Genomic DNA, 271,810 nt, shown 5'->3' on the forward strand with positions numbered 1-271,810 from the left:
GCGACATCTATTATTATAAAATTTCTCTGTTTGGTACTATTTGTAGACTATAAAAATCGCTTAAAATGGGAACGCGAGAACAACAGAGAAACGAAAGATAAAAGTGGAAACAGAGAAATGTTATATTAATAGAAGTGGTTTTAGGCGTCATATTATTGTCAAGTGACGATTGTCCATAGACAATCTTAAATAATTTTAGCATCAGTCGTATTTGATGCTTGGTGGTCGACGTATGTCCGATACAAACTTCTCTGTTTGTTTATATTATGTACTCGCAAGATGGGCAAGCATCGGTTAAAATTGTATAATGCATTAAAAAAACACACACAATAAACAACATGGGATACATTTTTATAAGTAAATTGATCCGATTGTATTCTGTGCGTTGTAGCGTATTTATAGAGACGTACCGCGTAATATTGACAAAAAATATTTATTCGTAAGGGCCCTTCTATTATTATTACATTTCTCTGGTGGCGTTCGAGTAACTACTATGTAGCGGGGTAAGCAATGCTTACGGGCCCACGGAGATAGGGGCCATAAATCGACAAAATAACTGTTCAAAGTAAGACACGTTTTGCGGGAATGCAGGTAGTGAAAAACTATTTTGGTTTTCTTGAACCTAGGAAAATTATTAATATGCCGGAAACAGATATTCCAGACCATTGTTTGAATCTCAAAAAAATATCCAGAAGTTTTCTCAGATCATTGCGAATCTCTGTTACACCGAATCCGTGAAATTGTCTATTACACGCATTCGGCAAGAGAATTGCCGAATGCGTGAAAAATGCAAGCACGTTGCCCAGTTCGTGCGTGTATTCGGCAAGAATTTGTCTGCTCAAAGCCTGGAGTCGGCAAATAGACAGCAGCGCTCCGATGCTGTTTTTCAGAACTGGACAGCGTGGACAAATGTCAAAGTGACAGCTGAATGAGGATGTTTAATTTAGTTTAATTTACATATTATTATGTATAATATGACTACATACATATGTTTCTAATAAAAATGGCATTAATTTATGTTACTAATACATAAATTAATGCCATTTTTATACATTTTGATCAATATTTTAACAGTGAAACATATGTATGTAGTCATATTATACATAATAATATGTAAATTAAACATCCTTATTCAGCTGTCACTTTGACACTTGGTTATAATATAACACGCTGTCCAGTTCACGCATTCGGCAAAGAATTTACGGAATCCGTGAACTGGGCAACGTGCTTGCATTTTTCACGCATTCGGCAATTCTCTTGCCGAATGCTTGTAATAGACAATTTCATGGATTCGGTGTAACATATATACCGAATTCATGTTATTTTTTACTCTTCCGATAGCTGTGGCTAGTGTAGAAAGAATATTAAATAAATTAAAAATAATTAAAGATTACAACAGAAATTCGATTGGTCAAACCAGACTCTTTGAATGAACTATCTTTGCTTACAATTGAGCACAAAGACGCAGTTAAAATCGACCTCAAATGACTAATTCGTGATTTTGTAAATTTTGTAAGGCTCGAAAGAAGATATTTGTATTTATTCGTAAGGGCCCTTCTATTATTGTAACATTTGTCTGGGTGGAAACGTGAAAAGTAGCGATGCGATGCAAGGGGCGGCGCGAAACAGCGTACAGTGCAAGTTGCGATAGTGCGGAGGGTGAAGGTGAAAAGCTGTGCGAAGTGTAGAGGGTGTTGTTTAGGGGGTGAGTCGGATGCGGATCGCGACCACCGGTGGCGCCACCGTCTACGCGAGCGTGTGCGTCTCTACGTATTGTATGTAACTATGTATGGGTCGCGTCGTAGAGCCGACTCTGGCCGACTACGACCGACTCTGCTCGACCGGCTATTCGGCTGTACGGCTGTTCTGCTGTTCGGCTGTTCGGCTGTTCGGCTCGACAGTCTGGCGCGACGCGCCTTGCAGTGAGCGTCTCGCGTTTCGCGTCTCGCTTCGTTTCTCCTCGTCTCGCGTTCTCCATCCGCCAATCACCGATCGCCGACCGTCAATCGTCAATCGCCAATCGCGTTTCTCGTGTTCGAACTTGTCTATTCGATCCTACTCGACAATCAACAATCAACAACCGACTTGATCCGAGGTTCGCGACGCGCAACGCGCAGCGACAGCGACAGCGACAGCGAAAACGACAACGACAACGACAACGACGACTTCGATGTGTCCGCAGGTGAGTCCAGCGTTCATTCGCATGTTCCCGTTCCCGTTCCCGTTCCCATTGATCGATGCCATGTCCGAATGTTCGAATCGGCACAGCACGGTAGTAGCAGTAGCGAATAGAAACAGGGACGTGATGGCTCCCCGTTTCTCGTTGCGGGGGTGTTCTTTGTGAGGGCGGCGGCGCGCCTTCGCCCTCCCCCTCCCCTTCCCCTCCCTGCCCTCCCCTCGTCCCGTGCACCCTCCCTCCCCCTCCCCCTCCCCCCCGCAGCTTCGCATCTGTCAAACCAAAACAAGTGAATATTGACGTGCGATGCGGTCGAAAAAAGTGCGCATCGTACGGCCATGCACCGCACTCTCTTTCCCCCCATCCCCCCCTCCCCTCACCGCCCGCCGTGCATTTGTTATTATTTTCGAGTGATCGATATTTTTGCATAAGCCCGTGCTCGTACTCGTACTCGTGCTCGTGCTCTCGCTCCTCAATTATTCAAAATGTCTAATGCGGCCTGGCCTGGCTTTTCGCCGACTCTGCATGTGTGTTTGTTCAAAAGTCACCCTTTCGAAAATATGACGATTCGGTGTCGGGATGTTGGACGGTAAACAAATATAGACGGGTCGATTATTACATTTATCGAAACCTTGAAAATATATTATATATGTATGTATCGAAGCCTTGGTTTAACAATGAGATGAAAGATGTATTGGCCCAAAAGAGCGCTAGTTACGTACGGTAGATTTAAGATTCAAAAGAAAGAGAAATGATGTAGTGAATATTAGGGATCCCAATCGAATATTCAAGCATTCGAATTATTCGTGTGATTTTTCAGCCATTCGTTATTCGAATATTATTCGTGTATATATTTTTTTATAAACTAAATACACAAAATCAACGTGAAAAGAGTGATGACGAAGAAGCCGAGGATTGTGAAGAAAATGAAATATATAATGGGGATAATTGTGATAAAAATGAAGATAATGAAGAAGATGAAATGTCTACATTAGATACGGAAATGTTTGAAGAAAATCACTTTTCGATCGATAATAATCTCTACGAAATTTTAGAAAACATCGAAAAAATAATACGAATATTTAAGAAGTCACCGGCGAAATATACATTTTTACAAGAAATCATAATGAAAAAAGAAAATAAAAAATTGAATTTATTATTGGCTGTAAGAACGAGGTGGAATTCAATGGCAAGTATGATAAGACGATTCATTCAAATTTATGCTTGGAACATATGTAATTATCTTTTTTTTTTTTTAATTTTCGAATATATTCGAATAGCTCTTGATTTACTATTCGATATTCGAATAGTTAAAGTCGACGAATGTTTGGGATCCCTAGTGAATATATTGCGCAAAACAAAGAGAGATTGGTATGAGAAAAATATTGACGGTATTACAAATAATCCAACAAAAATGTGGAGGATAATTAAAAAGATAATTTCGATTAGAGCAGATCAGGGATTAAATAAAATAGAAATCGATGGAGTAGTATGTATATATAAGAACCAGAATAATATTATAGTGAAAACGTTTGCATTTTTTCGTCAATTTTTACTTTATCTATGTACGTAGTAACAATAGATGAAGTTTTGTGATCATGCGAAAATTCGAACTCAGAATCGATTACTGATCACGTTTTCATGATCTAGAAAAAAATGTGTATTTGTATTTTGGGTATTTTTTGAACAACGTTAGTCCTATAGATGTGTGTATTTTTTTTTAAATAATATTAAACGTCAAAAGATTATTCCAAACGGCAATAATGTCTCTATAATCTCTAAATGAAGACAAAAGTAATAATTGAAAAATAAATCTTTTTGTTGCCCGAGCTTACTTATCGCTCCCAACGTAAATATTTTTTGCTTTAATAACATTTTCTTTTCTTAATTAATTTTTTTTTCACATTTTTATGATATTACTATTTTTAAGGTTGAATATTATTTTTATTAAAAATAATGGAACGCAATTTACATATATAATCTTCATTCAAAAAATATATCAAAAATTTTAAAAATCTGTAAAATTGAAAATCTTCACTCATTAGAGGATACAATAATTCAAATATCAAATGAATGTTTATTCAAATTTATTAATACCGAGTTGGCGATAATTTTTGTTCATTACCTACATAGGCCCTAGACAACGGTGCGCTAGTATTGACTTGAGTAATTTTACGCACTTGATAAGTTTTTACAAAAACGTGATTCATTTCATTGGTATTTTCAGGCCAAAATTAGAGAGGAGAAAAGTTTCGTCAAAATTATTTATTATTTTGTGAAAAAATTATAAGCTCGTTTAAAATAGTTTAGGATATAGTCCTCAGGATTGTTAATGAATGAAACATGTATAAGTGCGTCAAAATAATTGTATCTATGAAAGTAAATACATGTGTATGTTCGTTTAACAAAAAAGTTTTCTCGATCACTAAGGTGTGAATTCGGTTAGACTTTTTTAGAAAAAGTTTAGACGTCGTAAAATATTTGCGGTGTCTAGATTAATTGGAAACCGTTCAATTGAAAGACCAACTTTCTGATTCATTAGCCTCATTAAAAGTTTTCACTATAAGTATGTATGTACATATATAATTATTTGTCTAAGTTAGTCACAGCATCCTCATTATTTATTAATTTCCTTTACAATACAATTGTGCAACACGTTTAATGTTTAAAATACGTCTATTGTATTTGTATGCAGAGTCATTGTGTGCCTTTCGTTTATAACTTCGATATTACATACATATAGCGCACGGTTGATTCTGCAAATTCACTACCTATATACGTATGTACATACATACATATGTATAGTATGTAGTGTACCTACACCCACCCATAACTCTATCTTGTATGTACGTTTTATTACAGTGAACTTTATTACTTTTAGTTTTAATACGGCAGTAAATTCAACGTATATCATTGGCGAATATAAGAAAACTGGGCGAAATGTGCCTTTCTACAATACAATACCACTCCAATGTTACTTGCTCGTGTTTTTTTTTAATTTTGATGACATTATTTTAAGTTTCAATAGTCCACTTAAAAATTCGAATAATTTTTTTGACTTTCAATGGTTCGCTCTGACTATTTACTCAATAGAGATGATTGATTTAAAAAAAATCGTTCACTACTGTGTACAAGTTGAGTGGAAAATTTATTATTTGCTTTTTCCGCACGCATTTATAATTTATTCCAAAAAGATCTAACGGGTAAAGATCTTCCTGGCCAGAAACATTCTACGGCTGAAAACTCGAGATTTGCGAGAAAATGGGTAAGGTTGCCAATTTTTTGGAACCGTTTCAATGAAAATCAGACAAATTGGCAAACTCTGGTAGGAAATGATCGACCTGGAGTTACAAATCCAAGTTCTGGCCAGCAGAAACCAGTGGGATTTGAACCCGTGACCACTTTGTTCAAAGCATTATATGCTAACCACTGTTCTATTCTGCTGGTTTTTATATGTAATACCCAACTGCTACGACAGACAATTTGACGACCGATGTGTCAAACTCCTTTGTTTCAAATTCACAAAAACATAAAAAAAATAATAAAAAATTTTTTTTTTTTAGTTGAACATGCACGTGAGATACAAATCAGTGGAATACAGTAATTTTTAAAATTTTCAATATAACTTAACTGCGATATGACGAGCTTACGGCAATTGCTCATTATAAATATACATATGTATATGTATGTATAATACTTACTTCTAAGGCTGCTAACCTACATATGATCCTTGCAGGTACGATCACATAAAACAATATTTCTTCGTTTATAGCGAACACTTAATATTGTATGATAAATGGCACGTATTTTATTATAGTAAACAAATCAATACGCGTTCACTTGTCATACAATACACGTGTTGATAATTGTCAATGTCGCATATACATATCATAATAACAATGTGGGATATTGAATGTAGATTTTTTTTTTCGGAAGTGCCGTAATATGTAGTTATTGGCGTGGCAGTGGCACGTTTCGAGCGGTAAACAACACAGATAAAGAGGCGACTTATCAATGGTTGGAAGAAGTCGAATGAAGAAATAATAAAAATTGTGACCTAGGCTAGACGCTGATAATTATTACGTGTGACCCGACCCGAGCCGACCCGTTTAAATTCATTCACGAGATGTGTAAAATGTAAATAAAGTCGTTCGAGCAGGTGACCCTTGGACGACGACCGCAATAGGATTACGCGTACGAAACTAAAAGGATAACCAGTTTAACCGGTGGAACCTGGAAAACGCACTTTGCATTTGCCCTTCGCGTCCTACGTACCTTATTTTCGATTTAATTCAGCTATCTAGAATCTCTCCACTCCACTATATATGTATGTACCTACACAGTTGTGTGCTATTCTCGATATCCAAAATACAATTCTCCACTGCTAAAATTGATTATTTAGCTATCAACAGGGCTGGCTCAGACTAGGCACGTGCCTAGGGGGCCATGGGCTGCGAGGCGCTCCCAATTTTTATTTTTTTGATCATGAAATTGAAAAAATAAAAAATATATAATTTGGCTTTCTTTGAACTTGAAAAATTAAGTTGAATAGTAACAATACTGATTATAAAATATTATTATTTGCGAAGAACGCAGGAAGTTGATGTGTCAAATATCAACGACTTGCGAATAAAACTTTTAGAACAACAAACTGTCGTTGGTGCAAATGGTAATTTGGAATTGTTTTTTATATAAAATTAGTTGTTTTATCCGGCTTCGCTCAGTATTTGTAATATAAACAGCGTAAATATGGCGAATCTAATAGTAAATATTCATTTGTTGTTTTTTATTAAATTTATTTCAATCAAAAAAAAATTGACTCGTCATAGAAATTTTGACTTGTTTATGATTCCCAACGAAAGATAAATATATGTATATTTACGTACAAAGTCTCTTTTGAAATTATATATAAAATACCGCTGAAACATACATATGTATGTATATACATAAGGGGTGGATTTGCTTCACTAAATTAAATATCTGAACCAATCATATTCGAAATAAGAAATGTCACTATAAAATTCTTCAATTCATTGTTGAATATAAATTAATGTCTTCATCGCCGAATTTATTCATAATTATCAGTATTTATTTTATTTTATTCATTTTTATATATAAAACGTGCCTATTTTTAATATATTTTTTAAATTTATCAAATTTCAAAAACTCTCATGAAATTTATTGTTTAAAAATTTAGAGGGGGGGGGGGGGCACTGAAACTAATATGCCTAGGGGCGCCATATACCCTTGGGCGGGCCTGGCTATTAACAGACAAACAAAAATATTTGGGTGCTCCTGCATTGTACCCCATCTCGAGAAAATCCCCCTCTGCGATACTCCTCATTCCTCACCCTTAAGTCTAAAGCGTTTCGTTTCATACCCCACGTTAAAAAAGTTAAACTTTTCTCAGTCCAATGGTCATTGGCCATTAATTTTGAATTGTTTCCCAAGTGTTGAGGTTCGCACTCGAATAAGAATAAGGAGCGAGCGCGTATTGTTCGAAAGGGTTTTTTTCTCGCGAGAATGATCCAGTTTCAGAACGTTTTTATCCGATGCTCATCTCATCGGTCGTCATGGCTCGTTCTACTCTTTTCCATTGTTGGACGGCCATTTGTCTTGTTTTCAGAAAGTGGGTGCTGCTGCCCACCCACGATATAATTTCAGATGTTCCAACAACGGCGGAAAACTATAAATTTACCACCAATACACTGGCGTCCGGACTCCATACCCCCAAAATGCTATCAAAAGTGAAATCCTCCACTTGATCTATTGCCTGCGATTGTTTTTTCCCCACTAGTTTTTCTAAAAACGTATCTTTGAGTCTAATTGCGCTTTTATTATTATTATTATTATACCCACATCCATTAGCGTACTATGCTAAATAAAAATGCATTATATTGAAAGTCTAGACGTACCCTTTTTGCGTAATTAAAACTATGTAGATAGTCGATTGAAATTTAATTACTTGTAGGTAATAGCTTCTGAGCACTTTTTAATATCATACATACATACATATTATGTGCATTCAGTTCGTGTACGTTTTCATCTTGAAATTCGCATTAAAAGAGCTAATGTTTTAATATTATGAGAAATCGGGGCTAAAAAGTTTTTAAAAGTAATGAGATTGTACGGGAGGGGGCATTCAAAAAGTTGCGGAAAGAGAATCGAGTCCTTAATTTTTCTAATTATGCTCAATATAAGTAAAACACATTTTATGTTTGACATTAAATAAGTCATTTGATAGAAATATCTGCTCTTCTTCGATTATATTGTCTCCTCTCGCTGGGTCAACTCTGTGACGAAAACTTTGTGCGCAAAAAGATGCCCACACGTTTGTGACGGTAATATTTTGTCTTAAGGACACTTTTGTGAAAAGGAGACATAACAAATACAATACTACATATATTATCCATAACAAATACACCACAAACTACAAATGCATACTTGGGAATGCGTTGCGATTTTATTTGGTTATTTTTACCGTAACTTTTGGAACGCCTTCTGCTGGTCCAAAATATGTCTAAGGTCCGAGCTGTCATTTGTACCGTTATTCGATTATCACTTTTCACTATTCCTAGTATTCTTTGTTAGTGGTTTCCACTGAGATTTATTTACAACATTGTCTCTCTGTAAACATCTGTCATAGCCCTAATAAAATCAATTGTTTGACAACCGAATTCGTTCAAATTCGAACCATTCATCAAATTGAGCCGAATTCGTGTTCGCAGTTTTAAAGGTAAGACAAATAACGTCGCGTTTAAGCATCCTTTCAAAAAGTTGACGATCGCCTTGATTAATTATAAATAGAGACAAGTCAATGATAATGTACATGGGTATAATTTTCAATTAGATGTAGATATGTATATCGAGGGGAAATTTTGATCTATCAAAAGCCGTGCAGATTGGTAGTGCGCAGAATTGGGTTAGCGGTTTCGAGCTCGTGTGCTCCGACCCGGTCTCCTGACGGAAAGTGTTTCTGATTGCTGAAGATGAACATCGGAGTATTTCATCAGATTAGGCGAGCTGGGGTTGCCCTCCGATACTTCCAATCTCTGGTCAGGGATTTAACACCCCCGTTCCCTCGCCGTTCGGCAAACCCGACAACCGCACGTGTGAAATATTTCCATCGGTTAACACAGTTAATGCCGCACAATAGTTTGTATAGTAATTCCGACCAGATTTGGGGATCTATTAAAACATATGTACATATATTACAGTCAAAACCGAGCGTGTGGAAGATCGCGCACGGTAGAAGTGTAAATGAAGAAAAAATTAGGTTGTATTTGAAGTATTTTTTTCCTGAATTAGTTTTTTTATCGTTGAAACTCAATGGGCTGTTTTATCTCGAGACTCAAGAACCTCTATTCCTTTGCAATACTCGCCATCCCTCTCCCCTATCTGCAGACACGAGTAAGCGACACGAATACCCAATGCACATCAAAACGTTACAGTCTAAGTGGAACAAACCAAAGGTTAAAGCATCTCGTTGACATTACCACTTTCGTAAATAAGCTGAAAAAAAAGATTACCCAAAACTTATTTTTTAAAAACATTTCCTTCGGAAGTATCATTTTTTAGTTAACCTTTTATTTGCTTTAAATATTACTAATATTTTGATAGTGATTTTTATTGATTATTTAAATTGAAATAGTTATTCCTTGTACTCCCATTCAGGTAACTGGAGTACAAACAATAATTTATTATTGTTTGTACTATTTATAACAATAACTATTTATTGTTGCCTGCGATCAATAAGCTTTTTGAAAAAATATTACTGAAACTTATCTGCAAAATCAGATAATCATGCTTATCTGCAAAATCAGATGATCATACTTATCTGGACTCAAATTCAGAGTCCATGAGGAAGCATATTCTTTACAGTCACAGCAGGACTACCGCAGGGAAGCGTTATAGGACCTGTACTCTGCACCTGATACTCACTGCCGATATCCCAACAAGTAAAGAGTCGCAAGAGGCGGTTGAACGCTTGCAGCGTGCACTATACAAAATCAACAAATGGTCCAAGAATTGGAAGATACAACTGAACGAGCTGAAATCAATTCAAATAAAATTTACATTGCGACGAATCGATATCAACTTTCAGTCTTTCGTCAACCGGGTTTAAATTCCACAAGTTAATTCGGCCAAATATTTAGAACTGCATCTCGACTCAAGGCTTACACGGATGCATCATATAAAAAAAGTGTATTCGAATCAAACAGAGAGTCATGTACATGACTGGAAGAACAGCGATATCATTGGTGATGATTTATTGGGAGTTGATAAGATGGTACTAAAAAAGAAAAAAATTAGGTAAATTTGGTCTAGTTGAAAATTCAAATCAGAATTTGATTTATTCTTCTTCTAGTGCCTGATCCGTTACCGAACATTGACAATCATGTTTCCAATGATGACTTTGTTGGCTGCCACCCGGGAAAGTGCAATAGTACTTTGGTTGAACCACTGCCTCAGATTTTTCAGCCAGGACGTCCTTCTTTCGGGCCTCTCCTTCCACAGATATTTTCTTGGATAATAAGATGCAGGAGTTGATATGTCTCGGGGTGTTACATCTAATTTTAATTGCAACTATAAGGAAATTGGAAAATAACTAAAGAAATTCGATTTTTAAATAAGAAGAGGTCTATAGATTTAAAAAAAAAATAGATACATAACGTTGACCGCTGTTTGTGCATTTATTATGATGATGTTATCAAGGCTAGATCCCGGGATCACGATTGAGTTTTCGTAGCCAAGTTTTCTGTATATGGGTATGGATAATCTTGTATGTACATCGACATGAATAAATGAAATCAATCGTAATTCTTCCCAGAACGAATTTGTACGGTATTAGTGGGTGGGTGGGTGTATGTCAAGGGGTTGGTTTTTGGTGAAAAGCGATAGTAATCGCGCGAGTGAGCGCACATGCACCCTGTATTAGCTAATGGAGCCCCCGAGGCATACACATACATGCGTACATAAGTATGTATACACTCACATGCCGTTTTTACGGGCATGTAAATTTACATCACCATAAAAAATAGATAAAGCCTCTTTACCTGTGGGGTAGATAACGCTCAAATTGAAGGTTTCGTGTCTCCGGACAACACCCACCTCCTCCCCCCTAGTCGCCCTTATGTTGTTTTAATATTTCCAAATTGCCGGCGACATACACTCGTATATTATATATACGACAGTTGTGGGGGGAGAGGAAGAAACCACCTGTAATTTAGCTCTTTTTATGCCAAATTATTTTTTTAAAACTATTTATATTCAAACATTCGGAAGCACGCAATGTATTATATTATAATACAGAGAGACGTACGATGTATCATATTGTCATAATTTTTCATGCAATCGTTTTCATTTCTTTTTGATTTATGTGTCATTTTTTTACTTAGTATCCCTTCGTTATACTATGCATACATATGTGTATGTTCAAAATGGAATTACCATATCGTATAGATCCACGACACGTTTGACACACAAGGTATATATCGAGAAAATATCTGGAAATACCAAAAATGGTTTCCTTGTTTCATATTTGATGTGGAATTTTCAGATGTCGTGGACGTCTTTTGAAGGTGTCCGGTCTGTTCGTTTATGTATTTTTCATTGTTATACAACGATAAAATATTCATAGCGAAACTGTTCACGGTTCAATACCGACGCTATGGCTCTAAATCAGCCACTCTCAACCTTTCTCAAACATTCTTGAATATAAAAAAAAACCTCTAATTCACATATCATCATCACCTACAGCCACTCACCATCCACTGCTGGATGAAAGCCTCTCCAACACGCTTCCAACTCGTCTCTGTTTTGCGCAACTCTCATCCATGTCATCTAGTGGCCGGACCCACAGCGCGCCGTTTATTGTTCAATTGTTGTAGATGCTTTGTTAAAGGGTCTCCCAACCTTTTTTTTTGTACTCTAGCTTTGTAAATAGAGCCAAACCGCCCCGATTCCTGGAAAAAGCACATCCTCTATCCGCAGTCTAGTCATCGCACACACTTTCCTAAGTTCATCTACCCATCTTCCCTGCGGTCTTCCTTTTACCCCTTTGCATTCTCTCGGGTACCATTCTAGTACTCGTTTGTCCACCTTTCGTCCATTCTTCTTACTACGTGGCCATTTCAATCTATTTACTCTATCCACTACTCTTGTCATACTTCTCACCCACGTGTTCCCCTTCATGTCTTTCCTCGTTATGTCGAGCGTTCAGCGTTCCATACTTCTTTGAGTGCATTGGACTTTGTGTAGCATCTTGGCGTTTAATGTGCAAGTTTCATATCCATACGTCATCACCGGTACAACGCTTTGATCGAAGAATTTTTTCTTCAGGCAGTGGCATTTTTGATTTAAAAACAATATTCATTCGTCCAAATGCACTTCATCATAATTTCATACGTCTCTTTATTTCTTCTTCTTTACTATTTGGATGAAAAAACTGTGTAAACTGGGCTCACGCAAGGCTAAAGAGCTTTTGTGCATTCATACATCGCTTTACTAGTTTACATGTAATGATATGCGCCGTAGAGATTCGCTTAGTGTGGTAAGTGAGCATTTTGAATCTGAAAAAACTAATAAAAGCCCCGTAAAAATACTCCCGAGTGGAGGCATATATGTCCAGAGGAAAAAGTTTGACAATCCCTGCTCTGAACCTCTTGATGTCAGAACCCATTTTTCCCGATGTTAAAAATTCTCGGGTCTTTGTTCTGTGTGCCCTCCTAATAATAATGTTCGATTTTCGAATCAGTGGAATAAAATTCCATGGGCGGCGAAACGCATGACCGATGCCGCTCATTTTTGTGTAGCATTCGTTCGTTTTTTCGATCGAAAACAATTACCGAAATAATCACGTCACGGTTCGGTGATGTTTGAAATCCTCGAGACGCAACGTGTTAGCCATCTGTGCATAAACTGTATCCTTTATATCAGCGTTTGCCAAGCTACATGCATGCCGTGGAAAGTGGAAAGCATGACACATTTAGGAATTGAGAAACATCTGTGATATCAATCATAATCTGAGGAAAAGCCGGAATTCCTCTGAGAGCAGGTTCCAGAAGTAGCAGAAGATAAGTTCTCATGAAACATTGCTACTCTTACTACATATGATATGTGCATGCTTTCACTTCAATGAATGTTCAAGAATGAACTCTTTTATGCATTAAACATGGCTACATATTTTATAAAAAAATTATATAAATTGAGCACATATGTACGTATGTAATTGAGTTTGTTTGATATTAGAAGAAGGGATGTGAAGATAAACACATGGTTGATAAACATCACTAAAATGTTGAATATGAAAAACCTGTGTAAAAAGATGCAAGGTAGAATTGAGCAGAAAATGATTGTCGATGGCCTCTCTTTTATGATGAAAACTTACTTTTTTTTTCAAAATTATACATATGTAGGTAGCATGTTATTTATTATAAGTGAAAATTTTAGTCAATTTAAATGAACACACTCACCCATAATTGTTATATATGAGTGAAAAAATTTGGAAATGCTGAAAAAAATGCGTTGTTGGATATGTATGTATATTTTTTGTTTTATTAAACAAAAAATGCGTGAAAGCTTGCCGTGAATCATGGCTGTCAACGTGGCTGCTGCACATGGGCGCATATCCTGATTGTGACATTTTTTAAATGCCGATGTTTCAATTAAGTCTTTCCGGCTTATGAATCAGTATGTCTGTTCGTTAATTTGTATCCCAAAACGGAAACGGTGGCGCTTTACTTTTTCAAATTCAGATTTTGAAAGTGTTCTGTCAAACGTAGCGCCTAAATTTTACGCTGGTGTGTCCAAATCATTTTTGATGCTTGTTTATAATTGGCATATCCCCCGCATTGTCGGCCCGTGGTTTGCTTGTGATGTCATTTCTTGACAAGTTTTGCATATTTTACATACAATCGAGCTTTGAATTGTAAAGGTGTCATCATCATTATCATCACCGTCAATTATTTTCTTGTCATTCTTCTCTAATTAAACATCCGAATACTAATAGCTCCAGGTTAACTCTTTGAGTGCTGACGTCTTTTCTGTTGAAAGCCCGCCACACTGAAAATATCGCCAACATTTCCATCTAGAATTATTTAGAAATCCAATAGAAAGCCGGTATAAAAATTGTAGCAAATCCAAACAAACCCTAGATAACTACAGCCGAGGATTTAGAGCTTTGTAAAGGAGTGTTTAGGCTCTTTAATATGTCTTGCAACAATACAAAATAAACAAAAGAAGGCTATTAATTAATGTATTTTTCCAAAGTTAGTTCCATTTTCTTCATTTCGTTCGAGTTCGAGTCACACTTACTAATTTTCATTGAAACGATTCCTGTAAAATTGGCTTTCCCTCCCCATTTCTCGCAAAATCTTGAGTTATTATGTTATATCTAGAGGTAGGACCGGAAGCGTGCCGTTTATTGTTCAATTGGTGTAAATCCTTTGTAAAAAAGGTTCGGCAAACCTTTAATAATGCATTTACAACATTTGAACAATATACAGCCCCCTCAGGGTCCGAGCTTTAGACTTATATCTCATGGTTCATAGGTGTCTCAGTGGATGATTCGATGATTGTATATGTACATAGGTATAAAAATTCGTATTGTTGTATACGTATTGGATACGATGTTTTATTATATACATTGCTTTGTTTGACCACAAATGTCATGTATAATTTCGAATTATGTATTGATTATGTATATAATTGTTGTTTCTTGATCTGCATAGTACACTCGTCGCATTGAATCTGTAAATTCCAGTGTAAACCAGTATTTATAAACGTTGTCAAATTAATGGCACAGATCATTCAAAATGTTAAAAAGGCTTAGACCATCAAATGTCCCAGACAGATTGTAAATATTGCGAAAAATAAATAAAATATCTTCTCTATCTTGAGCAACGGTCGTTTTCTTTTTATTATGGTATTACTTTGGATCATCTCAGAAAATATATGTGTAATGACGAGTGTACATATGTAGATTGATTGATTGAATAAAATAAAACAAAATATGTATGTATGTACGTATTTACGTATAATAAAATACATAGTGAAACTTGACAAACGATTCCAGGAGACGTTTTTCAGGAGCGCGCCGAAATTTTAGCAAACAAAAGCTTGCGACACACATAAATTATCATCCAAGTGTACACAGAGATAGATATCGTGTTAATAACGCGCAATAATAATACCCTTTTGTGTAAATTATATTTGTGTTGTGTCCCTGGAGCTACCCTCGTCGGGGATTTTTCGTTTCGGCGATGATCAAACGGAGCAAGTTTGGGCAAAGTACAAGTGCCGTGCCGGTGGGTACATTTTCTAGGTATAAACATACATACCTAGTACATATAAATATGTACTATATAATATCTACCCGTTTTGTGGTGACGTGATCGTTTTGTGCGGTGCGGTCATCTTGGTCCGCAGGTAAACAGTGGACGGTCACCAGACCGAACTTCCGCCACACCCCAAACAATGGTACATCATAATTCGTTCGAGGGCCGCTTATTCTACTACACTTTTGTTTCCAACTTCTCTCTCTCTCCACTCTTATTGTAATAACGTTCGCGCACTGGAAATTACATAAATGCCTATCCCACTTTGTATTTGTTATTATTGTCGGACGTTCGGGACTTCGGGTGCTAGTACACACACACACTGGTAGAAAAGTTTGCACGACACTTTGCATTGTGGACATCATCCACCAAAGTCCACTTTTTTCATAGATTCCAAAGTTCAAGCAAATGCCAAGTACAAACAGCTAAAGACAAACAGAAGGATGCTGAAAATCTCATGGTTGGCGCGGAAACCCAATGCCGTAATAGAGGCCTTGGTGGGAAAACATGTAGAAGTGCTCAATAATGTGAAAAGGTAAAAAATATGTGGAGAAATATTGTAAAAAAAATACGATCTCCTGGGCCTAATAAAACAGGGATATATCGTAGGTCAACACAGTCGGGGTTGGCGGAAGACTTCATGGTTAACCTTTCGAATGCTGACCAACGCCGGTCGGCGTTTTGCCAACAAGTGCATGAGCGTGAAATACGCCGATGGGCGTTGTATTTTGAGTATGTAAAAAAAATAAACAAGAATAGTACCCGTTAAGCCTTTCCAGGTAGCATTGAATATGGGTCGTGTAATCCGTGTCAATGTTTATACAGAATTTATAACCATAGCATTACATTTTTAAAAAATCAAGTGCTGGGTATTTTAGATTGTAAGCATTACATTTTAACAACAAAGAAGATTGAACTAGTTTTGAACAAATACATTAATTAATAGACTTCTTTCGTTTATTTTATATTGTCGCAAGAAATATTCGAGAGTATAAACACCCCATTACAAAACTCGAAATCCTCGCGGGAAGCTATCTAGGGTAGTGATCTAGGGTTTGTTTGGATTAGCTACAATTTTTATACCTGCTTTCTATTGGATTTCTAAATAATTCTAGTTGGAAATGTTAGGGAAATTTTCAACGTGGCGGGCTTTCAACAGAAAATACGTCAGCACTCAAAGGGTTAAAGAATCTTCGACCCTGGTATTGCTTCAGCACCCGAGCATTGTTTCGAACGGCCGTCGATAAATTAATAATGGGAATTCTAGTTGCCAACATTCTTGGAAGACATGGCACACAAGTTAATAAAATGTCAAAGAGGACTTTTTTTTCAGTACATAATCGATTCTGAGCGTGCAGGGTTTCTAACATTTTTGCTTTGGACTGACTCGGCCCGGTCACATTCATATTTATCTGGTTCGCCCTGAATTGGAATTTCGGCTGTGCCAATTTTGTGGAGTACCATTTCAACAATTATTGTTAGATGAACCCAGCAAATTTTGACAATAAATAAGCGAACTGTGCTAAATGGGATTGCATATGATGTAAATATTATTAATATGTTAGGTTAGCGCTGAGTAACCTGTGCTTCGAGGTGTTGGCTTGACTTGGCCGATATTGATACTGCAGGTCAATTTAGATAATAAATTGAAATCCATTAAATGCGTGCCATTTTCACTTTCAATCCAATGTAATGTAAAGGTAACAAACGGCTTAGTTAATGACTTAAGACTTTGATTCTGTACGATGTAACTTTAAACATGTTAAATGCAGTCCGTTGAATGAATGAAGGATGAATTCAATCAATGTGACTGGTAAGTTTTCCATTTTATTGGAATTTGCGAGTCTCACAAGTGATTCATTCGGGCGTATTTGTAATTGTTTTCCGCTCGCGAAATCCAATGTCTAGGAAACAACTGGATGCATGTACTAGATGTATGTACATATATACGAACAGAGACGAATGAAAATAAACGAATCTGTGTGCGTACATACATATGTACATAAGTATGTGTAGTGCACAGTCTCATTTTGTTGCTTCTCAAAATAACTTGAGAATTTCTTTTGTTAGATACTGGGTACTACAGCGATTTACCAATTGTGCTATTCCTAATTCGCACGACGGGGAACGTCGACTGCTATTTATTGTAGGAGCGTCTTGCCAATATCTAATTTCAATTTCGTTTACGCTATAGTTAAACGATGAAGATTGAATTATGGAATCCGTCATATCAAAGGAAGTTTTTTAATTGCAAGAAAAAATAGTGCATAAATAATGTGACAATAAGGAAAAAAAAGGTGCCAAAAGAAAAATACACGGGTGAAAAACATAGCATGGTGCACAAGAAAAGGTCGAGTAGATGTTAGACTAGGGAGCTAATTAAAAATGGTATGACATGCTGATATATACATATGTTCATATGCAGACAATAATGGAAAGCTTTCGTCCAGAAAATTCCGCTGAAATGATATCACATTTCATCGTTTAGCACTTGTTGCTCCATTATATTTTCTTATGCCACCTCTTCACGCTGGAACAATGTCACGGTGCTGTCATCCATTGCGTGTTAATAGGGATCGTTACGTTCACTTCAAAAGCCAACGACAAATATATGTATCTATTTTCTTGGAATTGAGATTGAATGGCCAGAACTGAATGCCCAAGTTGCGATACAAATCGAAGAACTTATTCTTTCGACAGTTCGGTCGGCTTCAGTTTCGCTGAAAATCGTCTGCATATGTGCAGTTTCCGTCTGCCAAATTACCAGAAACGCTTTCGAGCAAACAAACTATAATTGTGGGGTGAGTGTATGCGCGCAAACCGCGAGTTCCATAACATCAATCATACGAAACGCTTATTATGGCGTTTCATTTTAGATTACAAACAAAATAGAAATTATAATAGGCGAGGGTTGCGCGACACATTGTGTCCTTCCACGCACGCCTGTGACAATCCACAAAGGGGTGTTTCGAATTAAAAATTCAGTTCGACCCGCCATTCAAAGGACACAAGGGCACTCAAGAGGTACCACCATCGATTTTGCTCGCATTCGTTACCAGAGGCGTCATCTGGATGTACTTTTGATTTCATTGTTGTTATTTTTAGTTTTCATCCCCCATGGGAAAATTAGATAATGCATTATCCCCATTGAAGTATCAAATAAAATATGCTTCCTCGTTGAAAACAACGATTATAAAAGAAAATACCATCTATGTACGAGAGGGTAGGTATAATTTTTATTTTAGATAAATAAATTTAATAACAACAAAATAATGGTAAAAAAAACATCATACGCAAAAGGCAGTTTCAGAAGGAAAAAAAATAACGATGATGAATTAAAGTATTCGATATATATCTATGAGGTATATTCTTTATCTTTCAAATTTTAAAATTAACAAAATATTGGTAATCAACACCACAAGAAAAAATAATCATTGATATTGGTACTTGGTTACAGATATCTTGGATGCTATCTGGGTGAAACGTGTGAAAGTAACCAGGAAATTCGCGTTATAGTGGAGCAAGCAAGAGACATGATCTCAGCATAGCACTCCGACTTCTACGATACTATGTTTTCAGCATCCTTCTGTATGGGAGGGAAGCATGGACAGAGGCCATGAATAAACTATGACTAAAATAAAAGTATATATGAGAGATAATGAGAACCTATAAAGCAAATTTTATAATATATAGTGTGAAAAAGAAAAGTTATAGGCGTTTAAACAATTAAAATCTGATAAAGCGAGAGGGTGGTGGATTGGAAAATAAATACGGCAACTTACTATTAGACGTCAAGATGGTCAAAATTGCATTTTTTAAACTTATCTATTACGATTATTTTTCACCATCGTACTGGCGCATTTGATTTAAATATACATATATTGTTGACCAAACCACGCAAAATGGCAAAGTTTAAAAATGATAGGAAGAATGTAGGTTATCAAATCCAAATGTTGCGAGACAAACGAGCGAAGGCAAACATAGAAGAGGCTTGTAAAAACACAGAAGAGGCTTGTAATAAAAAGCTACTGGCCATTGAGATGTGGACATACAGAAAGATGCTGAGAATCTCATGGATGGCACTTTGAACCCATGTTGAGGTGCTGGCTCTGATGGGAAAACATGTGGAAGTACTCAAAAATGCGAAAAGGCGCAAATTGGAGTACCTAGGACATGTGATGCGGAACCCGAAATACGATCTCCTGCGACTAATCCAGGGAAAACATATTGGTTAAAGAATCTTCGGCAGTGGTACGGCCTTAGTATCCGAGCAGCCATAGACAGAGTAAAAAAGGGAAGTCTAGTTGCCGATGTTCTGGGAGAACAAGGCACATGAAGAAGAATAAGATATTGCTACCAATAAAGGTTTAGATTCGACGAAGAAATCAAGGTTTCAAAATATAAAAAAAATATATAATAATATAAGGTCTAATTCTACTCGAAAGTTAGAAAATGGAGTGAAAAAAATTTGCTAGTGATCATAATAAATGTAGAAGAAAAGGATTTTGATGTTGGACAAAAAAAATAACACAGGTCTCGTAGATTTTGGTTTAAGGTAAGGTTAAGGCCGGAATAAGAACAGCACAATCTCATATTCCAGTATATGGTACAAGATAGACATACCTATGTATTAGGTATTGAATATCAAGTTAGTTTTGTACAATGAGTGATAAAAGTGACCCAGAACGGAATGTCGATAACTTGGTAGTTGCTCGTGAATTTTGGGGCTATGAAAGTAAAGTGTGACGGTCGTCACGGGAAATTGAGACGAAGCGTGATGATGATGATAATTTGGTATACGAGTCTCGGGCGGTGTGGTGTGTATGACATGGGATTGCATGTCTGCACTAATCACGGGGAGGCTAAAGAGAACATAACGCTAATGGACGACGACGAAACGGAAACGTGCGTTCTTTTTATGCGCAAACGACGACCTGGCATGCCATCAAATTTAAAAGTTTCATTCAATTCATCAAAACTCGATGATGTGACACACACACACACACGATGCCTCCAACTCGTAATGACTCCGAACATTACAAATAATAATAATGATTGTGCCAAACTTTGCTGCTAACTAGCTATACATATGTACATGTAAATATGTGCTATTTATAATATTTGCATGTACCTATATTAGAATTGACGACACGGGAAGTAAGACCCCCGAAGTTAGCGATGCGTGGGGGTTTAAAACTTTTTGACGCAACTGTCAACACGTGTTGGTGTGAGAAACGACAATACAACTTTTCAAATATGTATTATACATACATACATACATACATCAAATATTATTTATTTATTTATTTTTACATATATACCAGGAAGGCCTTACAGGTAACCCCAATGAGCCTTCCTGTCCAATTACAAACATTGAAGCTTTTTTTTTTATTATACAAGTCGCTGAATTACGAGACTCTGAAAAACTCGCAAATTAACTAGAAATCTATGAATTGTACATTAATCAATCTCAAATAGTGGTGACATAGTAGGTAGGAAGGATATTTACCCAATTTTACCGGAAACCGTTTCAACAATGAAATCAGAGAAAATTGGAAACTGTGATAGGAAACGATCGACCTGGAGTCACTAATATCCAGGTCTGACCAGCAGCACTACAGATATACTCATTAAAAATCTTTTCAATCGAGGGCAGCTCATGGGATCGAACCCGGCGCCTCTCGACGCTAAGCAAAAGCTTAATGACCGAGCTATGCTGCTGATTTATACCCAATATGCTATTACATGTTGTTGTTTGAATTCACAAATGTGCTCTCAGTAGTGTAGTGTCTCTTAAAAGAACAAGATGGTCAAAATTGTAGCATTTTTATGATTATTTTTCACCATCGAACTATCAGAAACCATTTAAATTTCCATCGTTGACCAAACCGCACAACATATCAAAGTTTCCAACAAGACGTTGGAAAAGATACTGATTCGATTGCGAAGTGAAGCTAATAAAGAGCCTTGTAAAAAAATATCACTAGTGTTGAGCATGCTATAAGTTGCATGAAACTTGAACCGGAGTGAAGTATCTGCTTTGCAGTTTGACATAACCGTGGTGTTGCCAGTACTGACTGTGAAAGACGAGAACGATCGATATGATGATTCAAAACCATTAAAACCATAGGAATATCGCACCGTTGCCACATTCCCTCCTCTTTTATTTAATTGTTATTTTACAGTATCATAAGTCCATAACATAAGATTGATACCAAAAAAGTTTCTAAAAATAATTTACGACAATGAAATAAAGTAAAAACCAAGAAAGTATTGATATTGCTAGATAATATGTATTTGATAATAAAAATATCGACCAATTTTAAAGTAGGAAAAGGAACAACAAAATGGATCAATATTTATTTATTTAAGTTTAAATTTGGATCATTGTGGCACTCCCTAATGCGCCAAAATGGTCGAAAAACTTTGTCACACGACCAAATCGTTTCTGAAGTAAGAAGAGGTTTGTATAAAATACAGAGAGATGAGAAAAATAAAAATTGATACCTACATGTGTATATACAAAAAATACATTTATAAATAATCATAAAAACAATAGCATTATAATAATAGCAGACAAGGTAAAAATGTCAAATAATAAAATACAAAGTATAAAATGTCTTGCATATACAGCTAGCACCAATAGATATATAAGAACAGACGCAAATACAAATCATCTTTGAGATGATTAAAGATCAAAATTCCACTCATATATCACATCAATTATGAAAATAATGATGAGCGCATGCCACCAGACAAATATATTAAAATAGGCTGCGAGAACCTACGCTTTCTTAAATGGAAAATATCACATTCAGGCTCAGTAGCAACGATTTCATTGATAAGTCGGATAGCTCTTGTACATATGTAATAGGAGCCATTCAATAAATAACTGTGAGCAGGAGGCACAACCATCAAATAATGATGTCTACCACGCACATAATTATTAAGGACATAAAGTCCCAACTGCTCCAGCAACGACGGGCATGACGTATTACCACATAGAAGCTGGAGCACAAAACCAATTATATGAGGGGTAATATTGTTTAGAGAAAAGCAAGATCTATCTATATAAAAAATAAATAAATTGTCGGTAGAACAGGGATTAATGTGAAATAATAAGGGATCCCAGTCACGGGAGTTGTTAGCTCCTTACGTTCATAGCTTTTGTTTTCGAATATTGATGAGTTGAAAACCATTACTGATAAGAAAAACCTTTAAACGTGTTAATTGTCTTTTGCCAGAAAGCAAGGTAGATGGTACACATTTTTCAAGACTCTGGAAATGTATGCTCGAAATCGAGCATGTAGAGAAAAATTGTAGCTTGTTGTCGTCGTCTGAAGCTCAGATTTTGGTAGAGGAATTCGTTTCAGAGACCTGTTAGAATGACAGATTTGTTGTGAGTACATAAGTGAGTAAGCTTTATATTGACATGGTCGTACGTTCTACAAAATAAGCGAGTTATATAGTGATATTTCACAAGGTGGTTTCGGGAAGGAATCGAGCATAAATTGGCGAGGCGGTCAGCCGGAATATAACCCCCCGGTTAGGTGAAATTGGGTCACAATGGTGAAAAGGGCGGATGCGCCCCAACAACCCCTCCTCGACACCTCTTTGATTCAGCGCCGTGTTATTATCTCAACATTCTGCTCATCGATCAAAGACACCCCTCGAAGCGCTTGAGAGCGCCTTTTCCGAACCGGCCTTTTTCCTCAACACAATTTTTCCACAATTTTTTTTATTTCACGTTATTATTAAGTTGTGTGTGTGTGTTTGTGTGAGGCAGACATTGCCGAACCTCGCGCTTCCCCTGGAGAAAAAGATAGAGGGAGAAAAAAAAAACTAATGCATATAGAGATGGCTAATCAAAATGTATGAGACTTTGACACAGAAATGTTTCAACAGGCTGTAGGACACTCGAGCTGGCGTAAGGCTTTTGAAGCTGGCTCGAGGAGCACTGTATGAAAAGAAAGCCCTTATCGCTTGACGAGGGGATGCGGAAAATTGTGGCGCAGGCTTTCCCCTTCGTTCGCGGAACCCAGTGGGACAGGTCGCGATTTTTCTCTCCTTTGTAAATTACCACTGCACCAAAATCATTATTTAATTCTGCATGTGTGTACCTTACCGTACCAGTCTATCTCATATTTCCAAACTTTTCGTGTTTTTATTTTTCTTTTTATATCCTTTCATGCCATCATTTAAAACTTATATGAACTGTTTCACTTCCGGTACAATTTATCTGATTTGATACATATAAATTTAGCGAAATCTCTGGTGCGAAGTTTGTCGTGGCAAGAGAAGCTACGACAGATTCTACGAGGCAAATTTACAAATTGTTCTCTGAGTATATTTTGTCGCGCGTGTGGACGAAGTACTGCAGTCCTGCACCCGATCCAGATTTTATATGAACCTACCCGTGCGATACCCGCAAAAACATTTTACACAGCCGCCACTGGTTGCAAGTGTGGTGAACAGTAAATTCAATAGGCGCAGCTCCTATATAGCCTATATCGTGACACATTTAAATACTTTCAACACAGTGTTCCAAGGGGAAAATTTGTATGTCCATGATATGGTGAAAAGTTTGAATGGATTTAAATTAAAACTACGACTGTTTCTTCACCATTTATTTATTAAACGGGTAGAACACTTTTCAACCATGAAATTGCTGAAGATACCAGAAAATAAATTTGTAGAATATGGTGAAATTATCAACGATTTAAGTGGTGAGTTTCCATAAAGATTTGGCGACTTCCGAAAAAATTGCGATAGGCTTGGCAATTATACGAGATCAATTGCAATATATATATATATATATATATATATATATATATATATATATATATATATATATATATATATATATATATATATATATATATATATATATATATATTGATACGGTAACGGTTACGATACGGTTATCGCCCTTAATACGGAAAAATTCGACAAACTTTTTGAGATTTTACTCAAAAAATGCTGGTGGTTTTTTGATCAACCTACATACATATGTAAACAAGTATTTTCAATCATGAATATCAATAAAAATGCTTTACAATCAAGCATCACAGATGAAAATTTACAAGCATTTTTAAGAATTTCAACTTCAAAATTTTCTCCTGAAATTAAAAAACTGTTAAAGATGTAAAACAGTTTCATTCGTCAAATAAAATTATTTTTTTGTATGAAATTTAAAAAAAAATTATGTTTTAATTCCTTTAACGATAATAAATAATGTATATCTAAAATAATATTTTACTTGCGGCCCGCCGCTCATTTTTAATTTCTAATGTGGCCCTTCATCCAAAAAGTTTGCCCACGCCTGATCTAGGCCATTGTGGTGCATTAGGTTCTTCCTGTAATGCCACAATGGTCCAAAAATTTTAAATAAATGAATAAATTTTCACGAGCCGCCACTGTGACCATCGGAACCACTAGGGCCATTGTTCTTACAACGAAATAGTACAATTGATATCGCCTACTGTATCTAATGCAAACGTTGCGATGCTATTATTCCGTTTAGATTAATCTCGAGATTACGTTTTTAAGTCTATATTATGTTGAGGGAGCGTTTGTTTTGATATAAAAATAAAATGTATGTGTGAGTTAATATGAAAAATAAGAAATGTCAGTGTCCCCTCATGTTTCGGGATTTCTTTGCGCCCTCCTTTATCTAAAAAATATCGCCCAGAAAATGGAGTATTAGTCATATAAAATATTATTCTGGCGCTTTCCAAACATCCTCCACTTATATAGAATATATGTATTTTATGTATAGAAGTTTCATTAAAGTCTTGGGTTTATTTAGTGGTTTTGATGAGTTAGTGCCCCTCTGAAAAAAAAAAAAATAATAATTTCCCCGTGCGCACACAATAGCGCCAACGTATGACGCTTTTTAAATATATAAAATGAAATTTGTATCTTGAAATTGTTTTTTTTGTCGTATTTGTTCAGAACCTGATTTAATATTTTGGTGTTTGCGTTTAATTTCAGGTGTTGGTGTTGTTCGCGAATGACGATCCCGGCAAAAACATGGACGGCCACATTCGCAAATAACAATCTTGCAACCGACTAGTTCAATAGTGCGACACACGAATGAAATATTATACTATATTATATTATAATCAATTCTATTCAAACATAAATGTAATTCATAATTAGTTTATTTTTTTTAAATAATCAATTATAATTATATACATATACCTACATATGTATATGTATTACTATTACTATATACACATAGTCGTACATCTTTAATGAATTTTAAAAATTATAATAATAATTCGCGAAAGAGAGAGTGTGCACTTTTTGTCACATGATCAGTTTATATGACATGTGTTTGTAAATTTAATAGTTTGTCGAGTTTATTCTTCTAAATCAATGTCAAGTGCGCGCCGTTTGGTCAAAATGGCGCCACTGTGTGAATTTGACGTTTTCGCAATTTTCCCATCGAGAAGAAGACGAACTTCGCAGGGATTTTTCCAGCTGCTGATTGCTCTCATCGTCATCTTGCCATCAATATACGGTAAGCATTTTTTTATTATTATTTATAAACAATCCAGACCATTGCTGTAATTCGGTTAACCCTATTTCAAATGCAAACCATACAAATTGTATGCGAATGAAAAACAAATGTTTTATGTCATGCTTTATACCAATTGTGACTTTAAACTATGATACTTATTATTAAAATATTTTTTTGATAAAAAAATATATCCAAGCTTCTTCAGATGAATCCGTTATGTACTGCTTTTCAAACCTTTACATACATTTTATTTTATTTTGATATATTATTCTAATAAATACATTAAAAATGGACACATCATTCAAAGAGACTCGTGTTAAATCTCATGAAACTGACCAGTTCATCAACATGACAATCAAACATATAATATCCACTCTTATTTATAAACAAGAAAATAAATATAAAAACAAGTAATATAAATATTAAAAACGGGTCCTAAACAGGTATAAGAAAATCCGATAGAACACATTAATGATAAAATGAGAATCGTTTATCAATTTTGAAAGTGTACTTTTGAATTTATTCACGCTTTATTGAAACTTGAATATTAACAATCGACATATTAAATATAATTATATGTCCTAAATTAATAATAATATCGAAGGATCAGAACAAAGATAAAAGTAAACTTCCAAATAAATAAACGATATAGTGTTATATTAGATTTTTCTTATAGATTAGACCTGTTTTAAATATTTATATTATTTATTTTTGTTTTTATTTTCATGCTTATATATGCGTTTGTATGTATTTCCTTCAAGATATATCATCCCGTTTTAAATTTCATGACATTCGGTCGACTTAAAAACAGCATCTAACGACTGATTTTATGGTAACAAAAGTTATCGAAATAATCATATCATTTAATGAATTGTTAGGCGTCAGCAGTTACCATATGATGTTAAAGCATAATCTCGTTTGTTTGAGATCACATATTTAATGGGTATATTTTATATAAAGTCGCGAAATCTGTCGTTAGACGTCCCCCAATTTTTATCAAGTGCACGAATGCGTGCACTAGACCACTAATAGTAAAATTATATTGAAATACGCGATATGATTTATTAATTTTATAAATTACTATGCACGGTGGTTCTCACGTGAAATGTTATCGTGGTCGCATAATTGACATCAGCGGTGTTATAAAAATATCCCGTGGCCACAAAAGCAAAATTTCTAATGGCCGCACTTGAGAACCGCTGCTCTAGACGTAGTGGGAATTTAAATGGGGGAAGGGGGGGGGGATAAAGAATTTAACTCTTTAATTACGTCACAATCAGTCGATGATTTGAGTTTGATTTAATTGGGCCTGGGTTTTATTTAAATCTAATTGAATTTTTAATACTACTCATGTCATGTCTACGATCTCTGTTATAAACCGCTTACATACGCAATGCCTATCGGTCCTGAAATTTACCTTCTGACTTCATTACCAATTGAAATCGGGTATTTATCTTCCTACTGCCAGGTTATCTGAAGTGTGATATAATTTAATCTGGCGATTGTGTGTGTGTTTTTGAAAATGTTTCAAGAGTAAATAAGGTTTTACATAAGCGGGGAGACATTCGATATTTTGAATTATTATGAGTTGAAAAGCTATCGCGCTTACTAAAGTAAATTTTGATTAGATGTTAAAACTCGATATAGCATTTAGGGCGCGAATTTGCATTCTCGTTGTTTGTTCGAAATTACTTTAGATGCCGTAAGCGTCTTAAGACGCGCACACACCCGAAACATTGTTTTCTTTTAATTAAAAACGAATTTAAACTTTTTAACAAATCTTTTGATATACATACATACATATCTAAACGACGTTATCTTCTGACCTAAATGTCATTTGTAAATTTAAATCATTACATATATATATATATATATATATATATATATATATATATATATATATATATATATATATATATAGATATATATATATATATATATATATATATATATCTATATATATATATATATATATATATATATATATATATATATATATATATATATATATATATATATATATATATATATATATATATATATATATATAATATTATTTATTTTTTACAACGCAAGTCTTACTTATGTATATAATACGTTCAGGAGTACATACAATATAAAGACAACGCTTTGTACAATATTTAATTAATACGTGAACTTTTCGAAGCGGCGTTTCTCGATAATTATCCAGTTACACGCAATATAACTTTGCTTCACTTGTACGAGTATTTTGCGACTTTTGTCGAAATACATGCATACAAATACGTATGTATATCCGGTAATGAAACATATTATGTATATCAGCGGTCGTCAACTGTCGGATTAATTTTATCGACGATCGGAAAATGCGACCTTGGAAGAAGTCCAAGCTGAAAATACCGCACCTGGAAAATTCTCTAATACAATATATGTATGTAAATAAAAAAAGCGAAACTAAATCCGTTGCAGCGAATAAAAGTTTCATTTGCTTTTTATGTATGTACATATGTATATGCATTGAAAATCCAAATGTGTCATATTACCTATATATGTAAGTACATCTTGAGAATCGCACGCTTATCTGTGATGGCAACTTTTCGATGTTTGTATAAATTGATTTATCTTTTAAATAAAACCATAAAATTTTATTTACCTGTATAGTGCAACCCCTTTCTTCCAATTTTTCAAATTATCTTTCGTATGTTTATTCGTATATACTACAATATGGATGTAAAACAGGAAAAATTTGAATGACCGTTTAGCGATGAAGTGTTTCCAAAAATAGTCTTTTATCGGTTCTGAAGGTGCACCTTCTTTATATAGGTATATTAAACTTTTTCTATCAAAATTTGTGAATTTATAGTAAAAAATAGTGAATAAAACATAACGAGAGTGTGGAAAGTCTCGTTCGATAGTATGGAGTGTTTACTTTTATATAGTAAACTAGCTATATTACCCGGCTTCGCTCGGTATTTGTAATAAAAACCGCTTAAACATGGCTTATCTAATAGAAAACATTTTATTAAATTTATTTGAATAGTTTTATTTTATATAAATTTATTTGAATACTCATTTGTTTTTTTTTATTAAATTGACTGTCACGAACAAACAAACATATATAGTGTCTCTTATAAAAAATTATATGTACACCCCCGGCGTCTGCGCCCCCTAGGGGGCGGAGTCCTAGGGCTTCGCCCTCGGCGCCTACGCCTCCGGGAACTTCGAATCCTTTGAATAGGCGAATTATTTGTTCGATGCCGTCACGGATTTCTACGAACGAAGGATACATACATACATACAAAGTATTTCCAAATTATATATTAGATGCAGAAAAATAAAAATCGTATTCAATATGTTTTTCTAATAAATTTGCTATTCTCCTCATCACTCTCCATTGACATGACCCAGCGAAATATGAATACGGAAAGTGCATTGAAATGTCAGAGGCCAAGCGGAAGTTTCTGGTAGCGTCTCAGTTAAAGTGTTACAACCTGAAAGGAAAATTAATCGATTTAACGTATACTGCTTAGTGCTAATGTACATACATATGTATGTTTCAAGTTATTCCCTTCAATTTATTGAGAATTTTTATGAATGAATTAGGGTACATGTAAGTAAATGAAATTCGCTCCGATCCAGGTCTGGGTAATCCCTCTCCATTTGGTTCGGGTAATGTTAGCTACTATTCTTCCATAGTATTCAAATGCATTGTTCTTTATTAAAGCGGTAGATTTGTGTAAGAAAGAAAGGAAAAGGTAGAGAGAGAGAGTGCCGGTCGGTGTTTTCCTGCCATTTTTCTTCGGGGGCCGGCGCGATGATTTACTCCTGAGGTTTTCCCTCGTAAACCATTTTGCGCCGAATATAATTTATGTAGTTAAATTCTTTTTAAGTTATCTCCCGAGCCGGCTCTGATCCCGGTATACATTATTCAATTTTCTCTTTGCCAACCGTTCATCACCGGGACCGTGTGTACTCCAAGCCCTATTTCGTGCCTTAACGATTTTTTTCCGGATCACTCATACATTTAAATATACATACATATATATGATGTGTGTATGCATCGGAACAGTACTACCCGCGACTTGGGAAACCTGCAAAATAATCTAGATTTACCCACTGTTTTTACTGTAAACCTGAACGTGGCTATCATAATAGTCGAGTGTTGTGTCTCTATGTACGTATGTACTTCTAGCAGAGCGGTTTAATCTTTCAAAACTTGCTTGTTTATATCACCGCTTCTCAAACTGTGTATCGAATCGAGCGACAAATGTCAAACATTTCGTCCTTTTTGAAAATTATATACATATACATACGTATATCGTTTCTTTCAAATCATTATTTACGAAATTACAGCTTTCAATTTAATACCATAAAATTTGATATACTGTCTCATAGTGACCTTACTAAGATCGTAGATGGGCTTTGGAACGATTGGAACAAGCAATGCCGGACGTTTTTTCGCCACGGAATTCTTCAGCTTTCAATAGGCACCAAATTCAACCATCAGATTTGGTGTACTATATGATAATTAGAGATCAGTGGCTTAACGTGAATTCCAGGCGCACCCTGTAAAATATTTCAAGCCCCCCCCCATATATTCATATTATTTTCTTACAGTAAAAAAACTTTCCAAAATAATAATTCATGTATTTTTTAAGTAGAAGAATCCTTTTTTCTGGACTTCACATTAGCAAACATTTTTTACTAAAATATTTTGTTAAAATTCATGTTATTTGTTCTCTCGTGTTCAATACTCATCATAAATCTTGTGACATAGTTGACGTAATTTTAAGTTTCAATTGCAACTAAGTTCATCAAAGTGCTTTTAGACAAGAGATTGATGATTCTTTGTCAATTTTGGCTTTAACCCTCATTTAGTTAAAATTGTTACGAATTCTTCAAATTTATTTATAAAATTACTGATGAGCACTGATAACATGGGCGTTTTTTAATTGAAGGAGTTTTGAAACAAGGTTGAGAGGCCGAAGAATTTTTATCAAGAAGTAAGAGAATACATTCGAAACTTTCCATTTTCTTTTTAAGACCCTTTGATTCTGATTGTTCATCCTTTTTTACTTTTAAAAATTATTTCTGTTAGACACTTAGAACATCTGTGCATATGTATCTCGAAGTGCATTGATGTAATTTAATCTGGATAACCAACAAGTCGGGCACAATCTCTTTAAAGAAACTGATGGTGAATTTTCCTTAAAAACTTCCACCTGTTATTACTAACATCGAAAAATTTATAAATTTGTAAGTTTTATTGGTCATGTAATTTAGTTTTATTGTTTTAACACTGAAAGAATATGTGTATACAAGAATAAGAAAATTATCAGCTTTATGTAAATAAAATAAAATAAGATGCAAATAGGTTGAAAAATAAGAGAGATTTTTAAAAAATTAGTCAAAGAAATTACAAAACAATTTTAAAAATTAGTGAAAAAGGCGCGCCACTTTGCGGCGCCCCCCCTCCTCCCCGCGCTGTGGGCGCGGTCGCTACGCTACTGTTAAGGATCGGATTTGATTGACAAAAAGGATACCTTTTTTTTACTCTCAAATTTATCATATTTTATTTTATTTTATTTTATTGTCACAAATCAATACACACTCGCCATTACAGATTTGCTCCAATGCGACGGGTGTACGTTAATGAAATACATAAACAATCAGAAATCAGAAATACAGTAATACATACATATACAATCAGAATATATAGAATATAACAATTAATCAGAAATAATAATCATAGTGACATCTATGGATTTCAGATTACTGTGTATAATTAATACAAATTATACACAGGCAGATTTTTGTGACAACAGGATTAGATTTAATACCAATTTTCAGGAACCGTTTCAGCAATGATCAGATAAAATTGGCAAACTCTGATAGAGAAACGATCGATTTGGAGTCACAAAACCCCCAAATCTAACCAGCAGTGGCGAGGACACGAACCTATGACCTCAGCGATGCTAAATATATACGCTATCACTAAGCCAAACTGCTGGCTAAATATTTAGATATTCAAATATGCTTATGAAACCACCTGTAAAGTATCTGTTTCGCATACAACCGCAACCAATAAAGTATCTGTTCCAGTCTATGTACGTAATTTATAAAAGTATTGCTCACAAAGCGCAAAATATTCGATTTAAAGCTGTCAATGGAAATTTTTACAGTTTGGCATGCTCAGATCTAAATCATATCTTTCGCATATATAGGATGAATTGAAAGGTCGTCTCCTCTAGTAGACAAAACAACATCTCACGTAGCGAGCGTCTGGAGTCTTAATACCCGCGATAGAAAGTGTCTTGAAAGCACATTACGAACCCCCCCCCCCCCCTATATACTCAATAACATCTAACTTTATATTACATTATACATATGTATGTTGGTAAATATTTTTCGTTGTTGTTATCTTATAAATAATTGGATATTTCTAAATGTCTGTCTAGTTCTAAATACCTCTCGGAGGATTAGTTTGCGTACATACTTTCACGAGATTAAATCTATGTACATAAATTGTGCACGCAATTCTTGAAACTTAAATGTATGTGAAAATTTATATACATATTTTCTAATATCATGTACATATTGTATGTATGATAATCTGATAAATGATAGAGGTTTGGTTTTGGTTATATTATAAAACAAATAAATTTAATAAAATGTTTACTATTAGATTGGTCATGTTTAAGCGGTTTATATTACAAATACCGAGGAAAGCCGGGTAAAAACACTAGTATACGATAAATTTGATAGTAAATAAAAAAAAATGTTATTAATCACATTTACCGGCTAACTTTCTGAATCCTTCACTGATTTTGATGGGGTTTTATTTTTGTTCGACCTAGCACCGAAAAGCGCCGGGTTCGATCCCATGAGCTGACCTCGATTGAAAAAGAATTTTTCTGAGTATATCTGTAGTGCTGCTGGTCAGATTTGGATATTTGTGAATCCAGGTTGATCGTTTCCTACCAGAGTTTGCGAATTTTTCTGATTTCATTGTTGAAACGGTTCCCGATTAAATTGGCTAAAAAAACGTATGTACTATGTCACCACTATTTATATGATTAATGTACAATAAAATGTATGTACAATTCATAGATGTCTCCTTAATTACGAGTTTTCAGTGTCTCGTAATTCATTGGTTGTAATTGGCCAGGAAGGCGCATTGGGGTTTTACTTGTAAGGCCTTCCTGGTATATATGTATGTAAAAAAATAAATAAATTTATGCATATATTGATTGTTTAAAAATTATACTATAAGGCAGCGGTTTCCAAACTTTATGCTACTGCGCCTCCCTAAAAAAAAATTTTTTTTCCGCGCCTCCCTACCTACTATTTTTTTATAGATGTAAGAATAGACACGTTTTAAATAATAAACCTTTATTTAAAAAAAGTACTGAACACTATAATTAGACAGAATAATAAAAAGGTTTTGCTAGGTTTTAACTATGGTTGCCATACGTCCCGTATATACGGGACATGTCCCATATTTCACTACTCGGTCCCGTATTACAATTTGTCCCGTTTTCTCCCTAAACTTTTCTCCAAAAACAGACTGTCGATTTCTTTAACACTGCATTGATAATTGGTCCCAATCATTCAAAAAATTTAATGCTTTCGATTGGATGACTCTCAAGCAAGTTCCTGAATGGGGGGAAATATAACGAACCGTTCAATATTTGCAAGGAAGGAATATCGATGTTGGAAACAATGAGCTTCTATTCAACCAGTTCGTATATTTGATAGATTATTTAAATAAAAATAATACCAACGAAAAGTGGGAGACAACGCTGAAATTGAGTATGGAAGAGAAATGGCTGAAGTTTTTTAGAGATACCAAGCATATTGAACAGAAGTCATGTTTAATAAAACTATGTGAGTATATATTTGCCATTCCAGCCCACAATGCCAATGTGGAGAGAATATTTTCCCTGATGTCAACACAATGGTCGAACGAAAGAAATAAGCTGGCAGTTGAGACAGTTGAGGCAATTATGGTTTGCCAGTATAATTTTAAAATGACTTGCGCCCAATTTTATCATCATGTAAAAGAGGAAAACGATTTAATTAAAAAAGTTAAATCATCGTTAAAATACGATTGGTCTAAAAAAGTCTAATTTTTTAAAATAAACTATTACCTACCTACTTTTCCATATTTTATTTATGTAGCACTTAAATGTCCCCTATCAATGCTTGACAATTATGGCAACTATAACATAAATTTATACGAACGCGTATATTTATTTTTATATTAAATTACTTATTAAACTACATCTAACACATCAAAATTTAATGCGAAGGATGTTGTTGTTTATCAAATCTTGGGGACAATATGGAGAGTGCCACTCGTAACTCCTTTTCGACTATTAAACTGGCTTGATATTTGGTTTTCATTGCAGCTAGTGCCGAAAAGCCCGTTTCGCATAAATAAGACGTTACAAACGGTAGAAGTACTTACATACATTGCTTTGCAATACAAAGATTCATACTCTCCACTAAGATCTTCCAAAATTTAATTATGGTTTCATTTTGAAACTTTTGTTTTAGTGAGCTATCGCATGATAATTCTATCAATTTTTCTTTTTCGGTGGTTGTCAGCTCGAATTCTTCTTCTTCGTTGTAGTTAAATGGATTCTGTATCCACAAAAACTTTGAGAAATCAAGGTCTTTAAAATAATTGTAAAAATGCAGCACTAAACCACCCAAGTGGTCGATAAAAAGATTTTTACTTGCTTCAATATTGGCTGTGGCCCAGAAATCTTTAGACAGTGAAAACATATCCAACTCATTCTTTTGTTAATTTGATTTCCATAACTTCAACTTTTTAATGAAAGCTTTTACTTTGTCTTTTTGAACAAGTGGATGTATTTGTGTTCCCTGCATTGATTTATTTAAACCGCACAATTTTCCAAAAACTTCAACCAAATAGGCAAGTTTTACAATAAAATTATCGTTCGTCCACAAATGTGCCTCTTCGTGTTGGTTTTCTTCGAGAAAGGTTGCTATTTCTTCTTTGAGTTCAAACACCCTTTGAATCAATTTTGCACGGGATAGCCAGCGAACTTCACAATAATACAAAAGTGAGGTATAATTAGCTTCCATAGGACATTGCTCTCAAAGGACTGTTCTTAATGTAGTTTATAATTTTTATAACTTTTGTAAAAATTCTGTTCAGTTCCTCGCTCATATTTTTTGACACTAGAGCTGCTCTGTGAAGCATACAGTGCGTCCAGATAGCATGTGGTGCATTCTTTTTGACCAATGCTTGAAGACCTGCTTTGTGGACATTGAGTGAGCTCCGTCGGTACACAGTCAAACGCAATTATTCCACTTTATGTCGTTTTCTTAAAAAAAAAACTGTCTATTATATTAAAAATTTCAATGGATGTGCTCTTCCCAAGAATGGTTTTGCAAAATAATATATCTTTTAATATATTATTATCCGCGACATATCGACCATATGCAATTAAATGGGCATCTTTAGCTAAAACAGAGCGTTTGCAAATGCGCAATTTTTAAAATCTTCCTCTCCGGATAATTTTTTATAGGAATTAAATGTATATATATATATATATATATATATATATATATATATATATATATATATATATATAAATGAAAGAAAAATAAAAATAAACATTCATACATTGAATTTTTACTGTTAAGTTACGATATGAAGTTTTATTTATTTGTTGATATTATGATATGAAAATTATTTTTTATTAAAAAGTTTTGGCGCCTCCCCTGGCAATAGTCCGCGCCTCCCCAGGGAGGCGCGCCTCCCAGTTTGGAAACCGCTGCTATAAGGGTAACCTGTCAACGGGCAAAACACTAACAATTATAATAATAACCGGATCTATCATATTGGCAGCAATAAATACAAGGCTCAAGTTGTGAAGTCGCACAATAGGACAGTTTCTCAAAAAATTCATTAAATTGTAATATTGGTCGGGTGATCGTAGTTGTGTTCGTCGCCATCTCTCAAAGACTCGAACTGATGAAATAGCAAACCGGTTTATAATATTGTCTATATTGCTCCCCACGTATGTCTCTTTAAAATTTGAGATTCGCATGCGTGGAATTGTAAATCGAAATCTCTATAATTTTTTTCCCGGGCATATTTTAACATAATTATGTGGGACGTTAGGGAAAGTGTAACACTTTGATCTGAAGGGTCGGGCAAAGAGAGGAGAGCCCTCTTAAAAAAGTGAGACGCGGCGAATCTTCTTTCGGACGAATATTTAAATAACAGCGTTAGTAAATCACGCAAACTTTTTGGTTAACTTTGAAGTTATCTTTTGCGCCGAGAATATTATTATTAATTAATGTAAAATGTGACCAAGAAACTTTTGTAATGGGTACCCCCTCGGAATTTTGTCCGCACAGAACACAACTTTGCTCCGTAATGATCCCTTCTACCCGACACAATTTTGCACACACATAAAAAATAATTAAAAAATAAATACGTCAGTCTAAATCGCCTATATTTTTTCATTCGTCTATATATATAAATTTATGTTTTTTTTCCGGCTACATATGGTGCCTTTCGTTCCAATTTGGCTAATTTTTTTCGGTTTAATTACACCTACAATTTTTTATTTAATTTTTTATTGAAAGCATTTTTAATGTCTATTTTCTTCAGTTTGAACTGAAAATTGTAAATAGTCATCAAAATTCAATCCATTATTTCATATTTTGAATTTGTGAAACACCTACGTATTAGTTTGGATCTCGTTAAGTTGAATACTAATTGTAAGACGAATCGCATTCAGTTATTTGAAAAGTATTGCAGATGTTTCTGATTTGTCATACACATATATTTTTATTCATATCCAAAATAGTTTAATTTATAATTAAGTACACACGTATGATAAAAAAAAATGAAGACAACCATAATATAAACTTTTTCCCTACTTGATTTATAGAACTTTATAATTCCGACGCGTCAAAAATAGCACGAACTTACCACGTGCTCACACATTTCACGAAACTTCTAAATAGGGCAATGTCAAAATAAATAATGATGGTAAGTGTTTACAAACTAAATCTTTTACTCAACTCGAAATGATTCAAACACTTTTTTTGCGGGTAAATCGAAATTGCCCCTTCAAAGATTTTTTTAAAAAGACTTCAAACTATGGAATATTTGTAAATTGAACAAAACTTTTAAACCTATTGATTGTCTCAAATAAAATTAAAATATAGACTTTTTATTGATTATTTAGAGCCTTCTAATTAATCGATTAGTATTTTAAAAAAGGCGTAACCAACCTTTTTTATAAAGGAAAAAAATTTAAAATATCCAATCGTCTTTATATTATTGCAAATTTTAAAATAAAATAAACTTTTGGACTGGGGTAACCAACCTTTTTATTCAAAACAATTTTTAAGTGAGAAGAAAAATGTAAAAATATATATTTCTGCTATAAATGATTGCAATTTTTTTTCCCACGTTAAAATATTTGCTGTATAAAAAAAGATTAGTTAACCATCCCTGTCCACGGAAATCACATCCGGAAAGCATGGATATAAACGGAGATCACAGTCTCCCGCTGTCAAGCAAAAATACGCCAAAGACATACAATTTGTTAAGATAAAATATTGAATATAAAATAAAAATTATGAATTTATTCCAGATGACATCTTGGTGCAATACGCGATCGGATAAAACCTCACAGAAAATTGCGACACTAAAAAACCAATAAAAATACAGTTATTTCATATGTGCGATTTTATCATAAAACCTGGTTCAAATAGATATTATTTAACCAACATTGAGTATACGTACTTTTAAAAGCTTTTATTTGACTTTAATACGACTGTTATTACTTGATATGTTTGATAGTAAAAGCATCTGACGCATAGATCAACTTTAACATTTGACCTTTTCGAAACGAGGATACGTTTCAGTGTATTATTATATACATTTGAAATCGAAATAAGTGGAAATAGTCTAGGCACATTTATATTAATGTATTCGCGTTGTATAAAATAAAGTACGGATATGAATTATTGAGTAAGTGAGGCAAGCACGCGTATTCCCGGGAATCCCTTTGGAAAATGGATCGCGTACGCCCACGTCATCGGAATAAACGTCCGTCACATTACAATTATACAGCCAGGGCCATAAGTGGAGGACTAATTTGTTTCATACACATACATATGTACATACGTACGTTTATACACGGTCCAAAACAACATATAATGCGGATAAGCTGCATCTTTAGTACGTCTACCAAAACAACATTATATCGGGTAGATGTTCTCTTGCTAAGCCATGTCAAGCCGATGACTCCGCGCATGGTCTACTTGGCGCAATTCGTGACCCCTTCAATGAAACTTGAAAATTCCGAGATGAAAATGAAATACGTCTATATGAAACAAAAGCTTACTGGCAGCGGGTGGAGGGGGGGGGGGAGAAGTAGTGTGGTGGCGTTGATTGACAGACCTAGGGGACATCCACATATTTTAAACAGAAACAGCACGCACTTTTCGTTACCACTTCGGTTTTCGAAAACGCTATTTTTTACTAGCCTCTTCTTACTTCACTTTCAATTTTTTCGTCTGACGAAATTTGGGTTCTTATCCGATCATTTTCAAACTTTGCCATTTTGCTCGGTTTGGTCATCAATATACATATGTGGAACTGACGTCCGCCATTACGATGGTGAAAAATAATCGTAATAGACACGTTTGAAAATACTCCATCATCTTTCTCGGTGACGTCTATTGTCCACATATTGCATTTGTCCACACTGTTTCGATCGTATTTTCCCTTTTCGCCACCCTCTCGCTATGTCAGATTTTAATTGTTTAAACGCCTATAACGTTTTTTTCTTTTTTTACTCTATATATTTCACTCTATAAATCTTTTATTTCTATAGCACAACTTACAATTTTGTAATATTGGGTGTTTTTCGAATTGGCAATACTTTTTCCAACGACAGTCAATTTGACAGCTGCCAGCTGATTTGTGCTGAGATTAGTTTGCCATTTCACCATGAATAGACTTATGCTTGCAAATTGTGCAAATTTATTTCGTTCAGTTCGTGTAAATTGCAGTGCGCTACGTCCATTTTACGGTCGACATAATCGTCCATTCGAGCAGGTGATTAGAATAACCAGGGATCCTTTTCGCACCAAGCATGCTCTAATTAATAATAAGTTTTATTTCTTTTTAAAGTTTTATTTCTTTAACGTATAAAAAAAACTCTCTTTAGGTATGTGCATACGGCCTCAGCACCCGAGCACTATTCCGATCAGCCATTGACAAAGTACGAATGGGACATCTATGTAGTTGCCGTTAGTTATCTAGGGTTTGTTTGGATTAGCTACAATTTTTATACCTGCTTTCTATTAGATTTCTAAATAATTCTAGTTGTAAATGTTGGTGAAATTTTCAGCGTGGCGGGCTTTCAAAATAAAATACGTCAGCACTCAAAGGGTTAAATAATAATAGACCTTTCCATTATTTAACAAAGCATGGTTGACAATATTGAACCTTTTTTTACAAAAAGCATCGTCCGGACGCCGATATTTGCTTATAACTTCATCACAATTTAAGTCGTGATGGAGTTACTGTCAATCAGGGCCGCGCCTAAGAGTTTGGCCGCCTGTGTGCAAACTTACATAGATTGGCCGCTCTTTAATTGTATCAGCATTTGTATAAATCATATTAATAAAAAAAATAAAAATTTGCATGCAAGAAGTGCAAAAATCTTACCTTGTGATAAATATTGTGTGAGAAATAGTGTTGAAAATTGTAATCAAAATAAAAATTAACCGAAAAATCAGACAGAAAAGCAAATCCACCTCACAGAGTACAGCGGTCGGACTACATGCCATCTTGCTTGCACCTAAAATATTACGCGATACAACCATATATACAACGAAAGCATTTAAATTGCAATTACCGCTTGAGTTAGTACGTTTAGATAAAAAAAAAAAAAATATTGAGATAGAAAACCAATCCTTATAAACATGGTGAAATAAAAAAATTGCCAAATAAATGAAAAATAGCACGGAAAAAAAAAATATTTTTGACTTTTAAAATTAGCTAGACAATTAATTAGAAGTATTTTAAAGCAATGAAATATAAAAATTAATAGGAAAAATATCTGACCATTGATTACAATACTCAGTTTGAGCGTAACAATCCTAAATTTTGAGTTAAAGACCGCAAAAGCCAAAAAACTGTAAAAATCGCGGATTTTTTTAAACGCTCATATCTCGTAAACGATCGCCCACCAACAAAAATCAATATCATATTCGAATTCAGTGGGTCAAACTTAGTAAAGATTGGCTAGTCTCCACTCTGATAACTCAAAAACGTGATTTTTTGTTGCTCAGTGTAATAGAACATAAAAGATCTTCCTATATGCGAACCGAAGCTATACCTGCTATTCCGTTATTTCCCTGAATTATATATAGTTCGGGTGTGCTACAAGTTGTAAGTTGCAACAGCAATCTACAAGTAAAACAGCAATAAAAAGACAACCTAAATGTATGTATTTTAAAAAGTACGATGTCTTATTTCGTATTTTGTAAGGAATACATATAATTTTTTCGATTCATTTATTTCGGCGCCTGTGTACGTTGCACACATTTGTACATATGGTAGGCGCGGCACTGCTGTCAGTGCCTTTTTTGCTCTTTAGAGAGCAAAAAAAAGATTAACAATAGAAATTGACAAAAGTATCCCGTTTCGGCGCATTCGTCCGCCGAAGACTGCTGATGACGAGTCTTCTTTCTTTTCTAAAAGCTTTCACCAGAGAACATCCTATAGTCGTCTGGATCGGTCTAACGTGCTGGGGATAAGGCTATTTTGAAAATCTGAAGAACTAAGAGAGCACAGAGTTTATACACAAAATAAGAATGAAGTTGAAAATATTGTCTCAATGAAGTCACGGTGGGCTTTTTTTGGCCCACAGTGTAATGTGTCTGCAGACGGACTGTTGTGGCAACAGTGCGGATCTCTGGGTGACGAGACACAACATCCCCAGGGAGACTGTCGGAGAGTCACAACACTCTTCAAGAGTTTGAGGAGTGTCAAGACGTTCAGCGGTCGCCCTCGCACTCAAATTACTCCCCCCCCCCCCCTTCCTCCGCTTCCCTTTGCAAGTTCACTACCCTCTCGTGCAAATACTTTCTTGCTCAAATATGCTAAATGGAGAACTTGCGGTTTTCCTTACCTTTTGTGTGTGTGTGTGTGTGTGTGTGTGCTGTTTCGAATTTTTGTTTCATTTGGGTTGTTTGTTTAGCCACAACACTTTCAAGAGTGCCGCTGTGTTCGACCTGCCAACTATTATACTACCTATGTATGTACCTACATATGTATATGTACGTTTGTACAACTTCGTCGTTCGGTCGATTGTGCCATGTGTGTGGACGGACTTCTACGAACGATAAATCGTCTTGGCGGGTTGTACAATTAGTCGAAAAAGGAATCGCACTGTCTGTGAGATCAAGACTTCAACTGGATTCAAATCCGATCAGAAAGCAGAGAAATAATTTAACATTTTTTTATTATTTATACATATATATACCAGGAAGCCTAACAGGTAAACCCCAATGCGCCTTCCTGGCTGATTTTTATTGCGTAAGTCGCTAATTACGAGACACTGAAAACTGGAAATTAACGATACATCTATGCATTCTAACTTGTATATACATTTTATTGTACTTTAATCATACTCAAATAGTGGTGACATAGTAGGTAGGAAGGTTTTTAAAAAGCCAATTTAATCAAGGAACCGCTTCAACAATGAAATTAGAAAAAATAGCAAACCTGATAGGAAACGATCGACCTGGGGTCACAAATATCCAAGTCTGACCAGCAGCATTACAGATGTACTCGGAATAAATTATTTTCAATCGAGGTCAACTCACGGGATTGAACCCGGCGCCTCTCGGTGCTAGGCAAAAGCCCAACTATGTACCTAGCCATGCTGCTGATTTTAAATGTATGAATACGATTCATAGATATTTATTTATTTATTTATATTAGCCACAGTGACATTACAGAATACTTTAACGCGTCACTGTGACCAGACATACATATAACCATAATACAAATATTATATATAAGACAATTAGCGAGGTATAATGGTAGTATGGTTTTTGCCAATTTGATGGAGGAGCCGCTTCAACAATGAAATCAGATAAATTGGGAAACTCTAATATGATACGATCGACTTGAGTCACAAATATCCAAGTCTGACCAGCAGCATTACAGATTATACTCAGAATACACTGTTTTCAATCGCGGTCAGCTCAAGGGATCGAATCCAGCAACCTCTCATGATAAGTCATCATTAGAGATCGGACCGGAAGCGTGCCGTTCATTATTAATTGTTCGCTGTGCTTTGTCCAATTTTATGAAGAACTTTTTTTTTGCACTCTAGTTTTGTAAATACACCCAAAACGTCCTGATTCCTGGAAATAGCACGCTTCGTGTCTTTAGTCATCGGTCATTATGTTGTTTGGAATCACGCGACGATTAATTCAAGGTAAATAAGACTCGATTATCATTCGATTGCTTATCGTGATTTATTTTATGATAAATGTCATTTGGAATTAGGAAGCCGTCGCAATGAGTTATCTTAATATGTTATACAGGTTATTGAAATATTACTTTGTAGTAATTTGATCAATCGACATGTGAGACTTGGATTTTAACCCGCTGCGTCGCTGGGTGTACTTATGTATGTACTATCTCTAGTAAAATAACATTCTAGTCGCAGGGGTAATTAACTTTTTTTTTAACATTTCCCTGGCGATTTCCGTGCTCTAAATTGGCATAAAACGACGCACACACACACAATGCTATGCCATAATTAAAGTTTAAACGGCAGGCATTGTTATCAATATGTCGTTAGGCTTAATTTTAATTTCGCACGATAATTCGCGTCCCTCTCCACGGCGTGTCACCCACCCCCACGATTCCTCGCCCCTCCCTCCCCCCCACGTAGTCCGTCCCCGAAAAGTTACCCTTTTGAGCTCGCGACTGAAACTCGGCTGGAAACTAAACTAATTAAACGTGTCTTAATGTGTGTGCGCGTGTCTAGTTCCACTCAACTAAGCTTTTCTTTGAACGAAGCCGCTTTAATATGGAGCCACCTGTCTCTCTCGCAATAAATACGCTAATATCACTTCATACACACACACATGCATACATATGTACGTATATCGAAGAATGAGACTCCACACGAGAGGGTGGGTCTGTCATGTTTGACTTTGCGACTTCCACTGATCTAACAGACAGCCGGTCTACATGCATATGTATGCTTTTTATGTCTGTTATAATATGTATTTGCGGTGATATGGCAAATGTCGAAATTTATATTAAGTAAAGTGATATCAGGATCACAGAAATCTAAAGTAGATTTCTAAACGCGGTCCTAGTATGCCAATCTCTTACCGGCAAGTTCTTCTACTTCTATGGAACAACTAGTGCTTATTCAAGTTTAAGTTTGGACCATTGTTCGCCACAATGGTCGAAAAAATACAGTGAGATGAGAAAAGTATATACATATACATATGTATACACAGACAAAAAATGCATTTATACATAATCATAAGCCAGCATTTTGGTGTAGTGTGTATGTTTAGCACCATGTGATCATTAGGTTCGAACCGCCATACAGCTGGTTAGATTTGGGGTTATTTGTGACTCCAAATCGATCGTTTCTTATCAGAGTTTGCCAATTTTATCTGATCATTGTTGAAACAGTTCCTCAAGTTAAGCCAGCAGTATGGCTTAACGGTAGCGTATATGTTTGCACCAAGTGATCAGTGAATACTGCTGGTTGGATTTGGGGGTTTTGTGACTCCAAATCGATCGTTTCTTATCAGAGTTTGCCATATTTTATCTGATCATTGTTGAAACGGTTCCTTAAAATTGGCAAAAAATCACAAATCTTCTGTATTTATTGTGTGTATAATTTGTAAAAATTATGTACAAAATCTAAATCCATAGATGTCTCAATGGATTAATTAATTAATTAATTGCTATTTCGTATTCTTCAGCTTCAGGAAATACAGTGATTTATGTAATAATAAATTGCTACATCGTTTGTAATTAATTGTCCAGGAAGGCTCATTGGGGTCTTCCTGGTATATAACTATATAAAAAAAAAAACAATATCATTATAATAATAGCAGATATGGTAAAAATATCAATTAATAAAATATAAAGTAGGGAATGTCTTGCACTTATAGCCAGCACCAATATATAAGAACCAGTTGCAAATAAAAAACATCTCTGCGAGGCCCAAATGAAAGACAGAAGATCAGAATTCCACATATCACATTAAATTATGAAAATAATGATGAGCGCAGGCTACCAGACAAATAGATTAAAATATTTAACCGATAACCTACGCTCTCTGAGGTGGAAAATATCGCATTAAGGCTCAGCATCAAAGATTTCATTGAGAAGTCGGATGGCTCTTGGAATAGGAGCCATTCGATAAAGAACTGTGCGAGCAGTAGGTACATAAAACCATCAAATGATGATGTCTACCACGCACATAATTATTAGGGACATTAAGTCCCCAACTGTTCCAGCAACGACGTAGAAGCTGGAGAACAAAACGAATTAATGGGAAGTCTCTCAGAAGTTCAAGAGAATTATACCCAAGCATGCCCAAAAGTAAAGTAGTAGGGTAGAGATATGGGTAATACCCATACTCTTTCCGAAGAAATGCTTTTTGTACTTAATCAATCATTAAACCCGTTGATATATCAACGGGTGATTTTTGAATTGACGTTAGAACTATAAATATTAGAATGAATCTTTTAAACTAAGAAATTTACAGTAAAAAGTTGGGATCCCTTTCTGCTACATATACCTACTTGTATGAAGACCATTTAGAGATTGAGAAACGTCTCACGGATAATTAGCAGGTGGTTGTTAAAGGGTAAAATCGAAGTCGGTTAAGCGCGCATCGGCTCTCGATTGACTCGTTTCGGAAGCATCCCTAATTGTAAACCCCTAATTACGCTAACAATTAGCGCAACCCCTGCAGGTCGACCACTTCAACTTCCAAATCTTCCCAATTGTATACACATTATATTATACAATGTGTTTGGTTTCGTTTTTAGATGGTCTACCAATTAATTTCGTATCGCATGGTTTTCTCGTTTTTGTGTCATTACCGTTCATCTCAAAGCGTGGATCTCATTTTACACACGAACCTACGGACAGGCATCTTTCAACTTGAGATGTTAAGTCGGCTTCTCTTCACACGGAATGAAATAGAAGAATTTTTCAATTGAAGACAATTGCTACGTTCGTTTTAATCGCGTCATATTTTAGTGCTATTTAATTTTTTTCTCCTCTCTATTCAACTTAAATGTGGCTCTCGTTAAAAGTTAACGACTCTCGTTCTTGCAATGTATTATATTTTTCAATAAACATGTGTATTATGAAGATTACAGCGTGTAATTTTAAAATGAAACCATTCATTTTCGTGAAAATTTACAGCTAAGTTTTGAGTTCAAACAACGCCCACTACAATAGAGAAAAGTATATACATATGTAGGTCTTAAATTGTCAAACGAATATACACTATACAAGTAAAACTTCCTATACACTATACATTTCAGACACTATACACTACACAAGTAAAACTTCCTTAAACAAAACCTACATAGACAAATAGGCTAGATCTGTCAGGTAAAATCTCTTGTATGCAGACGAAAAGAAGAGTTGTGGGTCTCATTCTACATATATACTGCGCGTAAAGAGTTTTCATTTCAAAAACTAGACTGCAATTGACAATTGATAAAACATTTATCGAGGGCTTAACTCCATTAAATTTAAAACGTTAGATCTGTTATTTTATTATACAACTCATTGTTAACCACAGTGACATTACAGAGTACTGTAACGCGTCACTGTGGCCAGGCACACAATCATAACATAATAATAATAATAACCTTAATCATAATAATAGCTACCTGTTATTTTATTTTATTTTTACATATATATACCAGGAAGGCTTTGACAGGAAGACCCCAATGCGCCTTCCTGGACAATTAATTACAAACAATGCAGCATTTTATTATTACATACATAAATCAGTGTATTCGCGCAGTCGTGAATCATATATGCATGTATCAGCGGCCAGTAAGCGTTGTGCACCCAACATGATACAAATATGAGTCAGCGGCCGCCATAGTGTTAAATAGGTAAATTTCACCAGCAACCTGGTTGAGCAGATGTATCGCTCTAGATATTGGAGACGTTGCCAACATATTTGTGCGTGCCACAGGAGGAGAAAACAAATACAGAAAAGAAATAGGCTGTATTGCAAGTCTACGGGCCGAAAATCGCTTTGACATGTTGTACAACTATACGAAGCGTAATGAGCGTTCTACAACACGTTGATTGCCGATTTCGACACGTGTACTTACGATAAGTATGCCGCACATCCTGCGATCAATTTACCAAATGACTTAAGAGATGGGGAGAAAGGGTGGGGGCGGGGGGAGTAATTAATTAAGTCTCATTGTTTATTCAAAACGTTAATTAGTCAAAATTGCGCGGTCGCGACAACGACCCGGTGTGTGATTGATTAAAGGCGAGAGGGCACCTACTTTGCGGCCCGCAGATTGACAAGCGCTGCTCCCCTTCCTTCACACTGACTCTTACCCCCTCCCCCTCCCCCCCACCCCACCTCACCTCCCCGCCCACGTCCACGTGTCTGTAAGGAGCTTTACTACTTTGCCGCGAGAATTTAAAATTAAGCCTGAGGACTTTTCGAGCGATTGTGTGCGAATGTTCTCGACGAGAGCGATTGTCTGACGTCTCGCCCTCGCGACAATTTCTCTCAATTGTATCGAAAAACACCACACAAAAAAAAAATAAAAAAAATAGAATGGAATAAAGTCGATGGTAGCGAGTGAGTCTCAATGATTTATTGTGCTCGAAATGCGTCGTACGTAAGTAAATAAATATCAAACGCGAAATTCGAGTGTGTTTTATTATTTCGTTCCATGTCGAATGAGAATTCATATTTCAAAAGTCGAATGATAAATACGCCTACTTTTCGCTTATTGTGTTTTTATTTCGATTGTGTTTTATTGATTTTAAATAAGACGTGTCAATATTGCTTCGTGTCGGGGATTCTCGACTCGATTACACACTTTGAATACATACATATAATACTCACATACATAAAATATGAGACTAATTTTAACGTATCAATTACGTGTTTTTTTTTCTTTTTATTTTTAAAAGCTTTTTCATGAAAAGTTTCAGGGTTCTGAAATTGCGCGTTTATTTTAATAAACCGTAATTAGTCTTAATATTAAAATTTGGATCAATTTCATCTTTTGTACGCACCGTTTTAACGGCATATTAAATATATAAATTTCGGCAAATATAATATAATATAAACAACCATTATATTAAAATTTTACATTTATAAATGTACAAATTAGTGATCTGAGCTATGTAGACTCGTAGTTAGTTGCCACCTACCATTTTTTGTTATATAAATAAGAATTATTTTTCAAATATAATTAAAATAGCGTTTATATTACATTTTGCCTGCGGCACACAAACTAAATACTATATGTACATTACACATACATACATATTTGAAAAAATATATTAAATACATAAATTCGGTCCAATCAAAAGCGTCTCGAATTCAAAACAGAAGAAAAATTATCAGCACAATTATCCGTATTATTTTTGTATAATTGGATCATACCAATTTTTCGTAATTCGTGGATAATTACCTTTCTGGACCGATATTGAAATACAAAAAAAAATCGAGGTTTTCTCTCCATCTATTAATTTATTTTATAAAAAAAATATTACACCCCATATAAAATTTTAGGTGCTTATTAATTGAGCTTTAATTTTGACCATATTCACTTTCATAAAAATAATGTACAATATGTACGTAATAACAAATATATCGCACGAAAAACAAATTATTCAACTTGACAAATATATTCAAAATTAAATAAATTATTTAAAAATATAACAAATATATATGTATGTATTGCGTATGAGAAAAATCATTATCACTAGAATTTATTTATTTACACTTTACAATCACACAAAGTCCTTAGTATTTTTTTTAACAATACATATTTGTATTTTTTCTACTAAATTTTTTTTTGTGATATCTACTTTTGTCGTGCTTGTTTTTATTTGTGACAAACGTATTTTTTTTGTCTATATTTTTTTAACCTTAATTATATTCTTTCTATAAAATACGTTTTTATAAGTTAACTATATACCAAGTGAACAGTATGTATTTTAAAGTTGAGGTTTGCCAAGTGAATAGTATCTAATTTTAAATGTAAATTAGCCGAATTAGAATTCATTGCACTTAGTGAATACTATCTAAAATTGAGTTCAAATATACATACATACATATGTATATTCCCCTAAAATTTTTGATTGAATTGGGTCGCTTTTTTACCATCCAAAATGCGCCTCAGCCTAAATTTCTTTGCGAAGTAACTTTTTTTTAGATTTTTTTAGTATGTTTCCCAAGCCAATTTTACTCAATAGCCATTTCATAAATCGATTTCGCAAGTGATACATCATCTAGATATTTAGAGTTCAACGCATGCTAAACATATTTTTTAACAATCCATAGTTTTTTTATCAACTGATAAAAACATTTTCAAATTGACAACATCAGTGCGTTGGTGCAACATGAAGAGGGGGCTTTACAGTTCGTCCCCGATGTGTCTTAATATTTCGAATAGTTAATTTATGATAAGATATCAAAAATATTACTTATGTCATCCCAGTCGTTCGGAAAAATGTTTGCATTTAGATATCATTACGTATGTATAAGTAATCCAAATTAGACACGAGTGATATGGTGTTGAAATGAGTAAGTAATTATCATCTTGGATGTGGTACGGTTGAAGTTCGGATATTTAATAATAATATGTGTATACATATATGTACATATAATAGATATAATGTGGCTTGTAGCGAACATCCCAAACGTCAATACTCTGCAATACAAATTTTAATATATTTCGAGTGTTTGTCACGTCTTCGCCGTGGAATAGTAGTGTCGTACTAGGTACGTTTAATATCCATTTTGGGGACTCGGTAAACAATGACTGATGGGGGTGACAAGGAATGAATTATCTCTAGGGGCTGGAGACTGCGAACGTCTCTTCACCCCACCCTTCGCTCCCGAGCCATCCACCCTACCACCCCCGCCCACACTCCCAGATGTATGCGTGGAACAAAACACAAAATGATGATATAAAATGTTTATCGGTATTATTATTCTTCGCATTTATAAATATTATATGCTTAGGCTGCTTAAAATGTTACTGAAAAGTGGTCAACAGAATGCTATATTTATATTTAACTAGCCAGCACTGCATGGCGTTTCTCGGATGGTTAAAAGTAAAAAAAAAAAAACCCTCCAAATTCGAGCCCTTCTAAAACCGTGCCATTTGACGTTTCTGTATTAAAAAAATGACAGGCGTCGTCTGGGAGTCTTTCGACCCCTGTTCCAAGCTTTTCCAAAATGTATCCATGGTCTAAATTGAAAACTGGATTTGTGTAGGCGACAAATAAAAAAAAATTACGTTCGGTTTTATCATACGTATGTATATATGTACGTACGTACATACTATATATGTATATGTATTTATATAAATTTTTAACGGGAAGGTTGAGTCTCTCATTCGTAGATATTTTTTCGAATAATTTAATCTCTGAAAATTATTTTGATTTGTCTGGGGACCTTCACTTTTTCGGTTATCAGATGATTATGATATATTTGTATATATCTATAATTTTTAATAATAATTCTTGCGGTTTTTGTGGCTCATCCCGCGGTTAATTGTGTGAATTTGGCCGGCACATTCCCGGCCAGAAAGAAATGTCCCCTTAATAGAGTCCTATTTATATCTCCTTTGAAGGATCAAAACATTCCTTGAAAGCATATTTTCCTGTAAGGCCCGAGGGAATGATTTATTATATATTCAACACACATAAAAACTATTTCTTATGTTCACAAATGCATATGTACATATAACTGTGTTCTTATAATGGATATTTTTTCGTATACATAGAGTTATAAAAATAATAAAAAAACATGCCAAGATTCAAACAAAACAAATGTCTATTTCATATGAAAAATCGCTTTTAGGAATCGTTGGTTTTTAGTTTATTGGATTTTATCACATTAATCTACATGCATTGTACATATATCATATTTTTAGATTATGAGTTCGGCTAATTACCGAATTAATTTTATACGATTTCTACTGTAAGTAAGGTCGATAGTCTCAAATTTTACTTGCCTTCTGGAATTGTTAATTTTATTATTATTTCAATGCTCATGTTTTGCAATAGACGCGATCGTATGATAAGCCAACCTCTTTTATAAAGCTAAACGTTTGACAAACATTGTGTATAAAAATTGTCGTAAAATAATTAAAAAAAAATGAAGAATTAATATGGTCATGACGCCTTATAATTTAATAACACTAGAATCGATTTCAATGCAGTTTTCTCCGTCATATGGGGAGTCTCATATAAGGTTTTTTTTTATTGTACATACACATAATACATACATATAGATGTATATACAGGTATGTATGTATTTATATATGTAATTTATCATAACAGCACGACTTATACAATATGTGATGTGACCAATGAAGGAGGGCTAAATGACGAAGAATTCAAATTAGTAAGATACATATAGCATGTTAAAGATCGGACATACACATGGTAAATGTATGGACATGAGAAAAAAAACGAACGAGTCCGTTAAATATCATAAAAGAACATCATCATTTAAGTAAAATGTCAGTTGTTATCATTAGACATAGGCTTTTGGATGTGTCAAATGGGCAGTATTGTTAACACATTTTATAAATTAAAAATATATCTAAAGGCTAACGGAAATATAACAAACGTTCTCTTATTCCATTATTAACCTAAATGAGTTATTTGCACACTTTTTTTTAATTAGTCAGAGGGAGTATTTTGGACTTTGCGGTTCTCCGAAAATATTCAACGATAATATTAAATTACCATTGATTTTGTAGGTACTATTGATTACAACCAATATTATGTATGTCCCCTACTTGTTTCAAAAATTATTAAAATTTTTAAAATTATAATAATTCGGTTGCAGTTGGGCCTTTTTTTTCTTTTCTGGCTCTAGTTATCACGATAAACCTAACAAATATGTATATGTAAAAAATAAAAGAGCATTATGACAAATCTAATATATAATTTGGAAAGAGACTTTGTATATATTTATGTATGTATGTATATATGTTTCTAACCTTTGTTCGTTGGGTCGTAGACGACACGATCGATTTATTTTTTTCGATTCATAGGCGCCGATTCGATTTTTTTCGATTCAAAGGATTCAAAGTCCCCGGGGACGCAGCTACTGAAGGCAAAGCCCTAGGGGGCGAAGGCTCTAAGGGCGCAGCCACCGAGGGCGAAGCCCTAGGGGGCGTAGCCGCCGAGGGCAAAGCCTCTGGGGGCGCAGCCGTCGAGAGCAAAGCCTCTGGGGGTGCAGGCGCCAATTTTGGTATACATATAATTTCGAGAGACAGTATATATGTTTGTTTGTTCGTGACAGTGAATTTAATAAAAAAAACAAATGAGTATTCAAATAAATTGATATAAAATAAAACTATTCAAATAAATTTAATAAAATGTTTACTATTAGATCAGTCATGTTTAAGCGGTTTATATTACAAATACCGAGCGAAGCCGGGTAAAACCCACTAGTTATACTATATTTTATAGTGCAATTTAAACTATAAATTTTTATGAAAAAGTTACATGTTCCAACTTTAATCCGCCCGAGAAACGCTAGACAAATCGGATAACATTTGATGATAAGAGTGCATTCTGTGATCCTTCAATCGAAACAAGTGTTTTCATCGCGAAAATATTTGTTAAAATAATTCGTCATAGAAATGTAGCAGAAAACCAACATGTATCAATTTAATCGCACTTTTGAATTGAATCATACTTCTTTATATACAGTCAAACAATGCTACTCACTATTTAAGGTGGTTTATCATCATATTTATGGTACAAATATGTGCATTACTTCAAAAGCAAACATACGTAAAAACATACGAGTATGGTTCTTAGTCATTGCGATAACGTTTCCTCTTCGAATGCAACACGTGTTGAATTTATCACAAGTACAAGCACAAGATGTGTAATACAATGTGTACGTATTGTTCAAACATACATATGTAATACGAGTACATGCATTGGAATTTAATAGCGATTCGATGGCCGAACAAGGGATCTTTTATAAATCACGGTAGGTCTGGTATATTATTAATTTTTCATCATCATTGGCACGAATCCCCTTCCCCGGGTCCAAAACACGCTCGATTCAGTTTTAATCGAAAATCAATAGATAAGTCGACCGGTTTAGAACGTTCCGTGTGCGATTTCGTTATCGGCCATCGTTGCGACACACCGCTACATTATATGCCAACGATTCTCAATATGTCGTCCCCACCCTCAAAAACTCATCAAACTTTAAACGTAAACGTAAACATTTCAAGGAGACAATCCGACTCATTCAAACTGAAATAGATGGGTATTTATTGTTTGTTACACTGCAGAATTGAAACTAATTAGATATGAAACGGGTTAGTTTTATGAGATAAATCTCAAAGAGAGGGAGGGGGAGCCGCTTCCTAGCTCAACAAAATAGGGAAGGGTGGGCGCAATGTTTCGTAACACGTTCAGTCGCATATGTACATATCATACATACATCCAATTGACGAATTCATGTAAAAATATTTTCTGTGTATTGTTGTCAAACAAAACACTTAGTAGGAAGATAGGAACACTTAGTACATCTTATATGTATTTCAACAGCATTGAAAATATCCAAATATGTATGTATGTGTTATTTATAGATTCTGCCTGTACATAATTCATATATGACCTTATTTGTTCGAGAACTTGATTTCACGACTTGTGAGCTCTGAGAAAACTGCTAACAATGGAACGGATTTTGCAAATACTGAAAATTAATACCGAAAACGATACGGCGTACTGAAATTTGGCTAAATTTAGAATTTTACTCAATGCTTTAGTGTTTCTTTAGTATTATTATGTTAAAATTTGGAAAACAAAATAAAATTTTAATTTATTATAATTTTGCCTATATTGTTATATTTGTATTCGTTTATTATATTTTTCCATTTTTTTTTTATTTTGTACCCGGATCCGTCGGGTTTTAAAAACCCGGGTTTTCAGAAACCCTAGTGACGAATGAGAATGGTATAAAATTATTCTTTCAACATGACAGCCAATTAACTCTGTTTTGGATGAAATTGACATTACCGTCGATTCAATTTGTATTTTGAAAGAATACCACCGTTTGACATACGCTGTAATACAATATAACAAAAAATGGGTCATTAATTGAATTGGCACGCGGAATATGGAAGAGAAGTAGGTGGAGGTGGGGGGGGGGAGAGTGTTACAGTACATCAGAGCACATGGGTCCCGCGTTATGATACGTGTACGTTTATTTATGTATATATATATATATATATATATATATACATACATACGTATATACAATAATGTGTAATATGGAGGTAGATATCGAGGCCGAGTTTGGGCCAGAGTTGACAGGTCCCCTCTTCACGCCGATAATCCACTTGTTGACAGCTGTCTTTCACGCCGACTACTAACATTTCAGGCCGCAAACGCGCAACGCCACACCACACCACACCACACCATCAACCCCTCATCCCCTCATCCCCTCGCTCGCCCCCCATACTCGTACATGGGAATTTTATCTATGAGCGACCGCAATATGTGGCACTTTCTCCGGAACCCCCCATCCCCTCCCCCTCCTCCTCCTGTCTCGAACCCTTCCGATGCGGGAAATTATTCGGCGTGTGTGTATGTATGTTCGTATGTATGTATGTCGTCAGGTGATGGAGGTTGTCTTGGGATATCTCGCGCGAGATATTTGATTATAGCAGATTTACAGATTCCTACAGGTAAGAATTTGATTCTCGTTCTTGGGGTATGTGCTTCTCGCGTAAATGTATAGGGCGTGCCTCAAATGTGCCGGAAATTTCATAATTTTGTCTAGTCGTATCTTCGTATACTCAACTTTTGACTTGAAAAAGTAATGGAAGTCTAATATTCAGTTCCGTAAACACTATTTAAGGTTTACTTAATTTACAAATTGTTATCACTATTTTTATTTATTTTAAGTTTAAGTTTGGACCGTTGTGGCATTACATGAATCCCTAATGCGCCACAAAGGTCGAAAAAATATAGAGAAAATATATACATATGTACATATCCATAGACAAAAAATACGTTTTATACATAATCATAAAAAATTAAAGCATAATAATAATAGCAGATATAGTAAATATATCAAATAATAAAATGTTATATAAAGTATGGATTGTCTTGCACCTATATAGCCAGCACCAATATATAAGAACTAGCCGCAATTACAAAACATCCCTGCGAGGCCTAAATGGAAGAGAGAAGATCAAAATTCCGCTCATAAATCACAATCAATTATGAAAATAATGATGAGCGCAGACTACCAGACAAATAGGTTAAAATAACCTACGCTCACCAAGGTGGAAAATATCGCATTCAGGCACAGCAGCAATGATTTCATTGAGAAGTCGGATAGCTCTTGGAATATGAGCTATTAGATAAAGAACTATGCAAGCAGGAGGTACAACCATCAAATGATGATGTATATATACCACGCACATAATTATTAGGGAAATAAAGTTCCAGCAAAGACTGGCATGACATATTGCCACGTTGAAATTGGAGAGCAAAACGAATTAATGAGAAGTTTCTCCGAAGTTCAAGAGAATCATACCCAAGCATGCCCAAAAGGAAAGGAGTAGGGTAGAGATGTGGGTAATACCCATACTGTTTCCTATATAGGAAACGAAGCAATGCTTTTTGCACTTTCTCAATCATTAGAGAGTAATTTGCTTTATGCTGATTCCACACAATCGCATTATACTCTAGCTTGCTTCTCACAAGCGAGTTGAAAAAAGGTGCGTCGAAGAAGAAAGACCAAATTTTGAAAATTATATGCGCGGACTTGAAAGTAGTACATGACTAATTAGGGAAACCCATCTTAACAAAATTGTAACATGATAAATAAATAGTCTTTCCGGCTTCTTTCCGACGGCGGATTATTCATAACCGTTATCATTGTCAGTGTATAATTTAAACGTTAATCAGTGAGCGTGGTGTGAGATTGTGCTGTCGCCGAAATGACGAATGTGTAAAAGCAGACACGATCCAGCATCTGGTTGAAACGTTGTCGTAAATCACCTCCGGTTGATATCTTCGGGAGAAAATAGACTGCCTAGATCCCGGCTTAACGGGTTAGCTTCCGCGCTTCGTAAATATCATATGTACATACAGTAATATGTTGTATGTAGATAAAACCCATTCGGTTCGGTTAATCAGAGAGCCGGGTCGATTGGTCGCGTGCAAAAATTGGACGCGTTTCCAATTTTGTCTGTTTTGCAAACGAAACGGTATGAATGTCGCGGACAGGCGCGCCAATTGTCAATTATTGCACTAACAAATTGCCACCAGAACTGGAATACGCAACCATAAATAATTGCGCGTCGAACATTTCCATTTTCATCCCCATTGCCTCCGCTCCTTCCCTATATCCCACTGAAATTAAATTGTGACAATTGCAATATGGACACGCGAAATTTCTCAGTCGATATTCGTATTATGTATTTATGTTCCAAAAGATTTTAAATTTCGCATACACTATTTAAATGCCGAATCCACTGGATTAAATTTCGGTTGGCGACGAAATATATCTACATAGAATATCAATATTTCAACATTGATATTCTATATCAATATTGTCTAAATCCAAAGTATTTGAATTTAGATTATCGAAACGTGAAGAATAAGATGGTTATAACCAAATATCGGCGGACAAGTTGCTTTTGCCCACAAAAAAATGATTCACTTTTATCTTTTTTTTGCTCTTGCTTTGTGGGACAATAGTGAATCATTTTTTGTGGATTGAAGCAACTTTTCCGCCGATTTCTGGCTATAAGTATAACTGTTATAAGTAAAGAGCGGACCAACTTTGCGCCGTTCTTCGTTCATTTGCTCTCCAGCTTTGTAGTACAAAGCTGGAGAGCAAAAAAAAAAGGTTCACCACAAAAATTAACAATGCACGGTGAACAATGATAACAATGAATTGCGCAAAGTGGCTCCGGTCTCTAGTTATAAGAGCAGTGGCGTAGTTACATCATGGCAAAGTCATGCAAAGCATGAGAGCCCAGCTTGACATGGCGTCCAAATGTATATACATATGTACATCGGTACCCTTAATATAATTTAACATTGTCGAAGATATTGAAATATCGAAAGTAAGAAAAATGACTCTAGTCATACACTTGTACGTGTATAATATTATTTTGCTTCACCTTTATTTTACGACTCAGAAATGTGAAAAGACCCAAGCAAGCAAGATGGCGTAATTATATATGTAAGTTTAATAAAATGCTATGTTTGGAATTATATTATATTATTTTAGGGTTACTAATTATAGTTTTGTTATGTTTTAGTTTAAAATTGTTAATTGTGAAATAATTCATTAGCAATTTGCTATTTAATAATAAATAAACAAATAAAACTATTTGGCCTTGTATCACTGCAGATCACAAAAAACCATTTGGGTTCAAGTGGGATAATTAATCACGTAACGCCATTATTAAAAATAACTCAATCGAAAATATATCCATATGAATCATTTTAAAATTTTGCAAACCTCAAATCGAGAAAGATAAATTTATAAAATCGGTGAGCTAAATAATTTTTTTTTTAGAATTATTACATCGATAGTCCTGTGTAAATAATTACTAGGTATCAACAAGCAATTTGAATTATTTCATCACATTTAAAAAAAAACAGTGGGAGGGTGGGTTGGCCTTGGATAAATTTGGCAGAAGGGCCCAAAATTCCTAGCTACGCCACTGTACATACGTATAAGAGGCAGATCAATCAGTGGAGTAAGTAAGTAAGTAAGAGTAAGTTAAAATAAAAATGATATTGCAGCTAGAAATACCAAAAAAATGTCAATTTTCCATTCAAAGTAATGACCACTCTCCTAATCATGTGTTAATGTTATTTATGTCGCAAAACTACATATTATAAATTAAATTCTTCTCCATACAACTAATTTAATAACTGAAATTAACTACATATACACCTTTATATAATTTCTAGAACCGTCTAGTATTTACATATATTATGTAAAATGTTTTGTAAACTCATATCTTGGAATTTTTAAATGAAATATTGCTGGATACAATGTATATTTTGATATATTGAAATTGTTTGTTTTCGTAATGAAATGTTTTTCCTGTTGAAAAAGCCTATGGAAATTTTTTTCATAGGCGTAGGTTGATATTATAATAAAGCCTGCTATTTTTATACGATAAAATCCACCATGTGTATAATATATTATGTTGTTTATCAGTGTTTACGCTAGTCGATAATATTTTTGAAATAATCCAATGTGACAATTATAGGATATCAATTTTCGATACATTTTGTATGTCACATCATATTTATCTCAGCCGTTAAAGACGACATGCACAGAAAATATCTATTTTATCCCTTATATTATACAGATCTACGTATTACGTACACATGTATTATAAATCCTTTCACAAAACAAATAAATTCAATGGTGAAACGTTTGATTACAAATGTTTAATAAAATAAAAGAAAAACAGTTATTAAGTTGCCTTTTAATAAATGGTTACTAGTTCAAGTTTCGGTCGTGTGTTGTTCCGTTTTAAATTCCGATGGTTTTCGAATCGTTTTAAAACGTGTTTCCGTATTATTTTTAAAACTTTAATAGTGCATTTTAATTTAAAAAAGTCGATTATTTGCAATTTAATTGCAGTGATTAAATCAACCGTTGAATATAACAACGGAATTTTCAGTATAAAACATATTTAAATATTCATTTGTTTTTTCATATACGTATGTGAATATTTTTACGGTTGAATATAATAACTAAATAGTGCTCGTGTTTAAAATTAAGTGATTTTCCAAAGTGAACAATGTTAAATACTCCGAAGCTCCAAAAGTCGACGATTTGGAAAGAGGACAAGAAAGAATCCAGCTTTGTCAAGGTCTGTTTGCACTTTGAATTGGCTCAATACCAAAACTCAGTACTACTAACAAAGTACCCCAGTCCAACCTTGATATTGTATTAGATGGCCTTGAAAGTCACAGCCAAGATAAGCCTGATCTTGATGTTGTCTTATTAAAAAACTCCATGAAAAATGTATTACATTCATACATATATGTAATGTGATTACTTGCTATTTAGTATTTGTAAAATGTTCAAGTAATCGGTGTCACCATTTAAAAAAAATTGAAAGAATTTTATTTAGTATTCATATTAACCAGCAGCTTGGTCTAGTGGTTAGTGTTGAATTCTTTCGTGCATTATGTCACGGGTTCGATTCCCACTAGAGTCGTTGTTGGCCAGATCTTGGTTTGTCGAGGTCGATCGTTTCTTATCAAAATTTGCCAATTTTGCTGATTTTCATTGAAACGGTTCCTGTAAAATTGGCTTTTCCTTCCCAATTTTCCGTTGCAAACCTTGAGTTATTGTTATATCTCAGGTTTCACCTGATTTCTCACCATAGATATCTCTGTGGTTGTTTATTGAATGTAAAAATTCGTATTGTTACATGAATAATGTTATTGAACGTATTGTATACGATGTTTGTAATATCTGACCATAGATGTCAGGTATTGTTTCGATTTACATGTGTACATATGTAATTGGCCAGGAAGGCGCATTGGGGTTTACCTGTCAGGCCTTCCTGGTATAATATAAAAAATATATATCCAACGTTATTTGTGAACGCGTCTATAGACTAAAGAATAGTTTTATGAACCTTGAAGGCCTATTTATTCATACTGGCGCAAAGCAACTGCACATAAACAATAGTATGTATGTGCCGTAAAGTGTGCCTCGACTTTAATCGTAGACTTTTTATCGGTGTTAAACCAGAGGCATATTCCAGGGAATTAAAATTCCGTTGTTCCAATCTTCCCAGATCGTCATAAATACTCCAATTAGGCAAAGAGTCCGGAAGTAATAACCCTTGATTACCCAATAATCGTCGTCGACGGCTGTTGCGAGGTTAAACTCCTATCTGTGTAGCGCCAGGCCAGTTTTCCGATTGCGCAATATTTTCTATGCGAATTTTCACAGCGGCGAATAAATAACAGGGTCGTGCGGAAATAGACCGTAAAGATTTATACATCGGAAGGGATGTATTATTTTTTTTTATTTTGGTTTCGTTGTAGTGTGGTGTCGCGTTTCGCACCCCTTTTTCCCTGGCAGGGGCGGGCAGTGTCGACAGTTCCACAAGTGTGTCGAGTGGCAATCAATTACGGACGCATCTCGGTCCCTTCGTCTCATTAAGACCGGTCCAGACGCTGTTTACCGCCTTTAAAAATACATTCACGGATGCTGTCGGAGCATTTCTGAAATTGCTTTGCGTTTCAGGGCTGCGTTTTTTTATTTTTTTTTTTGTTTCAGGGTGGAAAAAATATAATTTTCGCCTTGTCAAAACTGACAAAGTTACGCTCTTGACGAAAATGCGGTAACAATTAGGGCGGGTGTCGTCGAATTCACGGAAATCCACTTTAAAATTTTAAATATTGCGCCGTGTAAAATAAGGATGGGTGTAAATTTATATTTTTTGGCATATTTTCCTGACATTCCAAATGCCAAAAATATGGTTGCCGTGTAAGAAAAAGCTCCTGGAATGCAAGTTAAAATTATATATAAATAGCTTGCTTATATGTAATCTCGAAAACCTGATCGAATAGAAATATTTCGTAATCTGTGGATCTGACTTATTAGTAGAGGTAAGATAGCCAAGGTGCCGCTCATTGTTCCATTGTTGTAAATCCTTTGTAAAAAAGGTTCGGCAAACCTTTAACAATGCATTTACAACATTTGAACAATACGCGGCACTCTCTGGGTCCGGGCTTTACTTATTAGTAATTTTTTTGTGTTTTATTTTGTTTATAAAAAATTTAAACCTTACCTCAATTATTATTTTTTCAGTATGTTCCTTTTTTGGAAATTACAGCTTTTTATTTAATAAGTAATACATAAGCGACGATATTTAATTCAATCAATTGTCAATTAAGTTTTTAGCGAGCTTATCTCAAAATAACCGAATTGAAAGTCGAACATTATGTGTTTAAAGACCCTTTTTTAATTTTTTTGCGAACCTGTAATATTCCTTTTAAAATTGAGTTTTCATTTGTGAATATTGTGTAATTGAATTAATATTGATTTTATCTATGTAGATAAGTATAATTTATTATTTTGCGTAGTCGTGAATGGGTACTGATATTTTGCGAAATCGGTAATATGAACACATTGGCATATCGTGTAGTTTGCGTGTGCGTGTTTTTATTTTTTGTTGCAGTCCGTTTTGTAATGTTTCAATTTTAATTAATATCAAACCACAATGTATGTACATATTATCTTTTATTACTCAACGATTTTGATGAATTGGTACAATAGAATTGAATTACGTGTTTTTCTGTTATTTTGTACAGAAAGGTCAAACGTTTGAATCATAGGTACCTTTGTACATGTGTCAGTGTAACTATTAAAAGCAAAAAGATTTTTGCTATACAAATATTGAAATTGAATCAGTATTTTTATTTATTTTAGCTATTATATAAATACATATATTTATAAAATACTACATGCGCTGAACCCGACATGCATTGCAATGCCACAATAACGCATGCAATTCCCGTTTCGAATGTTTCGGTTTAAAATTAATACTTAATAATCAAATTAAATTACAGTTATGATAATTTGTCGGAAAAACGCAGGCGGCCAACACATTTGAAATTAAAATGTTTATTTGTTTTACCCTAACAACGCAGGTGGTGAAATTATTGCGTTGCAATGCCACTCATTCCTGTTTTCCGTTGCGCTTGTAAGAAATTTTAATGTTGTATTTAAGGTAGCTTTTACTCTAGAGGTCGTATGTGTTTCACCGATTTGGTGATTCGAATTGAAATGTCGTATTTATAAGTTTCGGTGAAAGCTGAAGTAACATGATTCATACTTTGGACGAAGATTACTCGCATTTGTATTTTTTAACTGAGAAAATGAATTCCGAGGCGAAGGGGTTGTGCAATACGTACTATGTAAAATATTTTCTCATCGCATTTTTGCATCAACATGTAGTCGCCGAATATAATAATGGTAATAATAATTTTATCCGTTCGTCCCTTTTCACAAATGCGAAGCAACCGTGTGTACATAATTCATCCGTTCTATGAACACAACAGCACATACCGTTAATGCAAATTTAGAAATATTATTATTACGTATTTGCGTATAAATTCGCACTCATTAATAATTCATTACGGTCGTCGAACACGCGGAGTTTTATGAAACGCGACACTCGTTTCGGTTTAATTTCGTGATATTTGCGTGAAATCGCTTCGGACAGCCCTTGATTTTCGGCGATTAATCACCCGGCATCATCTAGGCGTTCCTCTGCGACATGTTTGAGATCGTTTATTATTTTGTCTTCAAACTTGTTAACACGTGTTTAAAATCTCTGCATCTTCTTCGTAATGTGGACGCGTCTCCGACTGGTATGGGCCTAATGAGACATTTCTTCTATTATACGTTTGAAATTGTCGAGAAATTTACTCTCAAGTATTTCGAGACTTATTTCCCAGTATTTATATGTATATATATATATATATATATATATATATATATATATATATATATATATATATATATATATATATATATATATATATATATATATATATATATATATGTATATATATATGTATATATATATATATATATATATATATATATATATATATATATATATATATATATATATATATATATATATATATATATATATGTATATATATATATATATATATATATATATATATATATATATATATATATGTATATATGCAAACAGGATCTTTTCTTAGGCAAAAACCAAATGATCGCAATCAGATCAGAGAGCGGAGTAATAATTAGGAATAGAGAAGAAATCATAGACAGAGTTTACACGTTCTATGCAAAACTATACGAGAACGACAACGGCCAATTCCCCGCTCTGGAATCGACACACGGCCAAAGGGTTCCTGCAGTATTGCCTAGCGAAGTAGAGGCCGCGCTAAAAACTGCAAAGAACGGTAAATCCCCAGGGGAAGATAATATTCCCATTGACTTACTAAAATGTGGCGGCCCCCCCCTAATTAATATCTTAGCTAGGCTTTTCAGCAAATGCATCCAGAACCAAGCTATACCAGAAGGATGGAATAACGCAACTATCATTTTAATACACAAAAAAGGCGACAAAAGCGATATCAAGAACTACCGACCCATTAGTCTACTTTCAGCGGTCTACAAGCTCTTCACGAAGGTTATTACAGAAAGGCTGAAGAATATCCTCGACGAGAACCAACCTATAGAGCAGGCAGGGTTTAGGGCAAATTTCAGCACAATGGACCACCTCCAAGTAGTTGGCGAACTAATCGAGCGCGCCAACGAATATCAACGGCCATTGTGCCTAGGTTTCGTCGATTATGAGAAAGCCTTCGATACAGTTAGTCATAATGCAGTACTTAACGCTCTAAAAACACAGGGAGTGCCGGAACCCTATGTGGGACTGTTAGCTGCAATATATAAGAATGCCACAGCTTCGGTTAAAATTTTTTCAGGTACAGATAGATTTAGCATAGGAAAAGGAGTAAGACAAGGAGATACAATCTCGCCCAAGTTATTCAATGCGGTGCTTGAGGGAGTTTTCAGGAAATTGGATTGGGATACAGCCGGAGTAAGCATCAATGGTCGCTTTTTGAGTCACCTTCGGTTCGCAGACGATATAGTTTTAGTAGCTCGTGATTCAGCTGACCTACTTATCAGACTAACACAGCTGGACAGGGAAAGTAGAAAAGTAGGATTAAAAATTAACGTAGATAAGACTAAACTAATGTTCAATAGTTATTGCATGCCTGATAGCATCCCCTTAGATGATAAACCAGTAGAAGTAGTAAATAATTATTTATATTTAGGTCAAATAATTGACATGTCTGGTAGTAAAAATGAAGAGATAAAGAGACGTATGAAATTAGGGTGGAGTGCATTTGGACGGATGAATGCTGTTTTTAAATCAAAAATGCCACTCTGCCTGAAGAAAAGGATCTTTGATCAATGCGTTTTGCCAGTGATGACGTATGGATGTGAAACTTGGACACTGAACGCCAAGATGCAAAATAAAATCCAATGCACTCAAAGAAGTATGGAACGCTGTATGCTTGGCATAACGAGGAAAGACAGGAAGCGGAACACGTGGGTGAGAAATATGACAAGGGTAGTGGACATAGTGGATAGAGTGAAGAGATTGAAATGGCAATGGGCGGGTCACGTAGCTAGGAGGATGGACGAAAGGTGGACAAAAGAAGTGCTTGAATGGTACCCGAGAGAAGGCAAAAGAGTAAAAGGAAGACCGCAAGGAAGATGGGTGAACGAAATTAGGAAAATGTGCGGAATGAGATGGATGAGTGTTGCGCAAAACAGAGACGAGTGGAAGCGTGTTGGAGAGGCCTTCATCCAGCAGTGGATGGCGAATGGCTGTAAATGATGATGATGATGATGATATGTATATATATATAAATGTACATATCAGTGGCGTGCCATCATCGGACTATAGGGACGCTAGTCCCCTAAAATCTTTTACTTAAAATTTAAATATATCAACAATTCAATTATATATATAATATTATAAATTCAAATCGTTATCCATATTGATATTGTTCACTCGGATTAGCGAAGTTCATAATCCGGATTCGGTCTTACCTGAGGTAGTGGTAGTGATAGTGGATTGATATGTCATGGTCCGCCGCGTCGTTCTCTTGCACGGACTCGCTGTCTCAATTCTCTTCCCTTCGCGGTACTGGCGAATTGTTAAGTCTGTAAAGGCTTTCCGTTGAAGACAAAACGTATTTTTTTATTTACTCGTATTTATGGAATTTTCGCTAAAAATATACTGTTTTGTTTCTATCAAACACCATTCTGAACTATATTTTTTTGTCAAAATAACACATATTAACACTTCAAGAGTGCAAATAAGACAAGGGACTCATGAAACGATTCTAGAGTGCGGAAAGCACGGAAACAAATAACGAGGCCTTGGAATGTTGCATTCTCAGTCGATTGTTCGACATGCAGAATGTTATTAACTCGTTGAACTCTGTGGGCCAGATGTTCTGGCCGAAGCCTGACCACTAGGTAGCTCAGTGGGCAAGACGTTTTGGCCCAATGCAGGCATATCTTTACTCCCCGATTGCTCTACCGCTAAGGAAATTTTTCGAAGTATTATTTCCCATAAATGTGACCCTTCCCAACAATAAAAAAAACTAAAAATTTTGAAATTTGCTCTAATCGTCAGGCTGAATGTCGCATTATTTTAGCTTTTGGTGTAGCAATATTTTTGGGCCACTGTATCGTGAACTTGCAATAGTGAAATTCTTATTTTTATTTCATTTAATACGTCAAAATATTTAACCAGAGCGCTGGTTGGTTTTGGAAAAAAAATATCATGAAAAATGCTAAGAAAAATATGTTCTGTTAGCACAAAAATCATATTCATACACTCATAATGTAAAAATTAAAAATATTTTTTTTTACAAATGTATATATTGTTTGTCCATACATAGCCTCATGTTTTAAAAGACACGGTACGCCACTGGTACATTTATCTACTAGCTCAGATAGAAATCAAAATCTGTTGACACTCTACCGACCGTAGACGCGACTTTTGCGGGATGACTGGTGTAATATTCTGACGCAGCTCTAATTACTTATCAATTTATTTCCGTAATGTTTTTATGACTTAACGTGGTTTAAACCCACACTGTATATTATATTCCGTGGTGATATATTTACATAATATATGTATAATTTACTTACTTGACGAAGAATTGAACGAATTTGAGTGTTCACCTTTCGTATTCCGTGCGTCTATTTTTCGAAACGCATTTGACGAGTCGGTCGACTTCTCCAAGATAAATACATTAACCCATTAGTATCCAGCTGCGATGTTGCCTTATTGTAAACACCTTCGAACGGTTTCGCGTTTCAAATGCATCCATTGCGCTTTCGTTTATGTACTTAAATTGGGAGTGGAATTCGTTTTCTTTTTTTTTTTTTTTCATTCAATGTCGCTATTTTAAAAAAATAATAAAAAGAGACACGAAAGTATCCCGTGACGAATCCAATACAAGTGTTTATTATCCAGTGTGTCAACGCAACGTCTTGACACGGGCAAATACGTCATTTCCCCCACCCCTCCCCCAAAGCGAAAATGTATCGTTGGTTCGCGAGCGAAACCGCCTCGTAATTGGATTTGACGTGCCGCCTCACTGGGTCAACACTGTTTAGTGACACAATTAGACAAATATGAACAATATAGACATGACTGTTTAATATTATTTTACTGTTTAGTATTACTGTTAATACTGTTTTATGACAATATAAAATAGTATTAACAGTGGGAAAAAATCTAGAAAAAAAAAGTAAAAATACGTACTTTTGACTTTTGATTTGAACTGGACGACTCCTTAAGAGAGATTTGAAAGCTGAAAAGTACTGCAAATGAAAGATAACATACCCGACTATAGATTCCAATATTCTTTTTGAACAGGAAATTGACAGATTTTGAGACATCGACCGAACAACACCAAGATATAGAAAAATCGCGCGATTTAAAAAACACATATCTCCGAATCTCGAGCCAATCAACATTTTTAATTGCCAGATTCGTGTTCACTGGGCATATGTAGATCTATAAGAAAAGTCATATCTCGTCATGGAACAAAAAAAAAAGTCGTCATTTGTCGAACAGTGTAATCTAACCGTAGGTGATAGGATAGAATTTAATATAATTTTTTTTATTTTCAATACTTATTTCGTTTTTACCATATGTATGTATGTAGTTAGTTGCACAAAATCTTGCCTTAGTTTTCATATCCCCAGAAATAGGCCACACCTTTGAACGTGAAGTATCGATGCAACGGGTACTCAAAACTATACATGTAGATATTGTACGTTTGTATGTTAGGCTAGTCTGCAATATTGTATTCATGTTTGTCTAAGCTTCGTCAAGAATATGTATGTATAATATACAATAAGAAGAAAATTCTCGCAAGGAATAGACGTCTAACAGTTTGGAGAGATAAAGTCGGCGAGTTGAGAGATCACAGAAAGGCATACAAGATATGTACACATAATATAATACAATATATAGAAATATATAATATAATTAAAGAGCGTGTCTGGCTGGATTATGAGTGATGAGTGTTGAGAGTAAAAACGATTCCTCTGACAAAGCCCAGTTTCTCGTCCATTTATTTTTCACTTTCTTTATGCGAGCGTTTCCTGTTCGACTCGACACAAATGGACTGAAACAAAACAAAACACAACACAGCACAACAAAACTCTAACCCCTTCCAATATATATATATATACATATGTATATGTACATACAATAATTATGTATGTATGGTCGTATTAAATTATGCGCATCGCGAAATCTGAAAGGGGTTTTATATTATACATGTGTATATTACGTACGTTCAATGACATTAAAAAGTAATTGGATTTAGTGGGATGCCGCGCGCAAAGTATGCAAAATGGATTAGGTATATAAAAATTAGAGATGCCTCCCGTTTTTGTAGCCGCAAAAATAAAGGATCCTCCCCTCATCCCACTCGCCCGCTCTCCAATTTCATAATATGCGAGACATGTCGCAAATTTTATATGAGATGAGTGATTTTCCCCGCCAAGGTAATGAAAAAAAATGCCATTTGGAAATTAGTTTTTTTTTTTTATTTATTTGAACATATGTATATAGTTTAGACTTGGTTGTTGTGACGGTTTGTGTAAAATCAGACTAGGTATTCTGTGTATTATTTTCGCAATCTGTTTTCATTGTTTAGCCAAATAAGTAGGTATGTGAGTTTTCGGAATTTATGAATTGGAGATATTTGCCAAATTCGGTCATAGCGACACATTGTTATTATTATATAATTAATTAATTAGAAAAAAATTCCCGCATACCAACCACTGTTTATTTTCCCATAATCTAATACATAATTTCGAAAGAGAGAGAATAGAGATGCAAGTATCTTTGGTTGGAAACTTCGTAAACAAAACAAAGTTTCTATGACGACAATTCAATTCTGATTTCATTGTTGAAACGGTTTCCGATTAAAATTAGCTGAAAACTTTCCTACCTACTATGTCACCACTATTTGAGTATGATTAATGTACAATAAAATGTATGTACAATTCATAGATGTCTCGTTAATTTGCGAGTTTTTCAGTGTTTCGTAATTCAGCGACTTGTATATAATAAAAATGCTGCATTGTTTGTAATTGGCCAGGAAGGTGCATTCGGGCTACCTGTAAGGCCTTCCAGGTATATGTATGTGTAAAAAATAAAAAATAAATCCATTTCTATTTGTCGAACGAAGTCGGGTAGCAACACAATTTTTCTAACAGTGGTACAATATTTGGAAATGGGCTGCTAGACGTGACGCGAGTTAAAAAAGGTTGGGAGCCGCTGGTTATCGGAATTATTATTTTTTTTATTTAAAGCAAATGGACTTTTAATGTAACAAATCGAATATCGCGCATGTAGAGATAACTCATCAATTACGAAAATTAATGTGAAGAGGCCTCGTTGCGAGCTCTTACAAGTAGAAGAAGAGGGGCACTTCTTTTGTGCTTCGAACACATAACTCTTTCCCATGTGTCTCACAAATATATACATACATATGTATGTATATATGTAACATGAAAGGAAGAGTACGCTCGCGCATATGTGTGTGCATATGTATAAAATCCCGAGCCCGCTTATATCCACATTTGTTTGCCGAATAAAAAAGTGTAGGTGTAGGTGTATCGTATCGTATCGTATCGTATCGGTGGTTTAGTTATAGTATATGCGCACTCGTATTATACGGTTTGAGAGTATCCCCGAAACCCATCTTTCCCCATTACGGGTATTTTGTTATCTTTTGTTTGTCCCCTGGTAATGTGATTTGTGAGTCGTGTTGTTTATTGATAGGCTGGCACGCCGCGGGCCCCACTTCATATTCCATTCGATCAATATTTACCCGTTAAGATTGGTGCTTCTTGGGCCTCGCTTTATGTATGCTATATGTATGTGGTACCCCTCACCTGACTCCGGACTGCTGATCTTTTGGCCGCGCACGCAGTGAAGCGACGCGACGCGACGCCACGGCAGCTTAGTCAGAACGTTACTCGGTAAAGGTCTGACCGCACTATGCGACAACCGAGCGATCCGACACTTCACAACCTAATACGCGACCAAATATTGTTTGTATGAGACATAACGCACTGCGCGACAGTCGCAAGACGTAGAACGACACCTTGCGTCAAAGTTGACTTTTCGACCGACTTTGACGCGAGGTGTCGTTTGCGACGTGACGCAAGTGTCGTTAAGTCGGGTGTTGCCTTGCGACAATTATTATCATTCTTCATATCGTGACTTTGAAATAGCATCTAGCCATAATCTTTTGATTATTCTCGATTGTTCTCCTGCCTCGCATATCAAAGATACTATAATAGCGTCCGTTTCGTCCATCTTGCTCCGAGGTACCGAACGAATGATCAACACAATTTACTGCGTAGTGACGCATCGCTGTCGTTCAAGTGCGGTTTACCTAATATTGTCGCAGACTGCTGTGAAGTGTCGGATCGTTCGATTGACGCATAGTGCGGTCAGACCTTAAGAAGTCTCTGGATTCAGGATTCCGGTTGACAGTTAAAATGTCCTGAAATGTTAAAGAAAACCTCCCAATATCCGCCACATTTTGCAAGGAGTGGTGGTGGCTTTTAGCTTTGACAAAACACACGTTTAATCGGACTCAAAACAACAGCTGTTTTGCGACTTTGGTGAAAATCGATTTTTTCATATTTAATTTCGTTCACCATTTTCGGTAACCAGTGTACATTCGCTCGTACATACATTGACATGTATTTATTTGTAAATTGTTTGCCGTTTAAATTTAATAACGCCCTTGCTTCTCGAAACCCACAAATCTCCATATCAACAAAGCACCCCTTGCTTACTTGCTTGCTTACTTGGGGGAGGGGAGGGGGAGTGGAGTATCGCTCGAATTTCCTAATATCTGGTCGCGTATCGAATTTCGGCTTTGTAGAGTAGGCGTATTACATATAGTAAATTCCTTCCGAGCGACAATATAAAGAATCAATTTATTTGAAAGCTTCTAATACGGCGAGTGGAGTGAAAACATTCATGTCAATATTTTTACTTTATCGATGTAACATACATATGTACGTAGTAACAATAGATGAAGTTTTGTGATCATGCAAACATTCGAAATCGAGATTTTTACTGATTCGAACTCAGAATCGATCACTGATCACGTTATCATGATCTAGAAAAAATGTGTGTGTGTGTGTCTGCGTCTGTGTATTTTGGGGATTTTTTGAACACCGTTAGTCCTATCGAACTGAAAATTGGTATTGGTTACTGAAATTCTTATCGACACGACGTTAATATTTTTTAAATTTTTAAGTTGATCGGAAATGGTACCTCCCCTTATAGTTGTCCTCTTTTATTTGGATTTTTGAATTCAATTATCTACTAAACCGCTAACTGAGTCGGACTGAAATTTTTTTACGTGTAATATAAATTATAATATTTATTACCTTATATATTTTGAATATTTTTACCTGAACCGGAAGTAGTACTTTTACTCCATAGAATCGGGGTTTTTACTAACCTCTTATACGTTTCACATGGTTTTCGTATAAGCGGTCATTTTTTATATCCCTTATCTCTTATCCGATCGTTTTCATACTTTGCCATATTGCTCATTTTGGTCATTAATATAAGTTAACGTATCATCCGCAATTACGATGGTGAAAAAATATCGTATTAGACACGTTTGAAAATACTGCATCGTATTATACGGTGACGTTTATCTGTCACATTCATCATTCACATCAGTAGTTTCATCACTTTTCGCCCTGCCATCTCGCTGTCAAATTTTAATTATTTAAACGCCTATAACTTTTTCTTTTTTCACTCTATATTTTATAAATTTTTTCAACTCTTTCTCAGAAACCTTTAAGTTTATTGAACTGAAATTTCATATCTAGAAGTTTAAGCTTAATACCAAATTATGTATAAAATTTGGTAAGCATCCGTCAATCGGAAGTGGCAGTTGTGCAATCTTGTTCGATTTTTCTTCCACTATTTTTTTCGACCTCTTAAACATGTGTGCTCGTCACGAAAAAATTCAAGTATAATTCTTGTATCAGTGTAATGAAAATAAAAAAAATTTCTAAATTTAATAAACCGGAAGTGGGATTTTTTCCTCTTAGAAAGGTCAAAAATGTTGTCGCCTCGCTTCTGTCCACATCCCTGATCGTATTAAGCTGAACATTTATATTTGTATTATTTATGTACTAACTTAGCGGATAAGGTTTTGGTCAGAATTCGTAAACCGGAAGTAGTATTTTTTTTTTTTGATCAAATGATAAAAATATGTTTTTACAAAATTGTTTCCTTTTGTTTCAGGTGAGTTGACTTGAGGTGTCCGTCTTTGGTTGTAGTTTGATTTAAATCTAGGTAAGTTTGTATCATCCTCTAAGCGAAGTCATGGACGGGTTGGGGTTGGTTAACTTCTGCACTGACTGTGACATGACTAATCTACTATTATACGACTGTTTGTCGAAAATGATTGAGCAATATGATAATATTGCTCACGTTTCAGATTTTATATTGAATATATTAAGTGACGCTTTCTAAAAAACGTAGTGTGGTCGCTTTTGTTCGCGATCATCTCGGGTTTTCAGTGTTCTGGGTTCTCACATGCACATATACCTACATACATACATACATATATACGAGTATTCACTCGTACCTTGGAAAAGGTCGTGCGAAAGAAATGGCGCTGTCGGTGGCGAAAGTCGCAAGTTTTTGCGGTCCAATTTCAAATATTACTCTTTCCACTTAAAGTGGGTGGGGGTGGGTGTGGATGTGAGAGTGGGGGGTGGGTGGGTAGGACCTCTCGGTGATACATAGCGGGACATTTCCTGCTTTCATGTAGTTTTTGTGTCTTACGTCACCTTCCACTCTCTCCTCATTTAGCACCCTTCACTCCAACTCCAGCATTTCCACTGCTCTCTTATTTTCATACGTCCACACTCACTCTTATCGATTTACATAATACCCTGCCATTTTTCACGCCTGCCCGAAATCGCCTCTATTATTTATCGTCGCGACGGATAACGATGCCGTTAATGATATCTGTCGCGTTATAACCAAACTGCGTATGTATGTATGTACCCACATACGCATGTACAATTTACATGCTTACATGCTTTGGGAAAGTCTATACTAAATCATATTAAGTATTGAGGAGTAGTGGTACAAATATATGTATATAGATAAGTATCTATGCATGTAGAGACAAATGGAAGAAAAGTCAAAGGAACAATCATTTGTGGCATATGGGTTATAATATAATTTATTTATTTTATTCTAAACAGACCATTGTGGCATAACAGGAATTCCTAAAGCGCCACAATGGTCAAAAAATATAACACAAAAAAAACAAAAAATAATATACTCATCAATTATACTTAAAAAAAATACATTTGAAGATAAACATAAATACATCCATACATAAACATAAAAAATAGCATTTAATAATAACAGATAAAGTAAAAATATCAAATAAAATATAGCATAAGGAATGCCTTGCACCTACAGCCAGTTTTAATAAATATGTAAGAAACAACTACAAATACAAAACATCCCTGTAAGGCCCAAATGGAAGAGAGTTAATCAAAATTTCACTCATAAATCACAATCAATCATGAAAACAATGATGAGCGCAGACAACCAGATAAATGGGTTAGAGTAATTTCCGACAATTTACGCTCACTAAGGTGGAAAATATCACATTCAGTCTCGGCAGCAACGATTTCATTAAGAAGTCGAATAGCTCTTGGAATAGGAGCCATTCGAAAAAGGACTGTGCGGGCAGGAGGTACAGCCAGCAAATGATGATGTCTACCACGCACATAGTGATTAGGGACATAAAGTCCCAACTGCTCCAGCAACAACGGGCATGACGTATTACCACGTAGCATATAATATAACTATATTATATGACGTATTACCACGTACATAATATAACTAGCAGCGTGGTTTAGTGGTGAGTGTTGTATTCTTTCGTGCATGGTGTCACGGATTCGATTCCCACTAGAGTATCTTGTTGTTGTTGGCCAGACTTTGGTTTGTCGAGGTCGATCGTTTCGTATCAGAATTTGCAAATTTTTCTGATTTTCATTGAAACGGCTCCTGTAAAATTGGCTTTCCCTCTCCAATTTTCTATTGCAAACCTTGAGTTATTGTTATATCTCAGGTTTCGCCAGATTTCTCTCCATATATGTCTCTGTTGATGTTTATTGAATATAAAAATCGTATTGTTACATGAAAAATGTTATTGATCGTATTGTATACGATGTTTGTAATGTCTGACCATATATGTCATGCATCGTTTCTATTTATGTAATAATTATGTATTTAATATGTATACACATACATATATACATTCTTGAGTCTTAATATGTTTAGCACACTCGCCACTTAGGAGCAATCTCTATAAAATCGATAGAAAAATAATATAAAATATTGACAACAGCATTCGGCAAGATTTTTTCATATAAAGTGACTAGGAATCGTTAAAATATCTCAATTATATAGAATTCAAATATCGAATCAATTATGGGATGTTGGCTATATTCACGAATTGAATGAGTTCTGTACCAAGACAGCTTTTACTTCTTTAAGCTCCGTGACGTACGGCTGAAATTTATTTTCAGGAAATTCAACGCGCTTAGTGTTCGTTCTTTCAGATTCATTAAATTCGTCTTAATATTTTTTCACTTTACTATTAAAAATCTCCCAGAAAACCTATTACGTCACTATTGGACAGCGGTGGAAAACCTTTTTGAGCTTTATGTACACAAAAATCAGCTGTATCCTAACTTTTTTAGTGTAAATTTTCCATTAGAAAAAAACTACCCCTCGTCCCCATTAGTATTTTTGTTATTATTTATAATAATCATTTTTGATAGATTTTGTTAAATAATATGATTTCTTAACCGATATGTATTGTTTTTGTTACCATAGCCAACTAGAAATAAATCCTTCAATTGTTGCTCAATATTTTCCAAATCCATCCATTTAAACTTTTAGATAAAAATTTTCTTTCATATCTGGAAGTGTAATGAATTTGATCGTTTCTTGATCGAAAGTATTGGGACACTATCTATTATTAATATTATTTATTTATTTACTTATTAGCCACAGTGACATTACATATTATTTATTTATTTACATATTAGCCACAGTGACATTACAGAATACATATAAGCATAATACAAATACTATATACATATATAAGAAAATTAGCGAGACATCTTAAGGTAATACATTTTTGAAATCATATTCAAATAGTGGTGACATAGGGGGTAGAATAATTTTTGACAATTAGATGAGGGACCGTTTCAACAATGAAATCAGATAAATTGGCAAACTCTGATAGGAAACGATCGACTCGAGGTCACAAATATCCAAGCATGACCGACAGCATTAAAGACTATACTCAAAATAAATTATTTTCAATCACGGGGTTGAACAATATCGAACATGAGTTTGGAACTCATGTTCAATATTGATCAAAATCTATCACGAAAGAATTCATATAGGTACGTACATATTGTTGCAATCTAAATTTAGGGAAAAAAATCTATTACAGTTGGTTTATTAACTTGTCATAGAAGTTGGATCGTTCGAAGAAACTTCAATGCTACCGCTCGTCTATCGCGTCGAGAAAAAGTTCCATTTTAATATCAATTCCTTTTGTTGTGCCGACGAATGAGAAGGGGGGAGTGGGAGAGGCGAGCATTTGAAATAGCTCGAGCCGTTGATATGATCTTCATTTATTGAACGATAAGATGAAGGAGGAGCAGGGAAGTACAAGCATCCCGGTTCCGTGAGGTTGAGCGTCGTCGTGTCGAGTGGTGCTCGTCCATAATAACTCGTTATTATCTCGAGTGCTTTCAAACATCACTCGAAAATATATAAAAAAAATACACGCGCAAAACATTGCCAAAACAAATTTCCTCGTATTTTATAATCTCTATAATTGCCCGTCTTCTTATATTGTACTCGTATTTTATACCATAATACGTAGTCGGTGGGTTCTGGGTGTGGATCGTGGGATGTAATGTGCGGCTGGTGTATAGGAAGAGGACCCGCCGATACAAATTGTCGCCATACGTCTCTCTCGCCGGCAAAGGGGAGGGGGTGGGGGGAGGTAGTTTACCCCATCTCTTTTCTCTCCTCAGGACGACCCTTCAAGCCACCCCGTTTCTAGTACCCTTCTAGTACACGCTTATGTTTATAAGTGCAACCTACAACGGCCAATTACGGCTAGAGGTTAATAAGACTTTCCCTACTAATAAAATATATATTATTTATCTGTTTCATTTTTTTTTTTTTTGAGTTGTCCTAATATTTCTTCCATATGTCTTTTTATATATATGTATGTATGCATATTTTCTTGGGTATCGTAAGGTGTTTCCGTATTCCTTCCATAGACGACATTAAAACCAGCAGTGTGGTCTTGTGGTAAGTGTTCAATTCTTTCGTGCATTATGTCACGGGTTCGATTCTCACTAGAGTCGTTGTTGGCCAGACCTTGGTTTGTCGAGGTCGATCGTTTCTTATCAGAATTTGCCATTTTTCTGATTTTCATTGAAACGGTTCCTGTAAAATTGGCTTTTCCTTCCCAATTTTCCGTTTCAAACCTTGAGTTATTGTTATATCTCAGGTTTCGCCTGATTTCTCACCATACATATGTATCTCTGTGGTTGTTTATTAAATGTAAAAAATCGTATTGTTACATGAAAAATGTTATTGAACGTATTTATACGATGTTTGTAATATCTTACCATAGATGTCAGGTATTGTTTCGATTTGCATGTGTATGTAATTGATCAGGAAGGCGCATTGGGGTTTACCTGTCAGGCCTTCCTGGTATAATATAAATTTAAAAAAAAACGTTGCTCGTTGCTGCTGACCTTAGTGAGCGTAGATTATCGGAGATTATTTTAACCTATCTATCTGTTAAACTGCGCTCATCCTTATTTTCACAATTGAATGTGATGTATGAGTGGAATTTTGATCTTCTCTCTTACATTTGGGCCTCGCAGGGATGTTTTTGTATTTACAGTTGGCTCTTACATATTGGTGCTAGCTGTAGGTAAAAGACATTCACTACTTTGTATTTTATTACTTAATATTTTTACTTTGTCTGATACTATTATAATGCTTTATTTTTTTATGATTATGTATAAATGTATTTTTTGTCTGTGTATATACGTACATATATAGTTTTATTTTTTCGAACATTTTTGCGCATTATTGATTACTGTAATGCCACAATGGTCCAAACTTAAACTTAAATAAATAATAAATAAAAAGTGCGCACTGCTACTTTCTAGCATGTGTATGTGTCCGCTACCTGTATTTTTTAAATCATTTTTTGAGATCGAGTTTAGCAATGAGTTAACTACCCTCAATATTTGTCATTATTGAAACTGTTAAGAGTATTGTTTTTTTTTTCAAATGAGATGAAATTTGGCCAAATTGGTGGCTTGAGTCAAATTTTCCACTCATCGTCTAAGCTGACAGTTCGAAGAGTAGGTCTTGTTTCAACTATCGATTATGAAATGTGTGTAGTAATTTTGCGATGTATACGAATTGACGTCGCAGTAGCTTGTGGAATTTTTTTAGTAAGAGAAATTAATAGCATTCAGGGAGTAATGCCATTTCAAGTCACTGTTGGCCTGAACGTCTATATTGAATAAAATAGTCCGGCAACGACATAAGATTTAATGGAAGACGTTCTGTCGCCAAGTCGCTCGTAATAGAATCGGACCTTCAAATGTAGTATAGATAATTTGATTTTTTAATACATATCTATGTAGGTTTCCAGAACTTACGCACTTCAATTAACCTGGCAGTGAGCAAACTCGATATCTCTATTTTAACACTGGACCATTAGCTGATCAATAAGAATCAACTATTTTTCATCCCACTGCCAGGTTAACTGAAGTGCGTAAGTTCTGGAAACCCGTAGTTTTCCAGAACTTACGCGCATAAATTTCCAGAAGGTTTTTTTTTTTTCTGGAAGTTTCCAGAACTTACAGACCCGTAGGTTTCCAGAACTTAAGCACTTCAGTTAACCTGGCAGTGGGATGAAAAATAGGCGATTCTTATTGATCAGCTAATGGCCCAGTGTTAAAATAGAGATCTCGAGTTTGCTCACTGCCAGGTCTGGGTCACTGCATCGAAAGTCGAAAGATCGAAAAGAATGTATGTATGGTAAACGGTACTGTGCATATATGTATATACTACCCGCTCTTCATATGTATGCATGGTAAACGGACTATTTCACACATCTTTCGATCTTTCGATCAACGAATTTCGATCAAGTCACTTTCGATGCAGTGACGGCCACCGCTCACTGCCAAGTTAACTGAAATGTGGCTCAGCAGTAGCAGCAGTCGTAGAACGAACAAGAGGCCGTTAATTGGCGTTTGTAAAACCGTCGTGGTGATAAGTGGACGTCCGATAAGCGGGAAATGACACATATAAATATGTATGTATGTAATACCGAACACGTTCCATCAATTTTTAAACAGTCGTCGTTTGAATTCCCAGCCCTAAGTGTGTGTGTGCTGGTGGTAATCCCCTCGGTCGCGGACATGGAGTGGGGGTGTTTTATGTATTTTTTCCCTTATTCATTTGTCTGTCGCCCGAGGCCTTCCTTCTGGAGATAATGGCCGACCCCTCCTCCTCCTCCTCCTCCCAATCCTCCCTCTCGCTTTCCACGTGCGTGCACGCGTGCGTGAGCGTGCACGTGTTCAGACCCCGTCATTGTTCGTTCCTCCGGACGGACTAACCTGCTTACATTCTAATTTAATTACCGGATGATTTTCATTTTGGAAATTCACTTTATATTGTACACAGCCACCGTGTAACTTAGTGGGTAGAATGTGTCACTATCGATGGAGAAGTTTCGGGTTCGAATCCCTGTCCCAATTGGAAAATACGTGTAAAAAAATCGCTAGCACGCATAATCTTTCCTACGGCACGCAGTTCAAAAATCACCCTCTGCATTGTTTTCGATGATATTCAATCCTTGTATTGACTTAAGTTTAACAGTGACCGATAACGGTGATTCTCATATTTGAAAAAAAGGAAGAGAAACTTTCAAATAATAAGATCATATGAATTAACAATGACCCAAAGGAACGGTCTTCCCAGCTGAAAGTCACGAGGACTAAAAAAAAAAAAACACGTGCCGCGTGCTTCTTAGTGTGCTTTCGTTCCAAGAGTTTGCCGATTTCGGTTTCTCATAAACTCGGTCCATGCTCTGTTTTTTGTATATTTATATGTCTGTGTATACACATGTACATATGTATATGTTTGTGGCATTTAGTTTTCAAACCCAAAAGAGTGCATACTGCATGTATAAATGATTAAGTTAGAATTATTGTGTCGAGTGTAAAATAAACAAGGTTTAAAGCGCTAAACGAGTCTGATTTACTACCTTTATGCAAGTCCCTTCACGAATTGAATACTATATACTTAAAGCCAGCAGTATGGCTCGGTGGTTGCTTTTATGTTTAGCACCGAGAGGTTACCGGGTTCGATTCATTGCTAATCTTTAATGCTGCCGGTCAGACTTGGATATTTGTGACTCCAAGTCGATCCATTCATATCAGAGTTTGCCAATTTATCTGATTTCATTGTTGAAACGGTTCCTCCATCAAATTGGCAAAAACCATCTTACCCGCTATGTCTATGGATCTATTCATTCATAATCTAAATCCATAGATGTCTATAGATCAATTCATTAATTCGTTAATTGTTAGTTTCGTGTTCTCCATCCTCTTGAAATACAGCGATATATGTAATACAAAAAAATGCTAGGAAGGCGCATTGGGGCCTTCCTGGTATATATCTATGTAAAAATAAAATATATATGTAAGTACGTATTATACGTATTATACATGAATATATGACGTATTGAGAACATAGCATATTAGGTATTATTTTCTAGTGAGATTGGTTTTTAAAGGAAATATCGATGACGTAAGGATGCCATGTGATAATTATTTATCTCTCACTTTGACAGAGGAAAAATAATAATGTAGGAAAAGGGGTATGTGTGTGTGTGTGTAAATATAACGGTTAGAGTGAAAAAATTCTTAGAGTGCTTCCTCAATTAGCTCTCGATTTGGTATCGAGTTTAAAAAGTGCTGTAAAAAACCGTTTGAGTTTCGACTTTCAAAGGGCCCGGCCACGTTCGAGGGGGATATGCGTGTAAAGTGTAAACGATACTTGATTCGCTTTTGAATTTGTGCACAAAAACTTTCGAGTGGGTGTGTGTGTGAACAAATTACTGGAAAGATATCCGCGATCCAGTTTGTCTCGATTCGCATTTACACGTTCTCGTTCCGAGTCACGACGACCAAATTATCTGGAGACTCTCGGCTTGATTGCATTCGTGATTTCATCAAACCGATTTAAATCGCACTTCGTTACGCCATATAATATTATATTATATTGTACAAAACATATGTACCCACCCATATATATCAAATATATTTTTCGATTTCGTGCTTGCGTTTTAATATTACTGCTTGATAACTATCTAAAAAAAGTATATACTTACATATGTATACATTTTTAAAAGTTATTTTTTATTTGACCTTTTTGTAATGTAAAGTCTGATGTCTGATGTCATGTTTGCGTCAGACCAGGAAAATGTTGGAATTTCCTTATAGACAAGTTCTAGTATTGTAGAAAACCAAAGGGATAATATTTTTTGACACGGCTGTAAAATAAATTTCACGACAAGTGTCACAACGACATTTAATCAAACGTCAAACGGGTTGCCAGTAACAAAAATAAAATTTGACGTTTCAGTGAAATCATAACCAGTTACATTTTCACTGGGTAATCGTAATATCTAAGCAGCCAACACTTATTTATTTAAGAGTTAGGTTAGGTTATGTTAGTGTTGGCCCTATTCATTTAAGATTAGTTTGTTAGGGTCGGTATTTATTTTTGTTACTTGCAACCCATTTGACGTTTGATTGGCCGGGTGAAAACCGAATCTGTCGTGCGAGCTATTTTAGAGAAGGGCATTATTTTTATTTTCCGGGCCGATAAATGGTACCCGAAAACAAAATCGAGCTTCAGAAATGATTAAAAATGTATTCGATTTTCTCGATGATTACGAGTACGTCTATCGCTGCTGGAAATATTTAGATGGTTGTTATATCCGGAATGAATATCTCTCAAATGTACATATATTTAACTCAACTGTTCAAAATTGGCATTATCCCCCCCTCCCCTCTTGCAAAATTAGCTAATTCGAATTTGTCAATTGTCGCAAGCCATGCATATATGTATGTACTTGCGGTTTGTAGTTAATATCTGTATACCTATCATATCATTATAGCGTATTATCATATTAGCGCTCTTGTATGTGTGTGTCTGTCTGCGATAATGCTCGCCGTGGTATAATTGTCGTTTCGATTCGACACATGTACGTCACAATTAAACACTGCTAACAAAATGTACGAATATAATAACGAATCAAGAAAAAAACCTGTATATATACTGATTGCTACCAATGTTTTTGTTTGTAGTAAAATGGTCTCACGAGCATTTAGCGCCATCTATCGAAAACTATTTTAATTAATTTTTCTATTGGTGTTTTATATTTCTTATGTGTAGTTTTTACTTATAATTAGTCTTCGGTGGTGGAGCGTGCTTTTTCCAGGAAAAAGGACGTTTTGGGGCTATTTTCCAGGAAACAGGGCAAACTACAAAGCTAGAGAGCGAAAAAAAAGGTTCACCATAAAAATGAACAATGGTGCGCAGGGTCGCGCCGGCCTATGCTTATAATAGGATCCCGTTTCATCGCATTTTCGCGCCTATCTCTAGTATTTTAAATACATACTAGTATTTTAAAACGTGGCATATGTATACGAAAAAATAGTTGAATAAAATCTGGAGTCTCGCCTTGGGCTTTGGGAAATGACAGTTCAGCAGTTGGAGCAGTTGGAGTAGCAAAACGCATAACCGTTATACTCAACTCGAACCGTGTTCACATCAGCCATTCAACGGTGGAAACACAGCGTTAATGCCTTCGTTTGTCGAGAGGTTATCGACCCGTGTAAAATTAAACGTTAGGGGCTCAACAATTCTTTGGAACGATTTGTTCTTCTTTGTTATGTGTGTGTGGGTGGGTGGGTGGGTGGGTGAGTGAGAGTGTTTTGTTTGCGAAGCCCGATCCGATCAAACGGAAGCGGAGAGGGCATTCGTGGCCCCCGTTTTACGCGTAATTGAAACGAAATCTGGAAGTGGTAATCCAGGCTGGATGGGATGGTCCATCCAGCATCCAGCCTCCGAAAACCTCTGCGGTCCCTCCGATAAATATTGACGCCGTGTTTCGTGCTTTGCCCGCCGTCGACAGGTTTACCTCGTCTTTGCCTCTAATCTCCCTGACAGTTTACCCACCTACCCGGAAAGGAGATATTTCCCAAGGATTTCCCCCTCCCTCCCTTCTGGATCGCCCTCGCCTCTTTTTTTTTGCACCTAAGGACCCAGACATTATTCATTGCGACCTGAAAATTTGTCGACACGCCGCCGAAATTGCACTTTTTTTCCCACCACTGACCTTTTCACCTTTTTTTCGCACGAACCCCTTCTTCCATTGTCCCACACACCTTCGCTCGTGTCCTCCCTTCCCCAGTGTTTTGTTATAAACCGAAAGATTCGAAACGCTTGTGTTCACTTTTTGAAATCGTTGTCGGGTCTAAAGAGTGCTTTTGAAAGTCCCTTTTCAATTTTCATTGTGATGTACTTTCTTTTTATTAAAGGATTTTTTATTTATTTTTAGCTGCTCGGATAAACGTTTACATATCGAATTAATGTTTGTACTATAATGAAGTATTGTGACAGAATACATAAATTTGTTGGCAAATCTGTCTTTCGTAGGGGTAGATCATGACATGTAGTGGCATATCGTTCAAGACGCGATCGATTGGATGATTTAATTTCGGAAGTGAAACTTCTTTACGGACGGTATAATGAATCTCTTTGATGTAACGTCATCAAACTTTTAAAAATTGCAAGTTGAAACAAAACTAAAATGGGACGACAAGGAAGCTAGGAACTTTACTAGTTACGATAACAAAAATTGTACATATACATACATACTAGGAATTGCAATACCGATTTACCGCTAAACTGCCGAAATTAAAGGTTTAAACCTATGTAAATACTAGGGATCGCAATATCTGTATACCGGTTTACCGGTAAATTTTAAAATTTACCGCAAACTATTTCATCGCGGATCAAGTACATATACAGCCATATTAGTCCATAATATTACATTAAAAATCAATGCAAATGGCGTATTGTGGATTAGGTTGTCTGGAATTTGTTTATTTTCAAATTGATAAATTCACTAGCAACACAGACCGACCAACTCGTAATAAATGCGATCAGACGGTTGTTTCAATTATAAAAACTTAATTATCGAAACTTTCAAATGGTCCAAACTTTAAATAAATAAACATGATTGGCTTTACGAATTTACTTTAATGCATTTATATAATACTATTCACCTTTATTTTTAATTATTTACGATTCAATCTAGGTGAACGTTTTTAGAAAAGGTAACCGAATTTTTTCATTTACCGGTTTATGAAATTTGGCGGTAAATTAATTGCAATCCCTAATACATACATATGTATGTATTTTATATGCTTATGTATGCATATGTACATACACTTATTTGGAAGACTAAAAAAATGTTGTTTTTATAATTCAGTATGCATTATCGCTGAACAAAAATAAAATATGAAAATCTTTGACCCTATATTTTTGCAGACATTGTCGAGATGCATAAACGATTTTGAGAGAGATTCAACGAATACTTATCAAATCGAAACGTCTTATATGTATGCAATATACTGCTTGCGCACTCTTATGAAAATAAGTTATATTATATTTATGTATTATATATACGAAAATTATACATACAATCCGTCTGGCTGCATCTGAATATCTTCAACGTGACTCCTCTGCATAGTTTCTCTCCTATCTAATCTGTTTTGCCATATTATTCTTCTCAGTGCGACACACACACACACACACACACACTTACTATGCATTGTATATTATAAGTATGATACGTATATCATACAACACAACATATGACAATAAGTAAGTATCCGCTTATATTTTCCCGGGGCGTTTTGCATTTGTTGCACAATCCGATATTTGAATATATGCAAATGAGCCGAATGTGTGTGTTCCGATGATTTTATACGTATTATTGCAAGTTTAGTTATGCCCATTATTCAAATGTCATTTGTCATCGTGCGGTTTTTTTTTCAATTGCACTCTAGCCCACCTATAAGCAGACGTTCTCAATTAGTGGTTCACAAACCACTCGAGAATCTGTTTAAAATCTTGAGAATCTTTTAAGACTTGGAAAAAATTAACTTATGTATATCTATTCTTTATTTCATTTGACATGACACGAATTTATTTATTTATTTTTATATTAGCATATACCTGGAAGGCCTTACAGGTAACCCCAATGCGCCTTCCTGGCCAATTACAAACAATGCAGCATTTTTATTATATACAAGTCGCTGAATTACAAGACACTGAAAAACTCGCAAATTAACGAGACATCTATGAATTGTACATTAATCATACTCGAATAGTGGTGGCATAGTAGGTAGGAAGGCTTTTAGCCAATTTTAATGGGGAACCGTTTCAACAATGAAATCAGAAAAATTGGCAAACTCTGATAGGAAACGATCGACCTGGTGTCACAAATCCAGGTCTGACCAGCAGCACTACAGATATAATCAGAAAAATTCTTTTCGATCGAGGTCAGCTCATGGGATCGAACCCGGCACCTCTCGACGCTAAGCAGAAGCTTAACGACCGAGCTATGCTACTGGCTATTGTATTTGAGTAGTTAAAAAAAAGGTTTAAAATAGCTGCTACACACGATAATTTGCATCTTAGTCCGCAAATTACCTTGGTGCCCCCGCCAAAAGGCATTTGCACATTCCGTGGAGACAAACCGCACACCGATGCATAATTCAATGAGACCAGTTTCAACTTTTACCACACATTGTACGAGTGTCTATTACCGGTGTTGCCTTGCCACCTATGTATCTATAATGTGATATTAAGATATGATGCAAATATGTACAACATTTTCCTTTGCAAGTTTCTCATTCTGCTCGTACTTATAATGCCATGCTAACGAGTTTACGTCTTTGGAAAATATGTTCATATTATACTGCTGTAGATTCCAGTTTTGTGTACACACTTAAGTACACATTTACAGTTAGCAGACGTGGTGATTGTAATTGAGGTATTCCACTTCCAAACAGATATAGTATAATACAAGATTTGACTTTTGGCATGATCTATCACTGTCTCTCTGTGACATGCGTGCATTATCAGAAAATTATCAACGGTTTGAATTATTAATATATTCAGCGCAAGAGCGATTACGGACTAACTTAAATTCTAACAGTAATGAGTTTATATATTCTTCTTTAAAACAACGAAGTGTTGAAGACACGTGTCGTACAATTTTGGTTAAGATGTGCCATTAATCAATGGTGTTACTTATTACATTAGGTGTGCCGCAAATCGATGATGTGTCTTATCCCTACTGGTTAATCGTTTTAATTGTTAACGTTGATTACACATCATGTGACAATGAAAGAGTCATACATGATGGTGTCATACTAGTGACGAATTGGTGATATCTTAATACATATAATGGTAGAGGGTTGTCGTTAGCCCTTAACTCGTGCAATTATAATTTCTTAAATTTAACCGTCAATCGTAAAGATCTCTCACTATATGTGTATGTAACTTTATCTGGGAAATTTACATCACACACTACAATTTTTTTGGGAATAAAACGAAAGAAACACATACTGTCTTATCATATAAATAAATAAAGTCTACTGGCGAAAAATCGAGTGGTACGTGGTACATATTTTATTTTAGATACTTTTAACTATGTGAAGAAACGCAGCACCATATTCATGGTACACAGTCCCAGAAATCACCCCCTGGAGTGTTTTTGGTGATATTTTATCCTTGCTTGACAGTGATCGATAACGGTGAATCCCATATTTGAAGAAATATAGTAGAAACTTGTCGGTCGCATATGGATATGCATACACGTGCGACCTCCCAAACATATGCATTCTGCACGTGCACAGCGGGAAGCCAAGGACACGTGACGTCCCATACCAGGCAGTGTGTTTTCTCCCTAATAATTGGTTAATGGTTAGTTTTCTGTTACCAATGTGTTCTCTAGAAAGCAGCAAAGGATTAAATCTTTCTCATCTGATTTAAATCATCAGCAAATGATTAAATCGCTCTGGAAAACAAAAGACTCTACCTACTAATAGACCGTGTCGATAAGTTAGCGAGATAAGATAGCGAGACGAATTTTGAATTAATTCGACCTGTGTGATCACAATTTAGTCCAGCACATCACACCAATTTGAGTCCACTCATACGTACATTGTACATATTATATCTGTGTATGTGGGCAAAGTTGAATCAGAGTTTGGATTTAAATGATATACATTTGTATGTATATGTACCTAAATTTGTGTAATATGTTGGTATGTGTGTATCCGAAAGAAGATAGACAAGCAGAAGTAATATGTAGATAATATGAGCAACGCGTGGTTATTTACATTGTGGATCCCACCCCATTTCGCCCCCCTCCTGGAGAGGTAAGCAACATTAAGAATTGACAATTCAATAGCTTCTTCATACAATTGAGTTAGGTATAGTTGCCCCACCCGGGACAAATACGACTACTGTCTGTCTCTCTGTCTCGGAGGGTGAGACTCACCCCCACCGTTTCTCAAACGCACTTTTTATCATACAAGGAATTAAGAATTAAGTTCCTGAGATTTTATATCATTTCATTTTGAACAGCTAGTAAACAGATACTAACTCAAACAAAGAAGCAGTTATGTACAATATATGTATATAAACAATTTTTTGTTGAAAATAAAAAAAAAACGTCTATTTTGTCGTGTTTTTAGAATACAACCCACGCATAATTGAATTTATATGATTTCAACTTTTTTTTCAAAATCACACGTCGATTTACAAGTGGTGTGTGTGTGTGTGTGGGCGTTTTGTCGCCACGGCTTGAGGATCGCTGTCGAGGCCGCGTTCACTTCATTTGATAAGCAAACAATATGAATTATTAATTTTTGTGTGGACTGTTTTATTTTCGTGCGCGCCTCTTCAAATTTGACAGCGAGCAGGGTGCGCGGTGCGATTCGAAACGCTCTTTCGCGATATTAATTATTTACCGGCTCGGGGGAAAACCGCGTGTGCCACCCCTGACACCTCAACCCATTATTGCGCACGGCTCGCCAATTGAACATCGCCACATCAATGTTATGTACATACATATATATGCCTGTTTGTAGGTTCGTGGCAATATTATGGTGGACATTGATTTAAGATTTACATACCTACGTATATGTTGGCAAGTTTCTAGCAATTTGTGTGTCGGAGATATAACTTACTCGTCTGTCAACAGATGAAGCTTTTGTTCGCAACTCAATAGATGCGGCGATTCTATTTGTAATTTTCTTCGTGGAAATCGAAACATCTTTATGGAAAAAGTGTATTTTAAAAACGTATATTTTCTTTCAAATTTGTTTTGCCATGTCGAATACATTTTTTCAAGTTCTGTTCGGCAAACGCCCTTCACTCTTGTCTCGTAACGTAACCTTACGCTACCACGCTAAATATTTAGAATGCAATAGATATGATATAATCGAGAAAAGTCGAGAATTCAAGGTCCCCGTAATCCTTTGTTTCATAGATTACACCAAAGCTTTCGACTGTGTCAATTGGAACTGTCTATGGAAGGCATTGAGATGAGATGGGGTGTCCCAAAACAACTAATAACACTCATTCACAATTTATATGGCATAATACGGCAACAGTAAGAATAAATGGGGAGTCCAAAAAGGCAGGGATGCATTGCACTGTTTCCTGATCTTTTTATGCATATGGGAAATACATGATGAGAAGAGTACTCGATGTGTGGGAAGGTGAAATAACAATAGGCGGCAGAAAGATTTCTCACGTAAGATTCGCAGACGACACGGCGTTAACCCTTTGCCCGCGTCACCAAATTTAGCGAACATGCCCTGTACGCGGCCGCTTTTTTGCGGATTTTGTTATCGCGTTTTCGACTATATAGGTTGTAGGAATATAGGTTGTAATATTTTTTTGAATTTTACAACCTATATTTTTTTTTTGACTACTGCCATCTATTGAATTTGGTAAAGTATACATTTAGTAATATTTTCAACCAAGTTATAAAATTTTAACACAATAGACGGCTCTTATAAAGCTTGGAACTTCCAAGACATCTATGCGTGTCTCGCGCGCTGAGGGCATGTTTGCTAGGACATGTATAGTAGTCGTACGCGGTGGAAAGGTTAATGGCCAGCAATTAGGATTAAATGGCTGAACTACTTTGCAGAATAGATATATAGAGTATACACCTGGGTTTAGAGATAAACAAAAACCGATTCAATGACAAATTTGAGACTCTTATAATTTATAAAGTCTAACGCTCTAAAAGACTATGTGGAAGTCGACGACTTTATCTATGTACCTAGGTGCTTTAATCTCAAGGGAAGGAGGATGCCAAGCGGAAATCTGCAGAAGTGTAGGAATGGCGAAAACGGTGGTGATCAGTCTGGTAAAATTATGGAAGAATCGCTCTATTATGATACAAATGAAAATCCATCTGGTACGATCTTATAGAGTCGAGACATGGACCGTGAAAAAGAGATAAAGGGACATTCTATAGGTAGATTCATTCAAAATGTGGTATTGGAAACTAATGCTGCGCATACCATGGACCGCAATACGCACGAACATCTCCATCCCCAATGAGCTGAAAGTATCAGAGAGACTTCACAATATGTAGAAAAAGAGTTCTTTCATAGTTTGGTCATATGGCCAGGAAGAATGTGGAAAGTCTGGAGAGGCTGGTAGTCACCGGAACGCTGGAATGAAAGCCGAGCGAGAAGACAGTCTCCCAAGAGATGGTCTGACCAAATTAAGGAACTGGCCGGATCATCCCTTAGGGCGAAAACACACAGTACGGAACGTCGTCAAGTTCTCCTACACTTCTTCAAATATAGGATACACCGTTATCAATCACTGTCAAGCAAGGATAAATACAAGGATACAATTTTAACGAAAACACTTCAGGGGGTCATTTTGGGGCGGGATGTGCTGGGCGTTCCACGAATATGTGCAAGGCACGGCCCATTTTTTTCGCATGTTTTAAAGTATCTAAAAAAAACAACGTGCCACGTGCATCGCTGTGCCCTTAACGCTGTCTTTAACTTGACACAGAACCGGTAGGACTGGAGACGGATCGTCAATCGTATCCAAGATGACACCAATGACCACGAAAAGAAAATATTATACGATGTTAATAGCTCTCACACTTTTTAGTGTTTCGTATAAATAAGTCAATGAAAGCGCTTTTCCAAATTTTACATGCAGCTTTTATTCACAACATAAATCAATCTGTTGGGTTATTAATACTTTTCGAACTTTTAGACAATAAATCGATGTACGTCACGACACTGTAACCCCTAAACTATACGAAACGATTTTATCAATGTGATCCTTAATCGTATTTTTAATTCGACAAAAGATTCTCAGAGACAAATCAATAGATAAGCTTCTTTAACCACTTAATCGCCACGCGTTAGAAACCGATTCGATTATTATGTTTGTGTTTAGTGCCAACTCTTGTCACACTACTTCTTGAATATTTGTATAACCTTTTTCAATTTCATTTGTATCACAGGAAATTTTTAGATGTCACTGTGAAGAAACCAAAATTAATTTCGAATCATAGTCTTAAACACGAAAGAGCGCGCACCGGTGGGGTTATGACGATTAAGTGGTTTATTTGTAATAAGTCGATGGTCCTCTTTACGGTTATACTGATGCATGTATCTAAGATTCGACGTTTGAAAACGAAAGTGTGAATTTTGTACATATGTCACGTGATTTGTTAACACGTTATGTGCCAAAATTTCGCGCGTCTCTTTCGGGGTGTGTTTCTCGTTTGGGTAAAAAAAGGGAAAAAAGAGATATTTGTAGAATTGTCTCCCAATATGATTATCGTTTTATTCGTATCACGCGCGCCTCCTCTGTCACTCATGCTATTTTCACTAGAACTCGCCTATTTTGCATAGTCTTATTGAGATCCGATTACTTTATAGGCGCGAGAGCAGTGGCGACGCACGTTCCCTTTTTTTATTATATACACGCTTCGCCAATATTATCTATAATATAGTATATCGAAGAAGTATATTCGCTGCCTGGAACTTGTTTTTTATTTTATTTTATGTGCATACATACGTATATAAAATATGTAGCACAAAATATGGTACGCAAACGTTTCTACAATAGATTTATATTGTTTTATGACATTAATCATACATATAATATGCTATTCTGTATGTCTGTCTGATATAACGCTCGTCGTACTATAATAGTCGTTTCGATTCGACATACATATGTACGTCACAGCTAAACCACTGCCAAAAACGTATACCATATAATAGCAAAAGAAAATAACTTCTATATATACTGTTTGTTGCCAATGTTTCTTCTACGCAAATAGACGGCGGCAAATAGTTTCTGAGCGTTTTCCGCCATCTATTGAAAATTTATTTAATTCATTCATTTTTCTTTTGGTGTTTTATATTATTTAAATGTAGGTAAATATATAGTTTTTACCATTTTTTTTTAATTAAATATAAATATATTTAAAAGGTATTTGAAAAAAATTCGACCGTGTGCGGATCGAACACAGAACCGACACATTTCTTTTAATTTTTTTTATTTAATAACTTAATATGCCAACACCCATGCGATGATATTTCATCTGGTACAACACTATATATAATATAATTACAGTCTTGTCAATAATCTTATGGGAGATGATATAATTTGAACTATAAGTCTTTCAGTTTCTATTTGTTTTATTTGATGGTTATTTGATGTGTAAAGTTGGAGTTCAAACATTTCACCTTTGATAATTTACTCTTTTCTTTTGTATTGTATGCTATACATGTGTAATTGTGAATTTCCGGTACATTATTAAACTACAAATAACCTGATAAATATCAGTTTTGTAAGAGAAGAAAATTTGTAATATTAAAAAAAAAAACATCTAAAGCTGTATAGATCTAATCTTGTTTAAAAAACAAAGGGAAAAAATGAGAGCTCTTTCTAATGTAAAAATCTTTTCCAACGGTACTCTTATTTTTTTCCTTTATCCACAATTTGAGAAACGCCATTTGTACATGACAATTACCAATACACCAGATTTTGATTTTTAAATGCTTTCTATTATTACCAAATTATGTTCACAATACATCTTATATCTATTTTAATAGCTACTGATCTACTGATCATTTTTAATTTTAATTTAATTTTGTTAGTAATCATTGTATTATACTATTTTAATATTAATGTACAGTGTAATAGGAAAAAGAGCTTAAAAACCCATTTACAATTCTCATAATATTAATTAAAGACTCTCTAAATTCGACGATCTAAAGCACATTGTGTTTAGGCAATCTGTGAATACACCAGATAAAAATCCTCATCACTTTGAAATACGATGAATTTTGTCGCAATCAAGTTTTGGTATATGTAATTCGGCAACGTGAGTAGTGGAACACATTGAATCGCAGGGCTCGGTCACATTGTTGTTTTTATTTTGACATTATTTACTTTTTAGTCGATGAAGTGTAATTGCGCCGCCACTGCGCCACGGGACCGACTCGCACTGGAGACCAGCCACTGCACAGGAAATGGAAACATTAATTCGTAATTTTGTTTTTCAATTTTCCGGAAGCCGCCTCCCCATGTCCTCCCACCCCTGACAACACCCTCCCCCCACCCTCCGCCTCTTCACCTCACACCCTCCGTCCCTCTCGCTCGTGCATTTAACGTCTCCGACACTGGAAGTGGGGTTGATTCGACCCCCCGGTGCATTCGATCTGATACGACCCACTAAATATCGTGTTGAAACTATCTAACACACCGCGTTCATCTACTGTTGGAATTTTATTTTTGATTGCCAAGTCGTCATGTACATAATATATTATATGTAAATGGTGCGTTTTAGGAGCTGCCAAATTGAACAATTGTGTATCTGTGCTGACACAACACGATGCATTCGACAAGGATATTCCAACAATCTCACTCTATCTTAATTCGATTCAAGGCGGATGTGTCGCGATGCGATTTTGAATTACTTCAAAAACATGTGCTGACTTAATTTTAACTGAACAGGTTTAAGTGATAACAAGGAAAGGTCTGATAGCAACGAATTCAAATATCACACGTTCATATATAAGATGATTTTGATTTTGAGTTTTTTCTATTTTTTTATTATTTTTAAATGCTTTTTATTATTACTAAATTATGCTCACAATACATATTATATCTATTTTAATAGCTAATGATCTGCAGATAATTTTCTATTTTACAATTTAATTTAATTTGGTTAGTAATCATAGTATTATGTTATTCTAATGTTAATTTACAGCATAATCGGAAAAAGGGCTCAAAAACCTATTTACAATTCTTATAAATGCTCATAATACATCTAATACATAATATTAGTTAAAGACTCTCTAAAGTCGATGACCTAATGCAGAATTTACATACATACATATGTATATGGCTCCTTATTCCTATTTTCAATATTTTATCTAATATTGAAAATTACATACCTGTTATTTTCCGGTAAACTGGTATTTATACAAACATTACCGAATAACCAGTAATTGGAGATGAAGGAAAATTTGAAATCCGCAGTACATGCATACATACATATGTATATTCAAATACGAAGTATTGTGACCGTGAGAAAATTCGGCCTGGGTTTTTCTACTAAAGTTGGCGGTTTTTTTCTTGGTAGTGTTGGTTAAAAGTGAAAAAAAAAGTATTATTTTAACGAACCACCACTGGGTATTACTAGACAAGGCGAATGTTTATTTCAACGTTGAAAAAAATGACATGCAAAAAATGTATTCACAATTTAGCGTATACTGTGTCGAATCAAAGACATTACACTGCGATAGAACAATATACACCTTTTATTATATAATCTCAGTCGTGACATCATTCACCTTTATCGTATTAAATCAGTGTCTCACTTTTATAAGGTCAAATGTACACATTATTTAATACTAGTGGTTTTACCCGGCTTCGCTCGGTATTTGTAATATTTTATATTATTTTATTTTTACATAGATATGTATATACCAGAAAGATCCCAATGCGCCTTCCTGGACAATTAATTACAACCAATGCAGCATTTTATTATTTCATAGATCACTGTATTTCCAGAAGCTGAAGAACACGAAATAACAATTAATTAATTAATCCATTGAGACATCTATGGATTTAGATTTTGTACATATTTTTTACGAATTATACACACAATAAATACAGAAGATTTGTGACAACAGGAAAGATGATTTTTGTCAATTTTTAGGAACCGTTTCAACAATGACCAGATACACTTGGCAAACTCTGATAAGAAACGATCGATTTGGAGTCACAAATACCCCCAAATCTAACCAGCAGTATGGCGAATCGAACCTACTGATCACTTGGTGCTAAACATACACGCTACCATTAAGCCATACTGCTGGCTGATATTAACAACTTAAACATCGCAAAACAATCTAATAGTAAATCTTAAATTTATTTTAATGAATATCGATATCGTCGTTGCAGAACTTTTTTGTTTTCGATGTTCCTAACAAACCTTACATACAATTACATTAAATCTTACATAGAAAGTCTCTTTCAAAAGTATATATTAGATGTTCATGTTATATGTATAACGTACCTAAAAACAACCAACCAACCTAAAAGCTACCAACAGTGGAATTTAGCAATCTCGTTTCCTTCACTTAGGCCAAGTCGCGGCGTTCTCTGCCATGTTTAGTTTCACTCTACTGTGCGTGTTTTATAGATATATTTTTTTATTCTCAACATGAAAATTGCATATGACAAAAGAACTTTTCGCTCGACAAAGTTTTTCGTAGATTTATGCTAAACTGTTGCAATTTGAGCGGTAAATTCCAAATAGATTGGTGCACGACTATTGTTTCGGTCTGGACTTTACTGGAAGATTAGCATGCGAATGTTGTCAAAAGTCAGTGACGTTTGATACGGAAAGAATTGTCAATAGTTCGTTAACCTTGTTCGTTAAGCAGCCGGATTGGTAGGGCGGGCTAATTTACATGTAATTGTCTTGTTCGTAGTGAAACAATGCGCGTAGCAAAAGTGCTTAATTTGTTTGAATTCCCATATCCGCGTTTAATTAAGCGTTTCGGAATTCAGTTAGGCCATCCCCTCTACACTCCATTCTCTCGCTGATTTTGAGCGACCCTCCAGCCAAATTCTCTTTATCTATTTATAAAATGATAAACTCCACACTATGCGTGGAATATTTTGGAGGGGGCGTCTCTGAAAGAATTTTCAATAATTTTTCCAAATATAAACTTTTTTTAAATTACTAATTGATTACGGAAGTGGTAACGAAGAGTGCGTGCGCTAGCTTTTTCATTTTCATACTCGTAAAATGTGTCTTTTTTTAAACTCGTAAAGTGTGTACTAACTCATTTTTTTTAATTATATAAGAATACTCAAGAAAATGTTTTACCCACGGAGCATTATTTTTTTACTTTATCTATGTACGTAGTAACAATAGATGAAGTTTTGCGATCATGCGAAAATTCGAACTCGAGATTTTGACTGATTCGAACTCAGAATCGATCACTGATCACGTTTTCATGATCCAGAAAAAATGTGTGTATTTTGGGCATTTTTTGAACACCTTTGGTCCTATCGAACTGAGGCTTGGTATTGGCTAATGAAATTCTTATCGACACGACGTAAATTTTTAAGTTGACCGGAAATGGTACCTCCCCTTATAGGTGTACTCTTTTTTTTTTTAAGTTTTTGAACTCAATTATCTCCCAAGCCGTTAACTGAATCGGACTAAATGTAATAGAAATTATAATCTTTATAATTTTATATTTTTACCTGTACCGGAAGCAGTACTTTTACTCTAGAGAATCGAGGTTTTTTTATCTCTTTCTCAGAAACCTTTTGGTTTATTGAACTGAAATTTTATATCTAGAAGTTTAAGCTTAATACCAAGTTATGTATAAAATTTGGTAAGCATCCGTCAACCGGAAGTGGCAGTTTACTCTTGTTCGATTTTTCTTCTACTATTTTTATCGACCTCTTATTTTACTATTGTTTCCCATATTTTTATATTTTTCAGCTGAAAAAATTATGTATATTTCAAAAGGGCCAAATAAACTCTTAATCCATAATAAAGATTATATATTTGTACATATATATACTTACTTAGGTAATTTTATAATATGGGTAGTTATTTGAATTGCATCATAATTTTCAAGTAAAGTGCTTTGTGGATATTATGTAGTTGTAAATAGGACGAAGTCAGTTCGTTATATTCAAATTGGTCAGTTTGTTGTATTCAACGAGCTCGATAACCCTAGTTTAAATATCATTATACAAATATAAGTACGCTCTACCCCCCCTCACCCCTTAAGAATAAAATCTGGACACAAATTCTCTTGCAAGGATCCATTTGCTTGAGACATTCAGTATGTAATACACGGTCGCGTAATGGCGGTTAGGTCGCCCTCGAATTAAATTTAACGAATAAAAAAATCGAGTGTTGCCCGGCACCCCCCCCCCCTCTCCTCTTCCCGCATCTACTCGTGCCCCCTTTCTTTGCGTCAATATTTGTAAATTTAAATTGGTTTGTTATTTTTGCGGGGAAAAAACCGTTCACCCGAGGAGGACGAAGGGGGTGGCCGCAGATTTTTCCCCGGGGTTATACCTAAACGAACCCGAAAATCACTTTCGTTCTTCTGGGAGGGGGCTGTGACTGGGCCGCGTGATTTACCACGTTTACCCAGAATTTGCCACGTTGTCGACTTGGCTCTCCTCCCCCCGGCACCCCCTTTCCAGCATCGGTGGGGTAATTACTGAATTATATATCTAATATTTTCGCTCAAAGGGGCTTAATTTGAAAATTCGATTTTTGCCGCCGGAAAATATTTACTTTTCGCGTGCTCTGCGGGAAAAATAATAATAGACGGAAAAAATGTGGCCGGTTTATCGCGCGCGTGGAAAATTGAATATCATTTGCATTGATATTAATAATTATTATTAGCGTGGATCGATCGAGCCGAATATATTAAGTTATTTAGTAACCCCTCCCCCCCCCCCTGACTCTTTTGGTTTTTAATGGACTAAACTGTCTTTGTGTTCTTAAAGGATGGTATTGTAATGGGGCGATTGGTCGATTTATCTTGTATACGATCCTCAACTTGTACTAAAATTTCAGTGTCAAAATATTATTAAAAATTGTAACGAATTTGAATAAACAGCAAACATACAATCATTCGTCTTATGTATTGTAGAGTGAAAAAGCACATTCTAAAAATTGTTACTGTGTGAGATCATACATGGTTAAAGTTAAATTTTCTAACTAACGTCCATACGCGTTAGCACGTATAACACAAATATTTTATTTATTTATTTTAAGTTTAATTGTGGACCATTGTGGCACTATAGGAGTCCCTAATGTGCGACAATGGTCGAAAAAATATAGAGAGATGAGAAAAATAAAAATATATACACAAACAAAAAAATCATTTATACATAATCATAAAATAAACAATTATAATTTTTTTATTCTGTACATATACCAGGAAGGCCTTACAGGTAACCCCAATGTGCCTTCCTGGCCAATTACAAACAATGCAATATTTTTGTTATACAAGTCGCTGAATTACGAGACACTGAAAAACTCGCAAATCAACGAGACATCTATGAATTGTACATTTATCATACTCAAATAGTGGTGACACAGTAGGTAGGAAGGATTTTAGCCTATTTTAATCTGGAGCCGTTTCAACAATGAAATCAGAGAAAATTGGCTGTGATAGGAAACGATCGACCTGGAGTCACAAATATCCATGTCTGACCAGCAGCTTTTTCAACAAAATCTTTTCACTCGAGGTCAGCTCATGGGATCGAACCCGGCGCCTCTCGGTATTAAGCAGAAGCTTAACGACCGAGCTAATAATAATAGCAGATAAAGTAAAAATATCAATTAATAAAATACAAAGTAGGGAATGTCTTGTATATAAGAAGCAGCCGCGAATGCAAAATATCCCTGTGAGGCCCAAATGGAATAGAGAAGATCAAAATTCCACTCAGACATCTCATTATGAAAATAATGATGAGTGCAGGCTACCAGATAAATATATTAAAATAATCTCCGATAGTAATATATTACACTACATACAATGTACATCCACGCTAAGTAAGAAAAAGGAGGGCTAGGTAGATGAGGAGTGCAATGTTTCGTAACATGTTCAGCCGCACATTTCTAATCAACTCTACCGTGGCTACGGAAGTTTTCACTGTAGTTAAAGTAGGAGGAATATGCAATCGAAGGCCTACTACGAATACTACATACATACGTACATATATGTATGTACAGGTCGACAGGTTTGTAATAAATTATGGAAGCAGCGATTGTAAGGTAAACAGTTTTTCATACACATCACGGTTTGAGAGTCGCATCCGTACACATTACATACATATAGTATCAGAGAAAATACATAAAGAAAGTGACATAAGAAACACATAAATACGGAATGATGAAATATGTAAATTGGAGTGTGAAGGTCTGGTTTTTTATTTGAGCTCTTCGCGAAAACTGATTACCATCTTGAAGTGTGCATAGGTATGTATGTATATTGTATAGTGTTTATTTGTAGATATAAATACGTAGGTGGGTTAGGGGTGGGACGGGTGGGTGGTTGGGGTGGGATTGGGGTTGGTTACGTGAGTCCTTGTGGACTTCCCCCGCAAGGAGAGCACGTCCGCTACACTGAGCGTTAATAATTAATGTTTGCTCAGTCACAGGACCGGAAATGTAGCTCGCAAAATGGATGTTCATACAAATGATTTTTCTGTCTCGTATACCAAGCCGACGCCATGTACCTACAAGATTTTTTCCTCTGATTGAGGCACACACGTGGAACTTCTCCATTCCAAAACTAAGAATACTTTCTGGAGAAAAATCTTGCTCATATTCATCACATGGATGAATACCGGTCAATTTTAAATCCCATATTTGCATGCATATTGACTCGGATGTGTGCACACCCGGTCGACCCCCTACGGCGTGACAATCAGCCCTTAGAGTTGTAATAAACTCACGTATCGATCTCTATATATTTGGCCATTAAAAATAGTCGTTTGTTGGCAGAAAAGTTTCATATAGTTTCTCTGTTTATGACGAATCGAATCGTTCTCGTAGGTACCGCAGTTGTGGAAACACTGCAGTGTAGAAGAGTGTATGATGTTTTCATATTCGATTCCGAAAATTCATATGAAAATATATGTACGTATAATAATACATATAATGTTAATTATCGTATGTATTAATGTGTACATACATAGTTGGCGGACAATGAGATTTTCAGGCACATTAACCATCGCCCTTGAAAACTATGCCAACAAAGAGAACAGTGCCAAACTATTCACGGGCTTAGGAATTCCGCAACATTACGGTGAACTTTGTGTTGGAAAATCTTGGAAAAATGCTTTCTCATATATAGCCTTTTGGTGTCACGTTTATCCTATCAAACCTGATTTTTAGTTTTGTTTTATTATTTCGGAAAAATTGCTGGCTGCGTCGAATCGTATTTGTACTCATAAATTCAATTTTCATGAAATTCGATATGACAAATATTTGTCTATGTAGTTTCTATAATATTTCGGTTTGAATTCAATTCAACGTACATATGCACAATATAATTATTTTCATTGTTAATTACATCATATGAAACTTTGTGTATTCATTACAAAAATATATGCATGTGTATATATGATTATTAGGAAACTACATATGTGTTTTATTAATAATAGTATAAAAATAATTTATAACACACCCATACCATACTAACTTGAAAAAACTGTTAGTAATGTCTGTTACAGACATTACTAACAAACTAACCAGTAGATTCTATGACAGAATCACTAATAACCATACTAACACACTTGTGAACAGTCTCGGTGATTACAACAAAATGTTTATACCCTTCAGGTATAACACACAGATTACCTAAACGCAATCTGCTTTAGATCGTCGACTTTAGATAGTCTTTAATTAATATTATGTATTAGATGTATTATGAGCATTTATAAGAATTGTGAATAGGTTTTTGGGCTCTTTTTCCTATTATGCTGTACATTAACATTATAATAATATAATACTATGATTACTAACCAAATTAAATTAAAATTTTAAAATAGAAAATGATCAGTAGCTATTGAAATAGATTTAAGATGTATTCTGAACATATGTAGTTTAGTAATAATAAAAAGCATTTAAAATTCAAAAATCAAATTAATAATAGTAATGTAATGTGTACAATATCCATATAGATATGTATGTATGTATATCTTCAGTTGAGATATCTCATGCACATATCGGTATGTGGTATATTTATGTATGTAAATTTGAAATTAAATTCAAATAATGTTGACAGATGTGGGTAGGTGGCCAATGAATTTGATAGGAAGCGTTTCCACAATGAAATCAGATAAATTGGCAAACTCTGATAGAAAACAATCGACCTAGAGTCACATACATACATACGTATGTATACGTACATACATCTAATATTTTTAATATTTAATTTTTTGATATCTCACTTTTTCGCATTTGCATTTTCTTTTGTTGAACTTTGAGACCGATAGAACAAAATATAATACATAATTTATGTTAACGTGTGTAAATAGCTGTTGTTGTTTTTAGTTTATTTTTTTGTTATCGATTCAATTCCAATTTTCGTCAGATAGTTCGGCTGGCAGTTGTGAAACGGGTTTAAATTGGCTATTCATCAGCATGACGGAAAAAAAATGTGTATCAATCAATATCGATGAGTATGCAATAAAGGCCCATTGGGTAAGAGCGGAATTCGACCGACCACAATAATTCTTTGTTTGGTTTACCGAGAATTATATACATGTTCATTTCTACATAGACACTAATTTCTTCAAATGAGCACCAAAATCGTCACTAAATTATGCATCGAGTAATTGTGTTTACACATTAGCACTAGTATTTTTTCGAACAAAGACTCTACTTTAGCGTTTAGCTTTTTTACTTCCTTTTAATAGTTTTGCTAATATCGATGGCTTTCTGCTGCGTTTTTCCCTATCTTTACCTGATACTTTACGACCATTTTGCCAGTGATGGACACCGGTGAGACATTAGTACACATGACTCTAATCGATTCGAACCGGTTGACACCCTAGGACGACTTACAGCTTATACAGTATACACCGAAGTTTTCTTCATCGATTGAGACTCAATGAAAAGTGCGAATAAATGAAAAACTACCGTGTGTTTTACATCAGAAAAAATTTACACAAAATATATGTAGTACACTAGTGGTTTTAACCGGCTTCGATCGGTATTTGAAATATACGGGTACCGGAACAGGAATCCGGATTCGGTACTGAAAAATAAATCCGGAACCGGAAGTGAAAAAGGAATCCTGATCCGGAACTAAAAAGATAATCCGGATTCGGAATTGAAAAAGATTCCTTATCCGGAACTGAAAAAGGATTCGGGTTCCGGTACTAAAACCGGAATCTGGATCCGAAACTGAAAAAGGAATCGAAAACCGGAACTGAAAAAGGCATCCGAATACGGAACAATAAATAATCCGGAACAGGAACTGAAAACGAAATCGAAATCGATATCGGTATCATCGTCATAGAAAATTATATTTTTTCGATAACGTCACGGATTCTACCACGCAAACCTTACATACAAAATTGCTTTCGAAATTATATTATATTAAATACGCACCAGGTTCTTACCTGGCTAGGTTTGTGAAGTGATTCTCAAGGAAGAGAGGAAGGGGGAAGTAAGAAGATGTAGTTTTCTCCGTCGTCTTCAATCTGGTTTCGTGCAATGTTACAATTGACTACGTACATATATGCAGTGGCGGCTCGTCCATACGCACTGCGGTACTGCAGCACCCCCAAGGAAATTGAGAAAAATTTAATATTATTATATACATAAATGTATGTATATTATATGAAAATATCAATATTATTTAAGCGTGTATTAAGCTCGCCCGCACACCGATACATCCAATAATGATCGTACATCGCGGTACTAATATTGGAAAGTGAGGCATCATTTATGATTTTGTGCAGTACGGTTTTCGATGGAATATGCCGAGTGGGCGAAGGAGGGGCGCGGGGGCAGCTAGAAGCTTTGTCCCTACTGCACTCCCAACAGTACACATTTCTTTTTGCTTTCATGTGCGCGCCGCGCGCTCGACACGCTCCTGACTTTTCTTCATTTCTTCTGCACCTTTTGTCTTTTCTTCTACACCTCTTTCACTTTCTACGTTTCTACACTTCCTTCTACACGTCACTCTAAGTATTTAAGATGGTATCAAAATCAAGAGAAGCTGCAATCTATTAATATCGATGCATTTTCAATTAAAGAAAACTTAAAAAGTTAAAACTACCTCTTTGCCAGAACGGTGTTTTTCATCAATAAATAGAATAAAGACATACATATATAAGAAACACAATGGTTCAAGAAAGATTGACAGATTTGTCTATGCTGTCAATTGAAAAAAAATGATTATGAACAGTGAAAAATTTGACGAAAAGGTGATAGGCCTTTTTTCAAGGAAAAAAGACAGAAGAATCAATTTTTTAATGAAATAAAATACATATAATGTTTAATTTTGATAATTTTGTTGTTAATAGTAAAATATAATCCAAATAATTTTATTTTTATTTTTAATCAACCGCAGCACCCCGAGATGTCTTATCCACGAGCCGCCACTGCATATATGTGTGGCGAAAACAAGATTTCAATCACGATTCGATCCGTGTGTGTTATCGAGAATGCTAGGAAGATGTTTAGTGTAGCACCTACATACATACATACATACATACATTGTATTTATATCTACCAAGAATGGTAAGAATGGACTAGGATTGGCCAAGTTCCAACAATTGGTCGTTGGAAGGCTGGTGATGATGATATATTTCGGAAGATTATTATCTCCGGATGCGATGGTCGTCTTCATTAGACTTAATCTTGGAAAAGAACGGTTGGGAGGGGGGGCGGGAAAAGCTTTTCCCACTTCCACGTTATGGAGCTTTACATTTTTTTAAAATATGATAATAAAGAGAAATCACGAGGGGCGCGACACAGCTTGGCACTCTGCTCGTTTAATTTTTTTTCGTTTAACCCTCACTAATTATACCTCCGTGCATTTCCGACCCGACGCAACTATAGGGTTAACCTATCGATTGTCTCGGCACGCTACTCGTTCCGATTCGACACGCACTTTTTATTATTTCAAATGGACCGCGCCACGTATCCAATTTGAAATACTGCCTGTCCCAAAAGCCTCGTATTCGCGTAAGAGTGTCAAATTTACATTTAAAATTCATTTTGAAGATGGATTATAAATTAATCGTTATTTACTGGCTAATCCAGCTCTACTTAACCTTTGTTTTGAACAAAAACCGATATTGAAATGTAAGGATTTTCAAAAGAATTGTGGAGCTTTTTATAAATAAAATATTTTTAACCTTTGAAGGACGAAACGTCGAGATCGAACGAGTGTCCCGAACCGGGGTCGAGTAAGACCCCAGTATTTTTTAATCAACATAAAAACGTTTTAGTCCTATAGCATGTTTTTGACTATTTTTATATTCAAAAATAACGACAGCCATCGACATCCCAACAGGCGACTGCATGACTCAATAGCCACGCGCCAAAAGCGACGAAAACAATAGCTTACGAAAATATAGCTGTCTCTTTCTCTCGCATTGATTCACCGATCAACAAGAATATGCAAGCGAATAGTCAAAAACATGACTTATTGCTACCGCCTTTAAATCAGACTTTGGAATGTAGAAATGCATCCTTTTTCTAAATCATACAAAATCTATTAAAATAAAATTCTTGTAGTTCATTCTAGGAATACAAGCAATATAGGATGTGTATAGCTTTGAAAACCACATAGTTATTACGAAAAACGTAAAAATTGGGGCACTTGCATACCCCACTTCGGTGAGGGAGGGTTAAAATGAACGATTTTATTTTTCCCAATTTAATTCAATAGTTATTAGTTATTGATTTCAATTAAATCGGTTTTAATTGTGTCCACGAATCATCTCAATATCTTCCCGACAAACACTTCTGTCGTGAAAATGTCTGAAATAGTAATAAATTTGATTGATTCTTCAAACTGTCAAAATAGTTAGAGAATTCTTAAACTATCGAATCTCTCAATCACGCGCATCCTGGTATCTCAGTCCGGCCGCAATATTCGACATATGTAATGTATAGTTATTTCCCAAAAGTCACTTTATTACTTCTCATTTTAATTTGAACACTCTGTATGTGTTATTTTAAGGTCGACGGACGAATGAAATGATTTGCGAATCTATTCCAAGATAAGTATTCATTGTTTCAACAATGTTTATTTTACGGCGTATTCTTTTCAGACTCGGAATGTGATTTTTTTTCTTTTCTATTCTGTTAAATACTTGAATAATTGACTATTAAAAATGTTATTATTCGATGCATCCGCTGGCGATAGATAAACATCTGAATTATTTTATAACTGCTTCTATTTTTTTTTTTTACTAGTTTAATTATTCTACATAGATGAGACGATGAGTGTGATACATTTGTCGTCTTGCGAAATATTGTACAATATAGTAATATGTTATGGCACTTTGTATAGTTGTAGGTATGAAGTGAATCGAATTGAAACTTCACGTTGAAAAGTTTGATGGTATCCGGTTTGATTGATAAGGCTTTCGCAATTTTGTTTGAAGCGAAACTTTACTAGAGGTACTCGTTTTGTTTTTGTTCCAATTCATTTTCTCATATTTTATTGAAAATCTATATTGTTATACTTTTTGTAAATAAGTTTATGAACTTTTTTCCTGTTGTTCTGTACATTAACATTAAAATAATATATGTAATACTATAATTACTAACAAAAAAATAATGTAAAATAGAAAATGATCAGTAGATTAGTAGCTATTAAAATAGATGATAAAAAGCATTCAAAAATCAAAAGATAAATTGTCATATTACATTATGTACATATAGTATTATATATGTAATATGTATATGGTACAGTGAAATTATAATTTCACTGACGTTTCAGTGAAATCATACTCAATTTCATTTTCACTGAGTGCAGTTCAGTGAAATCATACCTAATTATATTTTCGCTGGTCCCTGTTACTTAAAATTAAAATTGTTGACAGTTGGATGATAGTGCGTCGCCGACACGAATCGCGCCACCCCACGTCACAACCCCGCTCCTCTCCGAAATGAAAAAAACTTCCATATATACTGTTTGCTACCAATGTTTCCTCTAGGCTAATAGACGCCATCAAGTCTCTGAGCATTTACCGCCATCTATTGAAGATTTATTTAATTAATTCATTTTTCTATTGGTGTTTTATATTGTTTACATGTGGGTAGGTAGATAGTTTTTACCAATTAAAATTAAATATAAATATATTTAAAATGGGAAAGTTTAAAGTATTTGAAATGGGTACAGGAACGGGGACGGCGAAAAAAATCGCCCAAAAACGGGAACGGGAATTGTATGCGTTATTGTGGCATTGCAACGCATGCCGGGTTCTGCTAGCACTAATATACAATTTACCATAAGAGTATTGCGCTTCCACCTTATTCTCCCTCTTTTATTTAGTCGTCCAAAAGGATAATTCAAAAGAAGAGGGACTGCAAAAAATAGATACACAAAGATTTACGATGCGACATGGTATCGTCGGGTCGCAGATTGCGGAAACGCACCTTTATATGCATTAACTATGAATAATACAAATGCGAACTTTGAGTTAATTCAGAGCTCGTTTCTTATTATTCTTCTTAGAAAAGTGTGCGAAAGCGATAAGCAATCTTTCCGGTCTGTGGTGTGCGGGGTCTAATACAAAAGTGCACGTTTTATTGTATGGAAATTCGCCCGGAGCGATGTATTATTAAACCCTTAACGCGCCGCTTCCTTAATTGCGAACTCGCAGCTTTCTCTCCCCCCCCCAACGAAGATCGGATCTCCCCGTAAAGTGTGGTACGGGAACGATAGGCGTTTTGTTTGACCGAAACGCACTTTTTATATTCCTCTCCATTATAGGGCGTACATAATATTTCACCCCTCTCCCCATTATTATTTTATTTTATTTCGAGTCGGGAATGAATGGCACTCGAGCGGATCAGAAGCGCTGACATCCCGATGTTCCCGACCTCCATCATCGCAGTCGGAGCAAATCGGGATTTGTGTTCGGAAAAATGTACATAAAAAATCAGATCCTGTCAGATCCGCGCTCCACTGGCTCGGCTCGACGTTAAGCCAAATGCTTCATCGTTTTGATTGTTCGCCCCGATCAAAAAACCGTTAAAAGGTTCTTGCTTGCTTCTCACATCAAATCGATTTGCGCCCAAACAACACTCACTGCTTGCTTTCAAACTGAATTCAATTATTCGATCGGACAACTGTAGGTCTTTTTTATCCGAGTCCGCACTAAGAACGATTGAAGTGCTAACTTCTGTGGTAGGGAATGTCTTGCATCTACAGCCAGCACCAATGTACATATAAGAACCAGCCGCAAATACAAAACATAACATCCCTGCGAGGCCCAAATGGAAAATAGAAGATTGAAATTCCACTCATACATACATCACATCAAATTATGAAAATAATGATGAGCGCAGGCTATCAGATTAAAACCAATTAGTTATTTATTTATTTTAAGTTTGGACCATTGTAGCATTACAGGAATTCCTAATGCGCCACAATGGTCAAAAATATAACAGAAAAGAAACAAAACATATACATACACAAACAAAAAATTTAACACAATCATAAAAAAATAAGCTATATAATAGCGGATAATAATAATAATAATAATTACAAATTATAAAAACAACAAAGAAGGGAATGTCTTATAAAAGAAAAAAAAGAAAGAAAAATAAATATAAACATATGTATGTATGTATGTATATACACAGACAAAAATACATTTATACATAATCATAAAAAACAATAGCAATTAATAATAGCAGAATTGTAAATAGGTTTTTGAGCTCTTTTTCCTATTATGCTGTATATTAACATTAGATTAATATAATACTGATTACTAACAAAATTAAATTAAAATTGTAAAATAGAAAATGATCAGTAGAGCAGTAGCTATTAAAATAGATATAAGATGTATTTTGAACATAATTTCGTAATAATAAAAAGCGTTTAAAAATCAAAAATATATATCAAACATAACATAAGGAATGTTTTGCACCTATGTACAACCAGTTCCAATAAATAAGAACCAACTGCAAATACAAAACATCTCTGTGAGGCCCAAATGGAAGAGAGTAAATCAAAATTCCACTCATAAATCACTGTCAATCATGAAAACAATGATGAGCGCAGGCTACCACACAAATAGGCTAGCATAATATCCGACAATTTACGCTCACTAAGGTGGAAAATATCATAATCAGACTCAGCAGGTACGATTTCATTAGAAGTCGAATAGCTCTTGGAATAGGAGCCATTCGAAAAAGTACTGTGCGGGCAGGAGGTACAACCATCAAATGATGATGTCTACCACGTACATAATTATTAGGGACATAAATACCCAACTGTTCCAGCAACAACGGGCATGACGTATTACCACGTAGTAGCTGGAGAACAAAGTGAATTAATGAGAAGTTTCTCCGAAGTTCAAAGGAATTATGCCCAAAAGGAAAGGAATAGGGTAGAGAAATGGGTAATACCCATATTCTCTCCTACATATATAGAAAACGAAGAAATGCGTTTTGCACTTTCTCAATCATCAGAGAGTAACTCGCTTGCTTTTCAACACCAGCGAGTTGAAAAGCAAGCGAGAAGACGAAGGGTTGGAGAATAACCTAGCATATCTCAAGACAAATCCAAGTCGACGAAAGGAAACGTCAGTGACTGTCTTGATGTGGTTATGAAGGGTGAGTTGTGGATCAAAAGTGATACCCAAATTGACCATAGATTATAACCAATCATGTCCAAAAGGAAATAAGTGGGGTAGAGATATGCGTAATTACACCCATACTTTTTCCTCTTTTCTTTGTTTCCTAGTTATTTTTTCACTTTTACCGTACATGACCTCATACACAACAAGTTGTTTTTCAAAGTTAAGTGGTAGAAATAATGGTCTGACATAATTGAACGTCCGTATGAGTTCACAATTGTAAGTTTCAGTATTCTTTGAGGTACATAGGTGTTGCTAGATATATCTCAAATTATTGACACTTTTATGCACGTATACACTTACCACTCACTTTCATGCCCAAAATGAAAATTAATTTGACTTTTTTTTATTAATTTTTCAGGTAAGCGAAATCAATCCAATTTTAACAAGTGCTATCTGCTTACCAACCCGTAAGTAAAAGTTTGTTAAAACATCTTAGTATTTGTAAGCATCTTGATTTATTTATGAAATGCTGTCGAGTAGATGAATGTTATTTTCGTACACTTTTATTATCAAACAGTATTTAAATGAGCGTTGGCTCGCCGGCATGTTATAGTTTAACTGTCAGATTTAGAAAAGTAATTGTTCGTATCTTCATATACTTTGGATGATCATCCCCTTGAATATGGGCGATCTGGTTGCAGCGACTGGCATAACATACAGAATAGGTAATTCAGTATAAGCCGTTCAACCTCTATAGACGTCGTGTCTGCATTAGATGTATTTCTCGATAAAAAGGTCGCCTCGGCGAAATCTCCTTAATATTAGCCCCAAAAATGATGGTTAGGCGGGTGCGGGGGGGGGGGGGGTGTTGTTGTGAGAAGTGGGGTGTGCGTAATTTCAGTGGCAGCGGATAATCAATAATCATATAAACGACACGGGAGATAAACCCCGTATCGAATGAATGGGCCCCGCACACAAAAACCAAACAAAAGTATGTATGCGAGTGTATGTATGTATACACAATACTCTGTATATAGGTGGTACACGCGCGCATGGGAAAATCAATACGCACAAGGGTAAATATTAAAATGTGGGGTGTCCCGCTAAATGGCGGATCCGATCCGCCAATGTTGTCGCTCTTATTCAATTACAACTACCCCTGCCCCCATCCATGTACCCCCCCTTCCGCCCCCCGGCGATAGCCGTTACCCTCGTGGACAGTGACGTCATCGATTTGGCCAACTTTCCGCGTGTGTTCGAAAATTAGCGGTGATCTGTCAATCGCATCCACTCGGGTAGTTGTTTGTGATTTCATTGAGTTGAGTAGTAGTAGTAGTAGTAAGGGTTGAAAAAATGGAAATTTAGTTTATGCAGTCTTAAATTATTTGTGGAATTTTTAAGTGGAAATACACGGTTTTTAAATTCACATTCGGCAAATTGTCTATTGGTACTTTTATATTTTATATATACATAATTTTAGCTATTAGCTATTTGAAAAAAATTTACATCGTGTCGATAAAAAATTCAGTAACCGATACTAAGTTTCAGTTCGATAAGACTAACGGTGTTCAAAAAATCCCCAAAATACACAGACACACACACACACACATTTTTTCTAGATCATGAAAACGTAATCAGTGATCGATTCTGATTTCGAATCAGTAAAAATCTCGAGTTCGAATTTTCGCATGATCACAAAACTTCATCTTTTGTTACTACGTACATAGATAAAGTAAAAATACATCTTAATAATTTAACTCTTAAATTTTATATTTAACTTATATGCACTGTCTCTCACAGAGGTGTTTATTCGCACCTCGCAAGAATGCATCCATGGTCTTAGATGGATGCGCTGTGAAAAACACCCCCAGCTGTCTTCGTTATTCTTACTCTACTTACAACTAATTTGTCCTTATTTTTAGTATAAAAACTATGTATATCTCTATTCCTTATTGTTTAATCATTAAAGTACCTAGGTAATAACTTATGATCTAACTTAAAAACAAAAGACAATTTACTAAGATTTAAACTGTATTATGTAGATGATGTAGAAGGGTTCGTTTCTTAAACATTCATTCGTCCGAGAAACGCCGGCCAGTATGAACTAGGGATTGCAATTTATCGTCAAATTTCATAAACCGGTAAACGGTTAATGTTTTTCCTACTACCGTTATACCGGTAAATGAAAACATATTTTTGTCGTGGATTAGATGTGGTTAAGAATGTGTGTGATTATTTTTCCTGTGTTGACTGTGCGTCATCTCCCATAAATAATGATGCATATAAATTTGAGAAATCAAAATATGTATTGGGATCGCTAAAAATATTATTATGGTAAAATTGAAACCGCACATAAAGGTGTGTCTGAAAAATGTTTTTTAAACATTTTTAGACCTTCATTAACATATTTTGTACGCCCACTCGTTTTCTTACCCGATAATTTCTATCGTTTACCAACTCGCAAGTGCATAAACGATTGGGTTTCGGTGATGATCAAGACCGCAAACTATCATGGCATTCTGATAGATTTCAAGATTTTCCTCGTTGAGTCATTTTATGAAATATTTAATTGAAATATGCTAATATCGACATTTGAGAGTTAACCCTTGACGTGTGTCACCGGCGTATGATCCGCTCTCGATATTTGCATTCGAGCGTTAAATGATTGATGTCTATTGAATGGGGGGGTATTTTATCATTTTTTTTCATTATTCGTTTTCTATAAAAAAAATAATGTCTATTGATATTTTTATTATATTTTTGTCAATTAATTCGACTTGAAATCGTGTTTATTTTGACGACTCTTTGTAGTAATTCTCCCATTCCTCGTGGCCTCCGTTTCTTAAATTCACTGGATGGTGCCATTGACATTTGTCACATCTCTCGTCATTTTCTGCACCACTTCCTCGGTTACGGAGGTCGCAACCAATTGGAACAGTTGAGTTAGTCTGATCAATTATTTTTCTCTATTTCTTTTCTTCTATTTATGTATTTTTACTTGTATTTTCATGTACTTTTTTCCATTCTTAATCTGTTTAGCACACTCGCTTTGAAGCAATCTGTTAGACGAGTGTGCTTTTTTTAATTGATGTATAATAACAAATTAAAAATATAAATAGTAAAAAAAGTTGTCTACAGACAACTAAAGGTAAAAACAGATAAAGTTGGACGCGTCCTCCGACGACGAATCCCCGTATTGGGTCGAGTCGGTCTAAGTGCTCGTGTAAATATGAGACTAATGTCTGGTCACCGGAGCCTGAGGGGGCCGTGTATTGTTCAAAGGTTGTAAATGCATTGTTAAAGGTTTGCCGAACAATGGATAGCACTGTGACTATCCTACCTCTACTAATGTCTAACCGAATCTTCCGTCTAAACTTCATCTTCCTTTCAAAACGGTCGAAGGTATCATTTAAAGGGTGTCACGACAACTGGCTCACGAACGGCATTACCGATACTGGTGGTATCAGTATTTGACCGAAAACAAGCCTTTGGAACTACCGGTACTAAAAACTAAACAAATGCTTTTGAAAATCCGCATACTTGTCAAAATAACTGTTGTAAGCCAGTTGTCGCGTGAGTGAAATTTTGTGCGCGTAACGCCGTTGAGTGAAAAGTCCGTGAGTCAGTTGTCGCGGAACCCATTTAAAGATATTGAGAAACGTTGCCCAATGTTGCCAAAGATTTTTATACATTCACAAAAATTTGTATTTTAAATCCGTTGTTTGTTCATGTCATTACTTTAACGTTTATACGAGACGCCGCCATAGACCATAAGAAAAACAAATCAAATCACTTTTAGGCACTGATATTTATCGTTGCACAAATCGACAGACTCTGTAGCAATTGATGTTCAGTCAAAACCGCCGGTAAATAGAAATTGATATTTTAATTTTTTCATGTATTCTGGTGCGGTTTTGTCGCCACGTGGTAATGTCGGGGCGCTTTTGACTGTCGCGCAAAAGTCGTAGTACCTTAGCAATTGATTGACAGAAAATCAAACCGAATGGACACTTGGCCGACGGATACTAGGCTGAACGGACATTTGGCCAATAGAACACTTGTCCACGCATGGTACCAATTACTTGTCTTAGATTATTCTTATCGACGAACATCTTGTCTGCCGACACAATGAAAACTGACGGGTCATCCTATTTGTAATGGCCGCTGTTTTTCGTGGACTCAAAAGCCTTTCTACATACATACATATGTATGTACATATATCGCGCTCGATTTATCGGAACACATCATTTGGCCAGCTCAATCATATTTATAACACGTAAAAACGGGTTTGCTACAAATGGTTGCAAACTACGCGGCTGCATGCTCATTTCGACAGAATTTTTACTGTTTGAATTTCAGCATGTACGAAAGACGAGATATTCATGGGGTTGCGCAGATGACATTTCGATGTTCATTGATGATTGGCAATTCTTAAAATTGAGTTGGATCCTTCTGACAAGTTTAAAATGAGCATGCGGCCGCGTGGTTTGCAACCATTTGTATCGGAGCTCGTAAAAACGTGTACATATTTATAGTGGTGTTCTCCAACATAAACCATTTATAGTGAGATCTCGCCTTTAATGAAATTTTTTTTCCAATTAATTTCGAACTGAAATTACGTTTTTATTTGTGCGGGTATTTAGTTTTTAATTAATTTTGACATTGATCCTAAGTGAATTTGTTTATGATTTGTTATTCCATTATACGATAAATCTGAGGTTGAAACGAAAGTGAAATTAAAGTTGTTTTTTTTTTTTTTTGTGTTTTATAATTCAAGTTGACAAATGTGTACGTAAGGACAGAGCAGAGCATCGGTAGGGAAAAGTATCCCCATTAGTAAACGTTGTCCCAGATATTTCCACAAATTAAACTTTCCACTTTCCTCGTTATAAAACACAATGAATAATTCAAAAAATGTGTATGTGGGCTGGGTCGGGCCGGGCGCAGTGAAGAGGCTCGCCGCGTCTGGGAATTACCAAAGTTTCATTTTATAATTACCAACTAAGCCCAATTCCGTCTAATGCAAATATCATCATGATCCCCAATTACGCCCCTGCTCTTTTTAACTTTATTTTTATTTTTTTCGCATTATATACGTAAATACATACATATATACGGATATGTGTGTATATGTATGGATATATTTTTATTTGAACGGTGCGGTGCGGTCAAGGGGTGAAACCGAACACCCTCCCGCCCACATCCATCCACGTTAACCCCCTCGATGCCCGAGGGAGCCAGCGCCGATTAATTTTCCAATTAACGCGAACCCGATTAAAACCGCGCGCACCCTGAGACTTATTGCGAATCTCAACCGAATAGTTATTTTCGCCAAATTGTTTCATTGTCCTCTGAATTCGCCTCAATCTTGTTTGCGATTTTATATTTACACCAAAAACATTTGTATAGCGCAATTGCGATGTGTCTAAATTGAACTATTACATAATTCAGCGCTATTCATATTCCATCGAAACACAAATTTTCACAAACATCACATTTTTCTGGCCAATACAATCTACAAAAGTGAACATGCAAATCTTGTAGTGTCGTTGGATCAAACAAACACCACTTCCCGCAATGCAAAAGTAGTTTATGAACGAAGCTTGAAGGCTAAATTTAATCGTTAACGAAATCATTAAAATTTCTTCAGAATTTGCTGTCAGATCGACCTGATGATAGCTGGCTACTTGTGCAAACACTCTCAGTTACTTTTTTCACATTATCTCATTTAGATAAAATCTAAAATGGTTTATACAGGCATGCACATATACAGTTCGTTTAAGTTTGATGTCTCAAATAAAATAATATATATATACATATATAATACTAGTGTTGTGCCCGTTGATATTTCAACGGGTGGTTTCGGAAAGGAATTGATACATGAATTAAAATAAGTAATATGTTATATATAAATGAAATGTAAGGTAATTTGTAGGCACGCGCGCCTATTAAGTCGAGTCGGCAACTTTTTTTTTGTTTCAACTCAATATCAGGAGCACACGTCAGGCACTCAGTACCAGGTCCCCAGGTCCTCACTTTCCCGTATCCCCGTGTCTCCTCGACAGGATCGGTCCTCACGCCAATACTCCTTTGTATAACGTATACTCCTGGTAGAAACAAATATATTTTTTGAAATCTCCATACTTGTCGATGCTCTCGTACATACATACATATATCCCGTCCGTTTTATTAATAATATATGTACATACATATATTCAAATTCCTTCGCAAACCACTCGTTGAAATATCAAAGGACAAAACCCTAGTTTCAAATAAAAAATTGTATTTTGCCCCATTTAAGGCGAATTTTAAATAATTTTGCAAAAACATTAGCACGCCTGATCTATGCTATGGCACCCAGGTCAAAAATCCTTGTATTAACATTAGTTTGACAGCGATCGATAACGATGATTCCCATATTTTAAGAAATGTAGGAGAAACTTGTCAAAAATAAAAACCCCCACAGTATGAAACATATTTTTCAGTCAAAAACGTGCCCGTGCCGTACGATTCAGTGCGTTTGCGCCTTTACGCACTTTAGTATATACATACATATGTATGTACTTTCCATATTTTATTACACATATTACACAATTTTCCATATTCAATCCCAATATGAAAAGAAATGAAATTAACGTAAAACGTCAAACAGCGGAGCGACTCGTCAAGTCATTTAGTAACTACATATGTATCTTTTGTGTATGTATATTTTTAAATTAAATTTGAAGTCCCACACATAGTCGAAATGATTAATTTCTGTAATGCGCAATTACACACGATTTTTGTAAAAGGGGAGGAGGGGGTGAAAGTTGTGCCGTCATCGTGCGAGCATAAGTCATGTTGGCAATCAAAAATATTGGATTGTGTGGTCAACTGATTCATCAGATTCGGCCACGCTCCGGTTAATGTGATCGCGGAGGGGTCCTCTTATTAATGGTTTCTTTATGTAGATACAAAATTAAATTAATACAGAATAATGCTTTGAAATAAACAAGAGCAAGGAAGTCAAATTGGATATATTCTTTTATTGAAGGTCTCTGTGGGTTTCGATTTTGAAAGCACTTTGACGACTTTCGTCCCCCGAGGATGACTGATATGTCGTTCCCATTTGTGTACACATTTCCGTGTGCTTTCTCCTTTTCATTTTTCAGTTGATTCTTACGTATAGTGTATTTCCAAGTTTTTTGAACATTTTTGAAAAATTCTTGTATTTTATGTAATTTCTTTTTTATTACTATCCTCTTCTTACTTCACTTACGATTTTATGGTCTGGCGAAATTTGAGTTCTTATCCGATCGTTTTCAAACTTTGCCATTTTGCTCGGTTTGGTCATCAATATATGTGGAAATACTACCTCGTATTACTCATCATCTTTCTCGGTGACGGCTATCGTCCACATTATCTCATTTGTCCACGCTGTTCCCATGGTTTTTTTCCCTTTTCGCCACCATCTCGCTATGTCAGATTTTAATTGTTTAAACGCCTATAACTTTTCCTTTTTTCACTCTATATTTTATAAAGTTTGCTTTATAAGTTCTCATTATTTTATTATGCCGTCTATTCTGAAATCTGTATACCTCATTTTCGATTCAAAATATTTCTAGGTCCAAATACATACTACAGTATATTTCGAGTTCCGAAACATTTTGGAACGTTACTTTGTTTAAATGGACGACCCAATTATTTGAACACAGACTTGCTGTTTGTCGCCATAAACGTCACAATTATGCAAATTAACTTTTAACAGTTTCGCACAATTTCGACCCATTTCGCAATCGTAAAATGCATTCGTCATTTATATTTACATACATTGCACAAGTTTTAAACCGTCACATTCAGCTTTTATTTTTTATTTTTTTCACCAATTCGATGAAGAAATCGCATATTTGCTGGCTAGACTGTAATCGAATTGTGTTTACGCGAAATTTTTTCGCGTGTCAGCGAATTTCGCAATCGAAGTTTACTTAAGGAATCGATCGTTTTGCTGCATGCCATTTTCATTGTGACCATTCTAATGAATTATCATTAGGATTGGTTCGATGCCGTCTCTTCGAATTTGGATCGTGCCAACTAGTAAGCTTTTCACCTCTAATTTTTTCATCGTGTAATCGGACTTCGATTTAATCCACCTCTATTCCTTAGACATGGCTAATCTTTGGACGATCCTGGTCTTCGCGTCCATCATAGCTGGTGCTGATTTGATGCCCGCCGAAGAACTCCAACATACAGAACCGACGGAAGTGCAAACACAACCTTCAGATGCGGCAGGTTTTACTGATGCAAAGACGATCGAAACCAGAAGTGTCTATCCCGAGTATTCCGAGCAACAGTCCGAGTACCCAAAACTGCCTACTATTATATTCTACATTGAACCGTATCCTTCTCATTCCGTGTATCCGAGACAAGCAGATAGTTTCGATATGATGCCGGTCGATAACGTACCAGCAGGTTCCGCAGATTTCGCTCGCTGCCACTACGATGACTACGGATACAAACACAAGCATCACAAGAAGCATTGGAAGAAAAAGTTCGGAATGTACGACGATGAGGACGAAGAAATGAAGGAGAAACCACTCGACGATCACAACATCTTCTTGTACAACTACAACGCACAATCGCCATACTCCATGTCGAGCCCTGCTCCAATGTACGCAAGTCGCTATTACAGATCAGCAGACTATTCAGAAGCTCCAGCTCCAACTCCCGCTTATTACGACTCGCCAAGAATTACCGACAGATATGACGACTACGAAATCGAAAACAGCCACAACTCAAAATATAAGTACAAAATGACCTCCAAATACAAATACGACACGCCAGGGTACTACGAAACGAGTTACGTGCAGAATACTCCTACTATTGAATACAACGGGGCCGTCGCTTCTGATTGTCCTTGCAAGGGTTCTGGATACGGAAGTGAAGACGGTGCTTCTCCTTACGAGCGATCTGCTCATCTCATCAACCTTCCCAGCTTCTCTAGAGCTAGAAACAATGAAGCTCCAACTTCGTACGACGACGAACGCGTCGGGTGCTGTCATCACGGTTATAAGCACCACCACAAATACATGGACGATGACGAGGACGACGATAAGAAGGAAGAGCCGAACGACGACGAGCCAAAGAATATTTACATATACAACAGCAACTCGCCCAACAAATACAGGGCCGCTGAAGGATTCACAGACTTGGGTGCAGGATTTGTAGATTTCGCGGGAAAAGCAGGATCTCACATCCACAAAACTTTAGAAGCAGACAGCAAGAAGATCTTGCAAGCCATCACTGCTTTGTCTGGAGCTTACGTAAACGCGTTCAAGCCTTTCGGAAGCGATCACGAAAGACAGGCAGCAAGATTCAGCTACCCTGGAATAAAGGGCAAACCATTTCTGGGCTTACTGAAGAGTCCTTACAAGATCGGTACCGATTACGACGTGCCCTATCATGCCGATTTCGCGACTAAAGTCAATCACAATCACGACGAAATGGTTCTCAAGTATGGAACCTGTCCTTATTGCGGCTCTTCCAAGCCCCACTTTCAATCGCCGTATTTGAAGAATTTGGGTATTCCTACTTTAAGCGACTACATCTCGGCAGGTCTCAAGACGTACAAAATCAAAGGGGATAGTCCTCCTCTTGTGTTCACGCACGAATTGCAGAATTCCAAAGGTTCCGGTGTTGCAGATTACGGAAGCTACGGTTCGCCGCCTACTAAATACGGTTCGAATCTCGGTTTGTACGGTTCGCCTGCTTTCGGGATCAAGAAGGCGATCAGCAGTGATAACCAACCGGTGTACAGTGTGGTCGAACAGCCCGCAGTCTCGTACACTTCTGTATATTGAGGGGACCCATTCAAAATCGACTAGTTCAAACCCAAGAAAGTCCAAATGAGAGCATACTGGGACCGTGCCTACTTATTAATACGCTCCTGCACTCTTTGGTTTTGAACTTGTCGATTTCGAAATAGACCCACCCATATTGTAATAGATTAGCCGTGTAAACATTTTTGAAAATATACGCTTGTTATAGAGTAATATAAATGGACGTTTTATTTAATCGTGGATGTGTTTATTTGGATTGTTTATCAATTGCAGCGCCCCTATGCAGGCCATTGTTAAGTAGTGTGCAGCCCCTGCGTTTCGGACGCAGCTGCATCGTTGACATTTTCGATAAAGATCATATCGAGCGTAATAAATCTCACGATCATTATTGGTGATTTTTTAGTTTAAGTACAATGCATTCATTATGTATGCTTTTCGAATCGAATACATAATTGTCAGCGACATTTGAAACTGCCATTCTTCTCAAAACATTGAGCTATGCTCATCTATTTTCTTTCTTACTTATTCGTCCATACTTTTGCCATTCAATTATTCATTCTCTTTTACGGCATATTTTCAATTTGATCTTTCCACTTGCCCTCATTTTAATCATCTACATATCGAGTCTCATACATTCTTACTTACTTACTTCGTTCATTCATTTGTCTTATGGCTTTCCTTGTTATTTTACCCTCTCTTGGGTATTATTCAATCATCTTCTATGACATATGTTAATTTCTACATAATTTATACATCACCCTAGGCATACCAGGTATCCACATATTTTTCTTTTTATATATCTTCGTTAACAGATATAACATTCTTAGCAACACTAATCTACACATCTACTATATACTCGCATCGTCTATATGTGTATCTCACATGTCGCTTTCTTGTACCAATCTTCTTCCAAGACCACATGTTCCTCTTGGTCCACTATGTCAGCTTTCGTCTAATTCACGAGTACACTGGGGTTTATGCAACATTTTGACATTTAATGTTTAAGTCATATATGTATCGTATATAATAATAGCCTAATGCGTGCCCACGTGCTGCGTGTGAATGTTCGTTTACAAGCTCGGTCTCTCTTTCTCCCCTTGGAATCGTATATCGTGGATAGAGGCGCGGCATATCACAAAAAAAATTTAATAATTTTTTTTTTTTTTTTCAAAAAAATTATTAAATTTTAAATTATTAATAACGTTTATCCGAATTGCGATATTTTACCGATTGCACAATTATGTGCACACAGACCACTAGTAATACCTATATATAAGTAATTACTAGCAAGAATCATTGACGCACAGATCGAATACTTTTTTCGCCATATTATTTTTCTTAAGTAATCTATTTTTTGATGTCCTCTTGTTTATTTCTGAACATGTTTATAGTTGATTTAAATAATTACGTATGTCACACAATATAATTATAATGTTGTATGTTAAAATAAATAACATCATATACAGATTTTCTCGTATTTATTTATATAATACATACTTCATTTCGTGTAACATTTATATTTATATTTAAATACATATACATTTGACCTTTTACATAATATTGATTATAGATTTTTGCTTTACTGGAGTAAATTGACATTATATATTCATACGTACATACATACGTCTAAAAGTATATACGCATTGTATAAGGTCATTATTTTACATATGGAAAACATACATACAAATAGAATACATACATATGTAGTATATACTAAAAAAACGAGCTACTCCGTAAAAATGTATTTTACAACTTTTCTTTAAAACTAGACACGATTTTGCTGAAACTTTTTCGTCTATTTCTGACCTAAGAATTTTAATAGAATGGGCTTCGACCTCTGTACAACCCAATTATTGGGTTAAATTACCTTTGCCCAAAAATTAAGTACACATACAATGTATGTTGCAAAGAAAATCATCTTCTCCCCAATCTTACATTTTATTATTATTATTTATAATATTATGTTTTATTTTATTTTTTAACATATTAGCCATATTAGAGAGTTCTAACGCGTCGCTGTGGCCAGTCATGCAATCATAACATCATAATAATAATTACCTTAATCATAATAACAATAACTTATATGTACATAGTTTAGGCTATCTAAGAAGATATCCTTAGTTGTACATATGTATTGCGTTTTTAAGTATTTATCTTTTTCTGTACTAATATTTATTTTCATTTGAAAACATAAATGAATAAAACGGAATGGTTTAAAAAATTTTATTTTACTAAAGCATTGTTATTTCTTGTTTACATTGTATATGAATTTGTATAACAAATTTGCTTCGTATTATATTATAATTACGTGAGACAGCGTCGTTAAATTCATTTTATTATTAATTAAACACATTAAAAAATACACCGCTAATTAATTCGTGGAATCAATTAAAATATTAATAATATTCATACGAATCGTCGCGCTGAAAAAACCGCTACGGTCGATTTTCGCGAAAATTATTTTAGAATACCATCTTGCGGTTTTATAAAAAAATCTATTGAATAAATCAAGGCTGCCGAATCGTCAAAAAATATTTGCCACATTAATAAACCAATAAAATTTTCTTGGAACGCATTAATAAACGAACACCTTTTATTTTAAAATATGCATACACACATTATCTCAGGGGCCCAAAAATGGAATAATAATATTCACGATTTGTATTTACAATATTTGTATTTTAATCGACATAAAGTCGCCCAACTTTAGATAGGCAGTTTATTGTAGACAATATTTGACTACAGAGATTGTAAATAAACAACACAAAATTGTCAACAATATAGTTTTGATCATAATAAAGATATATTACGTAAGAGCTTAAAGTCTATAAGTGACAACAATCGTCTCGATTAACTGTACTATTGGTTGTAATGTAAAACTAATCACATCTTCCTCGTTATTTAATTCTGAAAAACAATTAAAAACCTTAAGTGCGAGCTTGCCTATGATCGGCAAATCGATTCGATAGTTGTAAAACGTAATAGTTTCGAATTGAAATTCTTGAGAGACCTGCTACCTACTCGAGCGATTCTACCAGAGCGTCTTCTTTATAAGTTGTACAATCGGTTGGTTTGTAAAGAGGAATAAAGTTCGAAATTTCGAATTACATATATTTGTGGTCGGAAAAGTGATTCGCCATTATATGACATGTCTAAAATAATGGGTTAATTTGTAAATCATGTTGGGCAAGAAAGCTTTTAGTAGATAGAGCTGGAACATTTTAAACGATGTTAAAGTCTATCGGATCTCCGTAATTGAATGGGAAATGTGTATCATTCCACTAGGGACAGACTTTTCCTTTCTCTCGCTCCTTCGTCCTTCCTCTATTTTATCCATTTGTTGTTTGTTTTTTACTTCTTTTTTTATTCTTTCTTTTACATGTGCGTACATACGTTTGTATGTATATAAATTGCGTACACGCTGGCAAACATTAAATAAGGTATGTCGGACACCGCACGTCAAGAATAGCTTATCCAATTCGAGTGAAATTTACCATGGAGTACCCACGTCAAAATTTTCGGCGAGATCACTCAGACAAACTGTCCAAAAGGCCGAAAGACATGATTTTTTTCGTACCCACGGGAGAGGCTCGGAATGATTTATATATTTGAGCGTAATGCGTGTATCACGTGCCGGCACTGTCAATAAATATAATTATAAGTTTGGCCGCGGGGCGGAAAGCGATATTTGTGTGGAAATCGATATCGAAACACCATCAATCATCTCCGTAAGTAATTATGTCACCCTTACTTTTCCATTTCGCCGGCGAGTGTGGAGCCGCATTTCGCCGATAACTTTCCACTCCCGTTCGAGGGGGGATGGGGAAAAACATTCGCCAACCCGTCCGATGCCACTACGTCGTAAGCGCCCATCTCATTTTTACTCAAGTTTTCAAGTTGTGATTTTAAATTAAAGCTATTTTTCCAATAATATTTAACTAATACATATGTACATATGTAGTGGTTAGCATAATATGTTTTCGAGCGGAGTGGTTGCGGTTCGATTCCCACCCGTAGCTGTTGGCCAGAGTCTGACAGAGTCTAGAGATAGGCGCGGGACCGTACTTTTTGGCTGGTAAAAATGGCAGTTTTGGGAAGAGGGCAAACTACAAAGCTAGAGAGCAAAAAAAATGAAGAGCACACATGTTTGAGGGGTCGAAAAAAATATTAGAAGAAAAATCGAACAAGAGTAAACTGCCACTTTCGGTTGACGGATACTCGCCAAATTTTATACATAGCTTGGTATTAAGCTTAAACTTCTAGATATACTTCAGTTCAATAAATCAAAAGGTTTCTGAGATAGACATAAAAAAACCTCGATTTTCTAGAGTAAAAGTACTACATACTACATACGATTCAGGTTAAAATATTCGGTAATAAAGATTATTATTTCTATTACATGTAAAAAAAATTCAATCCGATTCAGTTAGCGGTTCAAAAACCCAAATAAAAGAGGACACCTATAAGGGGAGGTACCATTTCCGGTCCAATTCGTGTCGTGTCGATAAGAATTTCAGTAACCAATACTAAGTTTCAGTTCGATAGGACTAACGGTGTTCAAAAAATTCCCAAACGTACACAAACACACACACACATTTTTTTCTAGATCATGAAAACGTGATCAGTGATCGATTCTGAGTTCGAATCAGTCAAAATCTCACAAAACCACCACAAAAATGAACAATGGGCAGGGTCGCGCCGAAGCTTAGTTTGTGAGTTTTGCAATTTTTCTGATTTTAATTGAAACGGTTCCTGTAAATTGGCATTTCCTTTCCAATCTCTCTTACAAATCTCAAATTATTCAGCGTCTTTAGGTTCACCAATTTCTATAATAAAATGCTGCAAAAATTTCTCCATAGATGTCACTGTGGATGCTGTTTGTATGAATTGTATTATTATATTGTATCTGTATTAGTTTTTTTTTTATTTATTTATTTCATAGTTTTGGACCATTGTGGCATTACAGGAAGAACCTAATGCGCCACAATGGCCTACATTTGATAAAGATAAAACAAGTAAAATATAAAATAAAAAAAAAATAATAAAAAAAAAAAATTAGTATACTCGTCGCTTTGGAGCGATACGATTGAAATAAAATATATGTTTAGCCTTTACTCCTTGATAGTATTAAAGTAAAAACAAGGTGTAATATGAGAATTAAGATGAGATCCGGCATATTTGAATAAACGCTCGAGCGATTTGAATAATCTTCACGCAAAGAAAAGTACAGCATCTTGCATTTCGTTCCGCAATAATTTGAAAGCGATGTAGCAAATGAAGATCGATCTGACAATAATAAAGTGATTAGCGGTGAAAGCGGGCTCACCTGTTGGGGGCTCAAAACCTCATTGTTTATATATTTAAATAAAATGTTAATTTCCAGCAATTTGTTTTGATTCTGATCCCTCGGCGGGAGTGAGTGGGGGTGGGAAGGGGATGGGGTGTAGGCTTTACCTCCTTTGGAACTAAATGAGCCATTTGATCTCGGTCTTTGAATTTCCCTCACCAGTCAATTATCAATCAGCTCTCAGGGCTCGTTTTGTCTCCGTCGTCGATTCAGTATTGCTTTCCCCTCAATTGAAATTCGCTTTTTCCTATTAATTTGACAAGGATGAACGCCGTCAAAGCGATTTTGTTTGCGCTTTCTGCCAAAACATTATTGCATCATTTTAACCTCTATATTCTACAGCGGTCGCAAACCCTCGACTTATTTTCATCTTAGGAAAATACTCCTTCTTTAAGTGCACCTTCTGGTGTGATTTTAAACCCTACATTTTCAGTGTACACTAGATGGAGATTTGTCTGCGGAAAAATCGGTACACAAAATTTCTAGTAATTTACCTGTCGTAGCGGTTTCTAATATGTACATAGAACGGCAATAGATAGTGCCAAGGTTTGTGTGTAAAAGAAAATATAATATATGTATGTCCCAAAGTGTGTACGTTGCTGTTTTTACATACCTCCTTTACAGTTCATTAATAAATTAGTATATCGCCCATTGATATGTATATCAATAATTTTAAAACAGACGATATCTGAATTTGAGTCGCTGAACTCACATTGTCACCTTCGAAGTACATCTATGTATGTACTTTTGTGCATTTATGCCTAACTTACAATTTATTTCATTGGTTAACTCTAACAACTCTAAATCTCAATTATTATTGGTCGAAAAGTTTTTTATTAGTATTATCTTATTTTAATAAGAATCGCGAATTTTTTGCCTACTACGAACAGCCATAAAATAAAATACACATATCTACGTAGGTACATGATGTTCTCATTTTTGGAAGCAGGCAAACTTATTTCCCAGTATATCAATATTGTATTAAATTATATTACAAAAAATGCCATCAAATGATTGGGTTTGCTAATAAGAAACTATTAATAATATAAATGCATGAATAATTTTATATACTACTATAGTAAGAAATCAATTAGGATAAAGTTCTACCATTTGGTCACCTTATTCACTAAAATATATTTATCAAAATTGTTACAAAGCCTTTCTTACTCAATTGCCGCTCGAGTTAGTACGTTTAAATAAAAAAAATATATTGAGATAGAAAACCAATCCTTATAAACGTGGTGAAATAAAAAAAATGTGTAAAAAAAAATATATTTTTGACTTTTAAAATTCGCTAGATAATTAATTGTAAGTATTTTAAAGCAATTAAAGATCACAATCAATAGGAAAAACATGTGACTATTGATTCCAATACTCATTTTGAACACAGCAATACTAGATTTTGAGTTAAAGACCGAAAAAGCCAAAAAACTGTAAAAATTACGCATTTTTTTAAACGCTCATATCTCGTGAACGAGAGCCAAACAACAAAAATCATCATCATATTCGAATTCAGTGGGTCAAACTTAGTAAAGATTGATTAGTCTCCGCTCTGGTAATTTTTTTTGTTGCTCAGTGTAATTAATGATACTTTATGTTTATTTGGTATACCATCTTCTTGATATGCTGAGGTTTACCACCAAATATTCATCGAAGTCAGCCATGTCAAGATTGCACAGACTGGATAATGAACTATTTATATATGTTTTAATTAATGTCAGTAAATTTTATTACTAACTGTATTTGTATTGTATTTTTTCTTTTCTATGTGTAAAATGGTCATTTTTTTGACCGTATAAATAAATAAATATCTTAAATACAAAAGGTTGCCAATTTACACTCTAATCGTACTACTCGATCCTTCCCATTCTTATTTGTTATGCGAAAAAGTTAAACGTTGAAGTACATATGTACGTCAATAAGGACTTGCAAATCGACGCGCTAATTTTAACCTACTAAGTATTTAGGTACTCAAAACATTTATCAAGGAACAAAAATGTACATCAAATACCTGAATTCGATACGACGAAAAAAAACCGATCGAAATCAGATAAAGCACAACTGAGAACAACTACTCGATGACAAATTTCAGTATATCTATGTACTATATTACTATCTACTATTACATCATTCCCTTATTACATGCAAAATTATTCGAAATAGTAACTGTACAGAAGTATACGAATATTGTAATATAATATAACATAGGTATATGTATATGTTTAGGAAAGTGTGGACAATCAAAATACCTGACTCCACCCAAACAACCCTCTGCGTAGCCCTAACAAATTATAAGCCTCCCATTAAGCTTTAGTCTTTCACGCCTTGAACGAGTTAATAGGTGACTTTAGCGGGCCATGCAAATAAAGCGAATTCATTATATTATACATATGTATGTATATACCTATACTGATACATATGTATGTACATAAAACAGTGGTTCCACGTGAAATTTCATTCAAGTGTCCGGTGCCCGCACCAAATCTTTCTTCGGCTTGATTTAAAATCAAATCGATTTTTATTTTTAAATTTTATGAAATAAAATATTATTCAATGTATTTAATAATTATGAATTAATAGCCATGCGTCCCAGACAATTTTTTTAATATCATAAAATTTTCAATATGGGATATTTTAAAATTCTATTTAGAAGTACATATGTATGTATGTACCATTCCATATGGATTATAAACAAAAAAGGATTTTTAAATTTCATCCTGAAGTAAATTCTGAAATTAATTCCCACTTTTATATGTACATAAGTTTCAACGGCACCACTGCGTTTTATATCATCGTTGTTATTAGAAACTACTAAAAATCTACTAAACTAGTGTTTTACCCGATGAAATGTCATCGCATGGGTGTTGGCATATTAAGTTATTAAATAATAAAAAAAAAATGCGTCGGTCCTGTGTCGATCAATTTTTTTTCAAATACCTTTTAAATATACCAATATTTAATTTAATGTTTGTTTAATTGTTTAATAAAAAAAATGGTAAAAACTCTACCTACCTTATATAAAATACCAATAGAAAAAAATAATTAATTAAATCAATTTTCAATACATGGCGGTAAATGCTCAGATACTTAGCGCCGTCCATTTTCCTATAGGAAACATTAGTAGACAATTAATTACAAACAATATGTAATAAAAATATTACATAAATCACTGTATTTCGAGAAGCTGAATAACACGAAATTAACCATTAATTAAATTAATCCATTGAGACATGTACATGCATAAAAATTGAGATTGAGAGTACATACGTAAAAATGGATTTTAGACTTGTACATAAATTTTTACACATTGTACATACATAATACAAAGGATTTGTGACAACAGATAGGAAGATTTTTTTGCCAATTTTAAACAAACTCTGATAAGCAAGGATCGACTTGGACTCCCAAAACCCAAGTCTGAGCAGCAGTAAAGTGGGCTCGAACCCAATAATCACTTGGTGCTAAACGTATACAGTACCACTGAACCATACTGCTGGCTAATGTAATAATACATATATAAAAGTTTTTTTCTTTTGTTATTATATTCGTACGTTTTGTTGACATACATACATATAATATGTATGTCGAATCGAAACGACTATGCGTCATCTTCAGACACACAGAATAGTGATACTATATATACATATGATGATATCTATGTATACTTACAAGACCTCCAAAAATCATTATAAACTATTATATTACATATGTATATAACGTGTGGGGGTGTTCACAAAATATGTGTTCGAAGTTATCGGGCTGTGTTTTGTTTCGAATGTCCACTTGAGCGTAAAATTAAGTTGGTCTTGGGGAGCCGAGATTCGATACAATAATAAGAGGTTTAATCCAACTTTCAACCTGATACATATCGTTGTGTTGTTTCGCAATTTAACCAAACATATTCATTCTCTGCTGCCTTGTGGGTTCGTTTATATTATAGTTTTAAAGTGCGATGCAAGTATTCTACAAACGCAGGTCGGATTCGGATCAGTCTTCATAAAACCTATCGAGGTGGTTTATCGTCCACCTGCAACCAACTAGTTGGTAATGCATAGGTAGTAAGTCAAGACCTTTTAATAAGCACCTTTGTTTGATCAATCGAAGATCTTTTTACTGATACATATGTGGTAAACGCATGTGCTCCGTCAAGTTTTATATGAACCAGATGGATCTTCATTGATTTTTTTTTCGCATGAAATTAAAATGTGCAATTATAATATCGCTTTTTGGAAAGTAATTATATAAATGAAAGAAATAGATGTATTTTAGAATTGAAAGTGTAATATTTATAATTCATCACGTTAAATGGAGTGGGGTTTGTAAGAAAAGGCGACAGGAGCTGTCATTTGAAAGAAAGTTGTGATAAGAAGGTAATCAGAAAACATTCCCTCCTCGCATCAGAGAGGAAGTCGACGTTATTAAAATTTATATTTTCACGCCGATGGGCACTCAAGTTATTTAAATTTATTCAATGGAGGTGGTGTTCCATAATTAACTTGGCCATTTCTGTTTAAAATTTTGTAATTTCAATGAGTCCTCCTCGCTCTCTCAATACGCTGAATGTGTTTTCGAGTAAACTCTGACATCTCAGAGAAAAATCTGCGCTTTCCAAACTCTCCTGCTTTTATTAATAATACTTAGAGTTATTTACCTAAAAATAATTTAAAAAAAATGTAATAATATCCAATCCAACATTTTGAGTACCCGAAAGACAACGACGACCGCAACTGAATATATTGACAGACTAGTCTTTGAGAAACTGCCGTATGAATGACAGTATTTTCCCTTCATCCATTTATACCACTCTCTTGGCTACCATTTTGCCACTATTCTGGTATGTTTTTTTTTATCTACATACATATATTTCCATTTCAATATTTTCACTCTATGTACATATCCAATCCATGTATTTCACCCATCGTTTGAATTGTCCTTTAAACAAAAGCAGCGAGCTGCTGGTCTTTAAAAATTGCGAGAAATTTGCATAAACCTGGTTCTTTAACCCTTTGGATGCTGACCAACGCTGATCGGCGTTTTGCCAACAATTCCACGGAACTGAAAAACGCCGATGGGCTTTGTTTTCGGAGTATGTAAAACATAAACAAGAATACTACCCGCTAAGCCTTTCCGAGAAAAAAAAATGCATTGAACATGGGTTGTGTAACCCGTGTCAATGTTTATAAAGACTGACTTACACCGGAATTTCTGAATTTATAACCATAGCAGAATTTCTCGATGGAAATCCCTAAGTGCGGAGTATTTTAAATTGTGGATTGGCATTTTGATTGTGAGCATTATATTTTAACAACAATTTTTTTATTTTGTAGACTTCTTTTGTTTATTTTGTATTGTTGCAAGATATATTAGAGACCTTAAACATACCTTTACAAAGCTCGAAATTCTCGACGGTAGTTATCTAGGGTTTGTTTGGATTAGCTACACTTTTTCTACCTGCTTTCTATTGGATTTCTAAATAATTCTAGTTGGAAATGTTGGCGAAATTTTCAGCTTTTCAGAAAATACGTCAGCATTCAAAGGGTTAAGATACACAGTATATTACACAATTATTTTAAATATACATTGCAAAATTGGTATAATATTGAAGCATCAATCGTCGTACGACCGAATAACCATATTTAATATCTGGTAAAATTTACATTATCGCCAGTACAGTACACAAGAAAACCAAGCGTGATTGTATTAAATAAATAGTCTTTTTTTTATAACATCAGACTTTTTAGAACCAAGTTGTAAATGTACATATATATGCATATGTCATCCCTCATCTTTTCGTTCTTGCCGATTTAACATCTCTTTAATGGGGGAACAATGCGGCCGGGGTTTTTTTTTACCCCAGCTTGGCGCGAATAAATGCTCACCATCATACATGATTACTTTCGATCCCTTTTTTTTGTTTTGTTTCTATCGCAATCAACAGATGGCGGTTTTTAATCACTCCTGCGTACTCCTGTATGTACACCGGTATGTATGCAATCGTTCGTTGTGTTCAATATGGGGTTGTGACCCCTTTAGTGGTGATCTATCGCTTTGATATATCACCGCGGCTCTTTTCAACCCTTCTTCTAATATTTCTCTCGCCAAACAACCGATCCGTTGGGTTTTTCGTAATCATTCCCTGAACCAAACCTACAGGGCTGTCCGATATTGCGATTTTATTTTTGCAAACCGAGAACTTGGCGATTCGATCGCGACAAATCGTTAGATAAATCGCCCAACTTGTTACACTATTTGTCTCTGTCGTACTAAACACTATTTTTTCAAATGTAATTTTAAGATCAACATTGTATATTTTTTAAATATTCCAAAGACCTGCAACCTGTCAGTGAGGTGCTTCTACATATGTATATTAGTAGCAGTGTGGCATGTTTAGCACCGAGAGGTTACCGGGTTCGATCCTGTGCTAATCTTTAATACTGCTGGTCAGACTTGGATATTTGTGACTCCAAGACGATCGTTTCTTATCAGCTTTTGCCAATTTATCTGATTTCATTGTTGAAACGGCTCCTCCATCAAATTGACAAAAATCATCCTACCCGCTGTCACATATATCTGAATTTGATTTATGTACAATATTTAAAATTTTATGTACAAATATAAATCCATAATTTTTCTATGGATTAATTGATTAATTAATTAATTGTTATTTTCATGTTCTTCAACCTCGAAATACAGTGATTTATGTAATAAAAATACTGCAATGTTTGTAATTAATTGTCTAGAAAGGCGCATTGGGGTCTACCTGTTAGGCCTTCCTACCTGTTATGTAAAAATAAAATAAAATGTTACAGTAAAAGCGTCAAATCTCGCAGATGTATACATTGTCCAGTATATGCGTACACCAGCTTTGATTTTTAGCTAAAGCTTACAACGCTGGATTTCACATATAGTCTTACTAGACAATGTATACACTAAATAGCAAATGCACCCACTTGCCGCTATGCACCAGTAAATTTTCCGATCAAAATTCAATAGATAAGCTGGTTTCAATGTTACTCTTTCAATACATTTTATGCTCAAGAATGGAACCGATTTTATTCAAATTACCAATTTACTGTCGGATTAATACGAAATAGGCAACTATTAATAAGATTCAATCTACTGTATAATTTTTACAACTATATTACATACATTACCTACGATTTTATTATTGTATTACCTATGTACATAAGTACTACCTACGATTTTAGGCTAGGGTAAAGTTATATATGGATATGTAGTTAAAGTATTTCTCTCCCGTGTACACTGTAACTAGATGATTTCGGCGATGCATACACATGCTAGACAATATATATATTAACGAGATTTACACTCTTACTTTAACATACATTGCAAGTAGAGACAAATTCACATTGAAAAGGGGTCAATTTGAAATGAAAAATTTGGAACGAAAAACTTTTGAGTCCAATACAGTACTCTCTTACTTACTGCGTACTAGTTAATCGCTCAGACAATTTTATATGTGGATATGATCAGTGAATCGTCTCGATAAATTGCACTATACATCAACTATAATAAAAATATATGTACACATGTATATTCATTTTGTATTTTATGAAACATTGAAATTCGGCAGAGCAAATTAATACATGAAATATGTATAAAAACCTATATTTTGCGTTTTGAAAAGTTCAACATCCCTTCGCTTAGCATATCAAAATGCGCTAATGTAATTATTCTCTCTACCACTTATTTTTTTTTTTTATTTATATATTTTTACCAGGAATACTTATACTTAATTTCCGAACTCCGCGTGGTCAAGTTCAACCGATCTTTACTTATTCATTTAATTACGTCCTATGAAAAAGCTTTACACCATTTTTTTATCAATCAAGCCTTCCTTTTTTTTTTTTTTTTAAATGCTTTTTATTATTACGAAATTATGTTCACAATACATCTTATGTCTATTTTAATAGTTACTGATCTACTGATCATTTTCTATTTTACAATTTAATTTAATTTGATTAGTAATCATAGTATTATATTATTCTAATGTTAATCTACAACATAATAGGAAAAAGAGCTCAAAAACCTATTAACAATCCTTATAAATGTTCATAATACATAATATTAATTAAAGACTCTCTAAAGTCGATGATCTAAAGCAGATTGTGTTTAGGTAATCTGTGTTTATACCTGAAGGGTATAGACATTTTGTTGTATCACCGAGACTCTTCACAAGTGTGTTAGTATGGTTATTAGTGATTCATAATAACCATATTATTAGTGATTCATAATAATATCATATGTAGAATCTACTGGTTAGTTTGTTAGTAATGTCTGTAACAAACGGAATATTATATATGGCATGCAGTTTTTTCAAATTAGTATATATGGGTGTATTATAAATTATTTTTAGGGATTTATTTTGTATTACTTGGAGCTTGGAAAGATTAGGTGCCTTCCTTTTTTGAAGTTTTATCAATGGACAGAAACTGATTTTTTTACAATTTGAACTATCCCGTCGATGATATATTAACGTATGCAATATGACCTACATACATACGTACATACAATATCGGTAAATTTATTCAATAATGGTGGGTTTTTGAATGTTTGAGCCCCTTATAAATCTGATCTGTGTAATATGTAATGTGTATGAATAGGGTGGGGGTGCACACATTTAATTATCCGCAAGATAAATGCGCGCCTGGCCCACTATATTATGGTGGTAATTTATGGTATGGAAAGAGGATCAAGTACAAACTGATCGCGGACCTAAACAAACCATTGAATCCAGATGAAAAGTGACAGATAAGACGTCTGAATAATTAGTTCCAGCGGGGTCTTATCGGACGTCTTTTGTTGCCCGAATCTATTTGTGAGCGAGAGACCCACCAGCTCAAGTTTTGTGGTCACCCTTCTTGTTCTCCTTTACACTTTACGGCTTCTCAATAGAATCAACTTTCCTACACAACACACTCACACTCACATGTACGAATACATATGTATAAACTTCTCATTTATAAATCATTTTTGATACTAGATTTTTTCCTAGAATTATTATCATTATTAAACATAATACACACGTTGTTAATTACGCGATAAAAAATGAACACGCTAATCCTGCATGATTTACTCAAAGCGGATTATATTTATACCTTTAGTATGTTCGTACTGTTATAATACATATATGGAGCTTTACATGATATATTAGAGCCGAATGAATAGTTAATGGCACTCGTTTGATTAAGTACAATAAAACCGCATAAGTGAACCTCTTCAATCAATACTATGTAGTTACTCTCACGACAAGATGGATGCTGTTTATATACATTCATATTTATTTGCATTTTTCCGACGTTTTGTTCAGACGGCAATTAACCCTTTCTTTGGCTATCGATCGACGATACATCGTCGATTTCGTCAGTACAAAATATTTTTTTACATAGAAATATACCAGGAAGGCTTGACATGAAGACCCCAATGCACCTTCCTGGAGAATTAATTACAACCAATGCAGCATTTTATTGTTTCATAAATCACTGTATTTCCAGAAGCTGAAGAATAAAAATAAAGACAAAAATTAATTAATTACAGAATTAATCTATGGATTTAGATTTTGTACATAATTTTTACAATTTATACACACAATAAATACAGAAGATTTGTGACTACAGGAAAGATGATTTTTGCCAATTTTGAGGAACCGTTTCAACAATGATCAGATAAAATTAGCAAACTCTGATAAGAAACGATCGATTTATCTAAATCTAACCAGCAGTATAGCGGATCGAACCTACTGATCACTTGGTGCTAAACATACACGCTACCATTAAGCCATACTGCTGGCTATATGATAAACTATCAAACATTTTTTTTGGAAAATTGAGTATTAGATAGAAACTTATTTAGAGTGAATTGGATTTATGCTGTTGAACTGTGTTACAAATCGTTGAACTCTTGTGTGCCCAGTGGGATATTGGAAAGGTCTTCGAAATGCCTCTGCAAGCTATGGGTGAAACAGCGAATTTTAGTAAATTTTGATATGTATCTCGTAATTCGATATTTTACATGTCTCAGAATTAGACAAGCGTTCCGAAATGCGTCAGTCTGTCCGTATTTCGAAGAGTCACAATACTCTCATCTACGTATGTATGTGTAGTAAACAGTTGTGTGTATTATTCCCGAATCCTTTTGTTTGGCCATTTTCCCCCAGATCAATTGAAAACTCGACATGCTTTGTCGAGGAGGACTCCCTCCCACGCGATATGATTTTAAGGGGCTCAATTATGACACTATTATTATATGGCGATGTCTACCCACTTTCCCCGATTCGTCAGACTGTCTATCCACAATATAATGATTGCGTTCTGTTTTTTATGTGGCCCCAAATTGTCCTCTATGTACACATTATCAAGTGCCAAAACATTTCGTTACACCATTTCTGTAACGCTCTTTGAACCTGAGCTCGGAGCGAGTTTGTAGACGTGCGAGAATGGCAAAACGATTAACCAATTTGGTTGGAATTGTATTTATCAACAACCGTGAGAGTTCCAGTCTCTTATTTTATTGTACATCACAATAGATGATAAAATAGTAGAATTAATCGATAGCTATTTATATTTAGAACAAACAATACACATATCCGTTAGTAAAGAAGATTTTTTGATTTTTAAATGCTTTTTATTATTACTAAATTATGTTCACAATACATCTTATATCTATTATAATAGGTACTGATCTACTGATCATTTTCTATTTGACAATTTTAATTTAATGTTGTTAGTAATCATGGTATTATATTATTCTAATGTTAATGTACAGCATAATAGGAAAAGGAGCTCATAAACCTATTTACAATTCTTTTAGTAAAGAAGAAGAAATAAATAGATGTCTTAAATGAGATTAGATTTGATTAGAGTTGAAATTAGAATGGAGTTCATTTTTTATTTATTATTTATTTATTTATTTAGTAGCAAATTGCTAATAACAAATCAACTAAAATTATAACTATCAAAATAATATAATTAACAAAACCATAATTAGTAACCATAACATAATATGATATAATGCCAAACATTGCATTTATTAAACTTATATAATTACTAGAGGTAGGATAGCCAAGGGGCCGCTCATTGTTCCATTGTTGTAAATCCTTTGTAAAAAAGGTTCGGAAAACCTTTAACAATGCATTTACAACATTTGAACAATACGCGGCACCTTCTGGGTCCGGGCTTTAATAATTACATCATCTTCCACAGAGGTATCCATTAACACCCTTCAAGAAAACACCAATGCTATGTATTAGCACTTCTATTGCTCTCAGAAAGGGCATCATAAATTTTAACACCTCTGTGGAAAACACCTCTTGCAGTTCTTGCTTTCTTAACTCTACCTATAATTAAATTATTTCTATTTCTAGTTTTATGATTTTGCATATCTCTATTCCTAACTATGTATGTAATTACTAAAATATTAAGGTAATACATTCTTATCTAGCTTATATACAAATTTTAAAAAGCTTAATTTAAGACTATTTCTAATATCCAACCATTTCAATTTATGTAACATACTTCTAACATTCTTACATTTCCTCACATTCAAAATTGCACGCATTGCCCTATTCTGCACTTTCTGCAGTTTATCAATGCACAATCCACTAAATAGATGAATGAGCACTGTAGAGCAATATATGTACATACAGTATGAGGCCGTATAATATGTACAATTATATATTAATATTTTACTTTTTATACTTATAAATTTCTTAACCTACAAAGTATACCAACTTTTTTGTCATTATTTTAATAATATAATCTGCCTGCACCTTAAAACTTAATTTACAATCCAAATAAATGCCTAAATACTTAATATTATCCATACTTCTACCACTCCCATCACATCACTCACAACGACCACTCACATCATTCACAACGCTTTTATTATTCATCCACAGCATCTTAGTCTTATTTAAGTTCACTTTCAGTTTATTCTCGCATAACCAATCACTTTCATACTGTATTTCCATACATAAAATATCACTCATGACTTGCACATCATCACCTACAATATAAACTAACGTATCATCCGCAAACATATGAACTTTACATACATCAAATACTTTTACTAAATCATTAATATATATAATAAACAACAGAGGTCCTAATTTAAAACCCTGTGGTACTCCATATGGAATAATCAAATTTTTAGAAACTCTTCCGTTGATTTTTACATTCTGTCTTCTATTATTCAGGTAAATTCAAACCAACTAATCCTAACTTACTTAATTTCTCTAATAATCTTCTCCTATCTATGGTTTCAAACGCTTTTTTCACCACCTTATTAGAATCATCTATTGCTCCCATCAAACTAGAAATTACCAATCGAATGGCCTTTTCAGTTGAATGTCGCTTTCTAAAACCTGATTGTTCCTCAGTCAAACAATCATTGAATGAATGAATGCGATTTTTAAATCAAAAAATGGCTTATCAGTGTGTTTTGCCAGTGTTAAAGTGTGGATGTGAAACTTGGACATTGATCGCCAAGTTGCTACACATATTCCAGTGCAATCAAAGAAGTATAGAACACTGTATGCTCGGCATAACGACGAAAGACAGGAAACGAAGCACGTGGGTGAGAAGTATGACAAGGGTAAAAATAAGACCGCAGTGAAGATGGGTAGACGAAATTAAGAAAATGTGCGGGGTGAGATGGATGATAGTTGCGCAAAACAGACACGAGTGGAAGCGTGTTGGAGAGGTCTTCATCCAGCAGTGGACTTTGAATGGCTGTAGATGATGATATAATGTGTTATATAATACGTATATATGTATACATATATTTATATGAAATATAGGAAACGATGCACCGCAAAGCTGAGATTTCAACTGTGGAACCGCTACAATTTCGAAGTAAATATTTGCTCTCGACCGTTTCGCCGACCTTTGGAATTTAATCTCGCATCGACCGAACCAACTTCTGGCAAGATTGTGCAATTTTTTAATTCATAACATCTGCCCGCATTCGTGTACGTTTATACATTCCTCAAAATATTCTGTATTCTGATGCGTATATTATATTTGTGTAGTATTTACATATGTTATATTTGTGTAGTATGTACATATGCCACAAGATTGGGGTCTTATTGCTCGCATCATGCTCCATACGTTGATTTGATGCTATTTTTACTTTATCAATATACCCACATATGTATGTAGCTATGTACGAAGTATCGATAAATAAAGTTTTGGGATTGTGAGAAATTCTATCTTGAGATTTTGACTAATTTTTACGCCATATCGATCAATAATCATTACAGTGTCGTCTTTTGTGCTAGGTCCTTACTATCTATGTATGTGGTTTGTCGCTCGGAAGACCCTATTGTGCAAAGACAAAGTTGCCAACGGTTAATCACCTTGATAAGTTGTATAACTAGTGGAAGAATCGCTCGAATACATGATCCAAATCCAAATCCTTAAACATAAATATTCTTGCATGCTAGTCAATTGAACTCAATTTATTTCAACAACATATTGACAATCGATTTTTAAAGTATTACAAAAAAAAGTCATTGAGACCATTGAAACGTGTGTATGTATTATATGTATACTACTTAGTATAAGCGAAAATTGTGCAATTATAGTGACTTGTGTAAAATGTAAAATTACATTTCGTTTCAGTTTCGCATTGCATTTTGATCAAGAAATAGAACAATAGGTCGGTAGAATTTGACTTTTTTTGTCAGTTTTGAGTGCGTTTAATATATTGAAATATTTGCATTAATAAAATTTTAATATAAAATGCGTAAGTTGTTGGTATTATTAATTTATTTATGGAATACGTATGTATATATTTTATATTCATGGAAATTAATATTTTTTAGACGATAAAAGTAATTGTCAACGTCATGTTATGAACAGTAAAATTATTAAAGACCTTGCATTGAAGTATATTGTAAGAATATTATATAGTTAAGTAAGAAATAATTAAAAAAAAAAATGAAAATTTATTTTACGTCTTTACATTGCATGAATGCGACAGCATCCTTTGTTCATGTAAGTATCACGCTACATCGAATCGACTATAGTTGGAAATATATATTGTTCCATTTTTAGTTGCCTCTTCTTACCTTGCCTTACGATTACAATTCAATAAAAAATTTGGCTCTTATCCGGTCGTTTTCATACTTTGCCATTTTGCTCGGTTTGGTCATCAATATAAGTGGAAGTGTTATCCGCCATTACAATGGTGAAAAAAAATCCTATTAGACACGTTTGAAAATACTTCCTCGAACTTCTTCCTGGCGTTTTATCCAGCGTTTTTTTTTAGACTCTTCTCACTTTTCGCCATGTCAGATTTCAATTGTTTAAACGCCTATAGCTTTTTCTTTTTTCACTCTATACTTTATAATTAAACCTTTATTTTATTATAATAAGTATACTAGTGTTGTGCCCGATGAAATATCATTGCAGGGGTGTTGGAATATTAAGCTATTGATTTAAAAAAAATGTGTCGGTCCTGTGTTCGATCCGCACGCGGTCGTAATTTTTTCTAATACTTTTTAAATATATTTAATTGTTTAATATGAAAAAAATATATATAAAAACAATATAAAACACCAATAGAAAAATTAATTAATTAAATAAATTTTCAATAGAGGGCGCTGAATGCTCAGAGACAAATTTGCCTAGAGGAAACATTGGTAGCATAAAGGATATATGTATATGTAGAATTTTTATTGTTGATCTGTTGTTATGTTCGTATTATATTCATACTTTTTGCTGGCAGTGTTTTAACTGTGACGTACATATGTCAAATCGAAACGACTATTATAGTATGGCGAGCGTTATTTCACACATACACACAGAATAGCTATATTATATATATATGTATATGATTGCATAATTAAATTCTAATTATATTTTCTTTTCTTTTCAGGTAAGCCGAATTTTTTCTCAAACCCGTACACAAGTCGTCGTAAGTATTTCCCTTATTTTATTTTTTTTATATACAATTTCGCCATAGTAACTTTACAGTTTAGTTCCAAGTCGTCACTATGGCTTATATTTTTATACTTAAATCTTTAATGAAAAAAATATGAGAGCTATTAAGTAGGATAGTGCAGTGTCGGCTCTTACTCTGGAGCAATTTAGCGGTCGCCCGGGGCGCCTATCGAGCAGGGGCGTCGTCGCCGAGATTCTGCGGCACTTTAAGGGTTAACATGACGGAGTCAGCTCACGATCCACGACATCCCCTCCCTACACCCCATCATCGACCCTCCCGGTCGCGGCTTACTGAAAATCCCGGTGCGTTTTGTGTCCGACCCTCTCTCGTCTCTTTTTTTCTGCTGTACGTTTTTATTTATTTATTTACTTTCACGCAAATGATTATAAATTATATTTTATTCCGAGTCCGGCACATCGGATCACGGGGCGATCAAAAATGTATTCGCGCACATGAATAATTCAACTTTTATAAACGATCCGGCCATTACGGGCGCGCGCCCGCATACGCGCTTTTAATTTCCGCGCGAGAAAATTAACTTTTTTTCCTCGCCTCGTTTGTATAAATTTGTATATATTTTTATTGGCGCTTACCCTCCCCCCTCCCCCTCCCCTTCCACCACACACCCTCACCTTCGGTGCACAGGATGTCTGAAGATTGTAGTACTTGATTGATGAGATTATTCTGATGAGGTAACGTAGGGGGTTATTTAAAATGGTTCGAAAGATCGCGCCTTAACGTGAAGTATGAAATAACTTCTATACTACTTTTAAATGGGCTAGTCTTGTATATTTGTCAATTTAAACTCGTATACTAGACCGTCGATTTTGCGGAAAACTTCATCCCCCTTCTATTTCTAACCCGAAAATTCAAACAAAATCAGTCTCGCCTTTGGGAAATTATCAATGCTTAGCCTAGCATAGTGTGTGAGGCCAGTGAGATTAAATTTATAATTTAAAACAAATTAAATATGATGCGGGTGCGGATGTTTAAATACAGATCCTTTTTTTTAATTTTGAAGACGATATACAAGGGCTCTTATTAAGTCGTATACATACATATGTATGTAGCCAGCAGCATAGTTCGTGTTTCCGCTACTAATGCTAACCACCGAGAGGTTCCCAGGTTCGATCCCGTGGGTTGACCTCGATGGAAATGGGTTTATTCCGAGTATAATATGTAGTGCTGCTGGTCAGACTTGGGTATTTGTGACTATTTGTCTATCAGTGTTTGCCAATTTATCTGATTTCTTTGTTGAAACGGTTCCTCCATCAAATTGGCAAAAACTTTCCTACCCACTAAGTCATAGCCATATTGCAATACCGGTATACCGGTTAATCGGTAAATCATCAAATTTAAAAATTTACCGGTAATTACCGAAAATATTTTATCGCAAATTAAGTACATATATTCAACAGTGGTCTCACCCCAATTTTGGAACAACGGGTTTCAACGGGAACAAAAATATGATTTTTTTCGTATTCCGGTAAATACCGGTATTCCGATAGTAGAAAAAATCATTTACCGTTTACCGGTTTATAAAATTTGACTCTAAATTGCAATCCCTAGTCGCCACTATTTGAATATGATTTCAAAATTTATGATCTATAAATTTAAATACCATAGATGTCGCTCTGGGAAGACCCGTAATGACATGGGGGAATATAAATTTATTTTAAATAAAATAAAAATGTATGTATATTTTACAACTGCTTTATTTAACGTTCTTAGATTTAATTCATCTTTCATTTGAACTGCTGTATGCTAACTATTATACTATGCATATATGTACATATATATTTAGAGGATAATGGATAAGGTCAGCCTTACCTCTAAATTCAACCATCTTGACTTTAGTATCCGCTATTCTGCCAGAGCAACCATTTATTTCATGCTTCATACAAAAATAAGTAGTTTCTTGAACCGCGAAAGCCTGAACTTTGTCATTGTTATGTATCAGTTGTGTTCGAAATTTAGATTTCCTAGTATAATAGTGCTAATTATTGTACTTCAAACAACTTATGTATGGTGAATCGGTAAAATATTTCAACCGTATGGGGAATCGAACGTTATTAGTAATTTTGTACTTGAAATTCACTTGAGATGAAACTTTTGAATCTTCCGAGTAATGAAACGATGCGATTCGAATTTCAACGAGCTGTACAACTCATCGAGACGATTTGTCTCTCGATACAATAGATCGATAGCAAAACTAGTAGGCAGTAAGTAGCAGTTCTGAAGGCAGAACATAATATAATATGTATGTATTTTAATGCGAATGCTCCCCCGGACATTTCGGACATTTTGAATTGTATATTCCTTGCTGTGGCGTTTGTTTGTCGTGTAAGTTTTCATCCCGATGCCATGTAGAGAGATAGTTACCCTCAGGTGATTATTGGATAAATAAAGTTACGCAACTGTTGATTACGCCGACTTCACTATTAGTTTTGTCCCTTTATTTAACAGACAATGTGGACACGACGACGGCTACTAAAATAAACACACCACTGTTGTTTTACCATTTCGCAAAAATAAACAAAAACTACACTTTTTAATTCTAGCCAATTACATACCCCGAATGCGTCTTTTAGTACTGTTTCTTTCGCGCTGTACAGATCGTTAATGAGCCGAGGTTTTTTATTTTTCAGTTTTATCTAAAACTGGAAGCGGCACTTACACGATGCAATTAACGCTTTTGAAACTTTGTAAAATACAAGTCAAATTCTAGCAACCGCTATACGCACCACAATGTTGTATTTCTTGACCAAAATTCAATGCGAAGCTGAAACGAAATGTAATTGGTCATTGCGGGTCGATGGGGGGTGAATGCGATAGCACAGGGTTTCACAAACTTTTTCTGCAATATAAAACTTCGCAAACCCAGAAATTTTAACGGCTTATTTTTTAGGTTGGGTAATTCCTACTAGTAAAAATTAAAAAAAAGATGTTATTAAAACACAATATTTATTTAGTAATTATTTTTAAATAGAAAGCTGTAATATAATATAAACATAAAACTATGAATAAATAAAGCACTTGATGATTTTGAGTCCTTGAATTGCATATCTTTTTGATATTAGGCACAATATTGGTAAGTTGCATCCTAATATCGTTGCAGAATTTTATTTTTTTATCGAAAGATGCAAATTTTTTTTCTCTTGTATTAAAATTGTAATACTTTTAATGGTCCTCCGCCTGTACCTAGATACTTGACGTCATAAACATCAGTTGATGTTGATCATCACTCGCCTTTCAATATGAAGTAGACGATCTTTAAATGTGTTATAGTGTATAAAACCTTTCGCGGAACACCTATTCAGGTTCAGCGGACCCACTGGTGTTCCGCGGAACATAGTTTGGGAAACCCAGCGATAGCTTGTACATTTTATGTAAATCTCTAGATCGGTTCGACTATGGAGGATTTATAGTCCTTCATCGTTTTAAAATACATATGTAATTCATTGTTGGGGCGTGAGGCATTGTTGCAGAAAATCGTGTAATATGAGGGATGCGGCGCGTGTTATATCATAAGCCAGCAGTATGGCTTAATGGTAGCGTGTATGTTTAACACCAAATCGATCGTTTATTATCAGATTTTGCCAATTTTATCTCATCATTGTTTAAACGGTTCCTCAAAATTGGCGAAAAATCATCTTTCCTGTTGTCACAAATCTTCTGTATTTATTGTGTGTATAATTTGTAAACAATATTTACAAAATATAAATCCATAGATTAATTAATCAATTGTTATATCGTGTTCTTCAGCTTCTGGAAATACAGTGATTTATGTAATAATAAAATGCTGCATTGTTTGCAATTAATTTTCCAGGAAGGTGCATTGGCGTCTTCCTGTCAAACCTTCCTGGGATGTATCTATGTAAAAATAAAATAAAAAATAAGGTTCGTAGACTAAAAACAGTATGCCGTCTCTAGAGACCCACTCTCACTACGCTAGTATTTTATATACATACGTAGTAAATTAAGTAAATTGTTTTACGGAAGCATAATATTTTTTGGCGCAACATTTTGAAAAGTATGCATAGATAGTAAGTATGTCCATTAAAAATGCAAAACGGTATAAATTTATCGATCATCCACGAGCGAGAGCGTATCGGCCGCATTAGCCGAGTAGATGTGGGAATACTCTGTTAAACTCGTACGTACATATGTAAGAGAACATGTATGTATGTAAAAGAGAACACAACTTCTTAGGAAAAGAGGCGAGTATGAAAAAAATAGCGAGGGAATTCCCCGGGCACGCGTACTTAACCGGGTGAGTTGCAATTTGCTTACTCCACACACACCCACCCACACACAATCCACCTCCACTTTGTTTATTTGCAAAACGTGATGATGGGCTACTGGGGGCCGATTAGGACGGTTTCCTCTTGTCCACCCTGTGACCCCCCGCTTTTCGAGGACAACACTCCCTTATATACCCATTATGCGCATTGATTGCAATGCGAGAGGTTTTTTACTTCTTTTTTTTCTATTTCACCTGGACCACTTTTATTTTTTATTTTTTTGGAAAAAGAGAAAAGCATCCCGCAATTATTTTCTAACACGCTTTTGGACCTTTATCCCTAATCCCATTGACAAACTGTCGAAGTGTAAGTGTGCAAGAATGAAGACGGAAGGTGTAAAGGAGTCGGGAGAGTACGTGATGGGAAACGTAATTCGTCTCTCTCTCCGCACGAATGGGGGTGGGTGGAGGGAAATTCCACAACTTATGGGCTACGAAGGACCTCTTCAAGGTGTGAATTTTAAAAATTTCTACATACTCACTCCTACTACTTCTACATACATGTCTCTTTTCGTTTTCGTTTTCATTTTCTTCTTCCTATCGCAAAAAACCTTTTAAATTCGTGACGTTATGTTGTAGACCCACTCCACTAGAGCGAGAACTTTGCTCTCAACTTTGCCGCTTATTTTTCACCCATGGACTTGAGAAACTATTATAATTTTTTTACTTTATCTATTTACTAGGTGTCAGTGGATGAAGTATTGTATTCGTGAGAAATTTTCACATTTTATGTACTCGGTATCGAGTTTTTAGAAAATTTCCTTGCCTTAGCGCTCAAACATGCATTGGGAACTCTCTCACAACCGCTATGTGTGAATTTTGTTTTTGATGCTACTTCTTTTCCTCAAATCTAATATATAATTTCGAGAGAGACTTTGTATATACATATGTATGTATGCATATATGTAACATTGGTTGGTTGGTTGGAAACACCACATTCGATTTTTTTTTTCAATTCATAGGCGCCGATTCGATTTTTCCGATTTTTTTTTATTTGAAGGTGCCTTCTCGCCGGGGGCGAAGGCCCCGGAGGGTGCCGGGGGGGGGGGCGGATTCTGGTATACATATAATTTCTAAAGAGACTTAGTAAATATGTTTGTTTGTTCGTGACAGTCAATTTAATAAAAAAAAAGCAAATGAATATTCAAATAAATTTATTTAAAATAAAATGTTTACTATTAGATTCGTCATGTTTAAGCGGTTTATATTATAAATACCGAGCGAAGCCGGGTAAAACCACTAGTACAAAATAAAAATTGTTTGTCTGCTATGCAAATATATCATTTTAAATTATTTAGAACGACATAATTTGGTATACTGCTTTGGGATATTCTAATTCAGACCGTATGTGTGTAGATCAGTGGTGGCCATGCGAGCTTTTGTTTTTTGGGCGTAGTTTATATATTTGGGCATAAACACACACACACACATACACACATATTTTATAAACCATGACAATGTGATCAGTAATCGATCCTGAGTTTAAATGAGTCAAATTCTGATTATTAAACTTCACCTAGTGTTACTACGTACATGTCGTACATCAGTGGTGATCACGGGAGCTATTTTTGGGATTTAACTTTTTTTCTACTTATAAAAGACCTAAACCAGTCAAGAAATTGATATTTTTCTCGCATCTCTTGAAAGGAAATAATTTGAATACTTGGTTTGGTATATTAGTACCTGCTATGCCCGTTCATTGAGACTATTTTGTATTAAACTACTGCTAACTAAATACTTTTTTGTCCAAGTAAGACTTTTTTTTAACTGCCAGCAGGGATGTTCATATTTATTTAAAAATAATACCCTGAAAGTGGCCGAATAGTTTAAAACAGGAAATCATGTTTATTGCGGATCGATATCGTTATATTTGTGCAAACCTAAATACAAAAGTAGATATAAACCTCCCGACAAAGATAAAAAGGAAACGACGGATCTTATCTAAAATATTTAAAACGAAAATATCTATATTCTTATTAATAAATAGCACTTTTTTATTTATTTTATTGAAATACATATTATATTTTATGTATGGCAACTGTATCTATAGAAAAAAATAGGCAAATTAGATAATACTGGAAAAATGAACTACGTCCGAAAAACGGTCAAACATAGCAAAGTGCATTGCAAACATCGTATACAATACGATCAACAAACATTTATACAACAATACGATTTTTTATACAACAATCATCCACAGAGACATCTATGGAGAGAAACCCGGCGAACCTTGAGATATAAAAAGCCCGGACACAGAAGGTGCCGCGTAGTGTTCAAATACCTTTTTTACAAAGGATTTACAACAATGGAACAATGAGCGGCCCCTTGGCTATCCTACCTCTAGCATATAACATAATAACTCAAAATTTTGCGAGAGAAATGGGGAGGGAAAGCCGATTTTACAGGAATCGTTTCAATGAAAAATTGAAACGGTCACAAACCAAGGTCTAGCCAGTAGCAACCAGTGTGAGTCGAACTCATAACCACACTGACCATAGCAAGATATGCTAACCATTAGTCCATGCTGGTTAAATATGCATGCTTAACCATTATAATCGCCTTTCTAATTAAATCCCTTATAGTTTTATTGTACACGCTCTACAAACCGTAAAAACGAATGATTGAATTTATATCGTTGAAATATTATTGGGGTATAAAGTGGAGTTAAACTAAAGCGAATTGCGTAAGTTTGATTGAGACATTCAAACGAAGAAAAAAGACCGAGGCAGTAAATAGTAGAAAGGGCTTGTTTTAATAGTCCAAGGGGGAAAGGGGGGAGGGAGATGTGCAATGATTCATATATGTATGTATAGATCTCTCGATGCAGTTGGGTCTGGGAGGCAATGCAGTGGCGCACAGTGAGTAATCCCATTATAAAGCATCTTGTCTCGGAATGAAAACTAAGAGAAAGTGCCCGAGGGACGCTCCGCTGTGCGATTAATAAGGGTCTCCACCCTCGCCCACATTCTTTCATTACTTACAAAGGGCGAGCCTTATTGCGTCTCCGCTAAATGCATGTTTACCACCACACAGACCCATACTTTACTTTTTTTTTAACCTCTATCACATGCTAATTCATTTCAATTTATACCTTCTTGTACACCCATTCTACATAAGCTAAGAATGCATAGTACATATACATTTATACCTCACCCCGATTTTTTCACATTCGGTCGTGATAACGCGGTAACGGTGTGTTTCCGAAGTCTGAAGTCTTTCAAAGATTTTTAACTGCAACAGTTGATGTATGTAGATATACATATGTATGCAGGGCCGACGAGAGGGGGGGGAGAGGGTATGCAAATAACCCGGGCCCGGCTTTCGAAGGGGGCCCTGGGCCCCCGCAAATATGTACATTTTTAGCAAAAGTATAAAAGCATTATTTGGCCTTTTTTGGACACTAAGCAAAATGGTATAATTGTTTTCGAGTAACGAATTTTACCTACTTATGGCATAATAAAATTCAGGGAAAGATCTGTTCTGGTGTTCAGAATGGTCAGTTCCCTCGTCACAATATCCAAAACAAATTAGTAAAATAACCCTTGGCCGATTCAAGCAGGTGACAAGTGGCCAGTTAAAAATACGAGATTAGTGCATTTTTACATCGATAATAAAGATAAAATCTTTCACATTTACCTATTTGAAAATTTTCTATGAAACTTTTATCTTAAAATTGCAAATATGATGCACGTGCTATTCCTAGAAGAATTCAACAGAAATATACTACTAAATGATTGATTTTAATCGTTAAAAGTATCCGTTTGTCTTTCGACTTTAGGAAAATACGTTATTCAAACATGTTAAAATTTTGCGTTATACGTAATTGCGAACGGTAGACTGGATTTAGAATATTTCAAATCAATGTTAGTTTTTAAATTAATAATATTGTCGTACGAATTTATTTTTATTATTTACCTGTTTTCTATGTTGATTATTTTAACCCATAATGAACATGTATCAATCTGATGTATGTATATGTATATAGTGTCAAGGGGGGGGGGGGGGCAGATTATCAAATTTGCACCGGGGCCTGGATTTTCTCTACGGCCCTGTATGTATGATTAAATTATGTTATAATGGAGTAAGGAGGGGGTAGAATTAGTGCGTCAGGTTTTTGGAAGTACATATGTATGCAGTCGATATTTCTAGAAGCATATCTAGAATTAATCAAAGATAGGGTCTTAATGAGGTATCATACATAAGTCCTGCTCCAACTTCTGACAGATTGAATTCATCTGTTTCTGTTTCCCAGCTCTTTCTGTTTCGTCCTACTGTATCTTGAAAGAACCAGTTCCTAATTGAAATCCAAACTTTAACAGGTTTAACCATTGATGTATAATACACTAGGTCCGCCCTCACGTCTTATACTGGTCTCCCTTTTGACGCATGCAAAATACATGGCGCATGCACAGTTTCTCTTAGTAGGTAGGTAGGTACCGCTGCGTCGTAGGGAAAAAACCCAACTTCCCCGCTAGTTAAACCCCCCGCACCCCTCAGTTAGTGAAGACAAGATCTCCGACACGTCAGGGCCCATCTATGTGTATTATACATCAATGGGCTTAACTTTTGTTTCTTCCAGCCTCTACATAATATTTTTTCTACAACCTTTCTTCCGGCATTTTGAGAACCGTCGTTTTTTAATCTATGGATCTAACTCAAACATGTAGCGCCATCTCCTTCGCAATACTTCCTCATCTCAACACACGAATAACGACTGATCGAAACGTCAGAGGCCAAGTGCACGTTGTCGAAATTTAAGTTTAGGATAGAGACACTAGTGACTAGGATATTATAGTGTTTCTAATTGAAGTGTCATGAAATAATAAAGAGACGTATGAAATGCATTTGGACGAATGAATGCGATTTTTAAATCAAAAATGCTACTTTGCCTGAAGAAAAAGATCTTCGATTAATGTGTTTTACCAGTGATGACGTATGGGCGTGAAACTTGGACATTGAACACCAAGTTGCTACACAAATTCCAATCCACTCAAAGAAGTATGGAACGTTGTATGATTGGCATAACGAAGAACGACAGGACACGGAATACGTGGGTGAGAAGTATGACGAGGGTAGTCGATAGAGTGAAGAGATTTAAATGGTAATGGGCGGGCGTGGTGGCCAGAAAAATGGACAAAAAAAGTGCTAGAATGGTACCCGAAAGAATGCAAAAGGGTTAAAGGAAGACTGAAGGGAATATGGGTAGGTGAAATTAGTAAAACGTGTGAGGTGAGATGGATGAGAGTTTCACAAAACAGAGACGAGTGGAAGCGTGTTGGAGAGGCCTTCATCCAGCAGTGGATGGTGAATGGTTGTAGATGATGATGATGATGATGATTAGAGGTAGGACCGGAAGCGTGCCGTTCTTTGTTTATTGTTTGCCGGGCATTGCTCATTTTTTAGTTTGCTCTATTTCCTGGAAAGTAGACTCAAAAAGCACGCTTCCGGTCCTACCTCTAATGATGATTTTTTATTCCTAAAAATATGACACGTACGTTTTTTTCAATTAATACTCCAGACCGGTTCGTTGGTGCGATTGAACGCTTGTGCGGTTTCAAACGTGGCCAATACTCACACTTTGAGATTTCGCAATCTTCAGAAGATATTCACTTTGAGTGGGAATAGTGCGAAATTCGGTCGTGTGCGATTTCGGCGCCGTTTATCCGATACGCTGATCTAAAAATGGCGTCGTTGCCATTTTAAAATGTATGCAATTTGAGGAGTGCTTGCGGTGATTTCTTGCGTTGCTGCGAACAAAGGACGATTTCGGTTCCGTCGAGAGATGGCACAGACCTGATACCCCGACAGTCGGGTTTTACGGGTTGTCCTAAAGGACCCCTATCCATATCGGAATTGGCGTTTCCCTCCCCCTCCCCCTCGCCCAAATCCTCCTCTTCCTTCCCACAAGAGTTTTTTTGTGTCGTGTCCTAACCTCGGCTGTTTTCATTAAATTAAACTTTGTTATCGCGACCGAATTGTGAAAGTTGGTTGACGCGGCCCTAATTAGCCCCGAGGCTCTTTTTTGCTCGGCTCCTGTCCAAAAATGTCCGATTCAAAAACAATATTTGTCTTTCCACGGAGACATCTCCGGCGACAATCGAGACCTCTACTGAGACGAAAACAAGAAAAAAAAACATTAATAAAATAATCACGCCTCCTCGTCATAAATTAAATAAAAAGTTTCATCTCCGTCGAGTCTCATTTTCTCGTTAATAACTTTGCGCTGTGTTTAATCGTCGTAAACAAAATGTCTCCGTCGTTTAAGTCGTTGCGATTTAACATGTTTTAAAAATCGACAAGACACGTGTTTTAGCGCCTAACCTATTTTGCCTAACGTTGATGACTATTCCAACTGACCTAAAAAAAAAACTACTGAGCATCGTGTGTGAAAATACATAGATGTTAGATTGGCGATTATATTATTTTAGGAGGCAATAGAACCGAAGTTTTTCGAGCTCATTATGTTAGTCGGCGGAATTATTTATAGTGGATTGTATTTTTTTTAGTAAAATTGCTTTTTCATTAACTAGATGTAGCCCCAACTTAATCAATTCATTTGATAGAATGAACTTAACCAACGACAAGTACATATGTAGATAGGTTTTGTGTGAATGTTAACTTATCAATGTCAATTTCAGACAAGTCATAACGCTCACATACATATATGTACCTGTAGTCTACTTGCTTGAGTTGCGCCCCCCACCATTGATTTAGTTGTATATGTGTATAGAACAAATTTTGACAGCTTGATTTTTACCTTCAAACAGAACTTACAATCTAAAATATGTATATACGAATTTTTCGTTTGTAGCCAAATAAAATCGTATATATAAATATATTTTGATTATTTACATTGTATTTTTTTTCCATTACATTTTCTATATAATAGTCCAACCCCTATACTTGACCGTCTGGGTTTATGAAAGTTTGCTGATGCAAGCGAAATCGCAAAAGTCCTAGTAACAGCCTTCTCTTTTCGCATCTATCATTTTTTGATAAATCAGCGCTTTGTATATTATAAAACTGCCGTCTAAGATTTACGTATAAATATAAACGGTGCACAGTGGTCCACCATGCTGAAAATATTTTTTAAAAATAGCGAATGTGTATGCAGTCACCCACATTCAATATGTTTTATACTAAACTAGTGGTTTTACCCGGCTTCACTCGGTATTTGTAATATAAACCGCTGAAATAAGTCTAATCTAATAGTAAACATTTTATTAAATTTAATTGAATATTCATTTGTTTTTTTATTAAATTTAACGTCACGGAATCTACGACCCAAACAAACATATATACAAAGTCTCTTTCGAAATTATATATTATATGAGTGTTTTGCCTGTCTCATTTAGGTAAATTTAATAAAAAATGCCACTGCATGAAGCAATGCCAGTGATGCCGTATGGATGTGAAACCTGGACATTGAACGCCAAGATGCTACACAAAGTCCAATGCACTCATAGAATTATGGAACGCTGTATGCTCGGCATAACGAGGAAAAACAGCAAGCAAAATACGTGGGTGAGAAGTATGGCAAGAGTAGTGGACATAGTGGATAGAGTAATGATATTGAAATCGCAATGCATTCGCCACTTGGCTGGAATAATGGACAAAAGTAGTGCTAAAGTGGTACATGAGAGAGTGAAAAGGGGTAAAAGGAAGATGGGTAAATTAAATTAGAAAAATGTGTGGGATGAGATGGATGAAAGTTGCGCAAAACAGAGACGAGTGGAAACGTGTTGGAAAGGCCTTCATCCAGCAGTGGATGGTGAGTGGCTATAATAATTAGAGACCGGAGCCACTTTGCGCCGTTCATTGTTCGCCGTGCATTGTTAATTTTTATGGTGAACCTTTTTTTTTGCTCTCTAGCTTTGTAGTACAAAGCTAGAGAGCAAATAAACAATGAACGACGCAAAGTGGCTCCGTTCTCTAGTAATAATGATAATATAGTTACAAAAGGAAAAGGGGAGAGGAGGGCACCAACGTGATATTTGTTTGGTTAAAAGTCGACTCTCGAAACAACACATTCTCCCTCACCTGCTTGAGTTTTTCTCCCGAAGAGACAATACGCTTAGCACATTCTGATATGCTAAGCAGAAATTTTCAAAAAACCGCAAAGCTGCGAGATGGGCGCTTACGTTACGTCAAATTACGCGAATTCACTCAACCGACAGTGTAGAAGTTTACACTCGAAAAAGTAGAGACGATCGATCGCAGGCTTTGGTCGAGATTAAGGCTCGGTCGAGGCAAAGGCGTAATTTGAGTGTGAAACGTGGGTATTTGAAAGCGGCCTCGACTGCTTAGTCATTAAATTCGAGTTAGCGACGAAAGTCAAACGAGTCTCATCAAAAATGTATACGCGTTTCCTTTTTACATTTCGTTCGGCTGCCATTATCCGAGCGCGTGAATCTTCCTTTGCATGGCACACAGTTGTGTAGACACCCCCCAGCCCACTCTTTTCTGCTCTCGGCTCTGGGTCTGTAGTCGTATGGGCTCGCGTGCCGCTCCTGATGCCTGATGTCTGATGTCTGATGTCTGATGCCTGTGTGTGTGTGTGTGTGTATGCCCGGGAGGAGGGCAACAATTCAGAGGGCCAAACGAATATTTACCGGCCCTCCCGACACTTGAACTTACGCCGGGAACCTTTAAAAATGGGTCCCCGGAGACCCGAGAGAGGGACCCCTCGGGCGTTGCATGCCAACCGACCATTTTGCGCCACACGCGCATCAAAAACCACCTCGATTACGGCTCACGATGGGCTTTTTGCTTTTGCCCAACACCGAACACCTTTCTGAAAATTTGACTTTCATAATTTCTTAGTCTGAACTTCAAAAAACCTACGAATTACCTTAAACACCAAGTACTAAAGTCGCTGCGCTCTGTTTACTAACGGTACAAATGGTCTATCCCATATCCAAATCAGACAAAGTCTTGTGTCGACGTGTGCGCCTTGTGTCCTAATTGTGTAGATAAATCTTTCAGTCTATTATTTAATAATAGTTTGTTTCTTCTAAAGGCAATACATTTTTGTTTAATAATATTTCGTTCCTATCACCATCACCCGATTGATTGTATTGTTAAAAAAGTTACATATATCAGTCGGCAAACAAGTCGTTCGTCCGTCCGAGAAATAGGATTTGCAATTTACCGTCATATTTCATAAACCGGTCAACGTTAAATGATTTTTCCTACTACCGATATACAGATATTTACCGGTAAATGAAAAAAAATCGTGAATTATGTATGAAACTGTACTTTTCCTACTGTGGTTACTTTTCCTAAAACGTTCAGCTAGATTGAATCAATAATAATACACAAATATCATGTAAATAATCTAATATATAATTTCGAAAGAGACTTTGTATGTATGTATGTATGTGGTAATCAAAAAGCAAATCAAAGTTCGATATGGTTGAATTTGAATTATTTTTTTTTCGATTCAAATAAATTTAATAAAAAAACAAATGAATATTTACTATTAGATTCGCCATGTTTAAGCTGTTTATAAAAAAAAATACTGAGCGAAGCCTGGTAAAACCACTAGTGTTATATAAATGCATTAAAGTAAATTCATAATAAGAAACATTTTTTTTCGTTATTTTATTTTAAACCAATCATATTTATTTGCTTAAAGTTTGGACCATTTGAAAGTTTGGATTATAATTGAAACAACCAACTGACATAATCGAAACAACCGCATTTATTACGATTGTTCTATGTTGCCAGTGAATGTTTTTAACCAATCGTATTTATTTATTTAAAGTTTGGACCATTTGAAAGTTTCAATCAAAATTAAAACAACCGTCTAATCGCATTTATTACGATTTGGTTAGTCTGTGTTGCCAGTGGATTTATCAATTTGAAATTGCCACATTTAATAGTGAAAATAAACAAATTCGAGACAACCTTATCCACAATACGCCATTTGCATCAATTTTTAATGTAATATTATACAATAATATGCAATATATTCTTAATTCGCGATTAAATAGTTTACGGTAAATGGTTCGGTGATTATTGGTCACAAAGCGCTCGCTCAAAAGTCACTAAAATCTCTGCATATAACGGAACATCTGGTAGCCGAAAAGTCCATCATACTAACGAAAACTCGAGTGCCAAATACTCCGTATTCGCGATTTTCATGGCAAAAATTGTCTTGGGCGATCGCAATGTGACTAATAACACTGTTCGACACGAAAAATGGTTCATAGACGAGATATGACTTTTCTTATAGATCTATTCCCAGTAAACACGAATCTGCTAATAAAAAAATGTTGATTGGCTCGAGATTCGGAGATATATATGTTTTTTAAATCGCGCGATTTTTCTATATCTTGGTATTGTTCGGTCGATGTCTCAAAATCTGTCCATTTCCTGTTCAAAATGAACATTGAAATCTATAGTCGGGTATTTTATCTTTCATTTGTAGTACTTTTCAGCTTTCAAATCTCTTGTAAGTAGTTGTCCAGTTCAAATCAAAAGTCAAAAGTACGTATTTTTACTTGGAATTTTTTCCCACTGTTAATACTATTTTATATTGAGTATTTTCTATTGAAACATGTTTATTGAGATAGAGTTCTGGCCACACTATTTTTTGTTTTCGTTTAAAAGGCTTAATTGGAAGTGTGCTGAATTTTAAATCGGCAAAATTGCGAGCTAAAAACCCGTACTAGTATATTGAGTAATCCAATTACTACGGTAAATTTTAAAACTTACCGATGTTGAAATTTTGACGTTTATTGTATGTATACCAGTATTGCAATCCCTACTGATAATCATTACAACAGCAAATCTACAGACAAATATCTCCACCAGTGGTCTACTTTAGATAAAGTCTGTTATCACATAAAGTAGAGAAGGCCTAACTAAACCTAAAAACTGTGGCTTCATTTAATGTTATCAAAATACTAAGCTCTCTGTTTATGATTTAATTGACAAATATACAAAAAATGTCTCATTTCATAGTATTACATGTGGAGATAAGTGGGGTAGGTGAGATGACGATGGAGACAGATGGTCTCTGGTGGTATCGTCGCGTGCTCGCGTTCATCAAGTGAGTGGCTCGCAGTGTTTCCAATCGATCGCTGGCATGTCTAGCCATGGAAATAAAACCTGTTACGCAACATGTAGATGTCTCCTGAATTATTAAGGCAATAATGAGGAGATGCATTAGGGAGCCGAACCACCCCGAGCAAGGGATGGGTCGGAGCGACTTTCCCGTAAAAGGAGCAGGTGCGCTTCAAATTGAGGATTTGCTTCGCAATAATCAACTGCCGCAATGTACAATATCGCCTGCTACAATATAATGCAAAGCCGCAGTAAATCCTCATTTTTAAAATATAAGACTCGGGGTCTCGAATGACGATATTGAGAAACCCCAATGTTGGGTTCGTGGCACCGGCTGCGCACATATACGACTACAATTTCTCGTTTTATTTTTTTTATTTTTTCTCCTTCATCGATGTCTGAACGTAGTGCATTTCTCAAATCGGACGAGAGACGTCAAAGGGTGGCTTTTCTGGTCGATTGTATTTGCCCGCAGTTGAATGAATGCGCAAGGCCGATTTCACCTGAACGACGACGCGAGGACGGATCTAGGCGTTTATATATTGGCAGTAGGCAAAACCTTAATTAAAATTAATATTTCCACATTCTATGTATATTTCCACACTCTATAAATAGAGATCTGTAATCTGTTGATTTTGATTTTTAAATGTTTTTTATTATTACTAAATTATGTTCACAATACATCTTATATGTATTTTGATAGCTACTGATCTACTGATCATTTTCTATTTTAATTTAATTTTGTTAGTAATTATAGTATTATATATGTATTATTCTAATGTTAATGTACAGCATAATAGGAAAAAGAGCTCAAAAATCTATTTTAAATTCTTATAAATGCTCATAATACATCTAATACATAATAAAATTTAAGACATTTTGTTGTAATCACCGAGACTCTTCACAAGTGTGTTAGAATGGTTATTATTGACTCTGTCATATAATCTACTGGTTAGTTTGTTATTAATGTCTGTAACTAACGGAATATTGTTTATGGCATGCAGTTTTTTCAAGTTAGTATCATATATACCCATATGGTGTGTTATAAATTATATTTGGGGATTTATTTTGTATTATTTGGAGCTTGGATTTGATAGTATTTAGGCGTTATTCCATACAAGTGAAGTATTGGCTATATTCCATACCGGTGAAGCATAGGCATAGAACTATGGCGATTAAATATTGGGTATATTGAGGATATATGCCGTATCGCCTTGAACGTCTGCTTGTGAAAATAGCTTAATATGTTGAAAAAAAACCAATCGATTTTTGCAGTATACCTGTATCTGAACCCTATTTCATTTACCTTGGCAGTAGGCAAAACCTTAATTTAAATTAATATTTCCACATTCTATGTATATTTCTACACTGAAATAGAGATCTTGGTGTATTGTATTTTTTGTAAGCACTTATTTTTTTTCCAACCCATAGTTAGCACATTAGTTTCGATTCGATGTATATTAGATGTATCCTGGAGAAGCTAAAATTTTTGGCCCCGGAAAATCAATAGATAAATAGGGTTTTGCGAAAGCATGATATCTTTTTGCAAATTGGGGCTAAAACAAACGTGCTCATGAACTCCCCCCTCTCGAGTTCGACTCATTAAATTACTGGCACATTACTTGGACCTCTTCAATGCCAGTTATGTTGAGTTGGTCGAACACATCCTACATATTATATATTATTGTTCTTATTTGATTTTTATTTATTTTTATGATTTTTGTTATTCTTGATTTATGTTTACTTATATTTGTATTATAACCACAGTGACGCTTTGGCTACCTGTCAAGTCTCTGTGGTATTGATTTTTTAAAAATAAAATACTGAATTGTCTACGAAATGTTCGAATATCGAGTATTTAAATACTAAAAATATTCAAATTTCTACACTTTTCAAATATTCGAATAGCGAATGAAAATATTCGAAATGGAAACTTTTGTCAAGTTATGGTATTGAATGATTGATCGAATGCTTACTCAATTCTAATTTATCGGGGTTAATGTACTGTGTATAGGTAATTATATACTTACATACATATATCCCTGTCGAGATAAGATAGTCAGAGAAGCGTTGATTTACACGCTTTTCAAATATTCGGCGCTCGTTGACGTGTCTGTAATTCAAATAAAAAAGTTTACATAGGTTGAGCAAACTAATGTGTGATATTTTTAAAGTAAACACATGTGTATTTATCGACGGAAGTATCATACTTGAGCTGTCACCTTAATTCGAAGATAATAATTCTCAAATGCACATTCAAGTTTTTAACTCCTATAATGCCGGGGCATAAATTACGCGCCGCTAAACTGCACAAACTCTCGCTCTATCTTTTTATATACATACATATGTACATATATATCTATACTTTTTTTTAATAATTCGCAGGTGGTCGACTTACCGTTAATTATAAAACTTTATTTATATTTATTTTCGCGGTCGGGCCGCATAAGGCTAAGTCCGACCTCCCCCGCCAATTAGCACCGGCTATTATTGTTCGTTAGTAGAGAATATGAATTATGTTCTTTTCTCGTCTCGAGAAAAATCCGAGAACACTTAAGAAAAACAAAAAGTCACACACCTGAGCCCGCGTTTGACAGGCTGGCTATTTTTTTTATTTATTGAAATATTTTCAATAAAGGAGGGAATGAATTTATTTTATAATTCATATTAATTTATTTATTTTCAACCTTATAATGCAGGTCATTTATCTGATTAATGCAATTGTTCGAAATACAAGTTCCTCAAACTTCAATTGTTCGAAAAATACCATTTATTAATTTTGAGAAATATATCTAGAACATCAGTCAGGTAGGTATGGGTATTGTTATAGGCAGGGGCGTCATTTCAGCTTTTTCTAGAGGGGGGCAAAATTTTTGACCAGTTAGGATTGACTTTCTAGGTAGGGGGGGGGGGTGTATTATATTAAAAAATGAGTATATAATTTTTTTTTTTTTCTTTTAATCATTTTTTTATTTAGGCATATATTTTTATCAATAGAATTAATATTAAAATAATTTTAAAAAATTTGTTGGTTTAGTATTGTAGTATTTTAATTCATAATAATACATTAACCCTTTCGCGGGCGAATTATTTCTAGATGATTTTTATAAATTTCATTTCGATAGTATTACTAAAAACTACATATTTAAGGCAAATATGGAAAAAAAATTAATAAATACATATGTTTTAAACATGGAAAAAAAAGTGGGAAGTATACTTCCCACGGATCTTTGGGTGGTGCAAAAATATAATTTAAAAAAATGCATTTTAAGATAAAATCATATATATTTAAAATTAAAAGAGTAAATAAACAAACAAAAGATGAAATTCAAAAAAAATAATAATACCCATAAAACATTATTTTGAAAAGTTAAAAAAAAAATTATAAACAAAATGGTACATCGAACACAATTTCCTGTTCGTATAAATAAACAAGCAAAAAAATAACAACAAAACAATTCTAATAATAAACATTATTTATTATGAAATAATTTAAAACACGGTGATACACATAAAGGAACCCTTACAACCACTACAAATATATTTTGATCTTTTCTCTGTATTTTAAAGATTACAATATCTACATATTCTATACTTCGAACCCTTTATTAGAAAATGGGTTCCCACTCCCTCCACTTCTTCACTTAGATCCGTGGGAAGATTTATTCCCATCAACGAAAATCGTAAGAATATGGAACAATTCAATAATAATTTATAGTACATATAATAAAACAAAGTGCAAGGAACATAAATCGATCGTTAAAATTCTTATATAGTTAAAAAATAAGATTCTACGTTGTATTCTATTTATTCAGCTGTCAAACCCTCGCGCGCGCCGCTTACCATAAACACGGACGAATTATGATTATGTTACAATCGATACAGAAGGAATCTATTGCATCGTGTTGGTGGGGATTTCCGCTAAATGTCATTGCTTTTAAAAATTCTCATATGTACACCCACCGGCTTTTTAAATCAAATTAAGTCACTGGGAAACCGTATTCCCACGGCCCGCGAAAGGGTTAAACAACGTTGATAGACCAGTTCAAATCTAGGGGAGGGGGCAAAATCGAGCCCTATTTTAATGGACATTTTTAAGAATAGTAAGGAAATTGACAAAATTGCAAAATTGTTCGTTTAATAATCTAAGATATTAAATCTATATATATAAAAATGAATGTCTGTATGTGTGTGTGTGTGTGTGTGTGTCTCGAATAGGCTGCTAAACCACTGAACCGATTACGATGAAACTTTCAGGATTTGTTGTGTGTGTGCATGTCCGGGAAGATTACTGTGAAAAAAAACGGGAAAAAACGGGAACGGAAACGGGAAAAACGGGAATGAGTTTCATTGCAACGCAATAATTTCAAATGTGTTGGCTACCTGCGTTTTTCCGACAAATGGGAACGGGAACGGGAACAAAAATGGGAACGGGAATTGCATGCGTTGTTATGGCATTGCAACGCATGCCGGGGTTCAGCTAGTATGTTATAAATAGTCACCGGACCCAGAAGGTGCCGCGTATTGTTCAAAGGTTGTAAATGCATTGTTAAAGGTTTGCCGAACCTTTTTTACAAAGGATTTACAACAATGGAACACACTGTGACTATCCTACCTCTAGTTATAAAATCACATGATCTGATTAAAATATTATTTAATTATTGCTTCTTCTCTTTGGGGTTGTATTAACTTGTTTGTACGAGCAAAAAAAAATAAAAGAAAAACATTGAAACGTGTATTATTGTTGTTCGAGAACAATGCGTAATTATTTGAAACATCGTTCGAGCACGTTGCGAATTCTGTACGTACATATATATAAAAGAAGACGAAGAATATAAACAAACGTGGAAATTTAATATTGAGGCTAATTTTTACATAGCATAATATGTACATTGTATGTATGTATGTACATATTTAGAATATACATATAGTAAAAATTGATAATTAAATTTTGATTGATGCAAAATAATAATATTTTTAATTTTGGCAAGAAAGTTTACGTAAAAAATGTTATATACATATGTACAACGCTTTTGTAAGATTTCGTCGTGTTTTTTTTTTTTTTTGATTTTGTATAGTAGAGTTTTAATTAAGGTTTATACGACTTCTTTTACGCGGAATTTTTCCTTTGCTTTCGGATATTTGAATTTCAAGCGGGGGAAATTGTTACGTGAATTTTCAAAGGAAAAAAAAACATAAACAATCACACATTTCGCGGTAAACACTTTGCTTTATATTAATCAAAGCTTTTTCATTCCATTGTTTATTATGGTTATATGAAATGTGTTACGTATGAAACGTAACATGAATACACGTACTGTCTGTAGTCAATCTGAATATTTTTCATACAGTCTTCGATTCGTTTCACAACATTTCGTTACGCCAGATGTGACGAACCTTTTAAAACTCGAAAATAGTTTTTAAAACTTTAGAAAACCACATTTCGCAACTGTGTCATAGAATCAGTAGAACTTAGCGATAGCCGAAATATTTTTCCAGGGGGAAAAATATTATGTTAAAAGGTAACCCAAATTTTGACGGGCATGCGACCTTAATGTGTAGACACAGAATCGGACTAATTAATTAAACTTTAATTATAACCATATTCACTTTCTTAAAAATTATGTAACTAATACATATGTATAGGTATATTGCACGAAAAACAAATTATTCAACTTTAGTTAAATGTATTCAACACTATGTACATATATAAATGATTTTCAACAAATACATATGTACATACATATATATATATAGGATCCGGATGTGAAGGATTCCAAGTGAAAAGCGCAGATTCAGTCAGAACTATTTATTATAACCATATCGTCGGGCTTGTTCTCCAACAAGTGACCATAGCCACACGCATCCGGTCTCTCCCATGCATACCACACACACTTTATCCCTAGCAGTTTGGCCAACCACACATACGGTTCGGCTCGTTTAAAAATCATTCCTATATATATATATTGCACGTAAGAAAAATTATTATCTCTGGAATTTATTTATTTACACTTTAAAATCGCTAAATCACACAAAATTGTCGGTGATAGTTTATAAATCACAATATTTTTAAACTATGTTTGTATTTTTGCTATTTAATAATTTTAATTATATTTACTTATACCGTGCTTGTTTTTATTTGTGACAAATCGTTTTTTATTTGTCTATATTTTTTTTAACCTTTTTCGTATTTTTTTTTATAATAAAATTAGTTTTTATAAGTTAAGGTGTACCAAGTGAATAGTATCTATTTTAGAGTTAAATGTATTGGGAATAAAGTTAAGATGTACCAAGTGAATAGTATCTAAAATAAAGTTCAATTACATATTCCTCTTTTTTAATATAGTTTGTTAATGCAAATAAAAACTGTCATTTATTTATTTTATACCGGGAAGGCCTAATAGGTAACCCCAATGCGCCTTCCCGGCCAGAAATATTATACATACATTTGATACAAGTATTATTAGTATTATACAAAGTAAATACATATCAATTAACATCCACAGAGACATCTATGGTCAAATTTGTAAATTTGCAGCATTTTTTAAATATCAATTAAAATCCACAGACATTTTATGGTCACATTTGTAAATTGGCAGCATGTTATACAATTCAGCGAAATTCGAGATTGCTAAAAACTCGAGATTTTGCGAGAAAACGGGTAAAGTTGCCAATTCGTTGGAACCGTTTCAATGAAAATGAGATAAATTGGCAAACTCTGATAGGAAACGATCGACCCGGAGTCAGAAATCCATACTTGGTCTGTGTGGTTGTGATCTTCCTGAAATTCACCCCGTGGATAGTTTTCGGTGATATTTTATTCTTGTACTAGCTGAACCCGGCATACGTTGCAATGCCAGAATAAGGCATGTAATTCCCGTTCCCGTTTCAAGTGATGGTTAGAGCTCTACTAATGTCTCTTCAACGCCGTGTCGTCATAAACCAACTGATAACATGGTTACCAACAAACACATTTCCTTGACTACACAATGGGCTTCATACTTTCGCGTCGGTGAAATCGTAATTATGAATATTATTATTAAGGGGTTTTTTCCCGTTTTTTTTTCACAGTAAGCTTCCCGGACATGCATACAACAAATCCTGAAAGTTCCATCGTAATCGGCTTGGTTTAGGAGCCTATACGAGACAGACAGCCAAACAGACATTAAATTTTATATATTTACTAGCTTTATTACCCGGCTTCGCTCGGTATTTGTAATATAAACCGTTTAAACATGACTAATCTAATAGTAAACATTATATTAAATTTATTTGAATAGTTTTATTCTATTTAAATTTATTTGAATACTCGTTTGTTTTTTTTATTTAATTGTCTGTCACGAACAAACAAGCACATATAGTAAGTCTCTTATAAAAAATATATATACACCCCCGGGGTCTGCGCCCCCTAGGGCTTCACCCTCTGCGCCTACGCTCCCGGGAACTTCGAATCCTTCGAAATCGGACAAAAGCGAATTATTTGTTCGATGACGTCAGAACAATAGACTGTCGACTGTTAATTAAATTGACTAAAAATACGTACATACATACATACAAACTTAAGTGTTTTATATAGTAGATATATAGTTTGTCAGTGACCGATAACGATGATTCCTATATTTGAAGAAATGTAGGAGAAACTTATCGAATTAATAAGATCGTACGCATTGACTATGACCTGAAGAAACGCCTTTCCCAGCTGTAAACCACGAGCATGTGCATGCCGTACTATTGACTACCGACGAAAATTAGAATGTGACCGATAACGTTGGAAAAATACATACTTACATATAATGGCAGGCCTGTTGAAGTGTGTGACGGCAGCATCCGAGGAAGGGTGGGTGGGGTGAGGGTGGGAAGGGGTCTCATCACCATAATTTGCTCGCGGGCCGTAATTATGGAAGTAACTGTGCAAACATGTAAACAGGCATTGCGATGCGATGGTGTATACGTATGTATGTATGCATATGTATATGGCCCTGGGCGAATACTCGACATGGGCTCCACCGCGAATTATTATATGTCACGACCTGCGCCGAAAAAACCCTTTGCCCGCCAGCGGAAATCTATTTTACGCGCTCTAAATAATATTCGCGGTCGCACGACCCCCCCCCCCCCCTACCCCCGACAGGTCAAACACATGTCAACGCCGAAATCTATTTTTAATGCCATTTTTCCAAAAAAAAAAAAATATCGCCTATTTACAAGTAACCGGTGTTGTGTTGTGTTGTGACCGGGTTTATGCCGATTGTAATCATTACTTTTTTGTATGTGACTGCTTTGACCTAATAAGTCATTGACGATACAGACCCGTATTAGTTGTTGATTGTTGCAAGCATACATATGCTTGCGGTTTTTAATTAATATCCGTACACACATGTAAATATGTATGTCTGTACATATACACACTCTTAACCATAGTGTTGATTTAGAATATAAATCTAAATTTTAGATTGACCATTCAGCATTATGGCGTATTAGGGTACATCGAAAACAACAATTTTAAAATTTGGAAATATCTACTTGGAAAAGATTTTCTATATTATGGAGAATCAGTAAAAAATAATATAAAAAGTCTAAAAAATATATACATATATTTGTACTGCCCATTCAAGTTTGTGAAAATTGTAAATTTCACCGATTTTCCAAAGTTTTTTTTAATTAAGCTCGGTTTTAGTATTTATCGTTTTATTTTTTTCAATTCACCTCATATAATAATTAGAATAATTTTTACTTTAAAAAAAACTTTATATAGAATGTTTTTCCCAGGGCTTCGAACCGGAACTGAACCTAAAACCGGAAAAACCGCTTATATGTCTTATATGACACAGTGACGCGTCAGAGTACTTTGTAATGGCTACTATGTTAAATAAATAAATATAATTTTATAAATTAAGTTAAATATATAATTTTATAAATTTTCGGCTATGCCATGCGGTGCAGCATAACCATTAGCTTCGGAGCGTGGCACCAGGCTATCATACAAGTACCACAAAACGTTCCAAATTATGGTAGAAAATAAATTTTTAGTACAAATAAAAACATTTAAAAATTAATCACACGGAGCTGAACCGAAAATATCATTATTTTTCTGGAAAGAAAACCGGAACCGAGACGATATATATTTTTTGACTTGAACCGGACCAAAACCGAAACGGAAAAAAATAACGGTTCGAAGCCCTGGTTTTTTCACATTGCTAAGGTACGATAAAAAAACTAGAACTTTCTTGCGCGTACCTTGAACAGTATTAGGGTGAAAACACACTGAGTGGTACGTGTTTTTTTTTTTAGATATTTTTAAACATGCTAAAAAAACACCCCTAACCCATATATGTACATGGTACACAGTCCCAAAAATCACCTCCTGAAGTGTTTTCAGTATAAGTTTATCCTTGGATTTATCCTTGCTTGATGGTGAATCCCATGTTTAAATAAATGCAGGAGAAACATATGCACTCTGCACGTGTAGCTAAACCCGAATTCGGTTTGTGGAACACCTACTGTCGCAGCGGGAAGCCAAGGAAATGACGTTCTGTACCACTCAGTGTGTTTTCGTCCTTAAATATCGTTACTGTTTCTTACAATGTCTTACTAGCTCAAGATTTTTAAGACTAGACTGCGGATAGACACCGTGCTTTTTTCAGGAATCGGGGCGGTTTAGCTCTATTTACAAAGCTAGAGTCAAAAAAAAAAACGTTTGGTGAACCTTTAACAATGCATTTACAACAATTGAACAATACGCGGCGCCCTCTGGGTCCGGGCTTTAGTTAAGACATTTAGGATCATTGGTGGCTGGTTGGATGCTGTATCCCTATCGCACAGTTCATAGTTGCATGTGTGTGAGCAGCGTTTCCGAGGAACACTGGCACTCTTACGAAACCCTTCTCCGCAAACATGGACTTAACAATAGAGATACAACATCTGACGAGCCGCCACTGATTTAAAATGCACACTTTTGTGAATTTTTTGTCCTAGAAGAGTCACTTAGCATACTTTTATTAAACGTTTCGTTTGTAGTCGGAGCGATCGATCAAATGCTATACGATATAGAATATGTACATATTTATCTATCCGATTTATCTAATAGATAGTACATTATCTATTTTCCTGTTTTATTGTACTATGTATCTATCATTAAACATAATAACCTGAACTGATACATCGATGAAATGTCCTGAATAATAATAATTTGTATGTTTCGAGTAAGTCTTGTCCGAATAGGTACAACATATGTATGTATGAGCGGTCTTATTGGAAAATACATACATGCATATACATACATATACTATGTATGTATGTGTAGCTTTGTTAGACAGACACGCCAAACAAACATTAAGCGATTGATTAGTAAAGTTGGTCGATTTAAATTGAATCCTCAAAAGAAAAAAACTCCACGTTCGTATGTATGTACATACATACATACATAAGAGTAAACTTGCCTTTATATTTAATTTAATATTTTTCGAAAACGTCAATGTCGTCGCACATTTTACCGTCTGCTCGTATTCTCGGCATTAAAAGGTCAAATGTCTGACTTTGGTCGAATTATCTATTTTACCCATCTGTGTATGTATGTGCGCATTTAATGTTGGTGATTTTCACAAGGACGCCGATGCGAGCGCGGATGTATTGAATTTGGCGACCGCGGTCCTATATATATTTATGTATAATATAGTATGTATAAAAATGGATGCGATGTGGGTATGTTTGGTATGTGCCGGACCGTGGAGACATCCAATCAGAGTCGAGTGGTCGGGGAGACGTGGGGAGTGGGGGCGTGTGTATTGTCATATGACGTCAGGCCGAGCGACGATAGGCATATGCGATCCACGAAGACACACACATTCATTCATCATTTCGAACGGGTTGGATCGGTGAGCGTGTAATGCGCGCACTCAACTTTTTACGATTTATAATACGTGCGCGCGCGCCTACAAATTACCTTACACTATATTTATATATAATATATAACTTTATTTTAATTTGTGTATCAACTCCTTTCCGAAACCACCCGTTGAAATCAACGGGCACAAAACCAGTAAATGATAAAACCAGTCAGAAATATAAAACTAACGTATTTAATCACATGGAAACGGTTTTATCATCTGATCGTCATATTTTCTATTTTACTGTGTTTGTATTTTTTTTTAAATATTGTTACGTACGCCGCGGATTGAGCGAATTGCACTTAGACCAACGGATATCTGTTATCGGTTAACTAAGTGCATGCACTTACTCCCAAGGATTATATCTGGACTCTAAGTGCATTTAGGCTAAACAATGACCGTTATTAGTTATTTCTCAGAATCGGTACGGGGAGACCCAATGTCGTGGAAATACATATCCGAATACGTGACTATACAACAGGTAAACAGATTAGGCGTCCTGAGAGATCTACCCTTTATAAGGCGGTACGTAGGCGATATCAGGTCATTCTGGACTGAGCACCGTCAGTACGTATATCTCCTGAATCATCAATAAATGATGTGATACGACTGTTGGCCTTTTACTTGGATCCTCCACCCACCCCTACGTAACAATATATACCTGGAAGGCCTTACGGGTAACCCCAATGCGCCTTCCTGGCCAATTACAAACATTGCAGCATTTTTTTATTATGCAAGTCACTGAAATACTCGCAAATTAATGAGACATCTATGAAATGTACATTAATCAATCTCAAATAGTGGTGACATGGTAGGTAGGAAGGAAAAGCCAATTTTACAGGAACCGTTTCAATGAAAATCATAAAAATTGGCAAATTCTGGCCAACAACGAGACTCTTAGTGGGAATCGAACCCGTGACATCAAGCACGAAAGAATTCAATACTCACCAATAGCCCACGCTGCTGGTTAATATATTTTATACCTGATTTGTTTGGAAATAGGGCTATTTTGCCGGGCCGATAAATGGTACCCCAAAAGTAATACGGATTGGATCCTTTTTGCAGAAGTAGACCGAGGTCGTGTGATGGCTGATGGAATATTCCTGATTGACGAGGTGAAATCAGTGGGCTTTCATGAACGGCATAATTGCACGGGACGGGGTCTATTACTTATTTATTGTAATGTCGTCGGATAACCGGACCTATCGCAGACAGATCGACCCGATTAACCGGCCAGCCGCCCCCAAACTGGGGCTCGCGTGTCACCCGCTCAAATCGCTTTCTGATGGCATTATAAACACGTACCTACCCACTGTCGTGTATATCCAACATGTCAAATTGCGACCGAATATATTACATGTATGTATGTACATATGTGTCGTATTATTTCACACGTCAGGGCTTGTCAAGTGCCTTTCATTCTTGAATTTGTTCTAATTTTAATACTACTACTTGAAATGCCGCTCGATAGAGTGGATTTTATAACAATTCAATTTTTTTTCAAATCTATATTACATAATTTATTTACTTTCGACCTTGATAGAGTTGTCTGCGTTGACAGTGATGACAGGTCAGATAGATACAGGCTTTATTAAATTTAAATTTACACGTATTGCTGCTTTGTAAATCACTTTTTTGTCCGAGTTGTTTTAATGTATTTAAGTCATTCATTTTAAACCCTTAATTTTGTATGTGATAACATATGTATAAATATGTAAATATATGTATAGAAGTTGACCCCTCTACAACACGGTAGATAAAAGGTAAAAAAATTAAATAATATTTTTTGCATTTTTTACTAAACCAATCTAAGGTATTGTATATACATACTACATATATACGCACGTATGTAAATGTATTTATTTATTTATACTTGAAAGTCAAGTCCTATTAACATCGCTTTTTTGGGTCCGAAAATGGCCATTTCACCTAATTTAATCAAAATTTTTGACCTCTTTTTATGTTTAAATGGCCGATTTGTTGAATCTGGTAGTGTAACGCCCTAAATAAGTTATGAAATCAAATATATTATATATATATAAAAATCGCCATAAGCGCACCGGTGCGCGCTCCTTCATTTTTAAGGCTATGACTCGAAATTAATTTTGGTTTCTTCACAGTGACATCTAAAAATATCCTGTGATACTAATGAAATTGAAAAAAGTCAATATTGTTCGTTAGTTTGTGATATATTCAAGAGGTGGTATCAAGGGTTGGCACTAAACACATAAAAAAAAAAAACGATTTTATTTTTTTATGAACACATGAAAGTAACTCATTTAATAGTATGGAATTCCCTTTTTGAGTTTATTTTTTAACAAGTAATTTCCTACATATGTAATGAATTTGTATTTGCATTAAAAGTCTTTCACAACAACCATGGTTAAAATTTGCCTTTTAAAATGCCCCATTTAAACTGGGTTTAAATGTGAAGAATCCCTTTACGACATTAATATCCGAAAAAGTTGGATTTGGTATCAACTTTTGAACTTCGGATAATGGATGGATATCAACCACTCCAAACTTTTAATAAAAATGTATAATATATCTCAGACTGAATAATTCATAGGCAGTTTATATAATATTTCAAGTCGATGTTTATGCTAAAAACAGCGCAACGAAACTTTTCATTCTTATGAAAAGTTACCCAATCGAAGTGTGCAGAATTCCGAAACGTAGTACATATTTCGAATGCAACTGCACTTTCCGATACTGATGCATCGCCCCGACTTGAAGTGTCATTATTTACTTATATTGGGATCGAAATTGGCTCAAGCGGGATTCAATAAATAAAACTTTACATTCCTCAGACAATCGGATACTTCAGTACTCCAACTACTGGTGTAATAAATAATATTTCCGTGGAAAAAATCGACCTTCAATACGCGTATCTGTATTAAATAAAAATTGTGCAATCAATGACTTCATATGAGTCCGCAAATTTTACATTCAACTGGTTGAATATAATCGTTTTGATGCTTTACATCGCAATCATGAGATTTGCTACTTATTTATGCAATTTCAAAAGTTAATTAAATGTAGAACTACATACGTACATTATATTATATGTACATATACACAGTGGCGGCTCGTGGATAAGATATCTGGGGGTGCTGCGGTTGATTAAAAATAAAAAAAAATGTTTATTTGGATTATATTTTACTATTAACATTATATAACTATTAACATAATATACTAACAAAAGTATATCTTCCTTTTATATCCTTAATAATAACATCGCACATATTTTTGGCTCCTATAATATGTGCGATATCACATATTTTTGGCTTCTATTCGCTTTAAGAATCTCATATTTGTATAATGACATTAGTAAAACTTTTTAAGTTTTCTTTAATTGAAAATGCATCAATATTACTAGATTGCATTTGGTTATAAATAATTTCTAGATGCGGCATTAACTTGTGAAAAAGTTCTGACTAAAATAAATAAATTGTATTCAGTAAATTGGTAGAATCTGTTATTGTTTTATCAGTATTTTCGGAAGAATATTTAAGTTCTTGAAAACATTGGCTCAGCTTCTCTTGATTTTGATACCATCTTAAATACTTAAAGTGACGTGTAGAAAGGTAGAAAGTGTAAGAGGTGTAGAAGGAAAGACAAAAGATGCAGAAGAAATGAGGAAAAGTGAGGAGCGTGTCGAGCGCAACAAGAAATGTGTAAATGCTGCCCCCGCGCCCCTCCTTCGCCCAATCGGTATATTCCATCGAAAACCGTACTGCACGAAATCATAAACGATGCTTCACTTTCTGATATTAGTACACGCTTAAATAATATTGATATTTTCATATAATATACATACATTTGTGTATATAATAATATTAAATTTTTCTCAATTTCCTTGGGGGTGCTGCAGTACCGCAGTGCGTATGGACGAGCCGCCACTGCATATACATATACATATAGTAGGTCGTTTTTCGAAACACAAAATACAAGTTATGTTTATTTACAGGACTTAATATACATATTATCAGAATAACTTTCACCCAATATTATAGACGTAGTTCTTCGTCAAAAAGCTGTTGCTAGCAAAATCTAGATGGTTATTGAATTCAAATCGGCCGTCTTCTTTTAGATTTTGCAAATTTATCTAACTTATTTTATTTTATTTTTATTTTTATTCAATCAATCTTCATTACACTTTTCATTACAGATCGCTCCAGATGCGACACACAGTGTACTATTAATACATAATTCGAAATTATACATGACATTTATGGTTAAACATAGCAAAGTGCATTTCAAACATCGTATACAATACGATCAACAAATATTTAGACAACAATACGAATTTCTATACAATGATCATCCACAGAGACATCTATGGAGTGAAATCCGGCGAAACTTGAGATATAACATTATAACTCAAGATTTTCCGAGAGACATGGAGAGGGAAAACCAATTTTGTAGGAATCGTTTCAATGAAAATCAAAAAAATTGGCAAACTCAGATAGGACACGACCGACCTGGTCACAAACCAAGGTCTGGCCAGCAGAAACCAGAGTGACTCGAACTCGCAACCACACTGGCCATTGCAATGTATGCTAACCACTAGTCCATGCTTCTGGTTATACATAAATGAACAGTTCCTATAAATCAGCATCCCCTTCCGCTATCGCATATCCAGCAACCCTGAATGTACCGATTTTTGCAAGCATTATGTGGTGGTTCCCGGAAAGATGCACTAAATTACACTGAATAGTAGCGCAGTTTCGAGAAGTCTTAATTTTCAAAAGCGCTCAAAAATAACTTACGCAATAGAATTTCACAAAAAAAGGTTAGCAACCTCACATAACATACAACTACCCCTTGACGCTTTTTTGTGGAATTCTATTGCGTTAGTTCACCTTGAGCATCTTTGAAAGTTTGGATGTCTCGAAAGTGCATTTTTCCGGTCACCGCTTGTGGTTTACTATGCATATGTGTTTGTAAACCTATATTGAAATAATGTGATTCGGGATATTTAAGTAAACAGATAGCCATAGATAGTGTCGATTCACGAATTCTACTATGGCATAAATAAAAACGATCTAACTTAAGATAGAGTTTATTTTTTTGTGTCACGACTACCGTTCATGAACAGACCCAAGAATTTTCTTCTGTGACTTAGCTCTTGTGTACTTAAAATGCACTGTTTTCTATTCGAAATGGCAATATTTTGTTCTGAGGTATCAGACGGTAGTGCATCGCTCGTGTCAACGGAACGAGACTCATCATAAGTCATCATTTAGGCAATTCGAGTAGATTGACCTAATCAAATCACGGCAGGCGGCTTATTGAATCAGTGATTCCTATAGGTTTGAAGGGCCAAAGTCGGAAGCCCGCATTACCGATACTACATATTATCATATACGTACGTATTTATGTACTTGTGTATATATTGACGTATCATAATAACAGTTCAAATTTAATTAGTCCCAGGTGTCGTTTCGCAAGATCTCTACTTGTTTTTCCATGGCGTGATCGAGACGATTGTTTGCTTTGGATGCTGTATGTAATAGCTGCAGGTGCCGGCTCTCCCTCTTTCTCTATCTCTCTCTCTCTTCTATTTCCTTGCATTATCCTGAAAATCCTGCAGTCCTGCTTGTTTTTTGTTTGTTTTGTTTTGCTACTGTTGGTACAGTATCAAATTTACGCTCCCGTCGCGGTTACTCGACTCCTTTGTTTCGTTAGGACTGCCATCTATTGTACGTACTTTTCTTGTCTACTTGTGTATACTGCATACTCACACGAGGATCGGGATTTTTGAAACAATTGTAAATTAAGAATGTTGTCAACACTTCCACTAAAATTATAAAGTCTTTGATCTGACGATGCCATCTTGACGGTGCCACTTTATGTAGTATGCGGTCTACCTTCACATATCTACTTTAGTATGCGATCTACCTTCAAATTTTTACTTTAATATGCGGTCTCACTGTCTCAGTTCTCACGTGTGACAATGAGACTGAATAATACCGATCTTAACAACCTAATGTTAAATGGATGGGGTCAACCCTAACTTAACCTAACCTAACCTGACCCTTAAATAAATTCGTGTTGGCTGCTAAAATTTTTTTTTTTTTTTTTTTTGTGACAATGTTGATGAAATAAATCTTTAAAAAAGCATATTTTAGCAGCCAACATCTATTTATTTAAGGGTCAAGTTAGGTTAGGTTAAGTTAGGGTTGGTTTTATTCATTTAAGATTAGGCTGTTAGGGTTGGTATTTTCTTCGCTGCTGACGATATTTTGATAGAAATGCTTCGAAATCATTATGGGCTGCAGGAAAAGACAAAAGTTATAATAAACAGGTCGATTCAAAAGTAGATCGCACGCTAAAGTAGACCGCATACTTAAGTAGCACCATCTTGACTATCTACTACAAGTATGTATTAACTCGTATCTATCCAATGAACGACGTCTCAAAATAAAATTGAATCTGCTTGCTTACTTTATATAGGAAAGATATGCACAGAGTATCTTTCCCTGACGATACATCAGTTCGATACACCTGTAGGTGTTTGTCGAGGTAATATTTCAGCGTGGGAGCACTTGGCGCATTTCGCGACAAACTACTTTCGAATATTCGAGTTCAATACGGAAGAAGATATTTTATGTGGCAACACGTAGAAATTGGACACCCATAAAATTCTAAGCACCCCATTCGAGGGGGTTGTAAACGGGTGTAGAGGGGGGCGGGTAGGGGGTCGATACGCTATACATTTACAAACGACATTTATTATTGAACCGCACGCATTTCATAAATTATTTGATTATGGCGTCGGGGGTCAACAGGTTTTCGACGAGGCGCGTATGGGGGCCATTGTGGTGCTATTCACAATCGATGTCACGGAATGTCTCGACCTGAGTAATAGATATGATAACAATATCGTAAAAAGCGGTCTTTAGATTTTGAAGACATTCGCTAATGTCGCGATTGTAACAAGATTTAAAGTAGGACTAGTAGACCACCACTTGTAGTGGTGAATGAAAATATTGCTTCCAACCCCTATAACTTTGGAGTGTCGTGACTTAATTTTAAGTTATCAAATGTAGCTTTCGGCCAATGCAGTTTTGTTCTTATTACCTAGTACAATCAATCAAGTAATATTATTCCCAAAATATATTGTAACGTCTGGACAGGTCTGGACGTGTTGAAACCTGTCCGAATGGGTCAAGACAATAGCAGATAAACGATTAAAGTGCTTGAATTAACAAAAAATAAACTTAATTGCTATAAGCGATATTTTTCAGATATTAAAAAATATATATTTAAATTAATCGATTAGTTGTAATATATTTTGACTAGTTGAAATAAATTCCGTCTAACCCAAGTAAGTTGATTCATATGGCTAATTACATTCCAACTGGTCAAAATATACTACAACTGAAAATACAGTTCAACTATAAGTTAGTACCAGGTTAGTTGGAGAGGCTAAGTTTTCTTGAAAACGTCACTCGACTAGTAAATTGAATTGGAAAGTCACTTTTTTTTTTGTTTTGAACACATTCTTAGAGTACTCATTACTAGAGTACGGATAGCCAAGATGCCGCTCATTGTTCCATTGTTGTAAATGCTTTGTAAATGCATTTACAACATTTGAACAATAAACGGAAACTTGGTTATCCGCCCTTTACTCATTACCTTCATTCGTAATACCTATATTAACGCATTATTGAATTCTATAGCATTCGTAAAAACATCAGAGCTGTCAAAACATAGCTGTTATATTACAACTGGCGCACATTGTTGAAAGTGTATTTGCGCTTATAGAGATATTTTATTTATTTTTTATTTTATTACATTGTATACCAGGAAGGCCTTACAGGTAACCCCAATGCGCCTTGCTGGGCAATTACAAACAATACAGCAATTTTATTATACAAGTCGCTGAATTACATACGAGACACTGAAATACTCGCAAATTAACGAGACATCTATGAATTGTACATAAATTTTACTGTATATTAATTATACTCGAATAGTAGTGACATGGTAGGTAGGAAGGTTTTTAGTCAATTTTTAATCGGGAACCGTTTCAACGATAAAATCAGAAAATTGGACAAACTCTAATAGGAAACGATCGACCTGGAGTCACAAATATCCAGGTCTGACCAACAGCACTACAGATGTACTCAGAAAAATTCTTTTCATCGAGGTCAGCTCATGGGATCTTATAATTTACTATTTGAGTTGTATTCGAATATGAATGACTATATTACAACTAAAAATGCGCTTCGACTGTAACAGATACATAAAAAAATAATGATGATTTCAATAAAATAAAAAAAACGCTTAAGGCATATTTGATCTATTGTTTGGTAGCTCAGTGAGCTTGCACATAATCTTTCACCCTACCACTTGGTCATGTCTGAGAAAATTCTTTACGATATTTTTGTTGACTCATTTGTATGTCTAGAGTTAACAAGAAGAGGCTTATATCCCAAAAACGGCGTTGTAACACAAAAACTCCAATAAAATGTCAAGACAAGTCAAGTGTAATAAGATGACTTAGCAAAGAGGTCAACTTTCATCTGTCGATGACACTAACAATCCCCAAGCTAATGCATACGATTCAATCTAAACACTCCGCACAGCCTGGTGTATTCCAAGTGTGTTTCGATGACAGATGTCCTTGCGTACACAGTGACCGTTTATTACACAATTACTCGTAATCATCCTGGCGATTGGTTTCAATGAAATGTTTGCTATGTGATTCATCGACCACTTAAAAGATATCACGTTCAATTGGTCCTGCGAAGATGCACATGCTTATGTCCTTCTATGCAATAGTGAGTTAGGCATGGGATCTTATTCCCATAAATTTATCTTGAGAACACGCATAATATTACATTATACATAATGTGAATCATACACACCTGCTCTGTGCGAGACACAAATCATTCGAGACCAATTAAAATCCGGAGATAAATTAAACTTTGGGTCGCTTCTGCTTCCTGTTAAATGCTACCCAATGAATTATTGTTTACTTTGTAATTGCCAACTGTGTATTGTTTATAGTGCCTAATTTTGCGGCGCACATTCAACTTTGACCATCCATAAAAACAATTGTACTCACAATAATTTAAAATTATATACTATTTATGCGGATGTAATTCTTCAAAAAGTATCTTAACCCTCACGATTTATAATTTATCCATCTATTGGTACGATTGAGCTCAGATACGACAAGGAAATGGAATCTATACAACGCACGCCTCACACCGCTACCGTGTATGCTATACGCCAACCCACTTTCAAGAAACAAGTCGCTAGTTTCACTTCTATCATGCGTAGACTCATACACACCAGATTTTTGTCCACGCGGGCTGGATTTTTTCTGAACTTTCTCTATATAATGAGAACAAAATCTATCGATTTTCGTTATGCTCCATATATGTACATATGTAAGTACCGGCTATGTACATATACATACATTGCAAGTATAACTAATTTTCTACCATATTTTATAGATATTTTTTTAACAAAACCGTTAATTCCAAATTAGAATCATTCCAGGCCTTTGCGATGACTCACACTCGCGCAACTAAACCGATCTCTGGAAGAAACGTGGAGTCCCACAGGCTTCTGTGCTAGGTCGGAACTTTTCTATGCAATGTGTATTTTTTTTTTTTTGTTATATAAATGTTTGGCCAAAGTGTTGTTTTGGACAACTGTAAAGACACTGGCAAAAAAATCTTTTAAAAATAAAATAAAGTAAAAGTGAAATAAGCCATCTTACGACCTACCAAAATCATCTCTAAACGATCATGTGTGTGGTTGAAATGCATATCTATCGAGCAGTTTTTTGTATATTTTTTGAATTACGTTTCATACGCCGCGGGTGATTTTTTTTTTCTGACGTGAATCGATGTTGGCCCCAACACGCCAATCAATATCGGGCATGGTCGCTCAAGTCAATCGGCGACATTTATCGTCGGTGTGTTTGCGCGTCGCGGCACGTCTCGCCCCTAACTCGATTGCAGGGGGGCGCAGCGCCGGCCGTCCCTCGGGGACTCCGCCCCTTCCCCTCCCAATTCGATTTCGAAGGAATGAGGTGGGAGGGGGGGAGAAGGGACACGCGTCTCTCCTTAAACACTGCATTTATTTTATTTATCATTTTACATATTTCGCGCGCGGCGCCACATGGGACCTACACGCTCTGCACAAATTAAAGCACGCGATATGCATTTCAAAATATACCCCCCCACACCCCCACTCTTATTATTTTTCTCTCGCGCTATTATATTACATTATGTATATTGAATCATTATTTTTTATAGTTGCATTTTCAAATTGGTCATATTTTGTTCGTGATTCTGGTGTACTACGTCAAAATAATATTCGATTTTTTTTAACTTACCTTATGCCCAGCATAAAAGTAATTTAATACCGTTATCATAATTCAAGCGTAATTCTATTCATTTACATCAAATATAACTTCTTGTTGCGGTGGTTAACCACCTCTACTCAAAATTATACTAGAATTATGTGTATCCAAATCGGATCATAGCGAGTTGGAACCTACATACATAATTTGAACTGATTCGATGAGGTATTTAACTATGATATATATTAGGTTTCACAAGTACTAAATATATTTTTTATATACTATTTATATAATTTTTTTCAGTTTAAACAAAGAATGGGATTTATGGATTTTATTTTTGATTTTTACACTTTTGTTATTTTTTTTTTCTCTCTGAATGATGTATTATTTTCCTTTTGTTACTTTTTTATTTTACCATGTTTTCTGCTTTCGCTTTTTTCCTTTATTTACAGTTTACTTGTTTTTATATCTTGTTTTTATATATTTTTCAAATGTAGGCCATTGTGGCGCATTAGGTTCTTCCTGTAATGCCACAATGGTCCAAAACTATTAAATAAATAAATAAATATTTATTTGTTTATTTATTTACATATTAGCCACTGACATTACAGAATACTTTAATGCGTCACTACAAATACTATATATATAAGAAAATTAGCGAGACATCTATGTTACAGATAATACATTTTTGAAATCATATTCAATTGTGGTGATATTGTAGGTAGGATGGTTTTTGCCAATTTGATGGAGGAACCGCTTCAACAATGAAATCAGATAAATTGGCAAACTCTGATAAGAAATGATCGACTTGGAGTTACAAATATCCAAGTTTGACCAGTTGCATTAAAGATTATACCCAAAATAAATTCTTTTCAATCGCGGTCAGCTCACGGGGTTGAACCCGGTGGCCTCTCGGTGCTTAGTATCAACGCAACCACCGCGGCATGCTGCTGAATGTATAAAAATATATTTAAAGGATAATATTTAAAATCTTCGAACTGCACAATTTTTATGTATTTAATTTGTTATTTTGGGAAACATCGCACACAATATGTAGACTTAAAGAGGCCTTTTGAGAAGAAACAAACTTTTACACGAATTCTTATGTTCTTTATGATGGACGGATATATAAATTTATGTATATATGTATATGTACTTATACTTTGAGAATTATATGAACGGGAATATTTCATTTAAATTCATGAGAACAATTTACATAGGCCTCTCAACCTTTGATACATTCCGCAAGAAAGTATCAGGATAAATCTCCGCAACTCGGGATGAGTTTTCATTTTTTAAATTTTAAACCTAGAAATAATTTATCTATAAATACATATTCCGTCGAAACATCAAACTTGCAGCTACTCCTAATGATGCTGCAAATCTTTCAGTGCAATACGCTCCTAGTTGAAAATTGTGTGTACTCTAGTTAGTTACGAATGCAAAGAAGTCGAAGAATGAACTTAGTATTCAAATTTATTATTCCGTTATGTTTGAAGAAGAAAGCTTTTGATCAGTTCGTTTTTTGTGGATTCACCTTTGACATTGAATACGAAAAGGTTACGCGACGCAGACAAACAAACACAGCGAGAAGGGATCGAAAGAGTAGGGCGCTGGTGAAAATAGTGGGTGGTTTGAATGGAATCTAATCCTTAAGTCTGATGTCTTGTTCGAGTGGTTCAATAAGATGCACTCAAAAATAAATAAATCATAGTGGATATAAAATGGATGAACAAATTTGTAAGACGCGACCCGATGCGACACGACGCGACAAATGATCCTAAACTACGAGTTGTCATTACTAAAGCCCGGACCCAGAGGGTGCCGCGTATTGTTCAATTGTTGTAAATGCATTGTTAAAGGTTCGCCGAACGTTTTTTTTTTTTTGGACTTTGTAAATAGAGTTGAAAAAATCGTTCTAGCTTTGTAAATAGAGCTAAACCGACCCGATTCCTGGAAAAAGCATGGTGTCTATCCGCAGTCTAGTCATTACATATTATCTAATATATAATTTCGAAAGAGACTTTGTATCTACACCCAGCGCAAAACGAAGCTTATCAGTTGCATCACATGCAAATAACGATATATTTTTAAAGACTAGGAAAGGAATTTAAAATAACAGTTTTCGTATTATTTTCTACAACTCCTCTTCATCAATATGCAGCAAAAAAAAAAAAAGCGATTTCGTCAATAGATAACATTATGAGGGGAATCATTGTAAATTTGGAGTAAAAATGATCATTTTTTTATACCTGGAGTAGATTTCATAAATCAAAAAATCGATAAAAACGGATATTTAAAAAAAAACTAAATGGTGATATACCAATGCATTAAAAATAATTAAAATAATTGTGAAAACAATTTGAATACTCTAAAATTTTGAACGATGCGTCGGTGCTGAATCATCGTGAAAGACAAGATCCACCATTTCCGGTAAGCCTTCTAATGTAGGAATAACGCTTTTGTCGATGATTTTTTTATACTCCTGTGAGTTGACTATCCCATTTAGTTTAATGATTGAGCGAACACTATACCGTGTGATGGCCCCCAATACCATACCATGGCAAATGTTAAACAGTCAGCGCTTAGCACGATTCTTTATAGCGTTCGCCTAATTTTCGTCGTACTAGCGCCATCCCATCTGATCCAATCAGGTTGAATTTGGATTCATCTGAAAAAGTAATCGTCTCCCAATCTTGAACTGTCCAATTTTTCTTCTCTTTGGCCCACCAAAGACGAGTATCCTTCATTTTCTTCGTGAGGAGGGTTTTTTTTTTTGCACGGCCCGTTAAAATAGACCAAGTTCATTTCGTTTATATTGAACTGTTCTAAGGCTTACTGTTTTTTCCAACTTCAATGAACTCAGACCTAATTTTTGACGCAGTTTTGAAACTATTTTGAAGTGAAATTCTCTTTAAAATCCGTTCGTCTCGAGAAATCAGTTTTTTTGCCATTTTTCCTCTTTCGACAGGTGTTATGTCCATTGTTTTTTTATACTTCTTAAAAATATATAGTTATTGTAGGTAGAATACGTCCCCGTTCGTCGATAAATTTTCACAAAAGAATAATTTTCCTCCCAGAAAGTGACAATTTTTGATTTCTCGGCGATCGACAAAAATTCATATTTTACGCTCAACGCTCACAACACTAAAAAAAGACACGCACTACTTAAAAGTCTGGGGGAAACTGACTTTAAAAGTTTTTGGCAACAATACGTTGAGGTATGCTGAAAACAACTGTAAAAGTATAAAAACAAAATTGCCAGAAAATGAGACCCAATATGGCGAAAAATGGGCCATTCCGGTAAAATTTGTGACTGATAAGCTTCGTTTTGCGCTGAGTGTATGTATTGTTGGTTCGGAAATCCGTCACGTCATCAAACAAATGATTCGATTTTTTTCGATTCAAAGTATTCGAAGTCCCCGGGGGCGCAATTTTACAGGAACCGTTTCGATGAAAATCAGAAAAATTGAAAAATTCTGATAAGAAACGATCGACCTCGACAAACCAAGGTCTGGCTTACAACGAGACTACTAGTGGTAATCGAACCCGTGACATCAAGCACGAAAGAATTCAATACTCTAATAAGTCGCTGCTGGTTAAGAAACGATCGACCTGGAGTCACAAACTAAGGTCTGGCCAGCACCGGACCTTACTGGGACTCGAACCCTCTGCTCGAAAGCACAATATGCTAACCACTAGTCCACGAATGGCGAATGGTTGAATGATGGATGAATGGCGTAAGGAAATGTAAAGGGTTACAATAGCCATTCACATCTACGGAGATTTGTCTACAGAAAAATCGGCAAACAAATCTTCAGCAATTTATCCACTTATAAGTAGTGTTTTGGAAGGAGTCTTGTCTATTATATCTACAAAAAAGTTTTCAACAGTACCATCAAATTTTGTAGGACAACTTAGGTCATATACGCTCTCTGGAAGTGGTCCGACTTCAAGTCAAACGAAATCTATGGAAAAAGTTCAATTTTTTTTCAATTTTCACTCGCCTGAGCAACACTAGCTTATTCGGCTAGTAGCCGTTTTAATTTTTAATTTTTAAATACTTTTTATTATTACTAAATTCTGTTCCTAATACATCTTATATCTATTTTAATAGCTACTGATCTACTGATCATTTTCCATTTTACAATTTGAATTTAATTTTGTTAGTAATCATAGTATTATATTATTCCAATGTTAATGTACAGCATAATAGGAAAAAGAGCTCAAAAACCTATTTATAATTCTTATAAATGCTCATAATACATCTAATACATAATATTAATTGAAGATTCTAAAGTCGATGACCTAAAGCAGATTGTGTTTAGGTAATCTGTGTTTATACCTGAAGGGTATTGACATTTTTTTGTAATCACCGAGACTCTTCACAAGTGTGTTAGTATGGTTATTAGTGATTCTGTCATAGAATCTACTGGTTAGTTTGTTAGTAATGTCTGTAACTCACGGAATATTATTTATGGCATGCAGCTATTTCAAGTTAGTATATATGTTTTGCTTTCTAACACTGAAGAATAGAATTTGCTTATGCTTTCTGACACTAAAAAATGGTGGCCGTTTAAATTTGAGTTTGCGTTCGAAAATTGTAATTTTTGAATGGTTTGAAGTAGAAAGGGTTTGCGGTCGATGGCAGGAAGCAGTAAACCGCGGCAAACCGGAAATGTCTTGTCTCTGGCAGGCAAACTTAATCGTCGGATAATTCCAAATGGGTTCCGGGAAACGCCGAGTCTCTCGGACATGTAAAATTCATCGCGTCTCTCCGAACGCAAAGTCTCCTGCAAATAATTAATCAGGACACACTTGTTAACTTATGATGATAATTAAACACGTCGCACACACATTTCTCTCTCTCTCTCTCTCGTGTGACAGCTCGCGAATGTTGGAAACGACGGCTCTAACTCAATATCCATCTACCATTATATCTATTGTACGGTATATTATACAATATAATACGAGTATGTAGAAGCGCTGGTATCTTGACTTATTCACGTCTTGGATAATTGATTTAAAAAAGGGTTTCGCCGACGACGACGATGTGCTCTTTTTTTTGTCTTTCTTTTTGTTTTCCCTCTTCCGATACGTAAACATATTAAAGTTTCACGATAATGTAGCTTAAACGTTGAAAAATAAATTTAACCGCTTTGGTTGAGGTCAAAGTAGTTGCATCGTATAGTAGAATGGATAAGTGTAATTGAAAATTTAAATAAATTATTAACTCAATACCGTCGGGAATGTACATACATATGATTACGCGCCGTTTATTAAGAACGGGTGACGCATTTTTGACTATTTTGCTCGTCTACGCCGTATTATTTATCGGCCCGGCAAAATAGCCCTATTTCCAGGCAAATTAGTTATTTATCACGACATTATATGCGAATGCCCATCTCTAAAACATTTTGCCCCTCTCTAAAATAGCTCGCATGACAGATTCGGTGTTCGCCTGGCAAATCAAACGTCAAATGGGTTGCCAGTAACAAAAATAAATATCGACCCTACAACCTAATCCTAAATGAATAGGGCCAACCCTAACATAACCTCACCTAATATAACCCTTAAATAAATAAGTGTTGGCTGCTAAGATATTATGATGTGTTTGGATGGATATTACGATGTGTGGACCATGAGGAGAGTGGAAATGGACAGGAGCGGGGCGACGCGCTATCATCCAACTGTCAAAAATTATAATTTCACTGAGCCAGTTAAAATATATTTGGATATGATTTCACTGAACTATACCAATTGAAAATGTAACTGGTTATGATTTTACTGAAACGTCAAATTAATTTTTTGTTACTGGCAACCCGTTTGACGTTTGATTTGCCGGGCGAACGCCGATTCTGTGGTGCGAGCTATTTTAGAGGGTAATTGGATTATTAGTCACATTGCGATCGCCCAAAAGACAATTTTTGCCATGAAAATCGCGAATACAGAACATTTGGCACTCGAGTTCTCGTTAGTATGATAGTTATCGTTAGTATTGTTGCGTACGGGTGGGTGGAGGATCCAAGTAAAAAGATTAAGGAGATACACGCACTGGCAGTGCTATCGCCTACGTACCGCCTTATAAAGGGTAGATCACTCAGGACGTCTAATCTGTTTACCTATTGTATAGTCACGTATTCGGATATGTATTCCCACGACATTGGGTCTCCCCGTACCGATTCTGAGAAAGGACTAATAACGGTCATTGTTTAGCCTAAATGCACTTAGAGTCCAGATATAATCCTGGAAGTAAGTGCAAGCACTTAGTTAATCCGTTAACAGATAACCATTGAACGGTCACAGTCTCTGGGATTCTATTCGCTTAATCCGCGGCGTACGTAACAGTGTTAAGGACTTTTCGGCTGCCAGATGTTCCATTATAATCGAGATTTTAGTGATTTTTGGGCGAGCGCTTTGTGACCAATAATTACCGAACCATTTTATAGATATTAATTTGACATTTGTTGTGTAATTTATTAAAATTATTATCCCTTTGTTATTTCAAAGGTACATACATATATGGGGTGTATTTTAATTAACAGTTAACAGTCCTATAACACATCTCCATACTACACGTTTTACTATAACACATGCAACACGGTTCCAATGGTTATCGGATGAAACTGGTTAATGAAAAATCGAACACGAAACTTTCAAAAAGCGTCTACGGTCTTATTTAAAAAAAATAATAATTTAATTTATATTTTTTAAGCCGGAAAAGTCCCTTTTTATCATGGAACCGGTGCCTATTTTCGTTTGTTTAATTTATTATATATTTCTCTCGTTAAGGATTTCAGACCGCAACCAAGTCCTTGGCGAACCGCATGCGGCTTGCAATCCGCATGTTTGACATACACGAATTACCTAGCGTGTATATCACTTTAAGGACTGCAATAAAAATTCACTTAATGCTGTCACGTTGATATGAGAGGACATGACAGTTTGACAATTGCGTAATTTGTTGTGATGCGAATTTAAACAAACGCTTTTTTTTAGTAACGAAAAATGCATCTTGAAAAATTGCTTTCTACATACATATGTATGTATATTTCATTCTATAAAATATTTTCATTCGAATATATGTAATATGATATCGATTAGTGTCCCCTCTCCCCCCCCCCCCCGCAGAGGATGAGAGTCCGAGGAGCGTTGGGGTCTGATTTATTTTGGCGCTTAGTGAAGTTGGCGACCCTGTGCAAACGTTTTGGCCGGGGCCCCATTATGTGCGCCACTGAGATTAATAATTAAAGTAAACACGCGCCGCCTCTGCGGCGCAAAAACATTTTGTCTCCGGCGGCCACATTCCACACGCTTTAACACCGCCATTTAACCTTTTGTCCCCGCCATTGCACATATCGATTGTGTGTTATAATTTCGACGACACTCATCTATTCACTGAAATGTAGCCCTTTTGCTAGATCGGAAAGTCAATTTAGCTGAATTGCACTGCACACACAAACAGAAAATTTGCATAAAATTTCGACTGCGGCGCAACTTATGTACGTGCGAATGTTGCCAGCACACATATGTAGTTGCCACACATACGGAATATACAGCACTCAGCATACTCTGCTTGTAAACCTGTCGGTTTAGAAAACCTACGATATATCGGACTCGACTCATTGACTGATTCTCAATCATATGCCAGCAGCAGCATAGCTCGGTCGTTAAGCTTCTGCTTAGCGTCGAGAGGCGCCGGGTTCGATCCCATGACCTGACCTCGATTGAAAAGAATTTTTCTGAGTATATCTGTAGTGCTGCTGGTTAGACCTGGATATTTGTGACCCCAAGTCGATCGTTCCCTATCAGTGTTTGCCAATTTTCTCTGATTTCATCGTTGAAACGGTTCCCGGTAAAATTGGCTAACATATCCTTCCTACCTACTATGTCACTACTATTTGAGATTGATTAATTTACAATAAAATGTATGTACAATTCATAGATGTCTCGTTAATTCGCGAGTTTTTCAGTGTCTCATAATTCAGCGACTTGTATAATAAAAATGCTGCATTATTTATAATTGGCCAGGAAGGCGCATTGGGGTTACCTGTAAGGCCTTCCTGGTATATATGTAAAAAATAAATATGTTATGTTCTGTTCGGCGATTGTTCCGCACAAAGCGATCTCGCACATGTCACTAAAATTTCGATCACGGAACATCTGGCATCCGACAAATGACGAAAATTCTATTGATTGCCTCGATAAAATAAACGAATTTTTGTTATTAATCCACAAGAATAGTCGAAATATGATTTTTTTAAGTGGAATTATATTTAATTCTCATATAAAGACAATTTAATGTATTATCTCTATTAATTCAATTCAGATTCGTGTAAATACGAATAAATACGAGTACGGGCTTTTAGCTCGCAATTTTACCGAGTTAAAATTCAGCACACTTCCAATTAACCCTTTTAAACGAAAACAAAAAATAGTGTGGCCAGAACACTATCCCAATAAACATGTTTCAATATAAAATAGTATTAACAGTGGGAAAAAATCCCAAGTGAAAATACGTACTTTCGACTTTTGATTTGAACTGGACGACTACTTACGAGAGATTTGAAAGTTGAAAAGTTCTTCAAATGAAAGATAAAATACCCGACTATAGAAATTGACAGATTTTGAGACATCGACCGAACAACACCAAGATATAGAAAAATCGCGCGATTTAAAAAACACATATACATATATCCGAATCTCGAGCCAATCAACATTATTTATTACCAGATTCGTGTTTACTGGGCATAGATCTATAAGAAAAGTCATATCTCGTCTCTGAACCATTTTTCGTGTCGAACAATGTAATCAGTTCTAGTAAACCAGTGGTTGACGAGCATCAATCACATAATCTCGACGTTATAACATAATATATTATATTATACATATATCTATTTCATTAGAACTTTTTTTGAAATGAAAATAATAGTATTTTATATGTTCGTTTTTATCCATCTTCCGATTTATCCATATTCGCAATTTTTTAATTAATTTTCAACTAACAGCGAATACAGCGCCACTGCAACGATTGTACAGTTAATATTTAAAATTAATTAACTATATACTTATGTATGTCTCTGTCGGAAATATTTCTTCACATCATGTAGTTTTTTTGTAAATTTGACACTTATTAAAAAATTTAAAAGCATATAATTTAGTGTGGGTATTGTGTTAGTAATAAAATTAACCCTCCTTTGCGTTAGACTTTCGTATTATTATTCAAGTGCTAAAACGTTGAAAATGAAGGTAAGCGATACAAATTTGAACAAAGTGGCCCATTCAATTTTACTACTTACGCCATTTACAAAATAATGATCGAATTAAGTTAATCTTATCCTTATTGCGTTCCCTCGACTCAAATCTGCCGGCGCGGCGGCAGAGGGAAAGTGAGACTGTGGTACTTATTAAGTGACCGTTCATTTCAATATCAATTCAAATGCTAAACGACCGTTACGTTTCCTTCTTTTTAAACTTTACTTTAATTTCTTTTTACTTTATTTTCAGGAGGATGCGAGTTTCCAGCTCAGTGGGCAGGGAAATGGTTCCAGTCTGGAGTGCAACAGTCGTTGATAGTCAATTCTTCACATATAGAAACCAAAGGAGAGTGTTACGAAAGTCAGGGAGATAAATTCCTTCTTCACGACAGGTATTTATTAATACAGTCATTTTTTATTTTATTATTTCCCTCATGTATCAAACACTTGTTATTGATCAATTCTTCACATTTTGTTTCAGAGGGGACAATTGTTATAGATGTATAGTTATACATGAAAAGCATCCTAGTGTTTTACAGTACAAAGAAAGTAAGCATCGTTTGTGTATTAAAATTATTATTCACGGCAACCTCCGAATTAATCTATTTAGAATATTTAATTTACTTTTTGCCACAGTGAATTGTAAAATTTAGGGTTCGTTACAATCTTGCGTTATTTAAATTAATTCATTTCATTTAATTTTGTTGTATAGTATAATGTAAGTGTTTCTTTTTTGTCGTAGAAACATTATTGATTGATAACTTTAAACCAATGTCTCACCTTCTGAATAGATGAAAGACAATGATTTAATTTGAAAATAACATAAATGTTATTTTTCATTTATTAACTTTTATTCACCCAAGCAACGCTGGGCAATCTACATATCTCTTACTATATAAATAATATTTTGTATTTTTGCATTAGTAATCCATAAAATATTTGCTATATTTATGAGACTGAGTTTTCCCAATGTGTCACTGGGGAAATTTTTCATACTGAATAATATTAATTATTAATTAATTTATTATTATATAGTTGGTGAAAGTTATATATATACAGTACCGTGCATTGAAATCGCATCACTTGTTCGATGTTTTCGTTTTTTTTATTACAAACCTCCTTTACGTTTCACTTACGATTACAATTCAGAGGAAAATTTGCCTCTTATCCGATCCATTTCATACTTTGCCATATTGCTGATTTTGGTCATCAATATAAGTAAATGGATCCTCCGCCATTACGATAGAGATAAAATATCGTTAAAGACGCGTTTGAAGTTTGCAAATTTGAAATCTGGGTGACGTCTATGTAGTCTTTAGTTTTATACACAGATGGCGGTAGTAAAATAAAATTATTTGTATTTTTATTCAAAATAATAATTTCTATATCTTAATATTATATACAAAACTAATAAAGAGGTTTGTTTTTAAAAAACTTTTTTTACAAGGCTATTTTTAAATAAATCATTCTTTTAATTACATGTAGCTAATAAGTAACACGAGTTTTTTTATATGTTTGTAACTATTTAAAATCTTTTACGATTAAAAAAGATTGTTTATGTTCTTAAATTAAGACGAGATAAGAATTTAAAAAAAAACATGTACAATAGGGTAATTTTTTTTATTTATTTCAAATGTCTCTAACTAAAATAATATTACAGTATATATTTTTCTATGAATTAAAATACAAAGGCAATTGACTTAAGACAATTATAAATAATAATCCAATATTTAGTAGACCCTCCTTTTGCTTTTATGAAGGCCTCGACACGTGCCTGCATGGACAATACGATTTTTTTTAGCATTTCGTCCGAAATTTCTTCAAAACATACATTTTTAATAGTATTTTTTAACTCACAATTTGTCCCAGGGTGTTGTTTTTGTTCCCTTTGCTTTATAATGGCCCATAAATTTTCGATAGGGTGTAAGTCAAATTATTTGCAAATTTTTCGCCACGTCAAGTTTCGCTCAATTCGCCATGTATCGCACAAATCGTAGTTAGAATACCTCAAAATGTTCGAAATACTACACTTTTGAATAAAAAAGAGTACTTAAGAAAGTAGAGGACCTTCTACCAAGAATTCAAAATATTTAGAGATGATGCGATTTCAATGCACGGTACTGTACTTTAATTTTTAAAAATTCACTTGGAAAGTAACTTGATTTTACATACACAATTCAATCGTATATCATTTATACATATGTACTATTAAAAACTAATATATTGAACACATAATTTGATTCTAGCTTACTGTGATCAAAAAGCACCTTTGAACGATGTGTGCGAATACATTAGCGGAGACGCTCCACTGTTCTCAATGTTCAGACAAGACCCTCCACCTAAACCGCAACCTTGCCCTTTTAAATCAGCTCCTTTCACCTTTTCCTACAACAGGTAGAGTACATCTAACATTTACGAACAATACTTAGCATTTTCAGTGTAATAAAACCTTGTTTTTTGAACGATTAAGGGGGTCAGGAGACTGCGTCAATCCTCCGTCGAGAGCAGACAGTTGCACCGACGACTCTAGATTACTACTTAATTATCAGGCGTGTCCTGACATCGCTTCGACCGAGAGCAACGGTAACTATTCTCGAATCTAAACATCACTATGACATACATACATGTGAACGATTGTTTATAACCATTTTTGTTTTTCATTTCAGTCGAAGAACTAGTGTGTTTAGCCACGTGGAAGGAAGGCTCTACAAGATACCTTGTAGGAAAACTATCTCAACTTAATAGACGAATGACGGATGAGGATTCGTATAGGTTTGTTGCTATTACAGTAATATGCAGTGGTGTCATCTAATTTCCAATACATTTTGTAGTTTCAAAAACCAAACTTGCCACTATAGACACAAAAATTATAGATTATCCTATAATATTAAACAAACGATTCTTATATGTTTTTCAATTTTATTTTGAAAACGGGTCCAGCAATTACAAAATGATCTTCATTACATACCTCCTTTACGTTTCACTTACAGGAAAAAGTTTGCCTCTTATCCGATCGTTTTCATACTTTGCCATATTGCTCATTTTGGTCATCAATATAAGTAAATGGATCCTCCGCCATTACGATGGTGCAAAAATATCGTGTAAGACGCGTTTTAAATCTGCCCGGCGAGATAGTCGTTGACGTTTATCCACCGTTTGTTTATTAGTTTTAAACATAGATGGCGGTAGTAAAATAAAATTATTGATATTTTTATTCAAAATAAATTTTTTTTTTCGTTTTCAGCTCATTTGAAAGGTCAAATTACTAAATTCAATCCCCTATGAACTCTCAGACTGTTACCTAAGCGTCCAACCGTACAAATATTAAATACAAAAGCCTAGTTGTTTTTATCAGTAATAAGTTATTTTATTTTTATTTAAAGAAGGACTAACAGGTAGACTCAATGCGCTTTCCTAGACAATTGATTACAAACATTGTAGAATTTTTATTACATAAATTGCTGTATTTTAATTAATTAATCCATAGAGACATCTATGTATTTAGACTTGTGCATAAATTTTTACATATTGTACATATATCAAATTCAGATATTTGTGACATAGCGATTTGATGGGGCAACCATTTCAACAATGAAATCAGATAAATTGGCGAACTCTGATAGGAAAAAATCGACTTGGAGTCACATATATCCAAGTCTGACCAACAGTATTAAAGATAAGCACGGGATCCAACCCAGTAACCTCTCATCGCTAAACATAAACGCAAACACCGAACCATACTGCTGGTTATGAATAAGCCTCCCTGGCCTGAATATTGAATAATGATTAATTATGAATTAGAAAATTAATTAAAAACTATTATAAAATTTTATGTGCCGTCAGCCTGTTTTACGCGATGATTGTTCTTCAAATGCATATATTTTTTTCTAAATCGACAATCTGATTTTATTTATCAGATGATGTTCAATGAATTTATCATTATAGCAAAGGTTGTTTCGGGTTCAATTCAAAATCCAGAACCCAAATTGATTCCCAAAAAGCAAACTACATACTATTTCACGTGCATTTATTTTTTCTTTACTAACAATTGAGTGATGACAGTATGATTCGTATACGTATAGTATTGTAACGTAGAGATTAGGTGAGTGGCGCTCGTGGACTGATGGTTCACGACCGCGGATCACCTGATCTCTCGTTCCCGCCAAAAAAGGCCTCCACGAATGAATTAGCCCTATGCAACGGCCAAAGGCATCGTCTGACTCATCGACCAATGATTGTTGAGATATGTATGTATGTGTACTGTGTCCAGCGAGTATAAATATGGGGCGTTCTCGGCATGGAATTCATTCCAGCCCGGACCGCCGCCAAGAGAACACGAATAAACCGCTACTACCCATCTTCCTGCGTCTTTCTCCGATTCTGGAAACCCCCCCTCCTTCACGTCCACGCAACACTGGTGTCAGTCAAGTGGAATCGGAGATGAGCAGAGCTACGAAGAAATAGAAACCGTCGGCGACCGAAGAGATCTGACGAAAGCTGAGCTACTTCGTACCATGGACAGAAATCAGCAAGAAAAATGCAATTCTCATTGCAAATAGCTTTAAGCATAACATTCGGTTGATGGGTTGTGGTGTAAGCCGCGATTCGCATTTTATGTGGTAACGCATTGCATTTGGCGGCATTCAAAGGCGAGAGAGGACCACCCAGCGAGCTTACATTGACGGGCAACCAGCAGAACTGAAAATGCGCAGAGCAACGAGGAAGCAGCAACCGCCGGAGATCGACGCAACGCCACTACGAAGTCTAACCCGAGAATTGGACGACAGACTTCGTGCCATGGAAAGGGAAATGGCGACACTACGAGCGGCGCAGAAAGAAGCTCCAGCAAAAGACGAATCGGTTAATATGCGGTTATCACCGCAGCATATCACTCATGAATCGGTAAATGAATTTGACCGTGGCACAGTATACCGGGAATTCCCGACATACGACGGGTCAGGTTCCTGGGAGGAATTTCTGGCGAGATTCCGATTCACAGCTCGACTTCAGGGAGCACGAAATCTGTCGACGAGGCTGTGTGCAGCGATGCGTGGCGCGGCCATGAACTACGTCTGCCGGCTTCCACAGGAGACGCAGGACGACTACCAGCTACTAATGGAGAAACTCACAACGCGCTACGGCAATCGGACTTCCGTATATCAACACTTCGAGAAGGCCATCGGAAGAAAATGGGATCCAGAACGAGGGGAAGAGTCACTGACGGCCCACATGGACAGCATCACGGAACACGTGGAATTGAGTTTCGCGGGTGTCGTCGCGCCCGAAGCTCTCGAACGCGTGATCGTTTGCATATTCATAAACAGCATCATGCACTCAGAAGTCAAAGCAGCGGTGGCTAGACTAAGCCCAAGCACGAGTCTTCCGGAAGTCGTGAAAGTCGCTGAGGCGGTCTACGAGGCGACAAAATTCGCTCGCACCAGCAAAGACACGTCAGGCCGCATCCAGAATTGGCCGAAACTACAGCCATCACGACACGTGCCGCAGAAGCACGCGTTTCACAGTAGAAGGCCCACCCAAGACGCTTCACCGACAAAGTGGGGTTCTCAACCAAAAGATCCCAAAGATATAAGATGCTGGAAATGTGGAAGTTTGGGGCATATAAGCAGGAATTGTCGAGAAACCACGGCACGTCGACTCAACGACTCGCGTGAAGACGATGAAAGATCCGAAGCCCCATTATCGGAAAACGAGCAGTGATCATCCAAGAACGGGATACGATGATCACCACGCCCAACACCATACCCGTGCTGTACTCGTTAAATTCAAAAGGGTCACCGAAAATCGACGGAGCGATTGGTGACATACCGTGTCAAATGGTTGTCGACACCGGCGCAGAGATTTCTGTTCTAAATTTAGAACTGTATCAACAACTCCCCAGAAACCGGTATAAAGTTCTGAACGACAAAAGGAGGAGAGCGAGACAGGCGTCTAAATCTCCTTCTTACCTACATATCGTAAAATGGATCGAGGTCAAGATCAAGTTCATGAACCAAATAATTAAATGGAATTTCGCCGTGGCCGATATCCATGACGAAGTCCTGCTAGGAGTGGACTTCATGCGGAAAATCGGAGTTAACATATCGTTGGCTGAGTCTGGAGTGGAAGTTAAACTACGAAGAGTGAACGCATCAGTGGAAAACTTGACAATCACAAAGCTAGAGCAAACCTTGGCGGAATGTTTATCGTGTGAACAACGGCAGCAAGTACATAAAGTGTTACAAAGGAATGTAGTGGCATTTGCTCAGAACGAGGACGATCACGGCCGTACTACGAAAGCTGTACATTACATCGATGTGGGACAAGCCAAACCAATCAAGCAAGCACCGAGGAGGACACCATTAGCCAGAAAGCGAGAAGTCAGGCAGCTGATTGACGATCTTCTACGACGAGGTATAATAGAATCAGCTTCCGGTCCATGGGCATCTCCTATTGTGATGGTGAAGAAGAAAGATGGGTCTTCACGCCTCTGCATTGATTATCGACGTTTGAACGCGGTCACCAAGTTGGACTCGCACCCCATTCCTCGGATAGACGACACTCTAGATCGATTGGCTGGAGCACGGTACTTCAGCACGTTGGATTTGCAGAGTGGTTATTGGCAAGTACCTGTAGCCATGAAAGACCGTGAAAAGACAGCGTTTGCCACGGAATTTGGCCTGTTCCAATTCAAAGTCATGCCGTTTGGATTGTGTAATGCACCGGCAACGTTTGTACGGCTGATGGAGCAAGTTGTAGGAGACATGCAGGATCATGTATTGGTTTATTTGGACGACATAATCATACATAGCCACACCTTTGAGGAACACGTGGAACAACTGGAACAAGTTCTACAACGAATGCAGGCTGCTGGCCTGAAACTGAACGCCGAAAAGTGTCAATTGTTAAATCGAGAGGTTGACTTCCTGGGACACCGAGTATCACCAGAAGGAATTACAACCGACCCAAAGAAAATAGAGGCTGTGAAGAATTGGGACGTCCCACGCACAAAGACCCAAGTACGAAGCTTCGTAGGTTTGTGTACTTACTACCGGCGCTTCGTACAAAACTTTGCGAAGATCGCAAAACCACTGCATGGGCTAACTGAAAAGGACAGAAAATTCGAGTGGACATCAGAGTGTCAGAAATCGTTCGAGCAATTAAAGGAGGCACTGATAACGGCTCCCGTGATGACGCATCCACGACCTGACGACCAATTCATCCTCGATACGGATGCAAGCCAACACAGTATTGGAGCAGTACTATCCCAACGTCAGGAAGGGGAGGAACGAGTGATCGGATATTTCAGTCGCGCAATGAATAAGGCGGAACAAAATTATTGCGTGACCCGAAAGGAATTACTCGCCCTCGTGAAATCCATACAACACTTCCATCATTATTTGGCGGGTACACGTTTTACAATAAGAACCGATCACTCTGCATTGACATGGCTTAGCGGATTTAAACACCCGGAAGGACAACTTGCCCGATGGTTGGAGATACTGGGCCAGTACAACCCAGATATAGTCCATCGGCCTGGAAGGAAACATGGAAACGCGGACGCGCTGTCACGAAGACCATGTAGAATAGATTGCCCGAAATGTTCGCGATTGGAAGAACGGGACCAAGAAGCGGAAGACCAAGATACCGGTGTTAAAATAGCTCTGGTGGGAATTCAGCCGGAAGTTATAAACGATGCCACCATTCAGAAAATTATTGATTGGAAACGAACCGGACAGCGACCATCGTGGGAAGCAGTATCCTTAGAAGAGCCGGAAGTAAAAGTTCTCTGGGCCCAGTGGGACTCTCTGGCGGTACAAGATGACAAACTGTACCGTAACTGGGAAAGTACAACCGGAAGTCGACAAATACGACAATTGGTCGTACCAAAAGAACGCGCGACGGACCTTCTAAGGGAATTCCATAGCTCATCAACTGGGGGACATTTTGGTGTGAATAAAACACTGAAGAACATACGCCAGCGATACTATTGGCCGACGTGTCGAATCGACGTAATTCGCTGGTGTGAAAATTGTGCGGTATGCGCAGCCCATAATGGACCACAACGGAAAAACAGAGGAGCACTACGGCAGTACATTTCCGGGGCACCTTTAGAACGAATGGCGGTCGATATCCTTGGACCATTACCAACAACAGAGCGAGGAAATCGCTATGTTCTCGTCGCTATGGACTACTTTACCAAGTGGCCAGAGGCGATCCCCATACCTAATCAAGAGGCAGAGACGGTGGCCGAAGTGCTGGTAAACCAAGTTTTCACACGACTGGGTGTGCCCAACGAACTGCACTCGGACCAAGGGCGTAATTTTGAATCGAAATTATTCCGGCAAGCACTGCAACTCATGGGGATCCGCAAAACAAGGACTACTCCATATAGGCCACAGTCGGATGGCATGGTGGAGCGGCTAAATCGAACACTACTGGCTCACCTAACAAAATTCGTGGCAAACCGACAGAAAGACTGGGACAAGTTAGTCCCACACTTTCTGATGGCGTATCGAGCCGCACAGCACGATGCCACCGGAACATCACCAGCAGCACTGCTTTATGGACGAGAGCTGCGGATGCCTGCAGACCTCTTGTATGGAGGGCCCCCACCTGACAATGGACCAAGGGACCCACACCAGTACACTACACAACTAGTCGAACAAATGGCGGAAGTCCATCGATTCGCTCGCACCCACTTGAAAATGCAGCACGACCGAATGAAGGCGCGATACGACATTCGCGCATCGGAATCCCGGTACGAGGAAGGCGAACGAGTGTGGCTATATAATCCGGCCAGACACGTGGGAATTTCGCCAAAACTCCAATCTTTCTGGGAGGGACCGTATCTGATCATGAAGCGCATCAGTGACGTCGTATATCGCATCAAGAAAGAGTTTGGAAACTCTACACGCTGCATGGTGGTACATCTGGATCGCCTGGCTCAATATCGGGCCACACCCGCTGAAGAAGAATCATCCTGAATTGTGTGTGTGTGTGTGTATAACTGTAATTGTAACATGTAATTATAATTGTAATCGATGGGTCGATCGGGACGATCTCTTTAAGAGGGGGGCAATGTAACGTAGAGATTAGGTGAGTGGCGCTCGTGGACTGATGGTTCACGACCGCGGATCACCTGATCTCTCGTTCCCGCCAAAAAAGGCCTCCACGAATGAATTAGCCCTATGCAACGGCCAAAGGCATCGTCTGACTCATCGACCAATGATTGTTGAGATATGTATGTATGTGTACTGTGTCCAGCGAGTATAAATATGGGGCGTTCTCGGCATGGAATTCATTCCAGCCCGGACCGCCGCCAAGAGAACACGAATAAACCGCTACTACCCATCTTCCTGCGTCTTTCTCCGATTCTGGAAACCCCCCCCCCCTTCACGTCCACGCAACAGTATTATATTATAATGTTTATAATTTGCCGTATTCGATTTTCAGATGTTTCGTTTATAAGGGCAATCATCACAACGGAAAGGTGACGTACGATATAGCTCAATCGGGAGATGCGACGTGCAACGGTCTCGTCTCTACTACGGAAGGTGGCAAAATGCTGAAGCTCACCACTGGTACATACATATACTTAACATATTAATGAAACCCCACGTTTTAAAAGGCTGAAGTTAAATTAGTGGCTTTTAACTTTTCAGTGGACAATCATCACAACCGATGCCGGTTTCCTTCGTGGATTACGGAACATCACACGTGGCACAGCCTAGATCACAGTCGCACCTATCATTTCTCGTTGAGAAATGCGACGCTCAAGGTTGCCACATTTTCATCCTTCACTAAGACAATACAATTAGACAGTTTGTATAAATGTTTTTTATGTTTAGATTTCAAACGATAACGGTTCCGGCAACGAAATGCGTCTCGTATGCCACTCCATACTCTTGCATCCGACGGACAATAATTACATCCAAATTGTGGCGCATATCACTCGTGGATGGTGAGATACTACTTCCGAATTAATTGTAAAGTTGTGTCGGGGAATTGTTTGATGATTTGTTTTTGTGTGATTTCAGTAATTCCGGACACATCTGTATGATGTTCTATCGTCGAGATAATAGCGTTATTGAAGTGCAACAGACAGACTCTTGGCAGACGAATCCCGACGATGCTTGTCAACAGTTCGATTCCTTGACGACCACATATACAACTCTCATTAGTATGTTTATTATCATTTATTTATTTAAAGTTTGGACCATTGTAGCATCACAGGAATTCCTAATGCGCCACAATGCTCAAAAATATAACAGAAAAGAAAAGAAACAAAATAATAACAATAGAAATTAGACATGACAAAAACAAAACATATATACATATACACAAACAACACATTTAACATAATCATAAAAAATAATAAGCTATAGAATAGCGGATAATAATAATTACAAATTATAAAAAACAAAAAAGGGAATGTATTATAAAAAGAAAAAATAAATATATACATATGTATACACAGACAAAAATACATAATCATAAAAAACCAATAGCATTTAATAATAGCAGATAACGTAAAAATATCACATAAGGAATGTCTTGCACCTACAGCCAGTTCCAATAAATAGGAACCAACTACAAATACAAAACATCCCTGTGAGCCCCAAATGGAAGAGACCAAATTAAAATTCCACTCATAAATCACAGTCAATCATGAAAACAATGATGAGCGCAGACTACCAGACAAATAGGTTAGAATAATATCTGACAATTTACGCTCACTAAGGTGGAAAATATCACATTCAGGCTCAGCAGCAACGATTTCATCGAGAAGTTGAATAGCTCTGGGAATAGAAGCCATTCTAAAAAGAACTGTACGAGCAGGAGGTACAACCATCAAATGATAATGTCTACCACGCACATAATTATTAGGGATATAAAGTCCCAACGTTTCCAGCAACAGCGGGCTTGACTTATTACCACGTAGTAGCTGGAGAACAAAACGAATTAATGAGAAGTTTCTCCGAAGTTCAAGGGAATTATATCCAAGCATGCCCAAAAGGAAAGGATATAAAAATCATATTATAACATTGTGACAGTCACACAGTTATTCATAGAGTTTTTAAAAATTCAGACATTAACAGTTTATCCTTATAGTAATCTGAATACAAATTATTATGAAATTCAATACAAATACAATAGAATAAGAGTTAATCTGCATAGTAAATTTACAAAAAATAGAATCTTTGCACCAGGGCTTGAATCATAAGTTTTCTAACCTGTCTTCGACATCATTATATAACTTTTTTTAAACAAATAAAAACATCTTTTACAGCTGCTACTTTACATCCAAAATCGTGCCCTCAACTGGGTAGATTCACAGTATACGATTCGCTAGCCGAAAAGCGAAAACGAAGACAGCAACTACCGACAGGTTCATTTCTAATTGCATTTTTATTAATCACACTGTATTTTAGATTAACAACTTTTCATAATATTATCAATAACCATTTACAGTGAGTATCGACGGTCAGGAATCGACGCAGCCGGCAATCAGGGAGTGTCCCATCGGCAGCTATGAATCGCTCGCTATGGGCTGTACCGGATCTCAAGAGACGTTGGAGTTTAAATCGTCATGTTCAATTAGTGGTATGCTTTCGTTATTACTTTATCTATGTACGTAGTAACAATAGATGAAGTTTTGTGATTCCAACTCAGAATCGATCACTGATCACGTTTTCATGATCTAGAAAAAATGTGTGTGAGCGTTTTTCTGTGTTTCGGTGTGTTTTGGGGATTTTTTGAACACCGTTCGTTCTATCGAACTGAAGCTTAGAATACTACATTAATACTTATCGATACGACGTAAATTTTTTTTAAATTTTAATTTGACCGGAAATGGTCCCTCCCCTTAGAGGTGTCCTATTTTTTTAAGTTTTTGAATTAAATTATCTCCCAAACCACTAACTGAATCAGACATGAAATGAAATTTTTTTACATGTAATAGAAATTATAAATTTTTTAAACCTGAAGTAGTACTTTTACTCTAAAGAATCGAAGTTTTTTTACGTTTTCCTCAGAAACCTTTTAGTTTATTGAACTGAAATTTCATATCTAGAAGTTTAAGCTTAATACCAAGTTATGTATAAAATTTGGTAAGCATCTGTCAACCGGAAGTGGCAGTTTACTCTTGTTCGATTTTTCTTCCAATATTTTTTTCGACCCCTTAAACATGTGTGCTCTTCACGAGAAAATTCAAGTTTAATTCTTGTATTATTCAAGTGATGAAAATAATAAAAAAAATGACTAAATTTAATAAACCGGAAGTGGAATTTTTCCATTTTGAAAAGTCAAAAATGTTGTGAACACAATTCTTTCCACACCCCTGAATGTGTTAAGCTGAAAATTTATATTTATATTCTTTATGTACTAACTTAGACTTGATACGGTTTTAGTCAGAATTCGTAAACCCGAAGGAATTCTTTTTTTTTAAAACACTTTCAGTATTTTATTTCTACCTTTTAAATTATTTTTATCTTCTTGATATTTATTTTGTACAATATTTATAGTGATTTTAAGTAATAAAAAAAATTTGAACAAAATCCAACAACCGGAAGTAGAACTTTTGTCTTGTGTAAGTTTCTCTACATTTACACTCAATTTGTATCGAAAATACTTTCATAGCCAGTACGTGTGAACGTGTATGTATGTTTGACTATCGGATTTTATTTTTTATCCTTCTTTTATTTCTCAAATACATATGTAGATAAAGTCGTGAGTAGGTCACATCCGAATTTTTTCTTTTTGACAGTTGAAAGATACAGGTTTGATTAATACTTTGTTTGATTTCAGCGTATTCTTGCCACGGCAGCTGGACCGATAGGGGCGTTCACTATTTGATAGCTTCACCAACGGCTCGTGCCTCTACGGATCCTAGACGATATTGTTTTATGTATACAATGACCGGCTTCGGCAATGGTTCGTATCTGAATTTTTATCAGTTTTTCTACATTGTTTTCCCACATACATGTGGTATAAATCTTGGCAGATAGTGCTGTTCAGGACCACGGTTGGGATGTGGCGGGCGAGGTGAAGACCAAACACGTGCGATTTTCAGTAATGTTGTTTATTATAACAATACCAGCGATGGCTTGACGGCCGATCGCTAGGAGTGGAGGTCTAACTGCTACTGACGTTGACATCTCTACCCATTTCATCCCTTACCCCACAATCAGTCATCATCCTCATAACACACTCTTTCTCAGCCATACCCTATACATCAACCTTTCGTTCAATTCCAACCCTACATACATATTTACAATTTGTATAATTACACTGTTCGACACGAAAAATAGTTCAGAGACGAGATATGACTTTTCTTATAGATCTGGTAATAAAAAATGTTGATTGGCTCGAGATTCGGAGATATATGTGTTTTTTAAATCGCGCGTTTTTTCTATATTTTGGTGTTGTTCGGTCGATGACTCAAAATCTGTCAATTTACTGTTCAAAATGAATATTGGAATCTATAGTCGGGTATTTTATCTTTTATTTTATATTGAGTATTTTCTATTGAAACATGTTTATTCTATTGATAACTGGCTTACCTCGATAAAATAAACGAATTTTTGTTATTAATCCACAAGAATAGTAGAAATATGATTTTTCTAAGTGGAATTTTATTTAATTCTCATATAAACACAATTTAATATATTATCTCTATAAATTCAATTCAGATTCGTGTAAATACGAATAAATACTAGTACGGGCTTTTAGCTCGCAATTTTACCGATTTCAAATTCAGCACACTTCCAATTAACCCCTTTAAACGAAAACAAAAAATAGTGTGGCCAAAACACTATCCCAATAAACATGTTTCAATATAAAATAGTATTAACAGTGGGAAAAAATCCCAAGTGAAAATACGTACTTTTGACTTTTGATTTGAACTGGACGACTACTTTGAGAGATTTGAAAGTTAAAAAGTACTACAAATGAAAGATAAAATACCCGACTATAGATTCCAATATTCATTTTGAACAGGAAATTGACAGATTTTGAGACATCGACCGAACAACACAAAGATATAGAAAAATCGCGCGATTTAAAAAACCCATATATTTCCGAATATCGAGCCAAACAACATTTTTTATTACCAAATTTGTGTTTACTGGGCATAGATCTATAAGAAAAGTCATATCTCGTCTCTGAACCAAAAAAAAAGCCGTCATTAGTCGAACAGTGTTATATATGTATTAGTTCATTTTAGTTGAAAGCTAGACTAAAGATTTTCAAATGTATAATATAAATCCTTGAATTCAAACATTCCAGATTCCAATGGCAACAGCGATTCGAATTCATTTCTGAGCCGGTCGAATCGAGGCCGGAATTTAGTGGGGCGAGAGAGGCCGACTCTACATCTGAGTGCTGTGGCCGCGTCGTGCAGCCGAACTGCAGTACCTGGTGTCACAGGCGACCGTGCCTACAACCTCACCATGAACGGTACGTCGTCTTCCGTACATATGTACCTATTCAATATTTACATATGTATGTAATACGAATCGTCTTGTAATTGTTTGAATATTTGTTTCAGGCACGTGCGCACAGTCGAGCGAGTACAACAGCAGGAGTGCGCACTCGGCGCTCAGTAATTTTGCGTTTCTAGTCTATGCCATACCTGTGATCACTACCCACTTTTTATACCCATCGTTTTTAAGATGATAAATGAAAAATGTTCGACGACTGCGACCGCACGGATCCGGTCGCAAATATCTTCTATCCTGTTTCCTCCCCGGGAACGACACGACTGTATAATTTACATACACTCGATAGGGTTTTTTACGTTTATATAATATTAAAAAAAAAGTATATGAACGATATTTAAATTAATTAACAAAAATAAAATAGAATTGTCACTTTTAGCCTACGTATAACGAGCAGCGTATTTTTCAAAGGTGTATGTTTCATTTGTAGCTTTGTATCTACATACGTATTATAAATCGAACTACCGATTCTATTCTCACATTTGTACAAAGGATATTTTAAATCTAAAGTGAATTTTTAAATAGTCTCAATAGGTAAATTTTTCAAAATTACGTATTACGTACATGTATATTTTATAATATTGTTTTCTTCAGTTCTGAAATGAGTTTCAAGCAAGCGTTTCTCAACTTTATACTGGATACATCTACACACCACTTTATGGTCTATGAAACTCACTATATCATTGAAGCAGAAAAGTCCAAAAATATTCCCATAGTTTCCATATGCTTTCAATTTTAGTATTAAATTTTTGTTCTTTAATTAAAATAAGGAAGAACTTTTGATACATCAAATGTTTGCTTGTTTGTAATTAAATTAAATGATCATTCTGGATTTTGGATTAATTGCAATCTTTATCCTAAAGCAAGTGATAACTCAGTGAACAATTCAGAAAGAGATTATATTTAGAAATCATTACTTTTACACATTTCTGATTGAATGTATTTTTTATTAAGTTGTGTGTCGCTTGCTTTGAAACGTTTCTTATTATTTTTGGCGTCTTGTCGTTGAAAAAATATGTATATATATATAAAGAAAGGCCAACAGTGAGAAAAATAGATGATACACACAAGCTTTAATAACAAATAGACGTGTATTGTGCAGAGAGTAAAAAAGATACGAGACGTTTAATTTAAAGATATTGACATTCGTTCCGCTTTGAGCCTTTGTACTGTTTTTTATCAATAGAAATTATTTACGTAAATTGTACCAAAAAAAAAAAAAAAAAGTAAAGATTTAGAGCAAGTTCGAAACGGAGGAAGCACTATAGAAGAAGAAGAAGTAAGGAATTATGTACATATTTTACTGTGATTGTTTTTTTATTTTATGAATATATGTAAAATAACAAATTGTAATATAATTATACATACTATATAATATATATATGAATTGTGATCATTCTCTGACCTTATTATATATTTATAAAAGTTATTTATACATACATTTCTGGCTGAATTTGTCCCAAAAAAACCAACGATCGATGATTGATTTTTAAACATGTCTCATTATATTTTTATGCCGAGATTTATATACACATGATATTACCAAACGATGATTTGCATTATATATATATATATATATATATATATAAAATTACGTGTCTTAATGTTTTTAAATATCGCAAAGTATTTTTTTTACATAATCAATTATTGTACATGAACATATAATGCTTGACGATGAATGCATAGTTAATTTGTTATATATATTAAAAAAAAAAGTTATTTCAGCTTTGTATAAAGATACATTATTATTATTATTATATATATAAATTACAAATTAATATTTAATTAATTTAATTCTTAATGGGTTAGGTTATTATAGCATTGTGTACGCATTGCCTAATAATTTTCGGAAAATTAAAAGTAAACTAATTGAATCACACGAGTCCGTATTAATTTTTGCACTGCGTTGAATGTTCAACATCTTACGGTACGAATAAATTTAAATTCAAACATTTTTCTAGACATCTTCAATGTACATAATAAATATATATAAAATCAAACGATCAAAAAATTATTCCAATGATGGAATGACGGATTTGTCTAGCTAAATGTTAATTTGATATTAAAAAAATGGATGTGGCTATTTATACATATTGTATGTATGTATATATATATAATTTCACTATTTATACAGCTAAATGATTTTGATCGGTATTTTCAATTAAATGGTTACTTTATTTTCACTATCACTAATAGATTTAATATAATGATTTTTTTACACCGAAAACATGATAGTGGGTTTTTAATTAATTGCCAACTTAATACATAAGTGCATACATTATTTATAAATGGCCACATTGTATGTGCATACATATATGCAGCGTAAAAATAGCCGCATCCAAAAAAAAAGACATTGAGTTCCTAAGCAAACCTTGTTTTGTGAATATTATATTTGTAAGATGAAAATATTCCCGAGTGCATTTATTTGAATGTTAATGAAAATTAATTTTATCCTGACTTAACTTATTAAAACATAAGGAGATTTACGTATACTGCTGTGGATTGTTTGCTATTTCCAATTTTTGCCGTATATATATATATTGTATTTATATATTGCAAATGTTTCCACGATTTTCCACGATAATTTGTAATATCGATATACTGATAAGGAAAGAATGAATTACTTAGCCAGCCGACGTGTATCAAAAGTGCAACGAATGCGAGGTAAAAGTCGTAAAAAGAAATGTTTATTTAAAATAAATAAATGAATTTATTTATCGACGGAAGACAATTTGATATTTTAAAATAAAGCTTTTCATTGGGTGTGCAAAATAATGTGAATTAAAACAAAAAAAATGCCTCAGCTTTTATCGAAAGCTTAACCGATGTGTAATCGCTGAAGCTTTCTCCGAAGCACCGTGTTTGTAACGCACACTTGAACAAAAAATATACGTTCGATTTCGCAGACGCAGTGTGGGATTGGATTTGTCTCAGTGAAATGAATAAACGAGTAACTCTTGGCACTCTTACATATATACATATATACATAAATATACGTTCTAAATTTTTGTAATATCCATTTACAATTTCGATGTGTTACGATTATTCTAAATGTATACCATTTTTCGCCGATTCCACACTCCTGTGAATGTATTCCAACGATAATTATATTTGTATGGATCATTATAATGATGGTTGTATATTATTATATACGTATATATACACATATACTGTGCAAACCAACGATTTTTGAAAGGGGACGAGTGTAATATTGCAATACGCGTACGTGTCAGCGAGCTGCACCGACATTGGTGGAATTGAAATTGTAATATTACATTTTTTTCGATTGTATTTGATAAGGTTATTATATTTTGATTACTGAAATGTATTTGGAAAAAAACAAATGTTTTTTATTGAAACTCCTCATAATCCTCCCTTTAATCTGATTCGAAACATTCTAACTGATTTTGAATAAATACATTAATTTTAAAACATACATATCTACATCTATATAAATGCCTGAATGCGATATTTTCCACTTAAGTGAGCGTAGATTATCGGATATTATTTAAACATATTTATCTGGTAACCTGCGCTCATCATTATTTTCTTAATTTGAATTTGATGTATGTGTGGAATCTTAATCTACTCTCTTCCATTTGGGCCTCGCTGTGATATTATTTTATTTTACTATTTTTTTTATTTTTTTGTTCTTTGTGAAACTAAGAATAGGATTTGAGAATTTTATTTATTTGATTTTTACACCTTTTTCATTTTCATTTTATCATGTTTTTCTGCCTTTGCATTTTTGCTTTTTATTTTTTGGTTTTCTTTATCAAATGTAGGCCATTGTGGCGCATTAGTTTCTTCCTGTAATGCCACAATGGTCCAAAACTAACTATAAATAAATAAATAAATGTACACCTACACCGAATCCACCTTCCACGATGCTCTCCAAGAAGCGGAAGGTATCAAGGTGGGCGGCGAAACAATCACCAATATTGGTGATTGTTTCGCCGCCCACCTTGCTGATGACACGGCACTAGTCGCTGAAAATTTAGCAGACCTGCAAAGATCTCTAGACCTTGTGAGCAATCGAAGAAGTCTGCGCATAAATATTAAGAAGACAAAAGTTAATATAGTAGATAGAATGCAAACAGACACCGGTGATCTAACGTTGGATGGAGAGGTGTTAGAAAGAGTGAAAAGATTCAAATACATGGGTACCTCGCTGAATGAAGAGGTGGATCCAGATGAAGATTTCAGAATCCGCATTGAGATGGCTAGAACAGCATTTATCGAAATGAAGGCGGCGCTTACAAACAAGCATCTCAATCTTCGTACGCGTTTGAGATTCACGAAGAGCAACGTCTGGACAGTGTTACTATATGGATGTGAAGCGTGGACTGTGAAGACCAGGATGATCAGCCGCGTCGAAGCTTTTGAGATGTGGGCTTACAGGCGTATGCTGAAGATCCCGTGGACCAAAAAAATATCAAATGAAGCTGTCCTCGGCATGATAGGGAGAGACAGGGAACTTGTTTCTGTCATCAAGCGAAGACAGATGGAGTACCTCGGACACATGATATGGGTTCCAAAATTGCTCCGTTTGATAACCATAGGGAAAATAGAAGGTAAAAAATGGTTTGGCAGGAAAACGTTGTCTTGGCTTCGAAACATGCGCATGTGGACCGATATGAGCGCCGAAGATCTGTTCCGAGCCGCTGAAGACCCATGTGGATATCTTCAAATAATCGATGAGGTGGTTGGATGCGGTCAGGGCATTGAGAAGAAGAAGAATATAAATCTACGTCAAAATTTAAACTTTTGCCCCCCCTCCATCCCCCCTGAGGTTTTCTGTTTGTAATCAGGAAAGAACTAATAAAAAACACGTTTTTTGTTGCCCTTCTACACATAGTTCTCCAGAAAATATAAGACAGAAGAATAGTTCATTGTTGAATATTACTGTAGTGTGTACCAGACTGTCTGATCCAGACATCGACTTTATATTCATAGTTTATGTTACATATTTTTTAATTCCGAGTTAAAAACTTCTGTAGGAATTTAAAAAGTAGTAAACCGGGACATTTGGGCGTCCCGTGAGGTTTGTTCGGGACACGAGACTTAAAACTGGTGACAATCCCGATTGATCGGGACGCCTGAAAACCATACATATGAGGCAAGTGCAGATATTTGTCATCTTATTTTTAATTTTAATTTGTGGAATGGGAAAAGGCAAACGCTTTATCCAAGAGAACTGAATATTTAATAAAAAAAAGTAGAATCAGATTCATTCATCTGTTTCTTTTCTTGTACGGAGAGATTTGTTGACAACAATTGTGAGATTAAGATTTCAAATCAATTTGAGTCGTTTGAATTAGAAAAATACATTTTAAAATCTGTCAATTTGATACTGTGTCATGAAAACATAAAAAATAATCAATTTCAGTACAATTATGTTTTTTTATTACTTAATGAATAAAACGGTCATGGTCACTATGCGGTTGCTATGGTTCGTAAACCTCTCTATATCACAGTTTGAAAAACAATGACCTGAATGAAGAAACTGATCGACATTATATTTTATTTATATATTGACCTTAAAATTTGAAACTAAATTAGCCATTTTTAAGTTTTATTTATATTCGATAGAGGTCTCATTTCAATTTCCAGCCTGTCAACAATAAAATATTGCTAACACGAGGCCATAAATATTATCAGCACCGTGTATATTATATTTACAGGTCATAAGAATTATCAAAAGTGACAATTTTTTTCAAATAGATAACAAAAAAAAGACAGAAAAGCCCAGCATTAGAATGGGTTTCATTTGCGTCACAAGTGAGTAATAAATGCGAGGTAGCTAGAGAATTTAAATTTTCCTCGTCAGATTACTTGTAGTGAGACTGGTTTGTTGACGTTTGCTTTTCGCATATTTGATACCAACATTGAGGAAGATTTTGCCAAAATACGCACCTACAATTTGACCTATCGACATTTGTGATACCTACATAAATATTATATGTACATAGGTAGGTGGCACGTTTTACATACATACAACTATTCAAAATGGTCTGACATCAAAGCTATGTTTGTATCGATGTGATTAATTACCGCAAGCAACTCATATCCTGCCTCATCAGCTTATCGTGGCTTGCTATTGCACAATGCCAATTTTATACATTTGGAATTTTATACTTTATACTCGGAAACTAGTATAAATATCCACGAATTTCAACTTTCCTTTGGCTAGCTGATTCACTTTTGCCATTCCAATACTATGTCAAAACAAAGTGCATAGTTGAGAATGTTATTGCAATGAGCTGGCAAGATTGTGGGTTCATTATACTGCAATTTCTTTATGAACTCAAATGACAGGTTTTCCCAATATGTATAACCAACATCGTATATACATTTCTCGTAGACATATTTATTTAAAGTTTATATAAAAGAATTCCTAATGCGCCACAGTGGTTAAAAATATAACAGAAAAGAAACAAAATACTAAATAAAGCAATTAGACATGACAAAAATAAAACATATACATATGTATATACAAAAACAACACATTTAACATATTCATAAAAATTATAAGCTATATAATAGCGGATAATAATAATAATTACAAATTATAAAAAAAAAAACAAAGAAGGGAATGGGAAAAATAAATATATTTTTTTATTTTATTTTTTATTACAATCAATCATTACAGATCGCTCCAATGCGACGTGTGTACGAGAACGGTCAGACAACAACGTATACAGTACGTTCAATAAACATCGAATACAATAATGAATAAAGTACAGAAATAATAATCATAGAGACATCTATGGATTATTTTTAGATTGGAACAGGAAATTATAGAGACATCTATAGATTTCAGATTTCTGTGCATAATTTCTACAAATTGTACACAAAGATTTTTGTGACATCAGGAAATGATCTATTACCAATTTTCAGGAATCGTTTCAACAATGATCAGATAAAATTGGCAAATTCTAATAAAGAAACGATCGATTTGGAGTCACAAAACTCCCAAATCTAACCAGCAGTTTGGCGAGTCAAACCATCGATCGCAGTGGTGCTAAATATATACACTACCATTAAGCCAAACTGTACATATGTGTATACACAGACAAAAATACATTTATGCATAATTATAAAAAACAATAGTAATTAATAATAGCAGATAACGTAATAATATCAAATATAACATAACGAATGTCCAATAAATAAGAACCAACTGCAAATACAAAACATCTCTGTGAGACCCAAATGCAAGTCAATCAAAATTCCACTCATAAATCACAATCAATCATGAAAGCAACGATGAGCGCAGACTACCAGACAAATAGGTTAGAATAATATAATTATAACTATATGAATGATATATTATAATAATAATATCATTCATATAGCCAGCAGTTTGACTTAATGGTAGCGTATATATTCAGCACCACTGAGGTCGAAGGTTCGAGTCCTCGTCAAACTGCTGGTTAGGTTTGGGGGTTTTGTGACGCCAAATCGATCGTTTCTCTATCAGAGTTTGCCAATTTTATCTGATCATTGTTGAAACGGTTCCTGAAAATTGGTATTAGATCATTTCCTGTTGTCACAAAATCTGTGTGTATAATTTGTAAAAATTATGCACAGTAATCTGAAATCTATAGATATCTCTATAGACATCTCTATAATTTCGTGTTTATTATATGTATAAAAATTGTGCACAAAAATCTAAAAATAATCCAAAGATGTCTCTATGATTATTATTTATGTACTGATTAATTGTTATATGCTATGTATTCTGATTGTATTTCTGACCGATATCGTACACTCGTCGCATTGTAGCGACCTGTAATGACGAGTGTATATTGATTGTAACAATAAAACAAATAAATATAACATTTGCCTAATGAAAGAGATTTTTCTCACATAGGATTATGAAATTTATTCGAATTCCTTATTATTTCATATGATATTTTTCACTTGGTTATTTATTACGAGCTTCTGAATAACCGAATTCGACTGCACATAAAAATTCACCACAGTTTATGATTTATGTATACAATACGTGTGGATCAGACATATTATGTTTATACCTTGTAATTCAGCACACGTGAACTGAAAAATCGAATTTACGACCGGGGTTTGGATCATTTATTTATTCAGACCCCATTTATTTATGTTTGTTTATAAAAAATCGAACACAGTGGAAAAAAAACTGGTTGCGAGTGGATGTGTCACGATCAACCTGTATTTCACCTTTACACCTCTACAGTTTCCTTCTACGAGTTTGAACGCGCCATTATGCACTGGTGTGTTTATAAACGAGTATATAAACATTTGAGAATTTGAGGTATCTAAGCGTGCTGCCGATGACTATGATGACGTAAGGCTCAGTTTTCCTCGAATTGTGCCGAGAATTTATCGTATTATTTTGCATAGATATAGTATGCTTAGAGCCGTTGCACCTAATCATATACATATTTTATATTACACACATATTACATAATATGTATAAAACTTATCTATTACAAATCTCTTCTATGTATATTTCACTTCGCTCATTGGTTTGACAATATACATATGTATATTATATCCTACATTCTTCTGATAGGTTTGAAAATTTGCCATTTTGCGCGGTTTGGTCAACAATAGATATTCAAATCAATTCCGCCAATACGATTGTGAAAAATAGACGTTTAAAAAATATAACAATTTTGACCATAATGATGTCTTATGGTTAGTACACTTGTTTATTTATTTATCTTTTACAATTTCGCCATAGTGACATTACAGATTAGCTCCAGATCGTCATTATGTCTAATTTTTATTACATGACATTGAAAACTCATAATTAACGAGACATCTAAATACATAATCATTACATACATACACTTGTAAATCGAAACAATGCATGACATCTATGGTCACATGTTACAAACATCGTATAAATACGATTAATAACATTTTTCACGTAACAATACGAATTTTTACATTCGATAAACAACCACAGAGATATCTTTGGTGAGAAATCTGGCGAAACCTGAGATTTAACAATAACTCAAGGTTTGCAACAGAAAATTGGGAGGGAAAAGCCAATTTTACAGGAACCGTTTCAATGAAAATCATAAAAATTGGCAAATTCTGATAAGAAACGATCTACCTCGACAAACTAAGGTGTGGCCAACAACGAGACTCTTAGTGGGAATCGATCCCGTGACATCAATCACGAAAGAATTCAACACTCACCACTAGACCACGTTGCTAAATATGTAAAAAATAAATAAATAATACACACCACAATGTACTAGATATGAAATGTATTGTTACGTACACCGCCGAGTAAGTGCAATCGGATTAGGCCGAGTAGCATCCCAGAGACTGAGTGACCGTTATAATTGGTTTCAAGGATTATCTCCAGACTAAGTGCAAGTAGGCTAAACAATGGCCACCGAATTGGCCGCTATTGGTCCCTTCTCAGAAGTGACAGCGACTGAGTGTCGTGGGAATACATGGCTAAATAATAGGGAAGTAACCGGACGTCGAAGATGCCCTGAGCGACCGATCTATTATAAGGCGGTACTTAGGTGATATCAAGACATTCTGGACGGAGCCCTGCCAGTGTGTGTATCTCCTTAATCACCAATAAATGCTGTGAAACGACTTTGGCCTTTTACTTGGATCCTCCACCCACCTCTACGCAACAGTATTATACACTGCTCAGGCCAGACAGACAGTGGAGATTTGAGAGCTCCGAGCAATCGATAGCGGATAGACTATAGACTTATAGGTCTGGTCTGGCCAACAACGAGACTCTTAGTGGGAATCGAACCCGTGACCTTAAGCACGAACTAATTCAATACTCACCACTAGACCACGCTGCTGGTTAATATATACCTTTCCGCCACCCTCTCTTTTTGTCAGATTTTAATTGTTTAGACGCTTATAATTTTTTCTTTTTCACACTACATATATCTTATTAAATACCGAGTACATACTGTTTATTTGTGTATACATAATATTTTTTTATAATTGGCGTATTTTTTATAAGCATAAACTCGAAGGGAAAATTGCAGTGCTAACCGAGGCGAGGTGCGTTTACGGTAAAAACTCGTTGTTTCAGTTGTTTGCAAATTATGATGTGAAACTATCAGAGACGTATTGGAAGCTGTAAAATTAGCATAGTGAGTGTATTGCAATCATCAGATCCGGCCCTTGCGTTGGCAATTACTCAAAGTGGTCCGAGTCGTGATACGCAAGAATTTTCCTTTAAAAGTACCTACTCGCTTGATTGACGCTCATCTGCGAACGCAATATTCGTATATTCATGCGTAAAAGAATATTAAAAATCAACTGTGACGTTGCAGGAAAATACATACATTTTTTTAACAAGTATCTATTGTATTTATTTATATATATGTACATATATACAAAAAAAAAATTCGGATGTGACCAACCGACAACTTTATCTATATATTTGAGGAATATAAGAAGGATAAAGAACCAAATTCGATAATTATACATACATACATACATACATACACGTTCACACATGAGAGCATTTTCGATACAAATTGAGCGCAAATGTAGGGAAACTTACACAAGACAAAAGTTCTACTTCGAATTTTGTTAATTTATTTTTTATTACTTAACATCACTATGTATGTATATTAACATCACTATATTACCCGGCTTCGCTCGGTATTTGTAAAATAAGCCGTTTAAACATGACTAATCTAATAGTAAACATTTTATTAAACTTATTTGAATAGTTTTATTTTATATAAATTTATTTGAATAGTTTTATTGTATATAAATTTATTTGAATACTCGTTTATTTTTTTTATTAAATTGACTGTCACGAATAAACAAACATATATGTATAGAAAGTCTCTTATAAAAAATTATATGTACACCCCCGGCGTCGGCGCCCCGCAGGGGGCGGAGCCCTAGGGCTTCGCCCTCGGCGCCTAAGCCCCCGGGAACTTCGAATCCTTTGAATTAAAAAAAGCGAATTATTTGATCGATGACGTCACGGATTTCTACGAACGAAGGATACATACATACATATATATTCTCTTTCCAAATTATATATTAGATAAACATAAAATACCAAGAAGATAAAAATTATTAAAAAGCTCAAAATAAAATACTAAAATATTGTTTTAAAAAAATTACTACTTCCGGTTTACGAATTCTAATCAAAAACCTTATCAAATTTAAGTTAGTACATAAAAAGTATAACATAAATTTTCAGCTTGAACTGTTCAGGGGTGTGGAAAAAATCGTGTGACAACATTTTTGACTTTTCTAAAAGGAAAAATCGCACTTCCGGTTTATTAAATCCAATGATTTTATTTATTTTTATCCTATTGATACAAGGATTATACTTGAATTACACTTTTACCGTGATTATACTTTTCTCGTGAAGAGCACACCTGTTGAAGGGGTTGAAAAAAAAAATAGTGTAAGAAAAATCGAACAAGAGTAAACTGCCACTTTCGGTTAACGGATGCTTACTAAATTTTATACACAACTTGGTATTAAGCTTAAACTTCTAGATATGAAATTTCAGTACAATAAACCAAAAGGTTTCTGAGAAAAACATAAAAAAAACCTCGATTCTCTAAGTAAAAGTACTACTTCCGGTTCAGGTAAAAATATTTAAAAAAAATAAGATTATAAAGATTATAATTTTTATTACACTTAAAAAAATTTCAGTCCGATTCTGTTAGCGATTTGGGAGATAATTGAATTCAAAAACTTAAAAAAAGAGGACACCTACATATAAGGGGAGGTACCATTTCCGGTCAACTTAAAAATTTGAAAAAAAATTAAGTCGTATCGATTAGAATTTTAGTAACCGATACTAGTTTCAGTTCGGTAGGACTAACGGTGTTCAAAAAATCTCCAAAATATAGACACACACACACACCCTTTTTAGATCATGAAAACATGATCAGTGATCAATCCTGAGTTGGAATCAGTCAAAATATCGAGTTTGAATTTTCGCATGATCACAAAACTTCATCCATTGTTACTACTGTTGCGTAGGGGTGGGCGGAGGATCCAAGTAAAAGGCCAACAGTCGTATCACAGCATTTATTGATGATTAAGGAGATACACGCACTGACAATGTATCGCCTACGTACCGCCATATAAGGGGTAGGTCTCTCAGGACGTCTAATCTGTTTACCTACTGTATAGTCACGTATTCGGATATGTATTCCCACGGTATGAGAAGTGCAATCATTGTTTAGCTTATCTCCACTTAGCCTGTCGCTAATCCTTGAAACCACTTATACAAGTCGCACGGTATGCACTTAGTTAATCCGTTAACAGATAACCCTTGAACGGTCACACAGTCTCTGGGATTCTATTCGCTTAATCCGCGGCGTACGTAACACTACGTACATAAAAAAGAGGACGCCTATAAGAGGAGGTATTGCGTTTTATTTTCAATTTGATTCAAAGTTTCATTTTTATATTTATTATATGTAAACATACATATATACAAATTTTAGCCCGGAAGAAGCTGGATTCTTTGCTAGGAAAGGTATCCAATTAAGCATTGACCTGCACAATTTTTACTGTTGTAATAAATGCGGTTTCGCATTCATATATTTGAATTGTTTTAAACTTATGCACATATATATGTAGTTACATACAATACATATGTATACATACACGCACACACACATACGAATACGTATCAAAGCTAAAATAAACATGTCAAAATGTTATCAATAATATAAGCTACAACTTCCGTATGAGTGCGAAATACCCAACAATCTACGCTCGTCTTATGCTTTATCAGTTGCAGTCGAATCAGACTGACTATATTTTATCAAAAAATATAGTCAGTCTGATTATCAAATCAAATACGGGAAAATAGCTTTTTTTGAATTTTATTGCCGTATTGCGACGGAATTACATTTATGAATTAAACTGTATAATTAAAGCGAGAATTTATAGTCCACGATCACTATCATGATGTAATTTCGCCGTAAAATTCGAATGCGACGTTCAAGGTCATATATTGGAAGTTTTTATTGCGCAAATTTCGAGGCGTTTCTCTAAACGCGTTTTCCCGCGCCTTCTCGGAATCAACCTCGTTTCGTGGCCATAACCAAATGAAATACACGTATAATATTGTATATTCTGTATGCATGTATCGTATCTTATGCACTGGAAGATAAAAAAATACAGACAAATCGATGATTAAAGTTTATATATAAACTAGTTGTTTTACCCGGCTTCGCTCAGTATCTGTAATATACATATGTAAACAGCTTAAACATGACGAATCTATGTAATGGTAAATATTAATTGGTTTTTTTATTAAATTTATTTGAATCGAAAAAAATTTAATATTCAACCAATTGAATTGTCGTCATAGAAACCTTGTTTTGTTTATGAAGTTCCCAACCAACATTACAAATTTTCTTACATACATAAAAAGTCTCTTTTGAAATTATATATTAGATACTATGTAGTGTTGTATCCGATGACAGCATTGCATGAGTGTTTGCATATTAAGTTATTAAATAAAAAAAAAAAATTAAATAAATCTTTCGGTTCGATCCGCACGCGGTCGAATACCTTTTAAATATATTTAATTTAATATTTATATTTCATTGTTTAATATGAAAAAAAATGGTAAAAACTACCGACCTACCTACATATAAACACCAATAGAAAATTAATTAAATTTTCAATAGATGGCGGTAAATTCTTTGCCAAGACGAAACATTAGTAGCAAATAGTATATATAGAAGTTTTTTTCTTTTGTTGTTGTATTCGTATATATGCTTTGGCAGTGGTTTAACTGTGACGTACATACATTTGTATGTGGAATCGAAACGACTTTTATAGTACGGAGAGCGTTATCTCAGACATACAGACAGACACACAGACAGAATAGCGATATTACGATTATGATAAGATTATTAAATTTCAGTTTATTAGTGGACTCTTAAAGTTGTCGATTACCGTAATACTATTAATTAAAGAAAGGAAACTAAGTATTTGGTGGGTTGCAGATAACTAAAATGATCAGTTGAAAATTAAGATTAATGATCAGTAATTTATTAAATAAGTGATCGGTTAAATAAAATAAATGATCAGTAAATATTCATTTTTCAATCTGTAAATAACAATTTTTCGATCAGTAATTAATTAAATAAGTAATCAGATAAACAATATAAATGATAAGTAAAACCAAATAAATTATAATTTTTGACAGTTGGATGATAGCGCGTCGCCAAAATTAGATCTTAGCAGTCAATACTTATTTATTTAAGTTTCAGGTTAGGTTAGGTTAGGTTAAGTTAGGGTTGGTCCCATTCATTTAACATTAGTAAGATTAGAAGTGCAGGAGAAAAGCGAGAAATCAAAACACCAGTGAATGTCAGATTTTATCAACGCGTGGTCCGGCGTAAACAAAGAAACGCACGCGGCTGGAGAGTACACTACCGAAAATAATCCGATATGGCAACATTGGCTCTACTTCATCTGTCGGAATGCGTAAAAAAAAAAAAAAAAAATAATCATTTATTTTAAAATCTTATCATTTCGTTTTGTATACTGGTCATTTTGTTTTGGTTACTGCTCATATTATTTAAATACTTATAGACTATCCTACCTCTATTTATTATATTTATTGATCAATCCATTACCTACCAAATGTTTTTTTTTACTGATCAAAATGTGAATTTCTTACTGATCAAAATGTGAATTTTTTACTGATCCGTTAAATAGAGGCCTTAAAGAAAATAATAAAATGTAGTTGGAGTCGTTTGATTTTTACTAATTAATTATTACTAACCTCTTCTTAGTTCAGAAACGATTTGCTCGTGTGACGAAGTTTGGGTTCTTATCCGATCATTTTCAAACTTTGCCATTTTGCTCGGTTTGCTCATCAATATAAGTGGAAATAGACACCATTTGAAAATACTGCATCTTCGTTCACGGTGACGTCTATCGTCGACACTGTCGCATTTGTCCACACTGCTCTGATCGCTTTTTCCCTTTTCGCCCCCCTCTCGCTACGGCAGATTAAGCACTTTTCCATACTCATGATTAAAGTTTACTCAGAGAATTGGTGATTTCTCAATTAGGTTTTTTTTTTATATATTGTCTTAATTTTATAAACAAAATATAAAAGAGGCTAGTTTTTAAAAAACATTTTTTTTATTATTACAACTCCGAGACCCCGACTCCGCTTGAAATGCTCTTGACTCCACGGCCCTGGTATTTAATTTAAATTTATTTTTGAAAAGCGGCATACGAAATTTTGATAAATTTTCAAAGCATTACACGTGCTCGACAAAAAGCAATGGCGTGATAGTAATATAAATTAATTGCACGGGCAGAGCAGAGCATTTACAAGTGTGCGTGTGACCGCAAAAAAGTGTGCAGAACTCGTTCCGACGATTTCGCGTGACTCAGTCGTGCTCTGCCTACGGTCGTGTTTTGTCGTTTCGATCCTCTTTCTTCTGTTCTGTTCCTTTTTTTTATTCGGCTTTTGCACCGTGCAAGTAGCTTTGCTATCGAACACTATTTGGATACTTTTTGCCGTGGATTGTGTGCAAATTTTTTGATTATTTTTTGTTCGCCCAACTTCGCTTCTTCCAAGAAGTGTGATTATGTGAGTTCAGTGAATCTTATTTTATGATTTTATTGGGTGTGTTTTGCGTTTGAGCCAACAACACGTATTGTATTATAATATATTACATACATATATGATACACCTCTATAATTATATTCTTTGTCATCATATATGTACATGTGTGCGCAATTACTTATTTTTTTGCCCACTTTGCTTATCATTCATAACGCAAACAATGCACTTAGCAAATGTAAAATACATTCACAGTCTTATTAAACATACATAATTGCTTTGACTTGAGGTTGTATGCAGTTGTGCAATTTATCATGATGGTTTATCGCTCTCAAGTTTTTAAACTTAAGTATATAGAATGAAAAAGTATCAGATTCCAACTGATTATCTAAGATGTTCTGATCAAGAGGAATCGCATATTTATGCAATATTGGTTCATAACAAAGCTCGTCGACCAATAAGAATCGAGATATGGATTTTGCCTACGTCGAGGCAAAGGAAATTGTGTATATTATAAAATTACTTAATTTTTTTCCTTGTAATGAAATGATAATTTTGTCACATCATTAAATACACTCTTGGATAGAAGAAAATTGATTACGCATTCTTAAATAAATTTTAAAAAAAGTTTTTCATTATAATATTCTGTCAATAGCGCTCAATGCACTTATTTATACATTTATATTTTGTCAACTTTGTAAAATGTAAATTGACTACATTTGAAGGAAAACCTTTTTACTAAAGATTTTTATACGCATTTATTTTTTTTTTTACTATACTTTTTTATATATCTTAATATTATATACAAAACCAAAAGGAGGTTTGTTTTTAAAAAAGTTTTTTTACTACGTTTTTTTGTGCTACTTTATTGCTGCAAAAATAATTAAAAATTGTTTGATTTTTTTTATGACTTAATGTACTTATATAATATATACAAGGTATGAATAGATGAAGAATACATGTATTGTAATCGTGGGGAAATTCTAATATGAAATTTTGACTGATTTGTACGCAGTATCGTTCCCTGATCACGCATTTAATTCAATATGGTAAAACACCCATTTGAAATCAAACATTATACTTATGTAAATAAGTATTTCATATCACATTGTTTTTCTTATCCATGATGCACTAAAAAGTACTCAATATATAAGATTTTTGGTCATTAACTTTGATGGATTTGGTCAGTTTATTCAATTGATTTGGTCGGTATATAGATGATCAGTATGTTACATATATTATCGGCCACTGACTGCTTGACTATTCTGTTTGTCAAAAATTACCTAAATCATTAATCGTTTTAAAGGCCGTTTTTTGAAAAAAAATTTTTTTCAAAAAACTAACCTTAAATGGCCAGAATTTTAATCAATTTCAGTAAAAGTATATAAATCAGTTTTCGGAGAGTATTTTATTCACAAAATGGTCAGTATTATATTATTAAATAGTGTTGTACCCGATGACATACCATCGTATGGATGTTGGCATATTAAGTTATTAAATAAAAAAATAAAAATAAAAATTTGTCGTCGGTCATGTGTTCGATCCCCACGCGATCGATTTTTTTGTCAAATACCTATAATATGTATATTTAATTTAATATTTATATTTAATTGCTTAATATATAATACATAATCAATTAATTAAATAATTTTTCAATAGAGACATTCTCTGATAAGAGAAATCATTGGTAACCAATAGTATATATAGAAGTTTTTTTCACTTGTTATTGTATTCATATATACATTTTGGCAGTGGTTTGGCTGTGACGTACATATGTATGTCGAATCGAAACAACTATTATAATACGGCGAACGTTATCTCAGACAGACAGACACACAGACGGAATAGCGATAATATATGTATATATATATACATATATGATGTCAGTATAAATAACAAATGCACAGTAAAAAAATCTAACATGCATTCGCCAGAACAAATAATAATGCCTGTTGGATGGAATTGTCTATCAAGATCGTACCAATTTTGGATTAATACCAATCAAAAAGTAATACTGGCCATTCGTCAAAATAAAAATTACCATTTATGATTAGTATTAACCGTTTATGTTTTTGATTTTTGATTTTTAAATGCTTTTTATTATTACGAAATTATGTTCACAATACATCTTATATCTATTTTAATAGCTACTGATCTACTGATCATTTTCTATTTTACAATTTTAATTTAATTTGGTTAGTAATTACAGTATTATATTATTCTAATGTTAATCTAAAGCATAATAGGAAAAAGAGCTCAAAAACCTATTTACAATCCTTATAAATGTTCATAATACATCTAATACATAATATTAATTAAAGACTATCTAAAGTCGATGACCTAAAGCAGATTGTGTTTAGGTAATCTGTGTTTATACCTGAAGGGTATAGACATTTTGTTGTAATCACCGAGACTCTTCACAAGTGTGTTAGTATGGTTATTAGTGATTCTTTCATAGAATCTACTGGTTAGTTTGTTAGTAATGTCTGTAACAAACGGAATATTATATATGGCATGCAGTTTTTTCAGGTTAGTATATATGGGTGTATTATAAATTATTTTAAGGGATTTATTTTGTATTACTTGGAGCTTGGAAAGGTTAGTATTCGAGGCGTTATTCCATACAGGTGAAGCATAGGTTAATAATGGTAATATGAGCGCGCGATATAATTTTATTTTATTTAGCGTTGATAAAGAACTATGGCGATTAAATATTGGATATATTGAGGATATACCCCGCATCGCCTTGCATTTCGCTGCCTCAATGTGAGGTGCCCATCTCATTCTTTTATCAAACGTTACTCCTAAATATTTTATTACTGACTGCCATTTCAGACTTTCTCCAGAGGGGATTTTCAGATCTGAACTTGGCTTATGTTTTCTAACACTAAAGAATATGGCGTCTGTTTTGGTTTTATTAATTTGAATTTTCCACTTAGTGAAGTGTTCAGTCATTGTTTTAATTGCAAATTCAAGATTTTTAAGAATAGTGTCTGGTTTTTTGCTACTTGTGAAGCAAGCTGTATCATCTGCATATAGCGCTATGTGACAGTTTTTTGGAATAGGTATGTCATTTATATATATGGAGAACAAGAGTGGGCCAAGCAAGCTCCCCTGCGGAACGCCAGCTGCGATTATTTTTGGAGACGATAATTCATTATTTACGCTAACCACTAGCTTTCTACGAGTTAAGTACGATTTGATGATGAGAATTAGGTAGTTTGGTATTTTGTTAATAAGGAGCTTATGAATGAGTCCATTGTGCCAAACCGTGTCGAAGGCCTTTTCTATGTCGAGACATACCATTCCGGTACTTCTCTTCATATTAAAGTTCTTTGTCACGTGTTCAGTTAGTCTTGTTAGTTGTTGGGTCGTGGAATGTCCAGTGCGAAATCCAAATTGTTCATTTATTAATTTCTTATTTACGACTTTAAGTAAACGTTTATGTTTAAATACTGTCAATTGTATATAAATACTGGCCTTTTATTATTTATACTGACCACTTGAATACTAACCTTTAATATAAATACTGACCTTTCATATTTTTAAATACTGACAAAATAGACTAAAAATAAAAATGTTGCCTTTACATTAATCAGCCACTAATAAAATTCTAATGCATCTTGTACATTTAACACCTGTTGAATAGAATTTTTAAAAGGCACTTTTCTGAGGTGAAAACAGTTTATGCAGATATTTGTATTTTATTATACATATGTATTTGTATTGTAGATGTTTGTCAATTTTGGAATTTTCCGCCATCGCAAAACTTTACCAACTTTACCAATACGAACTAGAGGTTTTTTTTTTATATGCAGTAATTACGTATATATATATGTATTATATGTATGTATATGCATACTCGGCCAGACTGAGTACATATATGATAACAAATGGCGAAGGCCAAAGAATATAAATGTATAAACAAATAAATATTTCTCATTATAGAATAATTTTGGTTAATACGACGCTGGCTATTTGCATGTATGTATGTATCTGCTAGTTACTAAGGACATAGATAATAAACAATCATATTATCGAGTAATTAAATTATCATAATGTGTACATATTAAAGTTTTTTATACTTTTATGAGATAATAGCGATCCTGTTGATTATATTAGTATGCGGTCTCACTGTCTCAGTTCTCGCGTGTGACAGTGAGACTGAATAATACCGATCCTAACAACATAAGCTTAAATGAATAGGGCCAACCCTAACTTTGTGAAAATATTGATGAAATAAAACTTAAAAAAAAAACATATCTTAGCAGCCAACACCTATTTATTTAAGGGTCAGGTTAGGTCAGGTTAAGTTAGGGTTGGCCATATTCATTTAAGATTAGGTTGTTAGGGTCAGTATTTTCTTCGCTGCTGACGATTTTTTTATAGAAATGCTTCGACGACATTATGGGGCGGCAGGAAAAAACTTAAAAAAATTATAATAAGCAGGTCGTTGCTACGGTAGAAATAAAAAAAATAGTCGACTGCGATTCAAAGGAAGATCGCATGCTAAGGTAGACCGCATAGTAAAGTGGCACCCACTTTTTATTCTAAAAAGCTTCTAATAAAGATCGCCGTGTTTGTTTGTTCATTAGAAGTGTCAAATTTGGTCAAGTTTTACATCTCATGAATCATGAGTCATATTTAAACTTGGACCGTAGACGGTAAAAAATACAAATAATAATTTGGCTTTCTTTGATCTTATAAAACGCTTTATATTCAACTTAATGTTTCTACTCGAACTAACAATAATGATTGTAAAATATTATAATTTACAAAGAACACAGGAAGTTGACTGTCAAATATCAACGACTCACGAATAAAATTTGCAAAACAACAAACTGTCGTCGCTACAAATGGTAATTTGGAATTGTATTTTATATAAAATACCGCTGAAACATATGTAAATACAGGTTTTGCATTCCAAATTTTTCATTTAAAATTGACCCTTATTCATTTCAAATTGACTCTTTTTCTTTTCAATGTCAATTTGGAATGAAAAATATATGAATATACATATATATATCAGGGATGACTTTGCTTCACAAAATATCATAACCAATCATAAAATTCTTCAATTCATTGTTGAATATAAACTAATGTCTTCATTACTGAATTTACTCATAGCTATCCGTATTTTATTCATTTTTATACATAAAACGTGCTTTTTTTAAATTTAATTTAATATTTTTGTATTATTTATTTATATATATATATACGTCTTAATATATTTTTCTTCAACATAAAATATAATGGGGGGGGGGCTGAAACCAATATACCCTCGGGCCGGGCCTGGGTTCAGGGTTTTTCCAATATGCAAATCTTTCAATCGAGACTCAACAAGGTTTTTGTCTTTTATATTTTATTTTTGCAATTCGGCTAGTTCTTTATAAAGGTAATTGGACTATTCGTCACATTGGGGTGGTCACAAAGACAATTTTTGCCATGAAAATCGCGAATACACAATATTTGGCACTCAAGTTCTCGTTACTATGATAGTTATCGTTAGTATGATGGACTTTTCGGCTACCAGATGTTCCGTTAGAGAGTTTTTTGTGACTTTGTAACGAGTAATTTGTGACCAGTAATCACCGAACCCTTTATAAATATACCTAAAGATTATTTATGGTAAATGGTAATAAATAAATTTTATAAAACGCTTATTTCGTACAGACCTTACGCCGACAACTCTTTATCAAGTGCACGAATGCGTGCACCTGATTACTTGTCCACTATTATGCAATATACATTATACTCTTACGCACCGACTTCAGACAAGACTTCACTAAGCTCAGAACGAACTAGACTTGAAAATTGTCGTATTTATTCTATTCAACTGCAGTTGCAAACTTGCCAGTGATTTAATGAAGCACGTTTTTCTGCATTACGTACAAGGAATGTTAAATAAAATATATATGAACGCTTCCCGTTTATTGCATTGATAGGAAACCGCTGGTTTATTGATAGGAAACCGCTGGCTTCAGCTCAAATAGACGGCAAGAATTTTAATTTACCTTTTTGAAAAGTTTGGCAGCTCCCGCTCTGACCTTTGACGTTTCAATTTTCATTCAGCATTCGAATAGGAGCAGTTTTAACCACTTAATTGCCACACTTTTGTAGAAACCAATTCGATTATTGTATTATATGTGTTTAGTGCCAACCCTTGACACTGACTACCTCTTGAATATATCACAAACTAACGAAAAATATCGACATTTTTCAATATCATTAGTATCACAGGATATTTTTAAATGTCACTGTGAAGCAACCAAAATTAATTCGCCTTAAATACAAAAGAGAACGCACCGGTTCGCTTATGGCGATTAAGTGACTTTAGTACTTTGGCACTTCTATCGTGCGTAGCCTTCCATTCGTGCAGTTTTGTTTGTTTAAATTTAAAAGTAATATTTTAAATCGAACATCATTTCAAAATAATATATATATATATATATATATATATATATATATATATATATATATATATATATATATATATATATATATGTAGGAATGATTTTTAAACGAGCCGAGCCGTATGTGTGGTTGTTCAAACTGCTAGGGATAAAGTATGTGTGTGGTATGCATGGGAGAGACCGGATGCGTGTTGTTATGGTCACTTGTTGGAGAACAAGCCCGACGACATCATGTACAATAAATACTTCTGACTTAATCTGCGCGTTTCGCTTGGAATCCTTCACATCCGGATCCTATATATATATATATATATATATATATATATATATATATATATATATATATATATATATATATATATATATATATATATATATATATATATATATATATATATATATATATATATATATATATTGTTGCGTAGGGGTGGGTGGAGGATCCAAGTAAAAGGCCAAATTCGTTTCACAGCATTTATTGGTGATTCAGGAGATACACCAGTACTCGGTCCAGAATGTCTTGATATGGTCTAATACCTTCTTATAAAGGACAGGTCGCTCAGGGCATCTTCGACGTCCGGTTATTTCCCCATTGTTTAGTCACGTACGCGGATGTGCAGTCCCACGCTTTGGCGTTGTCAGTTCTAAAAACTCCACTGGAATGCGACCGAGTGCCGCTTTCGCCGCTAAGTGTATTCGGGGGTCTCTCATTGTTTAGCCGACTTGCACTTAAGCCTGGAGATAATCCTCGAAACCAATTATAATGGCGGCTCATTTTAGCATACGCTACAATATACAATTACACACAAAATGGCGCTCTCCTTAAGGCTACATAAGGTGTTCTAAAATCACGCTCATATCTTTGAAACGTTATTTAAGTTAAATATCATGCTCATTAGGTCCGAATTAATATGTACATATTTCAACCGAGACGTATAAAATGGATGTACATACATACAATATATAATATGCAAGTGCTAAATACTTCACAGAACACTATCAAGGTCATTTGTGACTTAACACTTTTACACAAAAATAATAAAAAAAGTTATGCTAATATCTAAATGGTTTTAGATATTGAAATGGTCGAAAACAATTATTAAATGTAATGAAAAAAAATGAAATAAAAATACTCATGTTTCGTATTTTTTTTTTGATTTGAATTATTTCTTAAAATAACTTTTTGTAATGAATACTAAAAGCAATAACTCTTATCTGTTGATTAAAATATTAATTTTGACCTCAGCATTAAAATAATTGGTGTCGTTGCTCAGCACAACACTAATTGACGCTGAATATATGTACATATATAATTATGTGTACATATGTATGTATACACATTAGAGTTGTTTTCAATTTATCGAATTTTTATTTTACAATAAGTAAAAAAAAATAACAAATATTTACATCTCAACACTTAAAAAGCCTGAATTGTTTGTTGAACTTTATGAATAAAACAAAGAACCAAGCCTATTTTTTAATCAAAATAGAGCTTTTCTCAATACAAATGGGTTAAATATATATCTTATTAATAATTTTATACATCAACATAAAAAATGTTTTAGTCATATAGAATGTTTTTGACTATTTTTGTATTAAAAAATAACAACAAACATCGACACGCAAACGCTCTTAGGTAAGGCCAACAGGCGGCTGCATGACTTAATAGCCACGCGCCAAAAGCGACGAAAACAATAGCTTACGAAAATATTAAGCTGTCTCTTTCTCTCGCATTGATTCATCGATCAACAAGAATATGCAAGCGAACAGTCAAAAACATGACTTATCGCTACCGCCTTTAAATCATACTTTGGAACGTAGAAATGTATAAATGTATTTTTTTACGATGTACCCCTTTTCTAAGTCATATAAAATCTATTCAAATAAATTTCTTGTAGTTCATTCTAGGAATACATGAAATATAGAGTGTATAGCTTGGAAAACCACATATATAGTTATTACGAAAAATGTAATTATTTTACTACCGCCATCTATGTATAAAACTAAAGACTACATAGACGTCACCCAGATTTAAAATTTACAAACTTCAAACGCGTTTTAAACGATATTTTATCTCTATCGTAATGGCGGAGGATCCATTTACTTATATTGATGACCAAAATGAGCAATATGGCAAAGTATGAAAACGATCGGATAAGAGGCAAATTTTTTCCTGAATTTTAATCGTAAGTGAAACGTAAAGGAAGTTTGTAAAAATTGGGGCACTTGCATAGCCCACTTATATATCGCAGCATTACATACAGTTGCATTAATTACTTTCCCTGAAATCCAAAACGCATTTGAACAAGTTGCCATTTTAATATTACGTACATATGTATATTTATTTATGTGCTGTTTCAACTATGCGTGTTTTCCACGACCAGGTTTTTCCATTTCAAGGCGATCGCTTTGCTCTCACTCACATTCATGTTTATATAAGTGAAGAATAATACACATTTTCAAAAAGCTAATACATATAACGATTCTAGTAACACATGTTTGTACATATCATATGTATGTGAGGTACTGTAATTAAAGTTTTGTCTTGTAACAGAAATATGCAGATGAAATAACCGATGTAATGTTTTTTGGTCAAGCCGAAGTGTAAATAAGGAAATTGAGTGGATTATTTGGGCCGTGAGGAGCGGAACACGTCCACTGTACAAACTGCCATTACATATTTCTGAGAATTGTTTGCAAAAAATCGCAAACCAAAACCAACTTGAGATCAACTGGGTGCGGTGTTTCGGTAAAAATAGAAAACAAATAGTTAGATCACGATGTCATCAGCTGCAATGTCCTCTACTCCAATCTACCTCACTTGGAATAAATATCATAATGGTTATAACCAATTTCATAATGGCTATAACCAATTTCATTTATAGTAGTTAGTAGGATCCCAAAATATTCTTCGACTTCAACTATTCGAATATCGAATAGTAAATCAAGAGCTATTCGAATATTTGAAAATAAAAAAAAACCGGTATTTACATAGTACTAAGCATCAATTACATTATTTTTATTTATTTATTTTTTATAATTTCGCCATAGTGACATTACAGATTAGCTCCAGGTCGTCAATATGGCTAATTTATTACAAGACATCTAAATACATAATCATTGCATACATACACATGTAAATCGAAACAATGCATGACATCTATGGTCAGATGTTGCAAACATCGTATAAATACGATGAGTAACATTTTTCATTTAACAATACGAATTTTTACATTCGATCAACAACCACAGAGACATCTATGGTGAGAAATCTGGCGAAACCTGAGATATAACAATAACTCAAGGTTTGCAATAGAAAATTGGAGAGGGAAAGCCAATTTTACAGGAACCGTTTCAATGAAAATCAGAAAAATTGGAAAATTCTGATAAGAAACGATCGACCTCGACAAACCAAGGTGTGGCCAACAACGAGACTCTTAGTGGGAATCGAACCCGTGACATCAAGCACGAAATAATTCAATACTCACCACTAGACCACGCTGCTGGTTAGTTATACATATATGTAATATATTAAAATTAATAAAACATAATTTTTAGAAAATTAAAAAAACATAAATCTAAAATACACATAAGGATATAAGATAATTTAAGATAATTTTAAAAAATATAAGATAATTTTTTAAAATTGAGGAAATTGCAATTAATAATAAATTTACAAAATACAATATGGAAAAATCTTAATTTAATTTCAGAAAATGATATTTTAGAAATAATAATGCGTTGAATATTTCATTGTCGAGTCTATTTCTATTTTTTTGTAAAAAAAATCTGTGACTGCTAAGTGTAGTGCGTAATTGTGACAAAGTTGACTAGCTATAATATATTTAAATGCTTTCCAAATTTCTTACAACCGATGCACCATCATTGGTTGATGCAATAACATCATTATTTACATCTATATTGAATTCAATTAATTTCTGTTCCACTAACATTTTGATGTATTCTGCGCTTGCATGAAATCAAATACATATGTACATGAATGGAAGGACAAACAATTGGAATCGATATCTAGAGTTTACTTATTGCCGAGTTATCTGAAATGAGGTATAGTTTGCTTTTGCCTGATAATTTGTGGCTTCAACTTTAAATAAAATAAATCTTTGAAGCGAATAAATACTGTCAGTCGTAAATGCAGCATACACAATGTGTGTGTGTGTGTGCTATTTACACATGTATGTATTCATGAGCATAGAATTTAAATTCTTCATTAGTACCAGAACATTGCATATATCTTATTCTATTCTTTGTAATCGATACATACACTACTGAATTAAAAAAGATAAGGAAAGAATAAATTTTTTGGTCGACTGGGATTCCCAAAACATGTTTGAATTCCACTGCACGGAATCCCATTAAGAGAGAATGCATCATTGTCAACTTCCATGTCAATTTTGAGCGTGAATTAATTAACCTTTTTATTGTACATTTGAATCACCTTGTTATCTAAAGTAGAATCACTGAATTTAGCTGTTTCGTGTCCAATAAAGTTGGACACTGACGGTGAGTTTGTCTGCAGACAAATCGACAACATGTCTGTCGTAACTTTTAGAGTTTGCCAATTTATCTGATTTTCATTGAAACGGTTCCAACAAATTGGCAATTTCTCGCAAAATCTCTAGTCTTCAGCAATCTCGAATTTCGCTGAATTGTATAAAATGCTACAAATTTACAAATTTGACCATAGATGTCTACATTAAGTAGTAATAAGATTGATGATCACCTGATAAGCGAATAACCAGCAGAATACACTAGTGGTTAGCATATAATGCTTTGAACAGAGTGTTCACGGGTTCAAATTTCACTGGTTTCTGCTGGCCAGACCTTGGATTTGTGACTCCAGGTCGATTTTTTCCTATCAGAGTTTGCCAATTTATCTGATTTTCATTGAAACGGTTCCAACAAATTGGCAACCTTACCCATTTTCTCGCAAAATCTCTAGTTTTCAGCAATCTCGAATTTCGCTGAATTGTTTAAAAAATGCTGCAAATTTACAAATTTGACCATAAATGTCTCTGTGTATATTAATTGATATGTACATATTTATTTACTTTGTATAATACTGTTGCGTAGGCACCAAATAAAAGGCCAAAGTCGCTTCTCAGCATTTATTGGGTGATTAAGGAGATCCACGCACTGCCAGTGCTCCATCCAGAATGCCTTGGTATGACCTAAGTACCTGCTTATAAGGGGTAGCTCGCTCAGTGCATCTTCCTCGACACGTTTGTTTACCTATTGTTATATTCAGGTACCAGATATGCAGTCTCGCGCTGTCATTTCTGAAAACTCTAGCGGGAGTGCCGTTACCGACCACTAAGTCAATTCGGGGGTCTACATTGTTAGCCGACAGCCCTTATGCCTGGTGATAATCCTCGAAAACCAATTATAAGGGCGGCTCCTTTTAGCATATGCTACAATACTAATATTTGTATCAAATATACAATGTTTCTGGCCAGGAAGGCGCATTGGGATAAATTCCTGGTATAAATTAAAGATAAACCAAAAAAACTAACAATACTTGGGAATGAGCAACTTCTAAGGATTTTTTTCACAATATAATAAAATCGGTCGGTTGATCCTATTTATAATGGTTGTTATCTTTCTTGGGCTGGAAATGCTAAGCAATGAAATTATAATGTAATATTATGCCAGCAGCATGGCTTTTGCCTAGCGCCGAAAGGTCACCGGGTTCGATCCGGTGAGTTGACCTCGATTGAAAATAATTTAATCTGAGTTATCTGTAATGCTGCTGGTCAGACTTGGATAATTGTGACTTCAGGGCGATCGTTTCTTATCAGAATTTGCCATTTTTTCTGATTTCATTGTTGAACGGTTCCTCCATTAAATTGGCTAAAAACCCATCCTACCCACTATTTGACTATGATTTATGTACAATAAAATTTATGTACAAGTTTAAAATTAATAGATGTCTCGTTAATTTTCGAGTTTTTCAATGTCTCGTAATTCAGCTACTTATGTAATAAAAATTCTGCATTGTTTGTAATTGGCCAGGAAGGCACATTGGGGTTTACCTGTTAAGCCTTCATAGTATATCTGTATATATGTATGTATGTATGTATGTAAATAAATAATACATACGTAACGGCTTAGCTTAGCTTTTTTACAAGGCTCTTTTTCAACCTATGTATATAATTCCTAAATTCTATCTGTCAAAAAAAAAATTTGAGTGACTTAGCGTTTTAATTCAAAGTCGAGAGATTTGTTTTGTTGGTTGTTTCATTTGTTAATGATTCAAATTTTTAGCAAAGGCCTGTCCATATTAACAATAAATATTCGTATATATCATACATACACATTGTGTATGTATGTAATTTATTCAAATTGACGTCAATGGCGGTGAAAGGATCTTGGGAGGACTGGTTTACCCGTTCGACTTACGCCACTACAAGTTTCTTGTTCGATTGCTTGATTGTGCCCATTTTTTTAATTTTTTTTATTATTAAATGGGATGTATGTAGGAGTAGTGGTATAATTTAAAACCACAAGTCGTTCAGAAACTATCATGTTGACGTATGCCTTATTCCCCATATATAAATTACATTTTCAATAACATGTTTATTATATGTATGTACATATGTAGAGTTGGGTTATCCCCATCCAACAACAACAACAACTGCACATAAATCATAACCCGAGTCTTTTCCTAGAAAAGTACTGACAATAACTCATAACTAATTTTAATCAGCCTAAAATGCCAACAATAATCATTATACGAATAAGACCACGAATGAGGCTTTCTCCATAGTTAATGTAGAAAATATGTTAATCATTATTTTCCTTCCGCTTATAGGAAAATAAGACACTTATACTGAAAAACGCATATGCTGTCCCTTTCACCTCATCTCGACCAATAGCATTTCGCACGTACAGTGTTCTATTGTCTATACGAAATGCTATTAGTCGTGAGGCGGTGTGAGAGACAGCATGTACGTTTTTCCTAAGTGTCTTCCAACAGTGGACCAACTATAATGTAAATGTCAGTTTGTTTTCTCCACTATAATAATAATATAAGTACATATATTAAAAAAATTAATAATAATAATAAGTATATATAACATCGCTATTCTGTCTGTGTATCTGTGTGTGTGTGTATTTGCGATAACGCTCGCCGTATATAATAGGCGTTTCGATTCGACATACATATGTACATATGTATGTACGTCACAGCTAAAACACTGCCAACAAAATATACGCATATAATACAAATACAATAAAGAAAGAAAAAAAATTCTATAAATATAGGATCCGGATGTGAAGGATTCCAAGTGAAACGCGCAGATTCAGTCAGAACTATTTACTATAACATATCGTCCGGCCTGTTCTCCAACAAGTGACCATAACAACACGCATCCGGTCTCTCCCATGCATACCACACACATACTTAATCCCTAGCAGTTTGGCCAACCACACATACGGCTCGGCTCGTTTAAAAATCATTCCTATATAAATGTATACTGTTTGCTATCAATTTTTCCTCTAGGCAAATCTCTGAGCATTTAGCGTCATCTATTGAAAATTCATTTAATTCATTCATTTTTCTATTGTTGTTTTATATTGTTTATAAGTAGGTAGGTAGGTAGTTTTTGCCATTTTTTTTCATATTAAACAATTAACACACCTTTAGCGGGCGAATTTTTTTTGCGGCGACTAGTGGTAGTGGGCAAAATCACGGCTGCGCGAATAAATACAATAGATTATAAAAATCGCTCAAAATTCAAACTCATATAAAAAAATCTCCATATACTATTGGAATAAACGTAGTACTACGTATCCCGCCTTCCGCGATGAACCAATATCAAACGTAATACTACGTATCCCGCATTTCTCGTCAAGCTCATATGAAATGTGGTACTATGTGACCCGCTTAAGATGTGTTAAATATAAATATTAAATTAAACATATTTAAAATGTATTTGAAAAAAATTCGACCGCGTGCGGATCAAACACATGACCGATACATTTCTTTTATTTTTTTTTATTTACTTAATAACTTAGTATTCCAACACCCATGCGATGATATTTCATCGGATACAACACTTGTAATAAATAATAATCATAATAATAAATAATAGTAATAATAAATTATAATAATAATAAATAATAATAATAATAATAATAAATAATCATAATAGTCAATTTATGGTGGTCGGTGAAGTAAGTAGTAACCCAATCCACCGAACACAAAGAGGTGAGCGGAAATGAGAAGTCGCGGCAGCAAACAAACAATTTGACGATACAAATACACGACGACGCAGGGAGGCCGCTCTCATCCTGAGAATGGCGTCAAAGTGAGGCACGTGCCCCTCTACGAACATCTTCGACGCGCTTCAACCCCTCGGTAGCCCGAAGAGAGCCCGGCAACAATTGTTGTATTATATACTATGAAAATCCACAAATTTCAATTCAGATCCATAAAACCTTGTACACTATTTCATGACGATTTTCGTAAGGAGTCGGAACGTGGAATCAAGTGGCATCCACACTATATTTATTATTATTATTATTTATTATTATTAGACTTATTTATTATTATTTATTTATTATAATTATTATTATTATTATTTATTATTATTATTATTTATTATTATTATTATTTATTATCAGTAATATTTATATGTTTACTTATGTATTTATTTATTTATTTTTTGTTTACTATTTTTCAATACTTTTTTTTTTTTTATTATCTATATATTATTTATATGGGCGTTGGGGATTGCACTATTCTCCTCATCGTCTGGAATAAAAGCTATTATTATTATTATTATTATTATTATATTTTTTGTTTCAACTTTCATCGGATCTGTTAAGATGCGTTTCATAAGTTGGCGACATACAAATGTCGCAGGGTCGCGCCATGAATTTTGAACTGAATACCTGTAATGAAAAAATGTTATTGGCATGGTTTATTATAAAATATAAACAAGGCTTGACAATTTCGCAACGGAAACAAAAAATATATCTTTCTACCGCATAATTCTGGGCCTTTACATTTGTTGAGGATGTGCGGTTATGACATCATTGGTTTAAACGTCCATACGTGCAAATACATTGTGCTATCTCAGTTGACGTTATTTATAATTAAATAATATCAAATTCAGTTCGTGAACACACGAGACGCCATTTTGAATGTACATATGTTCATACATAATCTGAGACTGTGTTTGCGGAATTAAGATTGAATTCGTTTTGTGTCTAGTAGGCCCCACTGGCATTTCAAATGGCTGTGTATATGTATATTGTACTGTGTAATGGTGAGTTCCAAATAACCAAATGCTTTTATTGATACTATAATATAATGACCTATGTTGACCTTTTGTTGAAGCGATTCTAATGAATGACTACTGAGGTAACCCGGACTAGTTGTAACCGCAATTAAACATTTTTTTCCCATAAGAGAGCTCATTGATATAATTATGATTTTTTTAATTAATATATTTACTGATATTCTATAATACTAGTCTTTTTAACTTTGCCTTTATTCAATTATGAAAGTGCATTTGTCCGCCTTGAATACATACAAATTGTATATATATTTTTAATTATACGCATGTTATCTCTACTTGCTTTTAAATTTTTAATAATTTAGTCCTGCATTACCACTCTCCTTAAGGTCGAAAACACACTGATTGGGACGTGGTACGTGTTTGTTTTTAGATATTTTCAGACATGCGAAAAAAAAACAGCACCCCCTGGAGTGTTTTCGGTGATATTTTATCCTTGCTTGACAGTGATTGATAACGGTGAATCCCATATTTAAAGAAATGTAGGAGAAACTGGATATGCATACACATGCGACCTCCTAAACATATTCATTCTGTACATGCACAGCGGGAAGCCAAGGATACATGACGTCCCATACCATTCAGTGTGTTTTTGCCCTAAGTCGTATCATAGCTTGAAACTATTCCATGACACTTCAACTGATCTCGGGTCACAATATTTCATGATCACAGACAAGTAGAAGTTAAATATACATATGTATTGAGAATATAGAAAAGAGATTATTATACCGAGACTTATTTATACTGGTAACGTGGCAACATCTGAGTAACGTCCGAGTGACCAAATTAGCGAATTCGGTCTGAGTGCACTTGTATCATGTCAACCCCTTTATTACACGAATCTAAACGCAACTGGCAACTTATAACATTGATTGAAAATGAAATATATATAAAGAGTGGGGGGGGGGTGGAGCGTCATGCGACGTCAGGCCGAGCGACGGCTGACACACACACACACACACACACACACACACATTCATTCATCATTTCGAATGGGTGAACGGCGCATTAATACGCGCGCGCGCCTATAAATTACCTTACACTTTATTTATTATATATAATATATAACTTTATTTTAATTCGTGTATCAATTCCTTTCCAAAGTCATCCGTTGAAATCAACGGGTATAACATTAGTAAAATACAATTACAAATAATGTAATTTAAAAAAAAAATAATGTAATTTTAATCACAATATGAAAAATTCAAAAATCTTGATTCCATCTATGTACATAAATTCATGAGTTCGAAGATTTTAAAAGTTTTCAAATTTTTTAAACTAATTATGACTCATTTTTTATATACATATGTATATTATTAAAATAAAATAGTTCTAAGACACATTACCACTGTAAATGTTAAATAATCTGTTGATTTTCCTCATATAGAATTCCTATAAATATCTTTTAATATCGTATTATACAGAGAGAGAATAATTTACATTAACAATGATCACGATGGTAAAAATATTAAAAAAAAAACTGTTCTTAAGTCCACGTATATTTTAATCCATGTAAAATCTAGTCGTGTTATTGAATACAAATGTAACTTAAATTAAATTATCTAGCATACTTGTTGCTAACACAGAATTCATTGCAGTACATGTGTAGGTACAATACATATATGAAGATATCGATCGGTACGAGAATGTAAAATTTCATATTAGATATTTATAAATGCTATTCAATTCAGCTATTTAATTCACCTATTGAATTCGCAAAATCAATGTCAAGACAATGTCTCTTAAGGTCTTGGAGTTCAAATGTGTGTTTTGATCAGATAAAACAAAAAACATTTGCCATATCCTGTTCTAATGCAAAGAAGCGAGCGAACAAAACGTTGGCACATGTCAATATCAAAACAACAATTGCACACAAAATAAACCTTTTTTATTAAATGTATGTATGTATTTATAATGCTTTATCTTATATATTTTTCTGTTTTTGTTTCAGATCTTGGATTAACACATTGCTACCTAGCTTATATTGAAAATGTGACTAGATCGAAGTGGTTTTAAAGAAAAATTACATAACTAATTGCAAAACAATGATAGAACGATCTGTAGATTACGAATGCAAAATGTCCGTAAAATCTGATAGCGACGATTTGAGCAACAATTTGAACAACGAGAAGGATTCGTTTTCAGAATTCAAAAAGAAGGACAGTGGAATACTATCAGATCTGTTGAAGAGTTTCCGGAAAGACGACAACGACAAAAATGACTCTGGAAACGATTCCGACAGCGACGACGACGGATCCGAAACAAATTATGCATCACTCATAGCGGCCATGTCGACCTGTGACATTGTCAATAAAAAATCAACAGACAAGATACAATACAACAATACAAAGAATCAAACGGTTGTGAAAAATGACAAAGAAAAAGTGGACACCGCAAAAAATTGCACTGCGAATATAAAAATGAGTAATGCAGCGAAAAAAGACACTGATGCACCGAATGTGAAAAAATCAGACACGATAAAATTACACATTTCTATTAAAAGAAATGTTCAGCGTTCAAAGTCTCGAAAGAATGGCGAAAGCGACGATCAAAATGTTAAAAATGATGTAAATAAATTAAGCGATAAGCTTTCTTCCGTCAACATATCGAGTAAGAATAATGCAGATCTTCATAAAGATGATTCTGGCTGTCAAAAGTCTAAGGCAAACAGAAAGAGTGATAGCTCTAATAAAAAGTGTGCTGATTCTAATGATAACGACAAAGTTAAGACTAAAGACAAAGTTATTCTGGTGGAGCGAGGACCTATGCGGTCAAATAGCGTAGATACTAAAACCAAGACATTACCATACGAAGGAAAACAGGTAAATTATTGCATATTAAAACTAAGTTAACATATTGATAGTAACAATCAATCATTTAGTTTTCATTGTAAGTTCATTCTGAATAAGAAATATAAAAAAAAAGTTTTCAATGAATTGTTATTTTTTTTTAATTTCAATATAGATAATAATGATTTGGAAATTTTTGGTCAATATTTATGTACAAATATACTTTTAAGCAAGGTCAAATTGAAATATAGATCAATATAAAATTCATAAATACTGGTTAAATACAAAATGCTGATCATTCGTCATTTACACTACCGTTTGATATATGTAAAAAAAATATTAAAAAACTGTCCAAAAATATACGCCATTATTAAATGGATGAGAAATCATATTGTTTGTTACTTTTGAAATCAGATATGTACATACATATATAAATAAATGATTTTCATCTATTTTAGGTTCACCGCAACTCTTTGAGCGGCGGCAAAGTTCTGACCAAGGAACCATTAAACCTGATAGAAGACATGATTCCAGTCACTGTGAATAACAATCTAAAGATTGATCTTTCGTCGTTTGCATCGACGCTGTACAATTTCAAAAAGAATGAATCGGAAACTCAATATGCGAAAACTCCTGAAAAGGTGGATGAACTTGCAATGGTATTAGAAGTTATAGAAGAAGATTCTACCAGCTGTACAAATCCCAATGATAAAGACATCAACGACTCCGCTGTTCAGCATATAGAACAGTATTTGTGTAGTCCGACGAATGTACAAGACGACGAGCTTCTAAAGAGTCTCGTTGAAAACATTTTAGAATACAATGAATTGCACAGTGAAGAGAATCACAACATCTACTCATCAACTCCGTTGCAGATAAATTTGATCCCAAATCAAGATCCAGGCTACCTGATGACAAACACTCCCGACTCCGGCACGTTTGGCAGCAACTCCAACCTATCGCCGTACAGTTATTCTCCAACTCAAGGATCTCAATCTCCATCCTATGACCAGTGTTCAATAGAAAACGCTCATTTGTACGAATCGCCGAATAATTCTACTCCGAGTGTCTCTGGAGAATCATACAGCTCCATATCATCATCAGAAAGTCCAAACTTTCAAGCTTATGATGACATATTTACGTATTGTGACAATTCAGTGCAGAAGAATCTGTACGCTGATGTCGGTCTCGTTCAAGATAACAGTTTGAGTCCACTCTCTAACATCAGCAGTGAAAACTTTTACGGAGACGTAGTAAATTGTCATCCGGTTGAAAGTGACAATTTTGGTGATATTGATGCATATGTGCCGTCTTTGGAGAAGTATCAACAGTGTCAAACCAATCAGACATTCGATGATGGTAAATCGCAAGTGCACTCATCCATTTTCAATAGTTTAAAGTCGATGAAGAAGAAGTTGGCTCCGTTAGCTTCGAAAGCGTTGCCGTGTTGTGTTGATTATAAGAACAAAAGTGCCAAGCAAATGCTGGAAGAGATGTTCAACAGACTTGACATCAGCATGAAAAATAAAATGTATTGTGAAGTTCATGCTGTCAGTGAAGATAAATTGATGGAGTGAGTTAACAATTATTTGCACTTTTAAAATAGTATTTATCACATAAAATTTGCCTGTTCATGTATATTTGATATGTATAGATATACAAATAAGTAAAGGTCATATGATTGTTATACAATATATAATTTTTGGTTTTTATACATATATTAATGAGGTTTATATACAAATGATATGCAGGGGGCTTATTAGTTTATACACATACAGTGCCGGCCTTGCACCCAATGGCGCCCTCGGGCAATTTTTTCTAAACATCCTTTGAAAGAATTTTCGCCTTTGGCGCTCTAATCCAAAATTTTAAATGGCTTTTGGCGCTCTAATTTTAAATTTTAAAGCGCTTTTGGCGCATCGTTCGGCGCCCTAACTTATTTGGCGCCCTCGGACACCGCCCGACATAGTCCCCCCTAAAACCGGCACTGTACACATAGATGTAGTATACACATGTATGAATAGTATATTCCGAGTTTCATATTCTGGGTTATGTAAAAAGGTCTCTAAGTAAGAGATAATTTTTTTTTTTTTTCAAATACATATATTAGTTTATAATTTACTGCAACGACATATCAGTTACCTCGTTAAAATTAAATTATTTATTTGCAAGTTTAAATTTAATGACTGATTTTGACTGTTTTATTCGATTTCAGATTATTCGATGGTCTCCTGTCCAGTTGGAACAGTATGGGATCTCAATTTCAACGTTTGCCGCTTTTGTACACTACATGTGAACGGCTTCTGATGCGCACCACCACCATGGTGAAACTATTTGAAGTCTACAGAAACGGTATAAACATTGAATAATCATGCGTATTATAATATATATATATATAAGTGAATTTCACATTAGATAACGTGTTGAACGGAAATTTCAGGTCACACCGTGTTGGATAGAGCGGTTCTGACGTGTTCGCAGTCGCCTTTGGTAGCTAGATATCTCGCTGAATGTATGATGCGGGCCATTCCTCATCTGCCGCAGAAAAGAGAGTACTCGATAGAAAAGGTAGATATTGTTTGATTGTATGAGCACCCTGCGATATGGTCGGATATGTGTGGTCACCCCCAAGTGCTAACGATATTTGCACACAGTCTGCAGAGTTTGCCACTTGTTATATATATAATGATCAGCTCACTTAATAGTATATGATGCTAAAGAATTTGTATAAATAAATAATGTGTTTCCCTCAGAGCGACAGTTCTGGTTCTACAGTTTTACACCGAGCGGCAAACCGAGGCACACAATGCGCTACAGCTATGGCAGGCTTGTTGTCAATAAACGATTTGTCTAAGTTGACAATTTTCAATGTCAACAGGCTCAATGCTGAAGGTAATATATTGATATTTCTATTGTATATTTTGTAAAGTTACTAAGTATTGAGTAACGAAATTATAAAAAGATTAAAAAAAAAGAAATACAAAAGGTGTGATTAACTTTCAGGCAACTCGCCATTGCATGTGGCATGCTCACAGCACATTCCTGAAACGCCAGGCTCTCCATGTCCTTGTCAAGTAAATGTGCACGTTTTGCTCAAACATGGAGGAGCTGATCCCAACACTAAGGTAGTACAACATTCAAATTGTTTGAATTGAAATTAAAAGTATGCTTATTAATATATGTATATGAAATTTTTCAGGATGGCAGATCAGGTAACACAGCTTTGCACATTGCCGTCGATGCTTCGACTTGCGCTCCAAATTTAATCATGCTGTTGTTGCAACATGGAGCTAAACCGTCGACGAAAAATTATGGGTAAATTTTATTTCATACTATCTTGATGCTCCTCTGAGGCTCCCCAAAGCCTGTAGTTTGAATCATTTCTACATACGATCACGGAACCAATCGAGGTCTTGATTTATCTTTTTGAGACTTATAGTCGAAAGTCTAAACTTAATTTCTATTGAGGCCATATTAGTACTGTTGCGTAGGGGTGGGTGGAGGATCCAAGTTAAAGGCCAAAGTCGTGTCACAGCATTTATTGGTGATTAAGGAGATACACACACTGGCAGTGCTCCGTCCAGAATGTCTTGATATCGCCTAAGTACCGCCTTGTAACGGATAGGTCTCTCAGGGTATCTTCAACGTCCGATTTGTTTACCTATTGTTATGGTCACGTACTAGATGTGCCACGGAAGTGTCCCACGCTACCGCTGTGGGTTCTGAGAACTCTAATGGAATGCGACCGAGTTACCGCTTCCCTCGCTAAGTGCATTTGGGGGAGATAATCCTCGAAACCAATTATAACGGTCACACAGTCTCTGGGATGCTACTCGGCCTAATCCGATTGTACTTACTCGGCCTAATCCGAGGGTACGTAACGGTTACCTGACAACTCGTTCACAGATTTTCCGTAAACCGAGGATGTGCTCCAGGCATTACGTATACGGCCATCTCTTTCTCACCCCGTATGTTCACCAAGATCTCGTTTACTCTGCCATTACGTATGCAGCCATCTCTTTCACAGACCGTATGCAGCCATCTCTTTCACAGACCGTCTGTTATCGGTGAACAGACGGTCTGTGAAAGAGACGGCTGCATACGTAATGGCATAGTAAACGAGATCTTGGTGAACAGACGGGGTGAGAAAGAGATGGCCTTATACGTAATGCCTGGAGCGCATCCTCGGTTTACGGAAAATCTGTGAACGAGTTGTCGTGTCACCGTACGTAACAGTACGTTTGGCCATCCATAGTACTCATCACTTAATCAAACTTGTACGCTACATCTTGAGCATTTCAAATTAATTTCTAATAATCAAGACCTGATATAATTCATTCCTGCAACCCTCTGAAATCCAGAAGGTTGTCTGATCTGAATGATTGATCAATTCAACAATTAATTCAATTCGAGATCAATTGGTTTTTGTTTTCTTGTGCAATAGTTGAATCTTATAATATTATAGTGGAATCCAATAATAGTTTCACAGAACTGCAATGTCTAATCAAGTGTTATTTTCAACAGTGGTTCTACACCGTTGGATTTGGCAAAAGCAGCAAGCCGATCAGCCCCCAATTTGCAGCATCCAAAACAAGTCATCGACATATTGAAAAAGTTTAAATAATTATCTATACTGACAATAAGTAATAATTCGTACAATGAACTAAATTTTATTAGAATATTGAAACAATATTGGTCTCATTAATTTTTGCTATAAAAATGTGTAAGTTAAACAGTTTTATATTTTACAAAATAGATATTACATGTGCTTAAAATATAAACTATTCTCCAAATATAGTTGGAAAATACGACTATGTAGTACAAATAAAAGAAAAATATTTTGAAATCTGTTTATTGTTTTATTGCGCTTTCCTTTTTATGTTTTTTTGTATGATTTTGAAGCGCACTATCAGATCTGAATTTCTTCTTGCACAGACTGCAAGCAAACGATGATTTTTCTCCAGTATGCAATCTGAAATATTTAAATTCATAAGACAACACATCAAGTGAGTATTAAATATGTATATGTAAGTGCATAAATATGGTATTACTTTTCATGATCGCACAGAGTTTGCCGTCGTTTGAAAGACTTTGAACAAAATTTACACTCGAATGGTTTTTCGTTCGAATGAATCTTCGAGTGACTGTTTAATTGACTTCGAGTAAAAAAAGCTAAAAAATATGAGCTTAATGTGAAAGACATAAATAAAAATTCAATTGTTTATTGTGTGTGTAATATAACCTGTCGGACAGTGAGGACATAGATGCGTACGATCACCGTGGATCAGCTCGTGCTGCATCAGATGGTGACGGTGCATGTAAGCTTTGGCACAAACTGGACAAGTATATTGCCTGGAGTTTGTGTGGATGATTTGGTGTCTGGAAAAGTATAAAATGGTTCCGATTAGTTCGTTGTTCAAATATGTATGTAGATATGTGCTGCATTTGGAGATGGATTTACTACAATTGCATCGATACTATGATATTTGGTTTCGTATAAATTTAGGGCATTTCAAGGAGCTGATGAAGCTTAAAACTGTTATGTTAGTAAGCAAGTATAGTAGCGTTGAAGTTAGTAAGTTGTTGTTAGTAAGCAAGTATAGTAGAATTCAAAATCTGATATTATTAGCAATGAAAAGTTTTATAAGTTTTTCTAAGGGTGTAAGAAACGATTGCCCAAGGGCGCCTTTGGGTGTAAGGCCAGCACTGTATAAAAGTATGCAAGCTACCAAGCAACGGTGTGAAATGAACCAGTGGTGAACGAGAGCAAAATGTTTCTAAAACGAATCTTTATTAATTCCAACTCCATTCTGTAGCATATCTTCTTTAAGTTTAAAACTACACTTTACTTGTCGAGCATATTCTGACTGTAGAAATGCTTATTACAAACATTACATCGGAATTGGTCGTATAAACTAGTGTGCTTCTTGAGTTGTAATTTTGTGGAGAATATTTTATTACAACCATCCTTGCAGAACAATTCACAGCTGAAATTAAACATACGAATTAATCAAGATGCATCATTTACATACAACGAAAATATATACAACGAAAATCCATTAGTTGATATTTTGTTGTATTAGTCAATTTAATTTTGAAAACTGGTCAAAGAATTTTGATGAAATGGTTTCAACTTTGAGGTAACTTATTCAAACAAATATAAATTATAAAAAAAGTTCATGCCCTCAACCCACCCTTAACCCTTTGCCCGCGGCAATAAATATAGCTGTACGCGGCACCTTTTTCGCGAATTTGGCAATCGAGTTTTCGACCTTAAATATAGATTTTAATATTTACTCAAGTAACCAGATATGTTAATTAACACATAAAGTATTATTTTAAACAATAAAATATATAATATATATCTTAGTTTTGGATTACTTGTCAAATAATCATTCTTCATAATTGCATGAAGACGTGACGTCACATAAACGAGGTTTCAGTATGGTTCTACAAAAAACTAATTTTGACTGGTATATATTCATTTTAAGCAAATTGAATAGATGGCATTCAACTCTCAGTAATATATTCAAGCAATTTTGAACCTTAAAACAGTTGAAATGGGCGCATATAAGCCTCAAAATCCCGTGCAAAGTTCAGAAATTCTATGGAAGACAGCCGTGCTACAGACTTGTCGCCCAAAGCTTCCATAGAAGACGGCCGCGGGCAAACGGTTAACTGAACGATGCTCGGTCTTCCATATTATAATATACTATTAATATATAACAATACATAAAACAGTGCTGAATAATTAAAAAGAAAAATGGTTGATATTTATTACCAAGGCAAAAAACTATTTTTTATTGTCAATATCTTTGAAGCTTAATTTTTTTCATACAAATATAGGATTTTCCTTGTATGTTTACAAATATCATATACCGGGAATTGACTTCCTTCAAATGCGCCGACTCTATATGTCTCTGAAGACTTTGTTTGAACACAAATTTTTTCGGGCACATATCACAAAAGAATCTCTTATCCGTATCCAAACAAAGAGTTTTCATATCAACCCCGTGCACTTGCAAAGCATGTTTGATCAGATGAGTATCCGCCACGAAAACCTTCTGGCAACGTTGACACGAATACGGGAAAGAACCATCGGCGTTCACCATCCGATGATCATCCTTCAGATGCTTCCTAAACAAAGAAACACTGGACGGCTTCCGATCGCAAAAATCGCAGGCGAAAGACCCATCTTTAAAATACAAAGCGTCGTCTAAAAAATCTTGTAACATTTGCCGTTTGCTCGGATCTGAATCTAGTTTGGTGCGAGCTATGGTTTTGTGATAGTGTTTCACGTGTCGCATATAGTCATTACTGCGTTTGTAGGCCGTGTCACAAGTCTTGCAGCGGAATGGGTATTTGAGATCGTCCACGTGTGACTTTGAGTGCACTCGTCTCTTGTGATCGGCCAGACTCTTTTGCACGGCGAACATTTTAGGGCATTTGCAGCATTTGTACAAGTCCAAGTGCTCTCCGGTTTGAATTGTCACGGTCACTCTATCGTTTGCAACTTCGTCTACGTTCAAATCCGATACGAAGCTGTTCTTCGTCAGTATTGCAATGTTGTGAATGAAGTAGACGTGTCTTAATAAGTTGACTGTATGTCTACAGTCGATATTGCACACATTGCATTTGTTTAGTGATAGTTTTGTGTTGTTTTTATGGTCGATATGTTTTTTTTGTATAGGTTTCAAATTGTTTTGTACGTAGACAAAGTCTTCACAGTTGTCGTTGGTGCGATTTGATTTTAATTTGTCGCCGTCGTAAAGGTATGATGCCGGTTTTAGCTTCAGATAATGTTGATAGCTTTTTAAAAAGTGTTCGTAATTTTCGAACAGTTTAAAACTTAGTAGTATTTTTTTTGAGGCTCCGTCATTATTGGAATCAGAAGGCACTTTGTGAATTAAGGCTTCGGTGTGATGGTTTTTGCAGTGCTTTTCGTAAGGCCATGAAAAATCGCTATCATAGATTTCTTCAGAAGTGATAGACTTGGGGTTGTTTTCAATTTTGTTTAGTTTGATGTCAGAGATGGGGTTTGGAATGTCTTCCGGGACAGGTTGTCCTTTGGCTATCAACTGTGCGTCGATCTGAGCCATGAGTCTTTCTAAGGAAGTTAATTTTTTGGGTGTATCCTTCTTCGGTGGTTTTCTTTTGGCTTGTTTTAAACGTTTTCTTCGGCTTTTCAGAGAATTTTTCATGTCGTTTACTTTTACAACATCTCCATTTTTTTTTACTTTAAACAATTCAGCGTCGCATAGAATTGAAGGTTTAATCGTTTTATTGTCAATTTCTGGAGTAAACGCTAAGGGGTCTTCAGATGAATTATCACAGATGCTATTATTAAAGATATTTTCTTCACTAAATTTATTTTCAACATAATTCTCGCGATTGTTTTTTATTTTTATATTTTTAGCATACATTATTCCTCTTAACTGTTACAAAATACATACAAAACTTATAAACACAGCTGTCAGTCAGACTTTGACAGTTTAAGTAGTTGTAAAAAACCAAATTACAGCCAAACAAAAAAAAAAGTTGCCATTATCAAAAAATAGTTTCAGACAACAAGTATTCTCTAAATATATTCTTAAAACATTATTTTTACCGCAAATGCTTTGATATACTGAGTATTTTCCTATTTTGTAATAATATATTCATTTATAATTCATATAATTCGAAATGGAACATTAGTTTTTGGACAATTAAGCTATGTACTTATTGGTAAAGTGATCTCGCGAAAGTCACTAAAATCTCAATCACGGAACATCTGGCACTCGAGTTCTCATTAGTACAATATTTGGCGTAATAGCTTTCGATTGATGGAGTTTTGGGCGCCAGATGTTCCATGATCGAGATTTTAGTGACTTGCGCGAGATCTATTTTTGCGGAATAATAACCGAATCGCACTTATTATTCTAAGGTTTGTTTTAATATCCATAGAAGTAGAATGCATAGAATCGCTTTCAGCCTCCAAAAATGTTGCTACAAAAACTCTGCGCGGCAGAGTTTGTTCATTGTTTTCTCATTGTTTGCTAAACTTCGTCTCTCTCTCTCTCTCTCTCTCTCTCTCTCTCTCTTGTCTCTCTTTTGACTTTCCGTCTCTCTCTTCGATGGCTCGCTGTTAGACGATACTTTTGTTAACAATGACCATTCTATGCATTCTACTTCTATGTTAATATCTTTATGTTCTAGTTCTTAATGAATTTGAATAAAAATTAGCCTGATAAGTTTTGTATATGTCAAAATGTTAAATATATGTAAAATGCTTAATTCTCTATTCTGTATTTCTCTTGATATGTACATAATCTATATACATATAAATAAAAGTCGACGTTAAATAATAAAATGGAAATAATGCTGAATTACGTATCAAAGAGGTTCTGTCAGATTGCAATAAATTGCAATTGCCTGACTATTGTGATTCACTAGCAATAGCGACCGCACCCTTCCACATAATTGATCATTGGGCACATCTAAAAGTAAACATAGAGAATGTCTTCTGCGAATGTGACCGTTTGTGACATCGACGAACAAGTTCGCGAAGAGTTGCGTCGCTTCCGGTTCGAAAAACACGAGAGCAATGCAGCCCTCATCTTGAAAGTCGACCGGCAAAAAAGACTGATCAAACTGGACGAGCGGATTCAGCCGGTAGATCCAGACCAACTCAGAGAATCTCTTCCAGACCACCAACCCCGGTACATCATCTACAGGTGAGAGACATCAACTAAATCAACAAAACCACCTTTTCACATATTTACTCACTCGCTCAGTGTCCGTTTCATTTCAGCTACAAAATGGAACATCCCGATGGAAGGATCTCGTATCCCATGTGCTTCATCTTTTACACACCGCGTGATAGCCAGATAGAATTGCAAATCATGTACGCCGGGACTAAGTTAGCCCTGCAACGGGAGGCTGATTTGACTCGGGCGTATGAGATCAGAGAACTGGAAGAACTCACCGAAGAGTGGCTGAAGGAGAAACTCTCCAAATAACTAATTCCAATACATACCGTTGATCCTTTCGAACGGCGTTGCTGGTGGATATCATTTTTAAGCACATTATATGTTTAGAGAAAAGCTGACATTTTTTTAAAATCGTATTAGCTTTATTTTTGGTGTCTGCAATTGAAGTATAGGTCCTCTTGTATTTTCTCGTGAGATTAATTTGTTTAAATAATGGAAGTTTTTTACTAAATGAGTCATCGGCATCTAGGAAATAATAATTTAAATAAACATCTAGGAAATAATAATTTAAGTGCAGAATCAATTATTTCTATGAAAGTAAATGAAATGGGATGCAATAAGAAAATCTTATTGTTCGGAACATGTTGAAATATTAAAAAAGCAAAACAAGATCGAGATATATATTTTTATTGTATATCATGCTTTACTTACGTAACACAATGATGAATACTTTTTCCAATCTTATATTACATGTGATTTTGTCACAGATACCTAAATACACAAAAAAAATCACATCTTTATCTCGGGTGAACTTCTCATGAATCATTTCTAAAAGTTGCTTATATATTTCAGTATTATCATATTGAATTTACTTAAAATATGTACAATCCTTAACCTTGCTGATAATTTATTTCTTAGGATCTATCTTTGTTTGAACGTTACTTCAAGTTCTCTCCTATAATTAATTTTTATATATAATATTTCATCCACCAGTCATTCCCAATAAAGGATTATGTGAGATATTATCTCTTGCCTAAAAAATTGACTCGTTTATTCATATTCAAACTGATCGTTAAATTTGACTGTGATTTTTATGAATTGATAGTTATGACTTATCTTTTGCCTTATCGTTTCAAGTATCCACTCAACAAGGTTTAGTTGATGATATGTAATGGATTATGTATATCGAAGTAAATGTCTAATTACTCAAAATGTGTTTGTTTAGTAATCAAAGCGTGTATTCAAAGGCGGGTTAGGAAAAATCAATGCATTTAAATTATTCTGCGATTTCAAAATTTCCTCATAAAGACTTATATGTAGAGTGAATCCAGATCATTGTTTAGTGAGTCGTTTCATTTATAGATATCTATTAATGATGCATTCCTCTTGAATTTTTATAAAAGACGTTTATATGTATGTTTTATACATTAGAATAATGTAAAATGGAACATAGTTTTTTTTTTAATGTAAAATCTATTATATTACATACGTATAGTATGTATATTTTTGTGTATACACTGGAACGGCAAGAAACTATTAAATGTATGACTTTTTTATAACTTTATAAACTAATAATGAAAAAAAAAATACAATAAAAACTAAATTTGTGTGTAGTATTAATGGTATAGTTACCTCTCGTTGTTCCAGTGGTTTTCTTACAAGTACAAATAGTGTGTCATTTTAGGAGAATTTTATTTAGTTTTTCAATATTATTACCAGAAGAGTGTTTTTTCATAATGTTTTTTATAAGTCTGTTTCAACGAGACTTTGATTAATTCGTTTTGAATAATCATTCTTCAAACTTTCTCGATGTTTCGTGCCATATCAGTAAAAATATATTTCTTATGGACTTTCAAATTTATTTCTGTATAATTGATTTAAAAAGACAATAAAATTATTATTTTTGCGTTTGTTCTGTTTATAATATGTTGGACGCTCATGTTTATTGAGCTCAATATTATTTCCACAATGTAGCCTGTAATGATGTGAAATTAATTAAAAAGTTTCCTAATCATTCTAATGATTAGACAATAATTGCACCAAGCAAGCATTTAAATTGCAATTACCGCTCGAGTTAGTACGTTTAGATAAAAAAAAGAATTGAGATAGAAAACCAATCCTTATAAACGAGGTGAAATAAAAAATTTTCCAAATAAATGCAAAATAGCACGGAGAAAAAATCAGTAAAAAAAATATATTTTTGACTTTTAAAATTCGCTAGACAATTAATTAGGAGTATTTTAAAGCAATGAAATATCACAATCAATAGGAAAAACATCTGACTATTGATTCCAATACTAACTTTGAGCACAACAATACTAGATTTTGAGTTAAAGACCGCAAAAGCCAAAAAATTGTAAAAATCGCGCATTTTTTTAAACGCTCATATCTCGTAAACGATCACCAACCAACAAAAATCACCATATTCGAATTCAGTGGGTCAAAGTTAGTAAAGATTGGTTAGTCTCCGCTCTGGTAACTCAAAAACATGATTTTTTGTTGCTCAGTGTAATTAGGTTAAGTTTGGTAAATAAATTAAAAATAATATTTATCAGTGTATGCAATATATATGTACATACATATAAAAAAATGAGCATTTGTATTACATACGTTTATCTGCTATTCAAATCCACAAAGCAAAAGATTTAGCAACCATCTCACGGTACTCTAACTGCGTTGATAACTAAAGAGCGGCTTTCGGACGATGATTTATAAACAAAAAAAAAATGGTTCACTATTTTCAATTACTATTGTAACCCTTTTTTGCTCTCTTGCTTTGTACGGTAATGGAGAGGTCTATTTTTATTTGACAAGCATCTGTCTAATGTCTATAATAATAATATATATAAACGGTGTGTTGTATGTATATTTGTATGTGGCAGAACGTGGGTACAGTATAGACAGCCAATCACAGCCTAGTACTCGGTTTCGAAAGAGACTTTGTAAGTATGTATGTAAGAAAATATGTAATGTTGGTTCGTAACATCGAAAACAAATCAAATTCCATGACTTTCGATATATATTTTTTTTGATTCAAATAAGGCTCCGGGGACGAGGGCGAAAAAAATATTATTTTTTTCGATTCAAATAAATTTAATAAAATGTTTACTATTAAATTGGTTATATTTAAGCGGTTTATATTACAAATACGTATTTTTTTCAAAGTTTTTGAAAAAAATACGACCACGTGTGGATCAGACACAGCACCGAAACATTTCTTTTGATTTATTTCTTATTTAATAACTTAATATGCCATAACCCATGTGATGATATTTCATCGGGCACAACACTAGTAATATATACATGTAATGTGAAATATGAAATGACAAACATTTGGAAATAAAACAGATGAAATTTATTTACTTATCGTTTATTTATCAGAGCACAGTGGCATTACAGAGTGATTCAATGCGCCAATGTGGCCAAACATATCAGTTACAAAAGATTATAGAAGTACAGAATAAATTTTAGTATATCAACATAATTGGCAGTAAAAATATCAATATGCACCGCCAATAGGTTGAGAAGATTAATAGCAATAGTCAGAGGCGAGTTCGTGAGTATATTTTGTGGGTAAAAAGTACTTTCCGGCTAGATTCTGTATTCAGACATTGATAGACTATGTTGTCTCATATCACATTTGCCTTAAAAGTTAAAAGTCATATGTATTTTGTGGTCAATGAATTTAAATACACATTTGTACAGATCTTCTCTGGTGTGATATCACAAATAAAGTTATATCTCTCAGTAAATGATCTTAAAAAAATATCTCATCTTCAGCGTGAGTCTTTGAATGCTTCAAAAGTAAACATTTTCGAGCGAATATGAAAACTATAGCGTGTCGTATCCGTTCATAAAAAAAGGTATAACGGAATACGAAGCGTTTTGCAAACACTGCAATACATATTTAAGTATAAGTCACGGCGGAATTGCCGATATAAAGGAGCATATCAAAAAATCTAAGCATACTTCCAACGTAGCGTCATCCAGCACGTCCAGAAATGTCACAGATTATTCAGTACAACGAAATAGCCCCGAAGAAGAACGAATAATCGCAGCAGAATTGTCTTTCGCATACCATACGGTTTAAAAGCATCAATCTTTTGCTTCTACAGACTGCCTTAACAAAGTAATTCCTAAATTATTTAATGATTCTAAAATTGCAACACAATATTCTTCGGCCAGAACAAAAACAACTCGTTTAATTACTCAAGTTCTCGCGCCTCATTCAATGGACCTAATTCTCAACGAACTTCAAAGTTGTTCATTTTATAGTATTAGTACCGATTCTAGCAATCGCAAAGATCAAAAAATGTTTCCATTTGTAATTCAATATTTTTCCAAAACAGGGATAAATGTAAAATTATTAAAATTGGGGAACTTGGAGGGAGAATCTTCAGATTTGGTGGTAAATTTTTGTTTACAAACATTAAAGGACTTGAAAATAGACATAAAAAAAAATGCATTTGATTTGGCGGCGACAATGCTAATGTTAATTTTGGCAGGCGGCAAAGAAAAAATGTGCTAAATAAATTAAAGATAGAAATTGGAGCAAACATTGAAGGGATTGGATGCCGAGCTCTCATAATACATAATACATTACAGACCAATTATCTTGTGATAACGTGGAGAGAATATTCTCGCTAATGGAAATTCAATGGACGGATGAAAGAAATAGACTTTCAGTAGAAACAGTTAGTAGTATCTTACAGTGCATTGAGAATTATGATTTTAATTGTGTCGAAATATACGATTATCTCCTAAAAAATAAAGCAGTTTTGCAAAAGGCCAAATCAAATGATAAATATTTGTAAAATTTGTTTTAAAAATTCGGTGATGTTATTTTTATTAATAATGTTGTTGTTATTCTTAGTAATGTGTATAATTAAATATATGTTAAAATTTCATGGATTCACTTTCTAATCTAATATAAATTGAAAATTAAATGGAGGCTACATGGCAGTCCAAGCGATCCAATATCTCGGAGGAAGGAAAAATTAAGTGTTCTTGAATTCTTTATTTTTCTCGGGGTGTCCCCGAGAAAAATAAAAATCTGGCAACCCTACTTTACCCCAGTATGAACACTCATATGTGCACTTAGATTATATTTTCTATAGAATGATTTTGAACAAATGTCACATTCGTGTGGTTTTACCCCACTATGAGTAACCATATGTCTAGTCAAGTTATATTTTAAAGTGAATGATTTCAAACAAATCTCACATGTATGTGGTTTTACCCCATTATGAATATGCATATGTGTAGTGAGTACAGATTTTAAACAAATATCACATTTGTGTAGCTTTATCCCACTATGATGAGTGAGCATATGTTTAGTCAAGTTATATTTAAAAGTGAATGATTTCAAACAAATCTCACATGTATGTGGTTTTACCCCATTATGAATATGCATATGTGTAGTGAGTACAGATTTTAAACAAATATCACATTTGTGTAGCTTTATCCCACTATGATGAGTGAGCATATGTTTAGTCAAGTTATATTTAAAAGTGAATGATTCCAAACAAATCTCACATTTATGTAGTTTTACCCCACTATGAATATGCATATGTGTAGTGAGTATAGATTTTGAAGGGAATGATTTTAAACAAATTTCACATTTGTGTGGTTTTACCTCACTATGAACACGCATATGTCTAGTGAGTAGAGATTTTGAAGAGAATGATTTTAAACCCCGAGAAAAATAAAAATCTGGCAACCCTACTTTACCCCAGTATGAACACTCATATGTGCACTTAGATTACATTTTCTATAGAATGATTTTGAACAAATGTCACATTCGTGTGGTTTTGCCCCACTATGAGTAACCATATGTCTAGTCAAGTTATATTTTAAAGTGAATGATTTCAAACAAATCTCACATGTGTGTGGTTTTACCCCATTATGAATATGCATATGTGTAGTGAGTACAGATTTTAAACAAATATCAGATTTGTGTAGCTTTATCCCACTATGATGAGTGAGCATATGTTTAGTCAAGTTATATTTAAAAGTGAAAGATTTCAAACAAATCTCACATTTATGTAGTTTTACCCCACTATGAATATGCATATGTGTAGTGAGTATAGATTTTGAAGGGAATGATTTTAAACAAATTTCACATTTGTGTGGTTTTACCTCACTATGAACACGCATATGTCTAGTGAGTAGAGATTTTGAAGAGAATGATTTTAAACAAATATCACATTTGTGTAGCTTTACCCCACTATGAGTAACCATATGTTCTTTCAAGTGGCATTTTAAAGCGAATGATTTCAAACAAATCTCACATGTATGTGGTTTCACCCCACTATGAATATGCATATGTGAAGTGAGTACAGATTTTGAACAGAATGATTTCAAACAAATTTCACATTTGTGTGGTTTTACCTCACTATGAATACGCATATGTCTAGTGAGTATAGATTTTAAACGGAATGATTTCAAACAAGTTTCACATTTATGTGGTTTTACTTCACTGTGAATACGCATATGATTAGTGAGTAGAGATTTTAAACGGAATGATTTTAAACAAGTTTCACATTTGTGTGGCTTTACCCCAGTATGAACGATCATGTGTGTATTAAGGGTATATAATGAATTAAATGATTCCAAACAAATCTCACATTTGTGTGGCTTTACTTCACTGTGAATATGGTCCAATTCAGAATGTGTAGAGCACATATTATCTAAAGCTTTTCGGAATGGTAATTCTTCCGCTAGAATGTTGGTATCTATTATTTCTGTCATATTATCGGTCGAATTAATTTTACCTCCACGTGTCTGAAAAATAAACCAAACGTTATACAATTTATTGGTTGTGATTGTATGTCATTTTACATTTATGTTTTTCTTAGAATCGTTCTAAGACACCCGAATCCTATTTACTTACCTCACCATGTTCCGGAGAAGTAGAAATGTTGGGTGGCCAATCAGCACCCAGCTCATCTTCCCATATTAAATCATCCAGCAAAAGTTCCTCCGACTTGACTTTCAAATACTTGTCTAATTCCACGCTCGACGTTGTCTCACTCAAAAAACGCTGTGGATGAGGATCGTCGTGCATGGGGACGACAGCCTCTGCTGGAGAAGAGGAGAGGCAATGTCTGCTCTCCATCAAACCGGGTTAACACGATACGAGCCGGGTGGCCGGGTAAACACCAAGAATAACAATAAATATCTTGGCAATTGAAGTAAAATCCGACGTGATCGCCCTATCAGTATTGCCAGTGCAAAACAAACCGCATAAATTGTTCGGGAATAATTTTTAGCCCTGCCTCACCGAAGTGGGGTATGCAAGTGCCCCAATTTTTATGTTTTTTGTAATAACTTTGTGGTTTTCAAAGCTTTACACCCTATATTTCTTGTATTCCTAGAATGAACTATAAGAAATTTATTTTAATATATTTTGTATGTAACGGTCGGATCTCGACGCTCCGTCCTTCAAAGGTTAATGAATTCGTACCGGCTTTGTGTAATTCTCTGCAATTACCGTCAGAAATACTGCAAACACATTAGCGGAGGAGCGAAATAATTTTGTAGGAATATAACACAACTTGTGTTATTCCGAATTAAAGCCAGTGATCTTAAAGGACGGGTGAAAGGTTTCGACCGTTTCCCGGCCTATAGAAATTCAGTTGAGTTTGAAAGAGGATCGCTCGCTATACGACATGGTCGAGTTTGGTTACCTTCCTGCGAGTGGGGACCAACTCGGCTGGGTTCGGAGAGCGGCTACTCACTCTGCCTTCAGCTGTCATAAATAAAACACGTGCATTAACATGCCAGTCGTCTCATTCGTTCATCCCCCATAATCGTTTATTTTTGTTCAATTGGTACAATGGTTATTGTATGTACGAAGAGGTTTCTTCGGAGATGTGATCTGGTTGAACTCCAGAGGTTCACTCTCTGGTGTTTGCGGCTGCTGTTTCGCTTTATATACCTTTTGGGTTGGAGCGTGCCGTGTGCATATCCTTTGTCTTCATTTCCAGAACATGTGTGTTAGAAACATGTGTGACCTATTTTCGAGGCGCGTGCTCGGTACATGTGTGGTTTTATGGGTTCAGCGCCAGAACGTCGTTAGTTTGAGAATGCAAGCTTGTGCCACGAGTTAATGACTTTTCACGTGTAAATGTCTTTGTTCTCAGGGCATGTGCCCTCGTGACACGTGTCTTATCCGTGTGTTGACCTGTCTTCAGAACGCCGGGATGTCGTTCGTGTGAGAATGGGGTCATGCGCCGTGTGTATTCGGGGCACGTGTGTTCGATGCTAGCGATGACCTTTTCACGAGGTGAGCGTGCTACGCGTGCTGTTTATGATCGAATGATGAACTCTTTCTTCTGGAATGGTCGAAGGGTCGTTGCCCTTGAGTTTATGCGTTTTTGGACAGGATCGATGATGAGATCACTGGTTTTGATATAATAGCACGAGTTGTACTATATTCCTACAGCTTGCATATTCTTGTTGATCGATTAATCAATGCGAGAGAAAGAGACAGCTATATTTTCGTAAGCTATTGTTTTCGTCGCTTTTGGCGCGTGGCTATTGAGTCATGCAGTCGCTTATTGGCCTTACCTATGTACGTTTGTATTTCGATGTTTGTCGTTATTTTTTAATACAAAAGTAGTCAAAAACATGCTATAGAACTAAAACTTTTTTATGTGGATGTATAAAATGATTAATAAGATATATATATTGAACCCATTTGTATTGATAAAAGCTGTATTTTGATTAAAAAATACTGGGGGTCTTACTTGACCCCAGTTCGGGATAACGGTCGGATCTCGACGCTCCGTCCTTCAAAGGTTAACGAATTCGTACCGGCTTTGTGTAATTCTCTGCAATTACCGTCAGAAATACTGCAAACACATTAGCGGAGGAGCGAAATAATTTTGTAGGAATATAGCACAACTTGTGCTATTCCGAATTAAAGCCAGTGATCTCATATAAGTCTTGCGATGGCATCATCATCGCCCCTGTACAAACGGTAAACGGACTACCAGTCATATGTAAACCAGTCATGAATAAAAGTTCGGGAAAGCCTATACACTCGAATAATCTGATTGAAACGTTAAAAAAAATAAGAAAAAATTGTTATTCCGAGTTTTCTTACAATTTTCAAAGATGTTTCAACTATAGCTAAATTACTAAACCTTCGCGGACCCATACCAAAGAAATTACACTTGACGCGATATGGGGTAAAAAGTAACCCCACTCAAAACTTAGCAAAATATATTTAAAACGGAGTAAAAGCTAATGTAATAAATGAAAACAATTCAATTATTTATTATTATCACACTCTATAATGAATCAGCTATAAATTACTTGACGAAGCACATGCTCCTGTTAAGTATGTATGCTTCTGTTTTTGAATTCAAAAGCGGGTCTCCTGTGCGACGAATTTTCGTATGACAGGAGATCCGCGCGAGCGATTTTCGTAGCGGCAGTTATCCTGGTAGCGATTCGCATTTGGAATTTAACCCGTTTACCGAAATAAAGGACATATATATATATATATATATATTTTTTTTTTCGCTGTTCTTCAGATCATGTACGGGCACTACGGAATCATCACTCCATCCCCAAAATTTTGAATTGGGCTCCTGAATCTCTCACATTCAGAACACCAATTCGTGAGTCTTTTTTCGCTTTAAACGTCTCTGCTGGTGAGTTGTGTCCAGTATCTGCAAAGCTTCTATGTTAGGGTGACGGTCATAGATGTATAATACATAGATACGCCCTCACGCTTTATGCCGGTCTCCCTGTTAGCGCATGCAAAATACATGGCGCATGCACACTTTCTCTCGGTAGCTAGTTAGCTTCTAATAAGTAAGGTCGATTGGCTGCATAGACAGCGGTATGCAACAGTGGTCGACAACCTCTGCCACAGTGTTTAAATATTGTAATAGTTAAAGATGGTTTTATTATAGTAACATACATTTGTAGTTTAATGTAGTGTGTATAGCTAAATATTTTTTTCTTAATATGACTTTATTAGTTTGGCTTACTGTCACGCGGAATGTCCAATAAAATAAAGTTATAAATAAAATAAAACTTCAGTGCATGTACATATACATAAACTGTATAAAAATTAGTTATTGACCACTGCTGACCGCTGCGTCCTTCCCTTTTTTTTCACCACTTCCTCGCTAGTTAAACCCCCCGCACCCCTCAGTTAATGGCGACAACATCTCCGACTAAAAATGTCTGTAAGGGCGCATCTATGTATTATATTATGGGGGATGAACGAAGAGACGACTGGCATGTTGATGCACGTGTTTTATTGATGACAGCTGAAGGCAGAGTGAGTAGCTAACTTCGAACACAATCGAGTTGGTCCCCACTCGCAGGAAGGTGACCAAACTCGACCATGTCGTATAGCGAGCCGCCACAATATATCTATGGTGGCGGTGCAATCCTAACTCGTGCCTCCCGGCGCATTCTCGGGTGACTTCTTTTACTTTTTGGATTTTAAGGTCCTTGTGGATCTCTTAATTTGTAACGAAGCGATATGCATCAGTGATAATCCTCAGAAACTGGTTTTGACATCTTTGCAAGGACATATATGGCCAGCGTAATGATATTCTCATTTGAAATCTAATTTGACCTGGGTGACCCAGGTCAAAATTATCATTACGTAACAGCCACTATTAAAAATTTTCTCACTAACTTTATATTAATATTTAAATATGAGAATTTGAATTGGCATATTTTCGAGACGAGAGATCTGACCTGAATTCGCAAGTGTCAAGATAAATATCATGTGTGGCAACACTGACAGCAGAAATTACGCAACGGGGTAAACACCGGCCGTCTCGAGCCGCTGACGTTTGGTCGTGTTACTTGCACACTTGCACTGCTACAATTCCTAGCAATTGCCAATCGCTGATCAGTGCTAGTAATAGTCTTCTGATCAATTCAATTCATCCAGAGCTTGCCAGACTACCAGCCACCAGAAAATGGGGACCGTTCACGCCAAGGTGACACTTTTCTCTTGCAAAATATTCCTTTTATTTTCATATAGGATTGTATATGTAACGACATTCATAACTTGTTACTGCAGATGGTGAAATCTTATATGAAAGATTATATACAATTGAAAAAGTACAGAATATAGAATATTGCAACATTTCATTCAAAAATCAATAATGAAAATAAATTATTGTTTATATATGTAATAGCTAAATAATTCTTTAAAAAAAAAAAAAGTGCAATTTATAATCAAATACAGAACATTCGGCGGAAAAATGTTTAATTCATTGATTTTGTATATTTTTACCCATTTTTCTTACAGCAAATGTTATATGGGATTGTATATTTCTTAACCCTTTGCCCGCGGCAATAAATATAGCGAACAAGCCCTGTACGCGGCGGCACCTTTTTCGCGAATTTGGCAATCGACCTTAAATACAGATTTTAATATTTACTCGAGTAACCAAATATGTTAATTAACACAAAGTATTATTTTAAACAATAAAATATATAATATATCTCGTAGTTTTGGATTAATTGTCAAATAATCATTCTTAATTTTTGTATGAAGACGTGACGTCACATACACGAGGTTTCAGTATGGTTCCACAAAAAACTAATTTTGACTGGTATATATTCATTTTAAGCAAATTGAATAGATGGCATTCAACTCTCAGTAATATATTCAACCAATTTTGAACCTTAAAACAGTTGAAATAGGCGCATATAAGCCTCAAAATCCCGTGCAAAGTTCAGAAATTCTATGGAAGACAACCGCGCTACAGACTTGTCGCCCAAAGCTTCCATAGAAGACGGCCGCGGGCAAACGGTTAATATATATATGTCGTTTCTATTTAGGAAAAGTCTTCATTTGCCAACATGGAAATGGACCCCAACATGGCGAGTCCTAAAATCCGGCCCAGGCATATTCCTCAAAAGATATCATTGAACCAATCTAAAGTATGTATCAGATAGATTGCACTAATGCAGATTGAATCCATTGTGCAAAACAATAATCATATGATTTTATCCTATTCAGGCGAGGGTCGACAAGGTCAATATAGAAGGTCTGGCCAGGACGAAAAACGACGTGATCGAGGCGTCCGTCAACGAACTCTTCAAAGCTACCAATTTCGAAGACGTTCTCGTCCGTGCTGATAAAGTATACCGATATTCACAAGTCTAATTTAGATTGTTTTACGTTTTGCTTATGTGTCTGTTTTTTTCAGGTGAGGTCGAAGCTTCACGCCCTAGGATGCTTTTCAAACATCGGCGTGTTGGTCGACGTCTCGTCCGGTCCTCAAGCGTCAGCCGACGGCCTCGAAGTGCGACAGTTTTCCTTTTATCGTTAATTTAAAATCAGCAAAATTCGTATACTTTTACCACTTGTCAATGTGAATTGTATGATATTCCTTCACTGTGTTCTTGAACGGTGTCCGAGATAGTGTAAATGGAATTAAATCCTATGAACAATGGATGTGTGTGTATTATAATGATGATAGTGGTTCTATTTCAGGTTACGTTTCACGTAGACGAGCTGAGGCGTGTCACCGGTGGTGTGAATACGACCGTCGGCAACAATACTGGTTCTTTAGTCATAGGTGAATACATTTTAAACTTGATAGCAATCCATTTTAAGATTCGATTGATCGTTATGGTGTCGTTTTCAGGTATGAAAGTGCCTAACTTTGCCGGCCGCGGTGAGAGTCTGCAGTGCGAATACAGTAGAGGCCTTCAAAAGTCTTCAAATTTTTCAGTGACCGTCGCGAAACCGTATCCGTACAAGAAATTCGAACCCATGTAATTATGACGGTGATTTGTTTAAATTGAAAATGATATGCGTGCTATTGAATTTTGACGATTTTGTTTCAGGCTTAGCGCTAGTATTTTACAACAAGTTGGCGATTTTGTAAAATCAGGCTACAGACAGTTGGATAAAGGATTACTATTCGATTTAGGATTCAGAACTAATCCAAAGGTATTTCGTTATACATGTATTCAGGCCCGGCTCGAGGGTATATGGCACCCCTAGGCAGATTGGTTTCAGAGCCCTTTTCCCCCTTTAAATTTATAAACAATAAATTTTATGTTGGAGAAAAAACATAAAATAAAAAAAATTTATTCAAAATAGGCACGTTTTATGTATAAAAATGAATAAAATAAAATAAAATATGGATAACTATGAATAAATTCAGTAATGAAGATATTAATTTATATTAAACAATGAGTTGAAGGATTTTATAGAGTGATATTTCTTCTTTCGAATATGATTGGTTAATATATTTAATTTCGTGAATCAAATTCATTCCTGATATATATGTATATATATACATACATATGTTTCAGCGGTATTTTATAAAAAATACAATTCCAAATTACAGTTTGTTTTTTTACAAGTTTTATTAATGAGTCGTTGATATTTGACAGTCAACTTCCTGCGTTCCTCGTAAATTATATTTTACAATCGGTATTGTTACGTCGAGTAGAAAAATTAAGTTCAAAGAAAGCCAAATTATTTTTTCAATTAAATAATCTCAAAAAAAAAAAATGGGGCGCCTTGCACCTTGTCTTTGGCGCCCCTAGGCACATGGCTAGTCTGCTGCACCTTTGAGCTGGCCCTGCATGTATTGAATATCGGCTTTGCTCGAATACTTGCCTTATAGTATAAGATATATTTCAGTTCAATTTTTATTGTTTTTTTAGGCTTACCATAATTTGCAATATGAGATTCTGTTTCGGGATACCTCGGCTCTCAGTCGTGCGACGTCTTTTGCTGTCAGGGAAAGTGCAGGTAATTGAAATCAATCTGCAGTGTTTTTGTATTCCGTGTTCATTTAAAATACACTCTTCTGTGATGTAATTGCAGGACCGACGATGAAATCGGCCGTCAGACATATTATAACACTCGACGGACGAGACGACAGAATATTACCCACAATAGGAAATCTCTTACAATTCACCACTGAGCTTTCAGGTATTTACGTGCAGTTAATACTTTTAAACACACGTGAAAGAGACTTTTGTTTCATTTTCGACTAAATTTTGACTTATTAATTTCAGGATTAGGAGGCAGCATGTCGTTCTTGAAAAACGAACTGTATTTTCAGACAAATTATAACATTATGGATGAATGTGTAAGTGTTATTTAGTTGTATTGTAACTCTATTAACTTATTGATTGCGTATTGACATAGCGTGTATGTTTAGCACCAAGTGATCAGTGGGTTCGATCCGCCATACTGCTGGTTAAATTTGGGGGTGTTTGTAACTCTAAATCGATCGTTTCTTATCAGAGTTTGCCAATTTTATCTGATCATTGTTGAAACGGTTCCTCAAATTGGCAAAAAAAAATCATCTTTCCTCTTGTCGCAAATCTTCTGTATTTATTGTGTGTATAATTTGTAAAAATTATTTTTATTTTTTATGACAACACATATCAGGAAGGCATTACAGGCAACCCCAATGCTCCTTCCTGGCCAATTACAAATATTGCAGCATTTTTCATTATATAAGTAACTGAATTACGAGATACTGAAATACTCGCAAATCAATGAGACATCTATCAAATCGCACACAAACTTATTACAAACACAAATTATTGGTGACATATTGTATATATGTATATAGGAAGGATTTTGGCCAATTTTTACCGGGAACCGTTTTCAACAATGAAATCAGAGAAAATTGGCAAACTCTGATAGGAAACGATCAACCTGGAGTTACAAATCCAGGTCTAACCAGCAGCATACTCTGAAAAATTCATTTTCACTCGAGGCCCGGCCCTGGGATCGAACCCGGCACCTTAACAACCGAGCTATGTACAAAATCTAAATCCATAGATGTCTCAATGGATTAATTCTGTAATTAATTAATTTAATTAATTGTTATTTCGTGTTCTTCAGCAAATACACTGATTTATGTAATAATAAAAAAATTGCTACATTGTAATTAATTGTCCAGGAAGGCGCATTGGGGTCTTCCTGTCAAGCCTTCCTGGTATATGTCTATGTAAAAATTAAAAAATAAATGTATATTTAGAGTGGCGTTTCTATATGTGCAATATTTGAACATTCAAATGAAGCCATAGAACATTATGTTATGAGTTTTATTTTTTTTTTTTGTTTTTAGATATTACAAGGAACTTTTCAAACTGGACTCTTAAATAACTTCCACGGGGCAAATCTCACAGAACACTTTTATCTGGGTGGCCCGTTGAGCATACGAGGATTTGATCTGAGGGGTATAGGACCGCAGTCAGACGGAAGCGCTCTGGGATGCAACGTGAGCAGTTCATTTCCATTCTTAAGTGTTATATTAAAAGTAATGAAGCTTATTAGAAAGGTTGTTTATGTGTATAGTTCTTTTGGGCGACGGGAATACATCTGTACACGCCGTTGCCGTTCAAACCGGGCAAAGGCGGGATCGGAGACAGTTTCAAAACGCACTTCTTCCTGAACGCGGGCAACATCGGACCATTAGAAAATGGTGAGTCTGTTATAATAGATGTGATGTGTGTTTTTATCTTTGTACATGTTTAATTTATTACTTGCAGTGCTTGACTTAGACGTGAACAGGTTAATTAAAGACGTCCGATTGACTTCCGGAATCGGCATCGCTCTGAGAATAGGCAATATCGCAAAGTTAGAATTGAATTATTCGTTTCCGTTGAAATTTTTACCTAGTGATATCACAGCGCCCGGACTCGGGTTCGGTCTCGGTGTAAACTTCTTGTAGATTCTTTATTAATGCAATTAATTACTTTCAATGCATCGGAAAGTGTCTCTCAAGTTATGTGTTTTTTTTTTTAATCCGAATGACAATTGCATATCATGATATTTTTATAAATATCGTTACATTTATTTGTAAACCTCCCAAGTCTAAAATTATGTTTTTTGTGACGTGATATTTTATCAAATTCTCTAAATTTGATCTATTTGTTGATTCTTTTACATACATATGTGTGTGTATATTTATTTTTACAACTGTTGGTTTAATAATTTTACATCGGTTTTGATTTGGAATAATTTTAAATGTTAATATTATATAAAAATGTTTTTTTCGACCAAAATTAGATTTATGAGGTTTATATGTAAGTCAATAAAATGATATGTTGGTTGTTTTTGTCTGAAATTATCTTGAAAGAATTGCTTCCTGTTGCATTTTGTAATATAATATCATAGTTAGATCAATAAATTCATTGTTTGTTGATTAATTTTTATTGAAATATAAGTTTGGAATACATTTGTTGTTAATATAAAAAAAAAGAAACAAATAAATAGTATACACACTGAATAAAAATTGAATTTTCAAACAAGCTATTAATTTATTAACATAATAGAGATTGTTTTTGTTTTTATTTTGTTGTTGAAAAATTATATGTTTACAAATACATTGTTTTGAAATAAATCGTTTAGTTTTTGAATACACATTTAGTTTTAGTTGTCGAAACCTTGTATGTGTTGCTCGGGACGAATCTGATGATTTTGCCAACAGCTGGGAAAGTTAGCAGGCTGTACAGTCGCCCAAAAATGATGTAATTCAGTACTATACAACCTACTACCTCAACCAGACGTTGGCATACTCGGAGGTGGTCCACGTAGTTCAGGCGGCGCAAGTCTCCGTAGCGGTCTTCCTTACAACTGTACCTCGTATAACCGAGCTTGTGAAGTCAGTACCACTGAATTCGTGTATAATATGGACACAAGTTCGGATCTACGGGTTGCAGTAATCAGGAATGCGGCTGAAAGTTTCATTATGACATACATAATATACAATAAGAGTATCAATGAGTTTAACCACCGCCGACATGGATCGTTTTCAAAATTTAACAATGAAGATTAATCACGTGTGAAAGGCGGATGACGACAGTGGGGCGGGACACCTGTTGAGACCGCCACCACTTCCCAAACTGTATGTGTGAAAATCGCTTGTATTAATCCTGCAATCAAAACAAATATTCTACAAATTGTCAACTTATATACTATATATGTACATATGTATGAGTGTGATACATATGGAAGTTGAATTTCAGTGCAAATTTATCGCACTTATGCAGTGATTTTCAACTGCCAGTCTTGCGGTTCTTTTGAAAGATTACACAGGATTAAAAAATATGATTATGCGAATACATATGCTATAAATTCACAATAGATGCTAATTTGAGCGATTTTTCAATGTGTTTTTCTCATATTACTGTTTTAATTTTTAAGTTGTACAATTTCACAAATTGTGTAACAAAAATTGGGCTCTACCTCGTTCCACTAAATTGCAATATCTCAAGACTCATTTTCCCAACTTTTTCGGTGTATTTCGTCGTCGAGTTTGTATAGGCGGCAGAATAGACTAGCGGTTAGCAGGTTAGAATAGACTTAGCGGTTAGCAGAATGCTTTGAACAAAGTAGTGAAATAGACTAGCGGTTAGCAGAATGCTTTGAACAAAGTGGTCACGGGTTCAAATCCCACTGGTTTCTGCTGGCCAGACCTTGTATTTGTGACTCCAGTTGGATCGTTTCCTATTAGAATTTGCCAATTTATCTGTTTTTAATTGAAACGGTTCTAACAAATTGGCAATCTTATCCAGTTTCTCGCAAATCTCAAGTTTTCAGCAATATTGAATTGTATAAAATGCTGCAAATTTACAAATGTTTCTGTGAGTGTTAATCGATATGTTTTTACTTTGTAATAGTAATACTACTTGTATCAAATGTATAGTGTTTCTGGCCAGGAAGGCGCATTGGTGTTACCTGTTAGGCCTTCCTGGTATAAAATAAAATATGTATGTATATACAAAAATGTTTTACATAGTTAAATACTTACTTTACGAGATAAAAAAAATATAGTAAGAATTGATTTTTAAGCAGACGAAAAGTTGAGATAACGAGTCTCGAGATATTGCTAGACAAAAATTAAGAAAGCTAAAATGAAACATGAAAATGCTAAAATTGAACGAAAAAGTATGGGCCCACATTTAATTAATCAGTATCAGTTAGTTATATTATCGGTCACTGACTGCTTGACTATTCTTCTTGTCAAATAATACTTAAAACAATGAGTGGTTTACCAACCGTTCATTTTTATCTATACAGTAATTTTCGTAAAAGCTACTGACCCTTTATTGAAAAAAAATGACCATTTAATTTATTATCAAAAATATATGTTGAAAATGGTAATTGGACTATTCGTCACATTGGGGTGGTCACAAAGACAATTTTTGCCATGAAAATCGCGAATACACAATATTTGGCACTCAAGTTCTCGTTACTATGATAGTTATCGTTAGTATGATGGACTTCTCGGCTGCCAGATGTTCCGTTATAGAGATTTTAGTGACTTTGTGACGAGTAATTTGTGACCAGTAATCACCGAACCGCTGAAAATACATATTAAAAAGTCACTACGTTTTGATCAGTTTATTTCTAAATATTTAAAAAAAGAATAGCCTATTAATAGGTGAGGAATTAGTAAATTTCAATGCATTTTCTTAATACTTGTAAAAGTAATTGAAACAAATTCTTACGTATTGTATGAGGGGGAGGGGGGGGGGGCTGTTAAATATGTTATATTGGGTTCGGGGATTATTCCGCAAAAAGCGATCTCGCGCACATCACTAAAATCTCGATCACGGAACATCTGGCACCCAAAAACTCCATCAATCGAAAGCGCACCCACGCGAAATATTGTAATAACGACAAATCGAGTGCCAGATATTCCGTGGCAACGATTGTTGTGCGCGCGATCGCAATTTGCGGAATAATCTGTTTACCGTTATATTGTTATCATTTAGAATTAGATTAAACGTGCTTTCGAACATTTTTATAAGATTTTATTATTTATACGTTCGCTAGACATATCTTCCTAAACTCTTCTAATCGTTTTTGTAACTTTGCCATTTTGCAAGATTTGACCCCCGATACAGATTTTTTCAACCACATATGTACAGTAAAAAATATCGATCGAGTATATTTGCATTGAAAAAGTCATATGTTGAGCATTTTTTTGCAAGTCATAATTTTAGACATAAATCAGATTAAGATCTATACATTTAAACGTGCTGTCATTCTAGAAATATAATGAGATGTTGCATAAAGTCCAATGCACTGGGTAAAGTCCTGGAACGTTGCATGCTCGGTATACCGAGGAGGGGCAAATTGCAAAACACGTGGGTGAGAGTTACAAGAGTAGTGGATCGAATGTGAACAGGAGAAGTGGTACCCAAGAGAACGAGGACAATGATAAAGAATGAAGGTTCAAGAGATGATGTATCTACTTTTATGTACATTAGACGGTCTACAGAGTGAGAGCCAATCTAAACTAGTGTTTTTATCACATTAGGGTTGAATTAATGATTTTAATTAGGCATATTTAAATGTGGTGGTTAAAATTATATGCATACGACAACAAATTTACCCGATAAATGATGTAAAAGCTGGAGACACGTTCGATTATGACGACTATACCTGTTCGACTGGCCTTACCCCAAATAATGCAATTCTTCCCGGTTTTTTTTTATAAAAAATTCTCCCTCGCATAAAAAACGTACCTATGTACATTTTTTTGCTTAAAAAAGGGCATTTTATTATACTATCTGTTTTTTTGTGAATTTTGTGCAAATCTAACGGTTTTCTCAGATACAATACAAAGGATGTGGAATCTTCTGAAGAGGATAATACCGTTACTGATTCACGAGGGTGTCTTCGTCAATGGCAATAAAAATAAAATCACGCTGCTGCCGGCTCGCGAGCGTTTAATTCAAATGTCAAGCTGTCAATGTTCGATAGAAATAAATCAATATTTAATTTATTCATGTATATCTCATGTACAATGTCGCGCCCAGTTCGTGAGATTGCTCATTTCATGAAATAGTCAAAAAACGCTCGGTTCATGAACGGCGCAAGACTGTTGCTTTATTCGTGAAATGGTCTAACTTAGGATGAAATCACGTGGCACATTGTTTTTTTTTTAGATACTTTTAAACATAAGAAAAAATGTAGCATGCCTTGCACATATTTATCCAGCAACATAGCTCGGTCGTTTTTGTTTCTGCCTAACACCGAGAAGCGCCGGGTTCGATCCCATGAGCTGATCTCGATTGAAAAGATTTTTTCTAAGTATATCCGTAGTGCTGCTGGTCAGATTTGGATATTTGTGACTACAGGTCGATCGTTTCCTATCAGATTTATTCTGATTTCATCGTTGAAACGGTTCCCGATTAAAATTGGCTAAGATCCTTCCTACCTACTATGTCACCACTATTTGAGTATGATTAATGTACAATAAAATTTATGTACAATTCATAGATGTCTCGTTAATTTGCGAGTTTTCAGTGTCTCGTAATTCAACGACTTGTGTAATAAAAAAAATGCTACATTTTGTTACATAGCGGATAGAATAGTTTTTGACAATTTTATGGTGGAACCGTTTCAACAATGAAATCAGATAAATTGGCAAACTTTGATAGGAAACGATCGACTATATATCCAAGTCTATCCAGCAGCACAGGATCGAACGCGGTAAACTCTCGGTGCTTAACATAAACGCTTCGATCCCACGAGCTGACCTCGATTGAAAACAATTTTTCCGAGTACAACTGTAGTGCTGCTGGTCAGACTTGGATACTTGTGACTACAGGTCTGTCGTTTCCTATCAGAGTTTGCCAATTTTTCTGATTTCATTGTTGAAACGATTCCCGATTAAAATTGGCTAAAAACCTTCCTACCTACTATGTCACCGCTATTTGAGTATGATTAATGTACAATTCACAGATGTCTCGTTAATTTGCGAGTTTTTCAGTGTCTCGTATTTCAGCGACTTGTGTAATAAAAATGGTGTATTGTTTGTAATTGGCCAGGAAGGCGCATTGGGGTTTACCTGTAAGGCCTTCCTGGTATAAAATTCAATAAATAAATATTCGTCCGTCCCAAAACCACCCCCTGGATTATTTTCGGTAAAATTTTATCCTTGTATTTATCCTTGCTTAACTTGATCATATATTTGAAGAAATGTAGGAGAACCCCCACAGCGGGGAGCCCAGCACACGACGTGGCGTTCTTCCCTGTGTGCTTTCGCCCTTACTCTCATTTTTAATGTTATTCAAACAAACCTTGCACCGTTCATGAACTAAGCATTTTTTTACCAATGAGCAATTTCACGAATTGGCTGTAACATATACACTTATAAAAAATGTCACCAGCAGAATATACTAGTGGTTAGCATATAATGCATAATGCAAAGTGGTCACAGGTTCAAATCTCACTGGTGTCTTCTGGCCAGACCTTGGATTTGGGACTCCAGATCAATCGTTTCCAAATTTATCGTACTTATGCAGTGGTTTTCAACCGCCAGTTTTGCGGTTCTTTTGAAAGATTACACAGGATGAGCGATACATTTTTCTCATATTACTATTTGTTTGCTATTTTAATTTTAAATTGTATATTTCGTCGTCGTATACAACTTTTTCGTATATTTCGTCGTCGAGTTTGTATAACCGGCAGAATAGACTAGTGGTTAGCATATAATGTTTTGATCAAAGTGGTCACGGGTTCAAATTCCACTGGTTTCTGCCGGTCAGACCTTGAATTTGCGACTCTAGGTCGATCGTTTCCAATTAAAGTTTGGCAATTTATCTGTTTTTCATTGAAACAGTTCCAAAAAGTTGGAAACCTTACCAATTTTCTTGTAAATCTCGAGTTTTCAGCAATCTCGAAGTTCGCTGAATTGTATAAAATGCTGCAAATTTACAAATTTGACCATAGATGTCTCTGTGAGTGTTAATTGATATGTTTTTGTAAAATACTAATAATACTTGTATCAAATGTACAGTGCTTCTGGCCAGCAAGGTGCATTGGGGTTACCTGTTAGGCCTTCCTGGTATGAATAAAAAATAATCCAAAAATTAAATTATGAACGATTTAAATGTCTTCGGTTTTTCCAATACGTCATTGGTCAATGGTACATGTATAATATATTCATATGCAGATTTGTTGCTTTGTGACAGTAATACAGTAGGGAAAGGTGATTTTAATAAAACTGAATGCATATATGAAAATGTTATGATCTTTTCGATTGTAAGCGCGTTTTAGAAGGGCTCGGAGCCCAGAATTGGAGGGCTCTCGTACAAAGTACTAGTGTACTTCTTCGTTATTAATTCAATATACTGTAAAGTAATGGTTTGAAAATGGTCCGAGTTATTTGAACGATTTTCTTTTCAACTGTAGTAATAGCTAAAAATAGTTTAAAATCTCGCGTGAATAAATTTCTACAAAACTTGAAAACATAAAATGAAATTTACAATGAGACACGAGATACAATAATAATAAAAGCAAAAAAAAAAAAAAAAAGATTATTGGCAAATGTTTGGCGTATGTGGGTCAATATCATCTGTAGACCGGTCCAACCAGAAGGCGATCGAATATTCTGCATTATGTATTTCACAGCGTCAACTAAATAAACTAATCATTCTTTTTAAATTACAAATATACATATATGTATGTATGTATTTAATAAAGTACCGAATATTTCACACCGTAAATGCTCTCAGTGTTCAAATACGCAAAAAAAGTCTTGAATCTGTCGAAAATCACTTCATCTGTTTGTTTATTGTCTTACATAGCTAATCTAAAACTGTCATATTATGCCCATACAGTGCCGGTTTTAGGGGGGGGGGGGGGTTAGGCGCTGAATAAGTTAGGGCGCCGCTCGATGCGCCGAAGACGCTCTAAAATTAGAGCGCCAAAGGCCCTACAAAATTTTAGATTAGAGCGTCAAAGGCGCCTCTACTTTTTAAGCTCAAAAAATTGTACTCGGCAAATTCTATTCATTGGGGTGAAGGCTTATTAATTTAAAAGTTTTTCTTTCAAATAAAGTTCAAATTGTATTAAATTTTATAAAATAGCATAATTTACAAGAATTATATCCGAACATTTGGGTTGCTAAGTGAATTTTTTCCGACACTGCCTGAAACTATAGCCAGTGGTGAACGTAGTTTTTGAAACTTAAATTAATTAAAACTTATCTCTGGTCTACAATGTCACAAAATAGAGTTTCCAGTTTTGGAACTCGATCTATTGCAAATTATACTTTAATTAAAGATTTTGCTGAAATAAAGGCTCCGAAAGTTCACCTCTGAAATATAATTTTATTTATTTATTAATTTTTAGCTCCACCTGGGCTTGGGAAACTTTGCTAACCCCTTTGTCCCAGGCCCGGTAAAAGGAGGATTTTTTATATTTTTACATTTTTTATATTTTTTTTCTAGCTAGAAAAAATTGCCCGGCAATGTGCCCATACTTAATTTAATCTACAATGGCACTATGGAGATTTTCACCATTGGTTAACAATTTCGATAACGAATCCTCTTATGAACATACAATCAAATAAAGTAAAATTATTTTTGATTTAACAACACTCCTTTCAGTGTGTGTATCAAATTTGGTATGTATTTACCAATAGCGAAAGTACATATGTATGTATATGTACCTCCATAGTGCCTCAGTAAATGACATGGAGTGCAATTATAGGCAAAATAAAATTAAAAAAAAATAATCACTACCTTATATAGCTTGGATTGCTGGCAAAGTTTCATATAAATATATTTTCCTATAGATGAAAAATCAACTTGATAAATTTCCACAAAAATCTTTTTAAATACCAACAAATAGTAATAACTTACGTACATACGAAAAAGGTGTGAGATGAAAGGGATGAGAGTTGCTCAGAACAGAGACGAATGAAAGTGTGTTGGAGAGGCCTTAATCCAGCAGTGGGTGGCGAATGGCTGTGTACATTTAATTATTAAAAAACGCGGCACATTTAAATGGTTGAATATTCATTTTATCAACAGAACTACGAAATCAATCTGATTTTCTGAGTTTTTCCAAAGTTGAGACCTAACTGAATGGTGTATTTATAAGTATTAAGTTTAAGTAGAATCGTTACATACATATTGCATGTATAATGATTTCTTATAAATAGTATATAATAAATAATGATTATTTATTTGAAGTATTGCGCCAAAAAGTAGGAGGCATAAAAATATTGTAATCAAAAGATAAGTATTTAAAACAAGAGACGTTCAATTTTATCCAATTTGTTTTGTCATTGTGGAAATCTACAGTTTTCAACTTAGAACTACCAAATTTGATATAGACCAGTGATTCCCAACTGAAGTATGCGAGACTTTGTTTAGAAACCTTCTTTTTTGACCTCGCGCACCGATCATTGTTTGTTTATATAAATTTTCTATACAATTCAAAAAATACACGACAATGTCAATTTTTTTTCGATATTTCAACAATATTTTGAAAGGTGTTCTTAAATTGTCAATCACAATCGTCAATTCTTTCATTTAAAATATTTTTTTATTAATAAAATAATAATAATTTTATGATTTGACTCCGACTCCGATTCCAACTTGAACACTTTCAGTAAAGATGGACTTTTCTTGCCAACATTTAAAATTATTAGTAGTAAAAATCATAGCGATTTTTAAGATATAAAAATTAAAGATATTAAAAAGATTACTGAAAAATGACATATAATCCAATTTATGAAATTATTGATAATTAAATAGGTATAAATAAAAAGTGGGTACATTCATAGTATATGTGTATGAATTTCATACACAAACAAAATTAATTTGATAAAAAAAAATGACAATTAAAAAAAGCATGAGACGAAGAAAACACCGGTTTTGGCCAGAACACATCAAAATATGTGCAATTCAACGACTTTATTTATAATGTAATTTAAATTCATGATTTTTATAAAGAAATTATTAAATTTTAATTTATCAGTCGATTTATTTCAATAAAATCAGAAACTAGTAGACGAATTTCGTAATACTATTATTAAAAAAAAATCCCCAAAATATACATACACATTTTTTCTAGATCAATAAAACGTGATCAGTGATCGATTCTGACGACTGGGTTCGAGTCCTGTTTAGACCTGAATTGAATCAATATATGAAATATTTTTGAGGTGCTGTTTTTGCCAATTTGCCAAAAAACGAATTAGAAGCGAGAAATAAAAACAACAGCGAATGTCAGATTTTATCAACGCGTGGTCCGGCGTAAACAAAGAAACGCACGCGGGTAGAGAGGATGTTGCTAGTGACAATATTTCTTATTGACACTACCGAAAACGATCCGATATGGCAACATTGGCTATACTTCGTCTGTCTGAATGCGTAAAACTGATCGTTTCGTTTAATAATTGATCATAGATTTTAAAACCTTATCATTTCGTTACTGCTCATATTATCATTCTATTTAATAACTGATCGCATAGCAACTGACCAACACAAACTGGTAATTTATTAAATTCACTGATCAATCCATTATTTTTATCTATCAAATGTTATTTACACTCCGCGCAAAGCGAAGCTTGGTGATAAATTTTACCGGAACGACACATTGTTCGCCCTGTTGAGTCTCACTTTCTTGCAATTTTATTTATATATTTTTACAACTGTTTTCAGCGTATCTCAACGTATTGTTGCCATAAAGTTTTAATGTCAATTTCTTCCCGACTTTCAAGTAGTGCGTGTCTTTTTGTAGTGATCTGAGTGACATGACATTTTTGTCGATTACCGAGAAATCAAAATTTGTCAGTTAAATAGAGACTAATCGATTAAATAATAATAAAAAAATATATGTAATCGGAGTCGGTTGATTTTTACTTACCCCGACTCCGCTTGAAATGCTCCGACTCCACAGCCCTGGCATTTCGTCAGCCCTGACAACACAACAAATTTAATAAAATTAAATAAAATCTATACATACATAGATGAGTTGCTCTCTTTTTTTAGTGACCCGAGTGTTGAGTTTAAAATTACATTTTTGTCGATCACCGAGAAATCAAAATTTGTCTGTTAAATAGATACTAATCGATTAAATAATGAAAATAATAAAATGTAATCGGAGTCGGTTGATTTTTACTTACCTACCCCGGCTCCGCTTGAAATGCTACTGACTCCACAGCCCTGGTGTATTCACCCCAGCTCCCCACCCCCCCCCCTCCCTCCACCCCCTCTCGTCAGCCCTGACAACACAACAAATTAAATAAAATTAAATAAAATGTATACATATGTACATACATAGATGTCTCAAAATGAGTTGCAACTGCACTCGAGACACATGTATGTAAATAGAGACCGCTTCGGAAAAACACAGATTGCAATTACCGACTGGTTTGCAATTTTTTCCGATGAGGCATATATGTATGTACTTTCCGAGCCAAATAGATATTGTATACGAGTATGCATGCATATGTACATAATATAATATATGCATGTAAAAAGTATGTAAAAAGTGCAAGGCATTAATTTAGTGGTGTGAGTTGCGCAACTCTGTCTGGAGGCTGTCTGCTCGACTCGAACTCGGGTGACCCCAACGAGAGCGGCCGAAGGCTCTCCACACGCCTTCCCAAACTGTGGTTCGACTCCACTCTACAAGTATATAGTCTATCCGCTATCGATTGCTCGGAGCCTCTCAAGTCTCCACTCTCTGTCTCTGTCTGTCTGGCCTGAGCAGTGTATAAAACATTTCATATCTCGTACATTATGGTGTGTATTACTTATTTATTTATTTATTTCTTACATATATAGCAACGTGGTCTAGTGGTGGGTGTTGAATTATTTCGTGCTTGATGTCACGGGTTCGATTCCCACTAAGAGTCTCGTTGTTGGCCAGACCAGACCTATAAGTCTATAGTCTATCCGCTATCGATTGCTCGGAGCCTCTCAAATCTCCACTCTCTGTCTCTGTCTGTCTGGCCTGAGCAGTGTATAAAACATTTCATATCTAGTACATTATGGTGTGTGTTACTAATTTATTTATTTATTTTTTACATATATAGCAACGTGGTCTAGTGGTGGGTGTTGAATTATTTCGTGTTTGATGTCACGGGTTCGATTCCCACTAAGAGTCTCGTTGTTGGCCAGGCCAGACCTATAAGTCTATAGTCTATCCGCTATCGATTGCTCGGAGCCTCTCAAGTCTCCACTCTCTGTCTCTGTCTGTCTGGCCTGAGCAGTGTATAATACATTTCATATCTAGTACATTATGGTGTGTGTTACTTATTTATTTATTTATTTTTTACATATATAGCAACGTGGTCTAGTGGTGGGTGTTGAATTATTTCGTGTTTGATGTCACGGGTTCGATTCCCACTAAGAGTCTCGTTGTTGGCCAGACCAGACCTATAAGTCTATAGTCTATCCGCTATCGATTGCTCGGAGCCTCTCAAATCTCCACTCTCTGTCCCTGTCTCTGTCTGTCTGGCCTGAGCAGTGTATAATACATTTCATATCTAGTACATTGTGGTGTGTATTATTTATTACATACATATATAGCAACGTGGTCTAGTGGTGAGTATTAAATTCTTTCGTGCTTGATGTCCAAGTCTGACCAGCAGCACTACAGATATATTAAAAAAAAAATCAGAAAAAACGTCATTGATACGATGCAAGCAGTAGTATTTTTGTGGCGCATTAGGAATTCCTGTAATGCCACAATGGTCTGTTTAGAATTAACAAATTACTCTGTAATGTATACATATGTAAGCCGATTTCGCCTTGCACTCGGCCAAAACTTATCTGAACATGCGCTGCTGTATAGTATGAATAGTAGTAGTGGTTTTCGTGCACTGCCGTTCCGGGCTGAATAGTATAAACAGTCCTTTATTTGTACTGATAATAGATGAAAAAGCCGTTTACAGTCTATGTGAAGGTACTATGACATGGCATACCAAATTTGGTGGTACAATACTAAATCGAAAACTGTGGATTTGCATAATGGACAAACATGCATTGTGTATGTAATAAGGACATATGTATATATGCACATGTTTGGCTATAGTGACGCATTTAGGAAAGTTATCGTGTTTATATGGCAAATACATATTGTAATGAAATATATAAATATAATAAATAAATAGATTCCAGTCATCCTATTCTCGTATTATTGTGTATTTATAGATGTGTATAATATCATATGTATGTATGTATATACAATCGTCTAGCCGCCTACAGAAGTTTCCGAGTATCGATCTCCTGACGGGTATACGACTACGTATACCGAGTGGGGTTTTACAATACCGGTTTATCGGTAAACCGGTAAATCGCCTGAAAACATGCTCACACTCTTGAATATGCTTGTTTTACAAAAATAGACTTGGGCAAACACTTTTTTTGATTCCCTTACAATTCTATTATAATCAGGTAACTAACACCTGTTATTAAAACATTAATATAATCATAAGGCAAAGTAAGAAGAGGTATGTAAAAAGTATGCTAAGACTTCGAAAGTCGCGGAATTTGGAAACTCGTCTTTACCCGAGTGCTTATCATTCTACGAAAATTTCTTGCAATTTTTGATATAATAAAAATAAAACATTTTGTTTATTTAATAATATTTTGCGCCTTTAAAAAGCCTACAAGCTGTAACATATAATATCTTCATATGTACATATGTAATATGCTTGGATGATTATAAAAGTAACAATCGTCTCGATAAGTTGTACAACTAGTTGAGACACGAACCGTTTTATGACTTTATGATTCTCACATGAAAAACTTTCTACTTATAATATATTTATATATGTATACCAGGAAGGCTTAACAGGTTATCCCCAATGCGCCTTGCAGGCCAATTACAATCTATATACAGTTTTTATAATAATTTTGACAAAGCATCATAGAGACATCTATGAATAATTTTTCATAAATTTTTGATAAACTTACATTTTTGGAGCATTTTTTTATATATAAATCGTCAAATTTCGAGATGCTTGGAAACTCGAAATTGGCGAGACATTTATGGAAAAAATTCCAGCATTTTTATACAAATCAGCCAAATTCGAGATGCTGAAAACTCAAAAATTGAGAGAAATATGGTAAAGGTTGCCAATTTGTTAGAACCGTTTCAATGAAAATCATATAAATTGGCAAATTTTGATAGAAAATGATCGACCTGGAGTCACAAAGCAAGGTCTGGCCAGCAGCAGCCAGTGGGAGTCAAACCCTTGACCACTATGTTCGAAAGCATATATTTCCACACTGTTGGTTAGGTTAAGTTAAGTTATATACTGTATACGGGCGAAAAATCGCTCCGATAAGTTGTACAACTAAATTTTCTTTCATAGTTAATGGCAGTACATAGAAGAATATGCGATTCTTATTAATCAGCCAAGATGGATATTTTGATAGTGATATTATACATATTCGTGTATATGTATATGCATTATTTTCAATTTTGTGGTCATGGGTTCAATCCCTGGTGAAAGGACCTTGGATATGCGACTCGAAGGTCGATCGTTTCCTACCAGAGTTTACCGATTTATCTAATTCCATTGAAACGCGACGGTTCCAAAAAATTGGCAACCCTGTCCTATCTCTTTCGCAAAATTTGAGTTATTCAGCATCTCAATTTTCGCTGATTTGTATAAATGCTACAAATTTGTCCATGGATGTCTCTATGGGTGTTTATATTTGCCTTGTATAATATGTTATTACAATACTTATGTAGTGTTTGATCATATATGTATGTCACGTTTAATGTAAATCAATGGGTGTATAATATATAATTAATAATTCCCAATCCATATAGCACACTCGTCGCTTTGGAGCAAATAGCTAAGACGAGCGTGCATGATTGATTGAATAAAATAAATTCAAAGCGAAACTTTTTATCCAATTGTAATCGATATTTATTTTTTTCCGACTGCCAAGATGATTCGAATGAAATATACTTAGATGAAAGACCTACTACCTATACCCACTATGCTCGGACGATTGTACGGGTGATAAATCGTCACGATAAATTGTACAACTAGTTGGCCTCACAAGATTAAAAAAAAGTTAAATTAAAATTAAACGAACTAACCTATATTATTATTTATTATACTTGTAGTTGGGGTATCGCCCGTTTGAGGGACACTATACGTATGTATGCACATAGCCCCAATAAGTATAACGTGTCAGTAGGAAGTTGTTTTGATATGCAAATTTGGGGGATATAAAAAATGGCAGCTAACGACAATTATAATAGCGATGCAAACAAACAAAAAAAAATAAACAACACTTCCTTTTTTGTCCCAGAAGTCCATGTACGCTTTTCGACCAAAACGAGAAACAACCGTTATGGAAGAAGTTTTCGTTTAAATTATGGAGTAGCTTTCAAAATTTGCAAACGCGTCAATGCTGCCAACGTAAAATTCGCAGCGATCAAAGCAGTATATGCATGTTTATAAAATAATATAAGTAAATGCATACATACATATGTACAAGGGGACAGGAGATCTTAATCGCACTACTTCCGGTCGTTCGATTTAAATTTAACTTTCACTGACATGTTACTATGATACGTATATAATATAATATGATTATTATATCAATAGTGGTTCTGAGAATACAACCATAAAAGTGCAAAAAAAAAATATATATATATATATATATATATATATATATATATATATATATATATATATATATATATATATTAAATGCAATGAATTTACTGCCATATTAATTTAATCCTATTAATTTTAATTATTCGCCTACGAGTTTATATTAATTTAAATAATATGCCTAGAATATGTTTATTATTTTAATTAACCCTCCCTCACCGAAGTGGGGTATGCAAGTGCCCCAATTTTTACGTTTTTCGTAATAACTATATGGTTTTCAAAGCTATACACCCTACATTTCTTGTATTCCTAGAATGAACTACAAAAAAAATTATTTTAATAGATTTTGTATGATTTAGAAAAGGGGTACATCGTAAAAAAAATAGATTTATACGTTCCAAAGTATGATTTAAAGGCGGTGGCGATAAGTCATGTTATTGACTGTTCGCTTGCATATTCTTGTTGATCGATGAATCAATGCGAGAGAACGAGACAGCTATATTTTCGTAAGATATTGTTTTCGTCGCTTTTGGCGCGTGGCTATTGAGTCATGCAGTCGCCTGTTGGCCTTAACTATGTACGTTTGCATGTCGATGTTTGTCGTCAAAAACATGCTATAGGACTAAAACTTTTTTATATCGATGTATAAAATGATTAGTAAAATATATATTGAACCCATTTGTATTGATAAAAGCTGTATTTTGATTGAAAAATACTGGGGTCTTACTCGATCTCGGTTCGGGACACTCGTTCGATCTCGACGCTCTGTCCTTCAAAGGTTTAAATGATTATTAAAATTTATATTTCAAAAATTAAATTTATATTAGGATCGACTCTGATTAGTATGGCTTAATATGGAAATAAATCAATGAATTAAGAATAATGATTTTAATTTAAATACTGTGATTCAAATTGCCTTCTATAAAAATTGTTTTCTAGTATAGAGATTTAATATACATATATAAACAATAGTATGTATGTAGTGCCAATTATCGAATAACAATTTCACCTTAGGCGACGCATGGTGTATACTTTTGACGTATCTATTGCTAATTAATTTTGTCTTGGGCAACGCCGGATATATCTGCCGATTGCTAACACTACATAATAATAAAAAAATTATAATTACAACTTATATTAATAAGTCGAAACGTACGCGTTTAATAACTTTTTGATATTGAGTATATATTTTGAAATATGATATATAAAAGATATTCCAGATTGCCAGCCGAACTATATACAATGCTTTTAATGAACTCAAACAATTTTCACATTTAATATCTTCTGCAGATGTTGCAAAATTGGAATTGATTTAATGTAACACGTACTTCTACATTGCGAACGAGGAATATTAAATGATTAAATAGAGCCCATTATCGAATAATTTTAGTCTGGGCGATTCCTGGCATATTTTTACAATAATGCCGGAATTTTCGCGTATGATAATTAAACACTGGACAAAAACATATCCAATTTGATAAATGTATATATACATAGTACTTGCTTAAATACCCGGCTTCGCCCAGGTGTAATTTATATAATTGTATTTAGTTTTTCGTTTTAAGTTGCAT

At 34.9% G+C, this 271,810-nt stretch overlaps 8 protein-coding genes across 9 annotated transcripts; 6 read left to right on the forward strand and 2 right to left on the reverse strand.

The window, feature by feature from the left end:
• Positions 1-25,721: 25,721 nt before the first annotated feature.
• On the forward strand, positions 25,722-197,360 carry LOC143909988 (uncharacterized). The gene is made up of 15 exons (XM_077428314.1): positions 25,722-26,038; positions 181,845-181,986; positions 182,076-182,143; positions 183,841-183,988; positions 184,065-184,177; positions 184,261-184,366; positions 191,048-191,175; positions 191,257-191,372; positions 191,443-191,555; positions 191,632-191,774; positions 192,885-192,983; positions 193,067-193,198; positions 194,402-194,527; positions 195,881-196,051; positions 196,143-197,360. Exons 1-15 carry the CDS (start codon positions 25,894-25,896, stop codon positions 196,268-196,270), a joined length of 1,878 nt encoding a protein of 625 aa, XP_077284440.1. The 5' UTR covers positions 25,722-25,893; the 3' UTR covers positions 196,271-197,360.
• On the forward strand, positions 51,876-203,911 carry LOC143909990 (uncharacterized). Its single transcript, XM_077428316.1, has 3 exons — positions 51,876-52,882; positions 151,737-151,812; positions 203,451-203,911. Exon 1 carries the CDS (start codon positions 52,281-52,283, stop codon positions 52,617-52,619), a length of 339 nt encoding a protein of 112 aa, XP_077284442.1. The 5' UTR covers positions 51,876-52,280; the 3' UTR covers positions 52,620-52,882; positions 151,737-151,812; positions 203,451-203,911.
• On the forward strand, positions 113,617-116,567 carry LOC143909573 (uncharacterized). Its single transcript, XM_077427618.1, has 2 exons — positions 113,617-113,695; positions 113,765-116,567. Exons 1-2 carry the CDS (start codon positions 113,662-113,664, stop codon positions 115,456-115,458), a joined length of 1,728 nt encoding a protein of 575 aa, XP_077283744.1. The 5' UTR covers positions 113,617-113,661; the 3' UTR covers positions 115,459-116,567.
• A 7,496-nt stretch (positions 203,912-211,407) lies between the features above and the next one.
• LOC143909987 (uncharacterized) lies at positions 211,408-235,029 on the forward strand. Its single transcript, XM_077428313.1, has 9 exons — positions 211,408-211,684; positions 229,342-230,212; positions 230,638-231,752; positions 232,395-232,531; positions 232,620-232,747; positions 232,933-233,071; positions 233,183-233,304; positions 233,379-233,494; positions 234,704-235,029. The coding sequence occupies exons 2-9, from the start codon at positions 229,436-229,438 to the stop codon at positions 234,801-234,803; spliced, it is 2,634 nt and encodes an 877-aa protein (XP_077284439.1). The 5' UTR covers positions 211,408-211,684; positions 229,342-229,435; the 3' UTR covers positions 234,804-235,029.
• LOC143909989 (uncharacterized) lies at positions 234,833-238,680 on the reverse strand. The gene is made up of 5 exons (XM_077428315.1): positions 237,059-238,680; positions 236,029-236,166; positions 235,422-235,558; positions 235,231-235,351; positions 234,833-235,151 (listed from the first exon to the last, which is right to left on the reverse strand). Exons 1-5 carry the CDS (start codon positions 238,600-238,602, stop codon positions 235,031-235,033), a joined length of 2,061 nt encoding a protein of 686 aa, XP_077284441.1. The 5' UTR covers positions 238,603-238,680; the 3' UTR covers positions 234,833-235,030.
• An 855-nt stretch (positions 238,681-239,535) lies between these two features.
• On the forward strand, positions 239,536-242,715 carry GMF (Glia maturation factor). The gene is made up of 2 exons (XM_077446864.1): positions 239,536-239,892; positions 239,970-242,715. Exons 1-2 carry the CDS (start codon positions 239,675-239,677, stop codon positions 240,175-240,177), a joined length of 426 nt encoding a protein of 141 aa, XP_077302990.1. The 5' UTR covers positions 239,536-239,674; the 3' UTR covers positions 240,178-242,715.
• Positions 242,716-243,225: 510 nt separating this feature from the next.
• Positions 243,226-247,099, reverse strand: LOC143923267 (uncharacterized). Of its 2 annotated transcripts, none has more exons than XM_077446863.1 (3): positions 246,761-247,099; positions 246,495-246,651; positions 243,226-243,512 (listed from the first exon to the last, which is right to left on the reverse strand). In XM_077446863.1, exons 1-3 carry the CDS (start codon positions 246,983-246,985, stop codon positions 243,460-243,462), a joined length of 435 nt encoding a protein of 144 aa, XP_077302989.1. In that variant the 5' UTR covers positions 246,986-247,099; the 3' UTR covers positions 243,226-243,459. The 2 variants fall into 2 exon arrangements, with proteins under 2 accessions (XP_077302989.1, XP_077302988.1); XM_077446862.1 differs by having other exon boundaries at positions 243,230-244,930; positions 245,589-246,651; positions 246,761-247,090.
• A 3,526-nt stretch (positions 247,100-250,625) lies between these two features.
• Positions 250,626-256,262, forward strand: LOC143909894 (sorting and assembly machinery component 50 homolog B). Its single transcript, XM_077428148.1, has 13 exons — positions 250,626-250,844; positions 251,695-251,796; positions 251,876-251,998; positions 252,066-252,161; positions 252,353-252,437; positions 252,507-252,636; positions 252,709-252,814; positions 253,540-253,627; positions 253,703-253,810; positions 253,897-253,970; positions 254,964-255,116; positions 255,194-255,320; positions 255,388-256,262. Exons 1-13 carry the CDS (start codon positions 250,824-250,826, stop codon positions 255,567-255,569), a joined length of 1,395 nt encoding a protein of 464 aa, XP_077284274.1. The 5' UTR covers positions 250,626-250,823; the 3' UTR covers positions 255,570-256,262.
• The last annotated feature ends 15,548 nt before the right edge of the window (positions 256,263-271,810 follow it).

Source organism: Arctopsyche grandis, chromosome 3, assembly GCF_051622035.1.
Source record: "Arctopsyche grandis isolate Sample6627 chromosome 3, ASM5162203v2, whole genome shotgun sequence".
Classification (NCBI taxonomy): Eukaryota; Metazoa; Arthropoda; class Insecta; order Trichoptera; family Hydropsychidae; genus Arctopsyche; species Arctopsyche grandis.

Bases quoted from the DNA above. Each gene is read 5' to 3' on its own strand.
- LOC143923267 (XM_077446862.1), bottom strand. From the start codon at position 246,985: ATGGAGAGCAGACATTGCCTCTCCTCTTCTCCAGCAGAGGCTGTCGTC. The intron at 246,652-246,760 runs GTAAGTAAATAG...TTTATTTTTCAG, and splicing joins CTTCTCCGGAACATGGTGAG to ACACGTGGAGGTAAAATTAA.
- LOC143909894 (XM_077428148.1), top strand. From the start codon at position 250,824: ATGGGGACCGTTCACGCCAAG. The intron at 251,797-251,875 runs GTATGTATCAGA...TATCCTATTCAG, and splicing joins TATCATTGAACCAATCTAAA to GCGAGGGTCGACAAGGTCAA. The intron at 252,637-252,708 runs GTAATTATGACG...ATTTTGTTTCAG, and splicing joins TACAAGAAATTCGAACCCAT to GCTTAGCGCTAGTATTTTAC.
- LOC143909989 (XM_077428315.1), bottom strand. From the start codon at position 238,602: ATGTATGCTAAAAATATAAAAATAAAAAACAATCGCGAGAATTATGTT. The intron at 236,167-237,058 runs GTATATGATATT...GTTTAATTTCAG, and splicing joins TTGAAGGAAGTCAATTCCCG to CTGTGAATTGTTCTGCAAGG. The intron at 235,152-235,230 runs GTAATACCATAT...TAAATATTTCAG, and splicing joins ACTCTGTGCGATCATGAAAA to ATTGCATACTGGAGAAAAAT.
- LOC143909987 (XM_077428313.1), top strand. From the start codon at position 229,436: ATGATAGAACGATCTGTAGATTACGAATGCAAAATGTCCGTAAAATCT. The intron at 233,072-233,182 runs GTAATATATTGA...ATTAACTTTCAG, and splicing joins CAACAGGCTCAATGCTGAAG to GCAACTCGCCATTGCATGTG. The intron at 233,495-234,703 runs GTAAATTTTATT...TATTTTCAACAG, and splicing joins CCGTCGACGAAAAATTATGG to TGGTTCTACACCGTTGGATT.
- LOC143909573 (XM_077427618.1), top strand. From the start codon at position 113,662: ATGCCGTCTCTTCGAATTTGGATCGTGCCAACTA. The intron at 113,696-113,764 runs GTAAGCTTTTCA...TCTATTCCTTAG, and splicing joins AATTTGGATCGTGCCAACTA to ACATGGCTAATCTTTGGACG.
- GMF (XM_077446864.1), top strand. From the start codon at position 239,675: ATGTCTTCTGCGAATGTGACCGTTTGTGACATCGACGAACAAGTTCGC. The intron at 239,893-239,969 runs GTGAGAGACATC...GTTTCATTTCAG, and splicing joins CCCCGGTACATCATCTACAG to CTACAAAATGGAACATCCCG.
- LOC143909990 (XM_077428316.1), top strand. From the start codon at position 52,281: ATGCATTGGAATTTAATAGCGATTCGATGGCCGAACAAGGGATCTTTT.
- LOC143909988 (XM_077428314.1), top strand. From the start codon at position 25,894: ATGTCAAGTGCGCGCCGTTTGGTCAAAATGGCGCCACTGTGTGAATTT. The intron at 184,367-191,047 runs GTTTGTTGCTAT...TTCGATTTTCAG, and splicing joins ACGGATGAGGATTCGTATAG to ATGTTTCGTTTATAAGGGCA. The intron at 191,176-191,256 runs GTACATACATAT...TTAACTTTTCAG, and splicing joins AATGCTGAAGCTCACCACTG to TGGACAATCATCACAACCGA.